Genomic DNA, 288,358 nt, shown 5'->3' with positions numbered 1-288,358 from the left:
GGGAGTTAAGAGATGCTTTGCCCAATTTTATGCAAATATGTTTCAAAACTTTACGAAGTGAATGAATTTCAGAAAATATAAACTAGCAAGAATTGGAGAATGATCCTTGTCTGTTATTTTGGAATGATACTCAGGTACACTTTATCTCCAACTTATCAGTGCTGGTCTCATGATGGTTATGGTGCCCAAATGTAATCTAAACCCTGTACGGCAATTTCACGCTAAGAGCTACAGACTTGGATCCTGTTTCTCTATGTAAAGAGAAGATAGACTCGCAACACCAAGTGGATAAAGAAGGGTGAATGAAAGCAGTGCTCCAGACTGAGAGCTTCTTTCTTTTTTATTTTATTGAATAACTAATTTTAGTAGCGAAATAAATAGTATCAGGTAGTTCTGAAGTTCCCTTATTATTTAGTCATAGACGTATTTTTCTGTTCTATGCCAGATTTTCATAAGGAAGCAGTTCATTTAAAAAGGAAAATAAACAAAGACAAAACAAAAAATTGCCAAGTGTCATACTAGGTGCTGTAAGATTTCTCCTTCATTCCCACTTGTGCATTACTTAGAAGTTTTTTTTTCTACTTTTCTTTCCTTTGAAAAGAATGTTGAGAGCTTGTTTTATAGATGCTCAAAATACTAACATTTACCTTATGTATGAATAGATGGTTTTGAATTCATCCCTTGAAAACTAAAGTATCTATCACTCTCTTCCCTATGCTCCATTTCCCCCTCTTGTGATCTTCTTTATTTCCAATATCCATACATTTTATTGCTTCTAAAGCAGCAAGATTTATCCTGGAAAATATCACTATAATTTTTAACTGGTGATGCAATGAAAATTTTCTGTATTTTAGTTTTTTGTGTTTCATCAACAATATAATTACAAACAAGACTGCCTAAAAATCTGTCATTTAACTTAAATGCAACAAAATCACACGTGTGAACTTCTAAGTGTCCACAAGACAGTGGCTGTTTATTTTCTATCATGGTGCAGTGCCTAATTTTATATAAAGATAGCTAAAAAAATAAGATGAGAAAGGAGCCACCGATCAAATTCGGCCTCCAGCCCTATTTGTATATAATTAGCGAACATTATTTCTGCAGTGTTGCTGTGGTCTGCTCATAAGGTGCAGTGAGGAAGGTAAAGTAAGCAGGTACACAGTCTCTGACATAGCAACTATGTAAACTGAAAGGAGGAAAGAACAATTATAAGCAAAAATGTTTAACTGACTGAGCCCCCCAGGCGCCCCAAGGTTTGAAGAGTTATATAATACGTGGGAAAATATTTAGGAAGAAATGTTGTGAACACGATGATCAGATGTGGACTTGATCTTTTTTTCTTTCTATTAATTCAGAATTCCTACCGATCCACATACATCAGCAGATTAAGTATAAAACAAGCGAGTTTATTCTCATATTTGCTTACATGATACATCTTAAAGAAGGACTCTTTTTTGGTTAACCAAATACATTTCAAATATGTTTTCACAACATAAAAGTCCTAACATATTGCCTTTTAACCGACCCTTTTGATGTATTTTATGACCATTAACTTGTTAATTCTCAGTATACCCCTTTGAGAAAGATAGAAGAGGGAATTATTCTAACCCCAGTTTATTAGTTACAGAGTGAATCAGAGAAAGGTGAAGGTCCTCGTACTGCATCACACAATTGGTTAGTAGCAAAGGCAAAAAATGAACCATGTCAGAAGTCCCCAGCCATAGGCAACTGTGGCTGCCTTCAAAACATCAATCAGCGAACATATTATGTTTTTTTAATGACATGTTAATGGTTTTAAAAAACCTCTCCTGGTTTAGAATATAAACTGGTATGTGAATATCACAAATTAAGTCAGTTAAATTAGTTCCAGTGAAACCCTTTGTCCTTTAAATGAAAAATTAACCAACTTGGTACGTAGATCAGAGCCAGACTAGCTTTAATACACTCAAATTCATATAAACCTCACACTTCCCTGGAGAAAGTTGAGTGTCTAAAGATTTAATTCAAGTTCCAAGGTCAAGCTAAATAGATCTGAATTTCTTCTTAAAATGAGAGTTTCATTCCAATAAGTATCTGACTTCAATTTGCTGCTTCTTCTCATATTGGGATGGCATGGCCCAGGTCACCAAAGAAAGATCAAATCACACAGAATTGTGGAGGAATGCCCTAGAAAGGTTATTCTTCCACTGGTCAGGCAGGGGGCAAATAAGCAATTAAGTGAGCAGCTCTCTCCAAGAAGCTGAGGTGGAGGTGACGGCTTGCAGTCTGCTCTGCATGGATGGAGAAACTTGGGTGAAGGGTGCCCTACCTTGCTCTCCAGAGGCTTTTGGTAAACAAGCCTGTTTTCATTGTATTTTGTGGGCTTGAAAGCTTGTTAAATGATATATGACAAAATAAAACTATTAGAAATAAAATACATGAAAAAATCAACGCGTTTCTACTCTGCTTTTTTAAATGCCTTATCAAAAACATCAGAAACCCGGAAGTGTGAACCATCTATGAAAAATGTCATCATAATCCCTGATTGATAGCCATGCATTATTCTGTCAGAGAGCATCCTCTAACGCTAGCTTTTGTTTTGGCTTGTTGCTGTTTGTGTGTTTTCAATAATTCCACGTTGTTCCGAAGCATTGTAATAATGCAAAGGGCTGAAGTTTCCAGTTTCGTAATTGTCTTACTTTAACAGATTTGGGGGAGTGGGTGGGTGGGTGGTTTCCCTGATTTTCGATTCACGTTGTCACTCTAAACAGCGGGCTTACTAGAGATGGTAGGAGCCTGATGAATAGATAGGAATGAGGTTTTGTTGAAATTTCTAACCAAGTGTGGTCCTTTGGTATACGAAGAAACCATTCAATAATAGTGAGGACAGTGTGTTTTAGTGACAGGAAAAACAATTTTCAGGAACTTCATCAGTGAGCTAGTATCATATTTTTAATATAACCTCGGATGAGACCTTATTAAATTGAAGGAAATAATGAATCTCAATTAACAGCATAATTTTTAATCAAACTCTTAAAAGGAACATTTTAAAGCATAACTTAAAAATAGCAGTCTTGATTTTGTTCCTAAGAAAACCAGCACTTTAAAATACATTTTAGAGAGACATATAATTTCAAAAATGCAGAAGAACTTTTCCATAGAACTTTAGAAAGTGATGTCAAAGACAAGCCGATGTGGATAATTAGAGCATACGTACAAGAATGTGAGGCCCCAAGTCGGTGGCGCTCTTTGGGGACCATGTCAAACTAAGGAAATTGTAGAAGACGTTGCTGTGCTCGAAAACGTGGCAAGGTTGAAGACGTGAAGTCTGAGGACAGACCGGAACACCTGAAAGTGTGAAGTCCAGGAAAAAAAAAAATTTTTTTTTTCACTTGAGTAGATTTAGTTGGGGTATTTAAAATTTTAAATGGCCCAGATAATATCAACATGAACTGCTATTTTCAGTGTGGCACAAGAAGACAGGACCGGGAGGACATAAATGCCAATTAAAAGAGAGCAGATGCAGAATACACCTAAGTAGCATTTGTGTTGGGCAGCATAAACGTGCCAAGAACGATTTCATAAAAAGGAACATTCTGGCAAAAATGCTGCAGTGGGCTGGAACAAAAGGATGTGTCCTAAGAGGAAAAGGTCAAGAAGCATTCTCAGTATACACAAACCATGCTTTTTCCATTTCCCTCCTGGGACCAAGCCTGGCACCGACGAGAAACTCACATTCCCTTGCTTGCCACCTGTCAGCATCCAACACAGTGGTAAGCTCCCAGCACACGCACACATCCAATGAGCATTTACTGAAGTCAGCCAGTTGGTAAAACTAAGAAACAATAATATAGTTATTTTAAGTAGTTTGCACTACTTTACTGCTCAGATTGAAATTTCAAGCGAAAGTCAAAGTAGCCAGCATTGAAAATCAAAAGATGTCATTGTTAAATGGAAACCCAGTGCAGGGTTTCCTTAGCTCTGCAATGAGTTAAAGGAGTTCTGAGGATCAAAATGTGTTATTATCAAATAAACGTTGGAAACCGCAGACTGTACTTTCCTCTTGGAAAGTCACAATGCTCATGAGCTTATTAAAGGCTCTTTCGGCAAAAAATAAATAACTGCTAATTGTGTTTAACCTGGTGTTTTTAAAATTCATCCACGGACCTTTTTTTTCTTGAAGGGGTGGGATTATAACTACCTATTGACATCTCATGAAGCTAGAAAATCGTTTAGAATATGATGATCTAGAGTAATTGGTCCTTAATTGCCTCAGATGGCCAACATGCAGGAAGCCCATTCAGTCTAGAATCTTCTAAAGATTGAGATCACAAGGGATCTAAATAAGCCTGGATGAAGTCAACGTGCACTTGCCTAGTCTAATTTCCTTTGACGTCTTCAAACCAATCTGGCATTACCAAGAACTCATCAAAGGTTAAGAGTGGATCTGGCCCCCTAATGATAATTCCTATCCTTCCCTTTGTTACTTTTACCAGCATTTCTGGTAAAACCTATTTTATCCAGTCTGGCTTATTTCCTTTCCCACCCCTGACGATTGAGTTCTATGTTGATCCTCTGACCTGCTCTTTCCCCCAGCAGCTCTGTTTCTCTTCATCCCTACTCTTGGCTAAATCTTCCCCCGCTTCTGTATTGTCTTGCTGGAGACTTTTCTCAGTCTGAAAACACATTTAAGTCTCTCCTATCCTAGAAAGTGTTCCCTTGATTCAGTTTTCCCAAGGAGCCCCTGGCTGAGCTTGATCTTCCCGTTTTTATCCTAATTCCTTGAAAGTGTTGTTCACACCCACTATTCTCATCTCTTCGCTGTCCTACCATCAGGCCTTTACCTCTCAACTCCCATAGGCTGTTCTCATTAAGTTACTGATAACCCCTGAAATCTAAATGCAACAAATATTCTAAAGAGTTTACTGGAGTGTAGGCTTTCCCTTCATTTTTTTTATTTTTATTTTTATTTTTATTTTTATTTATTTATTTTTTTTATTTTTATTTTTTATTTTATTTTTTTATTTAAAAAAATTTTTTTTTTCAACTTTTTTATTTATTTTTGGGACAGAGAGAGACAGAGCATGAACGGGGAGGGGCAGAGAGAGAGGGAGACACAGAATCGGAAACAGGCTCCAGGCTCCGAGCCATCAGCCCAGAGCCTGATGCGGGGCTCGAACTCACGGACCGCGAGATCGTGACCTGGCTGAAGTCGGACGCTTAACCGACTACGCCACCCAGGCGCCCCTTTCCCTTCATTTTTGACCTAATTGATTACTTGTTCTATGTTGAAAGTCTCTATCTCACTGGAATTTATCACACCTCTCACACTCATGGTTTTTCTTGTATTTCCAATAGTCCTTCTCTGACTCCTTTGTGAATTCCTTTTCTTTACTTACCTGTCACACTTTGGTATCCCAATTCTATTCTTAGCACACTAATCTTTTTACTTTAGACACCCTACCCAAGGATTATACACTTATCTTTAATGGTTTCCCATTATAAACTGATGTCTCCCACATTTACCACTCAATTCAAGCCCCTCTCATCTCTTGTCTGGATTCTTGAAACAGGATGCTGACAAAGAATAGCCTTCTCTCTGATCCTTTCCTCACAACATCTGCCCTCCACTTGGGCGCCAGAATGGTCTACTTAAATGCAAAGCTGACTCCTCTATTTTTCTGGTATCTTGGAGGGTAAATTTTGAGGAAGCAGAACTACAGTAGACACTGCTTTCTACTGCTTTTTTCCTCTGTTCTCTGCCTCCTTGAACTGCTTGCTTGTAATACTTTACATACGACATATCATTTATTTCTTCTCTTCTTTGCTCATGATGCCTCTGAAATATGTTCAAAGACTACTACTACCACTTGTAACAGTTGCTCAGGTAACTTAGCTGATTGTTTAAAACTCACTGATGGGTTACTTCTTCACAGGAACCTGTCCTAACCCCTTCAACGTGTCTTGGTTCTTTCCTCTGTGTACCCTTTTACTACATATATATTTGCTATATATAATTTGTTTCACTTATTACACTGTAATATGATTATACGTTTGTAGTATTATTTCCTCTACCAGATTGTGGATTCCTTAAGGTAAAGCATCATGTATAATTCATTTTGTATCTCCAGTGTCTAGAAAATGTGCCTATCACGGAGCAGCTGCCAGAAAATGCTGATGGAAAGATAATAGTGAATGAATGATAATAGCTCAGTCATGCCAGCCTGCTGCAGTATGGACCACTGCTGCCTCTTTTAGGGATGAAAAATTGAAAACTTCTCCAGATACCCAAATTAAGCATTTCTCATTTAAGATCCCATTTTGTCTATCAATTTGAATATTTATTTCAATCGTACTTTAAATGTACCTTAGAATCTTACGATTGAGAGGGAAGAACAGTGAATTGAATCCTTGTACAAAGCAAACAATACACTAAACATACGAATTATTCCAGTCCTTCTTTCTCCTTTTCTTCATGTATAAAAGAGCTGGTTTGTCTTTTCCCACAAATTTGTATTTCCAGGTTTTGACTAACTTAAAGTGAGATATACCTTATACTGAACTGCATTTAAGAGTTCAGGAAAACAGCCCAGCTTAGCATATGTGATTAAGCTTCATGTTCCTTGTGACTTTTCCAGTTTTGTGCCATTTGCTCATTAGGATAATGAGGATTTCAGCAGTTCCATGGGAAAAACTTTGAGTTCCTCTAGTGAAGGGAATCATATAAACATAAAGCACTCTTCAGAACAGCAAATGCAATATTCTACACTAACTTATGTCTTACTGCCATTATCTTAAAAAAATGTGAGTGGATTTTTCCCCTGGAATTATCTTCAAAGACTTCTTTGTAGTTGTATTAGTCAGGAAAAATTCAATGTCATAGTCTGAACTTTCCTTTCTCTCCCCCCCTCCCCCACTCCCCGGCACAGTCCATATATGTTCCATTGTTCCACAAATAAAGAGAGGTGACTGGATGATAAGGGGATTTTTCAGTCATTTTCAATTAGCTGCAGAATGTTTCTTTACAGTAGCTTGGTTTCTGGTTAGCTGACCCACAGAACAATGACGACCACTTTACACTGCAGAGACAGTGCTGACAGGGGGATAATGAGAGAAACTGTCTCGGGGTTTCCCATTAACAAGTGTAACCAAAGCCCCCATTGGCCTTGCTAATGGGTAATAGCATATTACGCTATTGGTGAAGGCCTTTAGGAGATGGTGGACAAAGTTGCTTAATTAGTGGCATCTGAAGTGTTACCTCTATCGCTCTCCCGAATCTTCAGTTTTCCTACAGTTTCTAATTATTTTCCTTTGAATAAGAACACAGTACCAGATTTCCCAACTTGATTATGCTTTTTCCCCCCTCATCTGAATGGGTAATCAAGCACTACTTATTTCAATCAAAATACACTTAAATAGAACCTAACCACAGACTTATGAACACAAGCAGTTCTGGTATTGATATTGATTTTCCAGTAAATCATCTTAAGCCCAAATGATCAAAAATCAAGACAGGTCAACATCAAAGAAACAGGAATATTGGCATGAAAGCAAGCTCCGTTGATTGGTACAAATTAAAAGATCATTTATTAGTGATTATGCTGTATAATACTGCCAGTGCCAAATGAATGCAATTAAGATGAAATGGGCCCCTGCAGCTATAGGGGTTAATAAAGACTGAATTCCTAATGATTTTTCCATTAATTATGAAGATGTCCACAAAACAGCCTTAACAAAGTGGTGGCCACCTCAGACAAATCTTGGTAATCTGGATAAAACACCTTCTTTAATTGGCACATTACTAAGATAATGTAGAGATTTCAACAGTTCCTAATCATTACTTGCTGGATACAAGGTAGGTAGAGAAAGAGCTTGGAACTTGCAGGAGGAACAAAAACAGGAGAGATGATGTTTCGAAACTCTGAAATAACTCTTATGAGCGTCTGATTAATGACATCGTTTCAAGCCCAGAAGACCAAATATAAAGAGCATCTTCCTGTTTTGCATAATTAAATTACTCCCCCCACGTACCAACAGAATTATTCTCTTGTCTACAAATACAATTTCTATAAACTCAAAAGAGGAGAGGAGGGAAGCAAGGAGAAAGGAAAAAAAATGAAGGGATGAATTCATAAATAAATCTGAAGTGGTTGGAGAACACATTTCTTCTTCAAATGATTAGGAACAAGAGTAAATCCATCCAAAGATGGACATTCAATTTGCATTTAAGCTTAGATTTAGAATTGAATCTGTGGCATTCACCTTGACCTAACAACCTATGTCCTCTCTATAGGCCGGTCTAATTTAATCCTGATGAAACCAGAAAATATAAAATCCCAATCTTTCCTAAATTAGTACAAGTTGTCCAACTGACTTCAGAAAAAGAACATTATTTTAAGAAAAATATTTTATGATATGCTTTTTAAATTGAGGCTTTTGTAAGCTTGTGTCCCTCCATAAAAACAATCACATGAGGTAGTGCATTAATGAAAAAAAAAAACCACTAGAAAAACCAAAAAGAACATTAGGAACATGGGACAAGTTACGTTGCTCAAAGTGAGTAAGGTAAAGAGGCTGAAAAGGATGGGTGCGTGTCCGTGTGTGTGGCTGTATGTCTGTCTGAGAGAAATCGAAGACAATTGAAATCTTATTCTTCCATGTGCAATCCAACCACAAAATCTCAAAAACAAGTGTTGAAAGAGGCATAGGTTCCTGAACCGAAGAGTTTTGTGTTACAGTTGACATGCTTTAACAAGTTAACATGCCGGCTGTGACACCTATTGGAGACATCGTCTCTCCTATCTCAGGCTGCACTTTCTGTGATTTAGTTGGGGAAATGCCTGGCAGACATGTTTGTGGAGGTAAACATGTTTATACCTATTTTACAGATGCAACTTGATGCCTGCAAACTCACGGCGTCCACGTGATTAGCGGTCACACTGATGCTCACAGGCTGTTGGGGACAGGCACCATGCAGAGGTGCCTCCAAGCCAGACAGTCTTGAGTTTGGATTCTTTTTCTACTCCTCATAATATTTTTGACCCTGAGCAAGTCACTTCATTTCTTTGAGTCTTTGTTTTCCTACCTGTGAAATGGACAATCAATACACCCTGTTGTCTTGTTATGAAATCTAAAAATGGTGTATGTGAATCTCCCAGTGTAGTGCCTACCACATAACAAATATTCAGTAAATGGTAGGAGTATTTTATTCTCCACCTTTGATTTGTAAGGATTATTAGGTTACAGTCATTTGAATAATATTTTCAAACTTGTGTTGCTTAGTGAATTAGAAACACGAAGGTTCTAGAATGCCTCACAAATCTTGGGTGGGCCTGGAGTTAGTTAATTATGGGCCTTAATTTTCAACCTAATTAATTATCTAATTGTGCTTCTAAACTTGTTACTATGTTTGCATGGACACCTATTTGTGATATGCAGATACATACTGCTCCCTAATTTACTGATTTACTTACATGGTAAATATGCGATCACTAGAAAGAAGAGAACGTTGGGGGGGAAGAATTTTTTCTTTAATAGTTTTAATGAAATTTCATTGTTACCTGTTGCCCTTCAACCAGAAAAATATATATAAATACTCTTGTGTGTATGTGTGTTTGCTCTGTTATGAAATAAAATGCATTTTTTGGGTGGATATGAACATAGCTTGAAAGCTGCTAAATTAGAGTGTAAGCTTCTTAAGGACAGGATGGAGCCATTTCATGTCCCTGAAAAGCATTACTTATGCGGTCAGGAGCAAGAAAAGTGGTAGATATCACCAGAAAGGAGGTTCACATCAAGTCAGGATTTATGAAAAACTAAGTATGTGTGGAAAAAGTCTTTTCCCAGGAGATAGGAAGCTCAACCCCAGACAGTGCTTTTACTTTCCAGCTTTGATAAGCAGCAAAATTTCCTGCAATATTAAAATATAAATATCTCTATGAAGATTACTGCTCTGGAGGTCATTTTCTGATTTCCTTTAAAGTCATTCAGTTCACTCAAATGTATTCTTCTAAGTGTCTTGACTGCCTTCTTATTGTGCTTCAAGGATAACCACAAGGGCTATGTAACAAGTGTGAATTTTTTTTTCTTTAGGAGAAGTTATTTCATGTAATGCAAAAAAGGGTTATATCCTCTCAACCTCAGGCTTGAGAGGCAAGTAAGCCTGCCTAGCTACTTCAACTGAAGAAACTTTTAGAATTATTATGGGACTGGCCGATTTCTCTTTTCTTTTGTTTCTTTTTTTTCCTTCGTGGTTTGAATTTGTGCTTTCCCTGAGATGTGGTTTTCCAAATTTTATTTTTATTTTGCACATGTTGTTTCAGACTGGTGAAATGTTCATGAATAATGCTAGTTTATTTTCATAACTTTGTTTTATGAGAAGAAAGTTGCCGAGAGACATTTTCTCAGAATGGAGCAGATATGTTTGGTAGGTGAGGACAGACAGATGGTGTCAGGAGAATTTTTGTGTTGTGGGGAAGAATAATCAGGGCTGTGCTTTCCCAGATATCCACAGCCAGTCAGGCTCCTCTGGGAAAACGTGCGATTTGCATGTTTCTTTCATCAAATTTTTCCAATGTCATATTAATAGTTCAAAGAAAGGATATGAGTTCCCCTTTCTTTACGGTTATTTTAATAGCGAATGGTCTTTTTGAACAGCATTTGATTTTACTTTGTAAATAAATAAAACACCTGAAAACGGCCATTCGTGGTAGATCTCTGAACTTCTGGGCCAACTATGGGGAAATCAAATCTATGATAATTTAGTAACTTTCATAGCATGTTGGCTAAATTGTACTCATCATATGCTGACAGTGAGCAATGCCACTTTTCTGGATTGGTTAACAAGGACTCTACCTTCTTTACATTTCTGGTAATGACTTTCATTGCATAATATGCACTGTCTACCTTTACCAGGCTTATAAATTTGGGCTACCCTTGACATATTAGTGATTTTGAATATATAGTCTTCTTATATAATCTTCAGGAAATAAGAAATTATAACAAGGTTTTGTTACTTGGTAGCATCTCATTTGGGAGCACCCAAATACATAAGATCAATTTCCTTAACTATACCAAAAGGGAGACATAAAGTATATAGCTGCTGTTTGGAGCAGTATGCTGTTGGATTTCTCTAAACCTCAGTGTGATTCTCAAATAGTGGAATCATATAGGTCATCCTACGTCTGAGCAATTCTTGACCAAACACATACAGAATTTGGAATCAGTCTTACTCTGTTTGTCAAGCTCAATATACACCCTGCTCATCCTCCCCACTCCCCCAAAATGTATTGGTTTCACAAATGTATTTACAATGTATTTACAAATGTATTTACAATGTATTTCACAAATGCATTTACACACACACACACACACACACACACACTCTTCCAACAACTGTGGGCACCCCCTGCCAAAGCTTAAGTCTATTTTTCCAGCTTTCCCTGAATCAATATGAGCTCCCACCACACCTATACCTGTACTTTCCTGCTCTCATTTCTCACACTCCATTGCCCCTAACCACCCACAGCCCTTAGTTAACTGCATGGTAGATTTACAACTTTCACTTAATTAACTTACATTTATGAAGCTATACTTATTAAGCTCCAGTTAGTGACTCATAGTAGGTAAAGCTCTATCTAGGGTGTGACTATGAACATGATGGATGTGTTATTGCCCTCAATTTCAGTTTCTGACAGTAAATAAGCAACCGCAATACAGCAGGACATGTCTGTGATGGGCAATGATGGGAACACATGAGGGCAAGCCTCACAGGATCAAGAAGTGTTGGAGTAGACTTACTGCACTTGAGATTGGCTTTTCCGGTGACTTCCTGCTCGGATTGAAGTCTGTCATGAAACTGGATGGCCCCAAGGAGGCCACGACTCCTTGGTCCTGCTCAGAGAGAACTCTACTCAGAGAGAATTCTACTCCAAACCAGACAGGCCAAGATCTATGACCTGCTGGTGTCCTTAGGTTCCCCTTAGCCAGACCCATTGGAGTTGTCTTGCCCCTTGAACACTGTGCTTGGGTCTGCTGGCCATTCCTTTCTCCCTCTCCTCTTCCCTCTGACCTCATTGCCACTTCCCCAGGCACACTTTACCATTTGCCTATGGCCCTTAGTTCTGCTCCTACTTCTCAGTGAGTTTTCCAAGTGGCTCTCTCTGGGGACACTTGCCCTTGGAGCCAAGCCACGATGATGTAGGGACTCACCCTATATGATACAGAGTCCCCATGGACAGGTCCACTTGAAGAGGACCTCATTGCCCCAACTGAGAGCCACCATCAGGCACCAATTCTGTGAATAAATGAGCCTTCTGGCAATTCTATCCCTTTGAAGCTTTCCATCTCAGGTTGCAGGCATAGTGAAGCAGAGAAGCCCTCCTGCTATGCCATGTCCAAATTTCTGACTCACAGAAGCCATGAGCATAATAAATGACTGTTTTATTATACTAAATTTGGGGGGTAGATTTTTGGGGCAGCCATAGTCACTGAAACATACCTTTGGTCCTGTTGTTCCTCATCTTATTGTCATGCTTTCCCTATCCGAGATAACCATTATTTGAAACTCAAATTGGTCACAGGCAACATTCCATGTTTTATAGTTTTTATTGCATCTATATTTTTACCATAGAAGTGCATACTTTTATTTTAGATGTTTTTAAGGACAGTGTGCCACCTTTGGACTTCTATTTTGCACTCAATAATTTATTGCTAACATTCACCTACATTGACCCTCATTGCTACAGTCCATTTGTTGTGACTATGGTGTAATGTTTTGTGTGAATATATCAAAATTTAATATTTTCTCAACATTTGAGGGCATTTTGCAAAGTTTTTGCTATTGTGAATAGCACTGTTATGAAGAGTCTAGGATATGTCTAAGAAGGGAATTTCTGAGTAATATAAATATTCAACATCAGGACATAACTATCCAAATTAGTTGCACCTAATTACTCCTCCTCCAGCAGGTTGTGAGGGATTTTGTGGATCCCAGGAAAGATTTGGATGAAAAGAATAGCTGTAAGTTCAAATTCTCCTGACCCTGATTAAAATTTGCTTGTATCACATGAGATCTCTTTCCTCATTGCGTAGTTGTTGCCACATCTGACATCATCATAGAAGACAATAATTTAGCAATTTTAACACTCTGTCTCTCTCTCTCTGTCTCTCTCTCTCTCTCTCTCTCTTTGTCTCTGTCACACACACACACACACACACACACACAAACAGAAAAGCATCCTACTGTGCAGTCATGTCCCCATGTCCCTCTTTCCCACCATCCTTATTGATGATTCAGGTGATTTCTCCAACTGTCCCCAGCTCCTAGAAGAAGAGGAAGGATCAGGATAACAGGTCCAGACCCCCAGGGAGAAAAGTGCAGACCTAACAAAAAAGCCATTGGCTGGTGACTGAAGATTTTAAAGTATAAACTTTTTCATAATTCAACTGACTTGTGCTGATTGATTTATTTTGGCTGTTTCAGAATTAACACTGAAGGTTTTCATTTATTTGTAAGGTGATCTTGCATCCAGCATGATAATGTGCTGAGTCCAATGCTGAGGAAGCAAGCAGCTGCTGCTGCAAAACAGAGATGAAGCCCGACGCGCACAGAATGCTTGTAAGTGAGCTCTATTAGAGCAAATCAGGAGAAAGGACAGTAAAGCCATCAATGGAGAAGAGAAAATACTAAGGTGTCTATATATTATTTTGAATGACCTCAATAATGTAGCATAATTGCAGATGTAACCTTGAGGATTGAAAGGGGAGAATTAGAAAAGTATTGAAGATTTTTAAAAGTAGAAATTGACCAATTAAAAATCCTGTGTAATATCCTTCTACTTCTCCAGTGAACTATTGATCAGAGAAGCGAATTATAGAAAAGGACACCAAAGAGAAAGATCAGTCTATCTATCTGCCTGCCTATCTATCTATCTATCCATCATCTATCTACCTATCTATCCATCCATCTTTCCATCCCCCATGATAAAAGAAATCATAACTTCCCATGCATTAATTATCTCACTTCCTATTTAAAGCACTTTTCTCAAATGCTAATTTTAACAAAAATGTACAAAACATAAGAGATCAATGAACCCCTAATATTTATAAAGAAAGCATATTTATCAACAACTAAGTTTCCCACAGGAATTCCTCCAGGAAAGCAGTTCATTGTACCTCACAGATAGCAACACTGAAAAGGAATGTGCTCACCAGTTCATTTATTTATAACACTAATATACAGTATTTAATTCAACTATGAGACACAACTGACCGTCCTGTTTTTAAAGAATAACAAAATGTGGTATTTTCAGACATGTGTTTGGGTGTTGTTTTTGTTCACTGTCAGTGCATCTCTATGGAAGGTGGCTCATTTTAGCACCCTAGAAATACTCAATAAACATCCTGTCTATATAATATATTTGTGAACTGAAATGATAGGGGGTCAAATTTATAAATAGGTGGGTAAGAATTAAAACAAGAAGTGTTCCATTCAATGTTACATACCCTCACATAGTCAGGAGTCTAAAGAATATGCAGATAAAACTGAGAACACCTTTAAGACCTGCAGGAGAGCTTTCCCTGACCTTTTCAATGAAGACCTTTGAATGATGTGTCCACCCAGTAGCTCAAAACCTTTACACTTATGATGGCTTTTGACTTCATTTATTTAAAATCAATGCAGAAACAATTGCTCTTTGATATTAGACAGTGGGGGATTTATTTTGGGATCACTTAAAATAGGAAACGTTCCGTTCGAAAGAAAATGGATTAGATCAATCATATACTCTTCTGGGGTCCCCAGACATTTCTGCTAAGACTGCCTCTCCTAGTGTACGAGTGGGTCTATAAGCACTTGTCAACATTATCCAATGGCTAACAGAATCATTTGTGTACTTGTGTTTAGGTTGCAGAAGCTCAAAGCTATAAGCTTTAGTTGCTTTTAGCTATAATTAATTCAAGTTCGTATGTTAATGATCAATGATATATAATAAAAGAAGCCATTAATAGCAAGAAGGTTGGTAAATAAGACTTGGTTCTACTTCTAAATTTCTTACAGATAAATAGGTCTATGATCTTACCTTCGTGTTCAGTGCTTTTGAGGTAAGCACTGCCACTAAAAATATGATATGGCCGTTGAGAAACTCTGTTAATTCATATATTAGTAACTGCTATAGCTTTTACTGTTAGCATAAATAGTTATGTTTTGTGAGGTACTGCTTTGAAGATAATATAACAGTAATGAAAAGTTCAGACTCCAGCAACGGATAGCACAGCGATAGAATTCTGCACCTTTCACTTGTTAGTTTTGTAATCTTGGGCCAGTGACCTCATTTTTCTCCTCTTTGAGTTTAGCAATAGCATAATATTATACAGTGATCATAAAGTTTAAATTAGATAATGCTTGTAGAACATTTCACATACACTAAGAGCTCAGTAAGTTGGGAGTTAACAATTACTTTAACCTGAAGGGCTAACGATACAAATTCATGCAATAAACCGTAATGTTAAAATACACTTAAGGTGAGTTTGAGAGAGCGAAACAACAAAATCTCCAGCTAATTAAACTATGCTTAACCCTACAGTCACACACTTTAGTGCTGGAAGCACTGACGGGCAAACATATGGAAAAATGCCATAGGGTCTTGGGAGAAACTCTCCCAGGGAGTACTTAGCCTGGAACCCATTCTGGTTTCAAACTGAAGCTCCAGAGAGGGGTGGTGGAGCATGTTTACACTCCAAGAAAGCTTCGATGGAAAGTAGCACCACTTACAGAACCTATAGTTTTGTAGTGCTAGAACTCAATAGTAAAAGAAAGAATTAAGGCAAATCATGAGACTGCTGTAACTGAAGTCTGTGTGGTTGGGACACAGGGCTTTTCTTTGACAAGTAGCTTAGCAGAGTTAGACTGATAACCCTCTACAGTACTTCGTGTTGAAAGCTAAGACTTTGGACCCAGGCCAACCTGGGTTTTTTCCCCACCCTACTACTTACTGCCTATACAACTTTGGGAAAATAATTTTACCTTTCTGAATCTCATCTATAAAAGGAGGATAATAACGTCAATTGTATAGAGTTGTGTTAAAGATTAAATGCAACAGTGACTAGAAATGGCCTTAGAGTTTCAGGTTCTGAGTCCTTTAACTGATAGCAATTATTACATGGCACTTATCACACCAGCGTTGCCATAAGGAAACAAACGTCCATTAATTCATCCATGGATATGAACTGAGGGCCTATTGTGTGCCAGGCACCATGCTGGTGTCATAAGACAAAAAACGCTCTTCGGTACCTAAGGATCCTTGAGTGCTGTAATAGAGGGTCTGTACAAACAGAGAGAAAGGGGTGTCTGGTGCACTTGGAGACTTCAGGCCTGGCTTATTAGAGTTGAGCTGAAATGAAGAGTTGACCAGTGAACAGCAGGGGCCCAGGAGACTAAATTCCAGAGGACCTTCCTGGGAGTGGGGACAACATTCTCAAATGAAACATGAGTATGTGGTATGTTCAGGGACTGGGCACTGAGCCAGACCAACATAGACTGGAACAGGAGGAAAACACGACAATACAATGTTCAAAGCAAAAGGGGTCTAACCCCACAACACAAGTTCTAGTTGTACTTGTCGAAAGCCTTCATTAATCGGTGGGAAGAACAAATTCCCATGCTGATACACAGCTGACCGCTTGGCCTTCAGACTGAAAAATAAGTGTGACAAATATTGAGGAACGGTAGACTTGCCTTTGCTTGTTTCCTACATTGTATTAATTTGACCTTTATCGTGCCTGCAAAGCCATTCTCATGTTCCTACACTTGTAAGAAAAAAAGAGAGAGTGAATGAAGAGGAAAGTACAGAAACATTTTGCAATTTAGCAAACTGCAAGTAAAGGCACTGCATTAAAATACTGATTTTACATGTACTGCATGTGTGTATATATATGTACACAACATACGCACACACACACACACATATATACATATATATATATATATATATATGTTGGTACTGTATAGATAGTTCATTTAATGCGGCTTAATTATCTAGGAATAATCTTGTTTCTGTTTCCATTTAAAAAAAAACTTGCAGGAAAATTAAATCAGTACTTAGTCTCATGCTGGGTTGTATGTGATACCACGCGGCATCTCACATAACAGGAAAGCAGGTACACTTTTCATTTTACATATGTAGAGAGTGAAACGCAGAAGGATAATGGAACGTGTCCAGTTTCAAGGAATAAGGAGCAGAAGCTCTGGGACCCGAACTTGACTGGTGTGAGTCTCAAGTCCGTACTCTTCACCTGGCACTAGGCCGTCCTATGCCGCCCCACAGGAGGGGCCATGCCAAAAGAAGAGCCCGCCTGTGCTTCCTGCCAGTCTGGGCACCTGTGGCTGCTGCCCAGATAAACTAAGCCTGGGGGGATCAGTCGGTTAAGCCTCCCACTCTTCATTTCGGCTCAGCTCATGATCTCGTGGTTCCTGAGTTCAAGCCCCATGTAGGCCCGCGTAGCCCTCACCCATAGGGCTCTGGTCTGCCCCTCCCCGGCTCACCTTCTGTCTCTCCTTCTCTCAAAAATAAATAAAACATTAAAAAAGTTTAAAAAACCCACACAACCTTTTTTTTTTTTTTTTTTTTTTTGGTTTTTAAGTCTTAAGAACCATTTATTTCAGCTAATTTGGCCCAGTGTTTCTCCAATATTTGAAGAGTCAAAAATGTTTTGCCTAATGATGGAATTATGTCACACAGAGATCATTAAATCAGTGGGTGAGGGAAAAAATAAGGCTCTTGAAATTTTAACAAAAACAAAGTGAACAAAGTGTCTTACTCTTGTCTTGCTCCTTCAAATATTCCAAAGTACAGTCAGAAAGGTGCCACAGAAACTCAAGTAGTATCCAAAAGCAGCTGTGCGCCTTGTAAACGGAGCCATCAGTATACCACTCCAGACGGACAGTCATCGCTTGCTTCCATTTTATTGTGTCAAAAAGTGATGTACAGTGCGTGTCTGAATGCCAGTTTCTGTAGTTAACTGTGATTTCCAAATGTCACAATGTGAGGGTAGAATTCCTACCTGTTAATAGTCCTAACACATACTTCAAAAATAATCCATTAGGGATGCCTCAGTGGCTCAGTCGGTTAAGCATCGGACTCTTAATTTCGGTTCAAGTCATGAGCTCATGGTTCGTGAGTTCGCGCCCCACGTCAGGCTCTAAGCTGTGGGCACAGAGCCTGGAGTTGCTTCGCATTCTGTGTCTCCCCTTCTCTCTCTGCCCCTCCCCTGCTTGCTCTCTGTCTCTCTCAAAAAAATAAACATCAAAAAAAAATTAAAACCATATTTAAAATAAAATAATCCATTAACAGAACTAGAGTCAGCTATATTATTCCTTAAATAAATGTCATCATGCTGTATCTAGGATAATAATAATGACGAACCTACCTCACAAACTCCACTGCTTGTATTCTATTCCAACCAAGATATATACACAATAGCTGAATAAATTCAAAGGTCTCAGTGAATCAGATTTTGGAAAATATTAAGCCACAACAACAAATGAGCATGTGACACAAAGTAACTTCAAAAAAATTACATAAACAAAGCAGAACCTAAGTGTGTAAACATTGAGTGTGCTTTCTTGTAATAAATACTCTTCCAGGTGTTTTAAGGGAGCATGTAATCTGTATTATAAATTGAGAAGAAGATAACGAATCCAAACCAACACCGTTGTGTGAGTTAAGAAGCTATAGCAAAAGATAACATGAGACAGAGTAACAAAGAAATTGTAACAAGAAGAGGCTCTCAGGGAGAAAAGCTTCAAGCTGCTCTTAGCTTTGGTAAATACAGTGCTCTGAACACAGTAGGGACACAATCAATGCCGTGACCAGTGGACTCATAAATGTGGAGCGTCTTGAAATTAATGATAACTTTAACATGTCTGAGGCCTTGAACTTATCTTATAAATTGGTCTTTGGAAAGAATAAAAAAAGAAAAATATTGGGCAATCAGGAAGTAATGAAGATCTTGTAAAAATAGCTATCTACAAAAGCAGGCTAAGTGAGTCCTTGGAAAGTCGGCATATCTACAAATCAGCAGGTTCAGATGATGTACCTTCTATCTGTGGGATGAAAGAAACTGGCAAGCATGCTAACTGCATCATTTACAGTTAGTTTTGAAAAACTGTGGGGATCTAGGGAGCTATAAGAGATGAAAGGGAAAGAAAATACAATGCTCTACTTGCATTTACAAAAGAGATGAAAATGACCCCCAGAAAACTCAACAATAATTAAAGTGAAGGAAAAGGGGATATTTTAACGGCCCATGTGAGGACGGCATTTTGAGAATATATTCATATCCAGGGAGAATCATTTTTGAGATTTAAAAAAACAGAGTAAATTTGAATATAAAAGAATTTGAATTTGAGTAACATTTCAAAATCAAGGGTTTCGTTTGTTTATAATTGTTTGAGTAAAATAATTTCCTAAGCCCTAAGCAAAGGAAAGAAAGAAAGAAAGAAGAAAGAAAGAAGAAAGAAAGAAAGGAAGGAAGGAAGGAAGGAAGGTTGGAAGATGGTAAAAAGTCAATTATAAGTATGGTGGCATTTCAAACATACTAAGGAAAGATGACAGTCTTTCTTGCCATTTTCATGTAGACAAAATTTTTGTTTTTATTGGAAAAATATGAATAGAATGCCTCTTATGTACCAAAAGCTGTGCTATGGGCAGAGAACAGAAAGGCTTCCTGACCAATTACACATGAGAAGTGTTTACTAAACTTAGGGGCTTCTACACAGTAAGTATTTAATAATGCTGACTATGATTATTACTATTAGTTATTGATTCTCTGAAAGATCTTTATGTAGTGAAGGAAGTCTATCAGTTTTCTTATTTGACCTGATCATCATCTTAATAACTACAGCTTGACAGATCAAAGGAAACATTCTGTGAAATTTTAAATGGGTGGGCTCTTGCTCCTCCCTCCAGGAGTGATGATTCATGGCTTCATTCAGTACTGTGACCTCTTTTCACATTTCAGTTGTATACTCAGGATGAATCTCACACTTGATATACATATTACATGTATAGATTTCCCCCTGGATTCTTATAGGAACTGGGGAACTCTAGCTGTAGTTTATCATGCTCTAGGGCTTACTTGTTTTATCTATAAACTATGCTGCTCCATGAATCTCCATTTCAGAAATAACACTTAGCATTGAATAGAATTGCTTCTTACTTGTTTTAGGTCCTTTCCAAAGTTTATGCAATAGTGTTAATAGAAGATATTCTGGACCTTGACATTTTGCAGTAAGCTTCATTGTTGAGATAGACTGTATCATATGCATTTCATTTTTTGGATGTATTTAATTTATATTTTATTACCATGAGTTTTTACTATTTGTGAATTGCATATTTTGGGGACAGAGGTATCCCTGACCTTGGAATATAGAAATTTATGCATTGAAATTAAGAATCTTTTGAGATCACTTAAAACACAGTATATTAGATAATCTGTGAGTTTTTATGAAATGTATATTTTACATAAGAATTCTTATGCTCATAGCTTTATTGGTCATAGTTAGACAGTAGAGAACTCATGATTGTTGTCATAAAAACAGTAAGGCAATCATAAAAACAATAAAAAACAATCATTTGCTAAGGGCTTGTGATAGGCCAGGTACTGTGGTAAGTGCTTAGCATTATCACTGACTCATTTTCAAACAGCCTGTAATGTTGATCTCATTATTACCATCTTATATAAGAAGATGTTGAAGTTCTATCTATCTAACTTGGAAGCCCAGGCTCTTAACCTCTGTGCTGGTAACATGCTTCATGAAGTGGGCAAATACATATTCTCAAAAGTAATGCTCTAAAATACATTATAAGAAGACGGGGGACGAGTATATGTTGATCTAATTCTGAAAAGACAGACACAACAAATGAATACTTGACTTCAAAGAAAGGTAAATCATGATGTATGCAAATGCCCATATATCACTGGAATGGAAGCATGAGATTCCGGAACCAAAATGAGTAAAAACAAAACAAAACAAAAGAAAACAAAAAAACTAAAAACGAGAAGCTGACATTTCCAGTGTGGTTGGCTTTGGGGTTTGTGTGGTTTCTTTAACCATCAACGATTGTTTGTTTGTTTGTTTTTCAAGAAAAAAACCTATACATACAGTATATAAATCAAATATGAGATTCATTTTGACTATATAACTTTAAAATGTGGAAAAAAGTTCACAGAACTGAATAATTACAGTGTGGTCCCCGTTTAGACAAGTGGACACTGAAGTTTCAAAGAGCTCAGGTAACTTTCCCAAAGTCATAAATCTAATTTTAGTAATAATAAGAGGTGGGGTTTATTGAGAACATAGTATGTGCCAGGCACTGTTCTAAGCACATTTCATATTTTAACTATTTAAAACTCACAGCAACCCTTTGAAGTAGGTATTTTATTATCCGCATTTTATAGATGAAAGAAGTAGAACCCAAAAGAGGTAAAGAAATGGATGCCTATGTGCTTGTGAACCACAAGGGCCCAAGTCCATCCCATGCTCTATACTATGCTGTCCTGGCCCCCCTTGGACAGCCACGGTAGCCTCTGCTCTCCAATCTCCAGAGATGGTCCCACCCTAGAGAGTGGTAGGTGTTAGAGCCTACTTGCTTCTCATTGCTTCTGTCCTTTGAAATCAAACTTTTAATGACTAGGATCTTTTTTGAGCTATGGCAGCAAGTTTTTCCCATTTTCATTAAAAGCTAAAATATAAATCCAAATAAATTTTAAACCTCTGTTCACTCTCCTTTCAATAATTCTTTATATTGCCAGAAAACAGTTACTCTACACCCACACTTGGGTTATTTCACTGACAGGACACCCCCCATTCCCCACCAATCTTCAACATCTCCTTATTGCTCCATTCATTTAATTTTTTAATTTTTTGTAGCCTGTCGTTCCAGAGACTTCAAGATCTGGCCCAGACTTTTCATGACCTTGTCTTTCACTGTATACTGGTGAAGAATACAGAATTTTGGGCCATGCTGTTTGGATAGGAATCTAAATTCTACTATTTGCTAGCTGTGTGACTTCAGACTATCATTCTATCTTCCTGGACTTCAGTTTCTTCATCTGTAACATAGTGCTGGCCAACTTATATTGAGCACTTTGTGCCAAGCATTGCTCATTGTCACAGTTAATCCTTACAGTAGCCATATGAATAATCTTCCCTATTTTACCTAACAGGAGTGGGGGATGGAGCAGTTTCATTTGATGGTCAATGGCACACATTTCAGCAAGCGAGAGACCCAAGATATGAGCTGAAGTCCTTTGACCTCAGTGCCTGAGCACTGAATCATTTCTGTGTATTGATTTCCGTGATGTGAGTATGAAAATACCACTAGAATGAGGGCTCCAGGAGAGCAGGACCCTCTGTCTCCCTCACTCTTCGATCACGACTGGGTTTCTGGGTATGTTCATGTGCGGGGCATATTTCAGAAGAGATTCTCTAATGAAAATACTTTGAAAAGGTCTGATTTATACCTACCATTTGGGAGATAATCAAGCCCTCTTTATATCGACTGGGTGCTGTAAAGAGAGAGGAATTGTGCCTGGCACTTAGCTGAGGTTCAATAAATACTTGTTGATTAATTCACTGAATAATAAATTCATATCAGGTCATTTACAGAAGTATTATTCACAGACAGATACTATCTGTCTGAGTATCAACCCTTGTAAATGATGTGTGGGGGTCCAGTCTGCCTTTTCCAGCTTGGTTCATAGCAATTTACACTTAAAACACTGTTGCTTCTCCTCTCGTGTGTATTAGGAAATAAGGAAAAGGCATATGACGACAGCCTCTGTGCTAGCCTCAAAAATCACATCGGTTGCTTCTTGTTCACTAATTGTGTCTTGGCCGCCAGGGAGCTCAGAGCTAAATATAGTGCACAATCACAGAGCCTAATTGCTACTCACTGTTTCAGATATTATTCTGTTCCTTCCTGTGCTATCTGATCTGATGCATTTATCTTTATTGGTTTTCTTACATCTATGTTCTTCATGGGAAAACATTTAAACTATTTTTAAAGTAGGCAAGTTTATACATAATAGGCAAATAGATCATGAAATGGTTATGAGTACCACCTTATTAGTGTTGGGTTTTCAGACTTCAGGCTCAGTTTGCGGAGGACTATGGCAGCTATCTGATGTCTTTGTCCTTTAGTGTCCTTGGGAGTGGACTTGTCTGTCTGATTGTTCTGTACTTCCCAGGTCCTTATAGAACTGTTAAGACCCAATGGAGAGAGCTTGCCAAGCAATTCCTGCCTCGTTATACACAGGTTTCTATCACTTCTCAGGTATCCTGTTCTTGTCAGTGATACTTTATACCCCATTTGAAATCTTACATACCCAAGGTACAAGCTAATAGGGCTGGTTGGTTTTGAAACAAACCCCTTACCACTGGGGAATATAAGCTTACCTTCATTCAGAGAAAGTGAATTGTTTTGATCCAAAATCTACAGAAACATACTGCATTTTACCTGGACAGGACAAACCACATATTCTTCAAGTCAGCTATTTCTGGGCTCAAATTTTAACTTCCCTGTTAACAGTATTTAGTTACTTTGTGCCTCCGTCTCCTAATTCTTAAAAAGATCTAATAATAGCCTCTTCATAGAATGAGAGTGAGAATGCATTTGAAATAATAGATTGAAATATGACAGTTTTCATATTTTCTTCTCTTGTTCTTTCCTACCTTTTTATAAATGGCCATGTACATTATATGCTACCTGCGCAGAACATGAATCATCAAACACGTTTTCTCTGAATAAGAGACAACAGAAACACTAGGGGTAAAGAAAAAAAAACAGAAAGAGAAGAATCTTATCTTCCATATTTAAGAGATAATAAAGTTATTTTGTTGTTCCTTTGGGAACAACAAAGAGCATTAGGTACTAGTTAGGAGGCAGGTTTCAACCCCACAGAAGGAGGAAAGTTCAAACAATTATAGCTTTCCAATTGTTTAACGGGCTGGCTCTAAAAGTGATGAGCTTCTCTTTATAAGATGTATTTGAGCAGATACTCATCTTCCAGGACTGTTGAAAGAGAATCTTCTGAGTTGATTGGGAGTTTAGACAACATGCTTTATAAAGGGTATCTCACAGCACATATGCTGAATGTGACAGCAATGTGTAATGTCCATCTGGGTCTCATGGCCCTGTTTATGTCTTCTTGAAGCTACATCCTTGGTTGAAAAGCCAATTTTCCTGAAGAAAAGAGGACCATTCTTCAGTCAAGAGTATGTCTGAGGTTCAAGATCTTAAATATCTACTCATGGATTAAAGTTTCATTTGGTTCCAGGCACAGTCTTAGAAGTGAAGGGGAATAAAAAGACACTTCCTCATCTGGCTATTATTTGATTCATTCATTCATCCAATCATTCATATATTTATCTTTTTTTCTCCCCAAACTACAATTTTTGTTATTTGAATGCCCTACTAGATTTATGGCACTGTTTTAGGTTCCGAACATATGCAGATGGTGACACTGCCTTCATAGATTTTATATTGAAGTGGGAGAGAATGACAATAAAATTTTACAAATAAAGAGAATAATTTTACTAAATTCTTTGTTTTCATCGTGTTTTAGAAAAACCGAAATCAAAATCCCAAAATGTCTGTCTGAACTCCCTTCAAAAGCAGAGGGCAAATCCCTCTTAGGCTAGGTTTCTGTCAAGGCCAGCGGGCCATAGCTGCAAGCCTGGGTCCTTCTCCTGACTCTCAAAAACTGCAACACACATGGATTACTATCTTCTGGAAGCTCTTTTTGATGAGATCTAAACTATGACGGTTTCATCTGAACCTTCTGTGCTCATTACAACATATGTTCAGGTGGTAAAACAATCTGGCATGGTTCACCTTTATCCAGGTACATATGCTCTTCCATTTTACTTGAGCATTTACAGAACTGCTATCCTTGGCAAGGCTCAGAACTTCATGGTGGCCAGAGCTTAGAATTTCAAAGTTTTGAGGATGACAGATGATTACTACCTGGTGTCTGTTAGTCATCTCCAATTTTTCATCTCTTTCAGGTATGTCTCATGTCCATACCTCAATATGCATCAATGAATGAATAAAGAGGAAAGGGAAAATGGGGCGATAGTAATAATTAGACCTCATAATTACTGGGTGCTGACCGCAGGCCAGGTCCCATGGTGTGTGCTGTATGTACATTATCTCAGGTAATCCTCAGAAAACTCCACGAGGTAAGCATTATTACCTCCATTTACACTTGAAGAAAATCAAGTCCCTGGGTCAAGTAATGTGCCCAAGTGCTGAAAGGGCGGGCCTACGCCAGCCGACTCCATCTTGTTCTGTGTCCTCCACCTTGAGTGACTATGTCCCCGACATGACCCCTTTTCCTGGGACATGACCCCTTTTCCTGGAAAATCGCAGAAACCTCAGACCGAGCCTCCTCCCCTTGAGTAACCTCCCGCTCACCCATTCAAACTTCCTGATCAAAACACGCCCAGCGACCTGCATAACAGGACTCCGACACTTCCCCAGCCAATCGGCTGAGGCCACAGCCATTACCTCACCAACTGCCCCTAGACCCCTATAAAACCTTTGTGCTTTTGAAACTCGCTCTCTCTCCCTGGTATCTCACCACTGCGTCGGTGCAGGTAGGGGATTGAGCTTGAGCTAGCTCGAATAAAGGCTCTTGTGTTTTTGCATCGGACTCGGCTCCCTAGTGGTCTTTGGGGATCACGAATTCTGGGCATAACAGTGCATCCAGTCAGAGTGCAAAGCCAGGACACATTGTCACTGCCTCCCAACTCTTTGCAGGAAATCCCCCCCCCCCCCTTTCCTGCTCCAGCTTTCCGATGAAAAGAAACGTGGACTTATTTCAAGGTGGCTTCGTGTACCATGGCTATAGAGGGCTACCCGCCCTACCTGCAGGTAGCTTTAAGTGTGTGTGTGTAGCCACACAGCTGTGACAGAGAAGTAGTTTTTCAAACAGGTAATGTTTCAAGTTTTTCTTAAAAAGGTTTCTTTAATGAATCCGCCTTTTTGTCTCACTAGGCTGTCAATTTCTTTCTGATTTTTCTCTCTATATTTACCTTAAAGAATAAATTCTTTCATCTCCCCTGAATTGGCGTAATAATTTGGAGGAGAAGCTGGCTGATAAATCATCTCTATATAGAAAAATGAAATGTCTTTTAATTCAAGGGAAAATATTTTTTAAAAACTTGCTGCTTACAAAAGAAATTATTAGCTCTGAGAGATTATCTGGAGAATTCCCAGTATAAATGATAGGGTATAAAGTATTTCTAATTTTTGAAGAGAAGCTATCATTGTCTGAAGGGTTTTGTGTTGGTAACGAAAATGCAAGAAAATGAAGGTTAGCATTTTAAATATAACAATACAGGGGCGCCTGGGTGGCTCAGTCGGTTGGGTGTCTGACTTCAGTTCAGGTCATGATCTCACAGTTTGTGAGTTCAAGCCCTGTGTCAGGCTCCGTGCTGACAGCTCAGAGCCTGGAGCCTGCTTGGGATTCTGTGTCTCATTCTCTCTCTGTCCCTCCCCGACTTGTGCTCTGTCTCTGTCTCTCAAAAATAAATAAATGTAAAAAAAAGAAAATAAATACCACAATATAATTGGGAAAATAAAGATTGGGAGGGGAGAAGATAAAAGGAGGAGAGAAAGAACTGTTAAGTCCTCAGATAAGAAAGAGCCATTAGACAAATTATCAATGGAGAGTTTAATCTATAATTGTTACCCTTATCCCTATTACAAGTCTCTGTTCAAAAGTGCCTCCTAGGAAAGGCTTTCCCTGACTACAGTACTTAAAATGGCATCTGTATCTTTTATCCCTTTACCCTTTAACATTTTTTTAGTAACTACCAATTGCTATTTTTAAACATGTTTAAATACCTTTCTTCTCATTTGTTTATTATCAGATTTCTCCATTAGTATATCAGCTTATGAAATAGAGTCGATGTTTTATTCAGTCCTCTGTCTACAACTCCTGAAAGTGGGCTTATCATAACCCAGGCACTCAACATATTTTTGTTAAATGAATGAATGCATGAGTGTATGCACATCAATGTATTGTAATATAAACATGTTTATTCAAGTACTGACTTTTTTTTATGTTACACCTACTCAGCAAATAAACCTAGGTAACTTAAGTTGCATTCAAATTTGTTGTACATACTCATGTATGTACCCTCATATCAAAGTCACTTGGTTTTTCAATAATATATGAGGGTCAGATTACAGGTTACGCATTGTAAGTACACAGAGAAAGGTGTAGATAACACAGATAACATGAATATAGCTTAAAATCAATAAAATGAGGAGCATAAGCAATGACAAGAATTAAGAGACAAAGCTGAAGGTCTTGGTCATCTTAAAGAGGTTGGCTTGGGGGGTGTGTGGATGGCTCACTGGATTGAGCATTGGATTCTTGATTTCCATTTAAATCGTGATCTCACCGTTCATGGGTTTGAGCCCAGGGTTAATTCTCTCCTCCTTCTGTTTCTGCCCCTCTCCCATTCACATGAGCTCTTTTTCTCTCTCAAAATAAATAAACTTTAAATAATTAAATTAAAGAGGATAACTTGTAGTAGTCTTTGTCACCAGACTTCATATTTTGGGGTGGGGGGTGCCCAGGTTACAATTACAAAGGGATGAAACTGTAGTCATTGTTTCTTCGTGAAATTTTTGACTTGATTCTGCACTACATACCATATTATTCCTGCTAAAATTTCGATGCTGTGTGAGCTCCAAACACAAAGTATATTCTAATACTTTCTCTGATACCAAACACATTGGTGTATCTACTTTCAGCCTATGGTTACATGAAGTGTGCTGTAATTGCATTCTTTGGTCTATGCTCTTGTTACTCTTGAATGCTTTTGTTATACTGAAGTGAATCCTCTGATTCATAATGTTTTGGACTGTAATTATTGTCCTCATTATTTCAATGCAACCATGCAAATTACCGCAAGTTATAAACCTAAGGTTTAAAAGAAAAAAGGCCAGGTCAAGATGATGTTGCTGCATATGCAGTAGGATTTTAAAAGGAAATGGAAACATGTCTCTTTATTCTGATAGTCCTCGGATACCATTGCTCATGGCATTGGATCTATTATCTCTAGGAGGAAGAAGGGAGTGGAAAGAAAGGAGAGCTGCAAATTCTCCCTGTGTTCCCATGTCCATCAAAATAAGCCACGAAGAAATTCATTGAGATGTGTTGTCCAACTGAAACGATTTTGAATGAACAAAATGCCAGAGGAGATCATGGGGACACAGCTTCAGAGTGCCTGAAAAAAGCCTACAGCCCAGTTCTCATAGAGCCCAGTGCATCGCAGCTCCCAGTGTACCATCACTGTGAAACACTCTTGTTCCATGCCAGGGTGGCATAGAGGAAAGAGAGGTGGTCAAGGCCAGCAGATCGAGAGTGGATTTCCTACTCACTTCTTCTAAGTCCTGAGCCCTTAGGCAGGGCTCATTTGTAATGTCTGGACTGTGATATCTACCTCACAGGGCAGTGATAGAGCTTATGAGGGTTAAGATGTGGAAATGCTCTGCATGGAGTTTAGCGACAACTAGCCTGCATAATGCCAACTATCTTTGAAGATATATCCAAGGTATGGGTATATCAAGGTAGAAACATGAACTGGTAGACTGCCCTTTATGGCTTCTGGATATTAGATTTATAATGATGGTTCACATATATGTGTAAATGTGTGCATCATTTTGGTGCCTATGTGTCAAGAGTAAGAGAGTAAGAGAAATATTTCCTTCAGTAGAGACTGTGAATAGTGACTAAAATGTAAGAGCCATGAAGGCTAAGATTATAGTGCATGCTTTCATTGGTACCTCTTCACACCATCTTGAAGAATGTTAGATGTTCAATGATTAATTTTTGAACCGGATTTAAACAATAGAAGAAGAAACATGAAGAATCCCTGAGGTCCATTTTCATACACTTTTTTTCTGATTTACAAAAGATTGCCAAATACTTAGGATAACATCTTGCATTAATAAACAACCCCCAAATCTTAGTAACATGCCACAAGGATATCTTTTACACTCATGTTCCATGTCCTTCCTGAACCAGTGCAGCTCTCCTTCTCTTCTTGTTCTGGAGCCCAGGCAGGTGAACTGTGCCTTTTCAGAAATATTTCCAGACTCGTAGCAGAGGGACAAGCGTGTGGTGGAAATACAGAATGGTTTCCCAAACTTCCATATTGATGTGTCACAGGCTCCTCTGTGCATGTTTCATTGGCCAAAGGAAATCACACGACCATTCGTAATACATAATCTTTTTGCTGGCAGGGGCACTGCCAGTTACACAATAAATCCAAAGTCATAGGGAAGTAAAATCCACCTCAGAGGAAGGCAGCAAATACTTTGAACAATAATACAGGAAACTGTAGTCAATAAAGCAAAAACAAAAGCCACCCTGAAAACAAAAGAAAATTAAAGTAAAAAAAAAGGGATTCCTATACTACTTGCCTGAACTATAATATTCAAATCAAGTTAACATAAAAATGGTACATTTTAGACTTCAATACTTGTGAGGATTTGTGGCGACCGCAATGCTCACTTTTGTCACTCACTTAGTGGCTACTATCTTCTTACGCTACTCTTTAACCTTTTCTCGTTTTACCTAAAGGCTTATTCTCCAGACATGAGTGAACTACGGAAAATCCATTTTGTGAGGACCAGCATGTCCTCTTGATTACCAAAGAGAGAGGATGGAAACTTCCCCTGGAACATCACCCTACTGAGTGGCACCAACCATGGATAAGGACTTGAAATCTCTCTGCTCAACACAGTCTCCTCTTTGTCAACTATCCAGCGTTGCATAGTTAGCTTAAAATTGGTTGATGGTAACTAAACTGTTTTTGTATCCTAAAAAGAGGGCAAGCTATCTTATTTCTTGTTACTATATATCCTAAGAACCAAGTCTTGTATTCTATCTAGAATTGTTAACTCTTATTTTTCTATGAAACATTTCCTATTTGCCTCTTCGTTATGCTCTATGAACCAGGTGATAATGATGTCACTTATTTTGGTTTCTCTTAAAGTGTTTTGAAATTTGTTCCCTCCTCCCCATCTTCACTTCTCCCCTCTGTTGTTGCTCATTCAGAATTACAGGAATACAATCATGGCAAAGTTCTCCCAATGAGGTGTGATTGCTTTCCTCATAAAATTCCTTCACACTTTAATTATTTTTCTGACATTTTCACCAATAAATAATCACAAGTTTTCAAACAACACAACATAGAGTTTGAACTCTGAGCCTGGAGGTTAGGAAGACTTTCATTTATCTCTGTCCACATGATATGAGTTATTGGTTACTTGGTTTTCAAAGAAGACCCATTATAGGAAAATTCTCTTCCAAGGTAGTCATGTTCAATGAATTTTGCTTTATCTTTGCCTACATTTGATTTGCTAAACTCCACACTCATAGCATTTTCCACTCTTTGTTTTGTTTTGTTTTGTTTCCATTTATAGAAGCTGCAGAATTTCCTGAAAAGCTATTGTAGTTCAATATGGCTGTCTTCCTTGACATTTACATGCATTTCAACTTTATTTATTTTTCTGCATAGTACCTAGCTGCCTGGCTGGAGAAATGAAGATCGCTCATTCAGCAATTTATGCAATCCCAGCCCCAAGACTATTTTACTGTCTGTTGAATAATTAGCAATGTGCGTGAAGATAGAATATACAGTAACTTGCCTGACTTTGGGCAAAAAAAGATTAGAATGACAAATAGTCAGACTCTAGGGTCAAATGCTTTGCCAGTGGTTGCATGTGTTTATGCCAAAATACATAAAGAAATGTCACTTCAGCACATGAGTGATGACAAACACTCCAAGTGGGGCTGCAGTTCATCAATCATTTCAAATGTGCAGATTGGGTTTACCTATATAAACAAAAGCAATAAAACTACTCAAAGCCTCACCTTAAACAATTCAAGCATGACATAAACACTGTTACTGCACAGTCAAGCCCCATTTTACTTGAGAAGCAGTCAGAAAGGATCCGACAAACTATGATTTATTAAGATTAATAAAGCACGTCTTTAATAAAAAAAAGTTCTGTTAATATTTTGCATAAATATGGGAATCTCATTCAGCATCACAGCACATCAGAAAGCATATGCAGCAGGGAGTATGATTAATGAACCTTAAAACTGTGGATCCACAATCATGCTCGACAAAGTTTCAGATTCAGAGTGGGGAGCACAGAGAAAGCTTGAAGCAGGAATCCACAACAGGTAGGTTGCTCTGGGTTCACTTTTAATGATTCATTATAAAGATGAATTACTAAAACTATTACATGTTTCCAAGCCATTTTTTTTTTGTTCCCAGGATGCTTTCGAAATACAGATCCTTTAAACATCTGCTGATGTTTTAGGAGAATGAATACTATATGTATTATTGTCCCTCCATGGTGAGGAGAGGGCCAAGAGGTTCCAGGCCATAGGTCAGGGAGCAGAACTCAAGTCAGAAGTTCATTCAAGGTTACATATCATTTCTCTTTTTTGAGAAGGTGCATTGTCAGCATGAAAAATTATAATTTGCTCATTCGCCTGTGTTCTTGTTTTCTTCTTCCACTTGAGTGCTGTGCCTGATACTAATGCTATGATTGGCTCTTTAGAAGACACAAGCAGAAGTGTAAGGCAGCAATATCATGCTCTGTAATTAAAGAAGATCTGCTCAGGGGAAGCCAGCACAATCTCCAATGATCAAGGCAGCAGTCTCTTCTAGGTCTGCCTGTAGAGAAGTTAAGTGTCCTGATTCTTGAAATGAGGGACTTGGTGTAGTTGAATTATACACTGTCTCAAATTTCAAATCAAATTTAACAACAACAAAAAATAAGAAGAGTTCTCTTTCCTTAATTTTACTGATCTTTTAAGATGTAATTGAATGATGAGGGGAAAAGCTCCCTGTTCAGAGTATAACTGGAAGATCAGAATGCTTTTGAAAATGTTTTCTTCTCCTTTAGCCAATTTTGTAGATATAGAGGGGTTAAAATAATTCAGAGATTTAACCTGTATCTGAAACAAGCCAAATATCTGATGAAAGGTCATTGTCTTGTGTTGCATCCTGAGAAGAAGAAACAAACTTAGTGCATTTAGAGATACTTCTCTTAAGGTATGGAAACAAGACTGATCTGATGACAATATCTGAACAGAAAAAATGATTGAAATGAACTTTCCAAACATCTAAAAGTGATAGAAAAATAAGCAATGCATCCTCAGGGAGGACAAAGAATGCTACTTTAAAATGGCTACAGAATGATTGTCCTGCTTAATTGGTCATCCTTGTGCTAAACATCTCAGGCCATCCATATTCCTTGGGAATAGAAGGGCTTTAAGAATCAAGGGGCCAGGGCATAACCTTGGTTCTGCCACAGAGTCAGTAACCAACTGAACATTTGCTAGGCAGAGACAAACCAAAAGTTCTGAGAAATTCACAGATGAAACAAGACCCTGTCTCCAAAGAATTCACAGTTCAGTGGGGGAAAAATTACCATTCCCCTCAAAAACTAAAGCTGGAATTGCCATTTAGAAAAAGAAGAGCTTAATTCACAGAAAGCTTTGTGTAAACTCTGGCTTCATCACTGTCCAGACCAGACTACTGCAAAACTCATTCAGGTTGAACTTAAATTGCTGATTTTCAGCCTCTTTTTTTCAAGTGTCATTAGATTTTTTTTTATTAAGTTGTTAAGTGTCATTAGATTTTAATTTAGCTCTTCCTTTCCAGTTTCTCACCACCTCCCCAAACCTGTTTGCATCAAATTAAAAGGTCATTGGAATATATTTTGGCAGTCTAAGAAGGCAAGTTGAGCTGACAGCTAATATACACACACGTGCATGTGCACAGACACACATATTTTTTTTAAATTTTTTTAAATGTTTATTTATTTTTGACAGAGAGAGAGAGAGACAGAGCATGAGCAGGGGAGGGGCAGAGAGAGAGGGAGACACAGAATCCCAAGTAGGCTCCAGGCTCTGAGCTGTCAGCACAGAGCCGACGCGGGGCTCGAACTCACGGACCGCGAGATCATGACCTGAGCCGAAGTGGGACGCTCAACCGACTGAGCCACCCAGGCGCCCTGACACACACATATTTTTAATAAAAAATGCTTTGCAGTAGATATTGATAATGTAGCTAGAACCCAGTAACTTCTGTCTTGGTCTGGATTTCCCTAAAAAATAGGGCCTTAATGTATATGGATCCAGGTAATTCTCTGTTGTAGGAGCTGTTGTATATATTGTAAGATATTTAGTAGCAGCCCTGTCTTCTACCCACTCAATGCCAATAGCCTCTACTCTGAAGTTGTGACAAACAAAATGGTCTCCTGACATTTCCAAATACCCTGAGAATTGGGATGGGAGGAGCAAAATCATCCACAGCTGAGAACCAGTGGCATAATGTGACACTCAGAAGGAGGAAAAGTCAATCCACGCATATGTTATTAAGTTAGTCACTACTGAGGGACTCCAAAATGGGACTCCTTTTTGCTGGAGAACCTCTGAAGTATATAAGATGCAGCTCTGATTTGTTCACCTGAAGGATGTATTTATTTATCTATTGTATCATATCTGTCATTGGTCCCTGGTCAATTCAGTGGGCAGCTGGCTCCTTGTATTCCTTTGTGCTATGTCAGAATGGCCTGGTGGGTTTACACAGGCATCTTACAAGTCATCAAAGAAGTCCTTGGTCAAAAAGTAAGGAAGTGCTGAGGCCAGGTGTTTCTGGTTACACCTGTGTGAGATTGGTTGCTTCGGCCACAGTTCAAGTAGAAAGTGGATAGTAGGGATGTAAAGTGGGGTCCAAGAAGTGTCAGGGGTAGCCCAAAGATACATTATGCTCCTCTTCTAGACTTTGGAACTCCTGGAGGGGTACAGTTATGGGAACTGCAGAAAAACAAAACCCTCTGGACTGTAATTCAATGCTCTGGTTATTATTTTCCTCTCTGGATGCATTTGTAGGATAGTTAGGTACACGTGTGTGTGTATGCATAATTTGGTACTCTTCCTGTGTAGAAAGCAAGAACAATTAGATGGGCCAAGGAGACACAGGAAGTAGCCACAGGATAGAAGTGCCAAAAATAGAGCTGCTGCGTTAAAATTAATATTCACTCTAGTCAATGACTTTGGATTTTGCCCTATAATTCATGCATTTAAAGTGTATTTAAACCATAATATCAGGTAAGAGAAACACATGGAAATTGTGTCAACTTCTTACAGAGTAGTGAAATGTGAGGTACATAAAAATAAGACAAAAAGTATGAAATCCAATTAAAATTTCACAGGAAATTTGCTGCAAGAATATATTTAGTAAAAAGCCTAATCGCAATTTTTCAAATAAATTTACATCTGCTTTTGAAGTTTATTTCTGTTTAAAAAAATACTTTAGTTCATAAGGTGCATATTTAACTAAATTTGATATGTTTATAATGTTAAAATGCAAGAACGTATACATATATGGATACACACATATGTATGCATTTATACACACACTCAGAATTCTCTTCCACTTTTCATTTAGCTTATTAAAAATGAATACAAACAGACTCTGAGCTCCAGGACCCTCTAAGAGCTTATAGCCTGTAGCAGCTTTCAAGATAACAGCTTCTTCAACCAGAGGAGTTCTGACTTCTCGGTCAGAGTGTTTGAAGTTTCCAAGGCTTGGGGAGAGGGTGGTCTTTTCAGAAAAAGCCAGTATTTCAAAGAAAAGACATACCTTTTTTCCCCCTCTTTAGTGCCAAGATTTGAAAATGCTGTGAAGAGGGGGAAAAAAAAAATCTTTCCTTTAAAATGTAGTATTTCTCTGAAGATACCCATCCCTCTGCCTGGCAGACTCCAGGCGTGCTCTCTGCCAAGTGCTCTGTGCTCAGAGGCTCTGGGCCATACCTTGAACCAACTATTCGAATCGGGTTTTTCCTCATAGTAACAACCTAAAATCAATTATCGTGAACTGATCCCCAACTGCAGGAAGTTTATTTTCCCAACACACAGATCATGTTGGAATGACATCCATTAATTGGTTAAAGTAGTTTTTTTTAAATTCTTAAACACAGATAACCTCCTTCCTCAATCTGCATTTGGTGATTCTTATTTAAAGGGAGGATATAATTTAAGTTTGGTAAAGAAAACATAGTACATTGCAACATAGTATTTTTCTTTCTAAAACCCCAAAGCAGGTACTGAAGAAAATTATTCTCAAAGAAGAGGAATCCGATGTCTGAAACTTTGCCTGACCTTGACCAACCTACTTAACCTTTTGGTGCTGGATTTTCTCATTGGGAGATGAAACCGTGTCACAGGAGGGTTGTGATGTAATGTTTATGAAGTACCTGCCACGGAGACGGCATAAACCTGTGTCAGGCCCTTTCCCCACCATTTAGTCATGAAATAATCATTCTGATATGGCATCTCAGCCTCATTTTCTTTATTTTTGAAACAGCGAGGGGGACCTACCTTAGGAGGTTGTAGAAAGAGTAAATGCAGGAACTGATGTCAGGCAGTTGGCTCAGCACTTGCTCCATGGTAATTGCTTCATGCACATTAGGTAGCGAGTGATGGCAGTAAGAATAGTTACAGAACAAGTTCATTATCGCCATTAACAAATCTAAGGAGCATTTGATACGTGCATGGCATTGTGTCAGGTGCTCGAGTAGAGTGTTAGAAGGCATTGACTCTTAAGGAGCCAGGCACACACACAGGGAAGAGAAATACTATGACAGATTGGCATATAAGTAGCAAATAGAGACGAATACAGACTAAAAGGTATAGAAGTAGCATGCAAGGAGGACTTACTGTTTGCGGAAGTATTTGGGGAAAGAGATGGGACATGGACTTAATGTTAAAGAAAAGGTAGAATGTATTTGAGTGGCAGAGGAGAAGAAAGAAGACATTTTGGTTTGGATGAAACGACAAAATGACAGAAATGCACACTGTGATTTTGGGAGATGAGGGATCAACCAGTTTGTCAAGGGCAAGGAAACTTGTAAGGGACCCACAAACATCAAGGCTGGGAGAACAGGAAGGGACTCAGTCATGAAGAGCCTCAGGGGTCAGTCTTAGGGGTTTTACTTCCCTCTTCAAGAAGAAAAGTTCAGCGGAATGGGTTAGAACAGAAAATCGGTACCTAAGCAAAATTTTAGGAAGACTGAGTGCAATACATTTCATCCTTTCTTAAAATATCTTAGCGAATTAAAAACTTGAAAGCAAATATGTGAGCTGGTAATTACTACTTGTTTATAATTCTAAGTAGATATTTTAAAATGTAATTTCAAATATGAGGAAATTTGACATTCCTAAAAATTACTGCAAAGCAAATACCTGGGGAAAAACTAATTTTTCACTCTGGTCCAAGTGGGGACACAAACCTTTCTCTGTTTTCTCTCTCTCCATCTCTCTCTCTCCATCTCTCTCTCTCTCTCTCTCTCTCTCTCTCTCCCCTCTATTGTCTTTGTCTCACAGAGACAGAGGCATTTATTCAAGAGGGTCTCCTGGTGAGTCCGGAATTAAAAAAAAAAAAACAAAAAACTTCTATAACAGATTATAGAGTATTTTTTTTTTTTTTTTACAAAATTGATGCACCACTCTAGGAGAAAAGGCAGGAGAAGGAGAACATGGAAAAGGAGGATAAGGAAAAAGGAAACAAAACCAGGTGGTGGGCATCACACCAATATGGAAGAACTAAACCAAGGAGCAGACGCTTATGGCATAAAAATAAATGAAAGCTAGCTCCATTTGTGTGAGATTGAAGCTAGAAAAATTTGACACAATAAAACCAGGTTTCCTCCTTTCTTGGTCCTGTCCACCATGGCTTGGATATAGGGAGTAGACACAATTGCTGATGGTGTGCTCGGCCGGTAAACGTATTTTATCAGGAACCCTCCATATTCCACTCAGTGTCTAATAGTGGAATTGGATCTCTTATAAAATGTTTGAGCTTAGCATGCAGTTATAAAATACAAAAAAAAGGTGGGGGGGAGATAGATGTCTTAACTGGGGCTGCCGTACCAAAATACCATAAACTTAAATAAGAGAAATTTATTTTCTCACCATCCTATAGGTTGGAAAGTCCAAGATCAAGGTGCTGTCAGGGTTTGTTCCTGGTGAGAGCGCTCTTCCTGACTTGCTGATGGCCACCTTCTCTCTATGTTCTGACAAAGTGGAGAGAAAAAAATTTGGTGTCTCTTCCTCTTTATATAAAGCATCAGCCCTATCAGATTATGTCCTACCATTATGATCTTAATTAAACCTAATTACCTCCGTTTTGGTCCTATTTCCAAATACAGTCACATTGAAGGTTAGGGCTTTATCATTTGAATGGAGGGGCTGTGTGCAACAGGGATTTAGGAAATTTGGGCCCAAATTTCAGTTTGATAAATAACCTCCTGTGTGTGCTTTACTTGTCCATTTAAATTTTCCGAGCTTTGTACTTCTCACCTGTAAAAAGGGGTGATACGGAGGAGTAGAGAGCTAAAGATTTCTGAGGACCCTTTAGTGTTAATATTTTCAGATTCCATCATTGTAGAGTTTGGTATAAACTGGCTTTATTGATTTGTGCTTTCAAACTACCAAATAGATCGCGTGAATAAAGATTAACATAACAATTTCTAAGGGATGATCAAGCTTCAAATAAAGCAAGAAAAAAGGGGAGAAACTTTGTAGAGCCCACAGAAGTGCAACAGCAAGTATTACAGCTGAAAAGGGGGGGTGGTGGCAGACAGACGGGGCTAACAGGCTTCCAGTTGAGACGTGATTGCTCATTTTGTTAAAAATAATCTGGATTTTTGTTGCCAAAATCCTATCCTTTTTGGAAAAAAAAAGCAAAGCAGCACAAACTCAAATATTCTAATCAGTCTTTTTAGATAGGAAAGAAAGCATAAGGTCATGTACCACAGCTGGATTCTGACCCACTCTCATGACTGATCTTTGAATGCACATCCTTATTGACAACAACTAATTCTTTGCAAGTACCATTGTCAAAGTTTGGTGGAATTCATATCACTTTCTACCCTTTCTAGGACTTTATTAAATAATAAAAAAACCCTACAAAATTAATGAATAACAATTACAGTGAGCTTGTCAGAGAGACAATGGTAAAGACAGAGATAAATCAAGTTTAAGATAATTTAAAACTGGTGATCAAAGGAATGCTTTCTAGGGCAGTGATTGCCATAACCCCTTTCTGCATTTCACTGAATTCTATAGGATTGGCAACCCAAGAACATATTCAGTAAAGCCACTGTTATCTGTTCTATTATAGCTACCAGAATTCACTCCCAGAGCAACAGAACCAAGGTCACTGGCGGCCCCGAGGAGGTAGGAGAAAGGCAAATCTCCTAGACACAGAGGTGAGAAACTCAGAAGTAAAGAGTACTGGATTGATTTTCTCCACCCAGCATCCTAACTGGTGAGCAATACCTTCTGCTTCTTTAAGGTCATTATTTATTTGCCCTGGTAGGGACAGGGAACATTTGCTTTAGCTTGAAAGAAAGAAAGAAAGAAAGAAAGAAAGAAAGAGTGCTCTAATGGAAGAATCAAATTATATCAGAAAAGGAAGCACTTTAAGCTTTATTGCTGTAGATCACTCTGCCTCCAGCTGTGAAACTGATTGATGTTTAAAGCCCCTGAGGCACTGGCAGCTGTGGTGGCTGATTCAAATAAGGAAAAAAAAATGTGTGTGAGTGTGCATGTGGGTGTGAGTGAATGAGTGTGTAAGCCTAAGCATTTGTAGGTAGGGTAAGGAACTATATAGATAAAATTTATTTTCATAACTCTCCTCTAAAGATTCTGGGTAAAATTCTTCTAAAATAGCTAGATGGATAGAAAGATACTTAGATTCAATGTTTAATAGATATTTAGACAGATAAAGAGAAAAATATGTGTATATAGTATATAATATATAATAATATATATTAGAGACAGAGAAGAAGAGAGGCAGAGACAGAGACAGAAAGAGCCAGAGAGACATCCATATGGTCAATTAGAGGAATATATCACTTGTCTGCCACCAAATGAAGAATGGATGAGTGCTTAAAGGAGCCAAGTAGTAAGGTTCTTGGTTTTATTTAACATACATTAATTTGGTTCTGGATAGGGAGTGATTCAGTAAATAGTTGCAAGGTGGAATTGAATTGAACTGAATCAAATTGAATGGAATGAAAGAGATACCTAGGCTAGAAGTAATGCTTTGCTTTTAATTTCCCAATAAAAGAAATATGAATTCTAAGAACAACACACCGCTAGGAGGAACACTACTCCCATCAAATAACCCAAATATTTGTTAAACTTATGCTTTCTACCCAGCATTACAGTTGGAGACCCAAAAATTGGATGCGGGAGAGTTTCTACCCCTGTGATCGAGGTGAATGCCCAATGAGAACATTTGGCTTTGGCTTACATTTGCATGAAACATGCCAAGAGTTTATCAATTGCCTGAAAAATTTAGATTTCTTCCATGTATCTATTCTGTTTTGCTCAACCCAAGAGACCAAAGCTATGCATGATATGATGAGGATATTTTTCTTTTTATTGAAGGAGTAATAGGAAAAGTGGAGTTGGTGTTTATTTGTATATATGTAGAAAATCCTGAAACAGACACATTTTGAACAGAAGAGATACAGTCTAGCACCTATTATGTAAACATCTGTAAAGATAGAACTGAAGATATGATTTACAAATAACCCCAAACTCTCAACCAGGTTAGGATCATCTAGTACAAGCTGGTTAGAACTCTTATCTTAGGATGAGTGTTTGAAATCTCAACTATTCATAAGAGTATAATGGGGTTTTTAATTGGACCTCTTAGTACTCTTCAGTGAGCACTTCTCCAAGAGGAAAAAACCCTCCTAATCCCATTACAAGCCTGCAGTTTTCCTTCCTGCTGTCTGCTGAAGGCTTTCTGCACATAGCCTTCAAAATTTTTCAGTTTGCCTCTTATTTTTTTTTAATAATTTCATTCTTGCATGGTGAGTTAAATATTTTAAATTGATTTCTGAGACCTATCGGCTTGGAAATTAATTTAAAAATTTATTAAGAACATTTCAAAGGAATGCATGTGCTTATTTTTTTCCACCCACAATTTCATATTATTTCAAGCTCCCCTCCCAGAGCTTGTAAACGAAGGCCTCAAAAGACAGTTGGAAGAGAAATAAGCTGTTTTCAGCATGAAAATAATCATAAAATTGTATCTCTGTTGCATGGACAAACGCCGCGGTTACCTTCCTGGCGGCATAACTAAAATGGCGAGGAACATGACCATTGCGCAGGGCGCATCTTTGATGATTTTGTTTCTTTTGTGAGTTATTCTTTGTTCTTACACTGTATTTGTTAACAGAATTCTCTTGTAGTTCAGGTGATAATGCCCACTGCCCTTTCTCCTCGTTCTCCAGTACAAGCATTAATTCCCCATTATCCTTTTGGGCCAGGTCACTATCTGCCATGGCACACATTTCCTATCTTCTGATCTATAGCAGAGGAGGAATCAGACTAACTAAGCCTCAACAAGTGTGCCATCTGGAGTGCGCCATCTCCAGAGTCTACAGAAGAGGGGTTAAGGGTGAAAATCTTGTTGCAGGGAGAGCTGCCTGTCTTAAGGCTGCATTTGTTTAGAAAATACATTGTTTTAGATATGACCTTGTGTTATTTGGAGTGTCTTTGGAGTGGGTGGCATGGCTGAAGCTATATCGAGATTCTACTAATTACCCTTTGAGACCCTGCCACCTATCAGGCTGCACTTTTGAAACTATCCTTTTCCAAATCAGTCCTCAGAAGGAAAGGCAATTAAGTCCGCTGACATTTAGTGACCCATGGTGATAGACAGGAAATGTGAAACAGAAAATAAGTTACACAAATGTACTTGTTGTGGAGTATGGAACTCTACTGTATCCCATCTTTTCATCCTCTTATATTATTTGTTCAAAAGTTTTCACATAGCTTACCTCATCAGATCATTTGTGTCTTCAGCAGATATTTGACTGTGAGATGGAAGGCTTTCTGCTAGAAATTGGATACATGTTAATGAATATGGCATCAGGATATATAAGAAAGGTACGGCTCTGTACAGTCATGGGATATATATTATAGTAGAGTGAGCAAACATTCAATACCTAACTATAAAGTCAATAATTTATATATAATTACCATTAATGCTTTCAAGAAGTTTGGGAAACCTCAATTTTGCTTTGCCTCTGTAACACAGATTTCCCCTAAGAATGACATTTAACTAAGATCTTAAAGACAAAAAGGACTTTGCTAGTTGAAGGGTGGTGGTGATGATGATGGCAATATTTCAAGCAGAGGGACAGCATTTACCAAGACCACACTAAGGCAGGAAAGGAGTTGGCTCTTCTGAGGAAAAGGGAATAGGTCAGTATGGCCAAAGCCTCAAGAGCAGACAGAAGCCCATTCTCACAATATCCCCTAAGGAGATGTAAACAGGCATACGCTATCATGCTTTAATAGATGCAGGTGACAAACCTGACTGGATTGCACCAGAATCTTTGCTCTTTCCCACCCCACCCCCAACCTCACTCTTCCTTCTCTACACAGTTTTTGAGTTGCAGCCACACATTCGGCAACATTTCTGGATTGTAAGCTATAGAAATGTCCACTGACAATTAAAACGAAGGATTTTATTGGAAATAAACTGGGTAGCTTCCAGAACTGAAGAAAAAGTTGAATAGCCAAGACTCAGTTAAATAATGAGAGCAATTCCAGAGAATTCAGCAGTAGTAACTCACAGAGAGTCCCTTTAGGCCATTCCATCAAATGCCCAGTTCAACGTGTTATGTCCTAGGAGAGAAGAATCTGATGGGCCTGGTTTGGGCCAAGTGCCTGTCTCTGGGTTTACCAGAAGGAGAGGCCCAGGATAGCCAGTCCCATAACAGCAGGAAGGAGGAGTTCACTAAAGAAAGAGATGGGACACCAGCTCATCACCTCAGAGCAGGGTGTTCCAGTTCCATACTTCCCATTTTGCTCCAAGCTAAACTCTTGTTTAGTGTTTATTGGCTGCTGCTTTCCAGTGACTACAAGGAGAGATGTGCAGATCTATACCTAAGGGGTGAATCTCTTATGTAAGTCAGAAGGCTTTGTGTCTCTGAACTTCTTGCCAGAACTAGGGACTGAAGCCCTGAGGGACCCACTATCCTCCAGAAGATATGCAGAGGGTCTCTGTTCTGGGAAAGTGATGCTTGGACACTATTTTCCAATCAGATAAACAAGAACTCCTTTTTAAAAATCATGTTAGCCATTTTTTAAGTTTTCAAATGAATCATTCTTTTTTCATTGAACTTTTGCATATTAAGTGGTAGATAAAAAATAGCATCACAAATGGCTGTGGGAACAATTACAATCTTAGAAAAGGAATTTTGATATTGAAAAAGCTGGCAGTCTGATATTTTAATACTCTTTTAAAAATGCTTTTAGGAATATTATATGTTTATTTAAAAACTTTAAGACTACTGGAAAAATATATATAAAATAATAAAAGTCATCCAAAATTAGATGAAAACTGTTAACATGTGGATGTACCCCTTCCAATCTTTTTCTTTGCATAATTATTTGTGTTTTATAAGTGGGATCATGTTGTACATAGATTATACATTTGCTTTTCTCACTTGACATTAGACAATGGCCATTTCTCCAGGACACTAATTTTCAATGGTATGTTCTTTTCATATGGCTGCTTAGAATTCTATGTTATGGATAAGCCACAAGTTATTTAATCCTTCTGTAACTCATGAACATTTGGTTTTAATAAGTTTTATTATAAATACTGCTACAATGAGCTTTCCCAATTTGTGAAATTCTGTTTGTATTATATGTCTGATTATTTTGATAGACTATATTCCTAGGAGTGCAATCACCAGGTCAAGGAGTAAGAACATTTTGACCAGAAAATCTTGCCAATTTACTATTCCAACAGCAATGAACTTTTGGAGTCTTGGAGCTACCCCATCACTCCTTACAAAGTTCATCATGGAAGAATTCGGAAAATGAAAACATGTATAAGAACATGAAAAATTCTCTGTAATCTCATCAGCCAGTGATAATGGTGGTTAACATTTCAATTCTAATCACTTTCACTCTTTCTTCCAAATATCTATGTCTATAGGTACTGCGTGTGTGAAAGCTTACACATAAATTGGAGCTTTGCTCTATCTATAGCTGTATTTCCAGCTTTATTCATTTTTTCCCATTTAAGAATAACCTTTATGAAAATTTTTTTAATGATTTATAGTAATCTCCCCTGTGGATCTAATGTATTAAATATTTAGGTTGGTTACTCCCAATTTTTATTATAAATATTGCTTTGATGAACATTCACGTATAAATTTTAATGTGCAGCTATGATGAGATCCCTGGCATTAATTTCTAGAGGTAGGACTCTTTGAGCAAAAAGCTTAAATGTTACAGCGACGTTTGATGCATGCTGCCAAATTACCTTTCAGAAAGGTTTTAGCAATTTGTAATTCCACTAGTAGCTTATGAGAGCATCCATTTCTCTCTCTTGTAACATTATTATTAATATTTTCCCATCTTGGCTGTTGATTATCCAAAAGTGGTATTTCATTTCTTTACTTTACATGTCTTTGGTAACTAGTGATTTTTTACTGTTTATATTAATTGTCTATTTGTATTTTTCTTTGGTGACTTTCCAATGTAGCATGTTGACCATTTTTTATATTGAGAGATTCACCTTCTCCTTATTGGCTTATAAGAACTATATAGTAAAAAATAATTTCTCCCAGGAAGAATGGAGAGCTGCTATCTTCTCAGTGATTCCGGACTAGCAGTGACAGCTGGGAGCTTTGTTAGAAACGGGATTCTTAGGCCCTAGCCCAGCCCTACCGTAAGCTGTGTCAACAAGCCTTACTGGTGATTTTTACGGGTGTTGAAATTTGAGGCCCACCAAGTTAGAATCAAGATGCCTTCTCAACACAACAGGATATAGTCACTCTTTCCTTTAAATATCTACAACACTCATGTGCATGGATTGACCCACATGTAATTACTGATGCGTGACTGTTCTCGAATGACAAAATGGTGGTTTCATGTGTTGCAAACTTTTACAACTCCAACAGTAGTTTTTACTAGAGATGATATTAAAGACACTTCAAACCTGGTACTAGTTTGGAGGCTTATTGCTTATCCCCTAGAATGAGTTCCTTCAGTGAAATAGGGTCATTCATGGTCTCTTGCTGTGCAGGTTTTTAACACTTCAGATAACAGAGAAAGAGTTGGAAAAATAAAGGTCCTTGAAGAGAGGCTGGCGGGCTGGGCTGGGGGTGGGCACTTGCAGGGTTTGGAACAGCATTTATTTACCAGTTTGAAAGTATACAATATTTGAAAAACTAGTACAGCTGTACCTGTGCATATATGATCTGGACATCTGGTCTGTTACCAGGCTCTATTCTCTGTTCATGTTCTTGGTGTAATTGTATTGTCTTTGGTATATGATTGCAAACTGTGTGAGGTTATAAACTGTGCCCTCTGAATCCTCTTACCAACTGTAGAGGTATGTATTATGCATTTTACATAGTAAGTGCCCAAAAAGTGTTTGTCGAATGAATATTGATTTTCCATTATGGCTCATTCTGAGGAGGAAAAGAGGAGGTATTGAGACTACACTGCTTTAATAGAATACACACAAAGAGAGAAAGGAAGTCCTTGTGGATTTCATTTTGTAGCTAGCATAGTTTATTTTTTTTCCTGGATCTATGTATACATGACAAAATTTTCTAGTGTGATACTTAACTGTTGTCTGTAAAGAAATATCCTCTGGGAACAGACTCAAAAGGAGTCCTAGTGTTTCATGCATCAAGAGAATGATTTTCTCCAAAACTCCACCTTTGCCTCCAGTGCCTTGGCAGGCTTCTCCTTGACAAGTGGCTTAAATGCTACGCTTTTTGTTTAGTGTTTGTATCTATGTCCTTCCAATCCCACCTACTAGGCCAAGCACAACCGTGTTCTGAACCCCAATGGACCATAGTTGTTTCTTTGAGCAAACCTTGAGAACGCCACCAGTGACAAGGATATTTGTGATTTCTAAGCCTATCTAAAAATATAAATAAACATACTTTCCAGACTGAAACTGTTTGATATTGGAAAAAAGCAACCAGAGAAAAACTTTTATAAATGTTACTAACTCCTCCTAACGTTTTTTTATAAGTAAATATCTAAACCAATGCTGTTTTCCCAAATTCAGCAAGCAAGAGTTACTGCACAATATATCACGTTGTTATGACAACTGATGATCTAGAACAAGTAAAACCTGTGAGGATAAAGTACACCATTCAGCATAATGCACTTTATTCTGTTAAAAAGAAAAGTTATTTTTTCCTCTGCAAATGAGACAATATGATGGGGGAAATTAAATTAAATGGTGATGTTATTCCCTGAGGGCAAAACAATTCCATTCAATAAATTAATTTTACATCAGTAACTCTTTCTTTTCTTGAAACTGACAGTAATAACCTGACAGCTTAAAGCTCTAATAAACTTCAAGATCAGAACGACTACTCTACTTGTACAAAAGCGAAGTCAGGAGTATCACAGGTATGATAATCATTCTCTATTCATCACAAAGAGGAGAAAATCTTCCAAATTCAATTTGACTAACTGCATTTACTTGATGAAACAGGGCACTTAAAATAGTCTTTGACAGCATGTGGTTTGAGCATCCTAACATTCCCATTCTTTGGGAAGGTTGCTGAACCTCACTGACATTTTACAATGAACTATTCTAAATAAATAATATCTGGAGCCTGGAAACCTATCGCACCAAGAATTCTATAATCCTAATGAAAAAGAGGGTGGAAGAGGAGGGAAAGAAAAATGTGATGGGGCCTCTGACTTACATGAAGCCAGCGAGTGCCAATGCTTCAACCTAGTGACTCGGGGATTTGTCGGGGCTTCTAAATCGTGGGCGATTGTGCCTATCTGGAAGCTGCTATGTACAACGAGCAGCAGCAAGAGGAAGCTTGAAGCTTTGTGCATTAATTTCCCCATCTCAACCTCTGCTATCCTCAAATGAGCCGACAAGAACAAATATTAACCCCCAGGCATAGAAGAAGTTATCTCTTTTACTATTCTTCTCATAAAAACTTTATGTTTCTCTGAAAGTATTTTACAACCATGACAGAAAACATTATCACTGATTCCGGTAGACTCACACTGGCCAAAACCTGGGAGTTCAGCCAGCACTGAAGAGCAAGTCCCCTCTTGCATCCTCTCCAGGGTATGACTTCATCGCTAATACTTTTGTACCTACACACCAACTCTTGGGTAACAAACCGGATATATTGTGCCAAATATCACTGTGCTTATCGTTTTTCATTTTCAGATGATACTGATGAATGATTTGTGAATGTAAAAAAAAAACATTAAATGGAATAATAAAGAGTTGCTCAGTTTCTTTGCCACATTGAGTGGTTCCAATTAGAGGCTGGAGGAGCCCTGCTGCTTTTTCATCATTCAAGTTCATGACATAGCACATACCCCAGAGGTCCCAGGGTCCTGAAGACTCAAAGAGAGATGTCACCTGTACATCCAAATAGATTACAGAGGTTTGCTAATCTGCAAAAAAAAAAAAGAAAAAAAAAAAAAAGAAAGAAAAGAAAAGAAAAAAAAAGTGGGTCTCTCTAAAGCAGGAAGCATGTGCTGCCTGTTTTGTAGAAAGTACAATTTAATTGCTATGGTTCTGCAATTATTCACAAATCATGTTGAACAGTGAACAATTAATCCCAAATCTTAGCTCGACAGCCTTTACTACAGCTAGCGAGTTATATTTTAAAATGTTTAAGGCAGTTAGCTGAGCACATTTTTCAGCGCAAGCTAACAGACTGCTTAAGGTTTTGTCATCTTTACCATCAATCAGTCTAACCCAGAAACCCATGTGTTTTTGAATGGAGTATTGGGGGTGTCACATAAACAGTGCGGAAACCTCCTTCATACAAGAGTCTCAACCCCTCCCTCTAAAGAGAAGGGTCTTTTGTGCCCATCCCTTTGTGAATGGTTCCACAGAATAGAAAGGAGACATTGGTTTTGGTTTTACTGTTGAAATTTTTAGTGCCACCAGAGATCAAAGATTAAACAAAATACTCTCAGGCTTACCTTTTCATTGGAAGCAATAGGTTATTTTGTCACTTAAAAGTATAAAGCCAGAGAGGATTCTATATTTTTTTTTGCCGAACTCAAATGCCCCAAATCAACCATAATCTTGCATTCAAGATGGTTTGGCTTTTGTCTCTCAGTTGGTAGGTAACAAGATACAAACAGTCCTGAAAAGGTCACACAGGTGATTTCATTTGGCACCTTAGGCAATTTTAGTCCTACGTAACTGCTCTCAAAGGGCTTATTTAATGTCTCCATTAAAGGTGTGATTCTGTAACAATATAACTAACATAATAACAATACCTCCACCAGTTATTTTTATGTTTTGTTTAAAGTCAACCCTAGGAAATGACCACTGTTACTTAGAATGATGGATATAAAGAAGGGATTTTCTTGGTTGAAAAACAACATAAGAACCTCATCAAAACCCTCCAGAATGTGTGCTGAATATCCTATAGTCATATGGAAGCCCATTGAACATCAATCCCCCATCCAGTTCCTTACAATGTACAGCCAGTAGTACTTCATTCATTCATTTGCTCATTTATTCACCAGGCAATAAATTCTTATCAAATACCTAATATGTGCTGGGCATGACACTGTGACTCAAGTAACAAAGAAGAACATAAAATAAAACCCATGTTATTCTGAAGCTTGTATTCACAGGGGTGGAAAGCTTGCTCTGCAAAGGGCTAGAAAATAAATATGGCTTTGGGGGCCATGTGAAAACAGCCATAGAGAATACAAAAACAAATGGGTGTAGTTGTGTTCCAATAAAACTTTACTTACAAAAACAAGTGGGGAGTTGGACTTGGCCCATGGGCTGTATTTTGCTGACCCTTAGCATCTGCTGGGGGAGTCAGACAAAAAAAGAAAAAGATAAATAAGTGCAATATTTATTAAGAAGATTACTAAGGGAGGGAATGGTCATAGAAGTGGTGTGTATGTGTGTGTGTGTGTGTGTGTACATGTGTATATGTGTGTGTGTGCATTTTGGTATGTAGTTTGCAATTTTAGATAATGTGTCCAGGGAAGTTTTCACTTCAGTGAAGACTTCACTTGAGTGAAGAATGAATCTAGATGATAGCCCTCCAGGCAGAGAGAACTGCCCGTGCAAAGACCCTGAATAATCCTACATCAAGTGCTCCAGGCAATGGTGTTCAGTGATCAAGGGGGGCAGACAGTAGGAGAAGATGAGTTCAGAGAGGAAGTGAAGAGAGGGATAGCAAATGTGGGAAGTGGGGCCATATAGGTAACTGTAAAGACTGGGTTTTTAGCTGAGTGAAATGGAAAACCATAGGATGGATGGAATTACCATTTACTGAAATGAGTACACCTGCAGGAGGAGAAGAATGAGTTTTCTTCTTTTTCTTTCTTCCTTTTCTTTTTCTTTTTTTTTTTTTTTTTTTGACATCGAAGTGAAGATGTCAAACAGGCATTGGATATATGTGTCTGGAGTTGAGGGGAAAGTTCTAAACTAGGGTTATTAATTTGCAAATTGTCAGCATATAAATGGTATTTAAAGTCATGAGATTGGATGAGATCACTGAGTAAATGAATGTAGATAGAAAAGAAAATGTCTGAAGACTGAGCCCCCAGCCACTCTAATGTTGAGAAGTCAGGGAGATTAGGAATAATCAGCATAGACAGACTCCCTTTACACTTAGGCACTTTAGATAATGGTTTGCATCTTTGAATGCATGACATGTTTTAAAACTGCAAACTTAATTGAGAGCTGAAAATAATAGGAAATATTTTCTACCTATTTAAAGAAAAATTCAAAAATAATATTTTATTCTTTATTGGGGTCTTTGTGGATGAATAATTCTAGGCTAGAAAGATACAAAATACAAGTACTGAGGTGGTGTGTGTAATTGTAAGTTTCTCTCAAAGAGCAAGTCCTGGGCCTTTTCCATTTTTTATGCCCAGTGCCCAGCACACACTGAACTTTCATATCCTTTTTATAGCATGATTGATTTTAAGTTGGTGCTTGACCAAATCACATATACTCATCTGAGAATGACTGTGTTTGAGAAAGTACAGTTAGGTCTACAATGGTTCCCTTCGATAGTCAGGATGTTATATTTTATATTTCTAATACGTTTTCCCAAATGTCTTTTCCACACTGCTGACATCATGCAACAGCTACCTGTTGAAAAGCAAATCGGTTGTTTGTGGTGTCAAACAATGGGAAGTATATGACATTGTAGGAAGTGGCAGTGACAAGGAGGCAAATGACATATTCTAATCCTGGTTCTGCCACCAATGTAATCTTGGCAAATCAGTCTCTCCGAGCACAGTTTTCTCATCCACAAACTGCATGTGCTAACATACTTTCAAAACATTTTTAGCTTTGACTTGGGTTAAATTTTCCAACTGGTAAATGCTAATAATTGATGGTGATACATGCTGTATAATTCTTTAACTGTATGGTGAACTCAGTATTTTTTCCAAAATATTTCACACACGTTTCATATTTCACACAAAATGCAAGGGGCACGTGCAATTCTCCATCTGAGCAGATGCAATATTTTCTAGACTGAATCTCTATTTTCTCTACACAATAGCAACAGAACAAAACAAGGAAGACTTTTCAAATAAAGGTGAAGGAGTAGGTGGAAATGATGGTCACTTAATAAGAGCCGCATTGACTGTTCCCATCTTCCCTTTTTCTCCATGCTCTTTTTGTGTGCTGCCAGATTGCCTCCTAGCTGGAGGTGACAGACAGCCCCAGTCCAGATTGCATCTACAGACAACCCATCTGGGAATTGTCTCTGCAAGTTTGAAAGATGTTCCCTGTGGCAAAAACCACTTTATAAGTGTTCAAACTGGAGGTTCTGTTTAAATGTGTTTTAACATTATGATCTGGTGTGTGATTGGGGTGGACAGTTCTGCAGATGCTGGGTGGCCGCTTCCCACAGCACCTGCTCAGGAGCTGTGTCTTGTGTTGAGGTACACTGGGGGTGAAAACAGGCATGGGCCAACTACCCTTTACTGCCATTTTGTGTTTGCCATATGGCTGTCGTACCTTTTCTGTGAAGAATTCTTTCCTTGTTGCTCAGATTCCCTACTTAAGTGTACACAGGACAAGGGGAGTTTTGGGGGACAACAATGGCTTGGTCCACTTTAACCTCAATGATTCTTCCCATAATTACCCCAGCAGGTACACATCATTATGTAACATCTTGTATATTGTATCTGTATCTTTATAGATATTATATAATATTTTATCTGTATAATATTTATGTATATATAAAATACATTGCATGTTAAAGTTACGCTATGAGGAGCAAGAAAGGTTTGTAGCATTGGTTCTTTATGGTGAAGAACCAGGGTGAGAAGATATGTGTGTGTCTTGGCCAAATGAGATGAAAAGAACTGCTCATTTGAGCACATGGGATGACTGTAACATGAACAAGGATCCTGGGGTTGGGAGCAGAGAGAAGAGAAAGCTAGGAAAGCAATGAAGCAGGTAGACAATTTAGGATTTGCATTCAAAATGGAATGTCCAGACTAAAAACAAACTCAATGGAAACCGTAAAGATACATTCCAGCATCCTTCTCACTTTGAGAGAATTTAGCTATGACTACCCCTGCCCCCCTTTCTGATAATAGATTGAGCCTATCTATATCTCTTTCAGATATGTAAGGATGGGCTGACACACTTACATTTGTGGAGGCTAAGTTTGTTGAACTTTGGACAGTTGCACTAGTAACTCTTCTCTCAACAAAGTAAACTACAGAAATGAGCTAGTAGCATGCCACACACTTTTAGCAGAATGTGACATGGAAGGAGATAAGATCCAGTGCAAGCGTTTATGGTATTAGTGACATTCTCTTCTTGGGAGAGGAAACATACTGGGACAAATGTAATCACGGAAGAGCTGCCAGGGGAATGTAAAATTTAAAAATGGAATGATGGTTTATAATGCGAGTTTATTGTAAATATTACAATTAACTTTCTACAGGAGATATTGAGGAGGAAATCTCATGAAGAGTGATAAATTTCTTGGGGAATTTTTAAAGAATAGATTGTTCCCAGGGAAAGATCAATGATCTAAGAACAATATGGTGGTACAAGTGGATGAGTCCTAGCTATCAAGTGACCTGGCTTTTGGGGAAGCAATATAATAAGTGATGCTGGATGATACTCTAAGTGTAGGATTTGGGAAACAAGGTAGAACAGGTGCCAGGGGAAATAAATGAACTATGGACTGAACCCATGAGGGTAATGTGGTGGATAATTTTATGTGTCAGCTTAATGTTACTAAGGGATGCCCAGATAGCTAATAAAATACTATTTCTGGGTGTGTCTCTGAGAATGTTTCTAGAAGAAATTAGCATTTGATTCAGTAGATTGAGTAAAGAGATTTGTCTTCATCAATATGGATGGGCATCACCCAATCCCTTAGGGGCCTAAATAGAACGCAAAAAGAAAAGGAAAGGAGAATTCTCTCTTCCTTCTTGAGCTGGGACATCCATTTTCTCCTGCTCTCAGATACTGGAGCTCCTGGTTCTTGGACCCTCAGACTCTGGGATTTATACCAGCTGCCCCTTAATTCTCAGGTCTTTGACTGTGGACTGGGAGTTACCTGATTGGTTCTCCTGATTCTCAGACCCTTATACTCAGACTAAATTTTACCACTGTCTTTCTGAGTTCTCCAGCTTGCAGTTGACAGATTGAGGGACTTCCCAGCCTCCATAACTATGTGAGCCAGTGCTTATAATAAATCTCTAATTTCTATCTATCATCTATCTATCTATCTATCTATCCATCTTTCTGTCTAACTGTTCTATTGGTTACTATTCTCTGGAGAACCCTAACATAGGTAACATTACAAGAATAGAATGCCTCAGCATCTTAACATGCAGGCAAACATGGGAAAGCATAAAAGATGCTATCTGATATGACAGGTTAGTATATTTTTTAAAAAAGGCAGATCCTAGACTAGACAGGCTGTTGATTCTAGAACAGACTGTCAGTATAGAAATTGCTGAGGAGGAATATCCCAATATCTTGATCTCCAGGCAGAAGGAAGATAAAAGGACTTTCAACTTTACTATAAAACTAGAAGAATTTTGTAAGGTAAAGTAATCGAGATTAGCCAAATCAGTAAAGACCAAAATACGTTCTGGCAGGAGCTCATGAAGTGCCAGGCTCAGCTGTTAGCCAGCTCTAGAAAGCTTGAGAGAAATGTGTGTGCTCCAGGATTCTCTTTGTTGTCACAATAAATCTGCCTGAAAGAAGACAAAAGCTAAGGTTATCAAGAATCATAAAAACAAAAACAAAAACAAAAATCCAGGGTGGTATCTCAGGTTAGATGTCTTTCCTAATAAACAAGCTAGCAGTAACCACAGAGAGGCTTGTTATGCCCACTGCCTTGTAAATAGTTGGGATTAGGAATTTATAAGCTTTTCTTTCATGATGAAGAAGGGAGTTTGGGGCATCTCCCACTTCCCCCTCTCTTCTCTACTATGCATTGAGCATCACCCCTTTTTGCCTACCAGTGAAGAGAGGAGACACATGCTGGCAAATTGTGAGAGCCTTTGAGGATTCCTCCCTAATGTCAGGGGAAATTTTTGAAATAATGGGGTGGCTGTGAAGTTGATATGAAATTCTGGGCACTTTGAATGGAAACAAGAAGTAAATGGTTCACATCCACACCAGTATCCCAGCCCTCCAACCTGAACTATATGACATTTCAGTCAGGCCTTTCTCATTGAGACTGTTGAGACCAGAAGAAAATGTGTCCATAACAATGGAAAAAGAACACTGTTTCAGTTTTTTTATTATTGTGTAACATACTACTACAAATTTAGCTGCTTAAAGCAGCACATATCATCTCACAAACATGGCTTAGTTGGGTTTTCTGCTCACGGTCTCACAAGGCTGAAATCAAGGTCTTGCCTGGGTTGAGTTCTCATCTAAAGCTCAGGGTCGTCTCCTGACCTCATTCAGGTTGTTGGAAAAATTCAGGTTCTTAGCATCTTATCTTTTTTTTAGTTCCCATGGCTGAAGGACTAAGGATATCATCTGTTAGAGACCACTATTCTCTATAGGCAGTTCCTAGGATGACTGCCTCTTGAAGACCTGCAAGAGAGCATCTCTCTTTTTAGGAAGGGTCTAGTCCCTCTTTTAAAGGCTCTTACCTACCCAGTTTAGCCTATTCAGGATACTCTCCCTTTTGATTAACTCAGGTTCAACCAATTTGGATCTTTAACTGCACCTGAAACACTCTTCACCTTTTCTCAGGAGTGACATCCCATCAGATTCAGTGGTCCTATCCACACTCAAGGAAAGGGCATTTTAGACAGCCTGTACATCTAAGGGTAGGGATATTGGGGGAACATCTTAAAGTTCTACCTACCACATATGCCAACGAAGGCTATAGGTGGATCTCAAACAATAATTCATTTTCAACTATTCTGTCTATGAGCACCAGTTTTCTTTCAAGGTCTAAAATGTTATGGAAACTTGTAGTCATAGTACATAATATTACTGACCTGAGATGCACTATATTGAGCCTGGAGTCTCTGAGATGTCAAGGGGTAGGAAAGCTGGTGGATATTGTTGATGGGCTGAGCCCTACTAGACAGTTTAACTACAGTGATGACATTCACAGAGTTCCACTTTACTATATATTGTCCCCCTACTGTGGTCACTACTGGGCTGGAGGGATCCTCCACCCTCCCCTCACAGGATTTCGTGGGAACACATATGGTAAGACAGAAACTGAGATATCCTTGGTGCAGCCTTACCTATTCCTCAGCCAACATGTCCCCAAATGTGAACAAGTCAGAGCTGAGTGTAGATTGCTTTGATCGGGGATTTCTGTAGAGCCCAAGAAAAAAAACAGAGATTGAGGAGGAGCCTATGGATTAGAAAAAAAGTATTCTTACTTCATGAGTTTGGACTTTGAAAGAGAATAGCCCTCTCTGGGTTGAATTCAACAATTTAATAAGTGCCCTACAAAGACTGTGCCATCAGGAACCTTGATACAAGAAACCTAGTCCACCAACCAAGAGCATACATTTACAAGTTTCATAGATCTTAAAGACAATACCAGAATCTGCACAATAGATTGGTTATTCTTTCTCTATGCATACACATATGCCAAACTTCTCTGTGTGGCTCAAGTATGGAGGCTAAATTTCTTCTTCATTTATTGATCAATTCTGGCCAAGGGAGAGATTTGGGGAGTCATACCTTTGGAAAGAAATCTAATTGTCATGAATAAAAACTTTAGAATTATGCCTGTTAATATCAGGGACACCATTCTTCCCCCACCCAGGAGAGCTAAGGTAACTCCGGTAAATCTGTTGGTTAACCTTGGGCAGGCCAGGAGAGACTAGAGAGCCTGCAAAGATCCATCTAGACAAGGATACTTGGAAAGCCTAATCTCTGTCTTGATATTTCGAAGGAACCAGTTGCCAGTTGACTTGTGTCTTGGGGTTAGTGACACAGGGAGAGTTTGGGAAAGTCTGACTTAGCACAGAGATAAACCAAGAAGGAGACCTCAAGACTCTTTGTGGCTGGCAGCTCTGGTAATTCATCATAATGGGCACCAGAACGAACACTTTGACATCTGGGTAAGGGTCCTGCATTTCACTCAGGGCTTGAGACCTTCTCCAAGATTTTGGAAAAAGGACCTACAAGGCTGAAGAATGGCTGAAAGTGCTCCCTGCATGTGTCAGTGTATCTGTTATGATCATTGCCACTATAAGATGCAATCTAAAAGCCAAAGTCAAGGCTATTAAGAATATGCAATTCATTACAGAAACCTATTATGAGGGGTAGAGGATTTACATCAATCAAAGATAATGATGATAAAATCCATTATTTAAATTAGTTACTATTAACCAAGTAGAACCAGAAAGATACCCCATCTTCACCTTCACAGAGAAGACTGAGGGAAAAAGAAAGCAGAAAGAAAAGGTAAGGAGTTATATTCCTTAAAGGTACAGACTCAATGACTCCCTGATCTTTGGTAGGTTGGGGATGCAATCCCCCACTGCCATTTCAGAAAGAAAGCACCCCTCCCAGACCACAATCTTGAAGACTTAGATACCAAGTCTTCAGGGCCTTGTCTGCCTAGGACAGGAATGTGGGTAATGCATTGTGTTACAAAGGATGAGTACCAATGAACAAGGGACAGCTCCCTAAAAAAACTTTGGGTAAAGTCACCAATATGCTGATCTATCTGTGTCCAAGGAGACACTGGTGGGGTTTTTATGGAACAATGATAGAATCACAGACCACTTATTTGGAAAAGGATGACTGTCTACCTGGGAGGTCTCAAGTGTCCCAGTTGGCAGAACACATGGTAAGACAAATGTCTTTATCTGTTAACCTCTCCATTTTTTTCTTGTCCTCACCCATAGTAGAGAGTCTTTTATTCCGCTAGCACTGCAACACTATGACGGACGTTCATTATTAGTAATGGGTTGTCATATAGTTGTTCCGTTCTGAGTAACGAGAGCCAGGAGGAAGCGGCTGGGTAAATGGACTGTGCGGGTCTTGACCACAGTGTGAGAACTAACTTTAAGAACTGTAGACACAAAGCACAATTAATCTGAACCCAGGAAGTGGGAGTGGGATGAACATGGGATACTGCAGAGCGGGAGGAGGATTAGCAAAATATGGAAAAAGAAAAAAAAAAAACAGAGAAAGTGATGTCACCTGGACCTCCAAGGCTAATTTTTATAAGAATAAAAACAGATCATTCAGAGACAGCAAAAAAAGAATACTCACCATCGTTCCATTTCACAGCACGGGTTATCTAGATAAGTTTCTTTGCAGGACTAGAGACTGCCTGCAAATCCCTCAGACACTGCTGGTGCAGGGGCAGAGTTACCAACTTGTTCAGCATTGTACTCTTAGGTTCTCAACATTGTATCTATTCTGAGGAAGAATGTTATGTGGTTTGAATGAAGTAACGATTGACATGGGCTACCTGGCTGGATGATGGGAATGAAGTGGCCCGTCTTCATTCTACACTTAAATTCGGTTTACACATTCACATTCAGTAGTCGTGACCTTAGATGACTCCAAAGATTGAATCAGCTACCATAATGGACATATACAGTGAAATGCATGGGCTTTTATGGAATAAGTATGTTCCTCTCTATAAATCGATTGTTGATAAATTAATTTCAGTGCAGTGATACTTTTTGTAGAATGTTCTGTTTCCTTGGCCATTTTTGATAACACTGCTTAGTTGGATATTCCCTCCCTTCTCTGACATTGTGTAACTGCAGGGAAACATGAGCAGGGTGTCTGTGACAAGGACGTGTCCCTTCCTTCCCACCTTCATGGCCCTGGGCCAGGAGAAACAGACGTAAAGCTATTTCAATTATGATGGGGCTGTAAAATGTTACTTTGGATTTTGTCATGCTAATTCTCTCTTCAAACCATCAGATGATTTCTCTCCCTGAAGTGAGGAAATTCTGGTAATAAAAGCAATAGTATACAATAGGAGGGACGTAATCTGTACAGGTATAGCACTCATCACCAGAACCAATCAGGGAGTCTCTGAATAAAGGATATTTTATTCATTTGTTTTAACTAGTTGAAAACTACATTTTATTTTACTTATTGAGAACTGAGTGGTGGCAGGAGGAGAGCTCTTTAGGTTTTTAAAAATTCTTCATTCACTAGCAAAAGCAAACCAAATCAAAATTCTTATCAAAGGATTATTTTGTATAGATGTATAGAGTTATTAATTCATGTATTATATATTCATGCATAATTTATAGCTACAATATTTCAGCTTCCTGTAGGAGACCAGAACATTTTACCCTCTGATTTATTGTCAGCATATCACCTACAACTTTACAGATAGTTTCTATCAATTATATCCTCATATATATATCACTGAAAATGAAGGGTAACATTTAACAGTTCTGTTTTAATCAATTCTTATGAGCCGACTTTGTTAGGGATGCCAAAGTTTCTTGAAAACATAATACTGTACGCTTGTATATTACTTTACGGTTTTTAAAATGTAGTCAGAGGTATTATAACATTGTGTCCAAAATAAGTTATTTTGTAGTCTTCCTCATATGAAATTATATTTCATCGTTAAATATGGAATTTTTAAATATTAAAAAGAATGAGGGTGTCCCCAAATATAAGAAACTTGACAGTAAATACCCACCATTAAATAGGTGGCACGGTGTGCTCTTTCTACCATTCTTTATGGATTCTCCTGCAATGTGCTGATAAATCTTGAAACTTCTCTGGCTCCAAAGTTCCATTGGTAAAGTAGCAGTCTATTAACCATACCAAGTATGCTGTTAAAATACATTAAAAATACTTGATTTTATAGGCTAGTTAAATATTTTTATATTAGTATGACTGATAAGTATAAGGGAGAAAGATATGAGTGCCTGTTTTTGCATTTCTTGTAGGCTAAGGCTATGCAAGCAGAAGCTGAAGATCTGATTGATGCATGAGAGTGGGGTGTGTGTGTGTGTGTGTGTGTGTGTGTGTGTGTAGGCACAGATGAATATGGGGGAATATACTGATGCAGAGGGAATACAGCAGAAAGATTTGTTGATGGGATGAAAGGTTAATTCTTTTTGTTGACAGTATGAAGTTAATAAAGCCTACATTGCCACCTTATCTAGGTGCTTTGGGAATGTGAGAATATATATGAGACTCGGTTCCTGACTTCAAGAAGCTTAATCTCATCAGAGGAACAAGAAATTTACAGATGAAACAATTAGAGAACAAAACTTAATATATAAACTTCTAAATTGACTGTGTGGGTTGGGGTTTGGGGGAAACAGTGTACTAATAATGACTTAATGACTAACAAAAATTCTAAGAAGAGAAAGGTAAATGTAGGATAGAAACAGGAAAAATATATTTCAGAGCAAGTATTTAAATTATTTTAGAAAAGGTTTAGTGTGTGTGTGTGTGTGTGTGTGTGTGTGCACGCGCTCACATGCAAGCACATGTGTGTGAAGGCAGTCACAATGAATGAAAATTCTTGACCAGGAGAAAAAAATGCTCAAAGTGTGATAAGACAGTTACTCATTGAACAAGGCAGAGTATTGAAAATGCACCAGCTCGGTGCCAGGTGTGGAGGATACAAATCTCACATTTCCCTTTTTGTCATCACTTATTTACAAAAAGGATAAGTATATTCATGTTTCAAAGTATGAAACCTACCTTCTTTCCTTGAGGACAACAAACAAACCCACATAGCTCAGAACAGCTCTAACATAGTTTCAAATTTATTTTTTTTCCAGAAAATTAGATTAATTATCTTCTTAGGTCTTAATGGATCCTTTTAGAAATAAGAGTTGTGAGGGCTCATGGACCAAAACAGAAATGATATACTATGAAATGATGTATTTACTTAGTAAAACTGACAAGCCCTCTTTGTGTTCCATTCCAGTTGGGGCATCTCTTGCCCTATATTTCTATCACTGACTGCTTCCCCTGGGGTTCTTGGGTACCCCTGCTTCCCAGGCACTTCTGATACCCTGCTACAGTTCGAGTTACTAATGGTTTATGTGTTTGACTTTCCCATTAGGCTATGAACTTTCATATTTTCAGCAATTACAACTAACATTACACCTAGCATCCAGTGGGTTCTCATAGAATTTTGCTGCACACTGTTAAACAATTAGGAGTCCCTGGTCATTAACTACACATGATCCTAGAAGTCTAAGCCATAGGGAACCAACTTTTGCAATTGTGGTTTTTGAGGGGGCAAGTTCCACAGAATCTTAGACCAGAGGGAATAAAAATAAGGTATTAAAAATGTATATATTTCATTTTCTCATTTGGTAAATATATCATACAGGTGGAATGGGGAAGAGGATGGTAGGCTGTACCAACAGAATGGAGGTTTTTACTCCTGGAATATAAAATAGAACTGAACTGAATGTCACTTGCAATTTTGACCTTAGGTGAAAGGAGTGAAGAGGGAGAGACAGAAAAAGAGAGAAAGAGATAGACACTCATTACCATCTAGTTTGAGCCCCATGTTGGGTACAGAGGTTACATGAAAGAAAGAAAGAAAGAAAGAAAGAAAGAAAGAAAGGGAGAAAGAAAGAAAGAAAGAAAGAAAGAAAAGGAGAAAGAGAAAGAAAGAAGGAAAAGAGGAATGTAGGTAGGAGGGGAGGGAGGAAGGAAGAAAGGAAGGGAGGAAGTCTAAGGAAATCCTTTTGGAAACCAAGTGCTAGGAGTGCTCATGCTCACAAGAAACAGATTCCAAGAGTAAAGATCAGGCTTTGAACCCCACTGTGAAATGTGACTCTTCCAAACCAAAGGGTATTAAAGGGCTGTAGTTCTGTTCTTCAAATCTGGCACTGATCAAAGCTTATATTTGCTTCTGCTCTTTAAAAAGCAAGATACTAAGGGCAGATTAGTGCTCCAATCTTATTCTTAACTCATCCCATTCTAAATTTAGAGAATGAGGAGTCTCTAACACCCCCAGAATGCAGAGTCCCACTAAACCTGGGGTTTCCTTAAATACAGTAAATCTCACTCATCTTGTAGGTGGTTTATAGTCGACCATCAAATGAAAACTTGTGATTTTCATTAGGGCTCTCAAAAACATCTTTGTTGTTTAAGCAAGCCTGGTGTGTTTAAACAATAACAATAACAGAAACACACCAGCAGGGGGTGGACAAACAGAAAGATTATTCTATTTTCCTGCCTAAGGTAGTTCTGGAGAAAATTATTGTAATGTGACCTGCTTTTACACTTATCTCTGATTCTTTGCAGTAGCCAGTAGTTCAGTGTACTCTTTCATTAGGGTTGAAACTACTCTTCTGGTTCCCTGCAGTACCTCTTTGTTCTCTGCATCAGATACCCAAAGCCCCCAGGCTGTTTCTCTCCCCCCCTAAGGCAAGCAGGCAGGAGCAGGAAGAGACCAGTGTGTGTGGAGGAAAGTGGGGAGAGGTCAGAGATAAGGGGCAGAGGTGGACTGTGCATCACTCTGTAGGCTATGGTAAAGACTCTACGAAAAATTGGGTGTAATAACAGGGTTGTGAGTAGGGATATGACCTAATCTGGTTTATATTGCAAAAGGACTGCTTGGGTTCCTATGTTGAGAGTAGTCTAAAGAGGCAGGGACAGACAGGGAGACCCACTGGCAGTCATCCAGGTGGAGATTATGGCAGCTGGAGTAGTAGAGGTTGATGTAGTGAGATGTGGCTGAAGTCTGGATCCATTTTAAAGGTAAAGCAAACAGAATTCCCTGGGGGATTTGATTTGGGATGAGAGAAAGAAACATCAAGAATGCTAGAAAGATGGGGTTGTGCCTGAGATTATAGCAAATTTGAGATGTCAAGAGTCCTACCAGAAAACAGGTGAAAAAGAGAAAGCTCTTTTTTTTTTCCTATTGCAACATGAGAAGCATATAAATGGGATTCTATTCTGCCTACTGGCAATTACAAGAGGTTTTATAGCTTATGAGCATTAGGTGGCCATAATAAAATGGGAATGAGAAAGAGAAATATGAGGTGGTGAGTGAGGAAGAGCTAAGCTAACCGTTCTCAGATCTCAGAAACACCTGGCCTAAGCAAGTTGTTCTCAAATTTGAGTGCGCAGCAGAGTCACTGGGAGGGCTTGTTAAAACATGATTTCTGGGCCCCATCCCCCTGAATTTCTGATTCAGTAGAGCTGGGTGATCCGAAAAATACACATTTCTAGTTTTCAGATGATACTGGCATTGTCAATCTAGAGACCACACTTAGAGAACCACTGGCCAAAGGGCAAGCAAGTCTAAGACAAGTATATTCTATAGTTCAAGAAATGAAGCAGTTTAGACCCAAGACCTGTGTCACTTTGTTATAGGAAGATCTTGATCCTTTATGACGGTAACAACAGGAACTTAGTTTTGCACAGGTGGTTCAATCTGTGATCTGGAGTTTGGGTGAGATAGCTTGGTTTGAGATACTAATTGAGAGTTGCTGGCATACAGATAGAACATAAATCATGAACTATGAGAAACAGATGCTCAAAATGGTTAATAATATGGAAATAGGTGAAATAAAAATTGGAGGCAAAGAAGGAATGATACTTACATCAGCCTTGATTGATATATGTATTTAATAGTTATCTTCTGTTATAATTGATTTGTAGATGCCAAAATCAGGACGTTTTCTTTCTCTCTCTTTCTTTCTTTTTCTTTCTTTCTTCTTTCTTTCTCTCTCTTTTTTCTTCTTTCTTTCTTTTTTTCTTTCTTACTTACTTTCTTTCTTTCTTTCTTTTTCATTCCTGTCTTCCAATGTGAGGTGTCGGAGTCTCAGAGATGTTTAGTTACATGATCAGTGTTACACAGCTAGTGTGGCACTTTATATTTTCTAAAGATGGCCACAACATTATCTTGCATTCCAAGTGCTATTCTGAAATGTGACCTTAACACTCTTCTCATTGTGAGGTGAAGTCTTTGTTCCCTTCCCTTAAATCTGGGCAGATTATGACCTGCTTGTAACCAATAAAAGTCAACAGATGTGATGCTGCATGACTTCCTAGGCCAGGTCAGAAAAGTGATACAATTTCCACCTTATTTGGTGAAATTCTCCTGCTAAAACTTTGAGCTTCAATATTTGAAGTCCAAATGCCATGAGGCTAGCATACTGTGAAGAAGCCCAAATCAGCTCATACCAAAAGACCAAATGGAAAACGCCAAGGCTATATTAAAAGAGGGAGAGATGACTGGCCAACACTTAGCTGCTCAAGCCATCCACTCTTCTGACCCCAGACATCATATCACAACAACTGCATGAGAGATTCCAAGTTTTGCCCAGCCAAACCTCTTCTGAATTACTGACACACAGAAAATGTGAGATCACCAAACGCTTTTGGGGGAGAAGAGGGGAAATTTAACACTCACTGTCATGACTTCAAACTTGTGTTCTACCAAAAAAATTTTGGAAAACATTCCCTGTATTCACCAAATGAATTTTGGTTAGTGATTTGGTTTCCCAAAGACACATTTCTATAGGAGAGAGGGTTGTACACCAGCCAACACATCTGTTTATAACTTGATACAAATCTATAAATTAGAATTCTGATTAATCTATCATGCATGAATTTGGACAACATGAATTAGTCCCCAGAGCCTCCTCACTTGGAACAAAAACATCAAGTAGTTACTCTGCAAGACTCAACTCCATGCCTTGGATATATGGTGACTCTTCTATGGAATTTGGCAAATTTTCTTTTTAATGTCTTTTAAATGCAATAAGGCATACCTCATTTATTTATATGTGAATTTTTTTAACGGACAATAAATTTTCTATCTAGAAAAGTCAGGACCTGTCATGAATTATTAGAAGATAGTTTACCATTTGTACTTATAGGACTCTTAGTTAGGAATTTCAAAAATTTCAACAGGAATTTTCATGAGGATATTTGTTAGATTCTGGTCACAATGTTATTTGGAACCCCGGGAACCAAAAGTTGAGGAATGAGTATTCATCTTACTTTTGCACTAAGCTCTGTATGTCTCTTGCTACCTGAAGGATATGTGTTGGAAATTTCTGAAAAGAGTCCCTTTGACTCTGATAATTGTATCTCTCCTAATGTACTCCATCAAAGCAACAATGCAGACTCTTTCTGAAGAGAAACCTAAATGACAGTGTTGTAGAGGAACATCCTCTTCAAATAAAAGTCTACTGACCAGAGAATAGGTACAGAAAAAAATCTTTCTTTATTCCAGGGTCACTCATCCATACACATGATTTTGTTTAACATTTATAAGCTAATTATTCCTATATTTCCAATTCTATCCAGATCTTATAAATGAACTATAATCGACATGTTCAAAACTTAAAACATGGGAGAATACCTAAAATGTCACCTCTTCTTTTTTTTAATGTTTATTTATCTTTGAGAGAGAGAGAGACAGAGAGGGAGAGAGAGAGAGAGAGAGAGAGAGGAGAGAGAGTATGAGTTGGGGAGGGGCAGAAAGAGAGGGAGACACAGAATCTGAAGGAGACTCCAGGCCCTGAGCTGTCAGCACAGAGCCTGACACGGGGCTCAAACTCACGAACTGTGAGATCATGACCTGAGCTGAAGTCAGAAGTTTAACCCACTGAGCCACTCAGGCACCCCAAATGTCACCTTCTTCTAATGTCCATATCTCAGTGTCATCCATATATTTGGTGATCGTTTCCCTCATCTTCATATTTCATCCAACACTATATATTTGATCTACTTAGTATCATTTAATTTCATCAATTCTTTCCATTGCTGCCATAGAGTGAAGATTATCATTAACTCGTGCTTGAATTACTCCAAGTGATCAGAATTCTGGATTTCAGGCAACAGGAACCAACTCTAAGTGACTAACTTAAAAAAATTAATCTCAGAATATTGGGTAGGTAACTGAAAATTGAATACTGGACAGGTGGTTTGGGGATATCAACAGAAACACTGGGAAAGAAAACTACAGATAACACAGCAAAGGTAATTTCCCTTAGCATCATAGTTCTGTTTGAGACCATTTGATTGGCCACGACTATGAAATATGTCCATGTCCTAGCTATCAGGAAATTGACATATCTGACTTATTTTGAATTTAGATTCACACAAGGTTTGCCTCCAAATTAGAAAATATATTTTGATGTTAGGATAACAAAAACTATATTATTTCGTAATTGTCAACTTCCTTTCTATGGTAGATTAAAGATGGCTTCAAATTCTTTGCTCATTCACTCTTTGTGTGTGTGTGCGTGTGTGTGTGTGTGTGTGTGTGTGTGTGTGTGTGTGTTTGTGTGTTAGGGGCAAGGGGAGAGTAGTCTAAATATCCTCGCCATGAATCTGGGCTGGCTTCTTGACTGCTTTAATTCATGCTGTGCCAATTTCCAGACTCAAGCCTTAAAAATCTAGCAGCTTTTATGTCTTGTTTTTGTAACATTCACTCTTGCAACCTTGAGACTACCATGCTATTAGAAGCCCAAACTATGTGGAGAGGCACTGGAAGATAGGATGTCTTGGAGACAAGGAGAGAGGGAGAGAGAAGCAGAAGCAGAAGCAGGAGCAGGAGAAAGAGAAGACAGAGAGAGAGAGAGAGAGAGAGAGAGAGAGAACCAAGACAGCAGACATTTGCTCTTGGAAGAGCTTCCAACCCCAGCTGCCTCAATTGACACCACATGAATCAGAAAAGAACTACCCAACAGAATCCTTCCCAAATTTCTAACTCACAAAATATGTGCAAAATAAAATAGTTTCATTAAATCACAAAGTTTTGGAGGCAGTTTGTTAGTGAGCAATAGATAACCAGAATAGTCTCCTTGCATTCATCCTTGAGTTTCTTCTATTTTCCATAATGTAGCCAAAGGCTTTTTAATATATATATTAAATATATATAATTAATTAATTAAATTAATATATATTTAATTTAATAATAATATATAAATCTATATATTTAATATATATAAATTTAATAATATAATCTTATTATTATCCTGCTTAACACTTTTTAATAGTTTTTCAATGCTCTTAGGATCACAGTCAAAATCTTCAACATTATCTTCAAGATCTTGAATGATGTGTCCCAGCTATGTTTCATCTCTTTTCACTGCCTGCCTCACTCTCTGAACTACAGCCACACTGGCTGTTTTAAGTTTCTCCAAAATGCTACACTTATTTCTGTCCCAGAGTCTTCACATAGGCTGTCCCCTTTCCTAAAGGCCCGTCCTTCATTCCATCAGGCTTCTCTAGTTAACTTTAGCTCATTCTTCAGATCTTAGTTCAAACATCAGGTTCTCAGAAAAACCTTCCTTCATTCCCCAAGTTAGAGTTCTCTCTCATAGCTCCTGTATCTCAAGAGAACAATCATTATATTCTAATTAAATAATTCACTGTAAAGGAATTTTTATCATTTGCCTTTCCTGCTCGAAATGCAAGCTTTATAAGAGTTGTAAATCTTGTTTTTCTATCTGTCATGCCTTGAACCATGCTTTGCACATAGTAGTTACACAACAAATACTTTTTGAAAAATAGATATATGAAAACTGACTTAAGGTAGATCTATGTGTCTCAAACTTCAAATGTGCAGATGGATCACCTGGGGGTCTTGTTAAAATGCAGATTCTGATTCAGGTCTGGAGTGGGGCCTGAGGATTGAGTTTCTGTTTCTAACAAGCTCCTAGGTGATGCCATTGTTGTGGGTTCTGTGGATCATTCTGAGTAGCAAGTCTATATAAGAATCATAATTAAGTCCTGTGGGTAATATGGAGCAACCAATTGGGATTAGTTAATATTTTAAACCTGTGCTATCATTTTAATTTGATTCAATTAATTTCCACAAACAATTATTAAGCATACTATTTCCCAGAATAGGTTAAACATGAGTAAGATATGGTTAGTGCCCTCAAAAATCTCACAGTATGAGGGGCATAACCAAAATATAAACAAATCATTGTGAAAAATGTGTTATAATACAAGTAGACTACAAATATGGGTTTGAACACAAAACGGGCAGTTGTCAACTCAAGGAGCTCAAAAAATTTGAAACACTTTGGTGATCTAGCATGACTGTAAACCACTGTTCTGTCGTGTTTCGTTTTCTTAGCCTATATATATCCACCTGAACTGAGTTATTGGAGAATTAGTAATTTAAATAATTGGCCTGACTTCCACATTCCATTTTTAGAATGAGCTGTGCAACTCCTTAGTCCTCTTGTGTACTATGGAAAACATGTTTTTGTTTGTTGCTTTCCGATGTCTGTTTATTTCTTTCATTTTCAAGTTGCTGTACAATCTGTCATTTCTGTCTCCAACTTGGTAAATCCATTCTAGTCTTTATAGTTAGACTTGAATTTGAAAACAAAATGTGCTTGAAAACAGTAAGAGAATGATGAAATGGACAGGAGCTGGGGAGGAGTCTGTATTAGTCAGAGTTCTCCAAAGAAACAGTACCAATAGAGTATATGTAGATATATGAGGAGATTTATTATAGAAATTGTCTCATGTGATTATGGAGGCCAAGAAGTCCCACAATGAGCTGTGTGCAAGGTGGAGACCCAGGAAAGCTGGTGGTATAACTCAAGTCCAGAGGCCTGAGAACTAAGGGAGCTGATAATGTAAATCTTGGATCAAGTATAAATGTCCAGGAACGAAGCACCGGTGTCCAAGGGCAGGAGTTAGGATACTCTAGCTCAAGCTGGAGCTTCTTTTGCCTTTTTGTTCTATTTAGGCTCTCAGTGGGTTGGATGACATGAGGTCCTCCCACATTGGTGAGGGAGGTTTTTACTTAGTCTTCTATTCAAATGTTAGTTTCTTCTGGAAACATCCTCACAGAAATACCTAGAAATAACATTTTACCAGCTATCTGGGCATCCCTTGGCCCACTTGAGCATCACAGAGTCCTTTAGTCCTTTATTCTGGAGTTCGGTCCTTGAAGAAAAAGAATTCTCTTTTTTCTTACTAAGATGTTTATTCAATAGAATGGCCTTTTTTTTAAGAGGCAGGTTGGGATATAGAACCTCATTCACAGTTTCGAATACAGAGCCTCATTTCAATCTTGTGTCTACCCTTAGCTTTTTCTGCCCTATTCATCTCCTGGCTTCTTGGGAATAGTCATCATTTTTTTTTAAGTTCTTCCTTTTCCAGTACAAAACTTTCTTTAACCACTTCTAAAACATCATTTCTCCTGAGAGGAAGATAATGAACTCTGCCCTTCTGGTTATTATTTAATCATTATTTTTTGGAGTACCCCAAATATGCTAAGTATCAGCCATTTCTAGCACCAAATTATTATTCAGAGCTTAGTCACTTCTTAATTTGGGTCCTTGAAACCACTTTCTTTATCCCCCTTATTAATATTTATTAGAAGCCACAGAGGGCAAGGTGCGCACCTTTTTAGAGAACATAGGAAAGCCTCTTTCCTGCCCTCTAAGAGCTCTCCATGTCTTGCCTCATCACACTTTTCCAATCAGGCCAATGTGCTACTTCCAAATAATCTCTTTGACCCAACTCTGAGACACACTTCCCTCTCCTATCTCGTGCATCCATTAGTTTTTCATTGCCCATGAATGAAATTTAAATTCATTTGCATCTCAAGCATTTCTTTTCTTTTCTTTCTTGTTATTTCTGCACAGTCAAGCCATCTCCTAAAATTCTTGCCTTTCTCTAAAAGAGATAAAACAGGAAAAGATACTCCCAGGCTTGGATTTTTGTGGCCACTCATCTCCCTTTGGATAGAAACCCACTTTCCCCAAGGTTGGGGTGGCAACTATTTAACTCAAGAGTCAGTGATGAAGTGTTTTTACATAATGTATGCCTCTTAAGAGAGCAGCCATGCCTCTGTTTAGGATAGTCAGCACATTTTCACCTCCTACTTCCCAAAATGCAGCCATAGCACTCAGCACTCAGCCCTGAGCATCCTTTGTGTTCAGTATGATGGAGGGCACAGTTTCTCCAGCTCGGAATGTAGAACATATTCTCAGGGGTTGCATTTTACATTATATATATATATATATATATATATATGATTTATATAGAGATATATATATAATTTATATATATGATTTATATATATATGATATACATATATCATATATATATAATGTTTTCATTTCTTCATTTCAGTGATAACACAATTACAATTTTGGATTATCTGCTTTATTACTTTATAACTAGGTACTGTCCATGGGATTTCAGGGCCCATTATGATTTGTGTTGACGAGTACATTGGTACTCATTGCTCTACCCAGGGACAGTGTTTCATTTTCAGCTTTGTAGTGCTGAGTAAGTACTGCTAACTACAACTAATGTTATGTGGCTAACTAATGTGCCTGCGTATTTTTGAGTAGGACAGAATTCTCAAATTTGAGGGAGTTTCTTTAATGAGCACAACATGAGCTCTGAGGAAAACATTTCTATATTCTAATTCTAGTTCTGGCAATTTACTAGCTTGTTGCTCTTGAGAAAGTCTCTTTGCCTTTGTAAAATTCTGTTTCTTCCTGTATAAAAAGAGGTTGAAAAAGAACTACTAAGACCACAGGAGTTCAGTAAGGATTCAGATCATAGTGTGTGCTTCTCTGGTACATAGCAGGTGTTTAGTAAGTGATGGCTACAATTATTATATTTTGTCCTGTGAATCAACACTTTCTGCATTCTACTTTCTCTTTCAAGAGGAAAAGATGTTTAAACTCATAAACAACTTTCATTTATTTTTTAATTTTTAAGATGTGAATTTATTTTATTTTTAGCGGGGGGAGGAGCAGAGAGAGAGGGAGACAGAATCCCGAGAGCAGGCTCCACTCTGTCAGAGCAGAGCCTGATGTGGGGCTCGACCTCATGAACTGTGAGATCATGACCTGAGCTGAAATCGATTCAGCTGCTAAACGGACTGAGCCACCCAGAGGCCCCTGAACTCATAAACAACCTTTAAAACACAACTGACTTCTGGGGCACTTGGGTGGCTCTGTTGGTTAAGCATCGAACTCTTGGTTTCAGCCCAGGTTATGCTCTCACAGTTTGTGAGGTCGACAACACCTGCATCAGGTTATGGGTGCTGAGAGCAAAGAGGGAGCTGGTTTGGGATTCTCTCTCTCCCTTTGTCTCTGCCCCTCCCCCACTTGTGCTGTCTCTGTCTCTCACAAAATAAATAGATAAACTTGAAAAAAACCCTGACTTCTGAAGTGATTGGTGAAACTGCTGGCCACATATCTTGTTTAATATAGTGCATTATATACTCTCAGTATAGGTCTTGGTTATTATTTTTTAAAATATTATACTAGCTTTTATCCCTCTTAATATTTCTAGAGATTTCTGAAGATGGCAGGAATAAGGAAACCTAATCAGAAAAATGAAAACCAAAGAAAGCAAGAGCAGTTCCCTGCAGAGTCAAGAGTGAGTGATGCTAACACTGTTTTGCTATATATCTCAATACCACTTTCTGTGTGGTCCTAAACTTGTTCTCTCATTCACATGGCAGCCAGAAATCCTCTACTAGGCCTAATAAAATAAAAGAGAAAATTGCAGGGGAAAGATGTATCAAGACAGTAATCTATTGGTTTAGATAGATCAAATGCCTGCCTGCCTGTATTGTTTATGGGAAATAAGTGTCATCCCTCCCTCCCAAACTTCGCTATTTTCTAAAATGGATCCACTCTGAGACGTAATTTTTTTCTCCCAAGTTAGACCAGTTGGATTCCATCGATCATAATTGTGACAGATAGCAAGTGATTTGTTTCATTACATTGTTAATGGCTGTAGTAGGAACATTTGAGCTATTACATGAAAAGCTGTGGTTGTGTTGTGAAGCTTCCAAGGATAGAATTTTCTCTTCACTCTTTGTTTCTGCAACAGGCTCTCTTGCCCCTAACAGGGATGCACACTGAGTTTTAAATCCTTTTCCGCTTAGCTTGAGGGAGTTTGCTTTTTTTCTGTGTGTCACTGAAAAGTCCAGTATGCAGGCACTTCCCAGCCAGCCAAGACATGAACATGGCATAAGCAATGTAAATTGATGTAAAAAAAATTACCATTGCTGATAGACGAAAGGGAGGGGGGATCACATAAAAAGAGGAACATGTGCATCTGAAAAAGAATAAAATTCTTATGAACCTCTTTATTTGGTCAAATATCAACTCTTATACGTGTGGGTTTCATTCTTATAAATCAGTAGAAAACCGAGTAGAGCTGGGCCCAGAGAAGATAAAATGCACAGGATCATGAAAAGCATTCGTCTGATATATTCACAAAGGAGGTAGGCTGATTTATGCCTTTCATGCCAAGCATAATCTTAAACAAGTTTCAACCTTAACTTAAAGATATTTTAATGTATCCATTTGACTCACCACTCAAGCTCATATTGAATTCAAAAGAGACCCCTCAAAGCTCAGTTTTTAAAATGCATCAAGTAAAATTTTTATACATTTTTTAATCAATCCAGATGATATCAAAGATAATTCTTAATTAGCTGACTGTCTACCCTTGAATCAATGACAGTGGTGGTTACCAACTGGGAGCAAGAAAGGCATCGACACCTCTGGGTCATTTTAAGGTGATTTTAATATTCTCAGTAACCTTCATCCCTAAGGGTAAACCCTGCTATAATGCAGGCATTGATACCCTAGCCCTTTTGAATACAGGTTAATCATAATCACTTCACCAGTAGCTTAAAACATTAAACTAATCTACAAACATATCCAAAAGTTACTAACAAATACTTACCAGAAATTCTAGAATGAGGATCATTTACTGGAATCACCTTGAATTTAATAATGTTTTTCCTCCTAATGTTATTTCTTATAGATTATTTTATTGGCACTAACACCCTCCTTGGGAAACTGGTAGGAGAGCTGGCTTATTTTTCCCTGCTCTAGAAATGAGGAGAGAGAAAGCAAAGTTGGTGACCAACTCAAGGCTGTGAGGTATCAGGACACAGACCTCACACTTTCAGCCTAGTCTCTGCCTTTACACTGCCCATGGTAAATACACCCTGGTGGGTGCCTCTCCTCTCTTTGAGAACATACATATTCATGTGTTTGAAGTCAGCCATGGATATTGACACGGACTACAATGTGTTGAAAAGAGACGGGCAGCTAACAGAATGATTAAGACAACTGAAAGAAAATAAGAAATTTAATAATTGAAATGTCTTCTAACTTTAAAAAAAAAAAGAGAGAGACTAGATGAACCAGATAAGATGCAAATAAAACAAGAAAACAAAATACATGTGAAATGAAAAATGCAATTGGTTTTGTACCTTCAAATGCTTAACTTACAGGATGGGAGAACACACAATTTAGCTTGTTTGGGTTTAGTCCTCCTAATATATTCTACAGAGTAATTTATTTTCAGAAGAAGCCTCACTGCAGTGCTCCTATTATGATAATGGGAATTTATGCACATGAGTATTTGTGATCACATCACAGAGCAGTTTTGGGAAGAACTAAGGGGGAGGGGAAAATTAACATTTTAAAAATAAAGATGAAGGCTTAAAAAAACCCAGACCCTCTAAATCTTCAACCTATCACTCAATCTGCACACACACACACACACACACACACACACCCATGCACGTACACAAATTCTACGGTGAATTGTCTTATTTGGGCTAAGTGCTTCTCTAGCGTAGAACAAAACTTGTGAGTGAAAAGCGGCATAATGCATAGAATGCTTGCATGGATTTGTTGATGAGAAGGTGGCTGCCCCTGAGATTGGAAAACACAGCTCCAGCAGCCCCAGACCTCTCTGACCATATTCACTTTGCTTACTCAGGAGCAGACAATGACAGGCAGGGACTTAGGGGGGAGGGGACGAATCAAAGTCCCTCTTACCCTGTGTCTCTCTGCTAGAATTGCTGTCAGCCTGGTGAGCTGACATGAAGTAGGGGATCAATCCAGTAGACACAGGATGAAAATGTAAACAGGGATAAGCTGTCTGCGTGCACACTCTCTTTCTCTCTCTCTCTCTCTCCTTCTTCCATTTCATTCTCTCTTTTTTTACACAAAATCCAGACATTGGAGAGGATGGGTATTTTTTCCTGTCACGAACGAAGCAATGCTCAGCACTCAAAGTCACTTAACAGTAGGATCATCTTTAGAGCCCAGCCACGCCGCTTTTAGTAAATTGTGTATGGTGATTTCAAGACTGTTTTGGAGGGTGTGCCAATATCTGTGTGCATATTAGAGCACTCCAAATATGAATACCCATGGGGAAAATTATGGCAAAGTCACAGCTTGGGTACATTAATGAAAATAAAGCTTATCGTAGTAGGTGAACTAATAGGTCCTTGCACCAAAGTTTATGGGCACAAGTCAGCTGTCACCGGGTAGGCTGAGGGAGACATAATATTCTAGTCATTTCTCTAGTGGAAAGAACATTAGCCTATTCTCTCCCTTAATTGATATTCTGCAACTGAATCAAGCACTGCTGATTGCTGACCAGCTCACACGTTCCCCATATGTCTCCAGATTGCTAAACTCAGAAATGTGAGACTCTGCGTCCCTGAGTTGGTTTGAGGACAGCCAAGCTCAGTAGCGGTTGCTAGACTATGAGTTCCTATAAAGAACATATAAAAATCGAGAGTTTGGGAAGCCGTGCGTTTTCACAATTTCTATGAAACTTAATTGTCTCATATTTAGGACATGACTCAAGGATTCAAACTAATTTCACTGGGTAAACATTATTAAATAGCTTAAGTTTGCCAAACCAGGTGAAACATACTGTGAAAGAATTTTATTTTTTTCCTCTATGTTTGTCCTTTGGCATCCATTCCTATACTTATTTGCTTACGAATGGTGAGACCAAATTATGGATCTAGTTAGCAAAAATTAATCTCAGATTCGAAAAGCTTACATATTTCAGGTATCAACTGTCTATTAAAAATTGAGTTGTTAGGAGTGAAAAGCAGAATGCAGAATTTCTTATCATTATCATCAATAGTCAAGAGCTAAAATGATAACTTCTTTAACCATAAATATATGTTAATATTTTACATTTTTGTTTTACTTTAGCAAACACTATCAAATATAATGCCAAAGCAGCCCCAAATGCACATGACTAATTTAAGATATCAGTGCATGTTCCCATGTGCAAGGTGCTGAGTTCTAAGTATATTAATCATTTCAACAGCCATAGAGGGCTGGGGCAGTTTTTATTCTCATTCTATTGATGAAAAGGCAGAGGTGTAGAAAAAAGTCAGTGTCTTTTTAATTGTCCCACAGCCCCTCTGTGAGAGAGCTAAGACTTGAACCCAGGTAGTCTTAAACCAGAGCTCATCTTAACTGTCTGTTATATTGATCCTTCAGTAACATTCAATGAATCCTATGAATTAAATTGGTGGTACGTTTCATTCATTTTCAATACTGAGAATGTTTATTAAAATATGAGACTAGGTACCATGTATTAAACTCATAAATCCTTTACAATGGACCGTTTCTAAGGTTATTGTTAACAACAGATTGAAAAGTGACATGTATACAAACGTATTTAGTCAATTTAACAAAATGATACACTCTTTTAGTAACATTTTTTATCATTACTTAAAAACGGAGACAATTCAACAGTGTTCGCAGTAATTAGGAGTCTCCTACGTGTTTGCATGGTTAACAAGTATAAATTATGGTGACCTGCTGAGGACTTGCAAATACCTAAGATACAATGGATTATGGTGTGACTATCCATGAGATCCCCTAGATTTTTGCTGGGAATACTTCAAAAGTAAAGACTGTGGCTTTCACCTCTTTGACTTAATCAGTTTGCTTTATGCTCTCAGAGAAAGAATTCTCTAGTTTCATTCATCTAGAGAAAACCACAATATTCTTGGTTTGCAGTAGTGAAAAAAAATCACCATTTTCCTTGTGGGAAGCGTTTGGTGGAAAGTGCAAGTAATTTCTCAGCAAGATCTGATTTGTTAATGTAATCTTAGGTTAAAAAGGAAACCCAAACAACAGAACAAAAGAGATCTTATAATAGTTAATGATCTCAGTACCTATTCATGTACAACGGTACCTTCCCTTTCTCCTTAAAATCAATGAGAAAGAGTGTCTAGCTTGAGGGTGTTGCCATAAAACAGAATGAACTATTCGAAACTATTTGGGAGAAATTATGGTGAAAATTTTCAGGAGATACAACTTCCTTCACTTAATTTATTGTCTTGTGCTGTTCTCAAAATCATTCCATCCCTCCATGAGGAGATAGGGGCCATGAGTCTTGCTCACTTGTTTTACACAGTAGCATTTGAACAGAGCTATCACTTACCGAATGTTTGCTCTGTGTCTCAAGGAAATAAAGCAGAAAAATGAGTAATGCTTTATTACCACCAGAGCCTACCGTAAAGCAAATAATATGCTCAGACCTAGAATGAAATCTTACTGAGATTTGGGTGAAGGAAAGGAAAAGAAAATGCAGAAAAAAAGATTGCTAGAATTTTATAAGGCAGACAACCGAAAGGGTGAAAGGAAATGACTCCAAAGTGTGGCTTTAAATAAAATATTCCTTTTATGCTCATCAATTAAACAATTAGTACATAATTCTGTCCTCTCCAGCACTGCTAATGGGAGGGATATGAATTCTTGGTTTACTGCTTTCTTCCTAATAAAGGCAGCCTCCAACTTGCAAATGGGGCTGGGTTACAAAAATTCATTTGTTAGATGCTCACATGGGACATAAAATGCCCTTTCCCAAAGAATCAATGTTATAAATCATTGTTTGGTTTTAAGGCTGGTCCACATAAGCCTATTTAAAATACAATGCTCCTCAGCTGCACTGCCCTAAGTATTAGCCTGAATTGTGAGCTCCGAGATGGGGATAACTCATTTTGAATTAGAAGATGGAGGACGAGTAAGAGACTCCCTTTCCTTGAATACAAGACAACCCAAAGATATGGTGACCATTTGTTCTGAATTAAGAAGTGGGGCACATGGCCCAGCAAAAGTTTTTTTTTTTCTAATGATAGTATGTAATTGGAAAATAAAGAATTTTCCTCCCAGAATATCCTACTGGTAATGCACTGGAATTGGTACTACCCTTGAAAATCCAGTAGATTTGGATTTTCTACACTAGTACCATTTGAAAAAGAGAAAGTTGGTGGATTTGCTTTATTCTGTTTGATTTTAAAAGCCCAGCTAGAAGCAGGAAGCCCAGGAGGCTGTTACAGTGGACCAGGAGAGAGATAATGGGACCTAAGATAAAGCCAAGCCAGAGGGGACAGAGAGGACACAAATTTAAGATAGATATTAACAGGTAGGAATATCAAAATTTGGCCTACATTTGGGAGGAGAGAAAGGGAGGAGATAGAATGTTAGGGGGAGCTAAATGGTGAGAGTAGCTCCAATGGTGGATCAAAATCATCAGTGCTGGAGGAAAACAAACCAATTAGCAGAAAGACAAGCCTACTCAAGGTCAATTCTTCCAAGCCATTCTTGCTTTACACAGCTCCCTTCTTTTTTCTGCTTTGGACTTTACAGTTCCTTTAAAAAGCACTGAGATTGTAACAATGTGATCCTTGAAAGTAGCACAAAATTAAACTGGTGGAGGGACTGTGACTGAGGGCACAGGCCTGCGAATTCTCCAGGTACTATGCTAGATCATTTTTCTTGCCTTATTATTTGATCTTTACAACTATCCTATAAGAGAGTAGTTGTCCTTCTATTATGTATGTGATAACAGAAGGGTTAAGTAACTTGCTCAAGATAGTGGTTGTATCGAACTGATCCATCTGTCTTGCATTCTTTGTACTTGTTAACTTGTGTGTCTGTGAGTTGTCTCCAATGCAATTCAATTCAATCCATACATTCAAATAGTGCTTGATGAGTCCATAAGACATGATGTGCTAGATACTGTCTTGGACCCTAGGAATAAGGAGAACAAGATTTAGCTTTGCCCTCAAAAAGCTCTTACTAGTGAGGTATGCTTCTAGAAGTGTGAAAGTAAGGAGACCTTTCCTGAGAGGAAACAAATAAAGAAAGAGAGAAGTGGAGAACCTTGATCCTGCGACTAGAGGTGAGCAGTGTTTCTAGAAATATCTCTGCACAAACACTTGCTGCACCACTAGTGGGTGGGAGAAACTATCAGTAAATTCTCTATAAAGTATAGGGGTACAGGCAGTGCAACTTTGGTATGGTTACACAGTGTGGTGAAAAGAATGTAGATGTTGAAACCGAACAGACCGTGGCTTGAATTTCAGCTTAGCTAATGGTTATCAATGTGACTTTGGGTCAGTCATTTCACCTCATGTGTGAAATGGATATAACACGATAAGAATTGGATGTGGCCCAAGTAAATAAAAAGCCAACCCGGTGCCTGGTGCATTATGGATACTCGGTATATTTTAGCCATTATTATTATACTTACTTTATTAGATACTGCTAACCCCACTTCTCCATTGAAAATGGGACAACATAACCATACCATAGTAAAAACCCTCAGTCTATCGGAAGTATGATGAGCAGAAGATGGCAGACATAGCAGGAGTGATGCCTTTTGGATGACTACTACCCAGTGGAGTTGCTGGCAGCATCTACATGAGACGAGGTATTTGGTGGTTGTGGCAGAATCCAGGAAAAACCACAGAGCTCAGCAAGAGTTAATGGCACTTGTGTCCTAAGGACAAAGAAAAAGCCAGGGACAAAGGAAGGGGAAAAAGGAGAAGTCATAAGTTAACTTATTCATGGCTATGTTTGAAAATCCATTCACTTATTCATTCACTCTCTCAACAAGTATATATTGGACACCAGCTAGATGCTAAAATATTGCTCTAAGCTGTTTGGATGAGGTAGCTTGATAAGGGAATCAGGAATCCTGCCATCCTCTGTGTCCTCATAGAACTCACAGTCTGATGGAAATGAGGGAGGCAATAAGTAGACTGGCAATAGTCAAGATAACAAGAGAAACCAAAGAGAGGATGTGCTACAACAAGGAGTCTCTAAATTGGAATGCGTGAGGGGAAAAAAACGCAAAAGACCTTTCTTCTTACGCAGTTTGTATGTATATGTTCCTAATATTTAATACAGAAGATGCAGTGCTCCTGTGTCTGGCATGCACAGTAGATGATGCCCTGTGTCCTGAGGGAAAGGCAGATCTCTCTCTCTCTCTCTCTCTCTCTCTCTCTTTCATTTGTGCACTGACTGGTCTTCTGTAAAAGGTCTTGACACATGGACCCTTTGTATGGTGTGCTTTTCAGTCACACTGATGTAAAAATGACTGAACATATAATAAGAAGTCAGCTAATATGTTTTCATCAGAGAAGTCTGAAACATGCATATACAGGCACAGTGAACCTCACCCTGAGTGTAAATTTGGTATTGTTTCTATGCGGCCTTTAGAGATGGCATAGCTGTCATCTGTCTAATGAAATAAATACAATATAACAAAATGAAAACAACGAGGTGAACAACTGAAAACCAGCTTTTAGCGTTTCGGTTTCAAAAATGTTAAACAAGATTTTCAAAAATAATGAAGCACAGTCAATCACAGTGTTCTCGGCCAAAAATTAAAATTAATATAGTTCAGAGGGAGAGCGAAGTTTTATTTACTCAATAAAATAAATACGTTTGAGATATAAGCAGTTACATAACATAACAAACCATAACAAGCAGTGCATCTAGAACACGTTACAGAAAACATAATATTTTAATCACAATGCATTAATAATTTCATGAGCTAAAACTCGCTTATCTTCCACCCTGGAAATGAAAGCACTCATGTTATTAATAAACGTATTTGTTCAGCTTTTTATAATCACTCAGGTTTACAGACATTTTCTTTTCTATACTTTTTAAATTCATGCTTACTCTTTTTAAAAATTAACCTACCAGGTGAAGACATTATTAAAAAGAAAAAAAATCATTCAAATTAGTTTGCACACAAAGACACAGTTCTAGTTCTAAACTTTATTGAATTTTTAAATATTTATTCTCCATGTCTACTGGCATGAGGATGAAGTACACCGTGGTGTGGTGGTCAGGTAGTACAAGCCTCGTATCTAGGTTCTCCGGATTCTGGCTCTCAAGTAATTAGCGTCTGGACGCGGTTGCTCTGCTGTAAAATGGGGTAGAGGTTCTTCACCTGTCTGGTGACAGGTTCTGGGGGAGATAATCCATTGTGGGATGTAGGTGTTCAGGCTATACCCTAAGTGATCAGTTAGATCTTTAGGAGGGATTCCTAAATTTGTTGAGTTAATTTTCAACTTTTTTAGCTATAAATACGAGCATCAAGTCCTTAGCTTTGGCTTTGACTTCACGTCTTTATCTTAAAGAATACATATTGCAAATGTGTTTATCTTCATCTAAATTGAACACCAATATAGTTGTCATTTTGATTATTCTGGGATCCCTCAGCAGACCGTATTTCACCTTATTAGTAATTTGGGAGGGTTAGGGATGAAATCCATGGCCTTTTGAATATATCGAACACACTAATGATCCACTTTCTTTCGACATGCATTTAACACCCATTAACAATCGATGATTTAGTCGTCAGAGGGCAGAGATGGTCCCCATGCAGTGTTCCAGGGCCCTACCAGGCCTTCACTAGAACCTTGCTTTTGAACTGACCCAGATATGGGCAACACTTCTACTAACTGGCAAGATAGGATCATTCGAAATGAAGGCTGGAACTCAGCCAGTCTGTCAGCACAGAAGTCTGCGGCTCATCACAGCACAACCCTCTGAGGCTGTAGATACGTGGAGAATGAATGACAGTCAGATCCCGAAGCCGCTGCTGTACAGTGAACCGAAGAGAAGGCAGGCAACGAAAATAGAAAATAGAAATGCTCTCAGGTTTCATAGCTGCTCACAGTCCAACCACCTGGTGGGCATGGGGGACTGCCGAGGCAGTCAGGGCATTTTGGCATGTGGCAGTCGGAGACTGTTGGTCTTTTTCATAAACATCTGGGCAGTCAAGTCTAAGAGATCCTGAAAATTAAAGAGTCATCTTTACATTTGGAAAGTGTTATTGTACATTGATTTCTTCCTCTACTCTTCCATTTGGAGCACACTCATGATCAGCAATGTCATCTTCGAATACTAAGGGCAGTGGCAAGCTGTGAATTGGCTTTGGGAAGACTTTGCTCATATGTGAGATCTTGCCTACCATGTAAACACAAATGATGCCACTAGAAGAAAGAATGCATTAGAAATTCATTACTTCATATCATCCACGATTTTTATATGAGATGATGTTGTGGGAACAAGAAGATTTCCAATGAGGGTTGTAACTAACTTTTAGAAAATGTATTCATATTGCTAAAAGGGGAAGGTGGGCCTTTGGCTCAAAATGTAACCAGTAGCATATACCAAAGGATGAATAGGATATCAAGATTTTAGCCTTCGTGTAACTTGAACATTTTTATCTCGGCATATTTAAATGCTAGTCTTGAGGTTTGTATTTCCTGTGAAATTTCTTCAGTCATCTTGAGGGGCTGTTACACACCTTCCAATCTTCGTGTAATTAAGGCAGTAGTTTTGTTGTCATCTTGTCACAACTCATGAGAAAAACTGTGAAAACTGACGAGCATATGCAGTAGTAAGTCAGTATTAGACAGCTATATGTAATTTTGCTTTGCATCTTGAGGCACTCCATTGCACTTGTGAATAGTCAGCTGTTCCTTTCCCATTACGTACGTTTTCCCCCCTAAAGATTCTTTTTTTCCCCTTTTCTTTAAACTTACCAAGAGGCATCTCATTCCACTTAATATTCTGGGAACTCAGGTGTTGTTAAATCTAGCAACAAAGTCAATTTAATTTGTCTAGAATTCACTAAAATTAAGACTTTATTCTCTAGTTTTAATGGAATGCTAAATAATATATTATTATAAAATTAACTTAAGTCAGAGCTCGTTCAAATGAATGTGTAAATATTTCACAGTGTTGGCAATCATGCACCGAGAAACTCCTTTGTGCTATTTAATGATGTTTTTTTGGCAAAAACAGGTGCTGTCACATGGACAGTGATAACACAGAATTTAAACAATAAATTATATACCTGTATCTTTATTATTTGATGAGCCTTAGAGCCTTCTACACATTAGAAAATTTTTTCTTGGCTCATATTGCTATTAAATACTGAAAACGTGTTATAAGTTTCTAGCAGTTAAAAATGACCAATCATTCATTACTAAACCAAGAAGTCCTTCAAGGAGAGTCCCAGCAAGTTGAATTTATTGAAATTTATTATCACTTAGAGCAGAGATCTATTGTCAACATCACAGTAAACATAGTTGAAAAACAAAATTACAATTGGGGATGTTTGTGGGCAGAGAGTGACATTAAATTCCCAAACATAAAAGACCTCACAATGACTTCACAGACATAAAATTGGGCATGACTGGCTGGAGCAGTACGGATTAGAAAGACCCGAGAACTAACCATGAGTCAGCAATGCTTGTCGGTAATTGATTATGGTCTCAAAGATGTATAAATAAGGACACGGCATCACGGGCTCCACATATCCCAGACTGACTAAGCCTATCGTTTTGCCTATTTTTGAACTCTGTATTTTAATCAATTGACAAGGGCATAGAGAAGAAAAATGGGCATAATGGAAGTGTTGAAAAATGCATGGTAAAGCATAGTGCAGAATGGAATTCAGTTTGAAATCTAGAATAAAATATATAGAACATAATATACCATATATATAGTATATATGTAGAATATAATATATGGAAAATAATATAATGTTTTGTAATAATCTGTAATATTTGTTCCCATAAAAGAAAACTTCTTGATTAAAGTAAAAATACGCTGGGACATTTAAGAAGTTAAGGGGAACAAAGGAGACCACACTATTTATTGTTCAGGCAGCACATGAGCAAAGTTCTTCACTTAAGATGGTTTGGTGAGATTCCTGGAAGACACAGGACAGTTGAAGAACTAGGCCTTTTACCTTTACAGATACCTTTGGCATCTGTAGCCAAAGTCTAAATTTTACTCATTTCAACCTGCCTTTTTGAGATCTGTAGGTCTATGTGTCTTTAACAACTAAAAAGAAATACTATGATGCCCTGCAAGGCATCTGAGTCAGTTTCAGTGTAATTTACCATCCTGTTTTGTCCTGCCTCCTTCTGCTTGCCATCTTCTATTCCTGACTTCCATTCTGTAGAATGCATCTAGCATTTCCCGTGTTGTGCTTGCTCAGCTCCAACAGTCAGTGGCAATCTAGCTGTGGCAAAAAGTATCATGTTGTAAAACCCAATGCTTTCCTCCTCTTTATCCTCTGTTCTCTTTTTTCATAATTTCCAAGCAAAGAAAGACAGATTCTTCCTGGTTTTTATCACCTCTTCATTTCTTATCATTACAAATGCTTTCAGGTTTCTCTGTGGAGTATCTTTGGTGCTATTCTTCCTACAGCCTAGAAGAATCAACTTCTGCCTAAAATACTTTCTTCTCTGACATTCGTACCTGCTTAGAAGTGTGGCACGTTCTTCTTGGCCTTTGGTAACAGAGGGGCTGACACCAGTGCTTACATGACTGAAATTCCTGAGAATGTTGAGATTAAGATTGTTGCGAATCTTAATCTTACAATATTAAAGGTAGAAATTTCTACATTTGAGATTTGAGTTGATGAAAATGCATTTTAACAATTAATCTACTGTAAACGATTGCTAAATTCATCTATGTATGTCTATTTTTTTCTGCTATCAAATGTGACTCATTCAGAAAATGTTAAGACTTTAAGCTTTCTTTTCCCCTGGTGAATATTCCCATCCTATGAAGAAGTTATGCTTCTTATGGTTCCTATATTACACTAGTCATGCACTCATTCTGATCTTTAGAATGACCTGAAGATTTAGGAATATATCCACAAGGTTAGGAGAAAATTTAAAATGTCCTCTTGGGTTTATTTTTCCTTGTTACCCAATAAAGCTCAAAACCGGAATAAAGTAATGGTTTAAAATGAATTTTGTTTAGTTTTAAAAGCCATGTTATCTTCTCAGTCTGTTTCTTTTCTTCACTCAGTTTTATTTTGTATTTTTATATTCTCACACTCTTGGTTATCAGATATTTTTATCACTGTCTTCCTGCAACTCAAAATTATACCTATTTCTACTCCATATACAGCCAGTATTCACCTTGTTTAAAGATAAATGATCAACTTCATGTTTTAAAATTCTATTTTTTAAAAATATTTTAGTGAAATATTTTAAGGATTAAAAAAAACTGTAAAGGTCAAACCACTAAACTATTTTATTGCTTTCTTATACTTCCCACTTCAAAGGTTTTTCCATTTAAATCTAAGGTAAAATCATCTCTGGATTTATTTGCCAAAATGCTTTTCTGCAGTTTCTATAAGAAATGAAATCAGAAATGTTCATTTATATAATGAAAACTGTCATCAGATTTGCTTATTCGTTTGCTTTTATTTAGATTTAGGGGTTCAACATGTAAGAAACACTTTCTCCGTTCTTCCTACATGAATATTTGTGAATTGGCTGCCGCCAAGTAGCAGATTGTATTATAATGTATCATATTCATACCTTCAAGGCTTCTTTCATCATTAAAGGAGTCACTATCTTTAATTTTTGTAAGGGACTTTAATTATTGGTGCTTATTTCATATTTTGATTAATTTTGGCTTTTAATTTCCACTACTTGTCATGCCATGTTTTGTCATGATCTTTCAGTTGGGTGCCATTCTAATTATCATTCCAAGGATTCATTTTCTCATTTATTATTACCTCAGTCCTTTTAGCTGCTTTCAGAGGGCTAATATCAACTTTCAAGGGTAAAGTGTGAACAACAGATTGCCTTCACACGTTGATAATTTTGAAGATTTACAAACAAATTTAAAAATATGATTTCCATTAATGTGTTTCATAGAATTTGCTAAGATTTAAGTAGTATAATCCTTGAAATTTGCATTGGCAAAGTCTTAAGAAATCATATGCTGTACATCAGTAAGTACTAATAATATCTATAATTCATTTCAATTTTAAGTAATAGTAATGTAAAAAAAAATTACCAAAGCTCTTTTTTTTTATATACTATAGCATCATTTGGTTATGAAATGGTATTGACCTTTGGTTTTGAGTAGAGAAACTGTGTTATAAATTCTAACTAGTAGATGTAGCATTTTGGCATGGTAAAAATAATTAGGATTTTAGAATTAAAAGAATTAGATTTGAATCCCTACTCTGACTTATTACTACCACTTAACTGGCCTTGGAAAAGCAATATAAACTGCATTTGCTTCAGTTTACATAACTGAAAAATGGGAACAATGACCTCTAGCAAGCTTGGGGGTCCTCTTTAGGAAAAGGAATCCTAATTTATATAAGGATTATATAATTTATATAATCCTAATTTATATATAAGAGCAACTCAAATGAATGGAATGACCTAAATGTGCCATCAAATTACTTTCATACTACATATATTGACATATTAATTAACACGTGTAGGAGTTTTATCACCAGAACACTGATTTCTTTAGGCTGTTTCTTCACTGGTGACAATTTTGCTTGCTATTTCCTTTGAAACTGATAGATTTTCTTCAAGTGAGTCGGGTAGATTAAGAAGTAATTCATTATGTTGGGATGCCCTAAATATGAGTTTCTAACCACAACACTGGTACAAGAGTTTGCCCTAAAATTGCAGGAACTTGGTAAATTTACATTATTTTCATCAAAAAAGAAAAAAGAGTCCATGATGGGTTTCCAATTATATATGCTGTATTTTTGAGGACAGTACTTCCACTTTGACTTGGGATCAATAAGACATGAGCCTTCCGCTCTGAATTTTACATGTCTCACAATCAGAAGAATTTGCCCATAGATTAGATTCTGTGCCTGGACATTTCCAAACTAGTTTTTCCTCCACTCTACTGTGCACTCTACTGTACCCTACAAGCACGTATACATGCTTCTGCCTCTGGAGCCACAGGACATGGTCACAATGATGACCTGAACTCTGCATCAGCTGCTTTGTATTACCACTCTGTGTGAGCTGACACAGTGGGGATGAAGAGGATTCCTGGAAGCCATTCCTAGTCCTGGATGGCTAGCAATAATTGAAGTCCTCACACAAATGATTGCTAAACCACATAAATATATTGTATGAACCCAAATCAGTGTATTCCCAGCCCACCCTCCTCTTAGGCAGAGCTTAAAAATGCTTATAGCCATTCCAAGGCCACTCAATTTAAAGAAAAGTGCAATGAAGAAGGAGTCAGTGTAGAAAGAGATAGCAAACAAACAAACCAAATTGACTGAGTACATTGTCAGACTCCTCCCAGGGCCTCCGGAGAAGAGGAACACTCAAGTGAGCATCTGGAAGGTGAAGCTTATTAGGTGTATGTTAAATTTGCCTTTGAACTCTACCTACTGGAGGTCAGGAGAAGCTTCAGGAAGTAAAAAGGCACTATTTGGGCCAAGAAAAAATAGAGTTGAGAAATGTTTAGGAGGTAAACATAGAAGGACTTGGTGATCATCTGTAAGGTATGGAAGGCAGGAAGGCAGGCAGGCAATTGAGGAATGACCCCTAGGGCTTGAAGTTAGAAGCATTATAATGAGCAATAAGTTTTGATATGGATGGGGTAGGCTGAGGAAGACGTGGTTAGAGACATTTTGGAGCCTGTTGAAAATGTGGAAATGTCTCTGGCACGGCCAAGTAGAGATTTTTCATAACATCTGTATTAAGTTCTGAAATCAGAGGAGACCAGAGGGCTAGAGACTAGTATTTGGATGATAGACATATGTAGGTGGTAGTTAAGATCAAGAGAATGGATGAGCCCCACTTTCAACACACACACACACACACACACACACACACACCACTAAAGACAATGTACAGAGTAAGCTGAGCAATCAAACAAAGAGGGAGTCCAAGAACACTTGGTTTTAGAATGGGAGCAGAGGAAAGGAGTTGAAATCATGAAAAGGAGGGGAAATCAGAACGAGGTATGATGTGGAATTCCTGGGAATAAAGAGTTTCTAACAAGAAAAAGTGCTCAAAAGTGACAATTGAAGGTGGAAAAGCTTCAGGTGAGCTGTGAGAGCTGGGAAGCAGAGGTCATGTGATCCAGGCATACGGGAAGGAAGCTGGCCACGTGGAAGAAGCTGGGTTATTGTTAAAGAGAAATGCTAGCTTGATGAGAAGATTTCCCGTCTGTTAGGGTAGGGAATACTTGGGCATACTCACTGAGTACAGGCAAAAGATCAGCAGAGGAGAGCTTTGAAATTCAGGGGTAAACAGAAACTGCTCCCCCAGAAAGCTTTCCCTAGCATTCCATCTATTTTATGCCTTCTTTCCTTCTCCCTGCAGCATGGATCGAGTGCCCCTTCTATATGTACTATATCTTTAAATACATGAGAATATGTAGTGGATAATTATCTCTTTGTCAACATTTTCCACTAGACAACTTGGGGCCTCATTTAACTTGTCTCTAATTCCCTTTGGCTTAGAGCAATGGTTATTGAAAGAAAGCTTATGAGGAGAAAGAGACGGAAAGACACAGGCTAGAGAACAGAGAAGCAGGATCTATCAAACAGGGGGATTCTTCACAGTATTTTGAAATTAGATTGAAATGATAAGGGTGGGCTTTAAATATTGACTTGAAATTACAGGGTTAAGACCATAATGTCACTTACAATGTTTGCAGAACATTAGATCATTTTTGCTTCCAGGCATCTGACTTTACTATTTCTGGATTCTTCCCTGATGGTCCCTTTTTCTGCCCTCTTTATTTCACAGGCACATTCCTAGCATAAAGGGAGACTCTACAACAAGTGGTAGTGGTGAATTGGACCATCAGTAAAAATGTTTGGAAACATTGAAAGCTAGGATTATCTGAACATTATTTTAAAACTCTCTGGGTCACTTTGTGCCTGGAACAACAACAAAATTTTTGTGTATTGTGTTTACTGTGCTTCACAATCAAGGGCTACTTGTTTTGCCCTGAGCAGCTATTTCCTAACGTGCTGGTCACAAATTAGATAAGGTAAAAAAACTGGGGATGATATTCTACTCATCATCAATACTTTAACCCCCCAAAAGAAAAAAAGAAATAAATGCATGCCCTTTGATTGTGAATCAATAGTGTTATCTTCATTTGCAAAGGACAGCACATTAGAACATGTTGATTTAGTTTCTTATTTCTGTTGAATAAACACACAGGTCGCTAATCATCAGCTACTAAATATATTTTCCAAAGGTGAACAAAAGAAGTGGGTAATTTGATGCTTCTTAATTAAGCTCACAACACAGTTTTTTTTTATACTCTTAAAAGCATTTGTTTATGAAAGCTAAATGAGTATAGATTTCTGATGGAAAGATCCCCATCCCCCCAACACACATCAGCTGTGAGTGATTCTGGCTAGTAAATTATATGCTGTCCTCTACATTGCCTTGTAAATGACCTCAACCCTGACCTTGACACAGCAGTATTTCTAAGAGAATAATAATTTATTCTTCATGTTAGATAAACTAAGCCCATGATGGTTCTTAGCTATAATTCTGTACTATTCACTGAGAAAACTGGTCCTATATTTTCAGATAAATAATAGGTGGAGAGGGAGAGAGGGAGAAACAGAGAGAGAGAGAGAAAGACATATAAAGAGATTTAAAGAACAGAAGCATGGATGCCTTGGAGGGTGGCATGTCCAGGAGGTAGGGAAGGATAAATAGCTGTCTCAGCAGTCATCTATGTAGTGTGGCTTTATATACATGACATTTGTCTAACTTCACATGCATTAATTTTGTGTTACTAAACTCTTTATCAGACTTCAGACCTGTTTCCCATATAAAGGGATATAGATATAGATGACATAGATATAGATATAATCTTTGAGGACTTTATAAGATTATAATAATGATTAACATTCTTAGAATTTCTATACCTAAAATTAGCTTATCTGAAATGAGAATTTCACCATTGTTATACTGGCCCTTACACATTTCCATAATCATAGCTCACATTAGCTCATGTTAAAGCTTTGTTTATGTGTATGTAAACCCCTACATTAATGTTATACATTCTGAAAATTTCACCCACACAGCGCTAATTATTATTCACACATTAGTGCCTATTAGCATGGGTTTCTTTCTTCCTTTTTTTACTTTTTTTTTTCTTTTCTTTTTTTTTTTTTTTTTTGCAAATGTTTCAGCCAGCATTTGGATTTCACTTACTTGGCAGAACCAACTTGTTATCATGGTTTTCAAAGTCTGGCAGCCAGCCTAAGAAGTGACCTATTTTGCTGTCCGAATTTCCTGTCCTCCTCATCATTACAGATATAAACAGATAATCTGTTAAAATCATTGAAACTTTCTAGAAAAAAATAGCAAAATGGAACTTCAGTAGGTCTCCAGATTCTATTGTCAAAGCAATAAAGAACAACCTTTTAGCAAACTGGAGTTCATTTGATTGTGTTTGATATGCAATTATTGGTAGGAAATTCATCCATTTTTAACAATTATAGATTTTTTTAAGTCAGTCCTATTTTGTAGAAATCTTAGAAAATAAACATTTAAACATACTCAGGGGCATGACTTACTTAAATTGAATCCCAAATATAACATACATTAAGATGTAATATTGAAGTTAGCCCATATCAAGAGAGTGAGATTACTCTAAGGATTTGGACTCATATAGTAATAATGAAGTTGAGGTTAATTTTAAATATTGCATATAGCTTGCTGGGGATACAAACTTAAGAGCCAGCATTGAGCAAACAACTTTGAATTAATTACTATTTATTGAACAGTAATAAAGGGTAATCTTTTTTTTCTAAACCCTATAAATTAAATGTTTTCTTTCGGTGGTTAAAAAATATAACTCATTTTATGGAGTGAATTCCTAGAAGGAAATAATGGATTTGTAGACAACAGAAGCAGGAAAATGAACCATCACATTTTCCTATATGCTCAGCTTGGCTGGCATTAAATCTTTCAAAATCTCAGAGTTGGAAGGAATCTTAAAGGAAAAGTCAATCGAGAAAGAAAGGTAGAAGACTCATGAGTATCTCAGTCCAGAATGCTATCACAAAGTACCATAGAATGGGTGGCTTATAAATAACAGAAATTTACTTCTCACAGATCTAGAGGCTGGCAGTGTGAGATCAGTATGTCAGCATGCTGAGTTCTGGTGAGAGTCCTTTTCTAGGTTGTAGACTACCTTCTTTTCCTTGTATCCTCACATGATAGAAAGAGGGCAAGACAGCTCTTTGGGGTCCCTTTAAAAGGGCACTAATCTCATTCATGAGGACTCCACCCTCAAGACCTAATTATGTCCCAAAGGCCTCACATTGGGGATAGGATTTCAGCATATGAACTGGGGGGTGGGGGACACTAACATTCAGTCCATTGCACTGAAGAAGAGGAAGCCATTCCTTGACACTCCTTTCCCTTAATTAGTTCATTAGCTAAAAGTCAAAATCTATCTGGAAAATTCTGCTCCCTGGTCAAGCTGACCTTGAGTTGAACCCTTAGCCCACAGTTTCTGGGTTTACTCCATTGAAAATAAAATATTAAGGTTGTCTCTTCAACATACACTTGATTCTGGAACCCCTGTCCCTAGGCATTTAGTGCAGTAGCATCCCAAAGGATTAAGGTGAAAATCTCTGGGCTCCTCTGGAGGCTGGAGAGAACAGTGTGAAGCAACTAGTTCAGGGAATCCACATGTTAACTGCAGCAGGACCATCAGTATAATATGGAGGAAGTAAATCCAAAGAATAAGGGAGTAAAAGCAAAATCAAAGATAAGGTCCAGTAAGTACTCAGAGCACTAGGGAACAATAAATGGAAACTCAAAAGAAGGAACAAAGTTCACTGAGATTTGCTGGGGTTAAATAAAAACAAGATCACAATACAGAGAAGACAAAAATCAAACCAGAGCCATTGCAAAGACTGGAGATCCAACAAGCTATGAGAGCCAATGCGTTCCTAAATGGTCCTTTTGATGTGGTAACTTTGGGGGCTATTGCTAATCCTAAAGGATTTTATAGATATGGAAAGTCATTCTATAGATTTGGAGCATTTTTCTGGCTTTGTACTTCCATGACTTCTGGCTTGCCATCTCTTGGGACCTGTGGTCATCCAGAAATGTTTCCCCCTCGTCCCTTATATTTCAAGTTCTAGAGGTCCAGACTATGCATTTATTCTTCGGTTCCTAGTATACTGTTCTACAAAGTGCAAGTTCAAAATAAAAAATTGAAATTAATTGAAATATAAATAGACTGAATGGTAAATATTTCCACATCTCTGGGACTGTGTTTCATTTCATGTTGTGTTAGACTTGTCTTTGGCTATTTAATTCAATTGCTTGGGGTGTGATGGAAATGACGCCAAGGTCACAAGTTCAGTCCTTGTGTGAGCAGCTTGCTGAGCTCTATTTTGTGGCCATAGAGTCCACTGGCCAGCTGTCTTGAAAGTGCATGACACTGGCCACCAGAGAATGAGAAGAGATATGGGGGATCAGAGGAGACTCCTCACTTCTGATAACAATACAACTCAGAATGTCTGACTCATAATAAATTGGACTTTTCATAGAGGGTCTTGTTTCCTTTGGGAATTCCATTCAAAACATTATAATACTAAATACAAACTTATAATACTTTTAGAAGTCCAGGAAAGAATGAGCCACATATAGAGTTAGGCAGCACAATGGAAAGAGCAGAAAAATCAGCAGTGGGAGCCCAAGGCCTGAGCCTTCTCTATACTACTTGGGACTAATGTGATCCCTAGGACAAGTTTTTAAATCATTCTGAACTCCAGTTTCATTATGTGTAAAAACTTAACTCACAGCATTGTTAGGAGAATTAGGGGAGATAATATTACCATCATAACTAACTGCTTAGTAAATGTTAGGTGTTAGTAATAATTTAGAGTTGCAAGTAGATGGAAAAAAAATAGCTGACCACATATGAGAACAGCAGGGACCCAAGAATCAGAGTATCACAGTTGTCAAGGATTGCAATGATACATCCTATCCTGGGTTTTACAGATAAGCATTGGAGAAGCTCAAGTTTGAGTGCCTTGCTTGGTTGTCACAGATTGACAGAGCTGAGACTAGAGCTTCCATCTCCATGTCCAATCTCATTGCTCCTTCATGCTTAGCAAGAGGAGGCAGTCTGAATTCCAATGAGGAATGTAATATTTAGACACTTTAGTAAGTCCCCTACTGAACATGAAAAACACCATAACTTGGTTACTTCATTCAAACAATATTTATTGAGTGCCTACCAGATGCTGAACACTGTCCTAGGTACTGGATATTTGGGATCCATCAAGATAAATATAAAGGACACATACCAGATGATTTCTCATATGTGGAATTTATGAAACAAAACAAATGAGCAAAGGGGAAAAAAGGGAGAGAAAGAGAGAAGAAAACCAAGAAAGATTCTTTTTTTTTAATGTTTATTTTTGAGAGAGAGAGAGAAAGAGAGAGACAGAGCATGAGTCGGGGAGCGGCAGAGAGAGGGAGACACAGAATCTGAAGCAGGCTCCAGGCTCTGAGCTGTCAGCACAGAGCCCCACGTGGGGCTCGAACTCACAGACCATGAGATCGTGACCTGAGCCGACGTGAGACGCTTAGCCTACTGAGACACCCAGGTGCCCCCAAAAAACAGATTCTTAATGACAGAAAACAAACTGATGGTTACAACAGGGGTTGTAGGTAGGCGGGGGGTGGTTATATAGGTGATGAGGATTATGGAGTGCATTTATTGTGATGAGCACTGAGTGTTGCAAGCAAGTGTTGAATTACTAAATTCTACACCTGAAACTAATATTACGCTGTATGTTAACTAACTGGAATTTAAATAAAACTTAAAAAAAAGAATGTAAAACAGGCACTGTCCTTGTGAAGACAAATCTCCAGAGAACAACCACCATGTAAACAAATGAATACAATTTAGAACCGTAAAAGCCCACGGAAGGCGCTGTACAGTAAAAGAAATCCTGGAACTTCTCAAGAAGAGGTGATTGGGCGACTGCCTCAAAACAGCTATGTTATGTTATGCCAGTATTATCAGAGATTGCCTGTCAGTTATCCCTTCTCTTACATTTGCCCTTAGAAATGCCTTTCAAAGAATACTTCGAGAAAAACTTTGACTCAACATTTTAGTATGTATGGTTGCTCTGTGACCATTTGGTAGTAGAATGTGGACCTGAGATTCAAATAGAAAACAATGTTAAATTTACTTTTGTGGCTTTTTGACACCCCGAATAGCTTGGTAATAGCAGAAATTCCTACCTCTGGGGATTTTCCAAAATTAATATCCGGAAGCCTTGGTCTGCATGTCTGAATAGATAGGTTGTCCAGTGAAAAGTTATGGGACTCTATTTTTCTTCAGTGTTTATATTCTCACTTTTGAAAGGTTGTGGCGGGGCGGAATTTACAACCATCTTTGTTCACTATGTGTGTTCCACCTGCTCATGGGTCTCATTCTCCTATAGTCACTTGTAATCAGAAACCTCCATTCAGGACAACTGCCGGAAACATTGTTCTATTCCATTTGTTTGGAGACACCAATGGTCAGGTAATATTTTGTTGGTCAAAGAATAACTCTGCTACGTTGTCTCAACTTTAAAAAGTAGATTTACAAAGTTGTTGAATATTTCCTCAGGGTCACCTTCTGTGCACTACTTTTTTGTACTCTCAATCCACGCTCTTCATTGACTAGCTTCGACTGATTGACACATTCTTTGATTAAACAAGTTATCCCTTGATCAAAAATTAAAACCAAAAAAAAATAATTTGATGGATAACCTGAGTACTCATGTTAACATTCAAGAAGCAAGACTTTGTATTATATCCCAAGATTACAATGAATTAATCTAATTTGAAAAAAAAGATACATTTTCAATTTTTTTTTTTTTTATAAAATAGAGCTCCTAACCATGAATAAAAGTAATGCCCTAAGTAAAGGTGATAGTGCTCAAAGATTCCCGTTTGGTTTTTTAAGAGAGGTGAAGAAGGGGAAGGAAAAAATATTTTTCTTTATGCAACCAAAAAGATCTGCATTTTAAACAGCCTCCTCCTACCAAAAAAAAAAAAAGCCACCATCTTTAATTTCTTTAACCAAATTGAGCAGGTATCGTGGTTTTGCAGCTTTACATTAGGTTAATGTAAAGGCTGTGTTCATTTCACTTACTGTATAATTAGGATTTGAGTCCAAATCCCAGAGTGCATATGACAGGGATTTTCTTAAGGAGACTATCTGCTCTTCTCAAAATGGCCTTCTTATTTCTTGTGTTTCTAACATCAGAAAAGTGAGTATAAACAAACAATAGATGACCTTTATGAGTAAAACATCTGAGCACAGAAAGATTAATCGACCTCCATCAGCCAGTCATTAAATCAAATAGGAGCTTTTCTTGTACTTTTAAACCTCCGATTTACAGTCAGGCCAATTGTGTAAAAAGGCTGGTAATACAGTGACGCCCAATGCCACTGGGCTTTAGAAAGCTGACAGTTCCTGTAAAATAGTCATTAAACAACCTCTAGAAGAGACTCATCAGCAGATGCCCCCAGGTGAAGGAGAGAGAAAGCTGAGAGAATGAAGGAGAATCTAACATCTTAGCATGACTGAATTAAACAGAGCATATTATGCTGATTTCCAGAGTCAGCCCAGTAATTTAATTTTCAGAGCAGTTCCTTTGATTGTAGCAACCATTTTATGAAACATTAATAAAACTTTGTGTGTGTGTGTGTAACACACATCTCTTTTCCATTTAATTAAGAAAAAGTAGTCAACATATTTAAATTTGCTGACCATTAGTTCCATAAATGCCAAAAAATTTTGTTGTTGTTATTTTTGAAAAGGCAAAGGAGCAGAATAATATAGCTCCCACTGTATTATTCCCTAGTAAGCACAGAATAGGGAAAAAGAAATAAAGTACATAAAGTTATTACATGTTAGTCCATAGGATTTTACATTAAGACTCTGAGCTAAATCACTGCTATAATGTATAATCCAAATGTGATTTTGTAGCTCCTGTATAATGATGTCTACTGTGCATCCAAATTAATTGTTATAGAATACACATTGCCCTGTATACTGTTTATCAAAGATTCTAAGACAAACAGATATTCCTGGATCAAGATACCCAGTGGAAAGTTGTGTCTACTGAATTTTGTTATACATTTTAAGTAACAGCAGATTCACAGATATGAATGTTTCAAAGAAGGAAGGGACCTTAGATAATTAATATGGATGTGCCTCACTTTACAGAATATGTAGATTCCTGAAATGTGCATCATAAAACTATTTTCTTTGCAAGTTAACTTATACTTTCTCATTTATTTCCATCATAAAGCTAAAGATCCATTCTCACTGAAGTAATTTTTGGCTCAAAGACAATGATCACATTTAAGAATGAATCAACCTTTTTAAATCAGTGGCAAATTTTATATTCAAATCTAGTAATTATCCTTTGCCTGAGCTTTTTGCTATAATTCTCTCTTGTCTTTCATGACACAACCCTTATTATTTTAACTTCATTGTTAGATGCCTTGTATTCCCTACTCTACTTTATTTTTTAAAGAAATAGCCATATATAAATGATAAATAAATAAGTCAGAATATCCCTTCAAAATAACATACAAATATAAACAAGACTTTTGTTAATAAGTAGTTTAAAAAAAAACAGCCTACATTGTCAGTCCCCGCAAGAACATGAGTAATGTCACAGCTAAGGCAGCTCTGGAGGACATTAGGGTCCCAGAGACCTGGGTTTACTGCAGGTGCTGCAGATGACTGAAGACCTCTCCGGGTCACTTAGCCTCTCTGGGACTTGGTTTCCTCATCATTAAAATGAAAAGGCCACACTAAAGGTTTTTTTGTTTTTTTTTTCTTCTCCCATCATTATACCTCTGGGATCCTAATAAAAGTGTTCTCTCTATGTAGACCTAGTTAGTACTTTCTATGGTTCTTGACATACTTATTAACAATAATGTCCTTATTAAACTTTTGACAGTCTCACCTCATAGTAAGATGGACACCACCAAAAAGACCATGGCCACATGTTATTATATACAAGAGAGCCATTCCCCAAATTGTGTGTGTTTAATGGTTATTCCTATATTTGTTTTCCGTATTTTTATGTTGATGGGTTTTCCAAGTTCTTCTATTAAACTATAAAATATCTATAATTATTTCTGTTCTGAGTTCACAATTTGGAACTTGATGTTTGTGTCTATATTTGGGATTCAAAACAATACCCAGTTTTCAAGCATAGCATTCAAGTGTTTTTGGAGATCACTATTGTGTATAAAAGTCTGCAAAGGAGTGTCAGAATTTGCTTCATCTCATTATACCAAACATATTAATTAACTCTTTAAGTTCTATATTCTTACACAATGAATAATCTGTTGGTAAATCATAAAGATTCACATTTAAGCCCATAACTAAGGCATTTGCTCATCACCAACTCTAAAATACCCATAAGATTAAGCACCACACATTCAGGGAAGGAAGGAAATAGAAGATAGTTGTTTAACAGACTTTCATCTGGGAAAGATTTTATTAAGAGCCTCTTTCCTATACGCCAAGATATGAATGCTTGAGTATAATTCAATTTTATACAAAAGAAAATTCCACTCAAATCTAAAGATAGAATATTTCTATTTCAAGTTACTTTCCACTGAATTACTGAGAAGAATTGAAAGATAGCAATCCGAAGTCCTAAATGTATGAAATAAGTCTTCAAATGGGAAATAACATTTGCAAATTCTTGGGGCCATGGATGGCAGGGGAGTAAGGCCAACTGTTCAGTGTGTTAAGGTTAATTCCATGGTGTGCAGCAGGAATACAGTCATCTTGTATTGCCACACTGGTGGCAAACCGGGTTGGTGTGTGTGGTCATTTTCCTGGGATTCTCTTAAAAGGGAAGCACGGTGTAGAACCCCAAATGCCAGCCCTAAGTTACACAATCTACTGGGCTACACTTTTTTCAAAAGTTTAATCTCCATTGTTAGTCCTGTGAAGAACAGCCCTGCCCTCTCTATTTTCTTACAGAGCTGCTTTTGATGGAAAACTTTGTGGATGTTTGTGATATTGCTCAGAGCCCATTGGCAGATGAGCATCTCTTGCTGTGGCCTCCATCATTATTTGCCTGTCTTGTCTATTAACGAGCACTATCATCCCATCGTGGGATGACAGCTGCAACACGTACTCAGGCGCAATAAACAGCTAAATGAGGCGCACAGCAATTTCACTTGTCACCAGCGCCCTCGGCACGACTGGCTGCACAGCTTGATGCATAAATTCATGAGGCTGTTGCATATGATGGAGTATGCTTGGCTGAAAGAGGTGATGGATAGCAGGGCAGCTAAAAATGGCCATCACCTTGACTCTGTCAGGACATTTTTTAAAACTACCCCATCAGCTTTCTTGTATTCAATGCACTATCATAGCACTGAAGACTCTAAGGTACTGATTTGATACTTTTCTTCAATAAAGACTTTTGGAGAGTTTTCTCTAAAAGGAGGTGCCATGTACTGAGGTGGGTACATTTATTCATCATTAGCTCTGATGCTGCTAAATTAAGTTATGTGCAAGAGTAGAAGTTACTACTGCATAAAAAAATCTCAGAAATCAATTTAAGTCTTAAATAATGTGGGGAAACAACATGAGTTTTTGAAAACACTTCCAAATCATATGGTAGAGTGGTGGATTGGCTAGCCTGAGATTTGAAGAATTTGAAAGTATGGCATGAGAATATTCAAACACATAGACTCCAGAGATAGAACTTGTGTACAACTCGTTACAACATTGAATAATATTTCAGGGCACATGATTACAGCAGCATTGGCAATGCATTTCCTAGTTAATATACAAAACACAAGCAAGGATTAATACTTTACAAGAGTACTTCCATCAAGAAGTGCTGGACTGGAGACTTTAAAAATAACCAATAATACAATGCATTCATTTCTCTAAAAATACCCCTGTAACCTCTTACTTACTCAGCTGCCTGAATTTAAGCCAGAACTCCAACCACCATAGGCAAGGCCCTGGGTGTCCCACTGGAATGGGCTATACATCCTCCATCTATGTTAGTGGAAGTCATCTAAGGAAGACAAATATAAAGGCAACAAAATCAATGAGGCAGTTTCCTGCAAAGCTTTATGCATTAATCTCTATCACACAGAGATATATACACACACCAGTATAAGGGAAGGAAGTCACTTGTTCTCTAATAAAAGAGAAAACCTTTGATAATAAGCAATTAATAAAGTTGTCATGATTAGTTATGCAACTATGAATCAACATGTGCAGTAAAAATGACCACTTTCTATAGACAAAAAATATCTATGATTCAATCATAGTGAAAACAGTCATTAATATGGGTGATTATGAGTGACCCTTATAGCTACTTTGCTTCTCTTCCTTTTGTAATAAAGTAAGAGTTGTCTTCAACTCAGCAAGAGTTACTCTAACAATTTAGACACATATGCACTAGATCAGAGAGTAAATTTATTAGCTATTACCCTTTTTGTTCTTAACTTCCCATATTCAAACCCATGTTTCCCAAATCGCCTAAATTTAGCAAAGTTATTTTGAAAAGAAAGCTGGAGAAAGGTAAAATATATGAGAGATAATGTTCTTACTAATGTGAATCCAAAGTACCATACCAAATGTTAAAAAGAAATTTCCAAATACATAGGAGGAAAATACTTTGGAATTGTTTGAGAGGCAGGGACCTTTTAAGAAGACAATTACATGGCATGGTATCTGGTGATATCCTTAACATATTGCCCTAATTGGCAATCATCTGACTAATCTCAGGACTAGGTGGATTTGATGTAAGTAAGGAGGCATGAGTATTGGCCATTGGTGGGTAGGAGCAGTTGAAGAGGAGAAATTTTGACGAAGTTGGGAAGATTAAGAAAATTCCCTATCAGTAAGACTGCAATTAGAAGTCATTGTGAACTAATAAGGATAAAGATAACAACAGGTATTGTAGGCCTTCTTTATGCCAAGCATTGCAAGACTTGGATAAGGATGAGGTAAATGAGACACTACACTCAGGTTACACAATTTAAAGGCATGCTGAGAAAAGGTCAATCATAAAGATAAATGGTAATTTAATACAATATATTTAACACAGAAATTATTGCAAAATATTCACGATTGTATGAATTTTATCATTGCATAGAAATTACTACAAACTTAGTGGCTTAAACATCCATTTATTTTCTCACAGTTTCTGTGGGTCAGAAGTCGGTGACGGCATGGCTACTGCATGGCTGGGTCTGCTCAGGATCTTACAAGGCTGAAATCAAACTTTAGCTCATGATTCCCTTCCACTCTTGTTCCTGTTAATAGCAGAATAGAGATCTTTGTGGTTGTAGGACTTGTCATTGTTGCCTAGTCAGTTTCATACCTTGTGGCTGTTCCTCAGTCCTTTTCTGTGACTCCTTGCTTCTTCAAATGCAGTGGTGGCAAGGTGAATCCTTCCTACCTTCAGATCTCCCTTATACCTTCTCCCTTCCTCTTTTGCTATCAGCCAGAGAAAGCTCTCTGCTTTTTAAGGGTTTGTGCGATTGGATCAGGCTCACCCAGATAATCTTCCTACCTTAAGATCAACTGTGACCTAACATAGTAACATAACATAACATAAAACATAACATAACATAACATAACATAACATAACATAACATAACATAACAACATAACATAACCATAAGAGTGATAGTACATCACTCATCTTGTTTACAGGTTCTGAGGATTAGCAAAGGAAATTTCTGGGGTGCTATTTTATTTTATTTTTTATTTTTTTGAAAAATTTTTTATGTTTATTTATTTTTGAGAGAGAGAGGGAGCACAAGAAGGTAAGGGGCAGAGAGAGGGGGAGACAGAGAATCCAAAGCAGGCTCCAGGCTCTGAGCTGTCAGCACAGAGCCGGACCCGGGGCTTGAACTCATGAACATGAGATCATGACCTGGGCTGAAGTAGGATGTTCAACCAACTGAGCCACCCCTGTGCCCCTGGGGTGCTATTTTAGATTCTGCCTACTACAAAGATGAACAAAGTCTCAAAATCTTAAAGATTATATTTAACCCTGCACCTGCACAACCCTGACTCACTTCCTTACCCAACCCAAACATGTTTCTGATAAAACTTTTCTTTTTACAAAAACAGTCTATGAGTCATAAATTGCCAATTTGATTTTAATATTAAGATATCTTTTGATTGGGGCCACCTCCCCTTTATTTTTATACCCATGCTAAGTGCCTCAATGACCCCATATCAGTTTCAGCCCTTCATGTTCCACCTCCACCTTTTCATTTGCTACAGTCTTGGAAGCAGTTTTCTCTGCAACCTTGTAGTGTGAAGACTGGCGTGACCAGTCCCTATCACTAATGGGGACGCTCAGAGAAGAAAAGCAATTTGCTCACATTCATATAGGTATTAAAAAACAGAGCTGGGATCCTAACTCAGATTCATCTGACTCCAGAAACACTGTTGTGAATTCATTCATGGGGCTTACTAGGAGGGATTGATGAGTACAGGCTATGTCAGAGACCCAGAATCATGGATTCAGAAGGATTTTACCCAGCATTCACACCTTATTGATTTAAATTATTAAAAATTTGTAAGCCTCAGGTTGAGATAATAAGATCTACTTTTTATAGGTTTTGGAAGGAGTGAGTGACAAGACTATAAATTCTTTAAGGTTAAAGACATCTTCTTTGATGTTGTATATAACTATCACACAATAATTTTGTGAATAAATTAATATTGAAGGAATGAGTGAGATGAAACAATATAAAAACTCTATGATTGGAGTGCCTGGGTGGCTCAGTTGGTTAAGCATCCAACTCTTGATTTCTACTCAGGTCATGACCTCATGGTTCGTGAAATTGAGCGCTGTGTGGGGCTCTGCACTGATAGTACAGAGCCTGCATGGGATTCTTTCCCTCTCTTTCAGCCACTCCCCTGCTCATGTGTGCTCTCTGTCTCTCTCTCAAAATAAATAAATAAATAAAATAAACAAATAAAAGAAAAAAACCTAAAAATTCTGTGATCTATGAAGTACCATACAAGTATGATATGCCTTCTATAGAAACATTAGATGTTTGTTAGGGAAATATCCAATTTCTAAGATGTTTTATGGAGTTGTCTCTTATGATCAGTTTCCTCAATATAATAATTAGTAGAAACCAAAGGCCTAGATTATAATATTAGACACACAGTGGTCTAAAGGTGGTCTCTGATGCTCCTTCAATTGGTGACACAAAACCGAGCAATGTGGTGACTAGAACTGGCTGTAATAATTGTAAACCACAAAATTCCTCAATGGCAAATTAGTTTTTATTTATCAGAATGTAGATTATGTTGCACAGTGGCTATTGGTTAGGAACCAATCACTGACCACCCAATTAGTTCAATCAAGGAAAGAAAGAGAGGAAGAAAAGATGTCCAGAGGCAGGAAGAGAGGGACAGAGAGGAAGAGGGATGGGGTAAAGGGAGAGAAGAAGGAAAGAAATAAAAATGAAGAGAGAAAGAGTGGGGGAAGAAAGAAAGAAAGAAAGAAAGAAAGAAAGAAAGAAAGAAGAAAGAAAGAAAGGAAAGAAAGAAAGAAAGAGAAAGAAAGGGAAAAAAGAAAGAGGGAGGAAAGGAGGGAAGGAGGGAGGGAGGGATGGAAGGGAGGGAGGGAGGAAGGAAGGAAGATTTTTTTTTCTTCGATAACCCAGATAATTAGATAGCATATTCTGAAATTATTAAACCAACTCCATAATTTAGACTTTAAAATCATTTGCATTTATTGAACAAATGTCTCAAGAACATTTTTATGTTGATGAAGTATGTCTTCTTGTTTTGGAAAAAAAATTTAAAAAGGCAATCTAACCTAAATGAACATCAGCCAAAGCAGAGTGAAAAATGTTGGAGAGGAATCAGGAGCTCTGAGCACATTTTATACTTGACTCTCTTGGCTAGGGTAGGGCTCAGCAGTAGTGTGCTCCAGATGATAGATTGGAGCTATACTTGGCTCTTTATGGATTTGGCTGATATCTGGCTGTCCAGAAACCCTTTCTTCCTCTAAATTGCCTTCAAATTCAAGAGAAAATGCAAATACCTATTTTTAGCCCCAAATTAACTCAATGCAATTGGTTTCTAATATCCTTGTTATGCTCTCTTCTGTTTATCTGTTGTATTATCTAGCAATATATATAGCCATATATTTAAAATATGAAACAAATTATATTTACCTCAAACTTTTATTAATTATGTAGTTTAAATCCATGGATATGCAAATAATAGATTCAGGATGCTAAACATAGTAAAGAAGCTGTAACTTATATTTATTTATGCATATATGTTTATAAGCAATATCCTTTTCCATTCTTTAATTTCATTCCCTCTCTTTTTCCTTACATATTGACAATGATGCATTCATTATATGGCATCATTTTTATATAAGAATACCACATAGACTATACATATGTGTTGTTTCTAAGTATGATGGCTTGAGTTAACATTTTTCTATTAATGTCCTGCCTTAACTTGTCTTTCTTTTTTACTTTATTATCTTGTCTTTTGATTAATCTTTTTTTTCCTTATACTACACACACAACAATGAGTGTTTCTATTTTAGAGCAACAGAGCTAGTCTATCAGAACCTAATCCAGATCCCATTTCACAGTGACAAAATGACTAAATAGTCACCTTGGTATGTTCCAGAATGAGAGTGCAAATTTAATAATCCTGATCATAACCTCTTTCCTTAGCTTCAACATTATAGATCTGATCATGTCATGCCCCTGCCTAAAACAATTCAATGACTTCACTGTGTCTTTAGGATAAGGATAGGCTATGAACATGGCTTCCAGAGCACATCAGGTCTGGCCCAGCTCCTGCCTCGCTGCCTGCCATCGTCCTGATTGCTCTCTACCCTTTAGCTATGCTTGATTTCTCCCTTTTCCACCCATGTGGACTAAATATTTATATGGGTTAATTCAAAACTCAAAAATAACTTTGTAAATCAGATGCTAACATTATTCCTTTGTACAAGTAAAGACACTTGTAGGCACAGAGAAGCTAAAAAACTTGCCAAGGATATAGAGATAAGAAACCACAGAACTAGAATCTTGACCCACAGATCAGCATTTAAGTACTCCTGGAAATTTCTATAAAGAAAGCCTATTTTGTTGTTGTTTTATTTGGTCTAATTACTTGGCAAAGCATCTTCGGAAAAAGAAGAATAATTAACCACTTTCTATGTAATGTTAATGTATCAGTCTTCCAATTACCTTCTCTAAGAACTTACTTCTTCTCACTTAGACCTAGTTTGATGTGGATTTCTTGTAAATAATTCCTAATAGAGACCAATCTCTCAAATATCATTAATGAATTTGACATCTTTTCAACATGTATATTCTCAAATTATTCATTAGTTTGTATAGTATTTTTGAGACTTGATGATATTGATTACTTTGTACAGAATTTTGAGACATTATGACTATGGTGATCAATGTTTCTGGCAAATGTTCATCTACAGCAAATCCAAATTAAAAGATTTCCTTCTAAAAGGCTATTTGCCCAGAGATAACTCTTTCAAATAGGCAGGAAAATGTCAAGTAAGATTGGTTTGTCACTTTAATATTATAATAGTAAATGACAATTCCTGAGATATGACAGGGAAGATAACTATGGTACTTTTATAATAAAGTATTAATCCTGATTCCTTCCTCCATTGACAATGATATTGAATACTTATTAATGAATTCTTTACTATTCACTGGTAGGGAGCATTTTTAGTGAAAGGTACTTGGACTTTGAAATTTATAAGTCTTGCTCTATCGATTACTAGCTGTGTTCCCCAGGGCAAGTTAAACTTTCTTAACTCCAATTTCCTCATTTATAAAATGGATGATTTTACTTGCCACGTAGGTTTTGTGGATTAAATGAGATAGGAAGTAAAATGTGTAGCACTACATTGGCATATATTAGAGGTTATATACCTAATACTGACTTTAATTTTGATCCTTCTCTAAAATAGATTGTCCAGAATATCTTGACAGTGGTCATTTCTTGTTAAAAAGTTACTCTAATCCTCAGTATTGCTCCCAATTATTCTAATCATACAAAGTAAGAAGTGACATCATGGCATGGAGATTTATGGGTGAAATGAACACTCTGATCACATTATTTTAGAATCTAAATTTCCCTTAAATGATTATAGATCAGATTTGCTCAAAATAAACTTGAGTATTTCTTGTTTGATACAAAATAGAATTAGCCGACTTAACTTTCGGTTTGATAAATATGGCTGAAATAAAAAATATAGAGTCTAATAAAGACAAATATAAACTAGAATGTCAGTGATTAATTGGGATGTTTAAAAATGTATGTACATTAGATAACAGATGGTTAAAATGCTTTGATTTAGGGATAGAATTTTGGTACGTACATGAATATGTGGCACTATTAGACACATACAAAAATATAAAAAGAAAGGACATTTCAGAAAGGAATCTGAGTTTATATGGAAATAAATTATAAATCTGGAAGAAATGTTGTTAAAGATTATTGGAAGATGAGTTTAAAGGTTAATAATCTAGCCAATATATGAGTAACAGTTAAAACTTCAATTCTCCTGGAATCTATCCCAATATCTCATACACTTTAAATGATTAATAAGTAATGCATAACAAACAAATGAAGAAATGAATGAATACGTTTACAAAAATGATATTCTCATTCTTGGCATATATTTCATTCCTCTCTCATCCAGGTGACAAGATTTTGTAATTCAAGACTCAACAAAAAAGAAGTATTATTAAGCTATAATTTCTAAACCAGTACATTTTACTATACAAAAGTAACCGCTAAGGTAGGTATACAAAAAGAACCACTAAGGAAGACTACGGTAGATTCAAATCTTAAACCAGAATCATGTATTAAATAAAACTCTCTTTTAGTTAGTGGCATAACAATGTCCCACTCACTGTGAAAATCTGAGTTAGCATCTATTCTACTTCTTACAATGAGATTTTTTTTTTAATCAAGAAAAGTTGGTGTTTGAATCTATAATATCAAAGCCACATCTTTACTAATGCTCAGCTACAATCTAGATTCAGACTCATGCAGTATACTCTTAATTCAACCCACTTTCTTATTTCTCCTATTTTTTTTAAAGTTTATTTATTTTGGGGAGAGAGAGAGACAGAGAGAGAGAGAGAGAGAGAGAGAGAGAGAGAGAGAATGAATGGGGGAGGGGCAGAGAGAGGAAAAGAGAGACAGAATCCCAACAGGCTCCACAGTGTCAGCATGGAGCCCAATTCGGGGCTGAAACTTACAGACCATGAGATTATGACCTGAGCTGAAGTCAGACGCTTAACAAACAGCCGCCCAGGTGCTCTTCCCAGTCAATTTTTACAGGTCTATACCGGTCATTTCATTGCCTTGTTCAGAATTCCTTATTTATTACTTTTTGCTAAATTTGTGTTCTTTGAACAGTTTGTAGGGGTCTTTTGAGAAGCCTCAGGGTCTCCAGGAGTAGGGAGGACGAGAGATTGACAGTATACTGCAGGCAGGAGCCTAGGTCTCTAACCAACTTCAAACAGAGAAGCACTACTTTTATCTGTTCCATAGATGAGGCTTCTATTTAGATTTTATTTGATGAAAGCCTGAAAACTGTGAAAACTAGTGGTCTATCTACAGTCTCAACTCCCATTCAAGCTCCAGTCATGGTCCAATAAATGACAGCACACCTGTCCAGATCTGTATTACACCATACTTTTCTGTGTTTGTTTCCCCCACACCAGATCACTCATGGCTTTGGCCATGGGTTGTGTGTGTCATGCTCTTCTGTCCTTGAATTGTCCTCCAGTTTCTTCTTGTTGAATTCCAAGTACCCTTCAGGGCTCCTCCTTCTTATCCTTGAAACATTCCTCTTTCAATTCTTTGGAATCTCAATCGCTCATTTTTGAATCTCTATAACAGCTATAGCATATTTTGCTTGTGTACTTGAATACATGTTTACTCATCTATGAGACTGTAAGCTCTTTGATGTCAAGAACGACAATAAATTCAAGTTTTCATATTACATGCTCATATTTAGCCCATTTTCTAAAACTTAAGTATACTGTTCATTTCTTAGATCAACTTTATTTAATTATTTAAAAAAATCTGTACCATTATAGCTGATGCTGAGCATTTGACACATAATTTTTAAAATGGTATTTAAATGAATATGGCTAGAATTGATCTTACCAGTCAAAACTCAAGTGTGCCAAAACCAGTACTCCTGGTTTTAAAGATGTGGAAACTGAAGGAGTAGGAGATTAAATTTTATATATATATATATATATATTTTTTTTTTTTTTTTCACTTCACACAATGGATCTAGAGAATGAAAATGGTGTACCATTTTCTCCACTTAACCCACTAGGGAATGCTTATTTCACCTAGACTTTTCTTTTTTTAGTTTTCTTCAGAATGTTCCTGATAACCTCTGCTTAAACTTCCTTGAAAAGTTTTCTCCCTTTCCTCACTGTGTGAGCACCTTACATTTTGTGGCGATATAGTCTATATTTGGATAAGCCATACATATTTAGTTCTTTTTAATCTTACCTCACATCAGCCCTTCCAGTCCCTCAATCATTTTTGTAGCTCTCTCTGAATTCACTCTGGTATGATGACATCCTTCTGGTACTGAAGTTTTCATAAATGGACACACTTGTCTGACTCATGATGTGTTATCTCTGCATGTGCTGCCCAAACAGTTTTTATAAACCACTATATCATCCTGTGCAATCTCATACTAATTTTCTGTAACTATCACTCCCAGGTCTCATTCAACATTACCATTTTCCAAGTACAGTAGCTCCATTTCCCTGATTATCTGTGAATTTTTCATCCAAGATGCATTACTTTACATTTTTCAAAGCCTAATCTTATTTTGATATTTCCTACTCAAAGCTGTAACCTCTCTATATTCATAAACATATTTTCAGTTATAGCTGGTGCTCACAAGCCACCCAAATTTTATGAAATTTATAAATTTAAGATTCAGCTATCCTTTGTAATTATTAGTCTTAAATCAAGTTATATTATACAGACTCTTGCCATTTTTCTTTCTCTCTCCCCCAAAAGAAAATTAATACATGTCTTAGGTAGTGTTACCACTTAGTCTTTTGTCAGGTTATTTTACCTTTTGCTTATATGTTTTCATACAGATGACTGACACATTACACATTTCCCAGCCTCTTGGGGTTAGTTTTCTAAGTCACATTTTCAATATAACATATTAAAATACACATCCAGTTACGTATTGTCTCCTATGTTGCACACAAACTATTTTCTTTCCATTGTTTTACTAGAGCTTGAAAGCTGGAATTCAGGAATGTATTATACTTAAGTTACTCTTTCAGATCAAATGAAATAGTTGTCCCCCACACCCCTGTTTATGAATAGAGAGAAATGCTTCTTTTTAGGACTTATATCTTTATTCATCTTAGTCGGACACACGAAGCTTCAAAATTCCTTCCCTACTTCCTTCCAACATGTTCCTACCCATAGATTTTGCTGAGGGAAGGGGGCTCAGGTGATCCCTTAAGCATAAAATGGACTCCATGCTGCTGTTTAGACCTGCAGTGAATATCTGACACAAAGGTAACCTATCTGGAGGCCTACCAGGTCGTCTGATGCAAGAATTCTGTCTATACGTGGATATAGTTGTGCAACATAGATTAATATTTTTCTATATCTGCAAAGGTAATAGAAGTATTGTTATTAAGATTTTATTAGTAGAGGAATTGAGAGATAAAGAGTTTGAATGGCTTGTTTAATTTTACACAAACCTATCAGTGGGAGGAATCCACCAGGAATCCAGTATTGGTAACTGCAGGAAAGCTCAGAGTTAACCCAATACTGGATTTCCACTGACTACAGAAAGTCTCTCTCCTACACATGCCTTTTAAAGCCGAAGCTTGGGGCCACCCAGAACTGTAGCTTGCTGGTAGCTGCAGCACTAACTCACATCATGGATTTTTTTTTTCTTGTTCTCAGAGGATTACCATTACTATCTTGCAAGGTCATTCCTCTATTCAAGAGGATGTTGTCTATATTTTATCTGGAGTTTTTAGATATTTTGTAGTGGGAAACTTTCAGGGCATCTAATCTGCCATTTGCCAGGAGAAAAAGACTGCAGTGACTTCATTTATCTGTCTGTATCCTCGACCTGGAATGTGTTTGAGAATGCCTATGCCTTGCATCCCTTCTGCCAAATGATGCCTGCAGGAAAAAGGTGGCAATGAATATATTTTTAAGCAACTTAACAGATGAATTGATTCATCACTCATTAATTGACTAAAATAATAGATTGATAACAATTGATTCAAACCTCTGCCTATTGAGCATGGCTGTCTGATAGAGCTATCTTCCAAGGAACAGATGGAACCCAGAAATAGGCAGAGCACCTCTGTAATAATGACCTACATCCTGGGTCATAGAATCCTTTGCCTATCTAAGGAAATCAAGGAATTCTTTTCAAAGATAAATGTACATATACACATAATGTATTTGACCTATGATTTCATTAAGTTTTTGGAAGCTCGTCCACAGACCCCCAGGTATGTGTGGCACAGCCAAGATTTACCCTATGGAATCTGAATAATTTTGTAGCTACTGGTATCATTATCTCCGGACAAATGGCCACATCTCTGTTTTCCACAGTCACTTAAAATTACCCAGCTGTCACTGCAACATTAGTTTCAAAGTCACAGACAAAAATGTCTGATGGTCTCTGCTTGTGCTACACACCTAAAACACTAGATGCCAGACAGCTGGGAAGGTTAAGAGCTACCTCTTCTAAGCTTCTGTTAGAGACCCTACCTCCCATTTACTTTGGGGTGTTCTTCCAGAGAGGAAGGATGTTTGGATCTGGGTGGTTAAAATAACAAATAATCATTGAATCCTCATAAACAAAAGCAGAAAAACAAAATTCTGGCTAAGTTGAAAAAAATTAACTGCATTTCACTATTCCAGTCCAGTGTTAATGTGTTTCAATACTTCCTTCATTTTCTCCCCTACTTAAATTTTTTATCATTGTTTTATCTTCAGTTTTGTTTTGCTCCTCTCACTTAGCATCAATATTATACAATAAACAGAAAACTATAAACTCCATAATTATAGTTATGTTATAAGGGCATCTGGGTGGTCGATTAGATGTCAGACTCTCGGTTTCAGATCAGGTGATGACCTCACAGTTTCATGAGTTCGAGCCCTGCATCAGGCTCTGTGCTAGTGACCCAGAGCCTACTTGGGATTCTCTCTCTCTCCCTCTCTCTGCCCCTCAACCTCTCACACTATCTCTGTCTCTCTCAAAAATAAATAAACTTGAGGGGTGCCTGGGTGGCTCGGTCAGTTGAGCGTCAGACTTCAGCTTAGGTCATGATCTCAGGGTTGGTGAGTTTGAGCCCCGCGTTGGGCTCTGTGCTGACAGCTCAGAGCCTAGAGCCTGGATCCTGCTTTAGATTCTGTGTCTTCCTCTCTCTCTGCCCCTCCCCCACCCACACTCTGTCTCTCTGTCTTGCCAAAATAAATAAACGTTAAAAAAATTAAAAATAGGGGTTCCTGGCTTGCTCAGTCCATTAAGCGTCCAACTGAGGCTCGGGTCGTGATCTCATGGTTTGTGGGTTGGAGCCCCTCCTGGAGCCTGCTTTGGATTCTGTGCCCCTCCTTCTCTGCCTTCTCTCTCTGCCCCTTCCCCGCTTACACTCTGTTTTTCTCTGTCTCTCAAAAAATAAATAAATGCTAAGAAAATTTTTTAAAAATTAAAAATAAATAAATGAGCTTTAAAAAATTCATAGTTATGTTATGTATTTATTTTGCTATCTGTGTATTTATCTAACCAGCAAAAAATTTGTCCATCTTTTCTTGGAACAAAAATATTAATAGCATTTATGTCTAGATAATACAATTTCAATTGTTAATCAGTGTTCTATGGCTTCTAAGAGTGTGTTCTAAGATTTTTTTTTTTTACAAAAAGAAATTCAGTAAATGTAGTAAAATAAATCATATCAGTTTCCTTATTTCAATATTTTCTATCACATGGTATTTATAATCATAATTTTTAGTTGTAGCATAATTTCCATTGCATAATTGAGAGAAGTTGTATTAGCTACTACCTTTTCTTTTACTGTCATAACAATGTATTTGTTTTCTGTTTTTGGATTACTTTCCAAAATAATTTCCATAAATGCAGTTATTGGCTCAAAGGTTGCAAATGTTATTACTCTCAATAGACATTGCCAAACTGCTTTCCAAAATCTTATACCAATTGATAATGCCACCAACAGAGAATGAAAGGTAATAATTTCATGACCTGCTTATTTACATTTGTAATATAATTTAAATTTTCTGATAACTTAATGCAAAAAAATGGCAATAAATTTTTGTTTTACTTTTCCTGGCCCTGATTATCTGAGCAAGGTTTAAAAGTTCCATATTTGTTTACAAACTTTTGCATCACCTTGTATTTTCTATTTTGTGCACTTTCTGTCCTATGCGTATTCTCAAGTGTTATACATCCTTAAGTATAGTGTACCATTGAGTACTTTATTACATAACCATCCATTATGTTTACAAACAGAGAGTCATGTATTATACTCGTCTGCATTAAGCACATGTACTTTTATTTTCAGATTTGCTCAAATGGGTCTACTTTTCTTAATTTGCCTACATCTTCCCTTTCCTCCTAAACAGGAAAAACTAGCAAATGCATGCACACACACAAAATCAAAACAAAATTGTTAATGGATAAATTAAGTGATAAGATTTTTTAATGTGTAGTTTGCTTTTTTTTTAAATTAACAACTCCAGATCACTTTCTCCCAGATTACTTATTTTCTTCAAATCATTTCTTTTATATTTGTTTGACTAAAAGCAAGTTTGCTTGCCTGATCATGAAGTATCAAGGGAGTCAATAGGGTTGGCTACTAGAGAATTTACAGCTTCATATCAATCATCTGCATTAGTGACAGAGAGAAAAAAACCGGTGTCAGTGGGGATTTATGGTGAAGAGTTATGGTGGCAAAAGGATAGATGAGAAAGATGCTTGTGACTTGTGACCGTGGGGATTTAGTCCAGCCACAATGAAGAGAAAAGGAAAGAAGCATGCGTTGCTTGGCATAACCAGGGCAATGGATTAGGGAGAGAAAGGAGCAGTGAATAAAGGTCTGACTGAATGGCACTCTGCTGGAGGTGAGTACTGGAGTTCTTCATTTGCTCCAAACAAAATGTTTTGATCATTTTACTCCCAGGATAGGAGAAAGGGAGGGAAATGAAGAAAATTTAATGATCGGTTGGAAAAAGCAGAGAAATAATTTTGGAAGAGTCTGGTTATGATTGAATAGCAACTATGAAAAAGGGAAGAATTTTTTTTGCATATTATAGGGATGAGAAAATAAGCATGACGTTTGGAGAAATAATGAAATCTTGAATATATAAGCATCCCCTGTGTTGATATTAACCGAACACTGAGAAATGCAAGACTGGCAGAGGAGAGGGGAATGAGAACAAAGATTGGTGATTTATCTACACAGAGAAGGTAGTCAAAAATATCATAGAAAAACAGCTCTTTAAGAGGATGATTGAGAAAAAAATGCATCAGTCTCCCCAAGTATTACAGGACATGTGAAGTTTTGTGAGAAAGGTGATGACTCATCAGGGGATGATATTTATTGAAGGGCCATTTTGCGGCATGTGCCAATTAGTTATAATGTAGGAAGATGAATAACATGTATTTAAGTAGGAAAATTTCAAAGTATTGTCCTAGGAATAGTAAGGAAATAGAAGGAAGAAACCAGTTTCATCTAGGCATATTTCAAAAATCGTATCAAGAAAGTAAAATAAATTTCATGTTTTATTTGCCCTGAAAACCTGAAATGACAACTAGCAGCTACAAAGCCACAATTTTGCTTTGTGCTGAGGTTTCAGCAAATCATTTAGTTTTCATAAAAATTGGCATAATGTGTTTCCATTATAAGTATAATAACATATGTTTTTAAAATTTTAGAAATAACTGAAAGAAACAAGAAAGATTAACAAAGAAAGATTAACAAAACTATCACATCATTTGGGGGGATTTCTTGAATGTTTTTCCACTATTTTTACCATGCATGGTATTTCTTTTTTGGTTTGACTCTTTTTTTTTTTTTTTTTTTTAGAATATTTATTTTCTCATAGCTATAGTCACATGCAAACATAATATGTGGTGTCTTTTTTTCCCCACACACTTTACAACCATATGATTTTTTAAAAATTGTTTTAATGTTTATTCATTTTTGAGAGACAGAGACAGAGTGCGAGTGGGGGAGGGGCAGAGAGAGAGGGAGACTCAGAATCTGAAGCAGGCTCCAGGCTCTGAGCTGACAACACAGAGCTGGATTCAGGGCTCGGACTCATGAACAGCGAGATCATGACCTGAGCTGAAGTCGGACGCTTAACTAACTGAGCCACCCAGGCTCCCCTACAACCATATGATTTTTAAATTATTACATGGTAACACTTCAAAAAATTTCAAAATAGTCAAGAAGGTGGCTAAGGTACAATTTATCTATTTCTTTAATATCAAACAGTTGGTAAGGTAATGCTGTGATGGGTCATTTGATAAATTTTAACTTTTTATAATAATTAGTATCATCCAGTTCTCTGAGAAAGCACCTAAATGCAAAGCTAATACCTTTTTTCAATTATCTAGTGGCTGCATAACAACAACCTTAAGCTAAACAAAACAAAACGCAGTAACAAGCTCCCAAATCCACAACTTGGACAAGGCTTGCAGGAACAAAGGAACAGTTGAAGATGACCACAAGATAAGTCACCTTCATTAGCATTTGTAAGCATCTGTTGAGGCTCTGTAAGACCTGGTACCCACCTTATTGGAAGATATAAATGAGATGGTATAGAATTTTCCCCAAGCAGTACACATGGAATATACTCCGGAAGGACTTGCTGCACTGAGATATGCCATAGGACTTGGGTGCCTTGAATCAGAGGCTACTAGGTGGAGAAACTCTCAGTGTGGAGGTACAAGGCAACCCTGATGGACCATCTTAAATCTTTCTGAGATCTTAACAAAGGATCTTACAGACGATACTTGGTTTGATCTTTGACCAGGATCAATTGTTCATTTGAGAACCATTTGCTGTCAAGAGTGATGGGAATGAGAAACAGTTTTATTTTAGGACCCCTACAAGTCCTAGACCATTTCTATTTCCTCACATTTTGTTTGTAAACTAATCAATTATTTTCTTAGCTCATCTGTTATCCCTCTCATTTTAGTGTAGGCAGCTAGAAGAAGTGAGACAGTACCTTCAATACTGTTTCTGGAAATCTCTTTAGCTAGACCATCGAGTTCATTAGATATAATTTCAAATTAACTCAGGTAACACTTGTCAAACTTTCTGCTACTACATAAGAAGGCCCCTCTTTTCCTGAATCTTCTTTAAGCTCTCATTGACAGCATCTTCTGGTCTCTTTAGATTTCTGCTAACACTCTCTTTGAAGCCCTCTGAGCTTTCTCTAATTATCTTTGAGACCCTTGAAGTTTACACGTGCTGCCTGATCCCAAAGGCAATGCCACACACTTTAGGCCCTTTGTTACAGAAGCACTTTCAGGCACCCAAGTATGTTTCAATTATATATTCTTGCATAATACACCACTTCAAATTCAATGGCTTCAAACAACCTCAATCATTTATTTTGCTAACGAATTTGAAATTTTGAGCTTAGTAATTACAAAGTCAGCAGTTACAGTTTATCTATGCTCCTTCTTGTGTCAGGAAGGGGATTAGATCAACGGGGGTTGCAAGATCCATTTTCAACTTGATAGATTGGTGCTGAGAGCTCAGCAAGGATGTGGGCCAGGGGCCTGGTTCCTCTCTCCACAGGCCTTTCCATGAGCTGTTTGGGCTTTCTCACAATATACTGGCTGGGTCAGAGAGCAAACATCCCAAGTAAATCAGGTGGAAATAGTATCACCTTTTACAACCTCCTTGGAAATCACATAGTGTCACTTGTGATATGATCACAAGCCCACCTAATTCAAGGAGAGGGAACTTAGACCTTGCCTTTCAATGGGAGGTGTGTCAAAATAATCCTGTAAGAAGAGCATGTGGGATGATAGATATAGTTGTGACCCCTCTCACAGTAATATAATCTGCCACATACCTATCAGTATTCTTGAGGAAAATTAAAAATTCCCTACTGATAGTATTAAGTATTCTGGTTGGTAATACAGCCATGGCAATTTGTATTTTGTTGTTGTTGTTTTGACGTGTGTGTGATATGCATGTGTGTGTGTATATATATATTTATATATTTATATTTATATTTATATTTATATTTATATTTATATTTATATTTATATATTTATATTTATATATATTTATATTTATATTTATATTTATATTTATATTTATATTTATATTTATATTTATGTCTTCCTGGAGTAGAAGCTGGATAGAAGTAGAAAAAAATGTTTCTTTGTAAAAAAATAAACTAAAATAGACCTTGTCAGGACTGTGGCTTGTTTTCTTGTTCCTATGGAAATAGGCATTTGGTGGGGAGAGTGGGAAGGACTGTGTTTTCTTGTGGGTGGGGCAGGTTGAAAGTTGCTTATATGAGAAAAAGAGCAAAACATAGATGCTGAAATAAAGAATTTTATAACAGTTCAGTGATGACCAGAGTTGCTTAGGAGACCAACCAATTAAATATGGCTGAGATATTAATAAAAGGGCATTTCTTCTTACTTCCACACAAAGTCCAGTGATTCTCAGCAGAGTGTGAAAATATGGAGGTCTTTGCTCAGACCTTGACATAGACACAGGCAATTTTATGATTGCCATCTCAACGGTACCAACTGTGAGGCTTCTCTAGGTAGTGGACTTAAAGGTTGCACACCTCAGCTGGGCATAGTTTTAGCAGAAAAAAGGAACACAGCAGGTGGCCCTAGGGATGTTAGTTGGCAGAAGTGATTTGTAAATACATGTTATATATACCCAGTTTGGGGGTTTAAGAAATAATTTCAGGATAATTCTGCCAAGATAATTTCTAAGGGAGGAACTGTTTTGACACCCAACAATTAAAACAAAGGGCCTTAAGTCAATACAGTGTAGGCATAAAGATTAATGTGATGTCATTTTACGCTCATGGGCTGGAATGGCTCGGATATTAGTTTCTATGGCCACCATAAGGTTAAACATTTTACCTGCCTCCTTGCTGAAGGGTTGTTACCTAGAAGTTGCTGTCTCTGAATGCATGTGGAAAGAGTACCTATGCTAAGGTGGTACAGTGGTCACCTTTGTTAGAATACCAATGCCAATGAGGGCTATTTTATGTTGATTTTAACTTTTGGTGAAGACTTACATTTGATTTTTTTTTTTTTTGCTATTCCTTTTTTTTTTTTTTAGTTTTTTTTTTAATTTAAATCCAAGTTAGTTAACATAACTAATGTTATGTAATAATATTTCAGTGTAATAATGATTTCAGGAATAGAATTTCATGATTCATCACTTACATATAACACCCCGTGTTCATCCCAACAAGTGCCCTCCTTAATGCCCCTCACCCATTTTGCCCATTCCCCCAGCCAATAACCCTCCAGCAACCCCCCTTTTGTTCTCTGTATTTAAGAGTCTCTTATAGTTTGCCTCCCTCTCTGTATTTATCTTATTTTTGCTTCCCTTCTCCTATGTTTATCTGTTTTGTTTCTTAAATTCCACATGTGAGTGAAATCATATGGTATTTGTCTTTCTCTGACTTATTTCACTTAGCATAATACACTCTAGTTCCATCCATGTTGTTGCAAATGGCAAGATTTCATTCTTTTTGATCGCTGAGTAATATTTCATTGTATGTATACATCTTCCTTATCCATTCATCAGTCGATGGACATTTGGGTTCTTTCCATAATTTGGCTATTGTTGATAATGCTTCTATAAACATTGGGGTGCATGTGTCCCTTTGAATCAGAACTCCTGTATCCTTTGGAAAATTCCTAGTAGTGCTATCGCTGGGTTGCAGGGTAGTTCTATATTTAATTTTTTGAGGAAACTCCATACTGTTTTCCAGAGTGGCTGCACCAGTTTGCATACCACCAACAGTGCAAAAGGGTTCCTCTTTCTTCATATCCTCACCAACACCTGTTGTTTCCTGTGTTGTTTCCTGTCAGCCGTTCTGACAGTGTGAGGTGGTATCTCAATGTGGTTTTGATTTGTATTTCCCTGATGATGAGTGATATTGAGCATCTTTTCACGTGTCTGTTAGCCTTCTGGATGTCTTCTTTGGAAAAGTGTCTGTTCATATCTTTTGCCCATTTCTTCACTGGATTATTTGCTTTTTTGGGTGTTGAGTTTAATAAGTTCTTTATAGATTTTAAATACTAACCCTCTATCTGATATGTTATTTGAAAATATCTTCTCCCATTCTGTCAGTTGCCTTTTAGTTTTGCTGATTGTTTCCTTTGCTGTGCAGAAGCTTTTTATCTTGATGAGGTCCCAACAGTTCTTCATTTCCCTTGCCTCCTGAGACATGTCAAGGTAAGAAGTTGTTATGGCTGAGGTCAAAGAGGTTGTTGTCTGTTTTCCCCTCTAGGATTTTGATGGCTTCTGTCTAATGTTTAGGTCTTTCATACATTTTGAATTTATTTTTGTGTATGGTGTAAGAAAGTGGTCCAAGTTCATTCCTATGCATGTCTCTGTCCAGTTCTCCCATCACCATTTGCTGACGAGACTGTCTTTTTCCATTGGATATTCTTTCCTGCTTTGTCAAAGATTAGTTGGCCATATGTTTTTGGGTCCATTTCTGGTTTCTCTATTCTGCTCCATTGATCTATGTGTCTGTTTTTGATTTCTCTTTCTGCTCTTTCATTATTGGTGTATAGAAATGTAACTGATTTCTGTGCATCGAGTTTATATCCTGCAACTTTGCTGACTTCATATATCAGTCCTAGCAATTTTTTTGGTGGAGTCTTTTGGGTTTTTCACAGACTGTCATGTCATCTGCAAAGAGTTAAAATTTGACTTCTTCCTTGCCAATTTGGATTTCTTGTACTTCTTTTTGTTGTCTGATTGCTGACGTTAGGACTTCTAATACTATGTTGAATAACAGTGGTGAGAGTAGACATCCCTGTCATGTTCCTGGCATTAGGAGGAAAGCTCTCAAGTTTTCTCCACTGAGGATGATATTAGCTGTGGGTCTTTCATATGTGGGCTTTATGATCTTGAGTTATGTGTGTAGACTTCCATTTCAAAAGGGAACTAGGGATGGTATAGCTGTGAAAAGAAACTGGGGTATAAAGAAGCTTCCTACCTGGTGAGTGTGTGTGTGTGTGTGTGTGTGTGTGTGTATGTTCAATGTCTTATGGGCTATAGTAGGAAGTTAGGGAATTCTGCTGGTCCAATGTTATTTTAATTGGGAAGCATTATCTAAATTTTATAAACAGAGAAGAACATTTTAATCATCTGCCTCAGAAGATGATTTTCTGTGAATGATAATCTGCAACAACCAAAGATACTTTTTAGACCAACATGAAATATTACAAAAAAATAATTATGCAAGTACTGTCTGTATTGGTTGTGCTATGAACTCTTTTTCATTATTTACATTTCTCTGCTTTCTGAGTTATTTAGAAGCCAAGATTTCAATAATTCCAGTATTCTCTCATATAAAGCCCTCTGTACTATAAACAGTGGGACAAGTATTTTAGTATAAGAGATAACAAAATATCTGAAATGAAGGCACCCCAGGACAGAAGATGCTCACCATGCAAAGCCTTTGAAGAAAGATGTTGCTTCTCAGAAGGAGATATAAATTTGCTGTGAACAAGACAAGACCAGCATGAGTTTTAAATCACTTCCTATATGCAAACCCCCAATGGGCATGAATGAAAGCAAAATAAAGAGCACTTGAGAAAACTTTAACTAGCCACCCCAAAATTGTACTTTTAATGAAAGTGTCATTAAAAAGAACACACCACATCACCCCTCCACTTCATCAGATGGCCAGGCTTGGGGATTTTTAAGTGGTCATGCTCTCTTTAACCATTTAGCATCTTCTCTACCTTTTCTGACCCTGCTCCTCTGCTCCAGAAGCTCTTTTCTACTCATCTTTTAAGATTCAGCAAAAGGGTTGACTCTACTTGGAAGCTGTGCCTGACTTTTCTGCACAGCCTCCCCACCATAAGCACTGACTTTGGCAAAAGTGTGCTTCCTTTGGCACCCAGTTGGGGTACACAATCTTTGCATTCTCTTTGCTAATTTACTTTTCTGATCTGCCCCCTGCCCTGACCCGAACATATATCCAGTGACGAAAACATGTCTTTCAAGACATAGTATCAGTCTCTACTCATCTATCATTTGTATTCAGTACAATATCTAAAACCAAGAAAATGGTGCCTAATCACCTCCTATAAATGACTCAATGAGCAAGCAAGTAAATTAATGTACACATTAAAGATAGAAAAAAAATCTGCTATCTCTTCTTTCTCTCCTTCTAGGTTTTTTCTTAGACAAATGCTGAGCAAAAAGGATTTTTCAGGCTCCAAACAGATATTATATCATTTTATTTCTGAGGAGAGAGATTGAGTTGACAGCTGACACAGAGAAAGCAAAACTACACAAGTATTTTGCTTTTGTCTTTTTCTTCAAGGAGAATGACTTGCAAACCGGAAAGGTTACAAATGATGAAGAGGTAAATGTGAGAAGACAGTAGGGAAGTACTGAGATTCTTTAAATGAATCCAAATCTCTAGGCTAGGTGAAAATCATCCTATGAAACTGAAATAAGTTGCAGATGTGACTATAGAGCCTCAACTGATAACCTCTGACAAAAACTTGCTAGGAAACCAGAAATCTTGCTAGAAATGGGAAATCTTTCTTTGATTTTCAAAAAAAAGCAAAAAAACAAAATATGGAAACCATAGGTAAATGAGTATTACCCTGTCACTGAAAACATTGCAGAAAGGTTTTTTAAAAGGTTATTTTATTAGCACTGGGAAGAGGAAGCAATGTTCAATTATAGCTTGAAAGGGTTCACCTAGAACAATTAATTAAAAAAAACCCTCTTTCTCTTTATATGTATATTTTTTTCTTTAAAAAATGGCTATAGCATAAATGAATGAAGAATTTGCCATTAACATCAAATATGTGAATTCCAGAACAAAATTTGGTAAAATTTCTTCATGTTTCTTTGGTGATAAGAATTCAAAATAAACTCTGTTTAGGTAAGTAGATTTATAACTGGTCAAATGATCATACCCCCCCAAAGTCATGGAATATGTTATCATTACCATGGAGGAACAGGGTCTCATCCTCTGTCATATTTGTAGTACCACTTTATTTGGATACATGTATAGAAAGGATAAGATCTCAAATTTGTACAACCAAGAAAGGTAGATAAGCTGGTTATTATTACATTCAGATCTTGAAAATATGTCAAAACTTTGGGAAGACTGTTCCAAAGTAATTAAGTAAAAATAAGTTGAAGTAAATGTAAATTGAATGACACTATGAAAAAGAATGGGTTTTTTTTCAGTTCTTACAGAAAAGAGTCTAAAACATAACAGGTGTTACAGAGGAACATTTATTCTCCCTTCCTCATATTTCTGTGTGGAGGGACCTCAACTGGAGTAGCACCACTGACTTCTCCCACCTTTACTCATTTCTATCTATGGAGAAAGAAGGTGCTACTAGATTGGTCGGTGATGGTCATTGGTGCCATCACTCCTCACCTCCTTACTGGGTAGAACTACTCAATTGAAAACTCATGATTACTGAGGATTTGCTTTCTTGGCTTCTTTATCAGATCAGGTTAAAGCAGCAATCCTAGGTCAGTGTATTGTGCCTTTTCTGTAGATGAAAACTTTTCTCCATATTTTCCCAGTGTCTAGACTGGGAGGATGGTGATCTGTGAGTAGGTGGTTAGCATCATGTTAGCATGCCCTTTTAGCTAGACCATTAAGTCATGCCCTCCAATGGAACATTTTCAAGAAAATCATGATCTCCTTCTGTCTGATTCAGTTCACCTCACAATTGGTCATAATCCCTAACAGTAGGTGCTTAACCAATGTTTACTAATTATTAAATGAAAACCCAAGGGTTTTATTTCTTAATGTGTGGTGCTCACAGCACTGATTGCTTTATTTTGATTGTTTTGATCTCCCTCTCACGTTAGAGGCTTTCTCAAGTGTCTACTGATATTAGAGCAGGCAAATAAAAAGCTAGGTGGAACCTCTGTATGTGTATGTAAACATTGTCAGGGATTCTTACTTTTGAGTCATATGGGGGTGTGGAGATGGAAACCCAGATGTCAGCAGATTTAGTCTCTTTCTCTTGGTCTTATTAAAGTCATATTTTTCAGAGAAAATTGCTCCAATCTCCTGCTTGGATGAAAGAATCACGGCTGTTAGCATTATGGGAATTGGGTGGAAAATAAAGTTGGAGGTTCAATATTCAGGATGAAAATTTTCACCAATGCTTCTAATTTCAATGTGCCATTCCTGACCTTAACTGTGCTTAGCTTGTCTGAGTCCAATGAGCCTGTTTTACTCTTTCCAGAGAATAAACTTCTAGTCATCAGTCAGTTGGTGAGGGGGGTACCTTAGTGTTATGATTGCTTCTTAAATAATATTTTAACAATTCTTTACATTATTAACCCCATGTTCATCCATGTCTTCAGAAATCTTTGGTATTACCCAGTTACTGAACTTTCTGAGATTTTTTCAGGGCAGTGTAAGTCAGATTGCTTCTTGGATTAATCCACAGCTAAAGAGAGTCACATTTAGGGATATGTTAAATCATTTACAATCTTTCCATTTATTTGTCAGCCGTTGCTATTATCTTCTTCCCCATTTTTTCATTGAATGAACTCCTTTCTCCCCCATTCCTTTCCTGTGGATACAGTAGGCCTTCTGAGGGGATTGTGGGAGAATAGAGGCCAGTGGATGTGCCCAGCTTGCCATCGTTGGAGCTGTTTTCACTTCACAGGTTTTTTATGCTCTTGCCTCCTGAACAAGAATGAAGGCTGAGTTTAATGGGTAAGAATGCTGACCAAGCTTTTGCTTTGCAACTCCTTCCCCACTGGTCAAAGGGCCACCTATTGCCATTAAAAATGTAAATTATATTGTAGCTGATGTTATCTATCACTTTCTGGTCTAGGGATATACATGACCAAAACTTCAAAGAGGTAATTAATATCTAACTAAAAATTATGTTTACTCATATATGTAGTGCCTCTTTTCATTATAAACTTAGTGACTAGTGAAAATAGTTCTATTCCTTTCACTGAGAACTTTTTTTTCTTAAGTAGACATTTAAAACACAACTATGTTTATTGATACAGATAATTTTTATTTTTAACTGTATTAACATTTTCATTGTATTTATTTTATAATTTCTTTCCACTTGTAGAGTAATATTAGTGTTTTTTTATGGCAGTGGCATAAAAACCTCTTTTGAAACAATATTTAGGTCAAAAGCGAGAAAATTTAAAGAAAATCATCAAGTCTGTACTGGTAGTACCGAAATATGGTAAAATGGTGATGGAAATATGAGAATGACAAGTTTAAGAAATGCTGGAATACAAGGTAATGCACTGCTCAACAAATGAGTTAACAGTATATTATTAAATGTGTGGAGTCCACATTAAGGGACAATGGGGTCTCAAGAGTGCAAATTGTAGGTTGCATATGCAGTATAAGTATAGTGCAAAATACTAGAATTACAAAAGGAATGGACGTGTTACTTTAGTGTCTAGTAAGTAGTAGTAACTCAAATATTTGTTGCTTAAAAGGAAGAAGAGTAAAAGAAAGTGAAGATGTTTAACCTGAAGAATAGAAAATGTAGTAGGGAAGGTGGTATATGTCTTCAAATATGTGCTATAATGTGAAACAAAAGAGGTTAGTGTTGAGGTGTAGGCTTAAATTTATGAGCAGAAATTAGAAGGTTGCAAAGTTGATGGGAGGGCTAATTTCGGTTAAATTTTGGATGAACATCAAGATTTTACGTGACCATTGCTTTATTATTGGTGTATAAAAATGCAACCGATTTCTATACATTGATTTTGTACCCTGCAACTTTGCTGATTTCATGTATCATGTATCAGTCTTTTGGTGGAGTCTTTCGGGTTTTCCACGTAGAGTATCATGTCTGCAAAAAGTGAAAGTTTGACTTCTTCTTTGCCAATTTTGATGCCTTTTATTTCATTTTGTTGTCTGGCTGCTGGTGCTAGGACTTCCAACCCGATGTTAAACAACAATGGTGAGAATGGGCATCCCTGTCGTGTTCCTGATCTCAGGGGGAAAGCTCTCAGTTTTTCCCCATTGAGTATGATATTAGCTGTGGATTTTTCATATATGGCTTTTATGATGTTTAAGTATGTTCCTTCTATCCCGACTTTCTTGAGGGTTTTTGTTAAGAAAGGATGCTGTATTTTGTTACACCAGTCAGAGTGGCTAAAATGAACAAATCAGGAAACTACAAGATGCTGGTGAGGATGTGGAGAAACAGAAACCTTCTTGTACTGTTGGTGGGAATCCAAACTGGTGCAGCTGCTCTGGAAAATAGTGTGGAGGGTCCTCAAAAAATTAAAAATAGAACTACCCTACGACCCAACAATAGCATTACTAGGAATTTACCCAAGGGATACAGGAGTGCTAATGCATAGGGGCACATGTACCCCAATGTTTATAGCAGCACTTTCAACAATAGCCAAATTATGGAAAGAGCCTAAATGTCCATCAACTGACGAATGGGTAATGAAGATGTGGTTTATATATACAATGGAACGCTACTTGGCAATGAGAAAGAATGAAATCATGCCATTTGCAGCAACGTGGATGGAACTGGAAGGTATTATGCTGAGTGAAATAAGTCAGTCAGAAAAGGACAGATATCGTATGTTTTCACTCATTTGTGAATCTTGAGAAACTTAACAGAAGACCGTGGAGGAAGGGAAGGGGAAAAAAATAGTTAACAAACAGGGAGGAAGGCAAACAAGAGACTTTTAAATACAGAGAACAAATTGAGGGTGGATGGGGGTGGGGGAGAGGGGAAAATGGGTGATGGGCATTGAGGAAGGCATTTGTTGGGATGAGTACTGGGTATTGTATGTAAGTCAATTTGACAATAAATTATATTAAAAAAAGATTTTACATGACTAAAATCAATGTATGCTTTTGAAGTACTGAGTTATTGATGACCAGAAATGTTAAAACAGTGACTAGATAATGATCCAACAAGGATGTTGTCAAAGAGATGACTATATTCAGAAGGAGGCTGGTCACCAGTGAAAATCTTGGGAACTTTGGGAAAGCAGGTTCTGGTACTCAATCCAAACCTACTGAAACAGAACCAGGTGACATCAGACCTCTCCATTTCCTTCCAACTCTCATCTGAATCAAGAATTGTGATTGACTTCTAGGGCATGTACACAGGAGTGCCCCCATCAGTAACCGAAGTTTCCAATTGTGCACGGACACGAATCCTGATCATCAAGTCTTTCATATCTAATCACTTATCTGTGATATGGACACCTAATCACTCTCACAGCTAATTCATTCTCAAAATGTACAAAACAGAAGAAATTACTATTACATTCTATCATTAGATGGTTTTAAGTACTCTGAAAGAAATGAAGAGAGTGATAGAAGAGGACCACTTTAGAAAAAGGGGTCGTGGAAGTTCTCTCTGAACAGGACATAAGGCTTGGGTCCTTAAAGATGAGAAGGAGCCGGCCATATGCACTGCTGGTCCAAGAGTATCCAGGCAGAGGTAAGAACAAATATAAAGTCCCTGAGCTCAGAGATTTCAAGAAACAGATACATGGTCCCAAGGTAGCAAGAACAAAGTGAGCAAGAGTGAAGTATGGAAAGAGATACAGTCAGAGCTGAGCCCCGAGCAAATCATGTGTGCCTTATAGAGCACTGCTTATGGCAGAAGTGTTTTTTCTTTCACATACTATTGGGATTTATACATAATTTTATTATTAGCAATCTATACTTTGCGATTCCCTTACATGTTTTAATCCCCTTATTCTAAATATGGAATGTACATTCTTTAAGGTCAAAATCAATTTACTACTCACCTGAATGTCCCTCATTCCAGCACTTAACAATGCCAGTATCCTCTTAGAAGAGGTGCTCAGAACAGCTGGTTGAGTGAAAATCCTAAGGGAAACTGAATAAAACATATATTTCTGTGCTTATCCAAAATCTTGAGAATGGCCACTGACAGCTCGAGATTTAGGCCAAAGTATCCTAACAACTAAGTTAATATGTTGCTATTATTGAGCTGATACTTTCTGCCAGTATTAAGATACCGTAAATAATTTTAATTTGGCTTTTAAACATCTGTTGATTCAATCCACCATAGAAGTTAACACAATGAATTAATAATTCCTATGGCTACGTAATTTATCAGAGGGTTTAGGTATATAGTTTTTCATCTATACCTACTATAATATATTATAGAGTCTCATTACCCTTGGCTTTATTCCTACTCACTCTGACTGTTCTGACTGGGGCTATGCCAAGGGCTGTTTCACAAGGGGGTGCCACTTTTGAGCGGAGTCTAGAGTCAGAGAGGCAGGGGGTAGGGGAATCTTGGCTCCATCACAAACTAACACAGTAGCTCAGTGCAAATTATTTAATCCTTTCAGAATTAGTTTCCTTAACTGTGAACTGGAGATAACAATTTCACTTCCCTCCTAAGACTGCGGTACAGTTAAAAGAGATGATGTATACACAGCATTTAGCACAGTCTCTGGCATTTTGGGAGCACAGCATAAATGCACACTGCTATTGTTTTTATAATTATTAAAAAATTACAATATTTAAGTTTGGCCTCAGGTTTTTAATTTAAATGATCAAAATTTATACCAAAAAAATTACAAAATCCTGGCAGATCAAGGATAAGAGATAACTAGTAGGCAATAATGCAGTGATTCATTTACATCATGTCAAAAATGACTGAAAATAAAACTTTATGGAAGAGTATATTTTTATAAAAATCTTTGCTTCAGACTTTTCTGATAAATATTCCTTTGGCCTGAGAATTACATAGTTGATTTCTGTATGTAACTGAATATTTTTTGAAAGTTAGGGCTAAATTAGTTGGGTTATTTTTGCATGATGAAAGCGTGAAAACAAAACACCTTTTTTGCTAAAATATTATCTGGTCCTCGTTTCAGCCCAGAGGACTGAAAATACTATGAAATTAAAATTTCAAATGTGGGAAGGAAATTCTATAATATTTGTTAATTCTAGCCCCGAAATGTTCAAAGTTATTTTTGCTTCAAAATCTGGAACTGAACATACACTTAACAATTTATTTCAATTTATACTGTTAGAAGTTTGCCCTGCCTATCTGCGCAGGTTTGAAGGTGTATTTAAAGTATTTCTCCTTTCTTTAGAGGAAGCTGAAAAAGCGGTAAAAGGAATAAGTCAAAACAGTTGTCTTTTAATGCCGGGTGTGCAGTTGTAAAATTTTTAAGGAAGTAAATTATCTACATTTTAAACCATGGCATCGTAACACCGTGTCATTGGTGCTCAAGGTGAAGGTCTGCATATTAGTGACATTGTTCAGAGAAAGAACAAAAAAGCATCTCATTATATATAATGCCATTAACTAATTATCTGGGATCAAATAGTTTTACCCTGGATTCTCTATGGAACAATAGGATTAGAATGCTCTCTATATCAGGTGGATGAAGGAGTTAATGTTGCAGGGTGCTGATTGAAAAATGCTGTAGACACTTATGCCACTGCCTTCCTGGGTTTGCAGGCTATGCAGCAGTGACCATTTGGACTTTCATATGAAAGGAAAACATACTTTATATGGGTACATGGGATGGCACTGAGTAATTGTGGTAATGTGGCTTCACTTGCTCTACTTTTCTATTTCCTTATTTAAGCATCTTAAATTTCAGTAGAACATGAATTTAGCATACATCTTGCATTTGATTAGATCACATTTTATATATTTTATGCATTTTAATCCAAGTTTGGCTCTGTGAACCTTACCATCTGTCTGGAGTTGTCATTGCATTTTATTTTTAATTTTAATTTACCCCATTATATTTTTGACTAAAAGTGGTTTTATTTTTGGCAACTTCTTCACCTAGTGTCTTCTCTCCCTCCCATCCATTTGTCATCATGCATCCAAAGAAGACCTTCTAAAACATAAATCCGATCACATTATTCACAGTTGAATCCCATTGTCTTTATGATAAGTCCAAACTCTAATTAGACTCATAAGACCTTGCATCATCTGGACCCTTTGAATATATCTTTGCACCTTCCTCTTTTGCATCTATGTTCCTGTATACCTTTCAATTCTTCTAGCCATGCTCTCTCTTGCCTCTGGGCCTCTGTAAATGCTTTTCCCTCTCTTGGAATCTTTTCTCCCATACTCTGCCTCAATAAGACCTATTTCCTCCAAGAAATCTTGACTTACAACCTTACCTTTTCCCCACCCAATACACTACATCCTCCAATTTCATGGAGTCAGCAAATTGTATAAGGTCATGCAGTGCTATGTGACCTCCCTGATATACTCCAGGAGGAAACAGGCACCATCCACCTTGGTTACCATTAGGTCTTCCACATCTAGTCTAGGGCCTGGGACATGATAGTGGCTCAATAAGTATTTTTTAAATGCCTAGATGGATGGGTAGGAAAAGCCAGTATAGAAAATGCTATATCTATCTATCTATCTATATAATAATTTTTACTTATTAAATATATAGAAATTAAAAAAAAATAACCTACAGGTGTAACTGAGGTCAAAATTACATGTAGACTACAATCTATTTTATTCTGTAGGTATAGCTGCTAACTATGAACCGCTATATTTTGTCAGGTGGTGGATGGTAAATGCAATAAAAATTACCTCAAATTATAATGTGTTCTTTGTAATTTATTTGGACTTTGTTATCTGAGTTTCAATTATTTATGATAATGCTTCATTGCATCTAAAATAAATAGTTATAGAGATTTAAAAATCAATACTCCAATTAGAAGCTTAGTACACATAAATCTATAAAATTGCACAATTTTAAGTCTATGACCAAAACATCCTATAAAAATGCCTCTAGGAATCAGGAAGTTTATGAAACACAATTCAAATAGCTGCCAATTCAAAATGAGAATTGCAGTTCCGGTCATAGGTAAGGTCTTCAGAGAACAATCCTATGAACTCTGTGGAAAATGGGTGTTGTTGACAGCTGCCAGCTTTTTCTTGTGGTAAAGAAAAAAGTGTTGCTTATCCATGGCTCTGACAAAAAAAAATAACTATGAATTCTAAAATCACTTGGGAAGCCCAATATTTAATAATATCACATTTACTGGAATCAGGTGGGGAACATGGATTCTCCTGGTTGGCCTTGTCAATATCATTTCCATCATTTTGCTACAATTCCTATGGGTTCATAGTTTACAGGCATTTATATTACAGTAGGTATTAGAGGGTTTACACATTTAATAAATATTTACTCAGCACCTATTATATGGTATATACTATGCAGTGAATACAGTGATGAATAAGACATAGAGAAAAATAAACAGACTGTTACTGAGGGCTATGAGGGAAACAGGAGTGATGGGAGGGGGGAGTTCCAAAAGGTAATAAAGTGAAGACCAAATTTAAGGTAGCTCATCTGGAATGCCCCTTACAGGAGGTAACTTTTGAGTAAAGAATAAGAATAAGCAATCAGAGAAAAAGATGGGAAACACATTTTAGCCAGAGGAAGTGGTAAGTGCAAAGTTTCTGAAGTGGAAAAGGACTTGCTGTATTTGAAGATAAGAAAAGAGGCTAACGTGACTGGGAATAGTGTGCATGACATCAACCTGCAGAGGTACTCAGACGCCTGATGAGACAGGACTTGTAGGAGTTTGGGTTTTATTGTAAGAGCAAGAGGAGCCCTTGGAAGGTTTTATGCAAGGAAGTAACATAATCTGACTTACATTTCTAAAACTCTTATTCGGTATGTGTATGAAAAATGGGTAATAGAGGAACAAGAATGGAAGCTGGGAGCCCTTTTTGGATGTTATTGCTGTGGTCCAAGTGTGAAATATGGCAGCAAAGATCATCAAAATATATTTTGGAGACAGAATTGATAGGACTTGTTTGAGGATTGGATGTGAGGAGTGAGACGAAGAGAAGAATCAAGGGTGACTCTCAGATCTCATGCCGTGAACAATTTGGACTACAATGAGAGAGCTTGGGGGATGAACCAATTCCAGGATAAAGGAAGGTTCAGTGACTCCATCTTAGATATGATAAGTTTAAAAGGTACATACATGTAAAGTCACTTGATGACTTACAGTCACAGCACACGGGAGAAACTCAGTAGATGAAACAAATCAGAGTCAGGTAATGAGTGCTTTGTTGCCTACGTGTGAAAAAATATGTTACTTGCCCACTGGTAAGAGACATGTAATTTGGATTATTTGTTGTGCAATAGTGACAGATTTACATCCAGAATCCCTCATGAACAATATCTGCATTCACAAGATGAAGATCAGGGACTTGGGGTTCTGTTGTGGCAGTGACATTTCTTTCAAGCATGGGCTGAAATATTCCTCCAGGGTCTCTGACTAAACTCTGCTGGCAGAAGTTATTAATGAAAACTTAATCCGAAATTCCCTCACTTATTTATCTCTTTAAAAAAATAAAATCCTTGGGGCACCTGGGTGGCTCAGTTTGAGCATCGGACTCTTGATTCCGGCTCAGGTCATGATCTTACAGTTTCTCGGATTGAGCCCCGAGTCGGACTCTGTACTGACAACAATGGAGCCTGCTTGGGATTCTCTCTCTCTCCCTCTCTCTCTATCCCCCTCTCTCTCTCTCTCTCAAAATAAATAAACTTAAAAAATAAAAATGAAATCCTTTACTTTTAGTGTTATTCTAAAAAAATTATCTATTGCCTTTTTAAAATCAAGGATTTTTAGGAATATGTTTTTAAAAGAGCATCTGGTTTATTTCGCACTGAAAACTGGTGCTAAGAAGTGAGAAACATGGATCAAATCAGCACTAAACACAGAGACTGTGAATAATTTATTTCATGATTGGAAAAAAATATATTTTATTCAGGTTATATGCTACCATTATTTGTTATTGAAAAGCCTTCGTATCCACTGAAGGACAAAATTTGGAAGACCTCCCTCTTGTCCAACCCCTCCAACATTACATTTCTTACATAGAAATTTCCCTCAATAAGAGTCAAGGTAATAAGAAGCACTTTTTTTTTTGAGTTATGAGAGTTTTCACTGGGTCTTCCCCTTTTTCCTTCACTTATTAGCTTATTATGAAATAAGGCTCTGTGCTTACTATTCGGGATTGGGTAAAAGCAGAATTCACCTGAAAACAATTTCCTCCCTAGTTCACTTTTAATTCCAAAAGCTTGAGTCAGCTTGTGTAAGTATCCTGAAGAGATACAGGTTAGAACAGAGAGTGTTCTCTTGATAAAATACCAAAAACTCAGTTCACTTTGGATTTCAGATCAATAACACATAATTTTCAGTGCAATTATGTCCCAAATGTAGCATGAGATATGCTACAACTAAAAAAGAAAGAAAGAAAGAAAGAAAGAAAGAAAGAAAGAAAGAAAGAAGAAAGAAAGAAAGAAAGAAAGGAAGAGAAAAGGGGAAAAAATAATTATTCATTATTCATTTGAAGTTCAAATATACCAAAGCATCCTATCATTTTTGTTATTGTTAAATCTGGCAACACTACCCTAAAGGAGACTTAGAAAGAGGGGGAGACTTGCCCCGGCTGAAAACATAGAGGGAAAAAGGCAGGGATTTTGGTCCTATTCTAGGAACATCTGAGAGTACATGACAGCATGACAGGGAGGTCAAAAGACCTCTAAGGAGAGTGACTGGCTGTCTAAGTAGAGTCTGCAGTACACAAGTTTGGTGTATATTTATTAAGTTGACACTGTTATTATTTATCTTGTTGTGACTTTCTATACTAATAATTACTCTCTACCCAATATAATAGCATGGCATTTCATTGACAATATATTTCTATCACCTTCACACATGAATGGCAACTTCTCTAGCTATAGATCATTTGTATTCTTTTATACCTTAAAACTCTGGAGATATTACTCCATTTTCTTTTGCCATCTGATGCTCTGAGCAAACCTGGTGTAGGTCTGAGTATTCTTCCTTTATAAGAAAACTGCCCTTCCTGATTATTTTCACAATTCATTCTTATTCCTTGGAGTTAATGACATTCAGCAGGACATTCCTAACTATTGGTACCTTCTTGTCCTACAGGATGAACCTGTTTCATAGGCAAATTTTGCCAAAGATCAATGCTTCCAAAGCAACTCTCTTCCTGCCACCATGAGAGGACTGCTCTCAGGTTACAGCTCAATAAATATAATTGTTTGGGTCTCTGCCTATTCTAGAAACCAATGTTCTCTGACGTTGTACTCTCTTGGCCTGTTCCATTCCCTGAATATCACTTAATATTAGTTCACTTCCCTTGATAATGCAACCTCTCTGTACCAGTAGTAGTTAAGGAATTCGAGGCACATCGTCATGAACGTCAGATACTTGCTTTAAAAAAAGAGAATTTATATATATACATATATATACACACACATGTTATATATATGTATATATGTGTATACATATATAAAGATAATTTATACATATACACACACACACACACACACATATAAAATTTATTGTCAAGTTAGCTAACATACAGAGTATACAGTGTGCTCTTGGGGAGTAGATTCCCATGATTCATCCCTTACATACAACACCTGGTGTCCATCCCAACAAATGCCCTCCTCAATGCCCATCACCCATTTTCCCCTCCATCTGCCATCCCTCCCCCATCAATGCTTGATTTGTTCTCTGTATTTAAGAGTCTCTTATGGTTTGGTTCCCTCTCAGTTTGTAACTATTCTTTTCCTTCCCTTCCCTCATGGTCTTCTGTTAAGTTTCTCAAATTCTACATATGAACGAGAACATATTGTATCTTTCTCTGACTAATTTCACTTTGCATAATACCCTCCAGTCACATCCACATTGTTGCAAATGGCAAGATTTCATTCTTTTTCATTGCCGAGTAGTATTCCATTGTGTGTGTGTATGTGATATAGGTACATAGGTATTATTGGTATATGGGTATACACCTATATAACCACCACATCTTCTTTATCCATTCATCAGTTGATGGACATTTGGGCTCTTTCTAAAATTTGGCTATTGTTGATAGTGCTGCTATAAACATTGGGGTATATGTGCCCCTATGAATCAGCACTCTTGTATCCTTTGGATAAATTCCTAGTAGCGCTATAGCTGGGTCACAGGGTAATTCTATTTTTAATTTTGTGAGTAACTTCCACACTGTTTTTCAGAATAGCTGCGCCAGTTTGTATTCCCACCAACAGTGCAAGAGGGTTTCCATTTCTCCACTTCCTTGTCAACATCTGTTGTTTCCTGTGTTGGTAATTTTAGCCACTCTGACCGCTGTGAGGTGGTATCTCAATGTGGTTTTTATTTTGTTTCCCTGATGATGAGTGAAGTTGAGCATCTTTTCACAAATCTGTTAGCCATCTGGATGTCTTCTTTGGAAAAGTGTCTGTTCATGTCTTTTGCCCATTTCTTCACTAGATTATTTGTTTTTTGGGTGTTGAGTTTGGTAAGTTCTTTATAGATTTTGGATACTAACCCTTTATCCAACATGTCATTTGAAAATATCTTCTCTCTTTCCATTGGTTGCCTTTTAGTTTTGCTGATTGTTTCCTTTGCTGTGCAGAAGCTTTTTATCCTGATGAGGTCCTAATAGTTCATTTTTGCTTTTATTTCCCTTGCCTTCAGAGACGTGTTGAGTAAGGAGTTACTGCAACTGAGGTCAAAGAGGTTGTTGCCATTTTTCTTCTCTAGTATTTTGATGATTTCCTGTCTCACATTTAGGTCTTTCGTCCATTTTGAGTTTATTTTTGTGTAGGGTATAAAAAAAGTGGTTCAGCTTCATTCTTCTGCATGTTGCTGTCCAGTTCTCCCAGCACCATTTGCTAGAAACTGTCTTTTCTCCATTGGATATTCTTTCCTGCTTTGTCAAAGATTAGTTGGCCATACATTTGTGGGTCCATTTCTGGGCTCTCTATTCTGTTCCATTGGTCTATGTGCCAATACCACACTGTCTTGATGATTACAGCTTTGTAGTATAGGCTTAAGTCTAGGACTGCGATGCCTCCAGCTTTGGTCTTCTTTACATTACTTTGGCTATTCGGAGTCTTTTGTGGTTCCATACAAATTTTAGGATTATTTGTTCTAGCTTTGAGAAGAATGCTAGTGCTGTTTTGATTGGGGTTGCATTGAATATGTAGATTGCTTTGGATAGTATCAACATTTTAACAATATTTGTTCTTCCAATCCATGAGAATGGAATGTTTTTCAATTTCTTTGTGTCTTCTTCAATTTCTTTCATAAGTTTTCTATACTTTTCAGCATACAGATATTTTACCTCTTTGGTTAGGTTTATTCCTAGCTATTTTATGGCTCTTGAGCAATTGTAAATGGGATTGATTCCTAGATATCTTTTTCTGTTGCTTCATTATGGGTGTATAGAAATGCAACCAATTTCTGTACATTGGTTTTATATCCTGCAACTTTGCTGAATTCATGTATCAGTCCTAGAAGTTTTTTGGGTGAGTCTTTCAGGTTTTCCATGTAGAGTATCATGTCCTCTGCGAAAGGTGAAAGTTTGACTTCTTTGCCAATTTGGATGTCTTTTATTTCATTTTGTTGTCTGATTGCTGAGGCTAAGACTTCCAACACTATGTTAAGCAACAGTGGTGAGGGTGGACATCCCTGATGTGTTCCTGATCTCAGGGGGAAAGCTCTCATTTTTTTCTCCATTGAAGATGATATTAGCTGTGGGCCTCTCATATATGGCTTTTATGTTAAGGTATGTTCCTTCAATCCTGACTTTCTTGAGAGTTTTTACTAACAAAGGATGCTGTATTTTGTCTAACTTTTTTTCTGCATCTATTGACAAGATCATATGATTCTTATCCTTTCTTCTATTAATGTGATGTATCACATTGATTGATTTGTGGATATTGAACCAGTCCTGCAGCCTAGGAATGAATGCCACTTGATCATGGTGAATAATTCTTTTAATATACTGTTGAATTCGACTTGCTAGTATCTTGTTGAGAATTTTTGCATCCATGTTCCTCAGGGATATTGGCCGGTAATTCTCCTTTTAAGTGGAGTCTTTGTCTGGTTTGGGAATCAAGCTAATGCTGGCCTCATAGAATGAGTCCAGAAGCTTTTCTTTCATTTCTATTTTTTGGAACAGCTTGAGAAGAATAGGTATTAACTCTGATTTAAATGTCTGATATAATTCCCTTTGGAAGCCATCTGGCCCAGGACTCTTATCTGTTGGGAGATTTTTGAATAACCAATTCAATTTCTTCACTGGTTATGGTTCTGTTCAAATTTTGTATTTCTTCCCATTTGAGTTTTGATAGTGTGTGTGTGTCTAGGAATTTGTCCACTTCTTCCAGATTGTCCAGTTCATTGGCCTATAATTTTTCATAGTATTCTCTAATAATTGTTTGTATTTCTGTGGTGTTGGTTGTGATCTCTCCTCTTTTATTCATGAATTTATCTATTTGGGGTTTTTTTCTTTTCTTTTTGAGAAGTCTGGCTATGGGTTTATTTATCAATTTTGTTTATCCTTTCAAAAAGCCAGTTCTTAGATTTATTGATCTTTTTACTGTTTTTTCTTTTTTGATTCTATAGTTTATTTCTGTTCTAATCTTTATTATTTCTCTTCTGCTGGCTTTGGGATTTCTTTGCTGCTCTGCTTCTAGTTCCTTTAGGTGTGAAGTTAGGTTCTGTATTTGGGATTTTTCTTGCTTCTTGAGATAGGCCTGGACTTTTTAAAATGCAGTTTTAGGTTCACAGCAAAACTGAGCAGAAAGGACAGAGACTACTCAAGCATTTTCTGCCTCCAACATGCAGAGCCTCCCCCATGATGAACATTTCCCATCAGAGTGGACATTTGTTACAATCAATGAACCTATATTGACACTTCATTATCCCCCAAAGTCTATAGTTAGCATTAGGGTTTACTCTTTGTGTTGTACATTCTATGGGTTTGGATAAATCGACAATGACATGTACCCATCATTATAGTACCATACAGAGTAGTTTCACTGCCCTAAAAATCCTCTGTGTTCCACCCTCATCCCACCCCTCTCTCCACCCTTGGCAACCACTGATCTTTTTTTTTTTATTTTTAATGTTTTATTTATTTATTTTTTTTTTTGAGACAGAGAGAGAGCATGAGCAGGGGAGTGGCAGAGAGAGAGGGAGACACAGAATCCTTAGCAGGCTCCAGGCTCTGAGCTGTCAGCACAGAGCCCAATGCAGGGCTGAACCCACGAACCATGAGATCATGATCTGAGCCAAAGTTGGATGCTTAACTGACTGAGCTACCCAGGTGCCCCACCACTGATCTCTTTAGTGTCTCCATAGTTTTGCATTTTTCAGAATGTCATATAGTTGGAATCTTACAGTACATAGCCATTTCAGTTTGGCTTCTTTCTTAGTAATATGCCTTTAAGTTGTTTCCATGTCTTTTCATGGATTGATAGTTCATTTTGTGCTGTATTATATTCCGCTGTCTGGATGTACCACAGTGTATCCATTCACCTACTAAAGGACATCTTGGTTGCTTCCAAGTTTTGGCAATTTTGAATAAAGCTATTTAATAAAACAATCGGTGTTTGCAGGTTTTTGCATGGACATACGTTTTGAACTCCTTTGGGTAAATACTAAAGAATACAATTGCTGGATTGTATGGTAAGAGTATGTTTAACTTCATAAGAAACTGCCAAACTGGATTGTCACCAGCAATGAATGAGAGGTCCTTTTGTCATCCTCAATAGTAGCTGGTTTTGTCAGCGTTCTGGATTTGGGCCATTCTACTAGGTGTATAGTGGGCCACTTGCCTTGTATGGATCTTTGCTGTCCTCTAAGTTGTCATAAAAGAGGCTATTTGTTTAAATCAGCTTGGTGGTGACCAAGGACACTAGTTGAGTTTCTCTTCCCAGCATGTGGATCCAGTTATAGAAAAACAGAATGGCATTAGGAGTGATATCTCTAGGTCCTAGATGGTGAATGAATAAAGTGATGAATGAATAAATGGATAGATGAATGAACTTAGCTATCATCTAGTTCTCGGGTCAAACTTACAATGGATAATCTTTACAATCTTGAGATCCTATAACATAAATCTCTTCCTACTTGGGGAAATATGATATGCATTTTTATTGACCTACCCTTGGTATGAGCCACTGCAAAAGCTTGTGCCTTCCACATTCAAGCCAATTTTGTTACTAAGTTCCATTAAGCCTCTAAATAAACTCCATAGAAAGCGTGTGCTCTTGTAGGACTCTCAAAAACAACACCCAAATTTGCATTTATCTTCTCACAGAAGCCCACATGTGTTTTGTTTTTTGCTTGTTTGTTTGTTTGTTTGTTCATTTAGTAGTAAGAGTTCTGTGTTCATTGAACTAACAATATCTGCTTCTCTCTTTTGTGGTCATCACGATTTTGAATGTTTCCTCTGTTGACCACTAAGTGCTGCAGAACTTTACACAAAGGGTGCTGTGCACTGAATGTTCATATCCCTCCAAAAATCATCAGTTGAGACCTTAGTTCTCGCTGTGATGGTATTTGGAGATGGGAACTATGGATTCAATTAGGTCAGGAAGGTGAAGCCCTCATAATGGGATTAGTGACCTTATAAGAAGAGAGGAGAAAGATCACTTCTTCTCTCTCTGCCATGTGAAGACTTAATAAGAAGACAGCCAACTGCAAACCAGGAAGAGGGCTCTCATCAGAACCCAAACAAGCTGGCATGCTGATCCCAAACTTCCCAGTTTCCAGAACTGTGAGAAATAAATTTCTCTTTTATAAGTCACCCAGTTCATGGTATTTTTATTTTTGCCATATTGACCAGACATAGGGCTCCCTTTATGTTGGAAAAACATCTCTCTTGGAGTACAAACACTAAACTGTGCCGCCCAATTTCTCAGGACTGAGTGGGGCCAATTTATCCTATGTAACTTGGTGTAACAGACTCCACTGTCCCATCCATTCACTACTAGGATCCTTAGATCTGATATTGCAGGAATATGACATGTTACAAGTCTCCAACCACCAAGATGAGGACACAGGTGACAGATGCAGAACTTCTGATATAGCTGAGAAAAATCTTCCTTGCCTGTACCCTCCCAATGGAAGAATATTTGTTTTCTCAATGGTGAATGGTTTTAAATAACATTCCTGAACTATTCCTGGAAATAGTTCAATATAAGGTAGTTACTCTAGAGGGTAGCCTTAACTCCAAGGATAGAAACTATCCTTGTTGAATTTCCCTCAAGTATAGGGATGATCGAGGAACAAAAACATGGATTAGAATTTGGGGGTGGGGTGACAGTATTTCCTTGATACTATGATAATTTCCCTGGCTAACACCAGACCCTCAGGATCACAAGACTTTGGGTTACAGCAGACTCAAGGAACTCTACCTCACATTTTCTATGATTCCCAGGACCTTTGGAACAACAACAAAAAATAGGCTCTGGGGCTCCTGGGTGGCTCAGTCGGTTGAGCATCCAACTTTGGCTCAGGTCACGATCTCACAGTTTGTGGGTTCGAGCCTCATGTGGGGCTCTGTGCTGACAGCTCAGAGCCTAGAGCCTCCTTTGGATTCTGTCTCCTTCTCTCTCTGCCTTGCCCTTGCTCATGCTCTCTCTCTCAAAAATAAATAAATTTTTAAAAAAATAGGCTCTGAGTCACTTTGACCCTTAACTTGGTTCACATTCATCACTACAGAAGAAATTGAAATCACAAAGGAACTACTCCCATTAAAAACAACAACAAAACAACAACAAAAAAACAATGTTCTCTGTAGCTGTTTCTGATGTTTCTTTTCTGGAAGAAGCAAATCCAGGAAAACTTTCCATTTCACAACGAAATGGGTAATACCAGAAACTATGATGTAATAAGATCTAAGTGTGGATTTAGTGGTTAGTCCCATCTAAAAGTAGCTAGAATTATGCATCTCCATATGTGGCCAACTGTTTATATTATCTGTTTGCGAACTTATTAAATAATACATCATTTTCCTATACAATTAAAATTATCTAAGTCTTTCATCCTGAATGCTGCATAACTCCTTTTCCTTGTCCCCTGTTCTTTCCCTGATTGTTCCTCTAAAGAAAAGAGAAGAAAGATAACATCTCCCTTGTGAAATGAACCCCAGCCACTTTTGAGGCACTAGGTATTTTGAAGAAGTGAAGGAAGAGTGGCATGAAATATTTTTTTAACAGTTGAAGGAGTCAAGACATTGAGATGCCAATAAGGAAGAGACTCATAGAGGAATTTTTGCCCCTTTTCAAATAGATGCTCCTTTGTTTAACACATTAATATACGTGGGTTTCTGGAGTTCATTCTTTTCTCTACTCTTATATGAGTCTCTCCTCCCTCTGAGGAGTGGATTGAGGGAGAAGGGAAATTGTGGTGGTTCCCAAACTTGTCTGCACATTGGAAATCACCTGGGGAGCTTGACAGACACTGATGATTGTGTCTCCTCCCTCACCCCCAGATATTGTGATTTAGTTGGTCTGGGATATGGACTGAATTTTAGAATTTTTAAATCCTCATGTAATTTTAGTATACATAAAACTTGGGGCATCACTTTCATAGTGGTATCTAGCCAGGGACCGGAATACATCAAAATCATCTGGGAGAGTTAAGAAAAATGCAATGCCCGAGTATATGTCCCGGACATCCTAGTCAGAACCCTCACATGAAAGGCTGGAGCTCAAGTGATTTCTGTGCACACCCTGTTCAAGAACGGCTGGCAGACAGCAGTGATTATAGGCAACAGCAGTCTTCATTAGCATGGCTATTACCTGAATAAATAGACTGTAACAAATGCCTGGAGCACCTTCTTTCCTTCTCTCTAGGATTCCATGCCTCACACCCCCTTTTACAATTTGGACTGAACATAATTCATTGCCTAAATGCTTTCATGTAAAACTCACAGCCACCTGACCGTTGTCTGCTCTGCATTCCCTCCGGATGTACATCCTCTTTCAGTTGTTCTGCCCTGCCTCCTTCTTAACACGCCTATGTGAGCATGCTCCTGATGCAGCTTAATTGAAAGCTTCCCGAGGGCAAAGGCTTCGTTGTTTTCTTAGTTTGGACTCCACGTTACCCTTCCTCTATTGTCCAATATAGTGTCTTGGATGTTACAAAGCACAATACAGACATCATACATGCAGAGAGAGAGAAAGGAGTTCAAGGATGTAAATGTAACTGAAAGTTAAAAAGCATATTCATTTGTACATAATTCTGAATGAAAATATTAAATTGATAATTCATCTTGTGGATGACAATGTTTATTTCAAGATCTCTGAACTACATGATGTGTGTATTGCATTGTGCATTTTATAAAGAACTTTTAAAGTCACCAACCTATGACATTGCTACCATAACCCTGTGAAGTAAACAAGGCCCTTTTGTAGATGTGTAAAAATGTGGCCCAGAGGGGAGGTGACCTGCCCAGATCCCAGCTGATGGATGGCAGAACCAGGTGTAAAACTCACTCCTCCTGACCTTCAGTCCAGGTAGTTCTTTCCCCTCCCCATGATCTCAGCCATCCCCGGTTCACCGCTGACTCTTAGATCTTCATCCTCAGACTTCATCTGTCTCCTAAGATCCTCATTTCTAAAGACATGCATGATCTAGCAACACAGCAAACTCATTAGTCCTCAAAGGGAGCTTTTATCAGGGATCCTCTTTCTTTTTTCTCAATTTCTATGTTTCTCTTTCTCTTTTGACAACTTGGCCATCTTCTCATTTCCCATTTCTCTTTTTCATTCACTTTTCTTAACCCATCCCTTGAAAGACCCCATAGACTCCATCTCAACAATGTCTCCCGTCTCTGCCTTCTTTTCCACCCCCACTGTTTTCCCACAGAGGCACAATTGCTGAGTCCTTCAATGAGTTCCTGCCTTCAGCTTACTCTCTCTCCAATCCTTGCCTCTCACTGCCTCCTAATCTTCAACCATAGATGTAATTACCACATTCTCTCATTCAATGATCTTCTATTTCTTAAAGAAAAATTCAAAAGCCATCCAGGGTCCTTCACAGTTTGTCCATAAACTATCTTCCTAACATTAGCTTTTCACAGACCTTATGCCAGACACCCAGAACTGTTCACTGTTCCCTAACCAGGTCAGATAAGTTGACTTCTGTGCCTTTTTACACCTTCAAGGGTTTGTGCACTCAGCCCAAATGACCTTTTTGCTGCATTCTTACCCTCTTTATTGTTGAAAACCTACTCGGCCAAGAAAGCCCTAGTTAAACAATACTTCTTCCAATCTCCAGCTTTAGTTCTGCCTCAGGACATCCATACACTCTTTTAGTATTTAATTTGTACTTCTCTTACCATATTTAATTTTATGTCATAATATATATGTGTGTGTGTGTGTGTGTGTGTGTGTGTGTGTGTGTGTATCATCCCACTTAGAATGAGACTTCTTGAGAGCAAGATTCAAGTTTTGGTCAACTTGAGACAAGACGGATCATAAAAATTTATATGAATTTATATATTTTTTTGTATTTTCCACCAATCAGCACAATCTTGAATATATATAAGAGGCTAAATAGTTCCTGGATTGAATTATAGAAAGACTCATGTGTCCCATAGTGAGTTAGAATTGATAACTTCTAAGGTTTTAATTTCAATATTAAAAAACAGTTTCCAATTTTATAACTGATGAGTCATTTAATACAAATTTGCTTAATTAGAAATGTTTCTGGAACTCATATATTTTAATTAGTGGAAGAAATCTGCATATCTACATACAAGACAGGTTCTGACTCCCTCCCCTTGCTCACCTGCCCAGCAACACCTCCAACAGCCCATCAAGATTACACCTGAGTCAAGTCTTTATCAGTGAAACAGGGTCTGAACACAGGCAAAATGTGTAGAATTCATTACCCGCATTTCCAACTCTACCTTTCTTTAAAAAAAAAAAAACCTTTTTCCCTATTATTCTGTTATAAATCAGCTCCACAATTTAAAAACCTGTTTGTAGTTCAGCTGAAAAACTGTATTTTTGTGTAAACAGTGAATCAGGATGAAGTATTTTGAGGGTTTTTTTATTAAAAACAAAACGAATTACTATAAATACAATTGCCTAAAAGTACATTATTTTCTTCGCAATTGGAGTTTTCTTTCTATTCCTCTTCCTAGGAATTCTACTTTTGCCAAAACTTAGGTATTACAACAAGTGGAAATAATAGAACTGGTAGTATTTTACAAACAATCTTGAAGTTATTTTGATAAAGTGCCATTCTAATAACTATTCACTGCTATATACTTACTATATAGAATTTAACTGGACAGTAAATGTGAAAAAAAAGCGCAACCCACAAAATATTGACGGAACCTGACTGAAGTCCACATTTTTTTCAATTGGGCAAGTTTATATTATTGATCTGTTACTGATATGCAGACTTAAAATCAATCTTGGTTTAGCACCTGATCTTGAAATCTCAAATTTCCTTCCTTGCTTGTGATATATACTTCACTTTGAGCTGTAGAAAACACTGTCATTAATAAATCCTGATTCCACAGCAAAGTATTTAAAGGATAACTAAAAATGAACTGCTGTGTAATAATACTATCCTCATCGATACTAAACACCTAAAAGGGGTTATTCTCTTTAATGACATCTGTTGTTCTTCTGAAAGAATAAGTGACAAAACCTGACTGAACTGAATGCCAAGAAAAAAAATGCAACATTCTTGTTTTAACTTTGGAACAAAGATTTGGCATAAAGTCCACTGACCTATGCCAAATATTCATTCTATTGGAAAAACTGTATTATGTTGAACATCAATTCTCTTGGGAATTGTTATTGAAGCCACAACTTATGCCTATCTTAGTAATACCATTATTTAACTTTATCATGAGAATACTCAGATAAATTTATTTGTTGACATCCAGTATACAAACCAGCATGTTTGAAATGAGTGGAATGTTTTCACTGGCAACCATTTTATCAATTGTGAAGGTGAAGCCACACGTTGGCTGCATTTAGACCTGAGACCATGGCATTTCTCAGCCAACTTTGAACATATCACGATTTTCAATTTTTCAGTTGGAATACCCTTGCCTACTGAAACACATTCAAAAGAAGGAGACCATTGAAGCAGAGGAAGGAGGCTACAGAGTCAGAGTTACAACATGTCGCTCTTGGGGAATCCAAACATACTGACGCTAGTGCCCTTTGGGTTTGTCCATATTACTATAAAAGAAAATACAAACAAGCAAGCATATTTTTGCCTATGGAACCTTATCATTATCAGTCCCATGAGTACTACTGCCAAGATGGCTGCTTTTCTTTACATTTTATTTCTCCACCATGAGCAAAGAATTTTTGTGTATAATGCAGGTGGAACAAATTTTTCATGCTGATAGAATTCTCCTGTAGCTTAAATAACTCATTCTTATTGGATTTTATAACCAAGTATGAGATGCTTAAATGCTTACTTTTAAAAACATTTTATTATGGAAATTTTCCAACATACACATACGAAAAGAAAATTTTAACAAACACTCATTTACTCACCACTCCAGTTTCAAAGCATTATCAATATGTTTCCAAATTTTGTTTCACTTACAGACCATCCTACTTCTTTTTCTGGAGTTTATTAAAGCAAATCTCAGATATTATGCCATTTTACCTATAAATACTCCATTATGCATCTCCACCACACAGCTCATAAAAATAACAGTGATTCTTATCACTATCATCTAATACTCAGTCCATATTCAAATTCTTCTAATTGTCACAAAGATGTCTGCTTACATTGATTTATTCGAATCATGAACAGAAAATCTTAAATTCCATACAAGCGTACATTGCTTTGGATATAACTTTCTTAAGTCTCTTAATTCTGGAGATCACTCCATGTTAACTACATAGTGATGCTCCTCATTTCTTTTTACTATGCCATCACCGCATAGTACCAGTTTTTACTCAATCCAGTTTCTATGGATGGCATATATAATGTTTCTAGCCTTTTGCTATTATAAATAATGTCACAACAAATAGACTTTGTATATAGGACTTCGTACGCTTTCAATGATAATTCAGGATAAATCCTAGAAGTAAAATTTCTGGTACACAGTGTAACACACATACAATTGCCAAGCCTCGCATAGGTGCTTTACCATTTCTTCCCACCCGTAATGTGTGAGTGCCTGCTTCTCCGTGGCCTCATCAACAGAGTATATTGTAGAACTGTTATTATTTTTGTCAATCTGATAAGTGAGAAATGATAGCTTAGCATAGCTTTAATTTGCATTTCTCATATTATAGTAGGATGAGGATCATGTTTTCAGACGTTAAAGGAACATTTGCATTTATTTTTCTGTCGATTATCTGTTCATATCTTTTGCCCTTTATAACCTGAACATTTGTACTTTTCCTTCTGTTTATAAGAAGTGCTAAAATTAGTAACCCTACCTTGGACCCAGAGCTGCTCTGGGCACATTACCTCTCCATCTCCAGTACAAACGATGGTGGCCATTGGGAATACACAAACTATTTACCAAGTTGAGAGACTGACTCATCATAAAATAAACAATTTCATTTTTATAATTACTTGTTTGTAGTTGCAGTGGTGTTATGTAACCCTCTAACCATTTTACCTACTTTAGCAGTGAATGAAATTGTGCGAATGAAAATCTAGGTGAAAAATCAATCAGGGAAAAACTGATGATATAAAGTATATTATTTTTTAACCTTTGGAATATATTATTTTTTAACCTTCCCCATGGAAGTGAGGGAAGACCATCACTACCCTCATTTCACATCAAACTCTCACATACAGAAGCTAATTTATGAATGTAAATCACTTGGGAAATACAGTGCAACAGTAATGTAAAATAAGAATGCATTTTTGATGATACGATATAGGAAACACAGATGTAGGAACCTAAATTAAATAATTCCATAACCATAATTACAGCTTCCCAAGCACAATGCTGTTTATTAGATAACTCTACCTTTTTGTTATAATAAAGCCAGACTTTCTCCTTTGCCCTCAGGAGGACACCAATTACAAGACTCCTGACCTCCAACCAACTGAATCCATTAGCATAGCTGTGCCCCCAAGAGCATACCAAAGAGATAGAGAATAAAACAAAAATGACTGAAGCTGAGGAAAAGCTCCATTACGTCAGCTAAGGGGAAGGATCAATGGGGATGTATAAAGCAGACATCTAGGACAGAACAATTTTATCCTAAATTTTAAGCAGAAAAGATGAAAATTAACATCTGGTGTACCATAGGTACAGTGAATTCCAGATTATTTTGTATTTTATTTTCCCACTCTGTTGTTGTGAACTACCATAAACTAATTTGGTTATACAAATGTATCAGGTTCTTTTCAGTACACCTTGGAAGCCAAAGAGAATTTGAAGTACGTAAATAGCTACTCCCCGCAACCTGCTACCAGGTTTATGACAAAAGCAACATACACAGATATTTATTAATAAGAAATCACAAAACTGCCATATAGTCAGTCCTACAAGTTTTGTGTCCCCGTGTTCTCCAAAGCGCTGAAAACCCCTTGCAGAAAGAGTGTACCTAAAGCAAATGAAATGCTATTCTAGTAGCAGAATTTAATTAACTCTTTGTCAGGGTCAGAGAAACAAGAGGCCTCTGACCCAGCAGCAAATCAGAAAGCTTAGAGACTAGTCCACGTTGCCTTACCTAAAGACACAGGCAATGACCTGAGGACTTGTACGCTTTGTCCATGCACGGATGGAAAAATGGCTGCAATACTCCTGCACGTGCATTTATACTGAATAACATACTTTTATCAATGCCGCCTATAATATCTTTTATTTTAATTAATAAGCCACCAATATCACTAGTGAAAACCCACTTCTCCTTTAGGATCTACACAAATCAGCAAAGCTTCTGGTATTGATGAAAGATACAGATTCTCAAAGTACTTTTAATAGCTACCTCTGGACAGTGGTCTTCTTTCTGACTAGACACTTGGTGACCACCCATGGTGTGAGATTTCCTGATTAGATAATTACTTGTCCCTCGAGTATGGCTTAAACATGATCTCAGACTGCTTATGCTGAATTATTTTAAAGTATATTACAGTTTTATAATTATTTTGTGAGAGAGATAAAATAAAGCTTTTCTTCTTCATTGTTTTTTAAATTCTATTTTTAAAGGAAATTTTAAAAATCACCAAATTCAATAATACAATTTATCTTGAATAAATCATCAAATTTCATAGTCATATTTTTACACTGCGAATAAGAATGTACAATGAATTTCAAAGTTTACTTTTATAGGACTCTATTGAAATTTCTTGCCAGTTTTAATTTCTCTCATAAGTTTCTCATTACTAAAAGACACAAAAGAAGCAACAAGTCTTCAAAAACTACTTAACAGAGGTATTTTTCTAAGTGTATAGACAAAAATCCAACCTGCCATGAAAACATGCAGATGGCCAATAGACACATGAAAAGATGTGCAACATCGCTGATCATCAGGGAAATGCAAATCAAAACCACAATGAGATAACTCTTTACATCTGTCAGAATGGCCATTATCAAAAAGATAAGAAATAATAAGTGTGGGCGAAGATATAGAGAAAAAGGAACCCTCATATACTGTTGGTGGGGATGCAAAAAGGTTGCAGTCACTATAGAAAACAGTATAAAGGCTTGCCCCTCCCCCAAATAAAAATAGAACTGCCATTTGATCCAACAATTCCACTCTTGGGTATTTGTCTGAATAAAAAAAATACTAAATTGAAAAGATATATATGCCCCCTGTTCATTTCAGTATTATTCACAATAGCCAAGTTATGGAAGCAACATAAGTGTCCATCAATAGACAAATTATTAAATATGATGTGATACACACACACACACACACACACACAATGGAAATTTACTCAGCCATTAAAAAAAAATGAAATCTTGTCATTTGTGACAACATGGATGGATCCAAAGAGTATTATCCCAAGTGAAATAAGTAAGAGAAAGATAAGTACAACACGATTTCACTTATATGTAGAAACTAAAAAACAAACAAAAAACCAAATGAACAAACAAAACAAAACAGAAACAGACCCACAGATGTAGAGAACAATCTGGTGGTTGCCAGAAGGAAGGGAGATCGGGGAATGGGCAGAGTAGGGAGAGAGGATTAAAGGTGCAAACTTCCAGTCATAAAATAAATAAGATACGGGGATACAATGTATACCATAGGGAATATAGTTAATAATATGTAACAACTTTGTATGGTAACAGACGGTTGCTAGATTTATCCTAGTGATCATTTTGTAATGTATATAAATGTTGAATCACTGTGTTGCACATCTGAAACCAATATAATATTGTATGTCAACTATACGTCAACAACAAAAAAAAGTTCTTTAAGAGTTCCCTTCATTATTAGTTTTATAATTTACATATATGATACATATTTCTTGGTATGTGTCAAATATTATATCATAAATATTTAAGAGTAAGTAAATATTAACAGGGGATATTTGCTTATCTTAAATGACTAAGAATTTTTTTAACCCGAAATTTTTAATCTTTTAATAATCGACTAAGGATTGACTAAGCCACCAAGTGAAATCAAATCTCCAGCTGGACATTCTGTTCAGATAAAAGAATAAAGCATTTTACATTTTTACACCTGCCTTTAAAGAATCTCAACCTGCCTTAATTGTCTCAAATGAGATGGTCATCTGATTTCTTTAAGCCAGGCAGTGAGTGGGTGCAGGGGCTCTGAGGAAGTGTTTATACGTGCTGCGATCAAGAGGGGATGGAGGCATGGAGAGGGCAAGAGAGGCCTTAGGAAATCCTGCTCTAGGCTTTGTTGGAGAAGATTTCATTCCTTCTATTAGTTTTTCTGTTCAACTGCCCTTCAAGTTGTGCCTGAGGATCTTTAAAGTGCAGGGTGGTTGTTAAAGGACAAAGACTGAAGTGTTGTGTGGGAATAACCAGTTGAAGTTAACCAAGATTATAAAGTAATTTGCAAAGCTATTTGCTTCTACACAGAGCATTTAAGTGTTAGAATATCACGCCACTACAAAAGAATTATCTAAAATGAGGTAATATGCTGTATTGCACTGTACAGGCTATAAGCAATTATGGAGGGATATACTTTCTTCACTTGTATTAATAAGGCTGAGCAGAATATAAAGAAATAAAAGCCTGGAGTATATAACAACTCCTGAGGCAAATTGAAAGAAATTATGAAAGAATTCATTGTATTATTGAAACAAAGCAAAATGAAATGCATTGTGACAACATGATATAAATCACAGGATAATATCACATCTTAATAACCAATGCTGAACAGAAAAGAGACTTCTTTTGATTTACTGTGTAGAAAATGTGACATGACAGAAGACCCTTCACCAGCCAAATCTTTACATACTACCACTGTCAGCTATGCTTTTCTTTCACGTGTATGACTGAGAAGCCATCCAGAGCAGAATGGACATGGACTGAACAAAGTAAGGTCAATGATTCTTCTTACCTGCCCCATTCCATTGAGTTAATGCTCTCATCCTCCGCTATCCTGAAATAAAATCCCAATGCCGATTTTTTATTCAGCAATATAAACCTACAGCTAATTACCATGTGCCAAAACAAGGCTGCAGAAAGTATAATCTATTAGCAATAACTTGTGTCTAACAATATAATTGCATCGGGAATAATGAAATGTTCATTTTAGTATCAAAATTAATAATGTCATATCAATGCCATTAATAATTAAGGATTCTTTTTATAACATCGCATCATTAATAACAACTCGTTATGAACAATTCTATTAATATCAACAATAATAAAATAATATCACATTGTCTTTCTATAGTTACAATTTTGCAAGGGTAATGAAAATGCTGTACACATATTGGACTAGACCCCGCTGTGTCCGAGGAAAGCAGTTCCAGAAACATATTACACCTTTAGATAAATAAAGTATCTTTTGTTTTCCTAGGCAGTAATTTGTGAGTGAAAAAATTCATCATTAAATACCCAGAAAGCACACAAAAATTCTGTTTAAAATTGTCCATTTCTCTGTTTACAGGGAAAGTGGATGGGATTAGGAGCAGGGCAAAATAGCTTCTGTGCCAGTTCTTAGTTTAATATTACCCCACTTCTTCATTTGGGTGCATGGACTCTCTCTCTCTCTCTCTTTCTCTCTCTCTCTCTCTCTCTCTCTTTCTCTTTCTCTCTCTCTTTCTCTCTCTCTCTCTCTTTCTTTTTTCTGCTTCATAACTTAAATACATGTAACATATAACATTTTTAATGCATATAATATTACATAACTTTTTTTAATAGCCAACCTCCCTCTCTTCCCAGGGAACCAAATATCAATTATTCAATGCAGGTAATTTTCTACTTCTCTGAGTTTTCTCACTCTCAGCAATGTAGTCTAACACAGAGATACCTCTAGTTTGGGTATAAGTAAACTAAAGCCTGCAGACCAAATCTGGCCCACAATCTATCTTTTGCAAATAAAATTTTATTGGAACATAGCCACACCCATTTGTTTAAATGTTACCTATGACTGCTTTCATCCTATAACAGCAAAACTACTCAGTAGCAACAGAAACCACATGGCCTACAAAGCTGAAATATTTACTACCTGGCCCTTTCCAAAAAAAAAGGTGTTGGCTTCTCTAGACGACAAGCAGAAAATAATTCTGACAGTTCCAAAACACAGGTAAGGAAAATAAAAAGAGAGAGAAGGAAATCAGTAACATATTTTTAAAACTCACATACTCATACTTTATATTTCACTATGACATTGGAATAGTAAACTATAGTTGCATTATTCATTGTTATTTGTTGTTGTTTGAGTATAAATGTATAATCTAAGGTTGATGCTAGAAATAGATATGTATTTCAATAAAAGCTTGTTGAAGTAATAAAAGAATACAAGTTTTATTTTAGGATTAGATAGGCTAGATCTTAAAGCAATATTAATGATTTATTCTTGTCATTATTTACATATTGATTTTTTCATTGTTCTCTATGCATATTAAACCGTAAGAATAAAAGAAAATAGCGATATTCTCTACCTCCAGTTTTTTAAACTTTTTATTATGAAAAAATTCAAACATAAATCAAAGTTGACAGAAGAGGCAAATAAGTCCCTATATTTAGCCTTTTTTTTTTTTTAAGCATATATAGGAGTAAAGAAGGGGGTAGTATTAGTACAGCTTAAAAGCCCTCCAAAGGGTGAAGAGAAGGAAAAATCAGGCGCCCTCTGCCTTGAACCCATTCCAAACCCTCAGGCCTGCAAAATGATGATTTGAGTAAATGCACTACCAACACTGCTTCTGAAGAGCCCTAAGTATTGGCAATAGCTGGCACCAGGCAACAAAGAGGAGTCATAAACTCCAGTTCTATGGTATCCGGGGTTCTCTGTCTTGGATTTATTCCTTCCTCCCCTCTTCTCAGATTCATGTGGGATGAAGATGAGGCTTTTGACCCCTCCTCAAAGCACCGTCAGGAACAGGAAGGAATTCACAGGTCAAAATAGCCACATAACTGAGAAGTACAACTACCTCAAAAATAAAACAGGACAATGAAAAGGATGGTATATAGCATTTGAAACAGAATTCTTGAAAGCAATAGACCAGTAATGTAAAAGAAGCATCAGCAACCTATTTATGAAGATGAGGGGGGTGCCTGGGTGGCTCAGTTGGTAAGCATCTGACTCTTCATTTTGGCTCAGTCATGATCTCATGGTTTGTGGGTTCAAGCCCTGCATCTGGCTCTGCACTGATAGCATGGAGCCTGCTTAGGATTCTCTCTTTCTCTCTCTCTCTCTCTCTTTCTCCCTTTGCCCTTCCCTTGCTCATGCTCTCTCTCTCTCTCAAAATAAAGAAATAAACATTACAGAAAAGAAGATGAGGGAACAAATGAGCAATCTGAAACAATACGAAGACACAATTTCAAAAAAAAAAAGAATAAAGTGGAAAAAGATAAAGATAATAGGTCTGAAAAAGATAATAAAGAATATCAATCAGATGTAGGACAAATGAGTCCACTGTAAAATCAAATTGAAGAACTCTTTCAGAAGGCAGCAGGAAGGGATAAAAACATAGAAATAGAAAGGAAAAAAAATAAGAGAATAAAAGCAGAATTATCAGGGGAGATATTTGAAAAATGAATAAAAATAAGCTTTCCACCATAGAGCTGGATGAATGACCTCAAATACAATGGGGTCACATTGCTACACAGGAGAAGTAGGGGAGCAAAGCCATACCTGGACACATTATATTAATATTAACAACATCAAAGAAAAGGAGAAAATTTTTTAAAAAGCTTCCAGAGAGAAAGAGCAGATTACCCACATGGGAATAAGAATAAGCATATCATCAGATCTATTAAAGCAATGCTAGATACAAAAAGAATAAGAAATCATATTTTTGAGGTATTAATGGAAAAGAAACTTTGAACTTAGAATGTTATATACAACCAAAGGTCAATGGAACTTTTCTCTGGTAAAACAAAACAAAACACCAAAAGAGTAAGACCTCACAGTTTTAGCGTTGACAGCAAAGGCTAATATCAAAAACACTAATGTGGTAAAAACTCAAAAGAAAAAAAGGGGATACATCTAGAAATATGGAAAGTAAAGATAACCAGATGTCTTATAACGTGTGTTATTATCTTAACAATAATACGTTGTAGCAATGTTTTATTATACAATATCTTATCGTAAATAATAATTTTATTATTGATTCCACAACAACACAAGATCCCAAAGTGAGAAATTATAAAGATCTTTGTGGTGAAGATAAATCAGTGGGACAGGTCAGCTTGCCTAGGTAAACATCTGGTCTCAGAGGATACACCGATATTGGAATGTTTAAGGAATTAAATGGAGTAAGTATACAGGAGTATAGGTCTCAAGTTAAGGGCAGCCACCATAGGAACAAAAATAAATATATAACTTTAAAAATAACTACATAAAGGGTGCCTGGGTGCCTCAATTGATTAAGCATCTGACTTCGGCTCAGGTCATTATCTCACAGCCTGTGAGTTCAAGCCCATGTCAGGCTCTGTGCTGACAGCTCAGAGTCTGGAACCTGCTTTGGATTCTGTGTCTCCCTCTATCTCTGCCCCTCGTCCACTCACGCTCAGTTTCTCTCTCTCTCAAAAATAAACATTAAAAAACTTAAAAAAATAGCTACATAAAAAGCCAATGCACACAAAAGAAAGTTTACAAATGGAAACACATTTGATGTTTGCCCATGGAAGGGAATGGGAAATGGAAATAAAGAGTGAAGAGTGAATGAAGCAGGAGAGTTTTACATGAACCAGTGCCTGTAAGGAGCCACAGATACTTATGATTATACCCATCATCTGCACCTGAAATACAATATACACAAATGAATGAAAGACACAGAACGAATTACCATGTTTTTCTTTTCTTTAAAAAGTAAACCAGGTGTTCCTTAAAATTCACTTTCCAAATATACTTGTATTGGGTTTTATTTGCACCATGTGAGTACCTAGAACAATAAGCCTTCTGAATATAAATGGTTTGTGATCCTATGAAAGTTTGATGAGTGACTGCTAGGGAAAACAAAACAAAACAAAACAAAAAAAAACAAAACAAAAACTAACATGTTTTCTGAAGAAAATGAACTGAGTGATTCTCAATGGTTTGATGATAAATAATGCTTAAAAACACAGTCCGTTTCTACGTGCAGGTTCTACTTACATGGCACAGGTGAGTTTCATTGCTTGAGCTAAAGGACATTTGCGCTCATAAAACACATTATACAGGGTTTTTCAAGAATCTGAGAGGTTTTGCTTTACTATTAAAAATATATGGAGAGGCGCCTGGCTGGCTCAGTTGGTTAAGCGTCCAACTTTGGCTCAGGTCATGATCTGGTGGTTTGTGAGTTTGAGCTCTGTATCGGGCTCTCTGCTGTCAGTGCAGGACCCACTTCTGATCCTCTGTTTCCCATTCTCTCCATCCCTCCCCCAGTCTCTCTCTCTCAAAAAATAAACATTTATATATATGGAAACTGGGGGCACTTGGGTGGCTCTATTGGTTAAGCGTCCGACTCCAGCTCCAGTCATGATCTTGTGGTTCGTGAGTTCAAGCTCCATGTCAGGCTCTCTGCTGTCAGCGTGGAGCCTGCTTCAGATCCTCTCTCTCTCTGCCCCTCCTTGCTCTCTCTCTCTCTCTCTCTCAAAAATAAGTAAACATTTAAAAATATTTAAATAAAAAGATGTATATATGGAAACCAAACTGAGAATGTGTGTGGTGCCTCTGCAGGTGCATGCTTTCAGGATATTGTTTTTTTACTAGGAACTGAAGGATCATGAATTCTGAATACCAAGAATCTGGGTAGTGCTGAGAAAGTCCTTTTAATTTTGCTCCAGTTTTCTTATCTGCTAAGTAATGTTTGACACTGGTATTTGAGATGAAACAAACTTATCTACCAGGATGAGCTGGTTTCATTGAGGAAGGTTGCCACAAGGAGAGTTTTATTCTGTGAATCAGTGTAACATGCAATGAAAAATCTGAGCTAGGGGTACAAACATTTCTTCTTTACTGAGCAATGTCTTTTTAAAAGGGCTGGGTGTGAAATCAGAAAAATGAGTCATTTAGATTGTTGTCTTTGCATAGAAGGCAGCTGGAGAACCACTGAGAAAGAGCCGGAGAATGGAAGCAGAGTGCACGCTGTGCAGGAAGAAGCACATAGTCTGGAATCCTGAATCTCTTGCGGTGTGGCTATTCCGAATCTGTGTTTTCTCATGTCTAAAATTATGATAATAACACCTACATGGAAAAGCTACTGTCAAAACAAAAAAAAAAACATTATTTTTTTTTTTTGAGAGAGAGAGAGAGAAAGAGAACACGCATGAGCAGAGAAGGGGTAGAGAGGGAGGGGGACAGAGGATATGAATGAAGCAGGCTCTGCACTGTCAGTTCGCTTGAACTCACCAATTGTAAGATCATGACCTGAGCTGAAGCTGGACACTCAACACACTGAGACACCCGGGTGCCCCAAAATTAAAAAAAAATTTAAAGATAAAATATAGAAAGCAATTAGCCCATAGTAAGCATTGAAAATATTAATTACTTTTCCCATCCCTTTGTGATAAATTGTTTCCCAAGACGAAAAAGAAATAAAAACCTCAAGTCTAGTTTTCTTTTTCATCTTCTGGTAGAAGTCCTAAGGGTCCAGAAATAACTCCTTGTATTAATGTGAAAAGGTACTATTTCTACTTCCTCTTTACCCAGAAAATGTGTACTTCCAAACAAGAAGTGGTAGTCTGAGGCAGAGCTTAAGGAACAGATACAGAGAGAGGAGGGTACTGATGAAATCTTCGCCTGAGTATGTTATATTTGGCCACGAGTCAAGCATGTCCCTGTTCTGTTCATGTCTTGGACTTCTCCCACAATTTACATCTTGCTTGTCTTTTTCAGGGATAGAAACTCATCCCCCTGTGCTGCTCCTGCCTCGACCAGCTGGTGCCATAACCCCTTCACCTGGAAAAGTCCTGTTTCCAACATGTAGAAGGTGATATTCTAGGGTTCTATTCCTGTACCTACATGGTGGTTGAGCAAGAACATGACCTGGACTTCAGAACTTGATATTTGCTCCAAATCTGTACAAATGACCCTCTAGACTCCCTTTAGGCAACAAGATATCCCCTAGAAAAGAATGATTTGAAGTCCCGCCTGAGTAGCTATTGTAAAAATAGCAAGCGATAAACAGGGGACAGTTATATCTTATTGACCCATGAGTCACAGTTTGCTTGCAAAGGCATATTGTGATTATGTTTAATGACTTCATTTTTGTAGTGCAAATATATCTAATTTAGTCACTCAGCTAAATTTTTTAGAAGATAAGGAGTGGGAGGTACAAGCTTCCAGTTATGAAAAAAGAAAAAAGGAAGGAAGCATTTGGGAAAAAATAAAGTCATATATTTAATCCATACTCCAGCAAGTTTTGATATAGATGTAAGAGTTACATATAAAGCATAAAAGTACAGGATTATTAGAACAAAATATATTACCACAGGTTGACATTCTTGGGGGAAGGGAAGGCCATCCAAAGCAAATGACAGAACTAAGGTGACATGAATATACTGATAGACTCAGCTGTTCCAGAGACCAATGGCACATAAACATATAATTAAAGACAACAGAAAATATACTTTCATGTATGCAACAAAGATCCTGGCAGAGTTTGAACCAAGTTTATGTGTAATGGGGAGGACTAGAGGTCTTCAAACAGGGGAATGACTCCAGTAGAGCTGAACACTGAAAATATTACAGAAGCCATAGTTAAATGGAATTTTCTTTATGACGTTTTCACCAAAATATCCTATTTATGATAGGTACTAGCTGCATAAATGAAAAACAAAAATACTGCTCCAAATTTACACAAACCAAAGCATTTATAGGTTAACATTTTATTAGCATAATTATTTACATTATATTAATATAACATAAATATGACATATTAACATATGTAGCATAAATACCATGTTATTTAACAAAAACAATAAAAATTTGCAGAGTACAATGATGTTTCTAAGGGATCACTCTGTATTAAAGCAGCAGCTACAAACTCAATCTCTGATAAACTCTCTGCGCCAGTGTTCTCATCAACAAAAATACTAGTGTATTAAACACTACATTATAAAGTTTAAATCATAAAATTACAAAATATGTAAAGCCCTTAGCATAGAGCCTGGTACAGTAGAAGAGCTAATACCAGCTATTAACAATGTTAATGCAGGGTCAACACTGGAGAACAAAATCTGGGAGCTCGCCTATGTACTGACCCAAATAGTTACAGAAAGTTCCAAGGGACCGAATTACACAGTAGAAGTTCAAAATATGTTTTAAATTAGGTTGAGATACCCAATGACGCTAGAAAATCTTAGTCTATATAAAAAGATTCATGGGATGAGATTACATGGAAAGGTAGGTGAATTATAACAATCTCTGTCTATTTACTTAAGCGTTTCCATTTTATTCTGTCTGGATGCATGTGGAATGTTGGCAGAAGTTTACTGGTTCTGACAGCACCAGCTCTCAGCGGCCGTATCTGCAAGATGGCTGATGGTCTGCACTTTCTGTGGCTTTTGTTGCCCGAATTCTAACATGGAGTCCTAAGTATTTAATACATGTGTATATGTTTACGTACTTCTTCAAAGGACAATTTAAAACACTAACTTGAAACACTTAGATGTAAAAGCTGATAAAGGCAGTTTGACTATTTCAGTATTTTTTATAAGGACAAACTTTTTTTCGTAGGAAACAGAAATGAAAACAGAATCCTTTTTTAGAATTCAGTCAAATAGGAAGGAAACAAGTTCTCATTGTTTAAGAATAAAATGCTCACAAGGAAGGAGAAATGCTTGTTTCCACTAGACATTCAACCTGTACAAATATACATTTAAATAGAAACTTTCCCTGGTATGTAGTCCTTGAAATATCCATTTAAACAGTTTTTGGCTATGACTCCCTGGTTTTAAAAATAGTTCTGTTTTCGGTGTCAAACATTTCGTGTCCATTTGCTACACTTAAAAAAAAAAAAAAGGTTGGGCAATGTTGTGTCTTTTGAGATACAGTAACATGACAGAAAGTGACAAATGGGGGAATGTGTCACAATGAAGCATGATATATTATAGCAGAGTGATATGCTGATACTCAAAGAATCCATAATATGCATCTTTCTTTTTATTTGCTGCTACAGCAGAAGAGATTATTCTTATAGATTAAGGGACTACTGTCACATCTTAGGTAGCAAAGTAAATATATTTCACTACATTAATATTTCTCTATAAGACTGTCATATGCTTTTTCTGTACCTCCTTTCTATTAATTTCAGATTAGCAGTAGATGCATTTATAAATAGAATTCTATTCCTTATGCCTGACTTATCAAGTGGTAGCACAATTTTCTGAGCCTGAATTCCAAGTCATTAATAAGGAAAAAAGATTAATGCCAACAATGGACACAAGTATGACTGAATAAAGAGAATAGGTTTAAATACAATGGTATTTTGATGATCTCCACAAGATCCTTTACAGAAAAATATAACAATGCATAAAAATCCCTAATTTTAAACATACAACTACCCAGATCATTAAACTACATTTCTAAACAAAAATTCTATTGTCTTTTTATGTGACCTTTGAAGGTTTTATGGATGTCATATATTGTCATTTGTGCCAAATGTTAGTAACCACTAACATCTATAATATTCAGTAAAGATGGTTTATCATCAGCTTTTAATCTACAACTAAGAACCCTTGGTTTTTTGGTTTTTTTTTTTCTCAAGAGGTATGTATGTTGCCCTGTTTCTGTTTCTCAGAAAATTGCTAAAGTATGTTTTGAAGCAAAAATAAACTACAGTCTTTGTTATCAAGCATTAGTGATCATAATACGTATTAATGCCAGAATGCATAATGAATACAGATGCAATATTAATGTAAGTTTTAAAAAGGCAGCAATTTCATGCTAAAAGTAAAGTTCGATGTGTTTCTTTCTTCCCACCATAATCTCTCTATTCTTTTTCTTTCTTTATTCTTTTCTTTCCTTTTATTTATCATCAGAAAGGGATACCCACCAGCAAATTTGCACAGTACCGTCTCATCAATACTAGAGTGTGGCTTAAATTCAAAAGCCTGCTCCATACATAAAGAAGTTTATATAAGTGAATTTAAATAGTCATCCTGAAGGAATTCACTACTAAGCGTTATTGTGTAGAACTTTAGCCAACACACAGTGACTCATGTACCACGAAGCTGATTTTCTTATCCTTACCTACTTACATTAACCCCTGTATAAAATGACAGTTTATAAAAATCAAATAGCACATGAATTTTATTTTCACAAATCAGAAAATAAAAATATCCTATTTGTGAGCCGATCACATGAGCTATTCCATTTGTCCTCATATGTAAAATTCAGTAGCAAAAGAAGCATTAACTTTTCTATGCAACAAGTTACATGGACTCATATTACTAATTAAACATTTTTAATACCTTTCTGCAGCATAGGAACATCACCTTAAAATAAAAATGTTTTGTTATTATAAGCATTGTTTTAGGGGTAAAATTCAATTTTTTGCATGCAATAAATTAGATTTTAAAAAATTTCACATGAAAGGTTTTATAGAAGGAGAATATTTAGTGATAGAATAGACATCTATTTTTGAGGTGAACATGTCATTTTGCTCTAGTAGAAGAATGTAAAAATCTTAACTATACAGAATAATACTTTTTGTGGAGAAGAAAGGCACTTGATTTTACATACATTCCCTAAGATATGGCTTTTTTTCTAGTAAAGGTCTATGATCAGGCTTTTCCTTAGATACAAAAAAAGAATTACTTCAGCATTATTAAAAACTTGGGGATAGGTATACTTAATGAATGGTGAAGTTTATGAATTATAGTATCACATAACAAAAGCAAAGGATCGAAATATTCTAACACAATTATTATCTCCCAGGATATAGTTCTTATGTAAAAATGTGTAATTCATTTTAGAAAAAGTTATTATCTCCAGGTACATATACGGGTTAAAAAGGCCAGCTTTTAACTTGTAACAATAAATAGTTTATTAAAAAAATATAGCAAAGTTTTTGTTATTTGGAAGAACAACATTATGAACAGCATTTTAAGTGTTTCCATTTCCATGGATACACTGTCTGAGTCATGTGACATTAGCAACAATTTCAGCCCATTACAACCGGATCTTCTCCCTAGAAAAATGTACCATATCCCATGAAATAATTAATTCTTCTGTAATGCCCATGAATAAAGGAGAAAAATAAAATAAAGCTACTTTTTCTCTAGGTATTTAAATTTTGTGTTTAAATTTGCTTTATCCAATCTCTGCATTAATTTCAAGCTAAGACTTATCATTAAAACAGTAGTATCCCAAAAAAAGGAGTAGTATAAGCAGATGATGGATTAAAGCCACAGATTCAATTGCATCACATTTATTTTAAAAATCATAAACCTTTCCACAATCTCGTATCTCTGATCTTGATTTATATCTGAGTCCTTTCTATAATTCAGTGTATATAAGAGACCACAGAAACCCAAATTCTGCTGCCTTGGTGGGGAAAACACAGAATGACCATAAACATAAACAGACATTAGATAGGTTTACAGAACACCCAATATCTCCAACAGAATACTATTTTGGTAAATTCAAATAAAACAAATTATAATAATTTAATATTCATTAAAATGTTTAGAAAGAATTAGAGCAATTACATGGAATTTTGTCTCTTTTATTTCTAGCCTTCAGTTCAATTGTAATTGTGGATAAAAAGTATTTTGCAATTCAAATTTAGTATTTTCTCAAGTTTCATACACTATGGTAGTGACCCAGGCCTCGCTGTATTATTGTTAGTTACAGCTTTGAGTCTCCTTTCCTTTCCACAAACACAGCTCTAATCATTCACCTGCTTCACCATAGTATTTATAGTCAATGGTGTGCTGGTAAATGTTTAACACCAACTCTACAGAAGAAAGGAAAAACAGGCTTATTCATAGTGTTTGCTGATTTCATTTGTGTACTTGCTCTCACTATGGCCAATGTCCAGCTACCAGTATAGGGTAATTGAATGAGGAGTTAAGAAGAGATTCACGGTAGCACACCATTATACGGTATTTTCACCATACCAATATGATAGTTGGAACAGACGTTAAGAGCACGGTAAACGTAGTGAAACAATTTGGAAGTAATAGGTTGTAGTATTTACTCCTTTTTATTTTAATATCGTTCGTTGATTGTAAGTTCATGTAATTTATTTTTGGTAATAGTTATTTCAAACAACCAAAAGTCCTAAAAATTTAACAATCGGCCCTCATGAGCTGGCAACAGCTCAGCACAGCACTGAGTTTACTTCAGAAAACCTTTCATAAGCAGTAATTTAAAAGACATTCATGATATTTTATTTATTGTATTTTATTATTTTTTTAACATTTATTCATTTTTGAGAGACAGAGTATGAGTGGGGGAGGGGCAGAGAGACAGGCAGACACAATCTGAAGCAGGCTCTAGGCTCTGAGCTGTCCCAACAGAGCCTGACGTGAGGCTTGAATCCATGAACCGTGAGATCATGACCTGAGCTGAAGTCAGACACTTAACCGACTGAGCCACCCAGGAGCCCCACATTCATGCTATTTTAAATGTGTGATGTTAGAACTACACATTTTTGAAAGCATAAAAATCAGCAGATAGTAATCCGATTGGCATTAATCTGTCAAATTTCAAGTAGCCAGCCTTTTTATGTCTCTTGCACCAAAGAGACAGATGAATCTTTGTTGTTACAATTTTTAAAGCCTATAGAAAGAATTATCTCTTTTAGACTGGCTCTTTGGCCATCATCCTTAGCTGAGACATTGCTTATTATATTTGTTAAATGATTTGTAACCTTGAGGATATTCTGGGCAACACTTTCTACTTACATTGGCCCACTTCCTGAGAAAGAAAGGGGCTGATGGATAGACAATGAATACAGACCTCTCTGGAGACTTTCACACTGATATGTGCAAAAGTAGCCCTGGAGGTAGGAGAAGGATTCCTAATTGGTCTGGAGTGGACGTTTTGAACGGGATGTTAATGTATAAATCAGCCTTTATTTTTCTGGGTTACCTCCACAGCTCCTTCTACACTAAGAAATAAGGCAGTGGATTCAGAGCACATTTCTTCATTTTTCCAATTTAAAAGGTGCCTTAGTGGCATATGACTGTATCTGTCGTGTCTGTTGCCTAAACTGACCCTGATGTAGTAGACAGGAAGACAATAGGTTTGGTCAGTGAAACGTAAGATGAATGTATTATGACATTACAGTATCTAATTAATCAGTAGCTCCCTAACAACGGAGCACTATAGTTCTACCAGTCACTAACACTCACTTTACATGGAACAAAGTCATTTCAGTCTCTGGGAGAAGGTGCTCTTTCTGGCTCAGTGTGTTACCTGCTCTTCAGAAAGACAAAATATATGAAATGGAGCCCCATTAAGGGAGATGAATGAAGAGAATAACTTAATATTTGGGGGGTTCATTGTCATCACTGTTAAATATTAACTATAATTCTAGTTTTGGGTATAGAAATACAATGTTTCCTGGGGGAAAAAATTACATTTTATGTAGCAATTGGAAAATTGCATATTTCTTGTTTGAAATTTAACATGGCTCAATCCCATTGACATGATTGCTATTATATACACCTATTACAATAACCTGTGGTTAGGATAGGAATCACTGAGGATTATGAAGAGTGCTTTCATTTTTAATATTTTGGCAGTCTTTTTATTGTCCCCAATTGTGTTCTTCTACTATAAGAATCCATTTTAGCTAAAATCCAAGATTCTAACTCTCATCTGTGTTTACCATCAGTGCAACTGGAATGAGTAATTTTTCTTCCACCCATCATCCCCCATGAGAATGTGAAGTTTTCTCATATCATCTGGATCTAAGATGAATGAAACTTGACACATTTATTTAAAGGAACTGCTTAACTATATCATTACTGCATGAAACAATCTAAGGTTGCTTTTGACATTTCACAGTATGTGAAATTCACTGTGAATTAAAGTGAAATGAGTAACTAATAAGAGAAAACATAGTTATTTGACCTATTTTTCCTCTTTGTATTTACAATACAGTGGAGATAAGAATCATGAAGCCAGAATTCATCAATGTCTCTTTGTTAACCCTGTAATGGGAATCCCTGTCTTACGGAATGCTGGTGTAACTGGTTATGCACATCAAGTAGAAGGACTGTACCCCTTAATTTGTACCCCTTGATTAAATAATTTATTTAAATAGAAGATATTCACCTGAAAGAGAGATGTGGTTTTTCACAGAATGTGTTTAGTCTTTTCTAAATACAAGCTCCTGAGTGACAAAAGCAAAAAAAAAAAAAAAAAAAAAAAAAAAAAAAAAAAAATTTAGTTATGTTTGAAATTGTACTCTGTCCTGGAAATAGACAAAAACTAATGTTGTCATTGATAAAGACTTAAGAATGCAGTTAATTTTAGGTTGTTTTTGTAGCAAATAGGAGGGTTTGAATCGATCTCTCTAGACTTTTTACCTTAGAGTGAAGCGATGTTTCAGAAAATAACCAAAAATATTAAGATAATGGGTTTCTAAAGCACAACTTACTTATATTTTTGCTTCATGTTTTCAAATGTATTTTAAGAACTGAATTTTGAGTAGAATTTGCCATATTAAAATTTCAAGTTTAAACTTAAAATCTTACTACACTAACCTTGGGTAAATAGTCTTGCTTTTTCATGATTATCACAGATGAAATGCTATATGGACAATGCCATTTTAGAAACTTTGTAACAAAGATCTAATTTAATAGAAAGTCTCTGTTTATGTACATTTTATTTAATCCCAAAGAGAAAGATATTCAATCTCTGACCAGTTTGGAAGGCTGATGCTGACTACATAAACTATTATCACAGTATTTTGCTTGCTTTGCTGATTTTAAAGTAAATAGCAAAAACTGCAGATTTATGATACAGTATATTGATGAAAAACACATTATATCTACCATGCTCAATAAGTAACCAATTTAAGGTTTGAAAACCAATAAGTTATCAACTCATATAAATCCCACCACATATTAAATAATCAAAACCTTCTGAAAGATCAAATAAAGAACAGCAATTTCAACTTTTTGCCTGAATTTGGGTTCATGAATGGCCTGACCTGTCTATGGATCAATGGAATAATTCTTTTAGTTTGGATAGGGCTCTGTCTCTTAATATAACATATTAAGTTATCAAAGTTAAATGTTACTGAAAATTTTCCACCTGGTTTCCTTTTCAATATTTTAAGTACATATTAATATATATGTTCACAGGAGAGTGACTGGGGAATGCTATTATCACTGAAAATAAAGGAGTTCAAATAATAAGTTCTTCAAACCGTACTTAGAAGTTCTCTTAAGTAAATTTAAGTCATCAAAGTATATAACCTAGAGAAACAGTTAAAAGACAGGTGGAAATATATTGATGAATACCAAATTATAAACGATTTAGTGTTTTTAACACCTCCACCATGGTCTTACTTGTATGTATTAGAAGCCTAGTTTAGATATGAGGAAGTGCTAGAATCTGACTCTGGACTTGGTTTTACATTGCCATTTATCTTAGCTGTGCAGAAGTCAAGGAGATTCAGACATTTTATTTTTTGGAGGATTCCTAGGAATTTGGATACCCTGGGTGAACTGGGCTGGGGGGAGGTAGGGAGATTAGCTTATTCTTTCATGGTTACCAACTGAGCTAAAACACCAGGATAACCCTATGAGATACTTCTGGAAGCTCTGGAGATACAACCTGCAAAATGAAGGACAACCCGACAGACTTCACTATATCCACCACAGAATTGCAGATCAAGTTTTCTAGATTGGAAAAGTCCCTATGTCACTCTCCTAAACTCCTAAATAATTATTTACAATTTGGTGTTCTTTATGATTTGTGCCTTGAGTGAATTGTCTTAACTTTCAGAATAAAATCTATGCTGATTTTCTTAGACTAAGATCACGATCCTGTCTTCTGGATCTTACTTCCCTCATTTTCTGTGTTCCAATCATATTAAACCATTTGAAGATATTTGAATATGCTTTGCTCTCTTACCTCTCCATTACTTGTACACACAACCTGAAATGTCCCTTCATTTCAAACTTCCCCTTGGAATTTTTCAATCTTGCCTGCTTTGGAACTCTTACATACACTTTCCTCCTCAAGATTAAGTTTAAATATCTCTCATCTGGGGAGACTGGGTGGCTCAGTTGGTTAAGCATCCGACTTCAGCTCAGGTCATGATCTCACCATTCGTGAGTTTGAGTCCCATGTCAGGCTCTGTGCTGACAGCTCAGAGCCTGGAGCCTGCTTCAGATTCTGTGTCTCCCTCTCCTTCTGCCCCTGCCCCACTCATGCTCTGTCTCTCTCTCTCTCTCTCAAAAATAAATAAACATTAAAAAATTAAAAAACTGGGGCGCCTGGGTGGCTCAGTCGGTTGAGCGTCCGACTTCAGCTCAGGTCACCATCTCGCAGTCCGCGAGTTCGAGCCCCGCGTCGGGCTCTGGGCTGATGGCTCAGAGCCTGGAGCCTGCTTCCGATTCTGTGTCTTCCTCTCTCTCTGCCCCTCCCCTGTTCATGCTCTGTCTCTCTCTGTCTCAAAAATAAATAAACGTTAAAAAAAATTAAAAAAAAAAAAAAATTAAAAAACTGAACATCCTTCGCCCATTTTTCTCCCCCCATCCTCCTCATTTCCCCATTCCATGGCTGAGGAAGCATCCCTCTTTGGTGCTCTCATAACTCTGTTCACATTTCTATCAAAGCTTATAATCATGTTGTACTATACACTCACACACACACACACACACACACACACATATTAATTTACTTGTTTTTATACTGTAATAATATACATTCCACAGGGTTATGGCCTTTAACACCAAATCCCTAATCCCTAGCTCTCAGTACAGCATCTGGCACAAATAAGCACTCGGAATGATTTGTTGAATAAATGTTCACGTTGTCTTGAAAGTTAAAGGGTATAACTAAAACCATCAGCAAATTCGGCATTTTGGAAAGAAAGAATTAGAGAAAGGCTATCAAAAGCAAGATCATTCATAGCTCAGAAAACTCAAGGCTTTGGTCCAATTTCTTGCCACAATGGAGTTGCCTCCTTGAAGACAAGCTTCAGGAGCAGATTTATGTCCTTGCAATAACCACCCCCCATTCCATAGTAGTGCTCCTACATGGGGTTCTGGAAGGATTGTATCTCCTCCCGCTGCCACTCCCCAAGTCCACATATCTCAGAGCTCTTCAATCAGTTCCACTCTTGAGCTTTTCTGTAAGTTATTGGGAAAGATGCTCTCTTTTCTTCTAGAATAATGATCTTTAAAGAACCTGTATTTTGAGAGGCTAGCACCTATCCAGTAACTGATGGAAGAGACCTGTGTAGGACTGAAGAGATAGATAAACCTTTTTTAAAAAATTTTTTTAAATGTAATTTTTAATTGTATAAAATACATCACAAAAAATTTACCACCCTAACCACTTTTAAGTATGTTGTTTGGTAGTATTAAGCAATTCACATTGTTTACATATTTTTGTTAGGTATATTCACATATTCACAAGATCTCCAGAACATTTTCATCTTGCAAACTGAAACTCTATAGCCACTAAACAACAACTCCCCTTTCCTCCCTCCTCGCAGCTCCTGGTAATCAACAATCTACTTTCTGTTTAGATGAATTTGACTATTTTAAGTTCTCTTAAGCGGAGTCATACAGTAAAAGTCTTTCTGTGATTGACTTATTTCACTTAGCTTTATGTCCTCAATCTTCATCTGTGTTGTAGTAAGTGACAGGATTTCCTTTGTTTTTAAGGGTGAATAATATTTCATCGCATGAATATATGACATTTTATTTATCTATTTATCATCAATGAACATTTGTGATATTTCTGCCTCTTGCTCTTGTGACTACTATGACCATAAATATATAAATATCTCTTCAGTATGCTGCTTCCAATCCCTTTGGATATATTCCAGGAAATGGGATTGCTGGATCATGGTAGCTCTAATTGTAACTTTTTGAGGAATTACCATATTGTTTTCAAAGCCATTACACCACTTTACAATCCTGTAACAGTGTACAAGTTTTCCAAAATCTCTACATGGTCACCAATACTTGTTATTTTTTGTGTTTTTCTGTTGCTTTGTTAGTTTTGATAGTAGCTATCTTAATGGGTGTGAGTAATATCTCATTACAGTTGTGATTTGCTTTGAAATAGATTCTTGATTACATGGTTGAGTTACCGGATACAGCTAAGACTGCCTAAACTAATAAGTTTTTATGATTTCCTTAAGTTAGAGTTACTTCACATGAAAACAAAAAAAAATCTGTATAATATATTCCTCTGTCCCAGTGTATCTCTACATTTTCTCACCTAGGCTTTACTGATACTTTTGATATGCCACCACAAATCTAACCAATGAGAGGTCTTCTAAAGTTAACATGGATCTTTGTTAGAAAATGCAAATATACCTTCTACTGTTGAGGGACTTTTAGTCAAACTTTGCATGAACCAATATTTACCAGGTTGTGTCCTCCCAACATCTAGCTTAAAAAATCCTCACTGAAAGCTTTGCAAGTTATATTTGCAACAGGAAGAATGAAGAAGGAGAAAGTGGATAAAAAGAAGGAGGAAGAGAAACAGAAGAAGGAAGAAAAAGAGGAGAAAAAGCTGTGGGATATGGAGGAGGGGAGGAAGAAAGAGGAGAGAGAAGGGAGGGGAAGGAAGAATTAAAGAAGTTTGGTATTCTAGAGAACTCTATGCATAAGGGCCTACTGTATCCTGCATTTCCTGTCTTAAAGTGCATGCCAAGAGCACTTGGGTGGCTCAGTTGGTTAAGCATTCAGACTTTGGCTCAGGTCATGATCTCACTGTTCCTGAGTTCAAGCCCTGCATCGGGCTCTCTGCTGTCAGCGTGGAGCCCACTTCAGATCCTTTGTCTCCTCCCCTTTGCCACTCCTCTCTCCTCTCTCTCTCTCTCTCTCTCTCTGTCTCTCTCTCAAAAACAAATAAACATTAAAAAATAAGTGCATGCCAATAAGGGAAGTCCTAGAACAACATAATTGCTTTATACCAAGAAAACTTTTGATCTAAAGAAAATAGACAAAAAAACTTTTAAGGCTAAACTATTCAGTAAAGTTCAGAACTGCAGCATTCACTGAATTCCATCTTAGAAACAAAGCAAAGATGTCTGGTATCTAAAACAGCAAATTAGAGGTAGAGCTCTAATAGAGATGTATGGTTCTATGAAAGATCAAGCTTTGAATCTGCACACTCAGGGGCATGGTCAAAGTCTTAGAAGGATAAGAGATTTGGTCCCAACATTGCAATTAAATTTAGTTGCCATGTTGAAAATGACCGAAAGATCACAGATTTGAAAAATGGTGACAGCAACCCGTTTTAACAGGTTTAACCTGAAATTATTTTTAAGAATGGTCACTGAAAGCTGTATGAAATCTGTACAGATATACGGAGTAAGAGGGGATCTCAAATTCAAGAAGTAAATTACAGATGTTAAAAGTCATCAGTAGAAGATTCCATGCCTCACATTCTATGAAGTAAAGCACTATAGAGAATGGGATTCTGGGCAGCAGATTGCTGGTTCACTGACTCATGCCGAATGACTAAATGCTTTCATCTAGATGTCTAGCCAGTGTATAATAGCCATAAAGAAATGGAGAAGTGGAGGGCCAGTTAAGTGCAATTTGCTTTTACTTTTATATTTTAGATGCACACACATGCATATGAAAAATGAATATATCTTCTTTGCATTCAATTTTTATACCTTTTGGCTAAGGGGTCACAGACTTAAGAACTGTCTGGGTAAAATTTTGGCTCTGTTACCTCATTCTGTCTGACTTTAAGCAAACAACTTTAATTTACTGAGCCTCAGTTTCTTCATAAAAAAATGAGCACAATGATTATTCTCATATCAAAAAATTATTATGATTCTTAAGTGAGGCAGTGTAAAGCATAAATCAGTTTCCTGCAGAAAGGAAATGCTAAGTGATAACTATATAGTAAGGTCAAACATGCCCCTATCCTTACAGTTCTTTCCCATCAACATATGTTCTTACTCTTTGGAGAAGGTCCAAATATTTTTATGCCTATGTTGTGTGGCTTGCGTGAAGGTTTGTTGTTGTTGTTGTTGTTGTTGTTGTTGTTGTTTTAGTTACTTAGCTATCTGTGTTCATCATGGGCATTATGTTGACATACCTGTTTTTATTCATTGCCATAAAATCTCCACAAGTTTAGATGACCTGGTCTTATGTTTTCTTCAGCAGCCATAAGACCTGAAGTGATCTGGTCTTTTTCTGTGCTTATATAATACCTGAATTATTATTTCCGGAATGTTTAAAAATGATCGGTATATACTTATTTCAACAATAAAAATGAACTAAAGGAACTAGATGATGTAAAAACATTTTATATTTTGAAAAAAATAATAAAGCACAGTTTCCCTCATGAAGAACAAAAGCTAAGTTAGATAGGATTTCTAAAAAAAAATTAGTTGTCAAATTTGCACATTAAAACTTTTTATTTTACTATAAAAGGGATATGGTTTATATTACATTTCACGATGCCAGTAAGTCTATTATAGTGAACAGGATGCTGTGCTGAATTGACCATAACTCTTTCATGATATGAATTGGTGTTCACGGTAAAATATATTTTAAAAACTATGAGCATAAAATATTAGTACACTACAAATAATAATAGCTTCAAATTATCCATTAAGACTTTTGCTTGTCAAAAATCTGACAATTTTACAACTCCTTTCTAGTTTTCCATGGGTACAGCTTTACTTTAGAAAAGATCTACCAAAACATCTCTACTTTTCTTCCATCTCAGTGTTATGGTTTTACACATTGCTAAATCTCTGGCAGATAAACAGATTCAAATAAAATTTGGTGATAAAAGAAAACAGCACCTACTGTATGTCGAGAATTTCGATGGCAACTTTCAGCCGAATGTGAATTAAAATGGCTAGGTTATAAATCCCCTGAAAATAAGGTTTATAATGGAAATGCTGACAGGCATTTAACGATAGCAGCAGTAGCTGGCACCACTGTAATAAAAGGACTTAAATGAAAAAAAAAATGTATGCCTCACAAAGACATGCGGATTTCAGGGTAAAGCTATATGCAGACTCAATGTAAGGATGGATGATAATATGCCTCAGCAATTATGATGCATGGGTGTTAGTAACAAAGAATCTTGAAATTCAGCTTCCAATCAAATCATGAAAGAGTTTCAGGAAAGACCTGAATGCAGCATTCTTCGCTTCTATTCCTCTGGCACCATCATCCTCTTACCAATATATTTTATTCATGCCTTAGTATCTGAGCAGAGAAGAGCTTAGTCAGAAAGTGACCCCCATGAACACAAGATGGACATTTCAACAGCCAATCCTTTGGAACCTCCATTTTAATGAATTATTAAAGCATCGGTTAGGCATTAGGTAAGAGAATTCAAACATTCTTTCTGAGACACCTCTGGATTTCTGTAGTCATAAAGTTCATAGTTCCCTTTCTTTCAGGTCCCTCCTAGAGGGGTCAAATAGCCCTAAGTAGCTTCTCTAAAGCATCTGGATACAGAAAGTTCACCCTCTGATAACATCCAAGCAATACGTTAGTGACTTGGTTTTCTTTTTCCTTAACAGTAAGCCACATATTAAGTCATTTTATTTTTGCTTTTTACTTTTGAATTTAAACTCTTGCTATGTTTCTGAATAATACAATTAAGGAAATGAACATTACAAGTATCATATTTTTCCAGATTGTGGCTATAAAATAAAGTAAATGGGGTTTTAAGACCGCTTTTTAAAAAGCAGAGTTTTTAAAAATGTCTTCGTCTGTGCCTGTAGATCCAAACTGATCACTAGTAGATTCTTGCTTCCAGACTTCTGTGCCCCAGGTTACTCCCAAAGAGCTCCACTCTATAATTCTTCTGACAAATAACAAGCTCTTTGGTTATTTTGGGAAAGAATCTTCCCCAGGAAAAGGATAAAGGTACACTGGTGTGAGTGTCTGTGTATTCTTTCTTCATGCCTATAAATCCCACCCAAACTGTCAAGGTTGACAATCCAAAACGATAATCAAAACCACTTTTTACATTCGTTCTTGTAACTGCCGCAGGCAAGTTTTAAAAGATATGCTAACAAATCCCAAAGAATAGCTGGTATTAAATATTTGATATAACCTGAAATGAATACTGTGGATATAAAATTTAAGTCATATAGCTCTTTAATTTCTTATCCACACATAATTATAGTCAAGTGTGTGTGTGTGTGTGTCTGTGAGTGTGTTATTCATTTAATTTTTATTGGATTGAATTAATTAATTTAATTAAATATATTAAAATTAATGTATACGAATGTATAAACCCATATATACAGAAATGCGTATATATACTATTTTTAATCCACAGAGATTTGGGGAAAAGCAAAATAACAAAATAAACAAAATTTGCTATTTTATATGTTAGATCATTTCAGTACTCTAATACCAACAACAATACATCAAAAGTCACCCAATATGACTATAATTATTTGAATTAAACATCCCTCATTATACTTTTTAATATATAATTACTGCTTTGTATAAAACTCTTCACTGAATTACATAAAATATAACAAAAAAGTGAACAAGTTATAAGTGCACATTTAGTGAATTTTTACAAAGTGAACACTTTTTTTAACCCTACCCAGATTAAGACAAAGAACATTAGCAGTACCCCCAGAAACCTCTTTCTTTTCCCATACCAGTTATCACCAACTCCAAAAGCAACCACTCATTTTGGTTTGGGTCTCTCAAGAATAGACATAAAATGAGGGTTTGGGTGCAAGTGGTTTATTTGAGAGGAGATCCCAGGGTTCACAAGAAAGAGTGAACAAGAAAGAGAGAAGTGAGACAAGAAAGAGAGAAGTTAGTAAAATGTATATGAAAGAGAGGGTTAGTGCTGTGGGTAACTGGGGCTCAACCCCGCTATGAATGCTTGAAGAAACCACATAGAATATTTCCAAGTTGTCCCACAGGAAGACAAGGAGACTTCATTAATCCACTGACCTTTGTCTCTGATTTGTTAAGAATTTCCCCCAGGAGTGTGTACTCATCTGTACTGCTGGGTTAGGGAAGTAAAACTGTGAAAAATAGTAAGATAAAATACTAAAATAAAACAGCCACCTCTATCACTTGTACTTTATCATGCAGTTCTTTTGGTCAGAGTTAAGTACCATAACCCTTTGGAAGAATTCAGTTAAGGGCAACGGCTTCCTACTTAGTATTGGTGTTGTTAATATTTATTATAACAAATACTACTTCTCAGCAAGTCAAAATGTTACCATACGACCTGATATTTCAGAAGGAGATTTTTAGCCTGTACTATGGTTGGCAGGATGTCCTAGTGATACTCTTATTTTGTCTCTTCCAGTTGTGAAATCTGTCCTAGGAAAGCTCCATCCGTGTCTTTGACTCATATAAGAGGATGCAGATTGCTCACTGCACAATGTTCTTGAGATTGCAAGATCCACACAAGTTGGTATAATTTTCCCTATCTTGGGCTTGATATGAGGCATGATGATTTATATTAGAAAGCAAGGAAATGGCAGAGTAAGTTATTCCATGAAGCTCACACAATAAAGTAGGACAGATGATGGCAGCTAAAACTGAAATGCTGAAGAAATTCAAGATTCAATATCAAAAGCATGTTTAGTAGTGGTTGAGATAATAATGAGCCAGTGATTTCTGAAAAGAGACAGTAGTAGAGTTCCTAACACATGGGTGAATCAGTGATGTATAATCCAAGTCTGAAAGTCATGTATTTCTCTACTAAGATATGTGTGACATCCCCAACACTGACAAGACTACAGTTCAGGGTCGCATTTGTAAGCCCTCAAAGAAACAAGAGTAACAAGACAAAGAAATTAAATCCAAAGCAAACACTGTCTTGGGCCCAAAGGCTCATGGAGAGCATTGACTGGATTTGGCTAAAATGTTGTCTGCACCTTGGGTCTGGACAGGGGATGATTGTCCCTTATTGGATGAAGACTGAAAGAATAAAAATAGTTGGGCTCATTTTCAGAGGTGGGGTGAGTGGACTTTCAGCTTCTTAAAGAATCATTGGCCTTTTCTGAAGCCAGTGATCAGGACATCCATATGGAGTTGAATATCTAACACCTAGATATGCCCTGCTGGTCAATTCTTGCTATTTCTGCTGATCAACATATCATTGCCAGCCAACGGTCTTAGATAGCATATTCTTTTTTAGCAAAGCTAACCAATAATACCATGGGCCTTAGTACTAATTGTTATTTCTGTCTCCGGTCTTCTCTCCAAATTCACTTAATAATCACTCGGCCTCTTCCATCTAATATACTATACTCTGGTCATACTCAGAACATACCATGTAATTTACACTTCTATGCCTTTCAATGTGATGTTTCTGACATCTGGTATTCCCTTACCACCAGTCCCAACTCAAAATTTTAATCTTTCCTTTGAGACTTATATGGCTTTCCCTGATCATTCACATCTTTTTTTGGTGTCCTATTCTACCTACCCCACTATATGATATGTATTTATTTATCTCCAACTACATTACAAGCTCTTCTGCCAGGCAAAGATCTTTGCCTCTATTGGGATGAGGATATCAGTTTGCTCATAGTAAGCTTCATTACATATACATTGATTTGAGTTGAAGAATTCTAGGTGGCCCCAAAGAAATTCTCCCTTTTTTCTTTTTCTTGAGCATTCCCTGGTACATGGTAAGTTCTCAATAATGCTAACAGAACATAACTGAAGTATGCTAAATAATACAGACATTGTATTTCTCATCATGTGAGAATGATTATCTTTCCATTCATCTATTTCTCCATCTAGTTTGGGTTAATAATAGATAATAGAATGTAGAAGTTAAATGCATGAGTTCTGGAGAGGGATTTCTGACTCCACTTTTTAGTCCACCATTTAAACTCTCTGTGATTTAGTTTCTTCATCTGCAAAGTGAAGCTACTAATAGCATCTACCTTGCAGTTAGTAAATTATAAATATTGGTTATTATTACACCCCAAAGTTTGCATGCAAAAGATCTCATTCTTCGAATTTGAGCATGTAAATCAAGCACTATATACCTAATATACATAATAATTGTGGCACTTTTCAAGTGCTTAGCACAAATATGGTGCCACTTAAATGCTCAATTAATAGTCATTACCCTTTTCTTTACTCCTTATATTACTTTAGGGTTACTAACTGGAGCTTCTGAATAATGATATGAAAAACTCTATGATAGACACATTACCAAATGGAAACAGCATCTGTTCCCCAACAAAATATGTATTCCACTGTTTGTTCCAAAGCACTAAACATTTGATTGGATAGAAGATAGTGGAGACTAAGGCTATTTGCATAAATGAAGAGGCATTTCAATGACACCTTTTTAATGAAATCATTTTGGTGGGTCTTTATACATCACTTTCAAAACTTAATCCCTTCTGAGCATTGATGGTGATATCCTTCTACATCCCAACACTATAAAATATAGTGATATATATTGAAAGGAGAAATTTCCAATTTGGAAGACACTAACTGGCTGATGGTGCTGTGTGCTAACCACTAGAAACAGTAGGGCAAAAGATTGGGAAAATATGGGTCCTATCTTATAACAGGCTAGTTCTTAAACTTCATCATATACAAGTAAAAGAACGGGATTAACACGCAGATGAAAATATGAAATAAGGTAATATGTTAAGAATATAAATCATATTTACATGTATACCATTAATACATTTTAGAAAAATAGGTAGAAATTGGTAATATTTTAGGCACCTATTTTCAGTGGGAAATACTTATCATTTTATCATTCAAATATAATATAATTTAAACAAAAAATAAAACAGAACCCAACATAAAAAAGTAGCTATAGCTTGTATAATTGAAGATAGCTTATAAATGAGGACAGCTTAGATCTTGAATTAATTGAGCCAAGAAAGTCAACCTAATCATCAGAAACATTACCTGTGTGAGATGAAGGTTTAACTATCATTACTTTCTTACAGAAACAGTAGAAAATTGGAATCTGAAAAGGAAAACCTATCAGGTATATTCCAGTAGCATTTAATTGAGTTAGGTATAGAAAATAGAGTGCAATGATATATCCTGATAGCCCATATAATCAAGAAGAATGTTTAATGTATTTTTATGATTTTCTTTATTCAGATATGGTAAGTAACAGGGCCATTATCTGTATATGTGTCATATGTTTGGAACACTGTCCTTGATAGCAATTTGGGAATAGTAACTCTGACACAGATAATTTTTAATTTTGGAATAATTAAGAATAACTTCATGTGCATAATGACAAGTTATGAACCCTATAGAAAAATAAGTAATGGAAGACAGAACGGTTGTTTTGAAATGTCTTTTAATTCACTTAACAATAAAAGTGATGGACCAGAGTTTGCTTTAAAAAGATATGGATACGTTTGAATCTGCTACCTTCCATTCTTGAAGTTATTACTATTATTGTTTATTAATATACTCCCCTGATTCATACCCAATCATATTAAACTTTAATGCAATAAGTACAGCATTGTATGTAGGCTATATAAATGACTATACTTAATAAACAATGAATTATTTAGTTTGAATCAACTGAAGGAAGTTGTGGTCTAGGAAGAGAGATTTGTGAAATGTTCAGAATAAGTCATTTCAAGGTTCTGTTCATCCAAAATGACTCAACCCATGTGTTCTGCTCTGACCTCTGGGTTTTTGAAGGAAACTTGGGTTGTTGAAGCACAACACATTTTACTACCAACTAGTATATGTTATTGAACAAAGCAATAGAAAAGTAAATTTATGAACTCATAAAGTACTTGAGATAAGTTGAAAAATATAATAGAGTAGTCTGAATTTGGAAATCAAAATAAAACAGGAAATCTAAGATGGCAAATCACAGTCTCTAGATTTTTAATATGATATTGAAATAGTGTCCATAAAAATCATCATATTACAGACAAACTACAGGAGAAACAAGGTGCAAATTATAGAGGAATTCCCATTAACTACCAATTTTGAGTGGGATAAAACTATAATTCAGAAGTAATATGCATATATTATTGCAGTGTTAAAAATGTCCCTATGAAGTTTACATACAATTCTCAGCTTTAGGGTAATTTCTGATATCCTCTTCTAAATTTTGTTTGCAGAAGCTAAGATTATAAAAGATAGAAAGGGTATTTATGTATCCTCAAATGAGGAATTGCATATTACTTTATTTCAAAATTATTTCAGACTTATAGAAGAGTTGTAAGAATATCTCTAAGACTCCAATAAGCTATTTATCCTGAATTACTAACTTTTTTTTTGCTCTAATTGTTTTATGATTCTACCTTTCTGTCATCTGTACATATACATATTTTTTCCTGAACTGTCTGAAACAGAGTTGGGAGATATTTTTTTCCTGTTACCCCTAAATATTTCAGAATGTCCTCCAAAGAACAGATATCCTATTAAATTACAGTAAAATGATCAAAACTGTAGAATCTCACAGTAACACAGTGCTATTATGTAATCAGCAACTCATATTCAAGTTTGTGAACTGATGCGAGAATTCCTATTTTCTTTTCCCCGGTCTAGGTACAATCTGGTGTCCTATAGTGCTGTGGAGCTTTAGAATCCTTCAATCTGGAAGAGTTGTTCAGCCTTCTTTTAATTGTCAACCTTGACATTTTGAAGAGTACACACTAGGTTTTTTTTGTAAAAGTATTCCTCAATTTGAGAGTACGTAATTTTTCCTCATGATGAAATTTAGGTTTTGCATCTTTGGGAGCAACAACACCAACACTGTGTTTTTCTTAGTGCATTGTAACTGGACATACAAGACCCAACATTAATGATGTCAACTTTGATCATTCGGTATATGCTGTATTATGTTATATAATTAGGTTTCTCCACTATGCAGTTACTGTTTTCTTCTTTGTAATTAATATATGATTTACATGGAGATATTTTGAGTCTAATTTGTCATGACATGTTTTGTATATATGTAACTATTCTGTCCCTCATCCAAATTACCCACTAATTTTAGCTTCCACTGATGATTTTCCAACTCCATTGTTTCTTCTATAATTATTAGTTGGAGTCATACTATAAGGAAGAGATTTATTTATTCATCTATCTACTGACTATCTATCATCATATAGTTTTCATTTATCATTTCAACAGAACTGTGGGTTCTTATGTTATAATTTATAATCGATTAGTATTATTTATTATTTACTATTATTTACTATTAGTATTATTTACTATTATGATTTATTATGATACTCAATTTGTCCCAGACTTGACCAAGTTTGAGCCACTTCAAGCTGGTTTTTGTGTCCTTTTGACATATCCCCAGTATTCTCTTAACAGTCTCTTAATTGTTGCAAGATGTTTCAGACTTATCTTGTGCTTTCTCTGCCAAAGTCTTGGGATTCAACTATTTCTCCAAGTATCCCTAGTTCTCTTTATGGGAAACTTATATTTAGAAAACAAGTTTGTCTTAATTTCTATCAGTATCAGTTATCAGTTGATAGATCTAGCAAATGTAAGTATACATGGATGTGTTTATGTTTTATATATATATATATATATATATATATATATATGCATGTATGTTCATGCATGTTTATTAGGTATTTAAAATATATATGGAATTTAAAAATTTGGGGGGCCCTTTAAGTTTTTATTTGAATTCCAATTAGTTAATATACAGTGCTGTATTAGTTTCAGGTGTACAATATAATGATTCAACAAGTCCATACATCACCTGGTGCTCATCAGGACCAGTGCACTACTTAATCCCCATCACCTATTTAACCCATCCTTCCATTCCCTCCCCTTTGGTAACCATCAGTTTGTTCTCTATAATTAAGAGTCTGTTTCTTGATTTTTTTCTCTCTTTCTCTTTTTTTTTCCCCTTTGCTTGCTTTGTTTCTTAAATTCCACACATAGTCATACGTGAAATCGTATGGTATTTGTCGTTCTCTGACTGACTTATTTCACTTAGCATTATACTCTCTAGTTCCATCCATGTTGTTGTAAATGGCATATATATTTAATTATTTTATATTGATACTTTTAAATTACCCAATGCCACAGGATACAACTAGTTTTCACCTTTTCTATATTTGTAAGTCACTTCCTCAACAAAAAAGTTTTCCTTCCATTATCCTCAATATATTTACTTATTCATTAATGCCTAGAAAACATAGAAGATACTTTTGAAATTGCTAATCCATACCACTGTGAAAAGCAAGCTTATGGAAAATAATTCAAAGTTTGTTTTAATTTATAGATAAAATTTGTACATAGTGAAATTCACAAATTGGAAGTGTAAAATTCTATTAGTCTTGAAAATGGATATTCATTAAACTCACCTTCCTAAAAAATTTAGAATATTTTTATCCTATAGTATAGTAGAATAATATAATATGCACTCTTTGATGTTTGACTTCTTTCACTTAGTATGTCAGTAAGATTTGTCCGTGTTGTTCCATCTATTAGGAGTGTTCTTCCATTTTATTACATATAATGTACAAGTCATTTGTTCATTCTCCTCTTAATGGATATTTGGGCTTTTTTCAGCAGATGGTTTTATCAATTTAAAGTAAAAACTTTACAGTGGGAAGAGCATGCAACTCTTGAGCTCAAGGTCATGAGTTCAAGCCCCACTTCGATTGGGTGCAGAGATGAGTAAAACTTAAAAAAATATATAAAAAATAAACTTTTCTTCTACTTTCGTAGGTCCAGCCTTTGGTGTTTTGCAAATTAAATTAACAAAAGCAGAGTCACCAGAGGGGGTAAAACAGTATGGAGGTACACCAAAAATTGTAACTCAAGAAGGTTAGAATTTGAGGCTTATGTGGCATTTTAGTAGGGAATGGGGAGGAGAAGGGGGTGTGTCTGGAAGAACAAATTTCTTAGAAGCAAGAAAGGAGAACTTATGGAAAAATGGATTTCTTTTTAGAGAGATAATTGGGGCCTTAAGAAAACAGATAAGAGATATAATTGTTTTGTGATAAAGTCTGCTTGGGTGTGTTGCCAGGGAATCCTGTCTCGAAGAAGAGGTTACAAGATTAGAGATGCTCCTGGAAGGGGATTTTTTTTTTTTTTTTCAACGTTTTTTATTTATTTTTGGGACAGAGAGAGACAGAGCATGAACGGGGGAGGGGCAGAGAGAGAGGGAGACACAGAATCGGAAACAGGCTCCAGGCTCCGAGCCGTCAGCCCAGAGCCTGACGCGGGGCACGAACTCACGGACCGCGAGATCGTGACCTGGCTGAAGTCGGACGCCTAACCGACTGCGCCACCCAGGCGCCCCCTGGAAGGGGATTTTTGAGTTCTTTTGCAAGGTTCTGATTTCAGGCAGATAAGAGATTTCAGGAACTCAAATGCCTTCAGTTCAAAATAATTTTTATGGCACGGTGACTTATTCTAGACTCCTTCACCTTTTATGACTAAAATTCCAAAATTATTCTTTAAAATGTCTTTTATAGACATGTGTTTCAACTTCTTTGGAAAACACCTAGTATTGGAATTACTGAGCCATATGGTAGGTATAAGTTTAACTTTCTGAGGACCTGCTAACTTTTTTCTTAAATGGTTGCACCGTTTACATTCTCAGTGGTAACATTTGAGTTCCAATTGCTTCAAGTCTTCACCTAATTTGGTATTTTCACTTCACAATTTCATTAATTTGAGTGTCATTATAGTAGCATCCCACTTATGGCTATAATTTGTATTTCCCAAATGTATTAGTCATGCTCATTCATCTTATTTTCTTAAAGTAATTGTTTACTGTGTCTTGTTTAAAATACTTGCCTACTCTATTTTGCCTAGCTAATCTTTTTTGTTTGCTTTTTAGAACCATTGTGACTTTAGCTTTAACATTTAGATTATGATACATCTCAAATGAATTCCTATTCTCCTGTTGAGTGAAGTTTCAGCTTCATGTTTCTCCATATATTCAGTTGATCAGCTTTGTTGAAAATACCTTCCCCAATGATTTGCTTTACTGCCTCTTTGGAAATGTAATTATGCTGTATAAGTGTGGGTCTCTTTCTAAACTCTCCAGTCTGTTTGATTAATTTATTTATTATCATGAAACAAAATCAAGATGTCTTAATTACTGTAGCTTTATAGTAAATCTTTAAGTTGGACGATATAAATCCTCCGTCTTTCTTCTCCCCTAAGTTTTTTTGGTGATGCTGGTCATTTCGCATTTCCAAATAAATTTTGAGTCAGTTTTTATATTTCTATAAGAGCTTGTTGTAATTTACATAGGGATTGTGTTGAATCCACAGCTCAATTAGGGAAGGTGGAATATTCACATTTTAACAAGTTTGAATGCTCTAGTCCACGAACATAGTGTATCTTTCCGTTAATTAAAATTTCCCCTAATTTCTTCCAGGAATGTTTTATAATTTTCAGTGTGCAGGTTTTGCAGTTTTTTGTTAAATTTATTACTGGATATTTTATACTTTTAAATACTATTGTACATGTTACTGATTTTTAATTCGTTTTTATGCTGCTGGTATATTAATCTTGTACCCCACAACTTTGCTACATTCACCTACTGAATCAAGCAGTTATTTTATAAATTCCTTGTGACTTTCTATGTAAACAACTATATTATCCATAATTAAAGACATATTTCACTTTTTCCTTCCAAACTTAATTTCTTTTTCTTACCTATTGGCACAATATAGAAGAGAAGTGGTAAAAACAAACATTTGTATCTATTCCCAATTTTATGGAAAATCTTTCAATATTTCATCATTATTCATGATATTAACTGTAGATATTTTGGATATGCCTTATATAAGATTTAAAAAAATCATTCTCTGCATCTGTTCAGAGGATTCTAAGCTATTTCTTCTCAGTCTATTAACATAGTGAATTATAATAATTGATTTTCAAATGCTAAAACAACCTTGAATTCCTTAGAGAAACCACATTTACTCAGGATATATTATCTTTTTTATATATTACTGGCTTCATTTTGCTGACATTTTGTTAGGAATTTTTACATCTTTATTCATGAGGGATATTGGCCTTAGATTTTTTCTTTTTCTTTCTTCTCTTTTTTTTTCTTTTTTCTTTTTTTTTTTTTTTTTTTTTTTTTGGTAATGTCGTTGTCAGATTTGGGGTAATGTTTCCCTCAAAATAAGTTTGAAACTGTTCTCTCCATCTCTACTTTCTGAGACATTGTGTATAAAATTGGCACTTCTAGGGGCGCCTGGGTGACTCAGTCGGTTAAGCGTCCGACTTCAGCTCAGGTCATGATCTCACAGTCCTTGATTAGAGCCCGCGTCGGGCAGGCTCTGTGCTGACAGCTCAGAGCCTGGAGCCTGCTTCAGATTCTGTGTCTCCCTCTCTCTCTGCCCCTCCCCTGTTCATGCTCTGTCTCTCTCTGTCTCAAAAATAAATAAAAACATTAAAAAAAATTAAAAAAAAATTGGCACTTCTAAAATTCTTGATAGAATTTGCCAGTAAAACATTTAGGCCTTGAGTTTTCTTTATGAAAAGGTTTTATTTATTTATATTTTTAAAATAATAAATTCTTCTTTTTACTAGATATGTGGCTATTCTAATTTTGTTTTATCTTGTGCTAGTTTTTGAAAATTGTGTTTTTTTCAGGAATTCATCCATTTCATCTAAGTTGTCAAATTTGCTAAATAAAGTCATTCATAATATTTTCTTATTCTTATATTGTCTATAAAAATCTATAGTGAGATCCCTTTTTCTTGTGTAATAATTTGTTTTTTTTTTCTTTTTTGTGAATGGGTTTTACCCATATTTAATCATTTTTATTAGTCTTTGTGGTATGATAAGAAAAATAATTGTTCTTTGTCCCCATTTCCTGGCACATAACTCCTAAAACCCTTGGGATTTCCTGAGCGATAAGGATGATAGCAGCATCTCTTGTTCTAATGAAAGGGCACTTAGCAGGCATCTAGATAGCTTTCGGATGAGGGCTGGTCACCAAAAAGACCAAGCCTTGAGTAGGGGGTTGGGACTGAAATTTCTAACCTCTGGGGAGGGGAGAGGGATGTAATCATGCCTATATAACGAAACCTAAATAACAGAGTTTGGGGCGCTTCTGAGTTGGTAAACACATCCACATATGAGGAAGTTTACATACCCCAACTCCAGGGGGACAGAGGTTCTTATACATGGGACACTGGCAGAACCAGCTCTGAGTACCTCTTCACCTGGCTGTTTATTTGTATTCTTTATAACAGTTTATGTTGTATTTTGTTGAATTCTGTGAGTCATTTTAGCAACTTATTGAACCTGAGGAGGGGTATTGTGGAAACCCCAGACTTTGTAGCCAAGCCAGACTGAAGTGTGGGTAAGCTGGGACTTCTGACTGGTGTCCGAAGTAAGGGCAGTCTGATAGGACTGAGCCCTTAAACCTGTGGAGTCTGATGCTAACTCTGGATTGTTAGTGTCACAAATGAACTAAGTTATAGGACACCTAGTTAGTGTCAGAAGGATGAAAAATTGTGTTGGAAAAGACTCCACATATTTATTTTTTTTAATTTTTTTTAAGTTTATTTATTTTTGAGAGAGAGACAGAGAGAGCAAGTGGGGGAGGGGCAGAGAGAGAGGAAGAGAGAGAATCCCAAGCAGGCTCTGCACCATCAGCACTGAACCTGATGCAGGCCTCGAAGTCACAAACCATGAGCCGAAACCTGAGCTGAAACCAAGAGTCAGAGGCTTAACTGACTGAGCCACTTAGGCGCCCCAAGAGTCCACATATTTAGTTGATGAATGATAAAAACCCACAATCTTTTTAAAGGGTTGATTTCGGCTGTGTTAATTTTCTGTTTTATGTATTTCTATTTTTATCCTTGTTATTATTTTCCTTATACTTTATATTTTGGGTCTACTGTGTTCATCTTTTTTTAACACTATGGTAAAACTTAGATTATTTAAACATTTAATCTCTTCTCGTATAAGCATATAACACTATGAATATAATTTCTAAGTGCTGCTTTAGGTACATTTGATGTACTGCATTTTTGTTATCATTCATTTTGAGATACAGTCTAGTTTCCTTTGCGATTTGTTATTTGACCTATGGATTATTTAGAAATGATTTCTTTGATATTAAAAAATAAATTAATGTTTATTTTTGAGAGAGAGAGAGAGACAGAGTGCAAGTGGAGGAGGGGCAGAGAGAGAGGGAGACACAGAATCCAAAGTAGGCTCCTGGCTCTGAGCTGTCAGCACAAAGCCTGATGCAGGGCTTGAGCCCATGAATCCTGAGACCATGACCCGAGCCAAAGTCAGTTGCTCAACCAACTGAGCCACCCAGGTACCCCAGAAGTGATTTATTTTATAACGAAATATTTGAGGATTTCTAAATATTCCTGTTCAAGATTAATTTTTAATTTAACTTTGTTATGGTCTGATAGTATATTCTGTTCCAGTATATGGTCTATCTACCTAGATGTATACTAGGTCTCGTTAATAAGCACTTACAGCAATGTATATTCTATATACATTATATATATAGTGTGAGTATTCTGTAAAGACAAATTACAGCAAGATGATAGCTAGTACTTTTCACATTTTCTATGTGACATTTTTTGTCCAATTTTCTAGACAGAAAATATTTAAATTTTTAACTATGTCATTGGTTTGTCTCTCTACCTTTAGTTCTGTCAGTTTTCGCTTTATGTATTTTAAAGCTTTGTTAGCAGGCACATCACTAATAAAATTAGTACATCAGTACATCTTCTTGATGAACTGACTCTTCTATCATTGTGAAATTAATCTTTTGATAATAAGCCTTGTTTTGAAATCTATTTGCTCTGATAGTAATAGTCCATTTTTCAGCTTTTTATGCTTATAATTTGTGTGATACACTTTTTTTTGTTCTTTTATTTCAGTCTACCTGTGCCTTATATTTTAAAGTTTACTTCTCATAGACAGCATAGATTTGAGTCATGCTTTTTCTGTACTGTTTTATAACTTCTACCTTTTAATGCAGTATTATTCATTTTATGCCTACCTGTCCTTCTTTTTGCTCCTTTTTTTATTTTTTTAAAAATATTTTTATTATTCTGTTTTATTTCCTTTACTGATTTTATAGCTGTAATATTTGGCATTTTGCTCTTAAACTTATAAATATGGGTTATAATATGTGTAAGTCAAGGTCTACTCAGGGTTTATATTGTACCATTTCATATAAAATATATGAATATTTGAACAATACAGTTTTGTTAGTCCTAGATAACTTTGTGCTATTATTCAGATATGTGAATAATTCATATAAGCATATAATAATTATATACTAATTACTCATATACATATATAAAACCTGTACATATAATTATATGGTCCAGAATGATGAAATACTCTGTGTTTTACTTTACATACAATTTTGCTTTTAAAACAAAATTTTGCTCTTAAAGCCTGAGAGGAAAATATTATTTTGCATATTTTCCCTTATGTTTGCTATTTTTTGATGGACTTCATTCTTTACTGTGGAGGTCCCATCTCGTGGCACTTCCCTTTTGCCTGAAAAATTTTCTTTAGTGTTTCTTATAGAGCAGGTCTGCTGGTAATGAATTTTCTTAGTAATTGAAAATGTCTTTACTGAAACCATTGTTTTTAAATAATTTCATCACTTCATTTAGAATTTTGAGCTAATAGTTATGTTTTTGAAAGATGTTCCATCATCTTTTTCTCCAGTTTTTCTGATGAGAACCGTATGTAATGTGTCATTTTGTTTGACTATTTCCAAGATTTTCAATGTCTTTTAATCAGGTGGGGTTTTTTTGTTTGTTTGTTTGTTTGTTTGTTTATGTTGCCTATGCTTTATTCTGCTTGAAGCTGATGGAACTTTTTGAATCTATGAGTAGATATTTGGTAATCAAATTGAAAAAGTTAGGGTATTTCTTGCTACTGTTATTTAGATCATTAAGATATTTTCTGTTTTTCTTTCTTTAAATTTTCTGTTTTTCAATTGTTCCTCATATTAGAAAATTTCTATTGACCTCTTTTAAATTACTAAACTTTCCTTCTGTCATCTTCAAATTGCTGTTAAATCCACTCAGTGGACCCACATAATTTGATGTCAATAACTTCCATTTGATTCTTTTTTTTTTATAGTTTCTACTTCTCTGATGAGATTACTCATTTGTTTATTTATAACCATATATATATATATATATATTAAGGTCTTGAATTAAAGTCTTAGCTGTGACCTTATTACAACTATGTTGACATATTTTTAAAATGCTTTTTTCGTTTTTGCTAATTTCAAAGTATGGGTCATTTCAAAATCATTTCCAATTAACTGCTTTTTTTGTTGTTGGTGTTCAGAAGTTCCCTTGTCTTGCTTCTTTGCATTATTAATCATTTTTATTGTTTGCTGGACATTGTGGATTCTATGTTGTTGAAAGTCCATATTTTGTTGTTTTCCTTTAGAAAATGTTGTTTTCTTCTGGCACGCACTTAAATTTACTGGGGATATGCTTTGTGATCAGCTTGAAGTTTGTGAGTCTTTTAGATTTGTTAGGTTGTGACCACAGTAGCACTTACTTTAGGGCTACAGCACACCTTCTTCTACAGAGTGGTTTCTCTGTGTTTTCACCAAACGTCCTGTATTTGTATAGAGGTTTCTGCACTCTAGCTAGTCAGAAAGACTACACCTCCTGTCACTGTGAGATCTCAGGTTCCATTCAATTCACAGCACTCCAGCAAGTGTTCTTTGCCAGCCTTTGTAGCATCTCATCCTACTCAAGTTCAACTTTCTATTCAGACAAAGTTGTGAAGGAACCCTCATGCAGATTTTTAGAACTCTATTCCTACACAGTTTTCCAACACCCTGCCCTGTAGACACTAGTAGTCTCAGTGTCACCAAACTCCAATCTTCATCTCTGCAGCTCAGCGAAAGGGCTACTCTGTTTTGACTCTACCTTTCCACAGGTAGGTCTAGATGGGGCCCAGACTGTGCTCAGGTACAAAGCTGGAGTAATTGTAGATCTCACCTCGTGCATTTTCTTTCTCTCACAGATCCTCACCCTGTGCTGTGTGCTATCCAATGTCTGAACATTGTTTTATTACATCTTTTGTTCAGTTTATCTTCTATTACATTAGAGGCCAATTCTAGAACTAGTTGCTTTGTTATAGCCAAAAGTCAAAATCCTTGGATTATTCTTGCCCACCAAATACATTATCTAAATTTTAATGGGGTAGCAGTTTAATCATAAAAAGTGTAAGAAAATTCCACAAAAAAGCATAAAATATAAGAAAAATATGTAATTAATCAGAGTCACAGGTCTATCATTACTGTAAAATTTCACAAGTGATGGCCTTGATTACTATGTTCTAAAGCAGAGCTACCTAAGTAAGTTCTTTTTAATAATAGAAATTTCCATTGAATAGTATTTTGCATGGTATAAGGTATCTGTACTTATATTTTTGGCACATCTCAATTCCTTAAATCAAATAGTCAATCAAGTGCACCACCACTATTTATGAATTATTATTTCCAATGATTTTGAAGCAATTAACCAATTCAAAATATATTTGTAGGCACTTAATACACTCCAAGTACTATTTAAATTGTTGACCTTAAAACAATGGGGCACCTGGGTGGCTCAGTTGGTTAAGCATCTGACTTTGGCTCAGGTCATGATCTCACAGTTCGTGGGTTCGAGCCCCATATCAGGTTCTGTGCTGAAATCTGGGAGCTTGGAGCCTGTTTCAGATTCTGTGTCTTCTTCTCTCTGTCCTTCCCTGGCTTGTGCTCATGCTCTCTCAAAAATACATAAATAAACATTTAAAAAAAAGCCATTTACCAGCAAAATTTATTTATTCTGCAGGAATTGCAGAGAATTACAATTTGGGACAAGCAGACTATGGATAACCATAGGCAAGTCCAGAGAACAGAAGAGAATGGCTTGGTTTTTTGGAGGAAAGGAGGAAGTTGTGAGAAGGGCTATTTTGAAGAGTTTAGATTGGGGATGCTTCTCATTGGCTGGGCTGTTGCTTGGCAAGGAAAAATTCTTCCACCTTCCTGCTGGTGCATGTAATGTAAGCTTCCTCCTGTTTGGGGTGTCAGCACCAGTGCCTGCAATCTTCCCCCTTCAGGGCTCCCTGGCTTCATTTTAAATGAAGTTTTCTTTGTTTATTTTCACAGAATCTATTAGTGAACGATGAACAAAAATTTTTATCTTGATGTTCACATTTCAATGGATGGAATCAGACAATAAACAAGGAACTTAAATAATTTATTAGATGGTAAAAAAATAAGATAAGGGTGGCTCCCAGTATTAAATACCATGATTGGAATAGTCCTTACTGAGATCATATTTGAATTCATGTATGGACTAATTATTTTCCATGGATAGTAGATTCTTACAGCAGTTCCTTCTGTTTAAACAAACATATCTGTGCAGTATATATTTGATATCTTATCACATAAATTCCTCTTTATAACTGTTATTTTCTAACATATTATTGGCTAGTACCATTCTTTTTTTCATATCTCAATCACAATAAAGTTCTAAACATCCCTTTAAAAATGATTAGATTTGCATTAAGTACAAACTAATTTCAGGTAAATATTTATCTTTCAATTATCTAGTCTTCCACTATGAGAACCTGGGAAGTATATACATTTTAGCCAGTATTTGTATATCTATTGGTAAGATTTTGGTTTTTTTCTTTTAGATGCACATTTACAGCTAAGTTAATTTCCAGATATTTTATGTTTCTGATTGTTATTTAATAGGTAATCCTTTGTTTTCCCATTTAATTTTCTTCTTGGATGTAGAAAATCTATTGGTATTTGTATGCTTTCAGGGTGGTCTTTTCAATCTATTTCTAATACAGTTTATTAGTTAATGGCTTTTGGCTTTGCAAAATCATGTAAATACTAACAATTTTTTTTCCAGTTTTTGCTCTCTTTTTTCTCTCTCTGTCTAGTTGTTTATCATTTTTTCTTGTATTACTATACAAAACTTGACGTAAAACAAAATGTCACAAAAAAAAATAGTGGGGACTTTTGAAATTCCTACCTATACTTAATTGAAATGACTTTAATAATTCTCCATTAAAAATGATGTTGGCTAGTAGCTTAAAGTAGATCTAAAGATATAATAAATATTCATATTCCTCATTATTCCTTGTTATGTCCAGTGAATGTATATTCTATTTGTTGTTGTTGTTGTTGTTTTTAATTTTTAATTTATTTCATTGTTATGATATTCAGGAATGAATATTAAATATGTAAAATATCTTTTCAGTAAATATTAAGATTATTATACTGTATTAATTGGGAAAATTTCTGAAAAACTACATTTCAGAAATAAATTTAGTTGGACATTACCAGTTTTGGGGTCTGGTCATATTTATTATTTTCAATTATTTCCATAAAAATATAGCCACCTGTGTGGCTCAGTTGGTTAAGCGTCAGACTTTGGCTTAGGTCATGATCTCATGGTGTGTGGGTTAGAGCCCCGTGTCGGGCTCTGTGCTGACAGCTCAGAGCCTGGAGGCTGCTTCAGATTCTGTGTCTCCTTCTCTCTCTGCCTCTTCCCTGCTCATGCCCTATATCTCTCTGTCTCTCAAAAATAAGTGTTAAAAATTAATTAAAAAATATAGGTTCACATTTTTGCATAATTTTTATTAATTCTGGTGTCATTAATTCCATGCTTCTCTACAGTATTAACAATAAAGTATAGTAATTCCCATATTTGAAAAATTGAAGGAGTTTGGTACATTGTTTTAGAGGCAATTATTTAAAAAATTTTCAGTTCTCTTCATGATTGTTGTGTTTTATTTCGTCGAATATAATCATTTTATTTTTAAAATGTTTATTTATTTTGAGAGACAGTGAGGGAAAGAAAGAGGGTGAGAGAGAGCATGTGTGCACACGCACATGAATGAGTAGAGGAGGGGCAGAGACAGAGAGGGTGAGAAAGAATCCCAAGCAGGCTCCACACTTAGCACGGAGTCCAGCCCAACCAGGGCTTTATCTCACAAGCGTGAGATCATGACCTGAGCCAATATCAAGGTCAGACACTGAACAGGCTGAGCCACCCAGGTGTCCAGTCATTTGTATTTTAAACATAGCAATCTCTTATAGCAAGTTTTCAAGTTATTTGGAAAATATGTATACACATAGACTTACAATTTTTATTTTATTCACAATTTTTAACCTAATTTTTAAAATTTTATTCTCTTTCTTGTCCTAAATTTTGGGTTTTGGACTATCTAAAAGTTTTCCTATTTTTATTTTTCCTGCATAAAGTAAGTTCTTAGCTTTACCAATTTTATATTTTATACTGTTGGTGTCCTTAACAAACTTTTTACTTACGTTTGTTTTGCACATGTTCTCTAATATTCAGTTCTTAATTTATTCACTTCCATATTTTTACTTGATAAAATATTCACAGTTATGGATAGTCATTTGAGGAAGCTTTGGCAATATTTCATAAGTGATGACAAAAATATTCCTATCTTTGTTCTTTTTAAAGACCTAATTACACTTTTTGTTTTCCTTAAGAGTTTCATAACAGATAATTTAAAAAATAAATGTGAGGAGAGGTTTTTGTTTAAATATTTTATATTAATTTTTTTTTTTTTTTTTTTTTTTTTTTTTTTTTTTTTTTTTTTTTTTTTTTACTACAGTATGATCAGAGAATGTGATCTGTCTATGTTCTGGAGAATTTGAGGTTCTATTTGTGACCTATATCAATTTTGTTAGTTTTCCATTGTATGTATAAAATATATATTATTTTTTAAACATTAAAATCATCTTATACTCTATTATTCCTAGTTTTTGTCATTCAGATCTTTTAAATTCTGTATCTTTCTGTTACTGAATAACATAAAGTCTGATATTATAAAAACAAGAAAATTTTATTTGAACAGACCGAATATATATTCTTAAATTAAAAATGAAGTATTAACCAACTTGATTAGACCATAAATAAAATCTGAAATTCTACTGAATAAAATCATATAAACTTACTCATTAAAAATAATCTTTTTATTTTTAGCATTTTTACTTACTTTTAATGAGTAAATTTTTTATATTATTATGATTTTTTGCTTTTTTTTTTGTATCTATGCAACATTTTAAATTCTTTTATCTCAACATAGCTGTCTTACATTTTTTTAGGTGATTTTCTTTTAATGTTTCTAAAAGAAATGGTTTTCTTTTACATTTTTGACCTAATTTGAAAATATCAATAATTTGAACCTTGACATATTTTTATTACTCGTACGTTTGGTTTTCAGATTGTGTCTCATTTAGTACCTTTTTTTTTCTTATTCTTTCTTGTTGTTTCCTTTTTCCCTAATATTTTCTAAAAAAACAGTTTATTTTTTCCTAATTTAGTGGTTTACACATATACCTTCTGCTTTTTATTTTTCTAATTGTTACACTTGAGTACCTGCTACAATTTACTACTTCCATGTCAAACTCAGAACATGAAAGAAAATTAAATAGATACACATTTTTCTAAAAAAAAAAAAAAAACAGACACTTTGTATTGACGTAATACTGAGAAATTTTGCAAAAGAGTAGACAGATGAGAATTCACATGGCCAGCCAAGGTTACTCTAATTAGCTAAGGTCACTCCAATAGGCTGCTGACCTTACCTGAATATGTTCTATAGTCCATTTGTAATAATCAGAATAAAAGATGCCCCTTACCCCAAAGATGCCCACAACCTAATTCTCAGAGCCTGTGAATACGCTAGATTACATGGCAAATGAGAACTGAAGTAGCAGACAGAATTTCAGCAGAGCTTAAAATAAAATAAAGAAATTATTCCATATTATACAGATTTGCTCTTAAAAATTGTTAAGAAGAGGAAAGGAGAAGAGAGAACCAGAGAGATGGCAGGTGAAAAAGGACTTAGTCCAGTGTTATTGTTTGAAGATGGAAAGAGGAAGGGGGCCAAGAGCCAAAGAAAGCAGGTAAGCTCTAGAAACTGGAAACAGCAAGCAAGCAAATTGTTTTTTAAGCCTTCAAAAGCAAGGCAGCTCTCACAATACCTTGATTTTAGCCTAATGAGACCCATTTTAGGCTTCAGAATTATAGAACTGTAAGACAATATATTTATGTTGTTTTAAGCCATCAATTTGTGGTTGTTATAGCAGCCATAGAAAACTAACACACCACTGCACTGGAAAATCAGAAACCAATGAAGTACTGCCAAAAAATAAACAAACTCCCAGGGTAACTGACCTAAGAGAAAAAATATGAAGAATTCAAATGAATTGTTTTCCAAAGAAACAGTATTAATAGTCAGAAAAGAACTTCAAAATTCATTATAAGTGAAAGCTAAAAGTTTTTAATATGAAAAATAGAATTACACATTTAAAAAATAGGTTAATAGTTGCACATTGGTAAAAAGCAAATTAGTGAGCTAAATGATCAAGGTAAAAAATTATGTCAAAATATAATGAAAGGACATTAACAAAAGAAAATATTAAGCAGAATAGAGGAAAACATTTGCTCTACTAGCAGCTTCTGAAGGAGAAATAGTATGTAGGAGGGGAAATGTTTAAAGAAATCTACTCTCAAGAGTAAAATAAGAGCCTCTCTGAGTGAATAAAAGCAAACACTCAAGGATATATTCCTCCAAAAGAAAAAATGAATTCATATGGGTACAAGAAGTAGAAGGAATGATGGGCATAAGATTAACTAAAATGCTTGTTAAAATCTACTAAGTATAATTGGAAGAAGAAGAAAAAGGGAGAAGAGAAATGAAGGAGGAGGCAGCAGAGGAGGCAAAGAAAAGAAGGAAGAAATGTTTTTAATACTAATCTGAAAATAAAATTCAAGATAAGGGGCACAAATGATTTAGGGCAGGGTGAGGGGTCAGAGAGGCAAGGAAAGGCAAAGGGGAAGAACAAAATAATAAGCTCTTGACCTTTTAAGAAAAAAAACATGTTTAAATTTATGTTTTGAAAACTAAGCATTAACAACTCAAAGAATAGAAATAGAACATAGAGCTATCAAAATAGGAACCAAATGAAATTCAGTGAATCTAGTAGAAAATCAGGAAACATAGATCGTGCATGATAGATAAAACGCACAAAGTAAAATGATAGACATGAGTAATGAATGGCTAACATGATGGCTGTGAGGGAGCTAAATTCTCCCTATTCTCAGAGACTGTATGATTGAATCACATATAAGAAACCAAACTATTACACCTAAGTTTCTTTTCCTTTTTCTTTTTTCTTTTTTGTATATTTATGGATCATATGTGTGCACAAATAGCCCAGGAAAAAAATGATGAAAAAGGACAAAACTAAAATATTTTCTAAGCACACATTTAGACATAATGTAAAGCAATAATAATGAGAATTATGTAGCTTGGAATAGTAACAGATAGATAAATCAATGAAAACAGAGTTAACTAGTAAACACACACACAAATATGGTATGTAAGTAAATTTCAAGCCGTGGAAAAAAGGAAAAAAAATATTTCTTAAATTGTCTGCATGTAGGTATTTTTATATTTTGATTATTAGAAAAATAATCTGTGGGTGCCTGGGTGGCTCCGTGGGTTAAGTGTCAGACTCTGGATTTCAGCTCAGGTCATGATCTCATAGTCATGAGATTGAGCCCCTCATCAAGATCCTCACTGAGTGTGCAGCCTGCTTGAGATACTCTCTCTCCCTCCCCTCCTGCCCCTCTCCCATGCACTCTCTCTCTCTCTCAAAAAATAAAAAATAAAACAAATGCATCTTATTTTTTTTTAATTTTTTTTAACGTTTATTTATTTTTGAGACAGAGAGAGACAGATCGTGAACGGGGGAGGGTCACAGAGAGAGGGAGACACAGAATCTGAAACAGGCTCCAGGCTCTGAGCTGTCAGCACAGAGCCCGACGCGGGGCTCGAACCCACAGACCGTGAGATCATGACCTGAGCCGAAGTCGGACACTTAACCGACCAAGCCACCCAGGCGCCCCAACAAATGCATCTTAAATACCAAATATGTACACATTCATTCACTAATATAACTATGAAGGTAACAGTATGATAATAGAATACAACTCAAGTAATAATTTTTTTGTTTTCATGACATTGGGTGAATTATGTGGGAGTAGTATGATGCTGACAAGAGGTAAGGTAACAATAATAATATTGCTAATTGCATTGCTGTACTAAAGATGTAATAAAAACACTACTAGTTCTACTGTAGCATAGCTTGTCCTTAAAGTGCTGTAAACAGAAATATTATGGCTATTAAGTATGAGCCCTGATGTACAGCATTATGATGGACAGCTGGTTTGACAAATACTGGCCCAAGTGAAATAGTTAAATTACTCTTAGATCCATTGCTATATTGTTTTAATGTAGAAGCTTTGGGTCCTAATTTTATTCCTGTCAGTATCAAAAGAACACATATACAAAGCAATTAGATGATTTTACCTCACTGTTATCCCCTGTTCTCTACCTATTTTACTAATGTGCCCAAGGGGTGAAAAATTGTTTCAGAAGATATCTTAAAATATCCAGACACAAAGATGAGCCCTTCAAAAATGTCAAAACAATTCTAACTTGGAAATTGCTTTGGGAAACCTTTAAATGTTCCTATACATTGCTGGCAGTCTACAAAATCTCCTTGATGCATTTTTAATGAACCATATTTATTATCAAATACAGGATTTTGTATGCTATCAGCAGGGTAGTTGAGTTGGCAATAACAAAAAAATAAGTTTTCTAAAATGATATATATCTCGCATATTTCAGGATGGTAACTTCAGAAGTCACAGAATGTTAGATGCACAGTACTTTTGTCTTATAAAAACATTGGCATGGACACATTGTGACTTCTCTGCCTACTTAAGAAATACACTGGCTTCCTCATCTCTTTTGAAGTTTTGAGAATAATTTTTACAAATCTAGATGGAATGAAAATCTTACATGCTTGAGGATAATGTGTGAATGAAAACCGAAATCAAAACCACTTGTCCCTAATTCACCATTCTTCACAAGTCAGTTTTCCTGGTTCTTTAAGAGCAATGGGAGAGAATACGACAGATCTTTCACTGGACACTAAAAAGCACCACAATGAGGTTATGTCTAGGCATTTACAGTAGACTTCCTTTTTTTGTTGCTTTTTGTGGTATTTTATTAAATAAACTTCCTTTTACTGCAAGCCATTCTAATCTCCCCACAAATCTACATTTACTTCCATCCTCGCCCCAAAATAAAAGCCATCTCACACTTGTCTCCAGAGAGTAACTACAAAGGGTTAAACAAAATCCACCCTGACAATACTAGAAACAGTTCTCTCTCTCCTGTGTGTTGGTTCACTGCTCCACAGGGCATAGCAGATGTTGTGTCTGGTAGTAAGAAGGGCCCAGGAGGTGTGGGCTGTCAATCACTTGTTTGTTGTTGTTTTTTTTTTTTTTTTTTCTTTTTCCTAACTACAGGCTAGCCATGGATGTGAAGCCCAGCTAAAACAATCTGCCTCAGCTGGGGTGTGTGAGGTATCAATAACCCTTGGCAGAGGTGTCGAGAGCCTTGCTGGAACTGAACTACCCTGCTGACCAGATGCTTAGCAAGTTAACAGGATCACACTGAGCTTTCACCACTTTTCCAACACAACAATTAACACAACTGGAAAATCACTGCATAGATATTCTGAAAAAGAATCTCACCAAAGTTGCCTTCTATGGAACAGAGGCAAATAAATACTGGTCCACTTTGGGAAGAGGAGTATTTGAAGTTGCAAGTTGGGGCGGATGATTTGGCTAAACTGAGATGAAATTGCAAGACAGAACTCTTATCAAAAGTATCTTCTCAGTACATTCATATGAATAATTTCTGAGTGCACTGAAACTACATTCAGTTCTGCCCTTACAAACACTGCTGTTTTATCTTTGGGAATAACAGGGTCTAACACAATTCCTCAAAAGAGATCAAGACCAAATTTGGTTTAAGAATATAAATATGCAACATAAATACGCAAGGTTTTGCAGAAGTGAGTGAATCAGCATCAGTATGTAGATTATAAGAGCATATTCAGAAATTACTCACTAAACAACATTTAGATATCTCTAAAATTTTTTAAAAATCAAGAAAATTACTCGATTAGAAGAAAAATCTCCCCACTTAAAAGACTGTATATAAAATTGGTATCTTTTCTGACCCGGATATATTTCGGGTTTGTTTTTTCAAGTTATATTACTTTAAGATTACTCCCTATACCTTCATTCATAATTCCATGAGATAGCAATTATATACTTTTTTCTAGAAAGATAGAGTATGTACTGTTTCTGGAAAATTCACTGTATGCAGGAAAACATGAATATTAGCTTTAAACAATTTAATGTTGTTTGTCTTTGCTTTGAAATTCAATAATGCTATCAGCCTGTAAGACCTCTTAGAGCTGAGCATTTCACACAGTGAAAGCTGCTTTCTGTGACAAAAGCACAGCAGCTGTGGCTCCCGCAGATACCCTTAAAGACAGATATAATAAAACACTGGGAGGGAGTAGGTCGACACAGGAGCATGAAATGGACGAGATGAAGCCCCTTTGTCACAGCCAAACAGGCTATAAAGTTACTATAGTAACATACAGTATTAAACTCCAGGTGGATTGACTTAATCTTCCTTAAACAAAAAATAAAGGTTAACAAAAACCAAACCAATAATGATTACAATCACTCTACCCAAATATTTTTCAAGAATTTGTTATTTCTGGTTGAGTCTGGATAGATGAGGAACAGACTACACCAGTTCACATTCTGGTTTGAAGAGCTAATCCCAGAAGTTCAGGGTGAGGGAGGGGAAATGCAGTTTTAAAATATTTTAGATAAATCCAATGACTTGAGTAGCAAGAAAGTCAAAGTGACAATGAAGGAACGATTAGATTATGTAGATTCTCGAGCCCAGGTTTTTCTACACTCATCACGTTTTTGTCAAATGGTGTGATTTTAAGTGCTGAATACCTCTGGTACTAAATTCATTGATAATTCAGCAGCCTTTCTAACTTTGGTTGAAGAGTTTCAGACTCCATCTGTTTTAGTTTGCATTCTCAGAAATAAAAGAATGACTTAAGATATAAGGTACAGTGACTATAAAATAAGAGATAGGGACCTGGTCTGTGGAACTTGAGACAAAAACGTAAAAATATTAAAAAGACAAGAAGATGAAAAATCACAAATTGAGTCCAATTTTAAAATTTCATAAAGGAAGTCAGTCTAAGTAGTTAGAAGACATAATAACCTCTCAGGGTAGATGTCAAGTCCTGCTTCCTCCTTGCAGGAATAGTACTTACTGTTACTATTTTGCTGTGATCACCGAGTGATTCATCTATAATCCCTCACACACTTTTCTGAAGGATAACCCTCACACACTTTTCATTCTACCCAAACTGCCTCCTGCACATACACACAATCTTATTCTGCTTTGTTTTAGTAAATGCCCAGTTTTTGTGGCTCTCTTTTCAAATGTTACATTTCATGTCTTTAATATAGATGAAAACTTACAGTGATAAATAAACCTTCACATGCAGATGTTTGCATTTTGGATTAATCCAAGGATTACTTGAAATGCTCTTTACGAATACGGCTCTCTTGACGTGAAAGAGTTAAGAAACTTTCTCTGAATCTTAATTTATGCCAGGGAGTTAGGCACCAGGGCAAGTTGGATTCCATATGAATATTTTTAGTAGGATTTAGCTAACAGTGTGAGACATACCTTTCATGGATTAAGTTTGGGTAAACAACCTTTGTCTAGACAGCCCAAATGTCACAGGTATTGGTGCTCATTTTAAGTGGTAACTTCTTTGCAAATAATTGCAAAGTTGCATTTTGTTCTTTGTACTGATATTTTATGAATTACGGTTTTCAACTGTGTCAAGAGCTGAATGTATACTCACAAGTGGCCGTTTTAGTCATCCACCTCCTTCCTGGTCACTCTTATTTGACAACATGGGAACAATTAGGTTTAGACTTCATTCTTAGATTTACGATGTGATTGCTGAGGACTGCTTAAGATTCCTCATAGTGTTAATATGCAGAAAAGAGATGTAGAAAGGAAGAGCTGATGGATAGCAGACTTCTGGGGAAACCAAAGAGCAGAATTAGAGTTAAAAGATGCAGAACCACAGTCACTGTAGAAAGAAGTAAGAACATTTATTTATTATAAGTAAAGATATTCACTCATTAAACTTCTTTTTTTAAAAAATTTTTTTTTTCAACTTTTTAAATTTATTTTTGGGACAGAGAGAGACAGAGCATGAACGGGGGAGGGGCAGAGAGAGAGGGAGACACAGAATCGGAAACAGGCTCCAGGCTCCGAGCCATCAGCCCAGAGCCTGACGCGGGGCTCGAACTCACGGACCGCGAGATCGTGACCTGGCTGAAGTCGGACGCTTAACCGACTGCGCCACCCAGGCGCCCCTCATTAAACTTCTTTGACATATCCATGCATATAAGAAATATGACATTTTCAGAACTAGAACTATATGATTTTTCACAGCTGAATTAAACTTATTCAACTTCCTTGTAACTTACAACTAAAGATATTTGATATGAAATGTTTTCTTTTATTAATTTAAAAATCATAGAACCTTTACTAGTTATGCTTAGATTCATCAATAAAGCATTTACTATTTATCTTATTATATTGTTGAAGAGTCATAAGAATGGAGAAAAATAACAAGTCCTGAACATGTCAGCATTCAAACTAACATGTAGACTCTAATATTCAAATCACAGTGGTAATTCACATCTACCTAGAGGTGTAATATTTTGAGGGTTGCACAAAACTGTCTGTAGGAATAGCTTAGTGTGCCCTCAAATTTGACTCATTTTGAAATTGGTGCTTCACACTTGCTTTGAGTTTTTCATAGATTCTAAAATTCTAGGAAAGGAAAAATATGATTTATTTATTTTCTATAAAATAGTAAATTCAAATTTCATGTATATTGAAAGAACACTTTCAAATTATTGACAGTAAGTTCTGACAAATCTAATTCTATAATGTGATAGAAGTTATACAAATAGGAGTAATGTCATCTCTTTTTAGGCATATAATTTCATTTTCTAAGGAGAAACACACTTAAAGTTTTACTACAGGATAAAGTTTTAGCTTGTACATAAAAACATTCTATTATTTATGCATGCAACTTTGAATTTTTCATTATTTCAATTTTGTTAAAGACAATGTGTCATCTGAGGTTGCAACTTATTGTACTGGTTGATAACATCAAAACCCTCCTCCCCTCAAAAAAAAAAAAAAAAAGGAATATAAGGGATATGGGTTCCACAGCAGCTATCATTGCATTAAATATTGTCTTAGATGAGAATGGGTCACTGACATCCTCTTCATATACTGCATAATCTGTTATTTCTTTTTTTCTTATTTTCCTTTCAGTATGCAGTCTGCATTTTACCAAAAGGGCTGGGGTTCCAACTAGTAATTAAAAACCCAGGGCTCTAATAACTTGACAAATATTGTGGATTTGCTCCATGGTATAAATTGCTCACAGAGAAAGAAAAAACTAAGTGAATTTTTGAACGATAAACTAATTTAATTCATAGAAATTCACATAATGGGTAATAGTTCATACAGAGCATTTGTGCCATCTTCATTCAAAGAAGGAAACAAGGAAAGAAGAGGACGCAAGAGTCATGTTTTTAGTGCTACCAGCTGGAGAGTGTGTCAGACTTTTAAAATTGCTGTAATTTTCACCTCAGGCATCCCAAAGCACTCAGCAAACCATCCAGGATGAAATCCACAACAATCTCTAAGCTCCAGCACCCTCCTCTCAAACCCTGCAGGTTATCTCAAACTCCCCCAGACTCTATAGGCATCTTCAACAACTTGGCTCTGATCTCACTGAGCATTCCATCAGAATAACAGAGCCACCCTCATTGGATTCCCTATTGGAACAGCAAAGAAGAATCAGAAACAAATGACAAAAGCCATTAAGATAATTTATGTACAGAACAGTGTTTTAATGACCCTGTAGATGGCACCCCAAGTTCCCTAACTGCAAAAGAAATGATGTGAACTGGAGGTTCTAGTCAGCTGAAGAGCAAAGAGAATCCTTACATGGTCACATGTATGCTCTGTGTGATAGATAATCTTGCGAACGTGCAGCAGGGAATGGTTAAATAAGCTTTGTTACTGTGTTAATAACATTTAGGAAGGCCAGTAATAATCACAGAGTTTTTCTTTTAAGTTTTTTTTAATGTGTATTTATTTTTGAGAGAGAGAGAGAGAGAGAGAGAGAGAAAGAGAGAGAGAAAACAGGGTAGGGGTAGAGAGAGAGGGAGACACAGAATCCAAAGCAGGCTTCAGGCTCCGAGCTGTCAGCACAGAGCCCTACGCGAGGCTTGAACCCACGAACCCTGGGATCATGATCTGAGCTAAACCCACTGAGCCACCCACGCATCCCATAGTTTTTCAAGAAACATGTCTCTCTGAAGGCTGCTGCTATTCTTTAAGTTTGTCCACCTCACAACGTTCACAAGGCTCATGATGGAAATTGTAACTCTCATTGTATTAATTTTCTTTCTTATCCCCCAAAACAGAAATGAGGTTTGCAATGATTTTTGTATAAATATTGAGCCAAAATCATTCAGTGAGGAAGTTGTGTCCTAGATACTTACAACAGCTACATTAACATTTGTTTTAGTGGCATGAATGGAGATACTCTAAAGTTTTTTAAGAAATTTTGTTAATTTGCTAATGACTTTTAGCACTAGACTATTCTATTTTTTAATCTCTCAAAATGTGAAGATTTAAAAATAAGTATCAGCCATCTTAACAGCCATCACATTCAAAAAGATACACTAAGTGTTTTCTCTCTATGAGTCATAGAACCTCTACTGCAGTTTGCCTTTAACAGTCAGTAAATATTAATGATATAAAACTTCTCCAAAAATACATAAAAATAGTAGGATAATAATTTCTGAATGAAATCTGAAGCCCCAATTGCTTAGCCATGGTTTCACTATATACAATCAATTATCCCAAATATTACATGTAATTTATAATATATTAATAGCTTGTTAGAATGTGAACCCCATGGGGACAGGGACTGTGTCTGTTTTGTTCATTCCTTCATCTTCAGAGATTTAAATAGGGGCTGGCACATAGTAGATATTTGGCATTTATTGAATAAATAAGCAAATGATGAAATTACTGAATTTAACATAATTTTCTGAAGCCGCCTAAATATATGGAAAAGAACCATTTATTACACATTTCAATAGAGTTAAACTGAAATCCACTTTAGAAAATAGGTTTAAGTGCTTGGTTCTCCTTAAGGAGTGTAGAATTCGTAGTAAGGGTACACAAAGTTTGTAATCATTATTTATAAGTTAATGCTTTCTTTGAATATGTGTCACAAGGTGAGTGTCAAAGGAAAATCCAGAGAAAAACCACTTTAAAAAAGTACATTTACTTGCAAAAGTAATATGTGTATAGGGAAGTCTTCTGAAAAACTGGCTTCTTGAGCACAGTTGGAAGCAGCTGTGTAAAGGGAAACAAACACCCAAACAGAAGGTTACTAAGGTGGAAGAAAAACAGTTGGTTTCTCAAATTATTATCTTATTTTCAAGGGTCTTCACCTATCTGTAGGTGTCAGGTGCTGCAGAGTCAGGATTAATTTTGTTTGCTGGCAAGTTGGCCACTTTGGGGAGAGGACTAAAGTCTATCGATTTGGAGGAATGGTACTAGACAGAGGTTCTTGTTTTGTTTGTTTTACTTTATCCCATAATGCAAAGGTGTTTGTTTTTGATTGTCTATGTACTTCGTTTTCATTCTGACTGAGCTATGATATGCTGAGTCATAATGCAGGCAGGGCAAGATGTCAATTTTGCTTTTTCACTCGAGTTTTTTTGTGACCAGGAAATAAATTATTTAAAATATATTTATTGTAGGCCTCACATAAGTGTATTTAGACTATCTGTTCTCAGTATCCTGGAAATTTTGAATCCACCCTGCCTGCCCTCTCTATTATATTATCATATAGTATTTTATCATTCCTATTATAAGATTAACAGAAATAAATATTATAATAGCTATGAATTAAAGTATCATTTTTTAGTAATGCTATTGTAATAATCAACTTGAAATTATATTTTATTATTTGGTCCATCAAGAAAAGGATTTAAGAAGTGCCTACCTGAGTTCAAGGCTCATCTAGCCCATTTAATAAGTGTTTGTTAAATGAACAAAATTTCATAGAATGCTTCTAATAGAAACGTATTAGAGTAGAAACTTCCAGAAGATAGGATTATTTCAAGGAATTTAATAGGAATACTTACTCAAGGACATTCTTCCACATAGAGTTTTCACCATTCAAGATATTGACTGATGAGATATCCAGGAATAAGGAAGCCCTACTAAGCTGATACTAGAAGTTTCCACTGAGGTTGTAATGACAAGTCCTCAGAAAAAACTAGCAAACCAAACAGAGGAAGAAATGTGTATCACAGAGCATCTTAATGCTCAGAGGAAATTGTGTGACAGTCTTGGATTTAGCCTTCCTAGAGACATTTGAAAATAGACTTTTCATGGAGTGTTTCAACTAAAGTTGCCTTCTTTGTTTTGTCATCAATTTATTTGTAAAAAATAATTCTTTATGCAGCAGAAAGTAAGTGGTAAGTGGATGTGTGTAGGAAGAGAGCCTTGCGATGATTATATTTGTTTAAGACCAAATACCGTATCAGCCAGTGAATTTATCATAAACTCTGTTTCTGAGCTTTTACATTAAAAAGCTATCAACTTTTTGGGCAAAGTTGGATGAAAGGCAAATAAGACCACTAAAGGAAACTATCTTAATGCATATGGAAGAGAAAATTCCTGTTTTTGTGAAGAGAACCAGTGGTCATCCTTTCAAACAGACCAGAGTACTTAGGTTGTAAAGGTCAGAAGTCTCATTGTCATACCAAGACTGATAACGGAAAGTTATAGAGGCAATTTTTGGTTGTCACGCTAATTGAGGCACATTTGGCATTTTATTGAATAGAAGCTATGAATGCTAGAAAACCTGCGAAAAATAGCCCTGAGTCCCACACAAGTTTTTAATGTTTTGCCAAGATATTTATAAAGATGTGAATGGTACCTAGAACCTACATCAGTTTTTATTTATTTTTAATTTTTAAAATCTATTTATTTTTGAGAGAGAGAGAGAGAGAGAGAGAGCGCAGGGGAGGAACAGAGGGAGAGGGAGACACAGAATCCAAAGCAGGTTCCAGGCTCTGAGCTGTCAGCACACAGCCCAACATGTAGCTCAAACTCATGACCTGCAAGTTCATTACCTGAATGGAAGTTGAAAGCTTAACCGACTGAGCCACCCATGTGCACCTTATTTTATTTAAAAAAGTGGGTTTTTTTTTTAAATTTTTAACCTTTATTTATTTTTGAGACAGAGAGAGACAGAGTATGAATGGGGGAGGGTCAGAGAGAGGGAGACACAGAATCCGAAACAGGCTCCAGGCTCTGAGCTGTCAGCACAGAGCCCGACGCGGGGCTCGAACTCAGACTGCGATATCACGACCTGAGCCGAAGTCGGATGCTTAACCAACTGAGCCACCCAGGCGCCCCTAAAAAAGTGTTTTTAATGTTTATTGTTGAGAGGGACAGAGTACAAGCAGGGGAGTGGCAGAGAGAGACAGAGGGAGACATAGAATCCCGAAGCAGGCTCCAGGCTCTGAGCTGTCAGCATACAGCCTGACGCAGGGCTCTAACTCACAAACCATGAGATCATGACCTGAAATGAAGTTGAATGCTTAACCAACTGAGCCAGCCAGGCACCCCTCCTTATTTTATTTTATTTTTTTTTATATTTATTTTATCTTTGAGAGAGAGACACAGCTTGAGTTGCAGACGAGCAGAGAGATGAAGACAGAACCTGAAGCAGGCTCCAGGCTCCCAGCTGTGAGCTGTTAGCACTGAGCCCGAAGACAGGGCTCGAACTCACAAGCAGTGAGATCGTGACCTGAGCTGAAGTCAGACACACTTAACCGACTAAGCCGCCCCTCTACGTCAGTTTTTAAAAGAAACTCAAGCTGTTATTTGTATAGTTTTAACATAATAGGAACTTGCCAGATATTGGGCCATTATATAAAATGATGGAAGTATGCCCTTCATTTATTCCAGACTGATAAAAGTCAGTTACCATTTCACAACATATTTCATACCTAGGGCAATGCTGCTCATATTGCATTGCTGCTATAACACATTTGAATGAGTCTACCTTTCGTAGTTGTTGCTTTCCATACATAGGAGCAGGCATATGGCCACCAACCACTGATAGAGCCTTACAGAGATGTAACTTAAAGAAATGCGGAGAGACTGACTCTCAGCATAGCTGAAATAATGTGCTATCATGTACTTCTTAATCTACATTCCAATATAGGTATAGCGATAGAAGAACATGCTCCCAGAATACAGTTTATTGTAGTGCCTGGTGCTCTGATGGTTTCACCAAAAAGACTCTGGCTCTTTTCTGGCTTTTTGCTATTGTATCCCCTCCAGCATTTCTCTTTTCTATCTACTATTCTGGAGCAGAGTTGAGACTCATGTTCCTGTCTTCATTGCCTGTCAGCTTTCCTCCTCTAGCAATTTATATAAGCTGTCTCACTGCTTCTTATCCAAGTGCAGGAAATACTTGAAGAGGAAGACAGCATTAATGGCCAACTGAATCTTCAGCAGAACCTTCCTGAATATATGTTGCCTAAGTTTGCATGTGTTCCTAAGAAAAAATGTGCCAGTCAAAATATTAACCACCATCACATTGAATGCAATTAAGTTTTCATATTTTAAGAAACATCTTCCTAGTCTTCATTATATTGTATGTATAACGCAATATAACAATGCATGTAAATTACTGAGCACCGGACCTAGTATAAAGCAAAAGCTTTGTCAATTATTGTTATTATTCTTATTAGTATCAACCATCTCTTGTTGTTCGACTACATATTTAAGATAAAATCACCCTGCAACTTGATGCGTATCATCTCTTAGTTCTGGCAAGTGTCATAAGGAAATGAAAGTTGTTTTAGAAGAAGAACGATAATATTTGTAGGTTTTAGTCATGAATGGTTGTTATAATAAAGTGGGGATCAAAACTACATATATGTTTTAGGTAGTATTAGCTTCTTTAATTCTTAAGATAAACTTTTAAATTCTTTCCTCTGTATATAAAAAGACAAAGTAAGTTTTCAAAGCACCCAAACTTGTTTCTAAATTGTATATATGGACTACATGATAAAGATTTACAAAACACTGTAGAAGAAATGCAAACTATAATGTGATGGGTTTTTATCTTAGAGTAAGGGTTTGGTTCTGGTTTTGATTTTTTTCTTAATTTATAGTGTGATTCAGAGACTTGCCAATATTTTTTTTTTCTTTTTGTAATAGTCAGCCTTCTTGGTGACAAATGGCCCTGACTAACAAAGCATTTGTCAGCATCGGCAATGGGTAAGTTAAAGTTCTCTTTTACACTAATGTAGCGCAAGAGACACCATATAATTAGGACTGCTTGTTAGCCTAATCGGTGTGCACAAATAGACTTTTCTTTATTGAAACATCTTTGGTGAGACCTTTAAATGACCCTTAAAGTTAATACACATCTAATTTATTGTGAGATTTCTCAAAAATAACTGAAGTGATTTCAAGATATTCCCAATCAAAATTCTTTCTGGATAAGAGTATCAATTATATCTGGAATTATCCATGGCCAGATGTGGCCCACTATTGTACAGAGGGGCTCAGAAAGACTCAGAATTTTGGAGTCCCCCTTTTCCAGGAGACTGACATCACTTAAGTATAAACAGATCATTGCCTACTTGACCACAGGCTATTGCTACAATATGATGCTATGAGAGTTTTGAAAGGGAGTTGTGGGAAAGTACAATAAATAAATAAGCAAAATTTCCCACATCCTGCTGAGAATCTGACAAATGGAATCAATGATTTTCAAGGTCTCTGCAGGCCCTGAAAGTCTGTAATTGTGCTTCTGAATTCCTGGAATTTTGGAATTCTTGGAAGTTTTCCATGTCACAAAATGGCGTTTTAATATGCTTTTTAAAAGAGGACTCGTTAATGATCGGTGATAAAAACATGGAAAAATTGTCTTTCGTATAGGTAACTTCCCCAAAGGGTAAAAAAAATTCAAAGGAAAATTTGCTCATCAATTCAAACATATACACTGCATTTGGGGCAAAAAAATTCCCCTTTAAACAAAGATGAAAATATAATTGAGATTATTTCCTCATAATACTTTTTAACTATTTTTGACCAATGGCGGTATTTGAATAGTATGCTATATTTTTCCTTCACTTGTCGCAAAATTAAATTCAAGTTTCAGTCCACTTTTTATCATATTCATTTCCCATTTGTAAGAGTTAAGAGCTGCTATATCAAGCAGTTTTCATAATGAGGATGTCCTTAAAATATGAATTATATTCATCTGTCATGGAATAAACATTAATTTTTTAATTGGTATCTACTCATTATATCTCTTATAAGATCACTCTGTTGTGTGGATTATATCTGCCAAATTTTCTATAATTTTTGATTATTTAACAATACATAGTGTAAAGACAGTGAGAGTGGGTTTTGTGGCCAACATATTAACTGTTCATTTAATAACGACAATAACTTAAAATCTTGATTTGCTTTATAATTTACGAGTCAGTTTTATATTTGTAATATCACTTTAAAAATTTGTTACCTTAAGGAATGGATTTTTTTCTCAAATTAATAAGATTCTTATGTCAAGAAAACTGCCAATTTTCTGAGTCCAATTCAGGATTTTTTTCCAAATGCATTAAATTATTTAGAACAAGTCAATTTTAAATTAAATAGAAAACTCTGCAGAATGAATCACAGGTTCTCTCCTTCTATACATATTAAACTTTTGCCCTTTTTGAAGACTACTTCCATCATTAAAAATATGTCTTATGTGGAATCTCTTTCGGTATCAGGGCAGGAGAAGATTTTTATAAAACTTTTTACCACATTAATGATGTTTGTAAAAAGAAAGAGAAAAGAAAAATGAACCTGGTCACTACTAGCTTAAGATTCTTGTTTTCAGTTTAGCATAATGCATACAGATCAAAAAGAAAATCATAATAAATTAGCTTTAGAAGTATACTCTGCAAGAATTCTTAGTTCAAGTGTTAGTGGATTATGTCTATTCTGTAACATTTAACAACAAAAACATGGTGCAGTATTTTGTTGATTATGCCAAAGCAAGGGTTTTGAGAAATCACTGGCTTTTTCATATCTTTAAAGCTTGCCCTATTCGTGGGAAGGGGAAAACAAGAAAGGAAACATTTGCAAAAAAAGCCACTTTGGTAATATCTGAGACAACACCATTCTTATTTCCCTGGGATTTTATTTCATTCTTGTAGGCTTAACATCTCACTGCATGAACAAAGAAAATATCATGTGAAAAGGGCTTCAGGCTAGCTACTTCCAAAAGGATTCAACCTTCCAAGTGCTATCAATATCATCCATACACCCACACAGTTAGCACTTTTGAATACATTTACTGAAAACCATTAATAAAGCAACAATCTTAGTCTGGTTCTTAACCATGTGTCACAGTGAAATAAGTTCATGTAAATCTGTGAACTGCACGACAATGATCAAATTAACAGTCATTTCAAGAAAAAATGCCCCTCAGGCTGAAAAATAATTAGTAGTCTCTCACTATCTTTTCCTCCTAATAAAAATCACGATATTATTGTTGACTGTGCTAATAAAACACCTCCCGTGACCCTGATGCAGCTTGATGTAAAATGTAAGGACTGTTCTATTGTGCAGTCTCACACATGTTTTATTAAACATTTCCATTTGGCTCTTCATCTGGGAACACAAGGGCCCATAGAAGCTGAAGAACTTTTGTCACAGTGTAATGTGACTCTCACTTGTTTATTGCTGCACTTAATAAAACACCCACTTTGAAATTCATTACCTTTGAAATTTAACTTTTAACTGCATAAACTGAATATTCAGAGTTTTGGGTATGAGCAGGAATAAGAGCAAGGGGACAGAAAAAACAAACAGGGGAAATCCATTTAGTGCATAAAGCAGCCCCAGGTTGGCACATACATTGCCATAAACATCAAGTCTGGGATTTTGATTTTTAGAAAAACATTGTATTGAGAAAGTCATAATGGTCACAGGTTGCTCAGCATATTTTCCTTTTGGTTATTTATATCCACTCCACAACTACTCTTGAATGCTTCCGTACAAAAGAGTACTGCAGGGTTACGAAAAAGATATATAAGTCCTGTCCTCAAGGAGCTTATAAAAAATATGACAAATTGGATTTTGGTGCAGAACTGGATGATGAGCTAATGTTGGTTATTGATGCTTCCAAAATACAAACTGAGGATGAAATGTCAATTATCTTTAAAAAACAAAACAAGATAGAGAAACCTGACAAAGTCAGTGAATTAGTGAATCAGAACGTTGGACAGCACCTGTATGTTGCTATCACAAATCAGGAGAAACCTGGTTTCAGAAATCAACACAATTCAACAAAGGTTTTTGAACATGGCAACGAGAGCATGATATCGTCATTTCCCTCGAGTAGTTTGGAGTCCGGTGAAAGAAAATTCATGACCATAACTAGTTATAATACAAACCAGGATATGGAAAGGTGTTCAGGTGACCATTTACTCTATAGCAGAATGTTTTTATTAGACTTTTATAAATTCTTAGAACTATACCTTTGAAGTAATGAATAATACATATGTTCCATGGAAAAAGCTGGGCATCTCAGGCACACATAATTTTAAGGTAATTTCTAATTTTTAAATACTATTAGAACACACATATAAGTTGACAACAGATACTGAGCAATTAGAAAGAGAGAACAAATATTGAGCTTACAGGAAATATTACAAGAGTATATGAGAAAAAAATTTGCAAAAGCAAAGGAAGTTTTGTTTTGCTTAATTTCTATTATGGAAGGGGCATCTCAGCACTCCTCTAAACTCCCTTTTCTCAAAGTGTGCTCCATGGAATACTCTGTTAAAAAATGTTCTGAAGGTCCAGTAAGTTTGGAAATACTTGGTTATGCCAGGTTAAATATCTTTAAGGACTTTGATGTGATTGCATGGATTGTGAATCTCTAAGACAGAATGTTCCTTTCATAGAACATCTTAGGGACTATAATTCAGTAGAACAAATCTTGGGCATGCTGTAGATGACAACAAGAGCAAACTCGCAGGCCCCATTCCTGCAACGTGGGGTCTACAGGTCTGGATTTTTAACACACTCTCCAGGTGATTTCAGGGTAACTTCCTGGCATCATACCTTGGACTGATATTTGAGAGTTTCTGATGCTAAAGATAAAACTTTGTATTTATTTATTTTTTAAATGTTTATTTATTTATTCTTTGAGAGAGTGAGAACATGAGCAGGGGAGGGGCAGAGAGAGAGGGATGGAGAGAATCTCAAGCAGGCTCCGCACTGACAGCATGAGCCTGATGCATGGCTTGATCCCATGAACTGTGAGATTATGACCTGAGCCGAAATCAAGAGTCTGACGGTTAAATGACTGAGCCACCCAGGTGCCTCTAAAGCTTCGTTCGCATTTAGGTATTACAAGTGAAGTAAGGTTCACAAATACTAGTTTCAGTATGATGGTGGATGTTAAAACACTGTTTCAGAAAGCTTCTCGATGGGCAGAAGAAAAGAAATGCTTCCAGAAACTGTCTTCTGTTGAAAGACGAAAAATTTTCCATTACTTGAGTTCTGCTCTCCTTTGCATCGTAACAGTGTTGACACTTGTGAGAGAATAAGGAAGGAATTCCTGAATGTAACCTAGTGTTCAAGAGATCCGGCTGGTTATGTTTAGCACAATTATCATCTCCCCTGCTCATTGTTGCTTGCAGCATAGGCTTTTAAAATCCATTCATTTATTTTTACAAAGCAAAATCACCTTCTATCTCTCTTCTTTTCCTGGGCTGTAAGTAGCCAAGTGCTCATTAAAGTGAAGCAAGAGGAAGGGAGGTATATCATTGCCTTAGATATTACAAGGTGCTTGATGTCCAAATATTAACCATGCCACCCTGCGTCACTTCTACTTTATAAGATACACAAGCTGTTTTGATAAACTGTTTCTGCTCTTTGAGCCTTGCAACTTAAGGTCCATCAGGGAGCAAGCCCACAAAGGTGATAAAGAAAAGCAGATGGAACTGTCAAAGCAGGCCAAAGGCAAGAAGCAAAAGAAAAAATGTGTATTTTCTGGAAAAGTCAAGTCCATAAATTAAATTGTTTTTATCTACTGCTCTCCCAAAAGATGTGATTTTTGTGACCAACGTTGTCCACAGCATGTAAGATGGTACTGGCACTGATCTTTCTAAAAGAGCGAGCGTTAACGCCACTACCATTAGGACGATCCTATCAAAGAATTGTGGGGGAAAGAAGTGTAATTGTCTTAACAGTTAGAGTCTTCCATTCTTCTTCTCACATTCTATATTTACAAACACTGATAAAATTATAACCTCTGTTCAGGTAATTTTTGTCCTTAGGAATCAATGTAATTTAGAGTTAAGGATAAATCAGTTACAGCACAAAATCTGGTATCTCACCTCATTTCTTAAAATGATGTATTTTATTTATTTATTTTTTTTATTTTTTTTAACATGAAATTTATTGTCAAATTGGTTTCCATACAACATCTTAAAATGATTTATAATGGCTTTTTAAAGACGCACATTTTTAAACTGCTCCTTTATTTATAAAAATTATTTTTGTGATGCACATTTCTAAATCAATATGCATCAGGGGACTGAACCTTTTGTTTTTAAACATTCTACAGTGTATATAGGAAACAAAAATTCTGGCTCACGGTAGCCCTGTGATGGATGGATGAATGAACAAAGCCAAGTGATACACATAAATACAATTTCTCCTTCAATTATTCAAGTTCTAGCTGTGAATATGATCTTGATTTGCCACTATGATGTACATGTTTATGCTTAAATGTTTAAATTATGTTTAAATTATGCTCGGATGTAGTTTTCCTGTTGTAGTTTGTCTATATGGCAAATCATTCCCGGTCTTAGTGCCTTAAAGCAACACTTTAGTTTCATTTCTCATATTTTTCTAAATGAATTGAACACAGAAAAATCTGGGTAACTCTTCAACTGGGCTTTCTCATGGGTTTGTAAACAAATGGTGGCTGGCGCTGGTGTTATATGAAGGTCTGATTGGGCTAAACATCCAAGATGGTGGTCAGTTCATGCTGGATGTCACTTGCGAGCTCAGCTAGAGCTGTTGACCAGGGCATCCACATGTGGCCTTTCCATGTAGCTCTCTCATGTAGCCTCTTACAGGTTCTGAGAGGAAGCATCATAAGTGCAGTATACCAAGCAATGCAGGGGAAACTGCAAAGCTTCTTATGACCTACTTTGAAAATCCCAGGATCTCTCTTTGTACCATTCTATAGAAAAAGACAAGTCGCTAAGCCCAGGCAAGAAGAGGGGAACTAAATTCCATCTTCTGTTGTGAGAAGCAGTGTACACATACAGAGAGTGAAGAAATTGATGGTATTTAGCTTGAACTATCACAGCTTTTTAGGGGTTCTACTCTCTTCAAAGATGCACACATGTCTCAAAGTTAAAGTGAAAAAATTCAGTGAAAGCACTTCTGCCTTTTGATCTAAAGAGGCCCCAAACCATTTCACTGTCTCTGGGTTTATCTGCACTTGAGGCAGAGGAATAGTAACAAAACTCACGAATGGAACTTCTATCATTTCAACTGAATGTAAGTATTGCCAATAATTTTATGCCCTGCCATCGAGGTGGCAAGTATGGCAAATATTTAATAAACTCTGAAACACCAAGAAAAATAGTTACCTTTGCTTTACCCAGAGTAACAGACTGCTGAACAAAGTGGATGAGGAATCAGATTTCTTATTTCATTTACATCTCCATGGAGCAAATATTAATAATCCTAGTTTGCAAATGAGGCTCAAAAGGTTAAGTGATTTTTTTTTTTGCTTTAAATTGCACAATTAATGAGTAGTAAAACTGAGATTCCAGCCTAGAGACTGCGCTTTTTTCACTATACATGCTGCTTCCACGAGAAGTGAATAAACACTGTGTAAACCTGTGGAAGAACTGGAGGTAAAAGAATGGAAGGAAGGCAAGAATTAGATGCAGTAGGAGCTGGGGATCACCGCACTGAGAAACTTTTGTTTTCTGCTTAGTTGTTCCAACAGATATTTTCTACAACCCTATACCGCAGTGATTGTCTTATAGCAATAACAGTCTGGGAAAAATTAAAAAAGAAAACAAAGGCTTAGATGTGGAGAGCGGAGGGGGAGAGAATAATGCTGTGGGGGTCATGGAAGCAGCAGCCGGGATGAGGCGCAGAGTGGCTGGAGATGGTGTGTGGGAAATACACTGACAAGGGAAGAACAATGAGATACATGGAGAGATGGGAGAGGTGACCCCTTCTCTCCCTCAGTGCTCTCACCCCTGCTGCTGAATAGCCTTTTGGGCCTGTATAGAGCTTGAGGAAGACTGTGAAAGAAAAGAGAAGAACATCCATGCTGCCGGTTGCATGCCACTCTGATTTTTTTCTCTTTCCACTGTTTGAAAACAAAACAAAACGAGACAGCATGCCCATAGCAAAATGAATTAATTTAAAATTTCAGCAACAGCAAAGAAATATAAGGCAGCAAATGAAACACACTACTTCCCAATTATACAGTATTTTGTTTCTGTTCCAGAATTATGTTTGTAGCTCAATCTTAAAAACAGAGGGAAAATAGTATGAGTCGCAGCTACTTTATTTGATTCATTCTATTTCTCTAAACAGTATATAATTATTTTAAAATAGAGTTAATTTTTTTCCTTAAGAAATCACTTTGACAAAATTACAAAAAAGAAAGGAATATAATGAAAGTGTTAAAAATCACTTATTATGCTATTATTCTTTACAACTGATTTATATATGTTAGTAGTTGAGAGTCTAATTGAGGCAAAATATTGTTCGGAAAGCTTAAAATCTCAGCAAAATCTGCCTCCTAAAAAATCAGGCCAAATAGGCACTTTTCTGTTACATATTTTTGAATAGATTCATATCTTTTAGGGGTTAAGTGGTCTCAAATTATTTTTGATAACACTGATGTACATTTCAATCCATGAGAGAAAATTGCATAGTTGAAAGGATACCAAATTTAATGCCATTCTTTTTCTAATTCTTATCTACGCATTCATCTATATCCATCCCAGCTATTGTGAATAATAACCGCTTACTATTTTATGATCCATGTTTTTTGCTGCAAAGTGCACAAAAGTAATTAAGCCAAATTGAGACAATTATAGAAATACACTATTCGATAACCAAGTTGCCAAAAAAGTTTTACTGTACCCTAAGGAGGCAAAAAAAAAAAAAAAAAAAATGCCTAGACAGCAGTAATATCATTCCACATGTTACATTTATTCCTGCACGCCAGCCAAGCTCAAATTAATTGTACTGACGAAACTTTTCTTCTTGGAGAAAATTAAAGATATGCTGTTGTCAACACTCGAGCACAACCTTGGCGACACTTAAACGCAGGGAAGGGTGTGACATCCTGGCCCGGCTGCCTTGCGCTAATTAATCACTCTGGTATTTAGGGCCATTCAAGCAGACACATTAATGGGGAATAATTAGTGTATCTTTGTTCCAGCTCAGCTTTGCACACCAGACACTCTTGGGGAGAGAGGGGAGTTTGCAGAGCGTGAGCCATTAGCACGTGCATAGTTTCACTTCTGTTCAGCAAGTTCTTCTGAGATTGAGAGAGAGGCCAAATTAGCAGACGTGTGACTGGGGTTAGGACACCCTTCTGGAAAGAAAGACCTCTGTTTGGGTCTCAGCTTTCAGAAGCAAGTTGTTAATCCAGATACTGAATTTCATGAAATACAATTAAACCTCAGGGAAAAAAAAATAATAATTTCAGGAACCAAAACCATGTCTTTTCCAAAGTATAGTGAATATACCTATTTTTCTTTATATTACTTACGTGTATTTATAGATCCCATAGATAAACTCAACTGGCAGAAATTTCACATTTTTCCTTATTACTGTTGCTTTTGTGCATTTTTATTTAAAATGGATTTTTATCAACAAATAGTATTTATAAATTTTGTAATTAAATAGTGTAGACCATTTAACCTCTCTGCAGTTAGTAAGAACTCTCTGCAGATACTCCCTATGGCCATAAAACTTAATTTGTTTCTTCTGATAGGTATCAGAGTAGAAAATTCAGACAAAGTCTCCATATACAGTGTGACCACCACAGTACTGATTAAATTTTGTCTCATTTTATACTGCTGACTAGCTTCACTGTGTACTTTGACTCAGTTAAGGCACCATTTCTTACCTCATATACTGAAAAACTAAAAATTAAATGTTGACATTTACTAGATTGAGAAACTTTCATGATTTTGTCTCACTACAAATAAATCAGAGAGAAAACCAACTGATTCATCAGAGCTCAGATTCTCCTGGATTAAACACCAGCTTTACTTTAATACATAGCTTTCTTCCCTCGCCAGACAAAAACATCCGATTTTTCCACAAATAATACTTTGAACACCAGATTTTACTCTGATGCTAAACTATTTCTGAGCTTTTTACGAGTAACAGTTTGCTATATAAAGAACTAATCTAAACACACTGCAAATAATTGTGTGAATATATGTATATACATTCACATAATCACACTTATTTTAATACCATATGTGTGACTGATCCTTAAATACTTTTTTTCATTTTTCTGCAATTTTTGTATGGGAGGACTTTGATTATCTAAGTATGTTTGCTGTGTTCGATGACTACTTTCTACATTTCATTATACCTAGCGCTCTCCAGCTTTGTCCCTTAACAGTCAAGGCAGGAGTGATTGCTGTAGCAGCACAGAGAACATTCCTGCAAATTCCACACCCACTGTAGGAAGGTGCAGACCCCTGATCCCCTCATTTTCAGAGGGCAAGGGAACCACGTGGAAGGGCAGGCCTGAGAGGGTGAGGAGCTGATGCAAAGGGAGACCACACAATGAGAAGACAGACCACACTCCGGACCCGGCTATCAATCCTTTAGTAAGGAAATTCCACCACTGAAATACAAAAATGAAATGAGCGTGGGGCATCTGTGAGTGGGTTTAGTCCTATTAGCAGCACATCATATAATGTAGTATAAAGGAGGAATTTCCTCAGCTGGGATATATCATAATTTGGGATACTGTTTTACCACATCCACCTTCTAGGCTTTATAAATCCAGGATATTGTTAGGCATAATGCTCTTGAATTTGTGCTGGTGGAGAGGGAGGGGGGGAAAAAAGCCAATCACAAAACCACACATTCTTGCAATTTCTTAGAGGCGAGAAATGAATCTCTCTTCAGTCTCCTCCGAGATACTAAATTACTGCCTACGATAAGCCCAGATGCCATTAGAAAGGCTTCCATCCTGGGAGTGGGTCCTCCTAGATCTTTGAAGGTGCCTAATCCTCATTAAAGGCAAACCCTGGGCGTAGGAGGGGCTGCGCCTGCATCAAGGCACCTGGCGATGACTAAAAGCGCTGGCCCCATGCGCGGCTGCCGCTGAGCAGCAGAATGTAATTTAGTCGCACCAGCGGGAGCAGGGGTCAATGATTTTATATTAATGGGGATCACGACAGTTCTAAGCTGTGGCGTGCTTTGAAATAAGTGTTGTACAAGGCGGCAAAGAGAGCTCGGCTGAGGAAATGAGCTGTGTCACTGTCTCCTCATGCCTTGCAGCAAACACTGGGATGTTTTTAGTTGCTACAGACTCTGTACCATCATAATATTTTATAAACAACAATTACCTATTTCACTTTGAAAAACTCAAGCTCTGAAAGTAAGGCTGCTAAAGATGAGAAAATTCCTTTCGAATCCAAATAGGGTCCACGTGTGTGGCCAGGGAATGAGCCATGGACGGGGTGCTCAGAGCTCAGAACTAACTTATATGAATAAGTTTACGTGTACTACGGGTAGTTGTTGTGCTATTATTAAAGGCCGATGTTTCGTTACCATACCTTGACAGGCTATCAAAGTGTCCACCCCTAAAACAAAAGAAATGGAGAAGGAGTTAGAGACGATGGTTTTAAACTGTGGTCAGTACTGGATCTTTGTCTGCAGCTGAAAATACTATTATCAGAACTTATCCAAAATTTCTCTAAAATATAAAATTATTCTCAAACATCTTTTCAGGAATACCAGGTTTAAACTTCACATTAAATTTTCAGCAGATCACTATTAATCTTTTTCCAATTAATAACTGGCTCTGAGGGCAAGGAATTATTTCTGTCAGCATCTCTGAGAGCACGGAAAAGAAGCAAAATAAGAGTTTTTCTAGACCTCAGGGATGGTCTAGGCGTGCATTGTATATAGAAAATAATACAGGTATAACGAGGAAGGAAGTTTAGATTTTGCACATTTTCAAAATTTCTTTTGAAGTAAACAGGTCAGAAATACCTGAGACAAGAGGGGTAAACATATCAGCTCTTCCATATGAGATTGATTAGGGGGAACTCTTTCATTAAGTGGATACCAGCTACCCAAGAGTTATAAAAACATTCAGCTGTGAAAAAGTTGGATATGATGATCAAAAAAAATAGTCTATTCTTATAAATTTCCACTCAGTAAAACAATTAATTTTCAGTATTTCTCTCATGCACAAGAAGAGTCCTGGCTGGTTTTTGGGGTAAGTGAACCACTACTGGAAAACAAAGTGGTACCATAGGACATTGAATTACACATCATCTGAAAAACACTTTCTATAAAACACAATCCAGGTTCAGCTAGCTTATTACAGATATACTTTCCAAACATGATCTGTGAAACAATAGTGCCATGACAGATGTTTTGTGCAAAAGCTCTCATACATTCAGATAAATATATAAAGATTCTACAGTCAGATATGTTTAAGAAACACCGCATTGTATAAGAGTTTTTTTTTTTTTTTTCATATTCCTGGAGAACATCAGCATATTAAAGGCTCTGAGAAGTCCCGAAATAAAGATTCTCTTTAGTTTCCTTCAGATCTTTATCTATCCAACTAATTTTATTATTACATCCCTCCACCCCCCTGCCCTGAACCTATTAACATCCCCTTCTCTGAAACATACTTTGGGACATGCTGTATTAGAGTTCACTGAGTTCGTGAATATGAATTTTTATTAAGTGGGGCTAGTAGATGTTATCTCAGCCCCAAGTTTATTCCCTTGAACATAGGAACTGGTTAATGTAAGATCTGGGTTGTTAATTATCAGTTAATTAAAATCTCAGACTTTCAGAAAGTGCAATAATCTACGTGGTATTTATAAATTAATATGCAAAATAATCGGAGGGATATTCTTATTCCCAGGAACAAGAGGGCAGAAAACACTAGGATGTTTCTCTCTATAAATGTGAAGAATGAGAGTAACCAAAGATTGGGTTTTGATGTGGAGACCTAATTCATCATACTTCAAAATAATTTGGAATATGGAATGATTTGGATATTCCAAGACTGGAGGAGACACATACAGTTTTGTTGGGATAATCCAACCCAGAACTGGGCTAGGTGAATGGGGCACTCATGCATAAAATATAGGGGACAACACAAAACTCAGTAACCAAGATAGATAATATTTTAATCAATATTTAAAAATAAAATTTATACAAATAAATCAAAAATAAAATATCAGCATTTTAAACAAAGACAGGATTAGTGTTACAGATGGCTCAATACAGCACTGGGAATAAGAAAATACCAGGAGACAAATGGCAGGAAGAAAGAGACACTTAATTGGGAGTCCAAATTAGTTCTGATACTTTCTGCTAGTAAATAGCCATATACTTTAGAATAACATATTAATATACCATGTCTCTGTTTATTCATCTAAGGAGAGAACAGAATTTCTTAAACTGTTCTGAGAACAATTTGTTCAATGAGATGTTAATAGGTGTTCAGCAAAAAACAAAGACGGGTAGTAATTTTGATATCAACCATGTTTGAGAAAAGCTGTATTGAATTTGGTCAGATTTCTTTGCTACAGGACTTCCCAGAATTTTTAACATTCTAATATATTTTGTGACGGTCTTATTAGAAAATAGAGTACACAACAAATAGAACATTTATTATCATCTTGCACAGATTATGCAAAATGTTAAAACAAATGATCAAAGTTCCATGGCGCCTGGGTGGCTCAGTTGGTTAAGCGTCCAACTTTGGCTCAGGTCATGATTTCGGGGTCTGTGAGTTCGAGCCCCATGTTAGGCTCTGTGCTGACAGCTCAGAACCTGGAGCCTGTTTCAGATTCTGTCTCCCCCTCTCTCTGCCCCTCCCCTGCTCACACTATGTCTCTCTCTCTCAAAAATAAACATTAAAAAAAAAATTAGAAAAAATGATCTAAGTTCCCTCCTCCCTGTAAAACTTTAAAATTCTAGGGATTTTTTTTAAAGGTTATGTGTATACAGGAAATAGGAATTTAATTCAAATTAAAACTGTATTGAAAAAATACTTTTAACTGTGTTTACAGAAATCTATGTTTCTACAAACATTTATAGCATAACAAAGTGACTTCATATTCAAGTTCCCTAAAACAGAGGACCTACATGTCTTCAGCAGCCAAAAATAAATGTTATGGTAGATTAGGACTGAAGTCCTAGTACTGGAACCTTACAAAAGACATGTGAAGAATGGAAAGTGAACATTGTAGAAAAAATGACCACCATAAGTAGATGAGAGTATGTGGGAAATGTTATTTTATGGGAACACATATTTTTTTATTAATTTTTTTTATGTTTTTACTTTATTTTTGAGAGAGAGACAGAGTGCAAGTGGAGGAGGGGCACAGAGAGAGGGAGACAGGATCTGAGGCAGGCTCCAGGCTCCGAGCTGTCTGCACAGAGACTGACGTGGGACTTGAACTCACGGACTTCAAGATCATGACCTGAGCCGAAGTCAGACACCCAACTGACTGAGCCACCCAGGCACCCCATGGGAACACATATTTTTAAAGATGCTTCAGTATATGAAATTTAAGAATCAGTGTTAAAAAGGACTGTCAGTCATAAAGCCCCACATACATATGCACAAATAAACAGACACAAACACGTAAATTATATGTATTTGAACATGGGCATTAAAACTTGAAAGGGGTATTTTTTCACAATTGAATAAATTTATTCTCTAAAAATAATACATTTATTTATTTATTTATTTATTTATTTATTTATTTATTTATTTATTTATAAACTTTTCAAGTACAAACCTCGAACATGTGAAAGACATTCTAAGGACAAATATAACAGGATTGCTAAACCCAAGCTGACTAAAAGTGTACTCACAATATAATCCGGCATAAAAATAAATAAAATTCTCTATTATCACAATAGCAACAATAATGTACACATAATAGATTGTGGATGAATCAGCTATTCTAATTCTAGTTCCGAAAGAAAACAATGATTCATTTAAAAGTCGATGTCTTGTCTGGTGTCACATTGGGATACTGCTGATTCCAGCATTAAAATATAAAGCATCCACTGAAAAGGGTATTTTTTAAAACATATAAAAATCCCTATACTCAGAGGTGATAAAATAATATCACTCAAGAAATTATCAATGACTTCCAAAATGCTTTTGAAAAAAATGATGAAAAACAGAACTATGGATTTAACAATACATTTAGCCAGGTTTTTTTTTTTTTTTTTGAGAAGCTTGTTATCAAGTAGACTACTAAATATTGTACAAAGTGCCTCTTCAATCCTGTGTCCAAAACAAATTACTGAATTGGAATTTTCATGAATCTAATAGATATTATTTACCTTTAAACTTTGTGAGAAATGCAGGTGTTTTCTTCTATAACTACATGCCAATATTGTCAACCTATGACTGATATATAACATCTAATGTTTTCAGCTCATTCTCTTAAACCCCATTTTTAACAACCCTCGATTCCAGAGGACCTGGAAGTCAATAATCTATTGACTCGACTAGATTTTTATGGTCTTCATCCTTGTGTCCCCACTCACCTGTTTACACAGCTTACCTTCCTTAGTTCTATTTACTCCCCCACATACACTTCAAATTCCCTCACTCCTTTTCAATTCATTGTAACAAATAGCAATACAACCAAACTGGTTAAATCCAACTCCGTCTCTTCTGGCACGTACATTTGTACTGAGTATGGCTGGAGAAACACACACACAGAATGCTTCCTGAACTCACATTACATTTATAATCACAAACCTCAACTGTGTTCTGGGTGCTCAATGGTACTCTAGTTCCATTCACTCTCTCCATCACCTACAATGATGATTTACTCAGATCGCCTCCTCCTACAATTCTCCAGTATTTCCTCCCTCATGTTCGCTCTCAGCAACCACCCTGCTTTCTATTTCACTGAGAAAACAGAAACTTATGCAAGAGAATTTCCACAAGCTTATTGAATTTTCTTAATTCTGGCAATCTGCTTTTGACTATATATTCTGCCTTTTCTGCTATTACTGTGGAGAGTCTTGATTTGATCCATTGTTACCTCTTTGCCGTTATCACCTGTCCCTTCCTTTCCACTGCCCCCAACCCAGCTCATTATGTTATAACCACATTGGCCTTTCTGTTGCTCCTCCACAAAACGTAGCATGTTCCCAACTCATGCCTTTGAACTGCTCTTTCATTTGCCTCTAATAGTTTTAGCTTGAATAGTCACATGACTTGTTTTCTTCTTTCCTTCAGGTCTTTAGTCACCTGTCACCTACTCAATGAGCAATTCCCTGAATATCTTGTCTAAAATTGTACATACGCAGGGGAGCCTGGGTGGCTCAGTCAGTTAGGCGTCTGACTTTGGCTCAGGTCAAGATCTCACCGCTCATGAGTTCGAGCCCCACGCCGTCTCTGTGCTAAGCTCTCAGAGCCCAGAGCCTGCTTCAGATTCTGTGTCTCCTTCTCTCTCTGCCCCTCCCCTGCTTGTGCTCTCTCTCTCAAAAGTAAATAAACATTATAAAAAAATTTAAAAAAATAAAATTGTACATACACACACACACACAGACATACTCCCTCTATCACTACTCTGGTTTTTCTCCGCTGCTTGTATCATTATCTCACATACTACATACCTAAATATTATTTTCTTTGAAATACAATTTACATATTATTTTGTTTATTATATATTTCACTTATTTAGAGTGTAAGCTCCACAAGGGCAGGTGTTTCTTCTTTGGCTCTATTCACTGCTGTGTCCCTCACACCTATAATAGGGCTGGAACATAATAGGTGCCTTGAAACATACTTATTGACTGATGATTTCATTTGAGTTTAAAGCAGTCATCTAATTATAGTAATTAAATAATTCACTCAATATACAATATCCTACAAAGCAGGGTTAGAAACAATATAAGAGATCCTCAATTATTTTACTTTTGTATTGCCTCTCAAGTTTTAGGAAAATATGATCTTTTGCAATACAAAATTTCTATTTTTACATTATCAAACATGCCTATTTATTCTTTTCTGGCAACCGGATTTCCATTTTTGTTTAAGAAGGCTTCTCATAGAAACCCAGGTTGAATATGTAATCTAAACTATATGTGGAGATTCTTTTTCAAACCATTTGGAATTTATTTTGTACATGCTATATTATAGCAGTCCAATTTATTGATTACTTATCCTATCTATATAGACTCCTATTTATTTAACCTCCCATATACAGCTTAAATCATTTTATCTAATTCCCATAATAGTTCTGTTTGGATTCCAAATGCAATTTCATTAAACTTAATAATCAATATTTAAAGAATTGACATTTTTACCATACTAACTCAAGGCTAATAAAAGAGTTGATTCATAATTCTCTAGTTTATGCTCCTCTTATCAGGTTTTGGGTAGATTTCTGTTGCTGCTTATATTTTGTAACAATTTCAATCACAATGGAATTGTATTCCTGGGTATGGATAAAATTCAGACATAAAACAATCTTTTTCTAGTGACTCTTCACCCCAATTTTATAAATTATTAAATATTTCACATATATAAAAGAATGCACAACCAAGCTAAAAAAAATGAACCTTTTTTTCCAAAAGCATTTGAAACTCCCTGTATTCCTTTACATGCATAACTAACCCTTGTCTTCCAACTCAAAGGCATCCACTTTCCCAAATTTTGGATTTATTAATTTTATGGCTCTTCTCATAGCTTTATGATGTTTCTACTTATGGGTTAGATACATTGCTTAATTTGAAATGGATTCAAACATTGCTTAACAGGAATAATACCACATGTATTTTTCTGCAACACAGTATTTTTCAGTGTTTGTCACTCATATTGTTCTGTATATCCGCAATTCTTCAAGTTTTCACTGAAGTATACTATTGCACTACATTACAATTTCCTTAGGCATTTTATAATCATTCTCTGTGGATAGATATTTAGCATATTTCTAAATTTTTGTCATAAATTATAATGATGATTTTGCTTTTACAAATAATTATTTGATGAATATTATTTTATATGTGCCCTGGTTGACAAATGTATATATCCATGTAACTTCAAAGTCAATCAAATTATAGAACATTACAATTTCCTCAGAAAGTTCTCTCATTATTCTTTTCAGTGACAGCCATTGCTCCGATTTCTATTACCATAAATTAATCATGTATGTTCCTGAACTTCATATAAATTAAATCATACAGGCATGCCTGGGTGGCTCAGTTGGCTAAGCATCCAACTCTTGATCTTGGCTCAGGTCATGGTCTTGCAGTTTGTGGGTTTGAGCCCCATATCCAGCTCTGTGCTAGAATGCAGAGCCTGCTTGGAATTCTCTCTCCTCCTCTTTCTCTGCCACTTCCCTGCTCATGCTCTCTCTCTCTCTCTCTCTCAAAATAAATAAACATTAAAAAAAAAAGAAACATATGGTGATGTAACATTTAAAAAGAAATCATACAAAAAGTATTCTCTTTTATGTCTGGCATTTGTATGTAGCTTCATCTTAGCTAATAATAATAACAATTACAACAATAATAACAATAAAATAATAATAATTTTAAAAGATTTTTGGAAGTTTCAGTAATTTGTTGCTTTTATAGTGCTGAGTAGTAATCCACTCTGTGATTATATCAGAATTTGTTTACAAATTCACATATTATGAGCCATTTGCTGATTTCAGGTTTTAGATATCATGAATAAAGCTGCTACGTATACCCTTGAACAATTATTTTATGACTATGTTTTTAATTCACTTGGGTAAATACATAGGATTGGAATTGTCAGATAACCTTCCTAGGTAGTTCTACCATTTTACAACTCCTGCCCCCAACAATTTAAGAAAGTACCTATTGCTCTGAAACTTTGCTAACAATTGGCATTATTAATCTTAATTTTTTGATGTTCTAATGACTGTGAAGGAATGTCCCATTGGGCTTTAATTTGCATTTCCCTGATGGAAAACAATTTTTGATAAAATTTTCATATTCTTAGCAGCTTGTACATCCTATTTTGTGAAAGGTTTGCTCAATATTTTTAAAACTTATTTTAAAGGGTAAAAGCCTTTCATTTTAAAGGATTATGGTTTTCTTTAATTTTTAAGTGCATTTTACATATTTGAGATTCATATCTATATTTAACCCAAGTCTATGTGTTGGTTTCTATTTTGTTTAGAGTATATTTTAAAGAACAGATTTTTTTTGTTTATTTTGAAGTGCAAATATTTTGCACAGTATGCAGTCCATGATGTCATCAGAAATGAAAGTATCTGTCATATTTTTCAAAGGTAAATCTTTATTTACCTTTCTAAATTATTCAGTAGTCATGCCTATTTTTCGGAAATTTTGTATTTTCAGGGACACTAATTATCCTTTCTGTCATATATTTTCATGAAGCTATACCCGGTGTTATCTCATAATTTTATACCTATGATACATAAAAGTATATGCATGTTATATATATGTATATATTATGTTATATGAAATAAATATGTAGTTATCTCTTTTACATTTTTTAATCTTTTTTTCTTTTACTCACTTTTATTTTTAATAAATCCTATGAGAAATTTCCCATTACATTCCTTGACTTACAGTGGGATTGCATTTTGATAAACCCCATCATAAATTGAAAATGCATTTAATGACACCTAATGTACAGACCATCATAGCTTACTAGCCTACATTAAACATGCTCAGAACACTTACATCAGCTTACACTTGGGCAAAATCAACTAACACGAAACCTATTTTATAATAAAGTGTTAAATATCTTATTGAATTTATGGAATACTGTACTGAAAGTGAAAAACAGAATGACTGTATGGGACAGAATTACTTTAAGTGTATCAGTTATTTACCTTCATGATCATGTGGCTGCCTGGGGGAGCTATGGCTTACTGCTGCTGTCCAGCATCACATATCGTTCACCCTGGAAATTATCCAAATTCAAATTTTGAAGTATGGTTTCAACTAAATGCCTGTTGCTTTCTCATGGTAAAGTTGAAAAATCCAAAGTTAAATCACTGTAAGTCAAAACTCATCTGTATATTGCAGATGTTAAGTAGTCTTGATTTTAAATTTTACTATTTTCTGTATTCTACTTTCTTAATTTCTATTTTTAACTTTAGGACGGTCTCTTTCTACTTTATTTTGCAGTTTTTTTTAATTTGTAAAATAATTTATAATCTTTTTCTTTTTTATTTATCAAGATGTTAATGCATTTTCCTTTGGTAGGACTTTTGCTATGTCTTTACAATTTTGTCATAAAGTGATTTTTTTTTGTATTTTCCACAAAATGAATTGCATTTTTTATATTTTTATTATGTTTTATTTATTTGGTAATAATCAATAATGAAACCTGCAAAAAACTTTTTTGTTTTAAAGTTTTCAACGTTTTCTTCTGCCAAGTATGGTTAGATTTTTGCAAATTTTTCAGAGCACCTAAAATAAGTATCTTCCCTTTTCAAGAGACATAAATTCCAATATATAGAGAATACGCAAATTATTTTGTATGACTATTTTTTTTCCTATCTCTCTCCAAACCTGATAGAGGATAATAGAAATATCCATTTAAAAACAGATTCAGCTATTTTGTGCCTTGTCAAATACAAGATCATGGCATATCACCTTTCTAACTGGAGTGTGTTATCAGAGCTTGGTATCTTTCTCATTTTCAAGCTTTTAACACTGATTGCAATATGTCTGATATGACCACTGACATTTTACCTTCTTTACTTTTGTCTAGTGTTTCTTTCCCCATCTCTCTCTTTTTTTTTTTTTTTTTGTCTTCTAATGAGAAAATTCAGTCTGTTTCTGCTTAGTGTTGTTTTATAAATTTGACTTTGTTGTTTTGATCTTAATTATATATTTCTTAGGTACTAAATTTTATTTTGTTTTCATTTGATCCGTTTTCTTCCCTACTTGTAAATTTGAAAGTAATACTACAAGTTATCATGTTATTGATATTATTCTCCTTATTTACATAATCAGGCATATATTTCTCTATCATGATTAGAAAAGAATATGCTAGATATTTTCCCCACTCAGATGAACTCTTATGTACATCAAAATGCTTTACTTTCTTTTATCCAAGACTTAGCCCCCACTGCAATAAGATTAGCTCAGAGGAATAAAATCCATTCCTTTCACTCTTCTCTCTTTTTCTGCAGAAAGAAGAGACATTTGGAAAAATTTTACTTCCTTACTTCCTTCCCCAGCTTATTCTCATCTTCAACCATAAATTCTATGTTTTGTTGAGATGGTTACATATTTCAAATTTGATATTGTTATTAAAGTTTCCTTTACAGAATATCTGTCCTTTCTCAAGGATTTTAATATAGTGTTTATATTATACACTCCCATTATATGCATTATATAAAGCAAATGGTAAATTTGGATGAAACAGTATAAGTTTTACTGATCCCAGTATCTCTCCTCTTCTTTCTCATCCCCTTGTTGAGGTTTCTCTAGTGTTCATTTCATTTAGAGCTTTGAGTTATTTCCACAGAAGCGGTACATGGGTATATTAGTGATATTCTTGTATATCTTGCATATATTCAAGTATCTTTCTCCCACCCTCACAATTATATAACAATTAATATAATAATTAATTACATAATAATTCTACATAACAGAATTCTTTGGTGGGCACATAATTTCACCAGAAATATGCATTTTTCCAAAGTCAGTATTGAAAAACTGAGCACTTTGGAATCAAAAGTCTAAGCTTTTAACATGGCACTATTTTCCTCTTTATATCTCTCTGCTAATACCTTTAATAATCAGTTATAAAATTATGTAAAATAGAATTGCAATGTCAACAAAATAATAAAACACTAATAAATGATTTAAACCAAAACATGAAATCACCTAAAAAATAATTTAGTTTTATTACTAAACTTTCAGCTTTATATTAGTATATTACATATAGTAATACAAAATATACTATACTGTACAATGTATACTATATAGTAGTATAAATAAAATATCACATTATCATATATTATAAAATATATACTTCATTATTATATTATAGTTTTTATTTTTGTGTTACTGTAATTTTCACAATATTATTTGAATAGAGACATAAATTTCTCTTAGATATAAAATTTTAAGAAGTATCTATTCTTTGTGCTAAACAAAATCTGAAGGAGAAATTTCCTGAAACTGATATACTATTTAATAGCACAATGGCAAAATGATCCTAAAGTTCACCTGCGAAATTTACTTGTGAGAATAGATGTATTAATCAGCACTCATACTTCATATCATAATCCAAAATTATTCCATAAGAATAAAGGTGTTTGGTGATAAAATAAGAACTAGAGGAAATTCTATCAGTTTACTTTTCAATTCTCTAGATGGGATCGACTCCAAACATAAATGAAGAAATCATAATAGAAAACTCCAAGGATTTGAGTTTGGTCAAAATTAAGTATGTCAAATATATATATAAAATGAAAAGGCAAATGATACTTGGGAAATTTATTATAAATATAAAAATACATCTATAATATTAATATATAATAAATTCTTGTCAATAAATAAGAAAAAACCTAATAGCTCAGTAAGCTATTATGATATGAGAAGGATACAAACGCTTAACAAGCATATGAAAAATATTCAACCACATTTGCAGTCAGATTAATGCAAATTAAAACAAAATACTCTCTTCATTCATTATCAACAAAAATTTTTCTAATAATCACTTTTTTTTTCAGTATTACTCACAGTAGGGTAAGGGGAAACCAAGAATTAGGCATAGTCTCAAGGTACTACTACACATTTCTATTGAGATAATTGTGCTGGATATAATTATGTTTTCTGTTCACAGTTAGATTTTTGGGAATTTATTTTGGGGATGTATGTGATGAAGAAAAAACATAAATATATGAATGAGAATATTGATTTTAGCATTAGATAAAGCAACAAAACACTGTAAATAACCTCAAACCCCGAGTGTGGGAAGGATTAAATGTATTTTGGTACAGACATTTGTTGAAATATCATAGAGACATTTAAAATATTTTAGATTTTTAATATGACGGGAAATTAATAAAAACTAAAGCTAACTTTAAAAAATGAGAATATATGCTCAGTATTTAGATTTGCACTTTAATAAAAACAGTATATACAGAGAAAAAAGACAATATACTAAATGTTAGCAATGCTTCATACTCAAGGGTGTTATTAAAGAGGTTTTCATTTTTCTTTTTAGACATTTTTCCATATTAGAATTTTGCTACAAAAAGCCATTCTTTTATATCAGAAAAATATTTAACATAAAAATTATCAATACAAAGTGATTAGTGGCAAATCATGGAAATAGATCAGCATCTAGAACACAGTAGCTGTTCAAAAAATATTCATTGAATGGATTAGCACTCAATATCAATTCTCTTAAATTTTGTTGTCTTTTCTCTTTCTCAACCTTTTGTTTCCTTATACTTTTTTCTATACCCTGATCTTAGATTAACTTTTCCACAATCACTCTAACTGCTTTTGTAATATTGCTCATTGTTTGTCATCATTTTTGTAAACGATTTAACCAACAACAGTAATAAATGGATGAATTTTGTATTTTGTGCTGATATTATCAAAGATGAAAATCACGGCCCATTTTTGTGTACATAATTCAATGTTCAGGAAAAAAAAAAAAAAAACAGAAAGTGCCAAAGGGAAAACTGAGGCCAAGGGCCAAGTATAGTCAGAGAATGCATAGGCATTTTGGAAGTTTGACTCTCTAAGGAAGATGGGATGAACCACTGAAGTAAAATATCCTGGTATCTGAATTCCTAATCTTGATAGAATAAAGTGATGAAAGAAATAGCAATGAAGAGTGATACCACAGGTTGAATGTTTCTGTCTCCCTAAATTTATATGTTGAAACTGGTCTCCAATATGATGATATATGATGCAGACGAAGACCAGTAAGTTTAATTTTTTAATATGATCAATTAGAAGTATTTTGCTTTGAGCTTGACTTTGATGGAAAGTTAAACTACCAGATTCAAATGGATTATAGAAAGGCATGTAGTTTTGGTCTTTCCCGTTTTTTATTTAAGAATGGCAGAATACCAGGGCTGCCTGGGTGGCTCAGTTGGTTAAGTGTCTCGACTCTTGATCTCACCTCAGGTCATGATCTCGTGGTTCACGAGTTCGAACGAATTCTGCATCAGGCTCTGTGCTAACAGCGAGGACCCTGCTTGGGATTCTCTCTCTCCCTTTCTCTGCCCCTCCCCTGCTCATGCTCTTTCTCTTTCTCAAAATAAATAAATAAAACTTAAAAAATTAAACAAAAATTTAAAAAACGAATGGCAGTATACCAGACTTTTCTGGCTTTGGGTACAATAGATTAGATTAAATATATCCATAAAAGCAAGTCCCCCACCTTGCCAAAATACAAGGCAGTTTGGGAAAAATAATCCTTAGAGATGTTTAGAAATTTTCTTAAGTGTCTTCAATAAAATCATAGCTAAAACATGAACATTGAAGTTTACTGCAGACAAAAAATATTTATCAAATGTTTTCGGCCCCACTTACCAAACACAGATAATTGATTTCAGTGCAGATGTGGTTTTTGGCAGTGCCTAAGCTGCAAATTCTTAATTATGTAGGAAAGTTGAGCCTGAAAAGTAAAACAAAGAAACATGTGCAAACTAAATGTCAAATGTAAAAGTAAACTTGAAAACAATTGGTATTTCTCATTTTATCAAAAAAGAAGCTTACAAACTGATCCATATACTATTTCCTTGTAAATATAAACCCCCCACAATCATTGCCTTTGGTTTTTCCCTTAGCTGTTCAAGTCTGAATTTGACAGATGTTGATTAAATGTGTCTATTCCACTTACAAAACACAGATTCTTTTAATTGCTGGAATATACCAACAGATATTCATAACATTATCATTCCATCACAGTACATAATGATATTTCTTTTAACTATCATTTTCATGTTGATATACTCTTTAATTTTTTCCCCATTTATACTGGTATTACTTAGGCAATGTAATATGCTATAGTGGTTTTAAACTCAATACTTATTAAATTAATTCCCAGTTGTCTTCATAAATACTCTAGAGTATTAGAAGGCTGCATACCACCTAAGCTATAAAATAATAATAGGAGTATCTAGTGAAATACCTTTTATATTTTGCAAAATTATTTAAGACACTTAATGCCACCTGATGGCATCTTTATAGAAGATTGCTACTTTTAAAAGAATCTAAAAATACAGTAAAAGGCAGGAATATTTTAATTTTGTGTGGCATGCATCAAGTAGAAATATGACTTACAGCTATATTTCAAAGAAGATTTCAAAATATGCCCAATTTTCATCCCTTAATAATACTCCTGAAATAAAAATCTCAAAATATTGTATAAAACCTTACCCTTTATTTAAAGAGGGAAATGTGCTGGTGTATGTGTGTATATGTATAAGCAACCTAGAGTGTGAAAGATTGTGAGAGAGAAAAAGAAAAATAGAGCAATGGAAATCTGAAGAAAATAAAAAGAGAGAAAGAAAAGAGAAGTCAAATGAAAAAAAACATTATATCCACTTGTATGTAGGAAAATTAAAGTCAAAGCAGATTAAACAAACAAAAAATCATTGCCTAATTCATCCGTACCTTTTATTTTATTTTATTTATGCTTCTTGACAGAAGTCAGAATTTATCACTAAACGACCCAGACACTGGCCTAATATAACTTTTCATCCTGTCTTGAAAATTCAACAATCCACAGGTATCTTTAGACTTGAATCCTTTTAGGGCCCAGAAACAACAGGCATTCCTTATGTTGTTGAAAAAGAAAAGATTCACAATGAGTCAAAAAGGAAATGAATGTAGAAAAGAGGGCAAAGAATGTCACACGTACAGCTTGCAACCGTTGTTGGGCCTATTTTCCTTCCATTGGGTCAGTGACCTCAGTGCTCACTACTGTCAAGTAAAATGGTCTGAGCAACACCTGTTTTCGCCAAACCCTTGACCCTTACTCAGCTGGCAGCATTGACAGGACCTCATGAAGTGCATAGTAATGGAATCAAGGAAATGGGCAGCTGCCAAGGGAATTGAGCCATACTTTTTGACTAGCCACTTTAACAGTATCTCTCAACTCATTTATAATGGAGAGAAATGAATTTTAAAATTGAAGATAGTATTGCTTAGCCTAAAAAGCTTTAGATTGAGTTTCAAGATATCACAGCTTTATTTACTGTCACATGTCAGCAAATAACCTTGTAAAATATTTGAGCTTTTCTGCAAAAGCAGTCAGATTTTTTTTTCATTCCCAAGATTTATTGTGGTAAATTTTGCTTCTACTATGTCTATGATAGATATGCATCCCGATTTATTTGGCCTCTACCAGGGATCTTGTTATTTCCCCCACTAAAATAAGAAAGTCCAGTTCTATTGGGGCATCTCCTGCTGTCATTTGTGACCTAGAAAAGGCAACCACAAGGGAACTTTTCAACAGGTTGGATATTTTATGCCCTTATTCTCTTATCTGGGCAAGTGAATTTCTAAATCTGGGCACAGCTGATATACTAAAATAATCCCTTCAGCAACAACCCAAGGATATCTTCCATCTCCTGGTCTAGATCATATTTTTCTTGAATTCCAAGTCTTTCTATTTCTTGGCTTATTTCTTCATCTGTCTTTCTGTTACTCTTGTGAAACTAAGCTTCTTAGGCTACTTTAAAAATCGTCTCTTTATCTTAGGTTTTCAGCAGTTTTCTATGTAGTACTTGTTTTTAGGTGGTTTTGTTTTTGTTTTGTTTTGTTTGTTAACTCTACTTGGAATTTACAAAGCTTGTGGATGTCTGATACAATTTTTTTTCTGTCCAGTTTGGAAAACTCTAAACCAATTACCTCTTCATTACTACAGAAAAATGGGTTCTGCCCCATTCTTTTTCTCTTATCCTCCTATAACTTCAATTACATATATGTTAGACCAGTTAGCCATGTTTTGCATATTTGTTACATTTTTACTTATTTTCTATCCTTTGTTTTTTCTTTGCTTCAGTCTGGATATTATCTTCTGTCCTCTCTTCCAAATTGTTAATTCTCTCTTAAACTGTGTCTATTCTGCTGTTAAGCCCATCTTTTGTATTCTTAACTACATTTAGTGTATTATCCACCTCCAGAATTTATTTTTCTATTTTCAGAATTTTTATTAGATTATTATAATTTCAAGTTCTGTGAACTTGATATGACCAATATTGGTCAATTGACCAATATGACCAATTTTACTCATTGCGGTGTCTGGTCTATTTCTTATTTACCTGTATTCAGATTTTTGTACCTCAGTTTTAATACATCTCCTAGAGGGAAACAATGAGCCACGTGTTTTTCCTCACAGATTTTATAAAGCTACATAGAAATTCTAAATTTTCAAACAGACAGTTTCTGAACTCTACTCAAAGAAGTGAAAGAATAAATGTTCCTTGAAACATATATGAAATACTGAAATGCTGTTACTTAATCATTTGAATTGCTACAACTATTTTATTTACTTTTTTCAGACTCATCTTTGCAAAAGCCAGGCAGGCTACGCATGTGGCATATGGACTTCATTTTTAGGATGGCTAAACTATCAAGAAAACACACTAGTTTGGTTATTTGGGTCTTATGGATACGGATGTAAGTCCTGGGCATGACTTATATAAGGTACATGGCATAATTTAATTATCTAATAAATATTTAAAAAGTGACTTCTCTCTCAGGAAAACAGTCCTTTGAAAATAAATAACAATATTTTTATGTTAAACAACTATTCCAAATTATGATAAAAGAGGAGAATTAGAAATGGAGAAATTAGAAAAGACTATAAAGAAATTAAGAGCCTTCCAAATTGATGTCTTAGCAGCAATATTGCAAGAAAATCCTTTTTTCTAGCTCGGTATCATTGCATCAGGCTCAATAACCTCTCCCTGCATAGGAAAGGCTGAGATCAGAGAGAGAATAGACAGGAGTAGGTAGGGGCCAGCATCAAGCAATTCTCCAGCCAAGGAGCCAGATCCTCAGCCAGCACTCTCACCTTCACAGCCAACTTGATTAGAAGACCTGAAATGTGTTCAATAGGGCCTAAAACTCACCCTTTCAGGAATGAGGAAGTTTGACTTTGAGAAATAATGCAAAGAAGAATCAACACAAAAAGCAGCCTGCTGCTGCACTGGGAAAATAAACCAGGGCAGATTAATATAGAGCAGAGGACAAGAAAAAAAAGTGTTAACTCTGCCACCATTACAACAGACTAGTTGTGTTTTCTTAGAATCTCCTACTCAGTAAGTGCCAGAGTGGAAATGAATTTACAGAAAGACCAAACTGTATGAAAAAGGCAGTAATGACAAAACAGTAGCAGAAGCTATAATCGAGGCAAGAAATCTTGAATTTAGAAACTGAAGTTAAAGAAATACAGTGGAATCAGAGACAATATAAAACTACAATGTTTTTAGGGGCACCTGGGGGGCTCGGGTCATGATGTCACAGTTCCTGCAACCGGCTCACTGCTGTCAGTGCAGAGCCAGTCTCTGCCTCTGCCTCTCTCTCTCTCTGTCTCTCTCAAAAATAAAAGATAAAAAAACTTAAAAATATATATAAAAAAATAAAACCAGAATGTTCTTGGAGATAGGATTACCATGAGGTTTTTTTGTTTTTTTGTTTTTTTTTAAGAAAAGGAAGAAAGAAGCAGAGGTGGAGTTTTACCTTTAACTGATCACATTAGTACACTATTAAAATAAATCGCCTGTTCAAAATGAACTGTAACTCTCTAAAACACAATTATTTTAAAATGTGTCTTAATTAACTTTTGAAAACCCAGATATAATATCATTTTCATCTTTCTCTCAAGATAAAAGCTTATGATAAATGAATTGAGTGCCTTTAACATTTTTAAGACATTTTTATATATTTACCATAGACATTCTAGTTCCAGAAATTTATCTTAGCTTCTCATAAAATACAGAGGTTGTGACAAAGAGATGTTCTTCACAACATTGTTTATGACTCATTCACTCATTCAACAAAAATTTCATTGTACTTTCAGTGAGCCAGGCAGTGTGACTGCTGTTTAGAAAAAAAAAACTTAAATGCCATTAAAAGAGTAATCGTTAATTATGGTACAGGCATATGATGAGCCATTATGCAGTTATTAAAATGATGTTTATAGAATATTTAATGACTTGGGAAAATGTTAATGATTTAATACTGAGTAAGAAACACGCTCACAAAATAGCACTCACCATATTATCAGAGACATGTAAAAATTGCATTAAAAATAAAGGAATACTCCAAAATGCAATAATTTCTTTAGGTGATGGAATGATGGATGCTCTTCTACCTTGTGTTGCTTTTTATAAGAACATGTATTCATTTAATAATTGTTAGGAAATAAAGATTCAGATTTTGGTAAATTAGAAATATCAGAACTGGACCCAATTAACCACCTGATCAGAATTTTATTCCCTAGGTGTAAAGATTTGATTGAATTGAACAAAATCAGGATACTCAGACAGCTTTTACAGACATACTTTCTGGAAGGCACAATGCTTGGGTTTGTGGATTACTTGTACCCTTGTTTCACATTCTTAAAACAACTTGTATTCTTAATAGCAAGCAGATAGGTTTAAGGTGTTCTGTTAAAAGGGGCACCTGGGTGGCTCAATCGGTTCAGTGACTGACTTTCTCCTCAGGTCATGATCTCGAGGTTTATGAGTTGGAGCCCCGTGTCGGGCTTTGTGCTGACAGCGCAGAGCCTGGAGCCTGCTTCAGATTCTGTGCCTCCCTCTCTCTCTGCCCCTCCCCTGCTCATGCTCTCTCTTTTTCTCTCAAAAATAAAGAAACATTAAATAAAAAAGATGTTTTGCTAATAATCAAAGCAGGTTTAACATGTTTCTTATATCAATTTATGGATTTCTAATTTACACACAATTAAATGCACCTATTTTAAGTATACATTTTGATGAATTCTGACAATTATATACAGTAATGCAACTACTCTAATAAAAGTATAGAATATTTCCTTGATCCTCAAAAGTTTCTTTCTGTTGTGCTGCTTTGTAGGTAATTCTTGGCCCCATCCCTGGCATCTGGCAGATACTGACCTTTCATCAGATTTGCCTTCTAGAACTTCTCCCATTGGATACTCTTTCCTGATTTGTAGAAGATTAATTGATCATATAGTTGTGGGTTCATTTCTGCATTTTCTATTCTCTTCCATTGATCTATGTGTCTATTTTTGTGCCAGTACCATATTGTTTTGATAACTACAGCTTTGTAATATATCTTGAAATCCAGAATTGTGATTCCTCCAGCTTTGCTTTTCTTTGTTCAAGATTGCTTGGCTATTTGGGGTCTTTTGTGGTTCCATACAAATTTTAGAATATTTGATCCTAGTTCTTAAAAAATGCTATTGATATTTTGATAGGGATTGCACTAAATCTAAAGACTGCTTTAGGTACTATAGACATTTTAACAATGTTGGGTTTTTTTCCAATCCATGACTATGGATTATCTTTCCATTTCTTTGTGTCATATTCAATTTATTTCATCAGTGTTTTATAGTTTTCAGAGTACATACAAGTCTTTCACCCCTTTTTAAGGTTTATTCCTACGTTTCTTATTATTTTTGGTGCAGTTGTAAATGGGATTGTTTTCTTAATTTCTCTTTCTGCTGCTTCATTATTGGTGCATAGAAATGCAACAGATGTCTGTACACTGATTTTTGTATCCTGTGACTTTACTGAATTCATTTATCAGTTCTAGCAGGTTTTTGGTGGAGTCTTTTGGGTTGTCTATATATAGTATTGTGTTATCTGCAAATAGTGAAAGTTTTACTTCTTCCTTCCTGATGAATGCTTTTATTTCTTTTTGTTGTCTGATTGCTGTGGCCAGGACCTCCAGGACTCTGTTGAATAGAAGTGGTGAGCGTGAACATCCTTGTCTTGTTCCTGACTTTAGGGGAAAAGCTCTCAGTTTTTCCCCATTGAGGATGATATTAGCTGTGGGTTTTCATATATGGCCTTTATTATGTTGATGTATGTTCCCTCTAAACCTACTTTGTTAAGGGTTCTTATCATAAATGGATGTTGTACTTTGTCAAATGATGTTTGTACTTTGTCAAATGTCTATTGAAATGATCAAATGGTTCTTTTTTTTATTCAAAAAAATTTTTTTTCTAAATGTTTTATTTATTTTTGAGAGAGACAGAGGCAGAATGAGAGTGGGTTGGGTCAGAGAGAGAGGGAGCCACAGAATCCGAAGCAGGCTCCAAGCTGCCAGCACAGAGCCCAATGTGGGGCTCAAACTCACAGAGCTGTGAGATCATGATCTGAGCCAAAGTCAGAAGCTCAACCAACTGAGCCACCCAGGCGCCCCTGATCAAATGGTTCTTTTCCTTTCTGTTACTGATGTGATGCATCACATTGATTAATTTGTGAATATTGAACTACCCTAGCAGCCCAGGAAAAAATCCCACTTGATCGTGGTGAGTGATTTATTTTTCATGTATTGTTAGATTCAGTGTATTAGTATTTTGTTGAGAAATTTGTGTCTATATTTATCAGGGATATTGGTCTGTACTTCACTTTTTAGTGGACACTTTATCTTGTTTTGGTATCAGGGTAATGCTGGCCTCATGGAATAATTTGGAAGTTTTCCTTCCATTTCTAGTTTTTAGAATAGTTTCAAAAGAATAGGTATTAACTCTTCTTTACACGTTTGGTAGAATTCATCTATAAAGCCATGTGGTCCTGGATTTTTGTTTTATGGGAGTTTTTGAATACTGATTCCACTTCTTTGATGTTTATCAGTATGTTCAAATTTTCTATTTCTTTCTGTTTTGTTTTAGTAGTTTATAGGTTTGTAAGAATTTATCCATTTCTTCCAGGTTGTCCAATTTGTTGGCATATAGTTTTTAATAGTATTATCTTATAATTGTTTATATTTCTATAGTGTTGGTTGTTATTTTTCCTCTCTCATTTGTGATTTTATTTGAGCACTTTTTATCTTGATAAGTCTGGCTAGATGTTTATCAATTTTATTGATTTTTTTCAATGAACCAGCTCCTGGTTTCATTGATCTGCTCTGTTGTTTTGTTTGTTTGTTTTTGTTTTTTGTTGTTGTTGTTAGTTTCTATATCATTTATTTCTGCTCTAATCTTTATTATTTCCTGCTTTCTGCTGGCTTTAGGTTATGTTTGTTGTTGTTGTTGTTGTTTTTTCTAGTTCCTTTAAGTGTAAATTTAGGCTGTTTAGTTGAGATTTTTTTGTGCTTCTTTTTTTCAGGTTTATTTATTTATTTATTTATTTATTTTATTTTGAGAGAGAGAGAGCACAGGCAGGGAAGGGCAGAAGACAGGAAGAGAGAATCTCAAGTAGGCATCAGGCTATCAGTGGAGAGCCCCATATAAGGGTCCATCCCATGAACCATGAGATCATGATTTGAGCTGAAATCAAGAGTTGGATGCTTACTGACTGAGGCACCGAGTAGCCCCAAGATTTTTTGTGGTTCTCGAGGTAAGTTTGTATCGCTATAAACTTCCTTCTTAGGAACACTTTTACTGCATCCTAAAGGTTTTGGACCATTGTGTTTTCATTTTCGTTTTTTTTTTCCGTGTACTTTTTTGTTTATTTTTATTTCCTGGTTGACTCATTCATTGTTTAGTAGCATGTTATTTAACCTCCACGTATTTCTGATCTTTCCATATTTTTTCTTGTGGTTCACTTCCAGTTTCATAGCATTGTAGTCAGAAAAGTTGCATGGTCTGATTTCAATCTTGAATTTTTTGAGGCTTATTTTGTGAGCTAATATGTGATCTATTCTGGAGAATGTTCCATATGTACTTGAAAAACTGTATATTCTGCTGTTTTAGGATGGAATGTTCTGAGTATGTCTGTTAAATTCATGTGGTCCAGTGTGTTATTCAAAGCCATTTTTTCTGTGTTGATTTTCTGTTTATATGATCTGTCCACTTGATGCAACTGGGGTGTTAAAGTCCCCTATATTATTATATTATTAAAGATTACTTATATATTTGTTATTTCCTGTATTATGTATTTGGGTGTTTCTATGTTGGGTGCATAAATATTTCCAGTTGCTTTATCTTCTTGTTGGATTATCCCCTATATTATTATATAATGTCCTTCTTTGTGTCTTGTTACTGTCTTTGTTTTAAAGACACTTTGTCTGATATAAGTATTACTACTCTGGCTTTCTTTTGACATCCATTTTCATAATAAATGTTTCTACATACGCCTTTTTCAATCTGCAAGTGTATTGAGGTTTAAAATGAGTCTCTTATAGGCAGCATATAGAGGGATCTTGTTTTATTATCCATTCTGTCACCCAATGTCTTTTGATTGGAGCATTTAGTCCACTTATATTCAAGGTAATTTTTGATAGTTATGTATTCGTTGTCATTTTATTATTTCTTGTGTGGTTATTTCTGAAGATTTTCTCTGATCTTTTCTTGTGTTTCACTCTTCCATAGGTTGTTGATTTTCTTTATTGCTATAAATAGATTTCTTTTCTTTATTTTTGTGTATCTATTATTGGCTTTTGATTTGTGCTTACCATTAGGTTTGTATATAACATCTTCTTCATATAGTACTCTACAATAAGTTGATGAGCATTTAAGTTTGAGCCCATTCTTTTCCCTCTCCTCCTCACATTTTAGGTATATGGTATCACATTTTACATCTTTTTACTTTGTGAGTTCTTTGACTGATTTCTCACATAAATATTCATTTTACTGCTTTTGTATTTCCTACCTGTATACTGCCACTTTTGATCTCTCCTTTCCACTCCAAGAGTCCCCTTTAATATTTCTTGCAAGTCTGGTTTAGTCATCATGAATTCCTTTAGTTTTTGTTTGTCTGGGAAACTCTTTATCTCTTCTATTTAGATTGTTAACCTTGCTGGATAGAATATTCTTGGCTGCAGATTTTTTCTATTAACTCATTGATTATATCATACCTCTCCCTTCTGGCTTGGAAAGTTTCTGCTGAGAAATCCCCTACTAGCCTTATAGGTTTTCCCTTGACAGTTCCTGTCTTCTTTTGTCTTACTGCTTAAAAATTTTTTTCTTTATCACTGTATCTTGTCAGTTTAATTACAATATGTCTTGGTGCGGATCTGCTTTTGTTCATTTTGACGGGAGTTCTCTGTGCCTCCTGGATCTGGATATGTTTCCTTCCCCAGATTAGGGAAGTTTTCGGCCACTATTTCTTCAAATAAATTTACTGCCCCCTTTTTGCTCTATTCTTTGTCGGGGATTTCTATAATATGAATGTTATGATGTTTGATAGAGTAACTGAGTCCCCTAAGTCTATTCTTATTTTGCATAATTCTTTTTCTCTCTTTTGTTTGCCTTGATTACTTCCCATAACTCTGTCTTCTAGGTCATTAATTCATTCCTCCACTTCTTTCAGCTTGCTATTCATTGCATCAAGCCTATTTCTAATCTCCTTTATTGCACTCTTCATCTCTGATTGGTTCTTTTTTTATCTCTCTGTTTGGGGTCTCACTGATGTTTTCCACTCTTTTCTCAAGTCCAGTGAGTACCCTTATGATCATTGCTTTAAATACTCCATCAGGCATGCTACTTGTATCTGTTTTGTTTGGATATCTGGCGGTGGCCTTGTTCTATTCTTTCATTTGGGACAAATTTTTCTGTATTCTCATTTTGTCTAAAATGTCTAAGTCTCCGTGCCTGTTTCTTTGTGTTAGGCAAGTCAGCTACATCTCCTTTTTCTTGAGGATAATGGCCTTATGAAAAAAATAGTCCTGTAGTGCCCTGCCATGTAGTGCCCCTTGTTTCCCAGAGCCCGGCACTTCCAGGAGTGTCTCCAGTGTGTGCTGTGTGCGCTCTGTTGTGTCCTGGCTACTTTATCCTTCAGGCCAGTCCTCTGCAGAGGCTCTCTTTGCCTGTTGTGGCAGTGTTTGGTGCCCATCCTGAATGTGGCAAGTTTTCACTAGGTGTGGTCTGGTCTGCTTGTGAACTGAGATCTATCACACTGCTATGGAAATCAAGGCCCTGCAAACTCCCACATAAGAAGACCTGGTGCAGGCAGGGGTTGGGCCAGTCTTCGAGGGGAAGGGGACTGCTGTGCTGGGACTGAGACAAGTGTGGCTGGAAAAAGCAGTTGCACTTGACTGCAGAAAGGGCAGGGCTTGATGTAAACAAGTTAGGTAGGAAGTGTCCACCCTGTGCTGGTTCCCACCAGTGTCTCTGTGCTTAAGCTGAGGGTCAGGGAAGGGAAATGGCACTAACCAATTCCTTTGTTTTGAGGGATCTCTCCGTGAACTCTGTCTCTCTGGGACATACTTGCTCCAAGATGAGCAACTAACCTCCCCACTGTGTGTCCTATGCACTCTTCAGATCACTGTTTCCACACTGTATGTCCATGGGCTGTTTCCCTGCCTTTTCTCTAAGAGCAGCCCCAATGTCCTCTGGGCTCTATCCCAGCCCCACCCACTGACCTTTAGAACTTCAGGCTTTAAGCCCCACTATTAGAAGAACTCACAAAATTCGGTCCCTCTCCCTTTCCAAGCCAATTGCTATGGAGTTTTGTTTTCCTGGTGTGCTCCCCCAAAGTGCTAGTCTGTCTCTCACCCTCTTCTGTGACCACAGCTGCTTCCCCGTTGTTGTAGCCACAATCTGTTTCTCTCCCAAGCCCCATCTCCGCACTTCCTACCCTCTTCCATGTGGCCTTTTCTCTACATTTAGTTGTGGAGTTTGTTCTGTCAGACTTCAGGTCAATTTCTGGCATATTTAGGATGATGTGATAGTTATCTAGTTGTATTCGTGGCAGGCCCAGAGTCCTCTTACTCTGCTGCCATCTTCCAGCCTCTGCTGAGGAAAATGTTTAAATTTTTTTTTAATCTTTATGTTTGAGAGAGAGAGAGAGAGAGAGAGCAGGGACAGGGCAGAGCCAGAGGGAGACAGAATCTGAAGCAGGCTCCAGGCTCTGAGTTGTCAACAGAGAACCCGACGCGGGGCTCAAACTCATGGATGGTGAAATCATGACCCGAGCCCAAGTCGGATGCTTAAACAACAGAGCCACCCAGGTGCCCCTCCTGAGGAAAAGATTTTTAACAATGGAAAAATCTTGTAGATTCACTACAATAATATGCATACTACTATTCAATAAGGAGTCTTTTTTAACCTTTATTCACTTTTAAATAGGCTCCATAAAGGTTTAAATTAATAAATACAATTACCAGTTCTAAAGTACATTTGTCTATTATTCATTTTAAAAACGAATCAAATTTTTGATAACATCTGTACATATTTAAGAAAAGGTATTAAACTTGTTAAACCAATCAGGAATCTGAAGTGAATAGTTATTACACAAAAGCTTATATGTTTTAAATTAAGTCCCAAACTCCTACTGTGTAGTCTTTTACAAACCTCTGGTGAAAACATTATTTTTCCTCAAATGAGAAACTCCAATACTCATGAAAAAAAATGGTTTCATTTTTCTTTTCTTTTATTTAAAAATCAAGTACTGGACACAGAATTAGACACGGTCCCTGCTTAGTGAGTTTCACAATCTACAATGCTAGCCTGATTTTCTTTCTGCTCCGATTCTGTATTAGAACACACACTTGATAGGAACTTGCTTACTATTGCTAAGATAAACTCTTGTGCCCTGATATACCTCTGAAAGAAAGTTCACAGTCCTTTGAAAAACCAGGGCCTTGGGCATGCTGGAAGGCCTAGCACAAGAACATATACTTGTATCGGATAAAGGAAAGTTCTGTGTCAGGAATGGAATTCTAATAATGACTTGTCTTTTTCTAGTTTACTAGTTAAGAAAGCTTGCCATAAATATTAGAAAGCCAGGTATACTTCTAAATGTGTGCAAGTTTGTAAGTCTAGCACATTGCCTGGAATATATGAAGTATTTGTTAAGTAGTGGAGCAAATTTAAAATATGCATTTGAAATAAAACATTCTATGTTAACAATAATCCCAATATTCAGACATTGTCTAAAATTATATACTGATTAAATTATAGAATAAAATTCCAAAAATTATCTGTGATTTATCCACATCCATGGTTTTCAAATGGTCTCAGAAGTCTCTGGCTATCATGGAAATTTTTTACACCATTTTCCTGTTTGTTTTCTATCAGAAAATTTAATCTTGGCTGTACTTAGGAAACAATATAATGAATGTACAGGAAGAATTTGTACTTGTTTAGTCTAGGGGAAAAAATATATCCCAAATACTGAGGTCAACAAGTTACTTAATTCACTCAACAAATATTGTTTAAATGCCAGTTGAAGGCACATGAAGTTGGGGAGGGGAAAGGAAGAGAGATGATAAATAAATTAGTATATAATATATCAGGTTGCAGACTGGGTTTCACTCATTGTGATCACTCAATGCAATCTTGCAACCTCACGATTTTTTAAATGAGGAAACTGCAAACCAGAGATGTCATCTAACTTGTCCTGAAGCCATCCAATAGTATGGTAGTAATTTAACCAAGGTTTTTTTGAACATGGAATCCCTTGCTGTCTCCAATTATTAATATTAGGGAAAATAATAAGAAGATAACTACTACGTTTATAAATTATAACCAAGAAGGAAGGAAATGGAGGGGGAATGGGAAAGGACTTTAGAAGTAAACATCTATCTTTGTGTGAAAGTCATGAGAACATGCCTTGTATGCTTCCTCCAATGAGAGGGCCCCAGCTACTATACTGTGAAATTCACTGTGGCATTTGCACTGAGGTCACACTTCCAATGGCCTCCTCCTGGCCAATGATGGAGCATAGCAGGGATATTAAGTGATGCTCATTCCTGGGAGACATGGAACTCCTCTGATGGCTGACTTTAGCTTGAAGACTCCCTGAAGCTGCTGAAATTTCCTGGTCATTCTCAAGGGCGTTTCCCTCCTTCTCTCTCACATTATAGTCTGAAGATGCTCCCAGCCTTAAATTCTTCCCTTTTATCTCAAAGAAGTGTTTTCTGTAACAAAACAGTTGCATGTTTAATCCCATCTTGGTGTCTACTTCTTGGAAGAACCAGACAAGTAGTACTGAAACTGATCTGAGCAAATGAACAGTAAGATAGACATTTGGGACTGGCTAACCCAACACTGGACAGGTAAAGGATACCATCCTGGCTAGTATGTGGGCATAGATAGTTCTTGGTACAATGTGGCAGGTTAATTGCTAAAGATTTTATCAATGATGACAAGGAAAATGTCCTGGTAAAGCAGAATGCTACAGCAGGTACAATGATGTAAGTGTTTGAAAAAAAGTGAGAAATAATGCCTACAAAGACAGCAGACTAGGGCACCTTATAGTAGGATAATGAACGACTGAGGGTTGTTAAAAAGGAGTTCAGTGTCTGAACCCAGAGTTTTAGCTGTAGTTTCCTGTAGTGGAATGCTACACACAATCAAGCAACAGGCTGAAGGGTTACTTATCAGTCATAGAACTCCAGACATGTTTGAATACAATGCCAAGTCAGGTATGTTATGCAAAAATAGGGCATTGGTAGGAAAAAACCTAAGATTGTGAAAAATGGGACAAGGAAATATGCATGGACAACCTTGAAGATGCTGACTATTTAATCCCCTGGCTGCCCCTGTACCCTCAGGATTTGGAAAGATAGTCCATTCTTCTTTAGTTACAGCTATTACTTCTACTGCATAGAAAAATGCTACAAAAGCTTCTCCTTCACAAGGCAATAGGCATTCTCTCAAGAGTTGCCCCAATTTCTCTTCTGGTTGCTGGGCCAATAGCTAGGGTTGAAAAAGAGCATAACCTGGCTGGGAATATGCCAGGCCTAATAAGGGAGGAGAGAGACCAAATACTTTAAACATTTCAAGAACTAGCTGATATATTCTGACAAGAGTGAAGAAAGGACTTTTGGATTAGATTTTGAGGGCAACAGAGGGCACCAGAATGTATGGATGGAAAAGCAAGAATTTGTTGCCTTAGATGTATTTTCTATAGACAAGGAATATAATATCCTAGCAAGGACTCCAGGCAATAGGGCAAACTTGCTGCTGGGATGGATTTTAAAGATCTATAAAAAGTGATAGCCAACTCTAAGCAAAACAAAATGCAAATATTGCCCTGGCAGATAGAAGAAGAAATAATGAGGCTGAGGGAAGTGAGCATGATGAATGGACTGTTATATAAACTAGAAGACTCAAGAGAACATGCCCTTCACCAAGGCCATCAGAACTATGCTAGTAAGTAAGGCACCAGAATAACTATGAAACTCAGTGATCATTCTTTATAGACTAGGGATGATGCTAGGAGGGGCAGTTACAGATCTAGGCTCTTGAACATCCATGGTGGGTAATAATGCCCTCCCTCTAAATAATAAAAACCAGGTTATGACACTTAAGTGCCAGCCCAACTACATAATGACAGGTAAAGTTGGAGAGAAAGTCAAAGGATTTAACCTAAAAAGTTGTGTAAATGGTTAATACAGCATGGAATTTTTACAAGCAGAAGAGATGGGAAGCCAACAAGACTTGCTGCTTGACATCTAAAATTAAAAGACAAACAATAAACAAAAATGCAAAAATAGAGAAGCAAGAAAGTGTGCGGTAGAATGTCCAGCCCCACCATCTGGGCCATACAATACTTTCTAGTGTTGAAGAATCCAGCAGACCCTAAAATGTTGGAAAATGTGCAACGTGGAACTTACTGGCAAGTTCCAGTGGAAGAATCACAATATAGGCCCTTGATTCTGGAGTAAGGCCAGGCATAGTAGAAAATTATTCTTTGAGAAACATCTCTTTTGTGTTCTTGGATTTTGGTAAACACAGAACACTTAACCATGGAAAACATACTGGCCATGTACCTAAAACTGCCCATCATGAGCTTAATTCTGTTTGGCCAACCAAATCATAATTATCAGAAAGGGTCAGACATAGTCCACTGGTCATGAGAAAGTAGCCCAGATCACATGTCACACAACAGACTGATACTAGTGTTCTTCCCCTGGCTTGTACTTATGGTTGTCTGGGAGTTCCTGTATTACCAGCCAAATGAGCAGGAAAAAGTCTGAGCTTAACCTTTTGTGGATGGGTTGGCTCAGCATGGAGGTGCAAGTAAAACATGGACAGTGGCTGCATTATAGCCACATTTAGGGGTGGACTTACAAAGCAGTGGAGTGGGAAGACAATCTTCTCAATGGCAGAGCTGTAGGCAGTGTACTTAGTCACCTATTTTGTGTGCAAAGGGAAATAACCCTAGGAAGAATATATATATAAATTTCTGGGCAATGGTTAATAATCTAACCATTGGAGTATGGAAGAAAAAAAACAAGAACATCAGAGACAAAGTGGTCTGACATAGAGGCATGTTGATGGTCATGTAGGAGTAGGCACAAGATATGAAGATTTTTGTATTATACATTGTCTGCCAGAAAGTATCCACAATAGAAAAGGAACTGAACAACCAAGTAAATAAAATGATTCATGCAGTTGCATTCATTATCAGCCACTCATTATCAGCGACTCTGATGGCCATGATGGGCACCCAAATGAAGTGGCCATAGTGGCAGAGATAAAAGCTATATATGGGCCCAACAACATCAACTCCTACTTACCACATGTGATCTAATTACTGCTATCTCTGAATGTCCAACTTGCCAACAATAAAGACCAATACTGAGTCACTTATATGGCACTATTCCTTGAAGAATTCAATTGGTTAGTTGACTACATTGCCCATCTACACTCTGGTTTGACTTACAAGGATAGGTAATTATTCTGGGTGTAGGTTTACCTTTTATGCCTGCAGAACTTTAGTTAGAACTGCTTTCCAGGGGCTAATAGAACACCTGATCCACAGGCATGGAATCCCATATAGCACAGGATCTAATTTCCGGACCCACTTCACAGCAAATGAAGTATGGGAGTGGACCCATGACTAGGGGGTCCACTAATCATAACACAAGCTGTACAACTCTGTGAGTGGCCAGCCTTATAGAATCCTAGAATAGCCTACTCAATGTGCAACTAAGGTACCAGTACTAAGGAAACACTCCATAAGGATGCAATATATTTATCAAGTCAGAGACCCCTATATGGCACTTTGTTTCTAATAGGAAGGATACATGGGTCCAAAAGAGTGGCCATTAATGACTCACTGGAAGATCTGTCCTTCCTCAGAATTTTGAGCTCTTCCAGGGAACACACTAAGAGTTCCATCAAGCTATAATTTATGGTTACATCTGAGAACTTGGTACTTCTCACGTCCAGGGACTAACAAGAGACAACGGAAATCACCATACTGGCAGGGGTAATTGATTTTGATTAGCAGAATGACAGAAAGCTGCTTGCACAGTGGGGACAGGGAAAAATGAATGTAGAACCCAAGTAACCCATTTGTATCCTAGTATTTCCTGACCCTACTGTAAATGGAACAGTCATATGAAGCAACTTGGACTATGAAAGGTGTGATAATCAAGGGTTCAAATATTTCAGGAATGAGGGTTTGGTTCATACCACCTGGCAAGCCACCAAGACCTGCTGAAGGAATCACTGAGGATAAGTGATTTAGAAAGAAGTTGGAGAATAACTGTAGTGATAGGAGCTTTAGTTCATCACACTAACCTCCCTCTTCCTCATTTTTGCTCAGGAAGAAAGGCCCATGGAACCCATGGAGGAGCTGCTCCTGAACCTGTGTGATGAAGTAGATCTGAGTGGTGCAAGGGCTCAATGTGGTGGCCATGAGAATAAACTTTTCAGACCCCCCACAGCAGGTAGTATAACTGACCGTAAAGCCCAGCTGTTGTGCTCTGAAATCCAAACTCATTTATGCTGAGGTCACAATGCTCCATGGGCTGCTCCCAGTCAATGACTGAGAGTGGCAGGAATATGAAGGCAGACCCATTCCTGGGAGACATGGACTCCTCTGGTGGGCAACACTGGTTTGAGGACATTCTCAGACAGCTTTGTCAAACCTCCCTTATACTGCAGGTCTGTCTGGAACAATGCCAGACAATGTCCCTACCCTCCTTCCTTCAATCAGAGTCAGATTTGCTTGTGGTTTTATCACCATCCCAGCTTTACCCAGCTCCTCTCCTATTTTCCTTCACACAGATACTTCTAATGGAAACCTTGAACAATTAATTTTGCCATCTGTTTTTTTTGAGGGCCTCAATGATATATATTATTAAGTTGGGAGTTTTATGAGTACGCACAAGGTCCTTATTTAACATCAACAAGGAAAATGAAGCAAACTAGTGAAATCACTATCTTAAAGACAAACAGTGAAGAAGTGAGTGTAGTGTGGTGAGACCATATAACAACATGTCTTAAAAGAAACAATCTAGATAGTGATATTTATGTCCTTGCAGTTGTTTAAAATTTGTTTGAGTGACCTCCTAATGGGACAGAATCTAGGTATATTTGTGTTTCTGTAAAAAACACGCAACCTAAGAAGTAAGACTGGACAAGGTTCAGACTGCTGGTGGTGCAGCCAAAAGGTAATGAAAATTATTTTCCAATCCTATTTTTCACTTAAAAAAATTTTTTTTTAAATGTTTTATTTATTTTTTAGGCGGAGAGAGACAGAGCATGAGCAGGGGAGGGGCAGAGAGAGAGGGAGACACAGAATCCTTAGCAGGCTCCAGGTTCCAAGCTGTCAGCACAGAGCCTGAGACAGGGCTTGAACTCAGTCTGTGAGATCATGACCCGAGCCAAAGTTGGAAGCTTAACTGACTAAGCCACCCAGGTGCCCCTACTTTTCACTTTTTTAAAAAATTGAGGAAGGTTGAATTCACATTCCATATCAACATTTGGTGAAATCTTCCACTTAGCCAGTTCCTTGACAATTCTGCTCCAGTCTTCCTTTCCACAATCTCCTTTCCAGTTGTTCCTCATCTGGTTGCTTTCTCCCACCCACTTTCTACAAGATTTCCCACTCTCCTCTCTGCCCTCTTTACCCATTTTCATTACATTCTTTACAACAGATGTCTGGCCAACGTTGAAAATGTTTCCAAGAAAATTCATTCTACTCTTATTCCTAACATCATCAGAAAGGACTTTTGAACAGTTAAAAATGTCAATGAATGTTTGAGAAGCTGGAAGTAATGCCTCTGGAAGTGTTCAAGTAAAGGTAGTCTCCCCAGTGTCCTTTCTTTTTCATATTCAATGATTCTAAGTCTTCCCTATATAAAATCCTTAGGAGATTCTCTTTTTAAAAAGACGTGAAATAATTAGCCACAGGTGCTTCTATAACAGTGTAGAGAATTGACAGCTTTTGAAAGGCCTTTAATCAGGTTATTATTTTATTTACATTTCCTTTATTTTTTTCTTCTGCAAAAAGCCAAAGATAAGTTTCAGTCTGTCAGGACTGTCATAAAGTCTGAATCATCAATGTCAAAAATCATGCTATTCTTCTTTTTTTACACTTATATGGTTGTTCCCTTCTGTTGGTTGTTGTGTTTCCTGAAATGAGAGTTTTCCAGAATTCCAAATTCAAAAAGTTTAGCATAGTTTGTTTTGAATTGGATCATCACTATCAAAGGTTTTCAATGTTAATATTTCTCTGTCAACCAAAAAAGGTAAAGTTTTGGGGAATCACTCATTTTAGGTCTTCAGCAATATGAGCAGAAAACAACAAAAAAGATACATGGCTTTTTCCTTCTTTGAACATAACTTTTTATTCACATTTTCCTTATGTCTTCTGTTCCACTTATGATAAAATGAAAAAGTTTCCATGAAATAAGCTAAGAATTCTGGAACTTAGTCATAATTTATTTCCTTTATCAGATATCTCTTCTGAAGGTAAGTTTTAAGTCAAAAATAAATTTCATAATACTTTTATGTTTGCGGAATCTTGTGATGACAAAAATTACTTCTAACTACTTTGAATGTACTTTAATTTACTATGAAAGTGTTACATCCTTTTTCTTTTTTAACCAAACTTTATCAATCATTGCCAATGCAGCAAAAGTCGGTATCGAATACAAATTTCACAAGTGACAGAGATATTTTTAAAACCTATATAGAAATTATTAGAATTTATGGAAATATAGTTTTAGATCAATATTAAGTAGTATACATAGGTTATATGTCATATATATGCCATTAAAATGTCATTATATATAAAATGCATAGATATACATATAGCTATACATGATTTTAAAGTGTCAATATAGGGCATCCACCACAACATATGGATATCCATTCTGAATTTCTCAGTTGACAGAACAGTCTGGTCTCTTGTATTTTTTCCTTTCATTCCTTTTTTTAAGAGTCATGTAATACTTAAGGTAGAAAACTATCTAGCATAACATCAATTTCCTTTGCATTACCTTTTTGATTTCCCCGTGAAATGAAGTCTTGTGCTCCTTCCAGAACAACTCCAAAATTCCTTGACATTCCATGTACTGTTTTGATTGTTTCTGAAATAATTCCTAGGGCCCATAATATATCTGTGCCTCATATCTAAAGATACATTGTATATATTATAGTTGATTTGAACACTTTCCAAGAAAAACTTCAATATGTATGGTTATGAAACTGTTTTTATGTTTTGCTTATATGTCTACTGTACAAGCCCAAAATTTTTAAAGCAACATACTTTATTCAAAGAATGATTAATTCAATGTTGTTAAAATTGCTTCTGTTTTCCCAAAGCAAGCAGCAGCATTATATTTTTATGCAGGAGAGTAAAGATCCTAATGTAACAGTAACTCTTCCTCCTCAACTCCCTTCTGCCAAACACACACACCCCTTCTGGTTACAAGTAGAAGTTTAAATAAATGCATTTACTTCCCCTCTTCCCTGAGATCTATTAATACAAAAGAAGAAAAAAATGATATAAACTCATAAATGAAGAAACAGGTGAGATGCCTCAGTAATTAAGAATTGTAAAGTATTTGTGGAAGATATAAAGTAAGTAGAAAAAAGGAAACAAGAAACAATATTTCCTAGGGAACATGAAGAGGAAATAGAGCCAAAAAGAGAGATTTCTTTCTCTTTAGAATCCAAGAGCACTGGGAACTGAGAAAGTCCAGCTAAAATGAGATCATATGGGAGACTGAGAGCTGAATATGCATTAATTGAACATCTACATAAGGAGGACTCACTGGCCTGAACACAAATTATTTGCCCAATTTGCTTGCAGAATGCCAAGCGGGTAACAGTCTACCTTTGACAATAGATAAATTAACAACTTAAGTCTGAAGTGTCCTCTTTATAAAAATTGAAAAACCTGTTTTAGTTCGAGCTGCTCTAAGAAGGTACGATAGACAGTGGCTTATAAACAATGGACATTTATTGTTCATAGCTCTGGAGGCTACAAGTCTTTGATCAGGGTGCCAGCATGGTCAGGTTCTGGTGAGAGCCCTTTTTCAGGTTGTGGACTACTCTCTTCTCATTTTTTCCCAGATATGTAAGAGAGAACTTTAGAAAGTGAGCTCCAGAGCTCCCCAGGGGTCCCTTTTATAATGACACTAATTCCATTCATGAGGGCTCCACCCTCATGACTAATTACTTCTCTAAGATCTTACTAAGATCTTATGTCCTAATATTACCATATCTGAGGGTAGGATTTCAACATATGAATTTGGGGCACAGCATAAACATTCAGGCCATTGAACTGAGATCAGGGATTTCTGCATTTTGGTGACTTTAGAAAATTGGTTAATTCTTTGCATCCACATTATAAAGCAAATGTGCTTTTTATTTTTTTTTAATTTTTTTTAACTTTTTTTATTTATTTTTGAGACAGAGACAGAGCATGAGCAGGGGAGGGTCAGAGATAGAGGGAGACACAGAATCCGAAACAGGCTCCAGGCTCTGAGCTGTCAGCCCGGAGCCCGATGCGGGGCTCGAACTCACGGATCGTGAGATCATGACCTGAGCCGAAGTTGGACGCCCAACCGACTGAGCCACCCAGGTGCCCTGCAAATGTGCTTTTTAATAAAACTAAAGAATTGGTTATTTGTACTGCCTCCACTTTCTAACTTGTCATTCTCTCCTGGATCTGCTCCATGAAACAGCTTTTGAGAGGGTCACCAAACATCTCTATATTTTAAAATCCAATGGTCAAGGTTCATTTTCTGTCTCCCTTTTTTCCTTTCTTCCTTCCTTTCTTCCTTCCTCCCTCCTTCCTTCCCTTCCTCCCTTCCTTCCTTCCTTCCTTCCTTCCTTCCTTCCTTCCTTCCCTCCCTCCCTCCCTCTCTCCCTCTCTCTCTCCCTTCCTTTCTTCTTCCTTCTTTCCTCCCTCTTGCTCTTTCTTTCTCCCTCTCTCTCTCTTTTCCTTTCTCTCTCTCTTTCTCACCTTGATAGTTGATCCGTCCTTTCTTGAAAAACCTTTTCCACTTGCTTTCAAGACTCCATGCTTTACTGATTAACCTGTTACCTCACTAGATGGTCCTTTTCCAATGTCCTTGGCTGGATTTTTCTCTTACCAATTACTAGGCATTGGTGTGCCTCTGAGATCTCTTCTCTCTGTCCACACTCTCTCTATAAGTAATCTCATGTGGTCCTATTCAACAAACACAATTGTGGAAAAAATTCTTTAAGCCAAATCATTTTGAGCTGATATTTTTCGCAGTAATACTTAACTGAAATATAGGATTAACTAAGGAATTGCGTATGTATGCATTTGTATATCTGTTGCTATAAATACAGACTTTAAAATAAAAAACTGTAGCATTCTGTATAGGTTGTCTTGAGAATTGCACCTGGTCATTCTCACTTTTTATAAGTGTGTTTTTGATGATTAAATATTATTTATAGTGGCTTCATACTTTGTTATTTAGATATGCCCACATTTACTTAAATAATACTTTGTTATTGAGCCTTAAAGCTGTACCCAATTTTTTTTACTATTATAACTAACCATTTAATGAGCATCTTTAGAGCTAAATCTTTACATACCTTGATAAATTATTTAATAAACATTTGGAAGCATAGTTGTTAAATCAGTTAAGTACACTAAATACTTTTACCAAGTTCCCATGAAGAAAGTCTATAGCCAATTTACATAGCTATCAACCATGCCTGAGAACTATATCACTAGTATTTATTGCCTAAATAGTTTTTGGTATCTAGTCTTAATAGATATTTATTAGATATCTAGTCTTAATACTATATAAGAAAATAAATATATTTGAGGATTGAACTTGTGATGTTGAGAAAAATATTACTAGAAGGCAAAAAATTTCATCTTTATTTTCTTTATTTTTTAAGTTTACTTATTTATTTTGAGAGAGAGAGAGAGAGAGAGAGTATGTGAGTGAGGGTGGGGCAGAGAGAGAGAGAGAGAGAGAGAGAGAGAGAGAGAATCCCAAGCAGGACAGCGCTGCCAGCGCAGAGCCTGAGTGGAGCTTGAATTCACAAACTGTGAGATCATGACCTGAGCCGAAATCAAGAGTTGGATACTTAACCAACTGAGCCACCCATGCACCCCTAAAATTTCATCTTTATGATGAATGATGAAATACTCATTAAAGATAAACTCTTTATCTCAGAAACTGAAGAAACCGGCATTTGAAAATTAGTTCTAACTCAAACTGTGAAAGGAAAAGAATTGTATTACAGGAAAATTTCTGAAAATATCACTTAAATTTTATTACAATTTCCTTTGGCCTTGGATTCTCTTGTTATTGAAAAAAATATATTGATAGGCATTTAAGACTCCATGTAGCTGCTTTCCTGACATACAGTAATTATTTCAGTTATACTGTTAAAGAGTATCTTATGATTACTGAATTATCTTTTATTACAAGAAAAAAAGTCCAAATCATTTGGCAATCTTTAACACTGATAACTCTTAGTTTTATACACACACACACACACACACACACACACTGTATACACACAAACACATATGAATATATATATTCCAACTTATTCCAAGTATATATATATGTGTGTGTGTTTGTGTCTATCTATCATCTATGTATCTATATAAAGTTTATTTATTTATTTTGATAGAGAGAGAGAGAGCAAGCATGAGTGGGGCAGGAGCAGAGGGAGAGGGAGAGGGAGAATCCCAAGCAGGCTGTGCGCTCTATGCTAAAACTGGACACAGGGCTTGATCTCATGACTGTGAGATCAAGACTTGAGCCAAAATCAAGAGTCTGACGTTTAACTGACTAAACACCCAAGTGTCCCTAACGTGTATTTTTTAATGCAATAAGTCATATATGTTAAATATATATTTTGTTTTGATATATATGTATAAACCTATGAAAAGTACCAAAACTGAGGTAATGAACGTATTCATCACTTTCAAGAAATTTTTTAGTTTCCCTTTAATGTGGCTTTCCTATCCCTTTTGTTATCACCCCCGCAACTGCCATCTTGGGCAACCACTTAATTTGCATTTTCTAAAGTTTTATATACATGGAATCATATATCATGTATTCTTTTCTTTTCTTTTCTTTTTTTTTTTTTTTTTTGGTCTGGCCTCGTTTACTGGCAAAGTATTTTGCAATTCATCCATGTTGTTGCCTGTACGGTGGTTCACTCCATTAAATTATACAGTCAATCTTCAAGTAATATTATACCATTTCATATATAATGTAAGAACCTGACAAGAGTGTACCTCAATTTTCCCTCCCTGGCCTTTGTCCTATTGTTGCAATACAGTCTTTTTATACATATATATAAACTCCATACAACATTGAAATTATATCAATTTAAACAGTTGTATTATTTTTAAAGAGATTTAAATATATACAAGTAGGGGCACCTGGGTGGCTCAGTCGGTTGAACATCAGACTTCGGCTCAGGTCATGACCTCACAGTTTGTGGGTTCAAGCCCCGCAGCAGGCTCTGTGCTGACTGCTTGCTCAGAGCCTGGAGCCTGCTTCAGATTCTGTGTCTCCTTCTCTCTCTGCCCCTCCCCCACTCACACTTTGTCTCACTCTGTTTCTCAAAAATAAATAAATGTAAAAAAAATTTTTAAAAAATATATACAAGTATTTTATATTTACATATTAGTTACCATTTCTGATGTTCTATGTTCCTTTGTGAAGATCAATATTTATTTCTTATATAATTTTCCTTATGCCTGAAAAGGATTATTTAACATTTCTTATAGTATGGGTTAACTGGTGATGAATTCTTTCTGCTTCTGTATGCCTGAAAAAGTTTTCATTTCAATTTCATTGATAGATATTTTGATAGATATTTGATAGATATTTTGATAGACAGATCATTTCCATTGGATAGATGTTTCATAGATCTTTTCTTTGGATATAGAAATCTGGGTTGCCATTTTTTTAAATATTTATTTATTTATTTTTTTCAGAATTTTTGCATTTTATTTTTTTATTTTTTTTCCAATATATGAAATTTATTGTCAAATTGGTTTCCATACAACACCCAGTGCTCATCCCAAAAGGTGCCCTCCTCAATACCCATTCCCTCCTTCCCATCCCTCCCATCCCCCATCAACCCTCAGTTTGTTCTCAGTTTTTAACAGTCTCTTATGCTTTGGCTCTCTCCCACTCTGACCTCTTTTTTTTTCCTTCCCCTCCCCCATGGGTTTCTGTTAAGTTTCTCAGGATCCACATAAGAGTGAAACCATATGGTATCTGTCTTTCTCTGTATGGCTTATTTCACTTAGCATCACACTCTCCAGTTCCATCCACGTTGCTACAAAAGGCCATATTTCATTCTTTCTCGTTGCCACGTAGTATTCCATTGTGTATATAAACCACAATTTCTTTGTCCATTCATCAGTTGATGGACATTTAGGTGCAGCCGCTCTGGAAAGCAGTGTGGAGGTTCCTCAGAAAATTAAAAATAGACCTACCCTATGACCCAGCAATAGCACTGCTAGGAATTTACCCAAGGGATACAGGAGTACTGATGCATAGGGGCACTTGTACCCCAATGTTTATAGCAGCACTCTCAACAATAGCCAAATTATGGAAAGAGCCTAAATGTCCATCAACTGATGAATGGATAAAGAAATTGTGGTTTTTTAATATTTAAAAGATGTTGATCCATTGTCTTCTTATTTTTCCCAACAAGAAATATTTTGTCCTCATTTTATTTGTTTTCCTATCTATAAAGGAAAAGGCTGCTTTACACTTTTTCTCATTATCACCATTTTATCAATTTAATTATGACATGCTTGGTGTAGTTTTATTTGTTTCTTGTACTTGGGTTTTGTTGAGATTCTTGGATTTGTAGATTTATAGCTTTCACATCCCCTTCACTTCAGTTATTCCAAGTACACTTGTATTAGTCCACATAAAGTTGTCCTATAACTCACTGATGTACTTTTCTTTATCATCACTGCTATCATTATTATTTTTCCCTATGTTTTATTCCAAATGATCTCTACTTTTATGGGTGCAAGTTCACTAATCTTTTCTTCTTCAATGTCTAATCTTCTGTTTATTAATTTCAGTGTACTTTTTGTCAGAAATTGCAGTTTTCATATCTAGTTTATTTTGTAATTTTTTACAGTATCTTCTATGTCTCTACTTAAAATTGTAAATATAGAGAATATATGAAACAGATACAATAACTTCTCATGTCTTTGTTTAGTTTAATATCTGTGTCAGTTCTGGGTGGGTCTTGATTGATTTTTTTTTCCTCATCATGGATTATAATTTCCTGCGTGTTTGCATGCTGATTAATCTTTGAATGTATATGAGACATTGTATCTTTCACCTTTTTGGGTAGTAGATAATTTTGTATTCCTAAAAATATTTTTAACTTTGTTTTGGGAGGCAGTTCAGTTTTAGAAATAGTTCCAGCCATCCTGGTTTACCTTTAAAATCATTATTTCAGAAACAGGGAGTGTTTATCTAGGATAAATGATTCCCATCTAATGAGGTAAGACTCGTCTGGGTCCTTTGCCAAATTATGAGTTTTTCTAGTCTGGCTAGTGGGAAAGGCAGTATTGCCAGTGTTGATGAGTGTTGGGCATCATCTCCTCTAATCCTTTTGGGTGGTTATTTCCCAGGGCTGGGGTATTTTCCTCACATGCATGCACTGATTTACTGACTACTTAAAGGGGGCCCTCTGTAGATCTCTAGAATTTTCTCTATGTGCAGCCCTCTCCTTTTCTGAACTCTGTTATGTGAATACTAACAACCTTGGTCCCCCTGGACTCCCACTCCATCTCCTCATTTCAGGAAAGCTGGCAGACTCTGCCTATGTTCTCTTTCTCTCTGCCATTGTCTAGAAATTCAGGACAGTTAACTGGGGCATTAGTGGCTCACCTTATTTGTATCCTATCTTTCAGAAATCAGCATCCTTCATTGACTGTTGTCCAGTGTCTTAACACCATTGTTTCAAACATGTTTTTCCAGTTTTTAAACGTTTCCCAAAGGAGGGTAGTTCCAATCACTATGACTCCATCTTGACCAGGAATGAAAGTTTACACTAATGTCTTAACTATTATTCACTAATGTCTTAACTATTATTTACTGTGTTTAAACATTTTACTTTCTAGGACTATTAATTACATGAAGGATTGTTTGGGCAGGGGGGAGGATTACAGACTCATCTTCACAACATACTGCTTTCATTGTGTCAGTCTTTGTTCTAGAATCCAAAATGGCTTTTGTAGCTAAGTTAAATATAAACACAAATGTAAGCCAATAAAGTTAGCTATATAAAGAACCCTAAAACAGGGTTTTTATTGTTTACAGCTTTCTTATGTACCAGCTTGATCCAAGGATACACTTAATGTAGAGGACTGGGTGGACTATATAGTATTTATTCAATCATCCATGACTAAAATTGCTGTCAAACAAAATTTTACAAAAATTGCAGAAGAAGTTGTAGGTTGTATTATCCGAAAACAATCTGGACTCCAAATAATCTAAGTGGCAGATGAAAGAATATTAACTCCCACAAGTGTACAACATAAGAATTCTAACCAAGATATTTGCCTATACAGTTGATCACTCCACTTATGTGTGGGGTAGGAGACTGCTTTAGTATGTTACAGATAAAGAACCTCCTTCCTTGAGTGTTTACAATAGGAATTGTGATTCCCCCCACCAACAATGTTTGCATTTATTTGTAGACCTGCATATTCTCTCCAAAGACTATATATAAACATTACTACAGAGTCAAACTGCTGGAATTATCAATTCCCTCAACACTTTTTGAAAAAGGACTTTTAAGAACAGAGTCGTTGCTGGAGGCTTATAAATTTCTATATTAGAGAATATTAGATTATTAGAGAATGAAAAAAAAATGTGTGGATTAGACTGTTTGAGGAACATTTCAGAAAAAGACTGTAACCCTAAAAATCCATAGAATTCTAGAGACAAAAAAGTTATAAATAGTGATTACACAAAAGTAAAATTACTAAAATTATCATTATTTGGTTCGTTATTACTATATGCATTATTTTTAGAGCCAGATTTCAATACACCCTAACTATATCTTAATGGCTAATTCTGCATTACTAGTACAGAGTTGTTTTAGAATTTATGTGACTCAGTCAGAATATATCTCTTTCCTACAGTGGTGAAATCAGAAAAATCAATACCTTTCAATATGTCTATGTGGGCAACCTGTACTTGATCAGTCCCTCTAAAGATTAACAATAGCATGTGTATTAGTCATCTATTTCCATACTAATGCTGTGTAACAAACCACTCGTAAACTCCTCAGTGTCCTAAAGTAGCAATCATTTTTCCATGCTTATCAGTCTGCCCGATGGCTGGAGGTAAAATGATTTACACTGGATTTGACTGGGCTTCACACAAAGCTTCTATATATCTGTACACTGTCCAACTTGTTTCCATTTCTCATCTCTTGCAGTCTCATTTCTCTGTCTCATTAATAGGTAATAGGGGCAGGACAGATGAAATCTGTTCAGTGGTAAACTACATAATTTTCTCCACCACCAGAAAGATTTTTTAGAGGTAATGTTGACATCTTTCAGAAATATGGGTGTATAATTTTTACCCAAGAATTTGCCATGCATCTTCATATTGTCTTTTACTATGTATGTCCTTCTATGTCTCTTGAGCCTTTGCTAACAGACTATCCACAAAACAACACTGCTTTTTTTGAATACCTGTTAACTTTATGTGTTGCTGAATTTTGTTCCCTGTGAGCCAAATATCATAACATCTGTTATGGCCATAGCCAGTTGCCTCCAAAGTTGATTTAAAACATGAAGTGTTTTTCCAAGAAGAAACATCTCGAACTTTATAGCCTATAAGCAAATTTACCTTGGAATGTCTCATTTTAAGCCTGCAATTTTCAGATACCTGTCAGGAATATAAAACATTAACAAATGTTATGGATGGGAGAATAATAAGCAAAAATAAATAATGGTTTGGGTTTTAGTGGCTTATCAATATCTGACTGAACTCATTAGGTAATCTGTCTTCAGTCTTATTTAGTGCTATGAAATTCCCTAATAGCTTATAAACCTAAACCAAATATAAGAACACTACTGCTTATTTGTTTTTCTCCAGCCACATCATTAATAAAAAGTCTCTTCTTATAAGAATCAAAATCATACTTGGACTATGACTTCACTCAGATTCTTTGGAGCTACTGCTACTATTAAAGTTTAAGCATATTCTTTATGCACATCGTTACTAAAATATAGGGAATTTGATGGTCTTGTGTATAAATGTGTTTTTTTTCAAAAATCATGCATGAAAAATTGTAATTTTGCAAACCTGCCTAATATGTAAATGTTCTGCCCTCTGGCACTGGTCCATACATTCTCCTATTAAAGAAATCTTGCCTGGTACCCAAACTCCTATAATTATGGCCGCCACTTAAAGGTAACCAAAACTACTGGAATATAGTAAGCTCAGAGTCTTGAATAGCGTAGAAACCTGGGGAGGCCCTAAGAATACAAGAAGCACTGGTTTTTCAGGGGATGGCAAAGCTCTTTTCTCCTCCAGTTATCTCATTGCCCGGTGTGGATCCCAGTACCGTCCTTTTCAGTTAGGATCACTCTATAAAATGGTTTAAAATTCCCCCTAAGAATGACTTTTGAAAACATATTTTTAATTCTTCAAAGTCTATCATTCCCTATCGATTCTCTTTTCCTTCTAAGTTTTGTCTCTTCCTGAAGGAAAACCCTGTTTAGTACACAGGAACATTCTGACCAGGCCTAGAGTGACTCAGATTTGTTCTAAGCAATATCAAATATTTTTAGGCAGGGTTTTAGCATTGTAAAAACAGGTAAAATAAGAGACTTGGAATTCCTTCTCTCTGATAGTGCTACATTTCCCAAAAGGTCTCTATATAAAGTTGTGATTTTGTGGCAATTAGGAGTATTCTCATTGGATTCTAATAGTCATGAATGTCCATGTTATCTACAATTGCAGTAATGTCTAAGCACTTAAGACTTACACACACATGTCTTCAATCATACAGCAAACATTCATTGAGTATTTACTATGTTTCAGGTGCTAGTGTTATAGGTGAGAAATCAGAATTAGAAAGAAGAATATTTCTCAAGTTTTAAGAGAACAACAAATAGGGAAAATACAAAAGAAGAAGAAGAAGAAGAAGAAGAAGAAGAAGAAGAAGAAGAAGAAGCAGCAGCAGCAGGAGGAGGAGGAGGAGGAAGAGAAGAAGAAAGCAATGATGACAATAATGGGATGGAATAATTTAATACATTCTGACTGACACACGTATGAGCTACAAAGATCCTCCTAGCTTCAAAATCACTATGACCTTGCTGGCACCTGCCTTGTGCCAGTGCCTAGCACACTATTCTCCCATGTTAAATTCCTTTCTGGCCTGTGCCACAATAAGCAGTCAGCCTGGTAACCACTGTGGCCACAATTCAAGTTGCAACAGAACAAGTGGCTGAGATCTAGAGCAAAGAAAGTGGGCCGTTCTCAGGCAAACCAGCTAAATTGCTGTAGTTGTCCACTTGCTAATGCAATCCTCCTTATGAACTGTGTTAAGGGACTGGAAGGGATCAAGGGAATCAGCATTATACTGCTAAACATTTCTGCCTAAAACTGGCATCATTTCACATTCTTGGGACACTTATCTCCCAGAAGTACAAGTATTTAAATGAGGACCCTGAAGGTCTATACTTGAAAGTAGTAATAGATAAACATATAGGCATTCTTAAGTTTACAGACTGTTTTACCCTCTCAATTTTTTAAATGTTGATATATATTTGGGGGTGGAGGACAGAGAGAGAGGGAGACACAGAATCCAAAGCAGGCTCCAGGCTCTGAGCTGTCAGCACAGAGCCCAATGTGGAGCTTGAACGCACGAACCATGAGATGACCTGAGCTGAAGTCAGACGCTCAAGTGACTGAGCCACCCAGATGCTCCCTTTTTACCCTATCAGATTAAAAATAATATGTAGGGATCTCTGCACACTACCACAGTGAATAAGTAAATTTCAATTAAAATAGAAGTATTAACACCTGTCTCAACATTATTTTTAAGTAGAAAGGAAATTAAGCAGTTCACTCAAATACCCAAAGGTCAAATGACTTAAACTCACAGGTCACTTGGAAGAGCTCACTTAGAGACTTGAGAAAGGCATTTAATATTATACTTGGACTTAAAAGCACTTTCCCAAGAATAAATCACTAATATGAATCTTCCCTTCCATCACACTGGGTAACCTTTCACAAGTCAGTGCAAATGCCAAGGCTTTTTGCTTTGATTTTTCAAAAGTATTAGTAATACTTCTGACTGAGACCTTTCTTAGTGTTAAAAAAGTAAGCCTAATTTAAGGTATTGTTGGTAATACTGAAGACAATCCTAATGTAATCATAATGATGTGATTTCAAACTGGTGATTGAAGTAACAACTTTTCTATATCATTTTTGTAAAGACATGTCTTGGCCTGGGGCTATGCTTGGTACCTCTCCACACAGTCAGTGTAAAAACTGAATTATATTCCTCCCAGAGAACTTAAGAGTCCAAATATATGCCATGAATCGTCAAGAGGAGCTTAAATCATTTCAGAAATGTTACTAAAAATTTTAGGCAACAGCAACTGTTAAGATGAAACATTTCGATTGTTAAGATGCAATTTTGAAGACTGAATTTTTTTCTTCCATCATCTGAATGGTCTGGGTCATATGGAGTTAGTCAAAAGAAAGAAAGGAACATAATTCAGAGAAAGTAACTACAACTTCGTGCACTGAACACATGAGCTTTATCAACAAAGTAAACAGTAAAACTTGCAAATTTCATGGAGTTCTGAAATCAGTCAAGGGAAAAGAAATAAATGGTGATCTGTGGCTTAAATCTTTTACTAACAGTTTTAGTTTTTGAAAGAATGACATGATAGCATTGCATGCTTACTCTCTCTCTTATAGTTAAAAATGCATAAGAGCATCATAACTAAAATATACGTATTGCTTACAATTTACATATAAGTCACTGGACAAGAAAAAGAGATTCTACCTCTAGGAGTTTAAAATCAGAACTGATGACACTAACTTGAAAAGATCAGTGTTAGTTATATGTCACAATAACTGACAAGAAGTAAATACTAAAATATGACCATGAAGTCATCTGAAGAGTGGAAGTCATAAAAACTTTGAGTGAAAGCTGAACAGAAGGGTGGGGACAAGGAATGTATCAGCTTTCCTCTGATCCTACACAAAGACTTCTGGAAGATGTGGGGCTTCCAGGGAGATTACACTGGGGCAAAGGGACAAGACAGAATTCTCCGTGATCACATGTTAGGGGTCTGACTGGAACAACGCTGGGAGGTGGGGGTGGAATGACAGAAAGGAGGCAGCTGAGAAACTGTGACTGAGGTTATGAAAAGGTGCACACAGCAAAATGGAGAAGGGAGCTGAAATGAGGCCAGAGAAACCTGAGCGCCTAGACCAGGATAACAGCTTTCCAGACCAAGGAGAAGTCAGTATCACTTCTGGTTTTGAATTGAAAAAAAAAAAAAAAACTTAACTAGAAATAACAGAAATAAAAAACAAGTATGAGAATTATTCATAAGAAATTCCATGTAGACAGTTGCTATGTCAAAACCACAAAATTCAGTGGGAGAAACATATAAACTAAAGGCAGAGCAGTGTTTAATATATGAGCTATGCAAAAATGATTCAAATGAGAAAAAAGAAAAATGCAAATGTTAAGAAAATTCTAAATTTGCACCCATTATACAGGACTTCCACTTGAAAGTGAAGAACACCAATCCAATTTCATTATGATAGAAAAACACAAAGCATTTGTCTGTTTTTATTGTTTTTGTTTTTGTTTTTGGTTGGTGGGTTATTTACTTAATGTTCTATTATATGCATCTCCTAAATATTTATTAAAGATACTAAACTTAATATAGCACTCAAATCTTACAGATTGCTTTCCATCAACTCAAACTGAACTATCTCATTCTGGTTTATCTCCCTCTTATCTGCATTTTCAGCTTGCAGTGTACTCTTTCAGGGAACTGACATTCGGAATTGCAAAAATAATCAGTTTTCATTGTATAAGGATTTTTAAAAGGGAAAAAAGAAAAAGGAAAGGAAAGATCAAGTCACATCAATTAGATCTCTAGATTAGCAAATAATTTTTCTTGAAACATAACTATACCTCCATTTTTCTCTGTATTCTTCTGTCACATATACACATATACAAACACACTCATAAACTGAAAACCAAGTCAGACTGGCTCTCTTGTATTATAGACACAAATAGCCACAACTGTCATTTCTTTCATCTCAAGACAAGAACTATATTAGAAAATTTGTTTGGGGCTTGAAAAAGCAAAACAGCAAAAAAGAAAGAAAGAAAGAAAGAAAGAAAGAAAGAAAGAAAGAAAGAAAAAGAAAGAAAAGAAAAGGAATAAACATGAAAGAAAGAAAGAAAGAAAGAAAGAAAGAAAGAAAGAAAGAAAAGAAAAGAAAAGAAAAGAAAAGAAAAGAAAAGAAAAGAAAAGAAAAGAAGGAGGGAGGGAGAGATGGAAGGAAGGAAGAAAAGAAGGGAGAAAAAGAAACAAAAAGAATTTTGACTACTTGAATTTATTTGTATTCAAATTATGTGCATTTTGAAGTTGTTTATTTAGGGGACTTATTACATATTTACTTTTCTGAAGCTATGAATAAAAATGTGAATCATAGTTAAGAAATAGCCACTACTGGTATTAAAGATAGCTTTTTTTTCTTTTAAATTTAGGAACCTAATTTAACACAGCTTAGCATTTGAAAAAGACTAAGATTTGTTTGTTCAAATAAACAGGGAAGTGTAAAGCCAGTGGGGATCATATGACCAAGGCAGTGAAACAAGGTGAGTGGTGGTTTGATGAACAGGAGCAGCAGTATGACGGCCATGACACTGAATTCAGTAGATATTTGCACTGCCTTTTCTTACTCCCCTTTTCTTCTAGTCTTTGATGGATATATAATAATTATATTTTATAAGAATGCCAGTGGTGACGGAAGTGCTTCTCCTAATGCAGAGGCTGTAAAGCTATCAGAAGAGCTTTAAGCAAATGTTATCTGTTTTACAGAAGAAATCAATTACCCACAGATTGCTTAAACCAGTGACAGGCATGGTAAGGAATAAAATGTGTTAAGTAGAAAAGTTACAGCCATCAACATGTAAGGAATTACATGATATATGAAAGCAATCACTTGTTCAATTTACCTTCAAAACTAAAACAAGTTCTTCTGCATTGGAAATAAACATGAACCTCTCTCTGAAAAGGGAACAATTTCCAACTCAATGGAAAAAGTACTGTATAAATTTTAGCCAGCAATAGTGCTATTAGGAGAACACAACCAGGTTTTCAGAGATAAAGTATGTGAACTATTTAACATACTTATTTCAAAGTAGGCATCACTTTGTCTTCATCTTCCGACAATTCAGAATTATGTAATTTCCAGATATGCCTGGAATAAAGAGTCTGCTAGAAAATACTCCACGCTTCGTAACATTCCTTATATTTATATCAAACTGCAAAGAGTTTTACTCAATTAAAAATATCTTTATTATTTTTAAGCTTTAATATTCATCATTCTCTGTTGATAACACATACTTCATTATCTGTACTAGCAAGAAAAGATTCACAAGTGGGCCTTTTTTTCTGCTTAACGAAGAAAAATAAGTGTTTCAAAAAGGCTCTGACAGTTCTTAGGGAGGACATCATGGTTCAAAATGCTCATCAAAGCTGTTAATTACTCAGGTGGAGTTGGCATCTTGCCTTGTGAAACAAGGTCACCATTTTCAGTTCTTTTTCCTATCAGTCCTTTAGGAATTTTTGCATTGTGTAATTTAATTTTTAAAACAAATTAATTCAAATCACATGTAACATAAAAAAGTAATTTCTTAATATTGCAACACAGGAATCATTCCACCAGATGTGCCATTAGAGACATCACAGCATAACCATCACATTTCTGTGAATGTCATTGTGTGCAATGACAGCCATGACGAGAGATACCTGCCTAATGAAGAACTTATGCTCCTTTTCACTTTCTTCTTTTTCAAATTGGGACGTGTGGAGGAGAATTTGTTCACGTGATCTTTTAATAGAATCAGGAGTAATATACCAGCTGATGCATACCATCCTTTTATAATATTCTGAGGGAAAGCTCTATACTGACTTAATTTTCTTGGGAATAAAATATGTATATTCAAGATTTCATGCAGGTCAGTTGTCCTTAATGGACAAACGTTAATGACAAATTTAAAGTACCACAGTTTTGGAACACCTGTACATTAAATTCTTTAAGAAGAACCACATTCGTAGTTTATTCACTCTGACACAGACAACAATATTGCGAAAATTCCCAAATGAAAGACAACACGGCTAATGCTTTTTTCTCTGCAAAATTATCAGGTTGATACAATGGCAATGTCCTACTGATTATTCACCACAGACCTTCCAACAGGATAATGCATTCTTAAAGTATGAACTTGAAGCTAAAATATTAAATATGCATTTCCTCCTCCTGGAGGACATGTTGAAATGCCACATGCTGTTGGTGAGAATGACCCATAAGTGTTGGATTTTTCTCCCCCTTGCTCTTCTTTTCCAGAAACAGTTAGTGTGGCGTGCAGTGAACCAAATCAACAATGTGATTCAAGCTGTCTCCGTAGCTTCTTGGCAAAAGAAAGGATAAACTATAAAAACTCCCCTCCTACAGCTTTCAGCTCTTGCTTCCCACACTTTAACATCTTCTGTCACCTCTGGCGCTGTTACTGACCCATGCTAAGCTAAACTAAAGGATGATAAGTTTGCTGCCTTTGCCCTTGTCCTGAGGGGCTGCGCATTATCCTATCAAGTATCAGTAGCCATTTCTGTGGGATATTTGTCACCCCACGAAGGCCTTTGGAACAAATGAAATGGGCAGCGAATTACAAAAATGTCATTCTCTAAAGGAAATGGATGAAGGCTTTTGTTCTCCAGTAATAAATAGATGTCATAGGCTTATAACACTATTTTTATATTAAATTTGACAGGGTTACTATTTCTAGTTCATTAAGGGAACAGCTTGAAAACTCTTTCTGTACTTTTGAAAATAATGTTGTTTCCCTCATTTCTTCCCAGTAATAAATATAAATGATACCTAGCAATAGATCTTGGAAATCACAGATCATGATTAATTTCAAGTTACTTTTGCTAATGATTGTTTTAAAAATGTACAAAAATCATTGTAGGGAGGGCTTTTGAGATTATAAATGGATTATGTAAAGAGGTACCTCTGAATGGATTTTAAAAGTCTGATTTACACCTATTTCTCCTTTCTTTATAAATCACAAATATATTACTTCCTTTTCTCACTTTTCTCACACATTATGGTTTTACAGGGCTTCATGATAAATATGCCATGGACAAAGGTCAAGCAAAGGATAATAACTCAATTCCTTAAATGAAAGCTTCAAAGTAAATCTTCTGTGTTTAACAGCAGTATACAGGGGTCAAGATTACAATGTCCCAGACTAGAGAATAAAATGTGTGTTAATACCTTTGAGCCTCAGTATATTTTTAAATGGGTATACTTGAACTGACATACTTAGATGTTCTTTGAAGTGAAGCTTGAGCAAGATACATAATACATGATAATACATTAAATAGCACCACATATTTTTAGGTAAATTTGAATTAGTGTGGTTCATCAACATTTTCATGGCAGCTCTTCACTATTTCTAATATAGTAGGTATATTTCTTCTGTAGGTTTGCCTACTCAATGATTTTAAAATTGAGGCATCTTCTGCTCACTAAGCTTAGTTTGTTCAGCAACATTTGTAAGATAAGGTAGTGAAAACAATTCATGGGAATTTTTACTTGACCCATTAGTATATGCATGGAGACTACTAATTGTGGTAGCATACACTTAGTGAAAATTATTTAATAGTGAAACGTTATCTGTGTTAATCTTCAGATTTTCTGATTTTGTATTTTAGATTATAGTTCTTGGATGGGTATACTGTGGTGCGTTTCTTAGGTTTAGTCAATATATGCTATATTTTGAGAGAATTGATTAGTAAAAACAAGAAGGAATGGTGTAAACCAATTCTAATTGTTGTTTAGATCAAAGTCAACATTTCTCAGAGGCAAATCATTTTTAAAATTCAGCTAAATCTTACTTACTTTCTGTGGACATTTGCTTTATTTTATATTTTTTTATTCCTCTTTGCTTCTCAACATGAGAACATGTGCTTGGCTTTGCAAACTCCCTGATTGTATGGGCTGTGATAGGAACACTAGGGGATCCGAAGGTTCTTTAAAGAATACATACCTAAGTGTGCCCATCCACATCTGTCCACTTAACACTTGTGCTGAAGCTCAAAGGCACTAATGCACATTTTAATCTCTAGATGAATCACTGTCATCTTGACTCCTGCATACTGCTGTTAGCCACCCAATACCCATCCTCTAGTGTCCTTTTCTGACAATTTAGATGCCATTGCTTGCAACTAAAAAGGCTTTATCTCTGAACATTTAAATTCCTTGACTAAATCTAGCTAGTGGTTCTTGCACATAAGGGAGGGGAAAGTGTTTGAAAAACACAGAAGAAGAAAATGATAAGCAGTGTTTTTTCTTTGCAAATGGAAAATGATGACTGATACTCCCTATCTTTGTATCACAAACAGAATAGATAAGTTAAATTAACTCATGGTAGATGAAAAGACTTTCATTACCAGAAACATTGTTAAAAATTACAGTAGGCTGCTCAGAGAGCTGAGAAATTTGTTTTCCCGTTGATTTTTTAAAAATAGAGCAGATTCCAACCCAATTTGATTCTATTTGTTCTGTCCCATCCAAAGAAATTGAAGTACAGATTATATGCAATCTTTTAAATCATTTAAATACTTACTGTACAATATCTGGATTCTATCTTTATCTGACTTCTCAAGCAAAGACTTTTCTCAAAGGCCACAATTTCTCTTAATTATCAAATATAAAGATCATTTTCAAATAAATTGGTTTTTAAAAATTTCCTTGATTTGTATCCTTTAATTTAGTCAATAGATCTAAAGCTTCTTATTTCTTAAATATCTTCCTCCTGGCATCCTCAATGGTACTCTCTAGGAAACAGTAACCCAAAGTCCAGAGCACATCAGTGGGATTGTGGGAGAAGCCACAGGAAAAAATACTATACTTCCCTCGGAGGGGGGAAAAATGGTGACAATAAGCAAAAAGAAATAAGTTCCCCCACCTACTGGTGAAACTGAAGATTGTTCAGCCACATTTGAGTTCAGGGCTTCAGAGTAAGTAAACCAAACATAACGCTAAACCTACTAGCAACAGTTTGGCAGCTTATGGGCCTGTAAGAACAGGACAAGAGCAAACAAGTGTGTGGCTGCTTCAAAGCCATGGTGGCCTGATGGAAAGATGCTCTGGACACACAGACACCTTAATCTAGGTGATGGGCGGACCGGCACTCAGAAACCTATGATTTTGGCAGAACTATGCAGGGGGTAGAGGCAGTATAGTGTGTTTTAGCAGTTCTTTGATAATTTATTGAACTAATGATATTTTCACAAATTAAATTAAGTAATTTGGGGGTAAGGGTACTTGCCTTTATATGCCCATGATTTGGGAGAGAGGGGTCAGGAAAAGTTATAATATGGCAACCTGGAAATATTTTATAAGTCACTAAGAAAAGTTACCACCCAAATGCTGACTCATTTTTTTAGAGCCACTTGTGGCTCTCAAATGTTTAAATTGACTAAGTCAAGTCACTACTTAGTAACTCTTCAATACAAGAGAGGGAGAAATATTTGAAAAGCATAAATAGAAAATGTAAGAAAAATTTAGAATTTGACACACTAAATTTTCTAGAATAATCATTTTTTTTTCTTTTCTTTGTCTTTTTTTTTAAACAAAAGAAAAGCACGGCACAAAAAAGCAGAATTTCTTTAACAGATAAGTGTTAATAAAGTATTGCGGTAGCTGACTCAGTTTGAGTATTTCCCTTTTAACCTTTAGAAATAGAGTAAACTTTGTTCTATTTAGTCAATTCTCCTATGTTTTGCTATTGGCACCTCTCTGTTCAATTCCTGCCCAGTCAGTTGGGCAACATTCTTGATTTTGACTTTTCAGACTTCTAGTATTCATACATAATTTAAAATTTTAAACTTCAAAAATATTTCAGTTGCTTCTATTCTGATTTGGGCCCCCTCGATGTCACTTTTCGATAGATTGCTACCAAACGAAAACAAAAACCAAAGTATTTTTAGGATTGATGAGGCTTACCTCCATTCTCTCACCATCTCTATTTTAAACTATTGTAAGTGAAACTTTGTAAATCACAACTCCCAATTCCTACTCCAATGAGCCTCGAAGCAGTATAGCACAAGATTCACATGACTACTTCCCTCACCTGCTCTGTGAACTTGGCCAGGCTGCCTTAAATCTCTAAGACTCAGTTTCCTTATTTCAACAAGCAGGACTAATAAGAGTATCTCCTTCAAGCAGGTGAGATTTTGAAAACACTTGAAGTTTTTGTAAAGTTTGCTTGATCTATTCATCCTAGTATGCTCCCTTCCGAAAAGGAGACTTTTGGTGGGTGTGTTTCCTAACAACAACTAAATAATATTAAATGCAAAATTGTGTCATCCTTTGTATTTTGCTAACATTTAGAGCATATATTCAATAATATTTAAAATACTATTATGTTTCCAAAATTAGTTTTTTCTTTATAAAATGTATTGTATCACTAATTTTATCACTTCATATTTATCCACATACCTATTTACACACATATATATACACATATAGATATAGTTCATATTTGTGTATACATTTACCACTTTATATTGCATGTATATATACAAGTATTCATATATTTATAGAAACATACATGTTTAAATAAGTGTAAGTGATTTAAAATCATATTATGAAGTGGATCCAGGCTTTTTTTTTCCTATAAACCATTTCTAAAAAGGTGGGACTAATTGTTATTTACGAAATCTGGAACTAGTTTTGACTAAGATACTCAAAAGGTTAGTGAGATACTCTAAACCTAGCTACTTTAAATGCCTTTTTTTATAGCAGTGTTAATATCATTGTTGTTAAGAACACAATAACCGCTGCATTTACTCATTTCTGAGGAATAATCATGAAGGTTGATTTTCATTACCATTTAAATTTTCAGATGATAAAATTAAAGTGAAATCACAAACTTGTTCTGTTAACATCTAGTAAAATAAAATGTAATTTAAACACATAATGTATGATTTTAAAAGGGAAGTAAACTCCTGTTTTTAAAAAGCTCAGCTTACATTGATAGAAGTTGGCACAAATGACTAATCTTTTTAAAGTTTGCTTTCCAAATTTAACTTTGAAAACCACACAGCAACTATTGCTGGTTAAAAACTGCTTTGCAAAATCTCCCATAAAATGTGTATTATATATACATTTAATATAAAGGTAATTCTTCAAATCATAATATATTAATTAGCTACATGATATAGCAAGCCACCATTAGATTACTTATTGTACTAATTTAATTTGCACAGTGGCAGCTAATTTAAAGAAGCATTCTCTTTTCAAGCTTGTTTCTCAGCCATTATTAGGTGAAAATGATTAGTCTGGAATTTGAAAACAATCTTTTTCCCTATTTCTCTCTCTTTCAGAGGGACAGTTTGTGATACTTCTACCTTTCGTGTGTAGAGATAGAGGCAAATAAAAAGATCACATTAATCTAGATGATGCAAACCCATCAAGAGAAGAAAGTGAACTCTACTTTCCAAAATTAGCATCAGATTTTCATCTTATCATGCCCTTTTCAGGATCCTATTGAAATCGATGGGAGATCTATGTGTTAGATGGGAAAGAATAAGAGCAATGCTGGGATATACTCAGTACAAATAAATGGAAACTGAATCCCACTGCCTACAGGCCTATGTACGTGTTTCCATAATCATGCATTCTGAAGAAGCAAATATGCCGCTCATCCAGCAGATCAGAGAGAGTACAAAGAAATAACAGAACTTGATCCAAATAATAAAGTGGCCTTAACCAAACTATTATGAAGAAAAAAAACACGATAGAGAAAGTATTTATATGATTAGTAATATATCTTGAGAGTGATATAAAAATGGTCATGAAGAGGTTCGTTGAAAGAAAACATGTGACCAAATAGTGTTAATGTTAACTTAACTCAAGAACAAAACTTTGCCCCAGAGCAGAGCCCCAAACTTGCATAAAATAAAACTATATGAAAGTTGCAGCAGATATATTTTTACAAGACATTCTAATAAAATAATGATATCTATAGTCCAAATATACCAATGAGGGGGCATCTGGGTGGCTCAGTAGGTTAAACTTCCAACTCTTGGTTTCAACTCAGGTCATGATCTCAGGGTTAGTGGATCTGAGCCCTGTGTCGGGCTCTGCACTGACAGCATGGAGCCTGCTTTGGGATTCTCTCTCTCATGTTCTCTCTGCCTCTATCTCAAAACAAACAAACAAACAAACAAACAAAAAAACATACACACACACATCAGTGGGTTCAGCAGTGGAAGTGAAAAATAAAAGCAATGGAAAGAAAAAGGAAAAATCTTTACTAAAATGTGGTTCTGGTATGCATAAGGTAAAATATGTCCCAATTCAACTAGCATTATCTGTCCTCAGCAATCTGTGATCACCACTAACAACAGTATGGCTCTCATATTCTAACCACAAATTACTCAGGAAAAAACAAATGAATTGATCATTGAATCAAATAGACATTTGCCAAATTAGAAGACATTTGTCTGCATGAGACATGCACTTTGCATAGTTTTCAAATAATGGAAACTGATGACTCCATAGGCAAAGCTCTAATCAAAATTTCTGTTATTGTAAATTCGCTGAACATTTATTCTGTGTCAGGCACCATTTAAAGCCCACAGGTAAATCCTTTATGGTCAATATTCTTCTTCTACCAAAAAATTCACTGAAATTTACCTATAAACTCAGTTACTGAAGTCCAGGACCCTCAGTGAAAACTGTAGCCTAGGGTATAAAAACACTAGTCACCCAAACCGTTTATACCCTATAATAGGTGCATTTATGTGCTCTTCACAGATAAGGATCTAATTCCACTTAATGTATTCAGGAATATTGAAATTCATTAATTCTATTCTGGTTTAAATTTTTATTCTCTTATGTAAAAAATGTTGCCTTAAGGCCCTCAATTTAATAGAAACTATTTAAACTTCACATATACATATGTTTCCCCTCTCTGTTTTGTGTTTTACACTATAACAGAGATAAACAAAATACTTTGGAATTAATTAAACAAACAAAAGTATGAAGTCCAAAAATGTAAGTAGAATCACTATTACTGAGTTATCTAGTGTTTTGTTTTGTTTTTTCCCTGCTGGAGTTATTATTTAAATTTCATACTTTGGTGTTGGGGTATAGAAACTATTCAGAATAAAATGAAATGAATGAAGTAATTAATCACAGAGTTAATAAAATTAATTTCAACAAGAAACAGGCTGATGTTCTTATGTGATTTGTAAAATAAACTAATTTTATTGAAAATTGCAAAAGAAGGTATCCAGAATGTTTTGGAAAGTGGTAACATCCTTGAAATGATCATATATCCATGCAAACTGGTGGCTCTCTCATTTACAAGTTTAAATTTAAGAGAGGACATTATCATCAACGTCATACACATAACTAAATATTTAATGATTTAGGAGGGCATTGTCTTTTCATATTCTTTTAACAGAGCACAGGCCTTATTTTTGCTTTTGTTTTTTTTTTGGTTTTTTTTTTGTTATTTCATATGTATTAATAGGTCAATCATATAAGAAGGAAATCATTTCCCCTTCATCTGTTCATATCTAGGGGAAAATTACAGGGTAAAAACAAGGAAGCAAAATAGAAAGAAGTAGGAAATGTATATATTATATATAAGAAGAAAATAAAAGTATAAACAAGATGCTAAATAAGTCTTCATAAATCAAGGATCTTGGTTAGCCTAGCCAGTTCTCATTTTTCTTTTCTTTCTCTCATTTCTTTGATTGTCAAAATGATTATCTACAATCCCTAGGCATCCATATCCCTTATTCTTTATTTTCTACCTGGAACCTAGCTATAGGTTTGCCATATATTAAAACTTTGCAGTCTACATTTATAGAAAAACTTACACTTTTCACTTGCGATTCTCAATTCTGATATTTCACACACACACACACACACACACACACACACACACACACACACACACACCTCCCCAATGAAGTTGAAGTAAAAATAAGAAAATATAAATAATAATGCTTCCCAAAAGGAATTACCAAAAGGAACAGTAAAATGACTGGATTTCTTTAACAGTAACCTGCAACGGCCTATCTTATCCCTTTCAAAAGAAAATTCACAAAGGGGATTTTCCATATGTTCTCTAGCCTCATGAAGTTATTCAATAAACTAAAAAAGAATCAGCTCATGAATAGTTTTGAAAAGAGCACAGTGATTTTGCTGGGGAAACATTAGCACCAGGACCTTTCAAAACAATCACAAGTAGAGAAGCACACACAGTGTGCGATTCGGGGCCTCCTCTAGGCTCTTTCAAGACAGCCCATAAAGCATGAGATTTCAGACACCAAACTGTTCAGCTGAATACCGGAAATGACCAGAATGGTCCTGCTCCTGTGAGTTCTGGCTATCGGAGCAGCTCATTTCACCACTTCGTTACTTGTGGGCTTTCCACAGTGCTTGGCACAAGATAAATGCTCAATAAATCTATGATAACAGAAATTTTGATCAGAGCTTTGCCTGTGCAGTCATCAAGTACCAGTTCTGTATTCAATAACACTTTGCTTGGTGTTGAATAATTCAGTTATCACCTTCACCAACCAGAATGTGCCCAGAGCAACAGAAGCCCTGTACCCTGAGAGGTCTGATTACAAACTAGAATTCTTTGAAAATCTTTAGGAATGCTCCTTCTCTTTTTATTACAACAGTGTGTCTCCTCAAAAAAAAGGGCGGGGGGAGGGGACTATGTAATAAAGTAATTCAGAAAAAATAAAGATGAAGGCAAGGCAAACATAAAATGAAGAGAACATATGGCTTTTTACATGATCTATGCCAATATTTTACCTGTCTTCTATTATTCATCTTCTTCCATATTTACATATTTCTCCATTTATACATAGGGAATTGAAGTTTTTCCCTGCCCCAACTGATATACTGATGTTTGGGATTCTGATTATTCTTTAAGAAGACATTTATCAGCAGGAATCTTGCTCTTCCACCAATAGAATTAATTCCTACTGTTCTTTGGTTAGTTTCCTGGGAAGAAGCCTACCATTCTAATGCAATCTTCTCTATTTCCGAGTTTTCCCAAGCATAGACATTCTAAGTTACAGTGGCAGAGGCAGCCCTAATGTTAATGCTAAAGTTAATGTTCAAGTGCAAAGAAGGAACTTGAAATTCTCCCTAATATTAGGAACAATGAAATTAAATACATTACATCTCTCTCTCTCTCTCTCTCTCTCTCTCTCTCTCTCTCTCCCTCCCATTCTCTGAATCCTAGCTGTTCTAAATTCTATTTTTGAAGTTTGGGGGAATTTTCAAAAAATCTTATTTAGGCTATCAACCATTATCACTTTGGGTTTCTTTAAATCTCTTTACCCATAAACTAGATTACAGAAAGTGCAAGTAGAATAAGAAAGAAATGCATGTTTTTATTATTATTAAAACAACTTAAGAAGAAACTCCTTAAGTAAATGGGTTAGCCTTTTGGCACCCTAAAGGATGAGCAGCTAGCTTTCCTGCCCACTAATGAGCTACTTTTGACCTAACTAAAATCATTTCAGGACCCGCTGTATCTACTCATTCACAAAGGCCTCCCCCACCCCCATACCATTTCCATCCAATGGGCTGTCTGCCTGATCTGCATGCAATATTGTCCGCCAGCATGAACGATTTACAATGGGCACTTTATTTCTGTAATTTAAAAGGAAAAAGAGAGAGAGAGAAACAACTACTGATGCAAAATATCATTTTTTCCTTTCTAATGGATGAGTAATAACCAGGAGATTTCTGAAAAGCTGTCCAGGGTGCCTGTCAGAGCTGGCAAAATTTCTGACCCAGAGAAATATATTCACGAACAGGCCCTGTGATTATGAGTTACAGGCCCCTTTGGAGCAAGCTGCTTAGAGAAGCACCAGAGAAATTATAAAACTAGTCTAAATACTTGGCACATAGAATTCACCATTCATACATGCATACAATTTCGCACAGAAGAAAATATATAAAATTATATGTTCTGAATTAAATTTAAAACAACATATATGGAATATATGTTACACGAGAACTCTACAATGAAACCCTATTTCAATAGATGCCAAAGGGCTGGAAATCAGGAAATGGATGTAAATTAGATCAGACTTTGGCACCTTGCAAATCCATATTCCCATCAGTCCCAATCCTAGTGCTCCAATTTAACTTGATTCTGAAGATCCTCTTTGTGGTCTGATTTGGAACCTATTACCTCTCTTTTGAAAGGAGAACAATAAGGGAGGAGAGCAGGAATATGTGAAGAAAGGTAACCATAATTCACTTGAATTAAGGGATCATTTTGCTTCATGTTCCCTTTCAGTCCCTCCTGCCCTTGCGTAGATCTTGGCAACGGTTGCTGTTAACGGTGCCAATTTAGTGAAGGCAGTGGGCACCGTGCTGGAGTGGAGAGGAACAGCATAATGTCTCCAAACGGAAACTGTTTGTCAAACGCCAGAAGCCAACAGAGTGATTTAGGAAACTAGGGGTTAAAACAACTGTGATCATTCAAATCAGCGCTTTTGTTCTACACGGGATTTCTCTTCACAAGGGCAGTTCAGTAGCAGGCGCCTCTGCCTGGTCCCTGGGAGAACTGGCATAACTTTCCTCTAGGTGGTCTCTCAGAGTGCTGTTCACTTTGCAAAGCTGGAAGGAGTGTGGCCAATCAGTGAGGAGTTGTGCACTTAGCAAGGTATATATACAGGATCTATACAAGATTATTTACAGGGCCTTGAAATGAAAATGATGAATGCAGTGTTTATACAATTCCTAAGCACATAGTAAGCTTCTTGGATAAAAATCAGTTAAAGTGGCAATTTGGCATCCCCTGGAAGAAACATCTGGTTAGTTGACTACAATTTCATTTGTGAATCAGCAGTTTTGGCACTGTACAGACACAATCAGAGATTAATTTTATGACGTTATCCGAGCTTATTTGCACTTCGTTTTGAAACTCAGGCAAATGTCCAAGTGTGATTGGGGGATGATACAACAACGGTAACTTTGTCTAGTGAGTAAATTGCATTAATACTAATGGGATAAATATTTTAGATAGCAATTTAGGTCATATTTACAGTCTGCAGAGTACTTCTATAGGTATTATATCATTTGGTTCTCATAATAACTATAGACAAAGGAGATCTTTTCAGATTCACAGTAGAGGAAACTGAGGCCAAGGAAGTTACTGGGGCCCAAGGTAACTTCTCAAACCAGAACTTTAATTCAAGTTGTCTGATTCCAATTCTAGTGCTAATTTGCATCTCACTGGGCTAGGGAAATATGCTAAATGTAAGAAAGGGTGCTTTAATGCTTGGTCACAGGGTTGTTGCTGTTGGTTCAGAAGTGGAAGAGCACAAGAGCATGAAAGGCAACCTCGTGACTCAGAATCTGTTGCAGAGAAACAGTGGGTGTTTGTGGATATTGGTAGATACAGTCCATATGTATTTAAGTGTGTACATTTGCGTTTGGTGTGGAACCATGCCCTACAGATAGTGATGAGTATTCATATGGCTGGTGTGGTTGAAAATGCACAGGTAAGTCTGGTCTTAGTCACCTTTTACATGCTCTAAAACAGTACAGGTACTTCTCATTTAGCTGTCACTATCGCCTTATTATCCTTTAGGAAGATACAAAAAAGGAAGGAAGCATGGGTAGGTGTTGTTCACAGTAGCAAACAACACCACCGTCATTTTCAGAGTGCCCTGATAAGAGACAACTTTCAGTGCCTATCACATCTGAAGCTAGCATTCCAGATTCTCAATTTTCTAATTTGAAAGAGAAGATGGACCATCTCTTTATTCTAATGTGTTTATGAATGTACCATTTCCATTTTTAAAAATTCCAAAATACCCAACCTCCCCCCCCCCTTTTTTTAGATGCAGTATATTTACGTGACATTCTGAATGTACCGTGAAACTCAGACAGAGTGGAAATTTAGTTTGCTATCGGCTAATAACTTCTCCCTAGCAGTTCAACCTAAAATTCAGGAAATTGACTCTTCACATGTGTGTGCCCAGAAGCACTTAAAAAGAAGCAGTACCTGTGCATAAGGGAAATAAGGAGATAATGGTAAAGAATACGAATGCCACGGAACATGGTGAGTTTCATAGGCTTGGTTTTTAATTCCTGCCATTTTTTCACATTTCGAGAGTAAAACAAAGAACAAGCGAACAGCAAGAGATTAATGCAAAAAAGGTGGCTCTTCCCCAAACATTCTGCCTTTTTATCCTAGTGTCTGGAAAATGAATTGAGGCTTCTGAAAGTAGCAGTGCCTTTGCATTTTTCTTCATTAGGAAGTGTATTTGTAAAACAAGCTCTAAATTTTTGCCATTCATGATTCCTGGTCACAGGGTGATATTCTTCAGTGACACAGTCTTCGATGTATATGAGCCAAAGGATCATTTCTCATCCAGGGCTCAAGACGTAGTTAAGGCGCAGCTAAAACCACCCCTCCCACACTCTCCACTTCAACAACAGCAGCTCATTATCAGAAGCACGTTGCAAAGGGCGGTGCAAGCACAAAAATCAATCTGATTGCCTGTATAGCTCTGCAAAATCATTCCAGGGGAGAAAAAAGAAATGTCGGAGAGGAAGGAGGAAAAGGGGCTGGGAGGTGGGAAAGAGCAGGAATGAGGACATAAGCCCTCACAGGCCCATAAGGACTGAAGTTTAATGGCTGAGTGCTTGTTTTGAACTGTGACCTGAGGTTTGGCTGGGCACTAACAGTGGCATGCCTCATCAGCCACTGTCATAGCCACCCCAGGGTATACCTCCAGCAGGGAGTCAGCTCCGTATCCTGAATTCTCAACTACCAGCTACCCACTGCCTCCTCCGCACGCACTGCTGAGACCCTGCCGAGAAATCAGCATGCAACCCAAGGAAGCATCCTTTCCTCTGGAATAAAAATTAATATTACTTGTCATATTTCATGTCTGAGCTCTTTTCATGCTTTATCCTCTGGTAATGAGGGCTAAATTACCAATATTAGTAGATTTTCATGGCTAGCACAGAAAGAGCTGTTACCAGAATAAATGTTTGCCTTGCTTCTGTTGGACACAGGCTCTGCTAATGCAGCTTTGCTAATTATTTCTAAATAGGCAATAATCTGCATCCCCTAGTGCTGGATAGTGGATTGGCCACGTACCTGCTATTTCCCTTATTTACATGTTTTACAACTTTATCAACTACACTAATTACACTCTGAGCACTGTTTAAAATTTTCTGTTAATAGAGATACAATGATGCACCAGAGGATGTGTATTTATGCCATAATTACGCCTCTGTTCCTACGATGCAGTCTCCAATTAGCTGTCTACGGTGGCACAAGCAGCTGCCTGATATTCTAAAGCAGTGAAACATCTGCACGGCGGATGATACGCTCACATGGATTTTTTTTTAAGCCTAGAAATTTACACCCAAGGGAGTGCAGACAAATAGGAGCCTGTCATGTGTAGGGATGATTAGAAATCCTCACCATGGCAACATTGGAGCAGCCATGTCACAGAGTGAGGGGACACATGTCTAGATGAAGGCGCTAAAAACATTTGCCATTTTTTTTTTAGCTTCAGTCTTCCAAACTTCCCTCCCTCCCCCTTTCTCTTTTTCATATTCTTCTCTTTGCATCTAAAGCCAACCAAAACAGCAGGTGAAAAGGCCAAAGTCTGCAGCCATGCAAGGCATATGACACCCGGGACTTAGTGTTAGGAAAAACAGTGCGCAATCAGAAATGTTAGACCCAGAAAATGTGCAGGGCCAGGAAGGGGTGTGCGTGTGTGCGTTGTTTGAGAAATATTGTAATAATAATTTTTATCATATATACATTTTTTTAGTGGCCGGTGGTGTTAAGAGCAAGAGGCAAGATAGAAAATAAATATTAGACAGACTATAACAGTTGAGGTACCTTATTCCAAAGATGACACCTAATTTAAAATTTCCTTTTAACCCTCATTAACAGTTACAATTTCTGCATGAACAGTTGGCTAGCACACATTAGTGAGAGTAGGGGAAGGCACACAAATGTCTTCTAGTTTGATATTGAATATATTTCTTAATGGCTGCTTCTTTGATAAGCCTGCCTGTATAAAGACAGTGCATGGATGTATTTAACCATACATAAAAAAGGGCATTGAACCCTATAGGCAAATATGGAGAAAATATAAAAACACACCATCCCTTTTCCCAGAACTGTATTGATTTGTGTATTATAGTAATTACACTTTTGTTAGGAATAACATCATACTTTGCCTATGATTTGACCACATAGGCTTTAAAGATGCATCTCATGGTATTTATTGTTTTGCTCAATATATTGCCTTTATTCCAACATGAAAATACTGAAATTTAGTTATTAATTTAAAATTGGTTTTCCAAATAATTATCTTATCAGATGGTCATGGCAACACTTTACAATTAATAACAAAGACATGTTTAAAGGTATTTAATTAGCAGAGAGCTGAGAGGTGAAGGGGGCTCCTACTAGTGAAATAATTAGAGGGAAAATGCTTTAATATGAAGAGTAATTATAGGTAGGAGTAAAAACGTAACATATGTGCTAAATTATAAGAGTACCACAAGCAATGTGAACTGCATTAAGGATCAAACCTAATCAGTTAGAATCAGCACTTGTTCTGTGACAACAGTCCTGGTGGGAAGGCACTTGGTAGTCCATACCTGTGTTACTTAACATCACTTTAGATGCTACTAATGTCAGGGTAAGGTCCAGATCATTGTATCATAACTGGACTGCTCTTGGGAATAAGTCGTTTTTAAAATGCACATCACCTAATTCATTCTCTTGAGAAAGAATACAACATTAGAAAATGATTTTGTTATTAAAAGGCATATATAATAACTTCTGTTAACAGACTAAGTGTTTGCATATACGTGTATATGTATATATGTGTACACATATACATAAAGACTGGCAATGCTTTCAAATTAATTGCATAATACGATACGTCCATAGTAAAGAATCTCAAAATTGGAGTTGTGTGTTTTAGAAACAAGGTTTTATAATTCCTTGATATGTTTAAACTAACTTCATAAAATTCTAATAAAAATTTTAACGAAAAGATCATTTTGAGTTAACAGACTATATGCATTAGCTTGGGTTAATGGCAGATAAATCTCCTAAGCCCACTTCTTCTAATCTCCCAACACCTTGGTACCATTGGGTACATGATGATCAATATTTCAGTCAGTCCCCTCAGGCTCCTGGCTTTTATCAGACCATGGCACTAAAGCACCTTACAGTGTTTACCAATGAAATCATAAAGCATTATGTTAACAGTGAAAATGTCTTTCCTCTACTTAACACTTCAGGTAACGTGGGAATTAGTTACTTATTCAATTCCAAAAGAGAAACTGAGAGTTGCCTTCATTTTCCCATACCCAGCAAGCGAATCCTGAGTGCAGCTGTATAGTGACCACATAAACAATTCTTGTCATGACTCTGGTCTGTGGGTCTCCTCATCCCTCAGCATACCATATTTTGTACAAGCCTTATATTAGAGGAGTATGATACTGAAGATCCACCATCCACCACATCTGTCAGCATAAGGACAGAGTTTATCTGATAAACAAGTCATTTTTGGAAACTGCAGGTGCTCCCACTGTGAAGTATTAAATGTGGCCCCGCTTAGATACATAGAATGGGGTTCCGGTCGACTGAACGCGGGCTGATAAGCTCTGCACAGCTCAGAATGCTGTTTGCCCACATACTAATGTTAAACAAAAGAACCGCAGACTGCAGAGAAAGGATGCGGGTCAGACCAGTAAATTGCTTAAACCCTTAGGCAGCCTTCTGAAAAGAAAAGGCATGAAAGAAGCTGATATGAGCTTTTATGCAGAATTGTTCTGTTTATTATCCCTGTTAAGGAAATGATGGCAAGTGCCTTGTTAAACTCTATATTCCCAACAAGGCAAGAGGACTGACTCCCTCTAAACAAGATGCAATATGCCACTGGTCATCACTTGATAAACCACACATCTCTTCTATAGTATTTATACATTGTGAATACAATAAAATGACAATAATAAAGCAGCACAGATAATAACCATAAATGCTGTTCAGTTGTGTCCTAGTAGCACCCTACCTGATTTGTCACTGGGCATTCCAAACTACTACCAATCTGTCATGGGAGAAATTCATTTTGTATCAAAATTTCACAATCTTCCGTTAAAACTCTGTTAGTTTTCAATTGTGATGGTTCAATTGCAAATGAATTGCAGAGACAGTTTAACAATAAAATCAGAATAAAGTATGTTATTGTGGCAACATGTAAACTTACCCTGAGTAAAACAGGGATAGAATTTTATTAGTAAAATTCTCCAGTGGATAACATGACAGTCAATATTGAATCTCCCATGTGGTTGGGGTTTGAGCTGGTGGAAGGGATGGGAAGATTCTTGAGTTTGGTAGACTTTCAACACTTCCACTCAGAGCTGCTCCCTTAAAAGACGGCATCTTTTCTGAAAACAGAGTTTTCTTCTGCTAGGTTTCTGCTACACCTCCCTACCTACAGAGACACTCCTGTTCTGATTCATTGTTGGGACAAAGGAAATGAAGGAAGATCCCAAAGCTTAAGGAAAATCTGATGAGAGAACTCTAATAGATAAGCAATCTATTCCATCCAAATCACAAAGCAAGAAAAGATTTGACATTCAAAGGGCCACTGTGCAGGAGAAGGAAATAAAACTACATGATGTAAAGACAGAATAAAAAAACACACACAGGCGACTGTACCAACAATAAAAAATTAAAAATTACCCTTTGCTTAAAAGTAGTATAACATGTCATTGAGTACTACTTTGACATTTCCCTGCGGCTTCTCTCAACAGGCAACAAATGAAAACAATCTTGAACCTGTTCTGCTAAAGGCTCGGTGCAGGAGGGCTGTCCATACGTTGTCATCAGATAATCTTACAATCATGGTCAGGCTTCAAGTATTGACGCTTATAAGAGCAACAGGTTTTAATAGGAAACGCTCAAATCTGGTCACAAATGTTTAAAAAACAAACAAAAATTTAAGACACACATACATGCACATCCATTCCCCCCCCCACACACACACAAAAGCACATACTACTAAGATTCTTCCACATTATATCAAATTTTAGAGAAAATAAAAGTTTAATAGTTCTACCCTTAAGGGACATATAAGCTGAGAAATATTTTTAATCAGGCTAATAAATGGTAACAAAGAGAATCCCAACCATCAAAAGGAGAGTGGAAGGGGAGGGCCAGGCCTGCCCAAGAACATGTGACTAGGGATTGTGCAGACTCAGTATGACCAGTGAAGAGCTCAGCTAAGGACAGACATCAAAGGAAAAAGGAGATTTCCTAGAAGTAAAAAAACATACATCTCTAGATTTAAAAAGAAAACAAAACACACACACACACACACACACACACACACACACTGCCAATTCTGACACTGTGTGACATTGCAGCTCTAGTGAATGGTCCATGGAGGGAGCTGTTGACACAAGTTCCTAGGTGGAGATAAAACGACACCATTACCATCTGCAAAGAAGGAAAGGGAAGAGAACTTAACTAAGCAACGCATTTGAAATGATTTGGTAGAAATAACTTTCCTTGAAGCTAAGAATCTGTTCTCCAAGGGCATCACCTAATGTAGGTCCCTTCCAGGCACCTCTACTGGCCTCTGTGCGTGCTTCGGGGCTCAGTGCCTCTGCCTCTGTCCTATATGGACAGAGGCAGATAGCCTTCAGATCACACAAATAAGCCACCACTCCAAAAAGGAGAGCTCTGAGAAAGGCTAGGAGTAAGTGCTTAACCCCTGCCATGCCAAACATATTGTTATGGTAATTATTTACTCTGGGTAACACCGGTGGTAAATAGGTTGGAAGGATGCTCTCATCAAAGAGCTAAATTCAGACCTCGCAGAAGAATGAGCCTGCTGGAGATGTATCTTTTTGTATATTGTCTGACTCAAGAATACATAATGGGTGCATCACTTCAAATAATTTTCATTTCACACATTTTCCAGTGTAGAAATTTTGCAGAGTAAGCCTTTCATTTTCTTCTAATTCCTTGGCAATAGGCATTGACAGGCTTCAGGTGATGAAAGCAAAAGATTATATATGTGGACTGAGGATCCTCGCTGCTCAGGATTTATTCCCAAAGACCTTCACCCACCTAATCTGGAGGGTCTTTCAGGGCAGAGAGCTCACGCCCTGCCTAAAGGAGGTTCACAGAAGGAAAAAAACTCAGCAGAGCTAATGTAGAGCAGGGCTTTAGAGCAGTCTGTCCTCAGCTGCCTCCTGCTTCAGCTCATCTGAGGAAGACCTATAAGAAGCCACACATTTTCATGGAGTCTAAGAGCAGCAGTGATGACATTTGTTCGCAAAAGTGGGATAAGCTTTGAAAAAAAATTCAGACTGTCTCCCCCTCCCCTTTCCTTTCTTTAGACATCTATGTGTGAGAGGGTGAAAAGCTCAGCTCCAACAAGGAACAATATTATGTAACTTGGTAAACTTGAATATTTTGGATTAATCTTTTGGAAAATAAAACTTGTTTTTTTCAACAACACATTTATATGTCCTTTTAGAAAACCTACCACAATGGCTATTTTCTGAAGTTGAGGAATATTGATGTGAGAAAGGTATCTTTTACTTCTCAATTTCTATGAAATTTACACTCATATTCAGCTCTTATGACAAAACATTTTGCCCTCAGGTCATAAAAATTATTTCTATCTTTTTGAAGTATGAAAGATCCTCATGAATTAACATTTACTAAAAATAATGGATATAAAAAAGAACAATAATTACAACCATGTTTTGACCCTACATATACTTGGAATGGTACTAAAATGGATAGACCAGGGAAATTATTTTCCATGGCATTTTGGTAAAAATTTGTGAAATGGTGACTCTCCTCCTTGAGTCCTTAAGGATTACCTTGAGTTAAATGCTCCTTTGCCAGTAGTATCACATTTATCCTTCTCACAAACTTACGATGTCAGACAGAAGTTATTACTAATATCAAGGTTTTCAATGGAGAAACTCTAATAAAATATTAATGTTCATTAATTAATGCTTTAATTAATTAAGAGGAATGCTTTTTTTCTTTCCATATTTTTTTCAGTAGCTTTTGCTTCTTGCAGTGACTTTAGGCCCTGGGGCAATTACCAAAATTATTTTTGACATATAACCAACCTAAAGTTGGTTCTCAAAAACACAATGCCTATTATTCACCACATAGCACTAAGGATTTATGTATGGATCCATTAAATTCTTCTTATTTTCTAATAAAGAATCCTTCCCAGTCTGGCTTTCCTGTGTCTGAATTGCAGAGGTGTTTGTGAAGTGTTCTAATTGGTCAAGCTGCAGGAACATTATTGTTCTGTTAATTATTTTAATTCAGCCATACATAAGAACAGGTGAGGAAACAAAATGGAACAATAAAGTGAAAATAGCAAAAAATAAAATAAAGGAATGAGAGTTACTGATGGGATAGTTTGGTATTTCTGTCAATGTGAACATAGTTTGACACCAAACATATTTCTAGAATAGTATCAAAACGAATGACATATTTTAGACTTCAAGGAAATTTTTATGTGGGTTGTGTATATATAAGTTAATGCATCGTAAAGGTTATGATTGGGCCTTTCAGAATCAAATATTTGCATATTTAGCATATCCCCCACTGCTTAGCTGTGTGTGTCATCCTAACGTACTTGACCTCTCTGATGTCAGTTTCCTCACATATAAAATGCTCATGCTAATAGCTAACCCATAAAGTTGATGTGATAATTAACTGATTAGTTAATGTGACAATATGTGTGGTCAAATTGTATCAATTCAGATAACTAAGGATTTTGTACTGCATTAATTGCGTATTTTGGTTTTATTTAGAGCAAGCTATTGGAGATAAAAATTATTGGATGAGAAAAAGAAACCATGCATTGATTGTGTACCTATGATTCTTGATTATTTTTGGAATGAAAACTTTAAAAAGTTCACTGAAAAAAACAACAACAGGCGCTGTCTGGATTGGGGGGTTTCAGCCTTAATTTCTCCTCAGAAGGAAATTCTGTTTCTCATGGTCCCCCTCTATGGACTCAGTGGATCCGACATGCTTTGTGGCAGTGGTTACTAACTGCCAAGTAATAGCCTCCTTCTCTGGCATACTCTGAATATGGGACAGCCTCATTTAGATCCATTACTTGGGTTTATAAGTTTATCAGATAAATAGGAATCGTTGGGAATAAAAGGGGACATTGTTGACAGCCAGTCTCTGACAACAGAAGTAGACACAGATTCTAACAAACAGGGACATGTACTTCGTCTATTTATAGGTATCACTCTGTTGGTGAGCGATTTGTTTTAATTAATACATGAAGCCAATACCTTGTGAAATATTTCCCCCTCAATCACATGCTTCCCACTTAAGAGTGAGGTAGAAATTTTCTCTCTATAACAAAGATTTTAAGTGAATTTCAAGAAACTACCTAGACTGCTGAATACATACTACTTACTCTACGGCATGATGAACATCTCTGTGATGCAGAAATTATTTTCTGCAATAGTATTTTTAAGGCAGAAACCTGTAAAAGTTTGCTTATGTTATCGGGTAATATCAATACACTTCTTCATCGAAAAGGGGTTTGCTGAATTAAACTGAACAGGAAAAATATCTGGCCATTCTTAGACAATTTCAAAAGAACATAAAAGCCTGATATTAACACTTAGTGATTTTTGCCTTAATCTGAAAAATGCAAGCCATTATAGAATATTGAAAATATATACTTTGATCTCTGTGGTGAGATCTCCACTGCCACTAACTTCCCTAGAGATCCTGCTCTGATGCGATGAGGCTCTATTGCGTTAGTGATGATGCAACAACAGACCCTTCTGGCCAGATGAGGTTACCAGAAGCAACCCCTCTGAGCGCTGCAGGAGCTTCCTCTAGTTGGGTACAGGATCATCTTGCCATCAAATGTGACCTGACACGCTCAACAACAGTTGATATATGTGCAGTAGTTACTAAGGGTAACTCTTGATCAATATGTCAGATTTCAAAAGCGATTGCAACACAGTAGACTGTGGATTATGAGGGATCTGAATGCACAAAGGCAATAGAAGGACAAATCAGGCAGGACTGCCTGTGTTTTGCATGTCAAAGGACAGAGCACATGATGCTGGATCTATAAATGCTCTGAGTACTTAAGAAGGCAGTAGGCTGTGGATCATTTGGTGGGCTAAAAATGTTAAACATTACAAGTTAATTATTAGTAAGAAGAAGAAAGAGAAGAGGAGCATGAGCACACAGAGTTCTGTAAACCCCAGTAATTCTGCCCAGGCCTGTGACTTGCTCAGACCTCACCTAAGCATCCATTAACATGATAATGCGCATTAATCCCGCCAAACACAACTCATCTGTCATCTGCACTGGCAACCCATCTGTGTGCATGTTGAGGGGGGAAATTCACAGTTTTAGCTGTCGAGGGATTAGCTTCAGAGGAAAGGCTGATTTTCCGTAATTCTTTGCTAGGAAAGCACTCATTTGTTTGCATTTATTGAAGCACCTATTTACTTTTCAGCTTTCATTGTCCCACCAACATCTTTAGCAAAAGCTAAGCAGGGGATGGAGAAAATGGCAATAAAAACCTCTCAGGACAATCAGGCTGAAGCCTAACATAGCTCTCTCTCAAAGTTTGCGATATTATTTATACTTATTTCTTTGGCTGATCTTTCCTTATTTCCTTTTGCTCTCTGTCAGAGCAAAGGAAAGATAGGGACATATTCTTATATCTTTAAGTTTGTTCATTAAAGGGCTATCTTACTCACTTAAATGGGTAAAAATTACATATGTCTTATTGTCATATATATTCTGTTATATGGACAAGAAAAAGAAGATACCGCTTCAGAGAAGGTAAGAATAAAAACAAGTGTGTTTTCCTACCACTTATTTAAAAGCAAGCACAGTGCTTTTTCTCCTCGCCATGAAACCTTATCTAGTGGTTGAATATAGTCTGTTCTTTGGGTTATATCTACTTTGGGCAAAATTATATATGTACAGTAAGTAAATACAAACTTTCTCCTAATGCAAACCTACAAAAAATATAAGAAGCACTGGCAAAAGAAATGCCATTAAATGTTTTTGAGGGTAAACTAACAATTCCATTCAGCCAATTTAGTGGAAAGAAAAATCAGCCACAAGGCATGACTGGTTGTTTGACTTAATTATTCACTTTTCAATGGGTTATGTTGGAATAATCCAGCAATGACCTTCTGTGTTAAAGAAAAGATGCAAATAGCCATTTAAAAAAATAGCCATCATCAAGCAATCACTTTGGCTAGTTTTTCATCAAAATGATCTGCCATTTAACTAAACTGATCAGCAAATATATTTAAAAATCATATTGTTTGTTCTATGTTTGAGCACAGCCAGGCATTTGTTGTTGTTATTGTTAACACTCATAAAGGTAGTAAATCTCATCTATTTTCATTTCCCTAGTCTAGAGTGTCCTAAAGTATACCCTGTGGGATGTGAAAAGATCTTATATGCAAAATGTTCCCTCATATCTAAGTTTGGTAAAAATTGGGCTAAATAAGATTACCCAGGTTAATTCATGGCAAGACGTCTTAGCTAATGAATTTTGTACATCCTTAAATAGGAAATGCATGAGGAAATTATTTTACATTTTAAATTGTTTCCTCATCTGTAAAGTGAGGAAAAAAGCAGGACCTAATTCCAATTAATGCAGCCAAAGCAAATGGTAAACACTTAATTGAAATTAGCTAATATTGTCAGCATGTATATGTTCTCCAAACATATTTGGGAAAGTATTTTTTCCCAAGTAATATTTCTTGGAATTAAATTTGCAGAACTCACTCTTGGAAACACTAACCTAGATTAGCATTGTAAAATTTCTATTGTTAGACATATCTATCGGAGAATTTCTCCAATTAATAAACCCCTCAATGTGAAAAGATGCTAAAAGCAGGAATTTTTTTAAAAGTACCTATTAAAGAAAGATAATTAAAATTAAAGCCAATACATTCAAGGTAAAAAAAGATCAAGCTATGAAACTTGTTACTTGAGCAACTTCCTTTTGGGTACCTGGTGCTGAACATTCATTACCACCTGTCCATCACACCTGGAAAATGAAACAGATGTGAGAAAGCTGACACAGTAAAGCAAACACTGCTACTTAGCTTTCGTGTTCTTTTTTTCTTCCTTTTAAGATGCTACTAATGGAAGTAACATAGAAATCTGTGTATGGCAACACTTCTGAAAAAGAACATCTATGTAAAAGAGCATGAAGGAGGTATGAAAGAATCTAGCCAGCTCCATTTGGGTCTTTAGACCTAATAGTCCAGATTTGGCCCTCAGATGTGCATGCATGCATCAGGTAATACTGAATTTGGCCGAAGCTGTGCAAACAGTCCTAAAGCGAAATGAGTCAAATGCTTGATGCCTCAAGAATTGGAACTGCAATTTCCAGATGAGATAGTCATAGAAAAGCTACTGGGGCACGCAGGAAATACCCTGTTTCATCCGCACTGAGACTAGAGTGACATTTTAAGAGACAGAAATGTTTAGAGATTCTTAGTGTGATTTTTTTCCGTAAGGAAACTAATAACCAGATTTCTTTTCAAATTTACTTGAACCCATTAAAAGTAAATTTTGTGACATAAAACATACTTTATTTCAATCATTCAAAAATATATGGGTATTTGTGATCTATCAGCCTGAGTAAAAGATCTGAAACTTGTATATGTGTACAAAACTTCAGTTCTAGCAGAGTGAACTCAGTACATTTGCTTGCATATGCAATGGTGCAATCACTAAAATAAATGTACTTGCTGCACTCAATTAAACATTGTATTGTACATGTGTGTTTATTCAATTGTGTGACGATACAGTGATTGAAACACACATGCTTGGCACATTTGTCTCAATCTGTAGTGCATTTATTTAAATGTACAATCAATCACAGGCCTCTGCTTTTACTTTTGCCTTTGTATTTTTAAAGAAGCCTAGTAGAAACCATTGTGTGTATCCTGTGACATGGTGAATAACTGAAATGCACATTAAATAAAGCAATTCAAAACTGGAAATTTCAAGGAAACAAAGTATGTTACTAATATGTGTAAATGGATAACTGCCATCAAGTTGATTAATGGCTGCATGTATGTGCATATGTGTATGCTTATCTATATGTTTAACAGTAATTAATGATTTGAGTCTTGTTCTGTAATATTATTTGAAACATACTTATTGTAATATCAGTCTATTCTACTTGTCTGATTTTGTTGTGATTCTCATCCTTCTGCATGTTATGTCTGTGAATTCTCACTCAGAGTACAGTGTATCATATTGTGTAGTTTTTTTAAGGCTTATTTATTTCTGAGAGAGAGAGAACATGAGCAGGGGAAGGGCAGAGAGAGAGAGGGACAGAGGATCCAAAGCAGGGTCTGCAATGAAAGCTTCAGGGCTGACAGCAGTAAGCACGATGCAGGGCTCAAACTCACAAACTATGAGATCATGACCTGAGTCAAAGTCATACACTCAACCCACTGAGCCACCCAGGCACCACACATATTGTGTATTTTTATTTTAAAAAAATTTCAATGTTTAATTTTTGAAAGAGAGAGAGACAGAGACAGAGCGCAAGTGGGAGAGGGACAGAGTGAGAGGAAGATGCAGAATCCGAAGCAGGCTCCAGGCTCTGAACTGTCAGCACAGAACCCAATGCCAGGACTCGAATCCATGAGCTGTGAGATCATAACCTGAGCCAAAGTCGGACGCCCAACGAACTGAGCCACCCAGGTGCCCCCATATTGTGTAATTTTAAAAAGTAACCTCATCTTCAGTAGAGCTTTATCTATGCCTATTCGGTGTGGTCCAGTTGAGGGACTGTCCCCGCAGAACAATTTTTCCTGGCTGATGTTCTAGCTTAGGACCCCAAGTCAAGGGTTTCTTATTCTCACAGGACAGTTTTCTCTCCATCCAGTGCCAAGGTGGAGAAATATAAACTTCCTTTCCCACTTCTGGACTTTTGCCCATGACTTTTACCTAGAAAGTGCTTTTTTCCTACACCTGATATGGCCAACTCTTCTCATATTTTAGATCTTAACTTAGGTCTTACTTCTTTAAAGTAGCTATCTCTGAAGACACTTCTACTGTTTTTTTTTCTTTCTTTATTCATTCAATTACTATTTATTGAATGTTCATAACATTACAGGTACTGAGAATATAGTGATGGAGAAGCTAGATACGACCGCTATACCTAAGCAATTGATAATCTAGCAATTGTGACTCTTCTATTCATGTCCTTATTCCATTCCTTCTATAGAACATGATGTAATTTGCAACTTTTCTGCCTGATTACATTTTTTTCTTTGTTTTCCTCTTTTGCTTGGCTACTAGTTTCCTAAGTATGAACACTATGCCTCTCTTGCTCACCTGTGTTTTCCTCAACACACAAACAATGCCTGGAACATAATAGGTGGTCCAAAAAAAAAAAATCAGATGAATTACAGTTGACCCTTGGACAATGCTGGGATTAGGGGCACTGACCACCCGCACAGTAGAAAATCCATGTATAGCTTTTGCTCCCCCAAAACTTCACTATTAAACAGCCTACTGTTGACTGGAAGCCTCACTGATAACACAATAGCCGATTAACACATATTTTGTATGCTATATGTATTATAAACTGCATTCTTACAATAAAGTAAGCTAGAGAAAAGAAAATGTTATTAAGAAAATCATAAGGAAGAGAAAATGCATTTACAGCATTATACTGTATTTATTGGGAAAAAAATCTACAAATAAGTGGATCCATGCAGTTCCAACCCATGTTGTCCACCAGTTGACTGTAATTAATTAAGACACAGATGAATTTAGTTCCCACAATGATCCAAAGCAAACACTATTGTTGCTAGTTTGCAGTTAAAGACACAGAGGCTAATGGTACTAATGGTATGTCCAAACCATGCTGCTGGTCAGTTATAGAACCAGACATTAATGTAAAACCATTACTCTGTGACTCAGAGTCCACACTCTTCTCTGGGGTATTCTGAATCATTTTTCTGTACATCTGTAGGCAACAGCAAGTAGTTATGAAAGTAACTTGCAGAGAGCAAGTTTCAAATGCAGAAAAGTTTCTTAACCTCTCTCATCTCTGTAAGTGTAGGCAGTAATAATACCTAACTCACAGATATGCTGTAAGCATTAAATAAGATGATAGGTGTAAAGTGCTTAGAACAGTATGAATATTGTTACTACCATTGTAGTGATTATTACCCAAGAACAAAAAATATATAACTGTCAGAAGCATGGGCGCCTGGGTGGCTCAGTTGGTTAGATAATCACCTCTTGATTTTGGTTCAGGTTATAATCTCACTGTTCATGTGTTTGAGCCCCATATCCAGCTCGGGGCTGATAGTGTGGAGTCTGCTTGGGATTCTCTCTCTCCTCTCTCTCTGGCCCTATTCCCGCTTGTGCACTCTTTCTCTCAAAATAAATAAACTTTAAAAAGTCAATTGTCAGAAGCATGTTCTGTGTGGAAGTTATTTGAATTATATCATTCCAATGAAAAGTCTAGGGACCACTTATATTTCTGTTGCATCTAAATTAGTATGTAAGTGTGTCATTCCTCGAAAGTCATTCGACCTATATGTGTTCTATTTGATCTATAAGGAAGGACTGGATTCCTTTGCTAAATAAAGAGTATATTGCAAAAGATTGCACACTTAATACTTTGAAAATGATAAAGCAAGCACAGTCTCTTAAAGTATGTTTAAATACAAGAGTCCTGTGTGTTTTTGGAATGTAGAGAAACCTCTAGGGATCAGAATAGTCCAAAATTTTAGGCTAGCCTCTCTTAACTTTCCTATATAAGTCTTGTACTATCCAACGCCTATAAAATAGAGTTACCAGGAAAACAGAAAAAGATGATGATGATACTTAACAACATATGTGACAAGGCCATTATTACCATTGAAAGTAGATTTTAAGACATAAAGCATTTTGACATTTTAAAATACTATACACTTTGGAGATATGATTACTTTTAGCAATAATTGACAACAAGCACCTGACTTAAGGCAAAGAGAAAAGGACCCAAGCGTCAGTCATGATTTCACTCACTTATTTGAAACTTTCAACTTTTTTTTCCCTTGTGAGATTCAAAGAGAGGTTTTCTTCCTTATCTCTATTCAGAGGACTCAGTTACCAGGAGTCTCTCCCTAATCCAAGGCACAAGGGAGTGGAACAAGGTGTTATATAACTCATGAGAAGAAGGGAGACAGGGCACTTGGAAGAACAGGACCACAATAGGGATGATCCAGAGAGCTGCAAGGACTAACGCCTCACCCTTTCTCCTAGGAGCCTGAAACACTTCCTGCCATTCACTAACCTCAAGTGGGCAAAAGATTATCCTCCCTGTCAACCAGGATAGGTTCACTGTGGGCTCTTAGAGGAAAACACATGTCTCCTTCTCCATAAAAGACAGCTACCTGACCAACAGAATCCAGGCTCTGGAGCCCAGGAGGACCTATATTAGTTTGGAATCTGCCTGGCTTGCACCTGGCCAGCCCAGGATGGGAGCAGCCACACTTGGCAATTTACTTCTATCAGGACAAGAACTTCTCATTTGACTCTGAGCTATGTTATTCATGAATCCTCTTTAGCCATTGGCCACCATCAATTTTACCCTATCCAAATGTTTACTACGTGGGCTACATCATTTTTGCCACATTACACCGATATCAGTACCACCTGCCTGAGATGCTTCTGCTAAAGTCCCTGATTCCTGGCGTAATTACAGACCCATAGTTTGCCTGAGACAGTCCTAGTTTGCATCTCTTGTGACTATATGAGACCCAAGCTCCCTTTTTACTCTCAAAAGGGCCCTGGATTGGATCCTAAATTATATGATCATACTGCTATACCCTGACTGTAAGGAATCTGCTTTCACATTCATTCAGCAGAGAAATGTATCCATAGCCATGGAGATAAATCAATCACTGTGTTAGGCTATCCAAGAAAACTAACAATGAATCAGAAACCAGTAATTTGACACTCAATGCCACAGTATTTATCAATACTAATACACTGTATGTTCCCAGCTTAGTTATTATGCATCTTCCCCAACTGGAATATAATTTCCACAAGGGCAAGAAGTTTTTCTGTTTTGTACACTGTTGTATCGCTAGCGTTTAAAAATTAATTGATAAAAAAAATGTTTTTGGCTACATAAACGAATGAAAGAAATCCAAGGGCTAAAGGAGCAGAATATGAACCTTACCATGATCCCAGAACTAAACCAAGGTCTTTACATATACTGTATTTTTCAATCCTAAAAATAACTCTATACTGCAAATATTACTTTTAAAGATGAATAAACCAAGGAAGATCAGAAATGAATAATTTGGCCAAGGTCATATGGCCAGAACACCTTGTGCCCAAGATACATATGTGACTATAGTGTCACAGCGCTTAGACAGTCATAGATCCTATAGCTCAAGCATCCATCCCTGTTTTTTTTTTTTTTTTTCATTTTCAGGTATTTGGTGGGAACAGAAATAGACCAGTCCTTTTGTTCTGTTTTGTTTAACTAACTTGAGAAAGATAAGGTTTAGGTAGAATTAAACACTTTCAGTTTCTAAAGAGATATATTTTGATTTTTTAAAAACCAATAAACTGAGAAGTTGTCATGCTTCCAAGTCTGAAGAGTCATTAATGAAAAAAGCATATGCTTTATTTCAGTATTTCCCTAAGACAGTTAAAATAGCTAACACTAGACCAGGCAGTGTTGACTGTACTCTCATCATCTTGCCAGTAGACAGCAGAAGGAACTGTGAGTACATTCGGCAGCAAGGTGTAAACAGGCTATGGCAAAAGGGGGGAAAGCGACCAACTACAGTGTACATTGCCCTTGGATCTACCCTCATCTTAAATGTTATGCCATTTTATTATGAGCTTCACCTACCCTGACAACTTGTTGTCTTCTGAATGATATCTCTAAAACATTGGCTTTGCATGCTAAAGTACTTAGAATTTCTTTTTTAGTTGCTTCACTGGAATCTCACTGTCATTTAGATGAGGTTGAAGCTACCTGCCCAAGCCCCCAAGGGTTTTTACCACTCCTCTCCTTTCTCTCTCAGTCATTGCCTCCTCTGACCTCTTCACCTCCTTCTCACAGTCTCAACCATCTGGAACAATTTTCTTATTTTCCTCTGACAAGTGTCATATCTTACTTAAGATCCTCCTTAAAACTCTTCTGAGGAGATCATTTCAATCTTACTTTGATAGATGTGTGAGCATTCTGGTCATGACGTCTACCAACCCACTGATAGCCCGGGGTTCATGACACTAGTCTACTGTCTGGTCAATTGATTTTTTCCCTTCTCACTAGTCTATGTGCCCCCCCCTCCAAAAAAGGGCCTGATAAATGAGAGAATTATCTTCTCACATACAGGAGAAATATTTTTACTCAAGAATGTAGGTATCACTATAGTCCATATTAAGAAGCAGCAAAAGTCTTAGATGGTTGAGGAAACAGTTATTCTCTCTTCAAATAATGTGGGGGGGAGTTCAATGCATGCCTCACATGTTTCTCTCTCCTACATGACTCTTAAAGTATCAAGGGGAAAATATCCCATTGACATTCTTATACCACATGGGTCAATAAAGTTATTTTTAAAACAGAGAACCAAAGCCTATTACAATTTCAGTAGAGACTCTAATAAGCATAGAGGTCAGGCATTAAAAGAAATTTGTTTCATAGAACTGTGACACCAAAAGATGTAAGCTAGAAGGGTTCCATGGTCACATCATCTTAGAAGGCAATATACATATACTCTCCACTTTGGAAACATTTAACAGAATAAGGCTTTGAGAAGTCCTCTCAGACACTCTTATTATTTTACTGTGTTTTCTAAATTTGTTCAAACTCTTCTCCTTTGCATTGACATAGCACACATTGTTATAAAGCAGAAATAGCATTCGACAGAGCACAAATTGGGAAATACTGACTCAGAAAATAAAAGCTGGAACAGGCCTATAAAACAAATCAAGTCCAGGTGACTGATCTTATTGATAAGTAAACTTGGACATAGAGAGGATGCCTTAAAAACTCATGAAACATCACATATTTTAGTTTATCAGCTTCCTTGAGTCTACATTTCACCTAATCCCTGCCTGAGTACCTTCTCATCGTCCAGCTTCCATCATTTTATGTCATAGTCAAATATCTCAAAATTACCTCATTGACATAGCTTAGAATTCACACTTCGTAGCATAGCATTCTGTATGATTTGAGTGAACCGAACATATAATTTCAGTGTCATCTAAATGTGCCCAATGTGCTGGCCAAAGTGTAGAGCGGCTTTCCAAAGACATTCAGTTAGTGTTTCTCCACTTCTGGATTTTCTGTTTATCTCAGTTCACCAATCCTACCCATCCTTTGAGGCCCTCTCAATAGTATTTTCTCCGTAAAAACTTCTAAGACTCTCTAAATTAGAATTTTACATTCATCCACGCTCCCAAAGCACAACACGTGTGTACTCCAACTTATCAGACTCTATTTTTTATGTATTGGTTTGTCTGATATTTTCCTTGAGGGCAAGGTCTGCATTTGACTCATCCCAGAATCCTGCTGCCCAAACAAAGGTCCATAGTAAATGTTTGTAGAGCTAATCATAGTAGTGACAGAATGATGCTTAGACCCTACCACCTTTCAGGATTGGTGTTGTTGCTAATAAAACCTAGTAAAAGTAATCGGAATGTGTATGTTGGTACAATACCGTCCTTTTGGGTTTTCATAGGAACCATAACATGCCATCAATGTCATCATTGCGATGCATTTATCTGTTTCATTTTGATAACACTTCAAAATGAGTAAAGATATGTGAAATTACTATATAATTTACAAAATTCCATCTTGGGATGAATCCTATGAAAGCAACAGAACTGTGGAAACTATTGTTTCTATAAATATTGTTTGG

General features: G+C 36.3%; 1 long non-coding RNA gene across 1 annotated transcript; it reads right to left on the bottom strand.

Annotated features, from left to right (window-relative positions):
- Window positions 1-75,881: 75,881 nt before the first annotated feature.
- Window positions 75,882-239,509, bottom strand: LOC122238692. Its single transcript, XR_006217755.1, has 6 exons — window positions 239,343-239,509; window positions 222,293-222,377; window positions 209,323-209,349; window positions 96,693-96,806; window positions 95,454-95,557; window positions 75,882-76,153 (listed from the first exon to the last, which is right to left on the bottom strand). It is a non-coding gene; the product is annotated as an uncharacterized LOC122238692 (long non-coding RNA).
- Window positions 239,510-288,358: the final 48,849 nt, after the last annotated feature.

This window comes from Panthera tigris, chromosome B2, assembly GCF_018350195.1.
Source record: "Panthera tigris isolate Pti1 chromosome B2, P.tigris_Pti1_mat1.1, whole genome shotgun sequence".
In the NCBI taxonomy this organism is placed as follows: Eukaryota; Metazoa; Chordata; class Mammalia; order Carnivora; family Felidae; genus Panthera; species Panthera tigris.
Note: the sequence above shows the minus strand (reverse complement) of the source record. Positions and strands in the feature narration are given on the sequence as shown.